The sequence below is a fragment of the Haliotis rubra genome, unplaced genomic scaffold (genome assembly GCF_003918875.1).
Source record: "Haliotis rubra isolate DU_JTF1 unplaced genomic scaffold, ASM391887v1 Scf663, whole genome shotgun sequence".
NCBI classification, from domain to species: Eukaryota; Metazoa; Mollusca; class Gastropoda; order Lepetellida; family Haliotidae; genus Haliotis; species Haliotis rubra.
In genome coordinates, this window is record NW_025767372.1 from 319,200 (window position 1) to 607,557 (window position 288,358).

General features: G+C 41.6%; 3 protein-coding genes across 4 annotated transcripts; 1 reads left to right on the forward strand and 2 right to left on the reverse strand.

Moving 5' to 3' along the window:
- Nucleotides 1–23,460: 23,460 nt before the first annotated feature.
- LOC124257513 (ras-related protein Rap1-like) lies at nucleotides 23,461–27,423 on the reverse strand. The gene is made up of 3 exons (XM_046691596.1): nucleotides 27,285–27,423; nucleotides 25,240–25,413; nucleotides 23,461–23,861 (listed from the first exon to the last, which is right to left on the reverse strand). Exons 1-3 carry the CDS (start codon nucleotides 27,421–27,423, stop codon nucleotides 23,461–23,463), a joined length of 714 nt encoding a protein of 237 aa, XP_046547552.1.
- An 18,137-nt stretch (nucleotides 27,424–45,560) lies between these two features.
- On the forward strand, nucleotides 45,561–55,854 carry LOC124257514 (serine-rich adhesin for platelets-like). The gene is made up of 4 exons (XM_046691597.1): nucleotides 45,561–46,782; nucleotides 47,344–48,063; nucleotides 48,314–48,334; nucleotides 55,808–55,854. The coding sequence occupies exons 1-4, from the start codon at nucleotides 45,561–45,563 to the stop codon at nucleotides 55,852–55,854; spliced, it is 2,010 nt and encodes a 669-aa protein (XP_046547553.1).
- Nucleotides 55,855–57,447: 1,593 nt separating this feature from the next.
- Nucleotides 57,448–221,370, reverse strand: LOC124257515 (lachesin-like). 2 transcript variants are annotated; one of them, XM_046691600.1, is made up of 8 exons: nucleotides 221,001–221,370; nucleotides 69,343–69,455; nucleotides 68,803–69,007; nucleotides 67,361–67,510; nucleotides 64,295–64,423; nucleotides 62,084–62,374; nucleotides 60,432–60,614; nucleotides 57,448–59,898 (listed from the first exon to the last, which is right to left on the reverse strand). In XM_046691600.1, exons 1-8 carry the CDS (start codon nucleotides 221,038–221,040, stop codon nucleotides 59,771–59,773), a joined length of 1,239 nt encoding a protein of 412 aa, XP_046547556.1. In that variant the 5' UTR covers nucleotides 221,041–221,370; the 3' UTR covers nucleotides 57,448–59,770. The 2 variants fall into 2 exon arrangements, with proteins under 2 accessions (XP_046547556.1, XP_046547554.1); XM_046691598.1 differs by having other exon boundaries at nucleotides 67,337–67,510.
- Nucleotides 221,371–288,358: the final 66,988 nt, after the last annotated feature.

A 288,358-nucleotide genomic window follows, 5' to 3' on the forward strand; every position in this document is an offset into this window, starting at 1 on the left:
GTCTACGTATTTAGTATTGTCTATATATTTAGGGTCGTCTGTGTATTTAGGGTTGTCTGTGTATTTAGGGTTGTCTGTGTATTTAGGGTTGTCTGTGTATTTAGGGTTGTCTATGTATTTAGGGTCGTCCATGTGTTTAAGGTTGTCCATGTATTTAGGGTTGTCTGTGTATTTAGGGTTGTCTGTGTATTTAGGGTTGTCTGTGTATTTAGGGTTGTCTGTGTATTTAAGGTTGTCCATGTATTTAGGATTGTCCATGTATTTATGGTTGTCCATGTATTTAGGATTGTCCATGTATTTAGGGTTGTCTGTGTATTTAAGGTTGTCCATGTATTTAGGATTGTCCATGTATTTAGGATTGTCTGTGTATTTAGGGTTGTCTATGTATTTAGGGTTGTCTGTGTATTTAAGGTTGTCTATGTATTTAGGGTTGTCTATGTATTAAGGGTTGTCCATGTGTTTAGGGTTGTCTGTGTATTTAAGGTTGTCCATGTATTTAGGATTGTCCATGTATTTAGGGTTGTCCATGTATTTAGGATTGTCCATGTATTTAGGATTGTCTGTGTATTTAGGGTTGTCTATGTATTTAGGGTTGTCTGTGTATTTAGGGTTGTCTATGTATTTAGTATTGTCTATGTATTGAGTATTGTCTGTGTATTCAGTATTGTCTACGTATTTAGCATTGTCTATATATTTAGGGTCGTCTGTGTATTTAGGGTTGTCTGTGTATTTAGGGTTGTCTGTGTATTTAGGGTTGTCTGTGTATTTAGGGTTGTCTGTGTATTTAGGGTTGTCTATGTATTTAGGGTCGTCCATGTGTTTAAGGTTGTCCATGTATTTAGGGTTGTCCATGTATTTAGGGTTGTCTGTGTATTTAGGGTTGTCTGTGTATTTAAGGTTGTCCATGTATTTAGGATTGTCCATGTATTTATGGTTGTCAATTTATTTAGGATTGTCCATGTATTTAGGGTTGTCTGTGTATTTAAGGTTGTCCATCTATTTAGGATTGTCCATGTGTTTAAGGTTGTCTGTGTATTTAAGGTTGTCCATGTATTTAAGGTTGTCCACGTATTTAGGGTTCTTCATGTATTTAGGATTGTCCATGTATTTAAGGTTGTCAATGTATTTAGGATTGTCCATGTGTTTAGGGTTGTCTGTGTATTTAGGGTTGTCTATGTATTTAGGATTGTCCATGTATTTAGGGTTGTCTGTGTATTTAAGGTTGTCCATGTATTTAGGATTGTCCATGTATTTAGGGTTGTCAATGTATTTAGGATTGTCCATGTATTTAGGGTTGTCTGTGTATTTAAGGTTGTCCATGTATTTAGGATTGTCCATGTATTTAAGGTTGTCTATGTATTTAGGGTTGTCCATGTATTTAAGGTTGTCCATGTATTTAGGATTGTCCATGTATTTAGGGTTGTCCATGTATTTAGGGTTGTCCATGTATTTAGGATTGTCCATGTATTTAGGATTGTCTGTGTATTTAGGGTTGTCTATGTATTTAGGGTTGTCTGTGTATTTAGGGTTGTCTATGTATTTAGTATTGTCTATGTATTGAGAGTATTGTCTGTGTATTCAGTATTGTCTACGTATTTAGCATTGTCTATATATTTAGGGTCGTCTGTGTATTTAGGGTTGTCTGTGTATTTAGGGTTGTCTGTGTATTTAGGGTTGTCTGTGTATTTAGGGTTGTCTGTGTATTTAGGGTTGTCTATGTATTTAGGGTCGTCTATGTATTTAGGGTCGTCCATGTGTTTAAGGTTGTCCATGTATTTAGGGTTGTCCATGTATTTAGGGTTGTCTGTGTATTTAGGGTTGTCTGTGTATTTAAGGTTGTCCATGTATTTAGGATTGTCCATGTATTTATGGTTGTCAATTTATTTAGGATTGTCCATGTATTTAGGGTTGTCTGTGTATTTAAGGTTGTCCATCTATTTAGGATTGTCCATGTGTTTAAGGTTGTCTGTGTATTTAAGGTTGTCCATGTATTTAAGGTTGTCCACGCATTTAGGTTCTTCATGTATTTAGGATTGTCCATGTATTTAAGGTTGTCAATGTATTTAGGATTGTCCATGTGTTTAGGGTTGTCTGTGTATTTAGGGTTGTCTATGTATTTAGGATTGTCTATGTATTTAGGGTTGTCTGTGTATTTAAGGTTGTCCATGTATTTAGGATTGTCCATGTATTGAGGGTTGTCAATGTATTTAGGATTGTCCATGTATTTAGGGTTGTCTGTGTATTTAAGGTTGTCCATGTATTTAGGATTGTCCATGTATTTAAGGTTGTCTATGTATTTAGGGTTGTCCATGTATTTAAGGTTGTCCATGTATTTAGGATTGTCCATGTATTTAGGGTTGTCCATGTATTTAGGGTTGTCCATGTATTTAGGATTGTCCATGTATTTAGGATTGTCTGTGTATTTAGGGTTGTCTATGTATTTAGGGTTGTCTGTGTATTTAGGGTTGTCTATGTATTTAGTATTGTCTATGTATTGAGTATTGTCTGTGTATTCAGTATTGTCTACGTATTTAGCATTGTCTATATATTTAGGGTCGTCTGTGTATTTAGGGTTGTCTGTGTATTTAGGGTTGTCTGTGTATTTAGGGTTGTCTGTGTATTTAGGGTTGTCTGTGTATTTAGGGTTGTCTATGTATTTAGGGTCGTCCATGTGTTTAAGGTTGTCCATGTATTTAGGGTTGTCCATGTATTTAGGGTTGTCTGTGTATTTAGGGTTGTCTGTGTATTTAAGGTTGTCCATGTATTTAGGATTGTCCATGTATTTATGGTTGTCAATTTATTTAGGATTGTCCATGTATTTAGGGTTGTCTGTGTATTTAAGGTTGTCCATCTATTTAGGATTGTCCATGTGTTTAAGGTTGTCTGTGTATTTAAGGTTGTCCATGTATTTAAGGTTGTCCACGTATTTAGGGTTCTTCATGTATTTAGGATTGTCCATGTATTTAAGGTTGTCAATGTATTTAGGATTGTCCATGTGTTTAGGGTTGTCTGTGTATTTAGGGTTGTCTATGTATTTAGGATTGTCCATGTATTTAGGGTTGTCTGTGTATTTAAGGTTGTCCATGTATTTAGGATTGTCCATGTATTTAGGGTTGTCAATGTATTTAGGATTGTCCATGTATTTAGGGTTGTCTGTGTATTTAAGGTTGTCCATGTATTTAGGATTGTCCATGTATTTAAGGTTGTCTATGTATTTAGGGTTGTCTGTGTATTTAAGGTTGTCCATGTATTTAAGGTTGTCCATGTATTTAGGGTTGTCTGTGTATTTAGGGTTGTCCATGTATTTAGGATTGTCCATGTATTTAGGATTGTCCATGTATTTAGGATTGTCTATGTATTTAGGGTTGTCTATGTATTTAGGGTTGTCTGTGTATTTGAGGTTGTCCATGTATTTAAGGTTGTCCATGTATTTAGGGTTGTCTGTGTATTTAAGGTTGTCCATGTATTTAAGGTTGTCCATGTATTTAGGGTTGTCTGTGTATTTAGGGTTGTCCATGTATTTAGGATTGTCCATGTATTTAGGATTGTCTGTGTATTAAGGGTTGTCTATGTATTTAGGGTTGTCCATGTATTTAAGGTTGTCTATGTATTTAGGGTTGTCTATGTATTTAGGGTTGTCCATGTGTATAGGGTTGCCTCCAGATGGTATAATTCTCATAATTGTAGATGGTACAACTTTTGGTTTCTCAATTCTTTAGATGGTACAGCTCTAAGTTTCTTAATACTTAAGATGGTACAATTCTTGGTTATTTTATACTTTAGATGGTACAAGCCCTCGTTTCTCAGTACCTTGTCATATTGTCATTGGGTCAGCGTACACCGACATGCGTAACTAATAGGAATAAGTGTACGTACAGATACGTACGTTATGGACCGACATATCATCATATAACAATTACGCAGATCGATGCTTACGATGTCAATCACTGGATTGTCTGTTCCAGACTTGAGTATTTATCGTCATATGGCTGGAATATTGCTGAATGCGGCAATAGATTAACAAACAAAGAAGTCGATGCGGATTTGCAATTCTCAGCGTCATTTCCGGAAGTTTTAACCTCGATTGAATCTTTGATTCTAATTCAACTAATTTATTTCAATACGTTTATAACAAAGCCCTTTGTGACCAAAATATCTAAGTATAGATAGGGAATATTCTGAATATTGTATAAGGATATTTCTTACTTGATGTGCACAAATAATTTCCACATTGAAGATTTTATTTGACCTGGGGATATTGGAATCATGTTATGCCTTTTTATTAATTGACAGAGGTTTACTCTGCCAGATTTGCTAAGTATTATTTACAAAAATGTTATTTCGTACAAAGTAATGTGAATAATAAGGCCACTGACGGCAGCTTGAAACAGACGTAAACATAGTTGTACGTATCATGTATCGTTACCTTCAACGTCGTCGTCCCAGACGTTCCAGTATCACAATGAGCTATATCTGATCCAATGACTTATTCTGATCCAATGAATTATTCTGATCCAATATGTAATTCTGATCCAACGTGTTATTCTGATTAAATGAGATATTCTGATCAAATTTGTTATTCTGATCAAATGAGTTATTCTGATCCAATGAGCTATTCTGATCAAATGAGTTATTCTGATCGGATGTGTTAATCTTATCCAACTTGTTATTCTCATCAAAATTGTTATTCTGATCCAATATGTTATTCTGATCCAATATGTTATTCTGATCCAACATGTTATTCTGACCCACTGTGTTATTCTGATCCAATATGTTATTCTGATCCAATATGTTATTCTCATCCAGTATGTTATTGTGATCAAATTTGTTATCCTGATCCAGTATGTTATTCTCATCCAGTATGTTATTCTGATCCAATATGTTATTCTGATCCAACATGTTATTCTAACCCACTGTGTTATTCTGATCCAATATGTTATCCTGATCCAGTATGTTATTCTCATCCAGTATGTTATTGTGATCCAATGTGTATTTCAGATCCAATGAGTTATTCTGACCCAGTGTGTTATTCTGATCCAACATGTTTTTCTGATCCAATGTGTTATCCTGATTCAAGTGTTATTCTGATCCAACATGCTTTTCTGATGAAATGAATTATTCTGATCCAACATGTTTTTCTTATCCAATGTGTTATCCTGATCCAATGTGTTATTCTGATCCAATATGTTATTCTGATCCAATGTGTTTTTCTGATTCAACATGCTATTCTGATGAAATGAATTATTCTGATCCAAGTGTTATTCTGATCCAACATGTTTTTCTTATCCAATGTGTTATTCTGATCCAAGTGTTATTCTGATCCAACATGTTATTCTGATCAAATGAATTATTCTGATCCAATGGGTTATTCTGAACAAATGAATTATTCTGATCCAATGTGTTATTCTTATCCAGTGTGTTTTTCTGACCCAATGTGTTATTCTGACCAGGAATGCCAGCATGACGTTGATAAGGCCCATACAAACTGTGGAGTAGGAGGGAAACAAACCGATGAAGGATGTGAGATTTGTTGTGCTGACGACGCATGCGTGTCGGAACAGGTGGCAGCACTGCAGGGACTTCCGCTTGCGTCAACACCAGGTGAGATGTGCTTGTTTTCTCATGTACCGTGACAAAACCATTCCCGCCTCCGTGGTGTAGTGGTTAGAGTGTCCACCCGGAGAGCGACAGATCGCCGGTTCGATCCCCGACCGCGTCATACCAAAAGACGTTAAAATATGGTACTTAATGCTGGCGCTCGGCATTAATGGGTACAACAAGGTCTGGTCCGTTCGGAGTCAGTATAATGTGTCTGAGTAAGGTATTTATGCGTAGCTGCGACATGGTATCTCAGTGAGATAGCACAATAAAACCAGCTTAAGTCTGGGCTAGTACAAGCAGCCACACATACACACGCATGCACGTCGTCATATGAGCTAAATATTCTTCCGTGCGACTTTAAAACTCACCCCACCTCACCTGAAGCGACCTGCAGCAGAAGTAAGACTTAAAACAAGAAAGGGAACAAATATTTCAACACGTGAAGATCCGGGTGAGAATTGATCTTCAGTAACCCATGCTTGTCGTAAGAGGCGACTAACGGGATCGGGTGGTCAGGCTCGCTGACTGGGTTGACACATGGCATCGGTTCCCAATTGCGTATATCGATGCTCATGCTGTTGATCACTTGACTGGACTCGATTATTTACAGCGATATGAAATATTTATTTCGTCATATGGCTGAGATACTCCTGAGTGTGTCTTAAAGCAAGAAACAAACAAAACACCATCAACATTTTTTGGTTTTCCTTCCACATCAAGGGTGCACTCCGTAATCTTCATTTTTTACAAACTATAATAAAAAAGTCTCTTGTTGCTCAGCGACTGCACTGATGAGCTGTCCCGGCCATTGCCACCCTGACAACATCGACACATGTTTCGTCACTGCTCCCATGTGTAATTCTGGCGAGGTACGTAAAACCAGTCAATTTTCTCAGAAAGCCCGAACGATCGAGCGTGATACTTTCCGTAATTTGCACCTGTGTCTACAGCGAATCTCAGGGATGAATATTTATTCCGATAGCTTGCTATATCATTATTTTACAGCTTTTGTGTTGGGAACACTGCGATTTGTTCATGACGTCACAAACAATTTATTTTCGAACAGTAGGCTGACGTAAATGCGTATTCTTCTAATGTCGAAATTTCTTGCATTTTTTCCTTTTCGACTTTAACTACAATTTAGCATGGACATCCGGCTGTGGTTATTGGTTCGAGTTATTTTCCGATTGTACGAAGTTGACAATATCCATCTTTTATTTTTTCCACAGTTTTGTCGACTTGAAGGGGAAGACGGGGAACTCAAAGGTCATTGCACAAAAGACGTGGATCTGAGGGTGAGTTGAACAGTGGGGGTGTAGAACTCAAGGTGAGTTGAACAGCTCGGTGTAGAACCGAGGGTGAGTTGAACAGTGAGGGTGTAGAGTAAGGGTGAGTTGAACAGTGGGGGTGTAGAACTGAGGGTGAGTTGAACAGTGGGGGTGTAGAACTGAGGGTGAGTTGAACAGCTAGGATGTAGATCTGAGGGTGAGTTGAACAGTGGGGGTGTAGAACTCAAGGTGAGTTGAACAGCTAGGATGTAGATCTGAGGGTGAGTTGAACAGTGGGGGTGTAGAACTCAAGGTGAGTTGAACAGCTGGGATGTAGAACTGAGGGTGAGTTGAACAGCTGGGTGTAGAACTGAGGGTGAGTTGAACAGCTAAGATGGAGAACTGAGGGTCGTTGAAAGTTGAACAGTTCGGTGTAGAACTGAGGGTGAGTTGAACAGTTCGGTGTAGAACTGAGGGTGAGTTGAACAGTTCAGTGTAGATCTGAGGGTGAGTTGAACAGTGGGGGTGTAGAACGCAAGGTGAGTTGAACGGGAAAGATGGAGAACTGAGGGACGTTTGATCAGTTCGGTGTAGAACTGAGGGTGAATTGAACAGTTCGGTGTAGATCTGAGGGTGAGTTGAACAGTTCGGTGTAGAACTGAGGGTGAGTTGAACAGTTCGGTGTAGAACTGAGGGTGAGTTGAACAGTTCAGTGTAGATCTGAGGGTGAGTTGAACAGTGGGGGTGTAGAACGCAAGGTGAGTTGAACGGGAAAGATGGAGAACTGAGGGTCGTTTGATCAGTTCGGTGTAGAACTGAGGGTGAATTGAACAGTTCGGTGTAGATCTGAGGGTGAGTTGAACAGGTGGGTGTAGAACTGAGGGTGAGTTGAACAGTTCGGTGTAGAACTGAGGGTGAGTTGAACGGGAAAGATGGAGAACTGAGGGTCGTTTTATCAGTTCGGTGTAGAACTGAGGGTGAATTGAACAGTTCGGTGTAGATCTGAGGGTGAGTTGAACAGGTGGGTGTAGAACTGAGGGTGAGTTGAACAGTCGGTGTAGAACTGAGGGTGAGTTGAACGGGAAAGATGGAGAACTGAGGGTCGTTTGAACAGCTCGGTGTTGAACTGAGGGTGAGTTGAACAGCTCGGTGTAGACCTGAGGGTGAGTTGAACAGCTCGGTGTAGATCTGAGGGTGCGTTGGGCAGCTCGGTGTAGATCTGAGGGTGAGTTGGACAGCTCGATGTAGATCTGAGGGTGAGTTGAACAGTTCGGTGTAGAACTGAGGGTGAGTTGAACAGTTCGGTGTAGAACTGAGGGTGAGTTGAACTGCTGGGATGTAGAACTGAGGGTGAGTTGAACAGATGGGATGTAGAATGAGGGTGAGTTGAACGGGAATGATGGAGAACTGAGGGTCGTTTGAACAGCTCGGTGTAGAACTGAGGGTGAGTTGAACAGCTCGGTGTAGAACTGAGGGTGAGTTGAACAGCTCGGTGTAGACCTGAGGGTGAGTTGAACAGCTCGGTGTAGAACTGAGGGTGAGTTGAACAGGTCGGTGTAGATCTGAGGGTGCGTTGAACAGTTCAGTGTAGATCTGAGGGTGAGTTGAACAGCTCGGTGAAGACGTGAGGGTGAGTTTAACAGCTCGGTGTAGAACTGAAGGTGAGTGGAACAGTTCGGTGTAGATCTGAGGGTGAGTTGAACAGCTCGGTGTAGATCTGAGGGTGAGTTGAACAGCTCGTGTAGATCTGAGGGTGAGTTGAAAAGCTCGGTGTAGACCTGAGGTTGAAATGAACAGCTCGGTGTAGATCTGAGGGTGAGTGGAACAGCTCGATGTAGAACTGAGGGTGAGTTGAACAGCTAGGATGTAGAACTGAGGTTGAATTGAACAGCTAAGATGTAGAACTGAGGGTGAGTCTGACAGGAAAGATGTTGATAAGCGGGTGAGTTGAACAGTTCGGTGTAGAACTGAGGGTGAGTTGAACGGGAAAGATGGAGAACTGAGGGTCGTTTGAATAGCTCGGTGTAGAACTGAGGGTCGCTTGAATATCTGGGATGTAGAACTGAGGGTCGTTTGAACAGTTCGGTGTAGAACTGAGGGTGAGTTGAACAGTTCGGTGTAGAACTGAGGGTGAGTTGAACAGTTCGGTGTAGAACTGAGGGTGAGTTGAACAGTTCAGTGTAGATCTGAGGGTGAGTTGAACAGTGGGGGTGTAGAACGCAAGGTGAGTTGAACGGGAAAGATGGAGAACTGAGGGTCGTTTGATCAGTTCGGTGTAGAACTGAGGGTGAATTGAACAGTTCGGTGTAGATCTGAGGGTGAGTTGAACAGGTGGGTGTAGAACTGAGGGTGAGTTGAACAGTTCGGTGTAGAACTGAGGGTGAGTTGAACGGGAAAGATGGAGAACTGAGGGTCGTTTGAACAGCTCGGTGTTGAACTGAGGGTGAGTTGAACAGTTCGGTGTAGAACTGAGGGTGAGTTGAACAGGAAAGATGTAGAACTGAGGGTGAGTTGATCAGCTAAGATGTAGAACTGAGGGTGAGTTGAACAGCTAGGATGTAGAACTGAGGTTGAATTGAACAGCTAAGATGTAGAACTGAGGGTGAGTTTGACAGGAAAGATGTTGATAAGCGGGTGAGTTGAACAGTTCTGTGTAGAACTGACGATGAGTTGAACAGGAAAGATGTAGAACTGAGGGTGAGTTGATCAGCTAAGATGTAGAACTGAGGGTGAGTTGAACAGCTAAGATGTAGAACTGAGGGTGAGTTGATCAGCTAAGATGTAGAATCTGAGGGTGAGTTGAACAGCTGTAATGTGGATGTTAGTTTATTAAGACATATAAGTGACCTAACAACACAGTGTATTTGTGAGTCACTTACTAATTGTCCCATGCCTTGAAGCGATAATTGTCCAAGTTTATACATGGTGTTAAACAGCATACTTTCCTGGCCCTACATAATATCTCAAGTATCAAGGTGTGATCTAACATCCGGTCGATAAATATAACGCTGATGGAGGTGGTAAGTTTGATATCACCTTAGGTTTTGAATTCCAAGGAAACGAGAACAAATGCAAATTGAAAAAGATATCATATCCGTTGCGTGTGTTCCATGTGTGGCTTTGTGAAAAACATTCACACAACTGCTCCTCGAACATAAATTTCAAAATGAACGAACAAACCGTCACACTTCGAAAATTCCGTCTATTGCTCTGTAAAGCATCTAGTTTCGACCCGAGAAGATCCGCGTTAGAATATTGATCTTCAGTAACCCATGCTTGTCGTAAGAGGATCGGGTGGTCAGGCTTGCTGACTTGGTTGACACTGTATGTCATCGTATCCCAGTTGCGTAGATCGATGTTCATGCTTTTGATCACTAGATTGTCTGGTCCAGACTCGATTATTTACAGACCGCCGCCAGATAGCTGGAATGTAGCTGAATGCGGCGTAAATCTTAACTAACTCACACACTCATCTAGTATTCGTACAGTATTGAAAATGTAGGGGGCGTTTAAATGCGTAAAATGACACTCTACCCTATGTAACTTCAGCACTGCTTGTTCAAATCCTATGATGAAAACACTGCTGTATGCAGCGAGGGTGACCTTTCCTTGATTCAAGGTCATCACACGTGCACGTACTGCTGTCTGGACAGCGACTGTGGCGTAGCCCCTTTCTTTAATACATCCACTGGTGAGTAGAACATTTCCCTTCTACCTAGCCCTTCCAGCAATGCTAAAGCCCTACATGAATCAAGTCTAGATTTCCACCATCCTCGATAATCTCCAGGGTATACGTTACGATCACTCTCCACTAGATCGTAACGTATACCCTGGAGATTATCGAGGATGGATTTCCTCAGGAAATACTTGTCAGACACCTGGACTTGTCCTTTTTGGTAAAACGGTAGACATCGTTTATATCGTTGAGTTTTCTTCTGTTTGGACAGTATTGTAATCGACAAAATTCAGGAAGAACATGGCAAATATGCGGGCCTCGCCTTTGAATTGTCTTGCTTGTATCCAAAGGACACTGTCTTCAGACTCACCATTGTTCTCGGTGGGCTTGGTTTGGTGCCTCCTGATCTCTTGGTGCGGATCAGGTACCTTGGTACCTCATGATCTCTTGGTGCGGATCAGGTACCTCGGTACCTCCTGATCTCTTGGTGCGGATCAGGTACCTTGGTACCGCCTGATCTCTTGGTGCGGATCAGGTACCTTGGTACCTCCTGATCTCTTGGTGCGGATCAGGAGGATGCCCGGGTTCTGCACCGGGAGCACAGCCCTTCTGACTCTCTGGATGATACTGAAGGCTGCAGTGTTGGGGAGTCTAGATATTCTGTTGGGATTTTGACTAGGAAACGCTTCCTCGGAAAAGGGCACCTGAGCTGATGATGTACCTTACCAGTCTCTCTGTGCCAGAAACATCCGACCTTTCTATGCTGCATTGTATTTTTCATCGGGAAACATAATGATGATAATAATAATAATTCATTTTATAATGCGCATACTATCGAAAAAGACAATGATTTCTCATAGTGCTGCAGATAAATGTCTTTGGAAAGATTATTCCTGCATAGAATATAATTCAAAGAGGTCAAGTGAGTTATGCCTCTTAACGAAAGAACACGATCTGTCATATTGAATAAAACACAAATATACTACATGGAATATCGACAGGACCTTTGTCGAGACTGGCGATAACAGTCCAAAGTAATCTGTTGATTTACCTCTGAATCTTGTTATCACTGTTTCTCGTGAAGTATTTTTAAAATGATTTTAAATATTGTGTAAACCAAACTCACTCAGAAAATTCCCGTGAAGATCCGGGTTAGAATCGTCTTTCAGCAACCCCTGCTTGTCTCAGCAGATTCCCCATGCTTGACCCCGTGTCTCACCCCGTGAAGATCCGTGCCTGGAGTGCATTGGTTTTCAGCAACCCATGCTTGTCTCACCCCGTGAAGATCCGTGCCTGGAGTGCATTGGTTTTCAGCAACCCATGCTTGTCTCACCCCGTGAAGATCCGTGCCTGGAATGCATTGGTTTTCAGCAACCCATGCTTGTCTCACCCCGTGAAGATCCGTGCCTGGAGTGCTTTGTATTTCAGCAACCCATGCTTGTCACAACCCGTGAAGATCCGTGCCTGGAATGCATTGGTTTTCAGCAACCCATGTTTGTCCCACCCCGTGAAGATCCGTGCCTGGAATGCATTGGTTTTCAGCAACCCATGTTTGTCTCACCCCGTGAAGATCCGGATTATAATTGATCTTCAGCAACCCTTGCTTGCCGTAAGTGGCGGCTTACGGGATCAGGTGGTCAGCCTCGCTGGCCTACTTGATGCATGTCATCGTACCCCAATCACACCGACCGATGCTCATGATGTCAATCCCTGGATTGCCTGGTCCAGATTCGAACACTTACAGACATTCATCATACAGCTGGACTATTGCTGATTGTAGAGAACAACAAATAGAATCACATACTAAAACTCGCTCCTGTTAAAAGTAAGTCTTCTTTGATTGGCATTCTAGAAGCTGAGCAGATCAAGAAAGAGGGAAAAGTTTATGGATATACAACTTCTCAGTTTATTCTGTATAGGCGACGTTTCAACATAGATTCTAATGTGGTTGTATTGTGTGTGCTTTGATCGTGTTTTACCAGGTGACATCCAGACAACTGTGGCAGCTGGAAGCACTGACCTACCAGGATCAACTCTGGCACCAAACCCCATCCTCTATGGACAATGTGCTGATCAAATCATGGACAATGGATGTTCGACTCTGCCGGGTGTTTGCACGGTAAGAAGTTCTTTTCAAAATTAGAGTGTATGCTTAGACACATTAACTGAAGTACAAAAGAAAGTTTTGGGGTTATTTTCCGGCAAAAACAAAGAAAGCAACGTAAATATTTTGTACGTGTTGCCAAAACACAACAGATGTTGTGCCCTATTGCGACGTTGCCAAATACACCCCCAAACCAGTACCCCGTTCCTCAAAGCGAGCTCAGCGCTAAGGTGATCGTAACTCCCTTACTTTAACATAGACTTACGACTGTCGTAGCGCTCAGATGATCGTAACTCCCATACTCAAACATGGACTTACGACTGTCGTAGCGCTCAGGTGATCGTAACTCCCATACTTTAACATAGATTTACGACTGTCGTAGCGCTCAGGTGATCGTAACTCCCATACTTTAACATAGACTTACGATTGTCGTAGCGCTCAGGTGATCGTAACTCCCATACTTTAACATAGACTTACGATTGTCGTAGCGCTCAGGTGATCGTAACTCCCATACTTTAACATAGACTTACGACTGACGTAAAGCTACGATCGCTTTGTGGAATTGGGTCCACTTTCTTTTGTACGTCAGGAAATTTACACAAGTAACACTAACGGAAGATAAACTTTTCTTTATTAAGTTGACCTAAGTATGCATGATTTGTAATGCTACATTTACGTATTAGTGCCGGTGTTTTGTTACGAGATGAATAGTTTGTCTAATCAAAACGTTTGTTCCTCAGAGTGACGTAGGTATCCAACTGTGCCCCCAGACATGTGGTCTGTGTGACCTGGTGGAGTCCCAGTTTCATGGAAAGGCTATCTGCGAGGACCACCTTATTAACAACGAATGTGAGGTGTTTAAAGTCACGAAAGACATTTGCAATAACCCACTGGCCAAATTCACATGTCCGAAAGCCTGTGATATATGCGGTGAGTAGTTACGAACTGCTGACAAGATATAAACTTAGGCACACATGCAATACTCTCTCTCACTCACACACACACACACACACACACACACACACACACACACACACACACAGAGAGAGACAGACACAGACACACACACAACACACACACACACACACACACACACACACAGACATTCAGACTCACACTCACACACACACATACATTACTCACAGTCGCACACACACGCACGCACACACACTCACGCACGCACGCACACACACAGAGATTCAGACTCACACTCGCACTCACACACACATACATTACACACTTACACGCACACGCGCGCACGCACGCACGCACACACACACACACACAGATGTGTGTAACGGTGTTAGTTTATATACACAAAGAACTTAATTAAGCACCCCCAGTATTTTTGCAATGTTAGGTTTTTAACACGTACATAAAACTTCTCGTGATGACCACGATGGAAAAACATGAGTTTTTCTGACCCGTATGACTCATACAAAAGGACAAAATGATTGGAGTCCATGTTGATTTTATCATGATAATTGCTCAATTTAACAAAAAAAGATTTTCATACAGAACCATGTATGTACAATAATCGCTCTTGAATGTTTAATGTTGAATTTATTGCTGAATGTGAACATTGAAAATGTCATTTTGCGTGTCTTAAACGATTCAAGGTGTAACCTGCATGTGACTGTATGACAGCCAGCCCGCTCCTCCTCATACCCCTGTCAGACTCCTGATCCTCTGGAGGGGCAGTCCTCGTGTAAAGCAGCTTCCAATTGGGCCAGGTTCTGTACAGGAGGATCCCTTTGTTGCACAAAACGACCAACCATGTCCCAGATATGCTCCAAAGGGTTAAGATCAGGGTTCATTCAATCGTGAGATATGTCATGGGGTGCTTAACTAAGTTCTTTGTGTATATTTGTTAGCCTGAGAATAACTGTGTGTCTGTCTGTCTGTGTGTGTGTGTGAGTGAGTGAGTTTAGTTTTATGCCGCATTTAGGAGTTTTCCAGCAATATCACGACCAGGGATAACAGAAAAGGGCTTAACACATCGTATCCATGCGGGGAATCGAACCGTGTCTTCGGTCTGACGAGCGAACACTTGAACCACTAGGCTACCCCACCGCCACTTGTCTGTGTATGTGTACACGCGTGTGTTTGTGTGTCAGTGTGCGTGCGTGTGAGTATGTGTGTGAGAGTGTGTGTGAGCATGTGTTTGTTAACAACCATTATGTAGTTTGTGTCTCGAAAGCATAGACTTACGACTGTCGTAGCGCTCAGGTGATCGTAACTCCCATACTTTAACATAGACTTACGACTGTCGAAGCGCTCAGGTGATCGTAACTCCCATACTTTAACATAGTGATCGTAACTCCCATACATACTTTAACATAGACTTACGACTGTCGTAGCGCTCTGATGAGTAACTCCCATACTTTATCATAGACTTACTGTCCTGATACTCCCATACTTTAACATAGACTTACGACTGTCGTAGCGCTCAGGTGATCGTAACTCCCATACTTTAACATAGACTTACGACTGTCGTAGCGCACAAGTGATCGTAACTCCCATACTTTTAGCATAGACTTACGACTGTCGTAGCGCTCAGGTGATCGTAACTCCCATACTTTAACATAGACTTAAAGTGACCGAATATTAACTGTAGTTGTGTATCGTATTCACGGGGGTCTCTGGTCTCGAGACTCATTAAACATCCATCCTTTCTCTACACAGAGACAATTCTTTTGGATCTGGTAAACCAGGTCAAGGGTGGGCTACTGCCGACTGTAACTCCACCATCAGCAACTCAGATGACGGATGGGGCTGTTACTGACGGTGTCGTCATGACGGATGGGGCTGTTACTGACGGTGTCGTCATGACGGATGGGGCTGTTACTGGCGGTGTCGTCATGACGGATGGGGCTGTTACTGACGGTGTCGTCATGACGGATGGGGCTGTTACTGGCGGTGTCGTCATGACGGATGGGGCTGTTACTGACGGTGTCGTCATGACGGATGGGGCAGCCACCCAAACAGTGGACTACATACCCGGCGGAACAGACGGGGCGTGCGTGGACACAGTGCAAGGCATTGGCTGTGCAAATTTACAAAACATATGCACTGACCCCCTGGGTCTTACCGTCTGCAGGAATTACTGTGGACTATGCGGTAGGTCACTTGTCTGCTCATTAACTCTCCGTAGTTTCCGGAGTGTGATCAGTTTTTTAAATTGCTTTGCTACAAAGATTGACTGAATGAGAAAAAATGTTCAAGCTAAAATGTTTGATATACTTTATATATGATTTGATTTGATGTTTTGTACTGTATATATCCTTTGAAGTTCGGAAATGAGTGTAGTTTAACCCGTTCTTACAATATCCCAGCTGGGACTAAAGCCCTTCATTTTTTAGGCTCACAACTGAGTAGTGATGTTGTTTTAGCAAACATGAACAAAATTATGGCGAAGCTTGGATTCCAATTCACGCTCATTTTATCCTGCCACATTAAGGGGTAAGACTAACTCTGTAGTAGATCTAAGAGCCATCCTTGCCCCTGTTTCTCAGACGCTGAAATATGTCTCTGAAATACTTAATGTAGATGAGGCCGATGAACAGCTATGATTCAGACACGGATATACTTATTGACAGTGTGCAGTATGTCATGTGTGACTGGCAAGATCCTCTTTGGTTTAAACATTCTGAAATTGGCAGCACATCATGGAGTTGTTCACTTGATTCCAGTAGATCCAACTACACCTTCTATAACAGTCCTTGGCTTTTCCTTAAGCCAGGACTGCGCTTTGAGCTCAGTTCTATTGTTAAGAAGGATATAAATCCAACTGTGGTAGGAGCAATTTCTAAAAATTTTATACGGGACGATATGCAGATTTTACAAATATTTATACTGACGCCTCCAAAGATTCAGGCATGATCCGTACAGCTGGAGATTTCTGGATCCCTGATTATATTTTCTCCGTTGTGTTCAGGGTTCATCATCATCTACCAGTTTTTGCAGCAGAACTCATATGAATTCTACATGCACTACGGTGGATGGATACATATATTTCATTTTTACTGATTTATTGTCAATCACTGCTAGTGTTTACGAAATTTTGAAACTGGACACAAATGTAAATGCTAAATATATCTCATGTGATATTGTACGGGTACCAACTCATGTCGGTTTGAAGGCTAATGAAACACCAGATAATCTTGCTAAGTCAGGAGGTTGATAATTTTCAATTCTGACCTTGCCAAAAAGATTACTAATGTGCCATTGTGAAGTCGGTCTCCATTTAATGGCAGCACGTTTAGGATGTTGGTTCCAGTGGACGAAATATGTACCTACTCTGTCCTTCAGTAAAACATTATTCTAAAATCCGCCGTCATGGGAGGTGTGATGGAGTTTTTAACAAGGCTTCGCCTTGGTCACTGTGCACTAATTGCCTACACAAGCGTTGTTGACAAGGAAGTATCTTCTCTTTGCGACTGTTCGTGAGAGAACAAAAGTTCTTCATGTATTCTAGCTGGATATACAAGTTTGTGTTTTTGGGTGTGTTTAAACTGCATCTAATTTCAACTTGTTTTTCCCGTGTTGGAACATGGCGTTGCGTTTGTGTTTTCATGCCGAGATTACTAAGAGACATAACTCTCCTCCCTCAACTGAAAGCATACCGCCAAATGAAAAACAAATTCGAAAACTAGTGGAGATACAACGAAATACAATTCTTCGTGTATTTAACAGCGACCAATGCAGTGATTAGACTCCTGAAACAGTTCAACACTATCTATTGAAGTGTCCCCGTTATGTAAGCAAAATCTCAGAAGTGCCGTGCTCGAGAAAGCAATACATTTTCCCTTGCTGCGATGTTGAACCCCAGCATCGTCCTATACGGTTCAATCTAAAGGCCTATATTAGAGTATCAGACAAACATGGGACAATCTAGGCATATGTCGTCTAGTAGAAGCACTAAAACTAATATATGTATTACTTTTAATTGTTTTAACGGATTTCTTTTTCTGTTTGAATTTCTGTTTTTGAATATTTCAAATATTCAAACTGGAAAATGTTCACATTCGTATTCTCGTTTAAACAACATGTTATGTGTGAAATGTATTTAACAGTTGTAAATATAAGGAAGTTAAGAGTGTCGTTATCGCAGTTTCGATGTGGTAATTATGATTTAACGTATTTTTAAAACATATGTCATGCTACTGAGAAGCAATGCTGCAAAATGTGTGACAGCGATATTACTGAATATGAATACCATGTCCTAATCTGTCCCACATTTTACAAATTCTGTATACTAATGTCAACCGAAAATGTACAGCTACTTCAGAATATTGCCATGTTTATACACCATGCACTGTTAAAACGCAAACGCGCTTGTACCACTCACCCAATATAACTGTTTTTTACGTGTACTACGGGCCTCTGGCCTACAGTTCAGAAATAAAGAAGAAGAAGGAATTTCAGTTTTTTATTGAACAAGCATAATATTTTTGTGGGATTTTTGTGTGTTTTTTTTCCAAACAAAAATTGATTGCCTGATGTTTCAATGCATGTCACTAAGCACAGGTCCCTGTCAGTTCATTAGTATCTGAATACAGTGAATGCATTTTTATGCATGGTAAGTATAATCATTTGCCGTAAGTCTGCTTATGTTCGTGGTAGTTCAACTTCAGTTTATGTATTGAGAGCAAATAGACCTTGATTCTGGTCCAAGTCGCCTTTAAACTATATCATCACCACCAACAACAACTGAGTGAGTGAGTGAGTTTAGTTTTACGTCGCATACAGCAATATTCCAGCTACATAGCAGCGATCTGTAAATAGTTGAGTCTGAACCAGGCAAGCCAGTGATCAACAGCATGAGTAGGAACAGGAACAGCCAGATGTGCGAGAAAGGCTCAGCACAGGTAAATGAATCAATAGTACGCCTGGCTGTTCCTCTCTCTGCACTCCTCCCTCGTAACAAATAGTGGACTGTGTCAACATTTTAATGATACTTTGTTGAACAACATTTTCATTATTAAATCTTAGTTCATGAAATTCAATATTCACAATGGTGGAACAATATATGCCGACGATCGGTGTTCCTTGTATTATTAAAGTTGTCGTGCGATAAATAAAACAATGTTTCAGCGAAAGTAACCCCTCACTCACTCACTTGTATGTAATATGCACCATCATCCTTGTGTTTTTTTATTCCACAGGAAACGGCGTATCAGCTTCAGCCAATCCCGTCAATATACAGACTGCCACAGTCGGTTTGTACCTTTTTATGATTTTTAACATCTAGTGCCACCTTAATTATTTACTAGGGTAATTACGGTATCGCTGAGTGTATGGGGTTTAGTGCAACCTGATCTATTTAAACTCATTATCTTATCTTGCCATACACATAAATGTCATTTTCTGCTTGGCTGAGCGCATTTCTATTATTTCCAATGTACCCCGCTTACAAGCGAGTAACATTTTCTATGTACTACAATGCTGGGGATGCCGAACTCATTTGGTACTTCGTTGTAGTAATTCTTTATCTCGAATAGCATTGAATCACGTTCCATGTACGGAAATTACCGATGTTTTGCGAATGCAAATTGATGGAAGGGAGATAACTCTAAATTTGTTTTTCTTGTCTTGTCGTCTGGTTCTCAATACTATTATCCGATACCCGTGCTTCAAACAGTTCAAAATTACCATTGAGGTGTTCGGCAAGATAAATACGTTGTTCACTGTTCCCTCGGGGCCTATGGGTTGATGTACCCTCGATGGTTCTTTATGTTCGGGCTCAGGGAACATAAACAAACATCGAGGGTACATCAGCCCATGTCCCCTCGAGACCAGTGAACAACTTATAATGTACATGTTCTGATGTATAGGCACGAATAGTTATATTATATTATATTATATATATATTATATTATATTATATTATATTATATTATATTATATTATATTATATTATATTATATTATATTATATTATATTATATTATATTATATTATATAAATATTATATTTTTATAATACTTTGAAATACTTGTGTTGTGACAAGTTAAAATCCTGGGTAAGTCTCTATTTTTTTCTGATCTTGTTTTATGTTTGTTTGTTTTGTTTGTTATTTTACGCCGCACTGGGCAATATTCCCGCTACGAGACAGCTCTTGTTGTACAGTAGCGTTAGTGTTGGGCTTTTCCGTAAATTCAATAGAGGAAAGATTTTCGGACATTTGGTCCTGTGCTTCTAATTTTTTAAAAGTACCTAGTTGAAGTTGAACGTCAAAATAAAGTTCAAGAATTTCCTTTGCAGTTGTTTCTGGATGAGGCGACGTACATCACACACTGTGTCACAAGTACCATCGTGGAGAAAGAAAATAAACGTTTACTTGGATTCAGACTATTTGAAATACTGTTATATATAGTCATTGCCATAGCTACATATGGGTGTTGTACATGTTATATGTCAAAGTCATTAACTCGGTCGTATGAGTTCCGGGAAAAGTTTGAGTCAGCTTTTAATAATATTTGGGTAATATCGGGAAATTACCCGTGAAGATCCGGGTTAGAATTGATCTTCAGCAACCCATGCTTGTCGTAAAAGGCGACTAACGGGATTGGCTTGTCAGGCTCGCTGACTTGGTTGACACATGTCATCGTATCCCAATTGCGTAGATCGATCCACATGCTGTTGATTACTGGATTGTCTGACCGCCTCTGTGGTGTAGTGGTTAGAGTGTCCACCCGGAGAGCGGAAGGTCGCGGGTTCGATCCCCGGTCGCGTCATACCAAAAGACGTTAAAATATGGTACTTGTTTGTCCCTGCCTGGCGCTCGGCATTAATGGGTACAACAAGGACTGGTCGGCTCGGTGTCAGTATAATGTGTCTGAGTGGGGTATTCATGCTTAACTGCGGCATGGTATCTCAGTGGGCTAGCACTATAAAACCAGCTTCAGTCTGGGCTAGTACAAGCAGCTGTCGCACATACACATACACACGCTATCTACGAAGTATCACATACTTCCATATTATTTTGATGGAACAGAGACTTATAAATCTGATATTTTAGTTTATGGAGGTACTAAAAAACGATGTGAACACTCTGCGTGAATTCTCTAAAATATTTCAACAAAGATATCTTCACATAACAGTTTTTTAATCAAGCGAAATGGCCAAATCGATTTGGAATTATGAACATACGAACTCTACAACAACATATACATGCTGTGCTCTTTCGACCAGGCGCGTTCCGTTGTGCCAATATCTGGTTTCAATCCCGGAATTTTCTGAGCTGTTAATGTATGATTCAGTTGATGCACCAACCGCATATGGTTGTCTTGTTGTTATGGTTGCCTCGTCTCACAGGTGGACAACCGGCTTGTGGCAAGTGATTAGTGTCTTCTTATGTAAATAACTTCTCCATCGTTATAATATTGTGTTTCGATGAACATAAAAATGTCTGCCAGCATCGTTTGACACCATTCTTGTTTGCTGCATGCCAATGCTACGTAGAAACTGTGTTGAAACTTTTAAACGGCCAATCAAGGATTACCTTACATGGAATATGACATGTAAGTCAAGATTACTTTTAAACGGCCAATCAAGGATTACCTTACATGGAATATGACATGTAAGACAAGATTACTTTTAAACGGCCAATCAAGGATTACCTTACATGGAATATGACATGTAAGTCAAGATTACTTTTAAACGGCCAATCAAGGATTACCTTACATGGAATATGACATGTAAGTCATGATTACTTTTAAACGGCCAATCAAGGATTACCTTACATGGAATATGACATGTAAGACAAGATTACTTTTAAACGGCCAATCAAGGATTACCTTACATGGAATATGACATGTAAGTCAAGATTACTTTTAAACGGCCAATCAAGGATTACCTTACATGGAATATGACATGTAAGTCAAGATTACTTTTAAACGGCCAATCAAGGATTACCTTACATGGAATATGACATGTAAGACAAGATTACTTTTAAACGGCCAATCATGATTACCTTACATGGAATATGACATGTAAGACAAGATTACTTTAAACGGCCAATCAGGATTACCTTACATGGAATATGACATGTAAGACAAGATTACTTTAAACGGCCAATCAAGGATTACCTTACATGGAATATGACATGTAAGACAAGATTACTTTTAAACGGCCAATCAAGGATTACCTTACATGGAATATGACATGTAAGTCAAGATTACTTTTAAACGGCCAATCAAGGATTACCTTACATGGAATATGACATGTAAGACAAGATTACTTTTAAACGGCCAATCAAGGATTACCTTACATGGAATATGACATGTAAGACAAGATTACTTTTAAACGGCCAATCAAGGATTACCTTACATGGAATATGACATGTAAGACAAGATTACACCCAAACGGCTAATCAAGGATTACCTTACATGGAATATGACATGTAAGACAAGATTACTTTTAAACGGCCAATCAAGGATTACCTTACATGGAATATGACATGTAAGACAAGATTACTTTTAAACGGCCAATCAAGGATTACCTTACATGGAATATGACATGTAAGACAAGATTACTTTTAAACGGCCAATCAAAGATTACCTTACATGGAATATGACATGTAAGACAAGATTACTTTTAAACGGCCAATCAAGGATTACCTTACATGGAATATGACATGTAAGACAAGATTACTTTCATGTCTCCCATAGTCTATGACGCAAGAGATGCTGCTGATGATTACCATAACTGAGATGGTGACGTCACCAAACGACTATTTCCCGAATATCTCATGCCATCTGTGAAATACCCAGTCATTTTCTACTACGTACGGTGGACCAATGTAAAGCATGTAACGATCGTGAGTCGTTTTAGTGCATTGAACAGAAACAAAATTTGACAAGAAAATAATTCCATCCAAACTTCACTTTATTTGATTCTCTTCATTACTAATGAGAAAACCTAATAGAAAAAGATGAAATCGGGAACTGAAACGGGTGTTACATATCCAGTCATTGGGTCCTTAGAGAAAGTTCTTAAACTGAGATTTTTAATATTGCATATTTGTCTTTGGGCCCGTGATGATCGTAAAATGCGACTAACGGGATTAGGTGGTCAGGCTCGCTGACTTGGTTAACACACATGTCATCGTATCCGAACTGCGTAAATCCATGCTCATGCTGTCGATCACTGGATTGTCTGGTCCAGACTCGATTATTTACAGACCGCCGCCTTATAGCTGGAATATTGCTGAGTGTGGCGTTAAACAACAACCAAACAAACAAACCACTTGCCCGCTCAATTGGACTTGCCCCTCCATTTGCCCTTGCCATCTTTCCCTTACTATACATGAATAAAAACTGCCACTAATACATCTATAGGTACACTATATACTCCCCATCAAAAGTTTAGACTCACTTGTGTAAATGTTGCCACTTACTTAAGTCAACTTTTCTAAACTAGATTTTGCAAAAATTTTCATACTATTTAAAGGTACTGTTTACACATGAACTGATGTATTGTAAAACAAATTGGTAACGTTGAAAAGATTATTGTCATGAGTTAAATGATGAAACTGAGTGAAAATTGACGAATTTTTAACAAGATTGTACACTACTACACAGCTGTTCACATGCACGATATTTGCACATGCTTTTTAGCAATTTAATGCATGATCCTCGTGCAATTCATCTGCATAAAGTTTGCAGTTGGTTCCCCCAAGTTAGTGGAGAAATTCATCTTCGATGTAACCACACATAGATGCATAACATATAGTGAGTGCTTTAAGTGAGTCTAAACTTTTGATGGGTAGTATATTACATCGTCATTCGCGCTTGCGATGTTCGCTGATTTAATCCCCTGAATCTTTCACATGGAAACTTCTCATCCGCTTTGAATTGACCTTTGCCCTTGCAATAGTTGCTTCGGAGAACCCATGAAAAGTATTGGACCTTTGAATGGGAAACTTTCCCCGACTCGGAATCTTCCTCTCGCTAGAGAAGCAATTAAAGCGAGGTCTTGGAACTGTATCCTCATTGCTTGGCTGAACTGTGGTTTCCTTTTTCATTGCACACTTCAAGGTCAGGATCATATCAAACATGCTGGTGACATTCAGGTTCCATCTGGCGCTTACCTCGATATGGGGGCAGTTCAATTTTCTAGCCATGCCGAGTGCCATGTCCGAAGTGATGATTCTTTTTTCGGCATTATCCAGTTTATTGGCAGCGATCAGAATGGGAAGGCTGACTTTTTCTGCAACAAATGAAGGATACATTGAAATTGTCGTTTCAAGCAAACCCTCGAGGGATGCGCAAATTCGCCAGGCTAGTGATCCAGCTAGGAGATGTCGGGATCGAGACCACCTGTTACCGGGTGTGCCTGTACACTTAAAAGAACCCACGAATCCGTTGGTACATGACCAGATGGTGGCTACATGAATACGTGCAAACACCTAGTTGCGGGTACAGCAACGTGCAGTGAACTTGGACAAAGTACTGTGACTATGTCCCAGTCCACCCAGCTGTGAATGGGTACCTCGTAAGGATGGGAAACAGATCTAGATTAACTTGGTGCGTCCAGTGGCTGCACGAGTCCTAAGCTCCTCAGGGAATTGAGAATGAAAATACGATGAGCCGTTGAGATTGACATCCAATGAGGGAAAAATCAAAGTGCTTTGAGCATGCATATATCCAAGGGATGGACTATAGCGCTATATAAATACACATGCTAATTATTACTTCACATGTGACCGGGGCGGTGGGGTAGCCTAATGGTTAAAGCGTTGGCTCGTCACGCCGAAGACCCGGGTTCGAATCCCCACATGGGTACAATGTGTGAAGCCCATTTCTGGTGTCCCCCGCCGTGATGTTGCTGGAATATTGCTAAAAGCGGCGTAAAACCAAACTCAGTCAGTCAGTCAGTCACATGTGACCGAAATACGTCCATGTGGATTTACCTACCTGCACACAATACAAGTGGTTCAAGCACCAATTATAAATTATGTGTGAAAAAAGCCTTGGTAGCAATAGAATAAAAGCATTTATTAATTTGTAGTTACAAGCAGTTTTTGGATTCGTTTCTAGGGGACTACATATAACACAGTTATTGGAATCAGTTGGAGTGAGTGAGTGTATTGGGTTTTACGCCGTTTTTAGCAATATTCCAGCAATATCACAGCGGGGGACACCAAAAATTGGCTTCACACATTGTACCCATGTGGGGATTCGAACCCGGGTCTTCTTCGTGACGAGTGAACGCTTTAACCACAAGGCTACCCCACCGCCCCCGGAATCAGTTGGAGAAAAGGCTAAGATGCATCTGAATCGTCCACTGAAAGACCAGCCTTTATACAAGCTTCAGAAGGTAATGCCATTGCACCGCGAGGCCCTACCGTAACATCAATCATTTTGCAAAAATGGTTATTTCACTTAATTTTGTCTTTCCTTAGCATTGATCTGTTAATAACACCCAATAACCCGTCTTGTGCTATAAAACCATGTTTAAGAGGTAAAAGTTTCTTTGATTGACACTTCATGGTCACACTCCTTTTTCCAAAAGATTTCATGTCTTGAAACATTTCTCGAAACCCCTAAGTTTCGGTAGTGCATGCAGTCTGCATGTGGTGACTTACTTCTGCATGTTTTGATCATGTTACAGTAGTTGAAGGCCATGTGGAAGGAGTGTATGTCGTCAAGGGCGTAGACTACGATGAACATAGTGCCCTGAGTTATTCGTAGAGATCGCATTGCCGGAAAGTCGTCTCCGCCGGACGTGTCGATGATCTCGACCGCCTGAAATAGGCCATCTGGAAAACAATTCGTTCAACATTTACCGTGTACTCGGATTTATAAGCAATCTATCGCAATTTATGATAACACACGCGCATGCACATGCATTTCTCCCTTTCCGTTTATATTTATAGCCTATGTTTTATGAAGTTCAGCAGTTAACAGTGGTACATATATAAAGAAATCGGTGTCCGTGAAAATCGTGTTGTGTCATTATTTTGTGGATTTCTTAACATGTAATATACATCTCTTTCCGTTTATACACACCTTTATAAACTCTTCAAAAAGAGAAACGCACAGGCGTTTTCAGCAGTTGATTTCGATATATTTTGACAGCAATCGTCATTAAGACAAGTCCTATGTTTGAATCCCGTTAATCATCTCGTGGTTGTTGTGTGTTGCGCACAAACACATCCAAAACTGTGTTTGTTAACGTTTGGCATATAAAATGAAAACGATGCGTGAAAAGTGCATGCAGAAAAGGTTTTCCACGTAATGCACGTACAATGTGTCGGTAACAGGAGTAGAGACATCGACTATAAAAAAGCCAAACCAAATTCATCATTTCATAACAAAATTTATGACGTGAACGAACCTCAAATATGCCAAAGTTGAATGCTACTGACTGATATATCGCCATTGAACGTTTGGAAGCAGGGGAGTCCCAGTTTGCTGTTGCAAGACACGTCGCAGATCGTCCCAGAGGTGGAAGACCAACAATGACTGCTCCTGCTTAGGTCCGATACATCCGGGTGCTTCACCTACGTCACCGATTCGCTATTGAAACGGACACTGCAAGACAGTTGCCTGTCTTATATACACTTTTATACGTTTAACACATTTCATTATGTTTTGCCTGGCGTTTCCTATTTGAAGAGTTTATATAAAGTTAACACACTGTCATTTTGTATGCCCTTTTTCGATATGTCACTTATTTCAAGATTTTTCTTGGTCGTTTCGTACCGATTTAACACCTTGGCATTTTATGGGCCAGGAGGGTCATCAACACAAGGGTACATGATCCAGTTCCCATTTACAAACTCCACGTCTAAACGTAAACGTCGCATGGAATTTAAAGGGCAGTTACTGTAATTGTTTGAGCAATGAAAAGCTGGTGTTGTTCTCGGAGACTTTGCACCGTCAGCTAAGCATACATTAGCACGGCATTGTTTCACTGCGGTTTAACCGATTTGCCATTCCTGCGTAGATTTTCAAGGGACAATGGCTCTTTGCACACTCCAGAAGTGTTTTTTCCCCAGATGCTTTGACCAAGATATCCGTGGTCGGGCTCTGTGCCTTCCCCTAGGGCAAGTCCCATTTCAAGTATGGCTGGTGTCATTACCGGAGGACGGCTGCCTGCGCTGCAGATTTAAAATGTGTTTTTCTCCTTGTTGTTTTGTAAACAAGTGGGGAACCTGCATAGCTGACGTTCAGTTCAGGGACTATAAATATTCCCCCATCTAGGCACATTATTATCATTATAACGATAAAATTAACAGAGAGACTCTTGAAGATCCGGGGTTGAATAGGTCTTCAGCAACCCATTCTTGCCACAACAGACGACTATGCTTGTCGTAAGAGGCGACTAACGGGATCGGGCGGTCAGGCTCGCTGACTTGGTTGACACATGTCATCGGTTCCCAATTGCGCAGATCGATGCTCATGCTGTTGATCACTGGATTGTCTGGTCCAGACTCGATTATTTACAGACCGCCGCCATATAGCTGGAATAATGCTGAGTGCGGCGTAAAACTAAACTCACTCACTCACTAAATTAACAGAGAAAAGTCTGGATTTACGTTGTGCCCAAAATCGAAAGAGATCCGATTTAATCTAACCTGATAAGACTTTATGCTTTAAAATGACCACAACTCAGAATCTTACCTACCTGGGTACTTAACCACCTGTGTATAGAAGTCCTCAATGGTGGGGGAGTAGGTACGGCGGTATGTTCTCTCTGTGAACTGTTGGATCAGTGAGGTTTTCCCCGCCGTGGCGTGGCCGAGCAGAACGATCTTGTCCAGCATGGTGTGAAGGACGACACTTCACTGGCTGGTGAAGCTAAGCGAGATACCTAATATATCGTAGTAACGTCCCGGCAACGGACTTGGCTCTGTGAAAAACATTTACTCACGTGTTTCAAGTGTGAATAATATAAGTGTTTTTATATCATCGTAGGATTGGGATCTGGACGGTGCTAGAATAGTATAGTTAACTGGCGTTAACCATGATGTATATATACTACTGTAGCATAAGTTATTTTGGGATTACACTTTCTTAGTAAAATTCAGATTCTAGTACTTTTGGGTTGGGTCCCATCCGGGATTCGAACCCACACCCTCAGAGTTAGGCACCTAATCGCCAGCCTGAATCTGGATGGGACTCAACCCAAAAAGTACTAGAATCTGTACTTTATTAATAAAGTGTAATCCCAAATATAACATATGTTACATTTGACCACTTTCTAAATGGCATTGTGTATATATACTACTGGAATAAAGTATCACTGCATTATTGCATGTTATGCCATTTTTAAGGCTAAAAGATAATAGCATGATTTGTGGGGCTTTCTGTTTAACTGTTGACATGATAATATAGAAATCTCTAAGATTTAACCCAAGGCATCGTGACACGCCCTTGAAAAGATGAAGTTTCAGAATTTTAGTAGCGTACGGGTCCACCATTGGCGTTGATGCAGGCTTGACCACGACGACGCATAGACGACACTAAGCGATTGAAGAAAGCTTTGGGAATGTTGTTCCATGTCTGAACCAACGCTTGTCCCAAATCAGCTGACGTCAATGTCTCATACTTGACTGGGCGTAAACGTCGCTCCATTTCATCCCAGCTGATACGGTGGCATCCCTTTATGGCTGATACGGTGGCATCCCTTTATGGCTGATACGGTGGCATCCCTTTATGGCTGATACGGTGGCATCCCTTTATGGCTGATACGGTGGCATCCCTTTATGGCTACTACGGTGGCATCCCTTTATGGCTGATACGGTGGCATCCCTTTATGGCTGATACGGTGGCATCCCTTTATGGCTGATACGGTGGCATCCCTTTATGGCATGGTGAGCGGGCTGGCTAAGGCGCCGCGCTAGTAAGCGAAAGGTGCCTGGATCGGCCCCCACTTGTGACCCTCTTGCTTTACCTCTGCATTCCACTTCTAAATGCCCTTCAACGATATAAATGCCATTCAAAGATATATTGTCTCAAAAACAAATATAAATGTTATAAGTAAAATGTGATAAAATATTTTATGGCTCTTCAGTGATTTCTCCCTCATTTTAGCCCCCCTCCCCCTCCCCCCCTTTCAGCCTCTCTTTCGCGCTTAGTTCCCAGGCAACATGGTCTCAAATTCCCGCTGATTCTAATCCACAAATCCCCTTCACAGTTCTTCTCAAGTATCCTAGTATTATATATACATATATAGGTTATTTCAACCACATTGTAGCTTTATACTCATCCATGTTTTGCTGCAAATTACTGCTTCGTATCTTTTCTGTTTCAGGTCATGTTCACATTATGCTTAGATAAGCAGAGCAGGTGACCAGTCTTGGGTTTGTATCATCAGCTGCTGCTTATCCCCTCAGAGTGGATCTGGGGGAACCATGCTTGGTTACGTTGCATTATCCACGGTTTATCCTCGCTGCGAGTTATCCTCAGGGGCTGAACCCGGCTGGGTTACCTGGCATATACATTTGTATATCACGCTAACGGTATTTTGGGTGGGTTCTCGTTTTACTAATGACCCGCCGGAGGTATAATTACCTATTGCTAATACTGTTCAAATGCTTGCTCTCTCTTGGTTACCCATAGAGAGCTACCGGTCAAGAAGCCCTATGCATTCGGGCCTGCGCTTGGCATGCTTATATATTATATACCACCTATCATATATATAATCTTTTATTCCTCCATAGTGAAGAGTTCAGAAAGAGACAATATTTATGCACTTATTTCAGGATTTTCATGCATATTTGAGCCAATATCACGTTTTATTAATTATTCAAATGCAAGAGTCACAATGAGTCAGTGGAACACAGCTTTGTACATCATGGTGATGTATTTTATCATAGAGTGGAAAACTCAGTCAAGTCTTCTTTGATCAGAGGGAAGTCGGTTGTACACGACAACAAGCACTCTGTAAGTTCATTTGGGTTCATGTTGTGAAGTTTCACGCTGAATTCAATTGGCCAATTGATTGTTCAAGTTCTTGGAAAGTCTGAGATATGGTTATCACTTGCTTGCCTCATGTGCTTCCTGAAGTCAGATGTTGCTGCCTTGTATTCTCTGTAGGACGTGTGTGCAGACCCATGAGGTTTGCCATCAGCAAGCCAAACACGACGCTTAGCAGTCATGTGATTATGATAATCATTCACAACTTTGTTCCAGTATGGTTTCAGAAATAACCTGAATGATTTCATTGGTAGTGTGTCCCTGCTGGCATGCAAAATAGTACATGTTATTGCTGAATAACATTCATCAATATCAGTCAATTCAAAATCCTCCGTGGGAGGTTTAATACTCCACAGCAGATGGGAAACAGCAAAGGTATAATCCTTCAACCTGACCTGACTTCTAGCTTTTTCCCAGGAGACAACCCTTCGTCCCTCTCGCGTGAGTGTTGGTAGACTGACTGACTGAGTTTGGTTTTACGCCGCTTTTAGCAATATTCCAGCAACATCACGGCGGGGGACACCAGAAAATGGGCTTTACACATTGTACCCATGTGGGGATTCGAACCCGGGTCTTCGGCGTGACGAGCCAACGCTCTAACCACTAGGCTACCCCAACGCCCGAGTGTTGGTAGAGGTGATGGCAGAGACAAGGTGCAGATGACCGGGTTGTGGTCAGACACATTGAAGGGGGCATCGTCTAAGATACGGGCACATAAAACATCACTCAGGGTCGTCTCAGCTTCTACGTTGTCACGTACTACACGGTTACCGTTAGCCCTGCCCGTATGCCTATTTTTACAATGTTACAATAACAAATTCTGATGTTAGTTTGTAAAACTCAAGCAAAATAAATACATGTATTTATGAATGTATTTTGGGTGACCTTTTACTGAATAACATGTCTGTCTGTCTGTCTGTCTATACAATGTATGATTCACTTAGTCGACCTATCCTCTGGCGTAGGTTGATTGACCATGCAGTAAAAGGCAACATGTTTCAAGTTTTATATGCTATTTACAAGAACGTCGCCAGCTGCGAGGAGTTTCGCAGGACGAATATATTTACAAACAACACCGTGCAGCTGTAATACTTCTCAAAGAAAAACAAACTCATGATAGTACAGTCGACTCTGCTTTTAGGAGAGATTTCTTATGGATGTGGAAAGGGTTTTGTCGCTTTTGTTTGCAATTAACACTTCAGAAGTCTTGTTTGTCAAAACAATGTAAAAACATGAATTAGGAGGTATGGCAGTTCCTAACCGAGATTGATAGGAGAGAATCTTGTAATTTATCTATTGCATCCTTTAGTTGCCAATGCGCCCTTGTAACAAACTTGGAAAACGCACAAATAAATGATTACAGTTTCTTCAACAACTTTTCTATCTTTCTGACAAAAATTATGCACTTTTTTCTAGAGTTTGTCTGTTGTTTTTATTGCAGTCCGCGTTAGTTTGATTCTTTTATGTCTATTTGTTTTTGTGTTAGATTCCATTCACCGGTGTCATTTTGTCTCAAACGGACTGTATATTCGAAATGATTCAGGGACTGGAAATTACATTAGTCCTTCCAATTGAGGGATGTCACGAACATGACACTAATCAATGCAATCTGTTTCAATAATCCATTGAAAAGCTATTTGATGCATGTCTTAAGGTTGTATTACCGAACACAATACATCGTAGCGCTGGTGATATGAGCCTAAGCTGCTCCTGGTCTAACAGGACAATGAATTGCTTTGCGTTGGTGTCTAAATGGATTAAATCCACGACTTGCTAAATACGTTCGTGCATTAACATGATTAATTTCACACAGAAAATCATTTTTTGAACTATCAAATTTCTATAGTCGCAATGTACTTGTATGACTTCGAACTATCTATGGGACGTATGGTTGATTCTGTGTGGGTGAGATGTAACGACAGAAGGGCGTCAGCGTACAGTAGCTGCAGATGTATGCATCATTCTTTGTCGGACGGTGGGTCGGACGATGTATCACCTCTGTCTGTGTCTTTCTGTGTACGTGTGTCTGTCTTTCTGTCGCTTCTGTCTGTGTCTTTCTGTGTACGTGTGTCTGTCTTTCTGTCGCTTCTGTTTGTGTCTTTCTGTGTACGTGAGTCTGTCTTTCTGTCGCTTCTGTCTGTGTCTTTCTGTGTACGTGTGTCTGTCTTTCTGTCGCTTCTGTCTGTGTCTTTCTGTGTACGTGTGTCTGTCTTTCTGTCGCTTCTGTCTGTGTCTTTCTGTGTACGTGTGTCTATCTTTCTGTCGCTTCTGTCTGTGTCTTTCTGAGTACGTGTGTCTATCTTTCTGTCGCTTCTGTCTGTGTCTTTCTGAGTACGTGTGTCTATCTTTCTGTCGCTTCTGTCTGTGTCTTTCTGTGAACGTGTGTCTATCTTTCTGTCGCTTCTGTGTGTCTACGTGTGTCTATTTCTGTCGCTTCTGTCTGTGTCTTTCTGTGTACGTGTGTCTGTCTTTCTGTCGCTTCTGTCTGTGTCTATCTTTCTGTAGTACGTGTGTCTATCTTTCTGTCGCTTCTGTCTGTGTCTTTCTGTGTACGTGTGTCTATCTTTCTGTCGCTTCTGTCTGTGTCTTTCTGTGTACGTGTGTCTGTCTTTCTGTCGCTTCTGTCTGTGTCTTTCTGAGTACGTGTGTCTGTCTTTCTGTCGCTTCTGTCTGTGTCTTTCTGAGTACGTGTGTCTATCTTTCTGTCGCTTCTGTCTGTGTCTTTCTGAGTACGTGTGTCTGTCTTTCTGTCGCTTCTGTCTGTGTCTTTCTGAGTACGTGTGTCTATCTTTCTGTCGCTTCTGTCTGTGTCTTTCTGAGTACGATGTGTGTCTTTCTTTCTGTCGCTTTCTGAGTACGTGTGTCTGTCTTTCTGTGTACGTGTGTCTAATGTGTTTCTGTCTCTTCGCTTCTCTCTGTGTCTTTCTGAGTACGTGTGTCTATCTTTCTGTCGCTTCTGTCTGTGTCTTTCTGAGTACGTGTGTCTATCTTTCTGTCGCTTCTGTCTGTGACTTTCTGTGTACATCTTTCTGTGTCTATCTTTCTGTGTGTCTTTCTGAGTACTGTGTGTACGTGTGTCTGTCTTTCTGTCACTTTGTCTGTGTCTTTCTGAGTACGTGTGTCTGTTCATCTTTCTGTCGCTCTGTCTGTGTGTCTCTTCTGTGTACGTGTGTCTATCTTTCTGTCGCCTCTGTCTGTGTCTTTCTGAATACGTGTGTCTGTCTTTCTGTCGCTTCTCTCTGTATATCTCTGAGTACGTGTGTCTGCCTTTCTGTCGCCTCTGTCTATGTCTTTCTGAGTACGTGTGTCTGTCTTTCTGTCGCTTCTGTCTGTGTCTTTCTGAGTACGTGTGTCTGTCTTTCTGTCGCTTCTGTCTGTGTCTTTTCTGTGTACGTGTGTCTATCTTTCTGTCGCTTCTGTCTGTGTCCTTCTGTGTACGTGTGTACGTGTCTATCTCTTCTGTCGCTTCTGTCTGTGTCTTTCTGAGTACGTGTGTCTATCTTTCTGTCACTTCTGTCTGTGTCTTTCTGAGTACGATGTGTCATCTTTCTGTCGCTTCTGTCTGTGTCTTTCTGAGTACGTGTGTCTATCTTTCTGTCGCTTCTGTCTGTGTCTTTCTAGTATGTGTGTGCCTATCTGTCTTCTCTGTCTGTGTCTTTCTGTACGTGTACTGTCTTTCTGTCGCTTCTGTCTGTGTCTTTCTGTGTACGTGTGTCTGTCTTTCTGTCGCCTTCTGTCTGTGTTTTCTGAGTACGTGTGTCTGTCTTTCTGTCGCTTCTGTCTGTGTCTTTCTGAGTACGTGTGTCTGTCTTTCTGTCGCTTCTGTCTGTGTCTTTCTGAGTACGTGTGTCTGTCTGCCTCTGTCGCTTCTCTCTTCTGTCGACTTCTGTCTGTGTCTTTCTGAGTACGTGTGTCTATCTTTCTGTCGCTTCTGTCTGTGTCTTTCTGAGTACGTGTGTCTATCTTTCTGTCGCTTCTGTCTGTGTCTTTCTGTGTACGTGTGTCTATCTTTCTGTCGCTTCTGTCTGTGTCTTTCTGAGTACGTGTGTCTATCTTTCTGTCGCTTCTGTCTGTGTCTTTCTGAGTACGTGTGTCTGTCTTTGTGTCGCTTCTGTCTGTGTCTTTCTGTGTACGTGTGTCTGTCTTTCTGTCGCTTCCGTCTGTGTCTTTCTGTGTACGTGAGTCTGTCTTTCTGTCGCTTCTGTCTGTGTCTTTCTGAGTACGTGTGTCTGTCTTTCTGTCGCTTCTGTCTGTGTCTTTCTGAGTACGTGTGTCTGTCTTTCTGTCGCTTCTGTCTGTGTCTTTCTGAGTACGTGTGTCTGTCTTTCTGTCACTTCTGTCTGTGTCTTTCTGAGTACGTGTGTCTATCTTTCTGTCGCTTCTGACTGTGTCTTTCTGAGTACGTGTGTCCATCTTTCTCTCGCTTCTGTCTGTCTTTCTGTGTTAGTGTGTCTGCCTGTCTGTGGCTTTCTTTCTGTGTACGTGGGTGAGTGTGTCGGACGGTATGTCGTTTTTACCCAAGTCTTTCTGTTGTGTGGATTATGTTGGTATGTCCGTTTGTGCCTATTTGTGGTTCTAGTTCCATGTCATTCCGTCGACAGACACTTGCCACTGAACACCAAATATATCCGTAAGAGTCTGACAATTATTTATAAACATGTGCTTCCTGCTCTGTCCGCAGAGGATTTTCTAATCCGGATCTTCACGGGTTCAAGACCTTAGCAATGTATTTACAGAAAGGGGGGTATCATGACACAGTGATAAACTTATCGGCCTCCACATAGGGCATAGAATAACACCGAGACAGAGGCTTTCCAGTTTGTGACTGGCGGGCAGATTCCTCTGAGGAACAGGAAAATTCAGTGAGTTTAGTTTTACGCTGCTTTTAGCAACCAGACATAGGCTTCACACATTGTACCCATGTGGGGAATCGAACCTGGGTCTTCGGAGTGACGAGCGAACGCTTTAACCACTGAGCTACCCCACAGCTACTGGAAGAAAGAAGGAGAAGAAGTACCACAGTCTTCAACTGAAGAAGAGGCTACCGTGTGATCGGATAAAACTGATACACGAGGTGACCTTTTGAATGTATTCTGACATTTCTGACCGGCACAACGAGAAACCACGGTAACAACAGCCAATTTGTGACGTCACAAGAATGTTTATGACGTCACACATCCCTCGGGAGTGATCACGCATGCACAATGACTGACCCAAAATGGCGATCACCATCTGAGACAATTCCTTAAACACAAAACCTCGGTTATGGCCGCCAGTTTTATGTCGTCACCCTTCTGAGGGAACGAGACTCGAGTGTCATTTCCGAGCTTCATTTCATCCATTGTCATTTACCGATTCCACTGTCCCACTAGGACCCACTTAAATATCCTAAGTTTTGTTGGCCATAATGTTACAAAATCAAAAATTGCTTTGAAACAAGAATATCATTTCTCCTGATTGATTGTATATACACTGATGGCATCTTTCAAAGGATGTTGAATTCAAAGCCGGCCGCTTTTGCAAACATCCGAACGGGTGAGTCTCACAAAGCAGGACTTCAATACCGACTTTCACATTGTCCACAAAGTTTGTGTTAGTGATATGGTGCTGCATAGTGATATGGTAACGGTATTGTTTCATTATTCTTTGGCCACTGTGTGAGGGAAATCGATTCTGTCATTTGGTGCAATGTACCAAAGTAAGCGTGTGAAAATAAAAGTGCGATCTTGTTTATCTATTGATGCATTTTGAATAATGGTCACTATTTTGGGATGACGTTTCAGTGCCGCTATAGCAGAGGAAGATGCCGGGCATGGTGAACGTGGTCTTGCTTCTCTGGTTCTTGGGTGAGTCACTCTACTTACTCTTCCTCTTAATGTTATTGCTATTGTTATTGTTTAATAATTTGTTGTACCATCTCACAGTGGTTCATACTATTGTGTTGATTATGTGAAGCGAACCCTCGTCACCCGGAACCCCGTTATCCGGAGAATTCATTTATCCAGACAATTCCTTAAGGGGCATCTTTACTTCCTTCTCAAATTTCTAAATCGGAAAGCACAAGATGTAGAAAGAGCTATTTAATACGAACAGGATCTGCGAATTATTAAAAGAGCAAAACATCTGGAAATATTTATGAACATTATCGGGGTTTTCAAATGAAACAAATTTGTTCATTTCATCATCTGCACGTTTTAAACATGAACTACTAAATGTACAATTTAGGAAGGATCAAATTTTCAAATTGACGATTTTAGACCCTTTTAATAATTTAATTTTTACTGATCTACATGATTATTTCATCGAAGACGTGTACGACCAAATACAATCTAATTGTCTTTCATGAGAAACCCATCTTATATGTTTGATATCTACCTTTTGGAACTACATTTTTGTGATCCATTGTATTCGGAAGTGTTCCGTCAAGGCAGACGGGGTTTCTCTGTATTATGCATTTTAGAACTGAGATCAGTATGACCTCCTTCTGTAACACTTACCATGAATGACAGATCAATTGTCACATGAACGTTACCGCGTGCTTGGCCCAGTGGGCAAAGTGTCTGCCCGGAAGATGCTGCAAGATGCTAGTTGTAAGAGGGTGTGTGTGTGTGTGTGTGTGTGTGTGTGTGTGTGTGTATGTGTGCGCGTGCGTGTGTGCGTGTGTGTTGTGCGTGCGTGCGTGTGCGTGTGTGTTTGTGTGCGTGCGTGCGTGCGTGCGTGTTTGTGTGCGTGTGCTGTGTGTGTGTGTGTGTGTGTGTGTGTGTGTGTGTGTGCGTGTGCGTGTGCGTGTGCGTGCGCGTGCGCGTGCGTGCGTGCGTGCGTGCGTGTGTGTGTGTGAGAATGATCCTGCCAATGTTCCCCATATGGGAACATTAACTTCAGTTCAAAATTTTGACCTTAATTCCTGTTACCATGATAAAATGTCTTTTGCCATTTTATACCTACATCATTTGTTAGGACATAATAGGCAACTTAAAACAAGCGGTGATGGTGAGCATGATAAACGGCCTCCCATGGATGCCAATGAAAGGTTCTGGAAACAGTTGTAGTCTGTACCCGGCAACTGTAACCTTGAGGCACCATGGGTCCGTGATTATGACCATGCAATGCATAAGAAGGTAACTAGGTCGTTTGTCTGTTACATCTCACCAGATTGCCTAAAAAGTGTTATAAAAAAGTCCAAATCTAATACAGCTCCAGGGCCTGATGGCATTCGAAACCGGTACTGGAAACTGTTCCCCTGTGTCCAAACACCATTACTACAATGTTTTAATACTCTCGTGGGCACAGGTGATGTTCCTCCATGGTTCCTGCAAAGGTCGCACAATCCTTCTCCCCAAGAAAGGAGACATGACTGATCCCAAAACCTTCCTCCCTATCACATGTTTGAATACACAATACAAAATATTCACAGGGTGTTTGACAAACCTCTTGTCATCTTCCTGCTCTTCCAATGATATAATTAACAGAGCGCAGAAGGGGGCAAGAAAGGGATGTTGGGGGTGCAAGGATCAACTTCTTGTACAGAAAATGATTTTGGAAGAGGCTAAAACATATCACCGCAACCTCTCCATGTGCTGGATTGACTACAAAAAAAAGCATACGACTCTGTCCCTCACGAATGGATTCTGAAGTCTCTTCATTGTATTGACCTCCCTGAGCGACTACTTGATTTACTCAAGTCTTTAATGAGTTGCTGGTCGACTCAACTTGAGATGTACTCGCAAGGGCAGGTGGAGGCTTCGGAATATATTCCAATCAGAAGAGGAATATTTCAGGGGGATTCCTTTAGTCCTTTGCTTTTTTGTCTGTCTTTAAATCCTTTGAGCTTTCTGCTCAATAAAGAGGAGGGTTACCATCCCGGACCTCCTCAGCACAGATCCCCAACACCTCTTACTAATCTCCTTTACATGGATGACATCGAGCTCCTTGCCAAAGGAGATTCCAGTTTGAAAGAGCAGGTTCTCCTTGTCGAGTCCTTTTCTAATGATATTGGCATGACTTTTGGACTCAACAAATGTAATACTCTTCATTTGAAACGTGGCAAGGTGACTAATGATGGATCGGTCAAGTTACAAGGGGGAGGAGTTATTGAGCATCTTGTGGAAGATCAGGCCTACACCTATCTTGGAATGCAAGTTCGAGACAAGCTCCAGAATGCCCAGATTGAAGACAAACTTCGGGCCGGGTACAAATCTCGTTTAAAGAAAATCTGGAGCTCAGAGCTAAATGCTCGAAACAAGGTCAAAGCCACCAATACTTTTGCTGTGCCAGTCCTTTCCTATTCCTTTGGAGTAGTTGATTCGACAAAACAAGACATGACATTTGGACTCAACAAATGTAATACTCTTCATTTGAAACGTGGCAAGGTAACTAATGATGGATCGGTCAAGTTACAAGGGGGAGGAGTTATTGAGCATCTTGTGGAAGATCAGGCCTACACCTATCTTGGAATGCAAGTTCGAGACAAGCTCCAGAATGCCCAGATTGAAGACAAACTTTGGGCCGAGTACAAATCCCGTTTAAAGAAAATCTGGAGCTCAGAGCTAAATGCTCGAAACAAGGTCAAAGCCACCAATACTTTTGCTGTGCCAGTCCTTTCCTATTCCTTTGGAGTAGTTGATTGGACAAAACAAGACATCCAGAGTTTTGACCGTCTGACCAGAAGGATCATGTCTGATAACAGAGCCCACCACCCTCGTTCCTCTCTTAACCATTTATACATGCCAATCAATTCTGGAGGTCGGGGTTTGATTAATGTGGAGGCTCTTCATGATAGAATTTTATTGTGTACTTTTGCACATATTTATTTATCGGATGATCCTCTGGTGATGCATGTGAAGACTCATGATGCAAGCAAGGAATTCCACAGCTATTTCAAGCGTGCCAAGGTTGTTGGACAGAATCTGAGATTTGAGGTTGATTTTTTGTTGATGGCGATGTACTGCTGGACGGTACAGTGATGGGAGTAAACCAGGTGAAGTCCTTCACCAAGTCTGCCCAGAGTCGGTCTTTTGTGGAGAAGCTTTCTGAGAAGCCATTGCATCGTGTGTACACCGACTCCTTCCCCTAGATGAAGACGGTTGGTCTTAAATGTGAAACTGAGGGCTTCCTTTTTGCTGCTCAGGACCAGTCACTTCCCACTCGCAATCGCCTAAATGTGATTCTTAAAGAAAATATCAATATGAAATGTCGACTTTGCAATGAATTCACGGAGACTGTCCAACACCTTGTCAGTGGATGCCCTTCCTTGGCACAAACATCATATCTTAAACGACATGATGGCATGGCTCGTTCCTTTTACTACCGTCTCCGACATGCCTGTGGCTTTGACTCCGAGGTCCATCCATGGTACGACCCTGAACATGTCCAGGGCGTCATGGAAAATGATGCTTTCAAACTTCTCTGGAATAGGCCCATATACAGCTCAGAAGAATTCAAGCCAACAAACCTGATCTTGTCCTTTTTGATAAAGCCAACGCATTTATTTATATCATTGAATTTTCTGTCCCTTTTGACACCAATGTGATTGGCAAGATTCAGGAAAAGCATGATCAAAATGCGGACCTCGCCTTTGAAATGTCTCGCTTGCATCCCAAGTACACTGTCGTCAGGCTCCCCATTGTTCTCGGTGCCCTTGGTTTGGTACCTCCTGATCTCTTGGCGCAGATCAGGAGAGTGCCCGGGTTCTCCACCGGGAGTACAGCCCTTCTGACACTCTGGGTAATGCAGAAGGCTGCAGTGTTGGGGAGCTTTCATATTCTCTGGAAAGTTCTTGGTGGGTTCGACTAGGCAGCATTTCCTGGGAGAAGTCCCATTCGCTGTCTGGGCTGCGTGTAGAGGGGGCAAGGGCCCTGAGCTGATGATGAGCCTTACCAGCCTGACTGTGCCAGGATCACCCGAACCCTCTCTGCTGCATACTATCTTTAATCTGTAAAACATAATAATAATAATAATGTGTCCATTTATATAGCGCCAAACTCCACACTAGTATCCCGGGTTGTTTGGAGGGATCTCTCCGTCTTCAAATACAGAAGTCCATCAGTGGGTCCACAACACTTTTATTCGTGATTCAATGTGTATAACTACATGTGTTACAACAATGGCTAGGCGGCATGTCAGAGGCGATGGTCAGCCAACCTGCCTAGTCACTGTCTCAGGGTCAAGTCTCGACTAACACAAAGCATTCTCAATTTATCCCTCAGGGTAGAATCCTCATCAGACTGTCACGTGTCGTATTTGTTACAGATGTGTGGTCAGCCTGCAGTACCCCGCACCTCATCAACAATGTCATGCTTCAGTGGCCAACCAGCCTTTGTCTAACTTTGATTATAGGCAGCTAATGACTCTATGATGGTGGCCACGATGACAATGATCAAGCTGTGTTGATTTCATTTCAATTGACAGCATGGCCATTACTTAGAGAGATATCCAATTTACATAACTCAAGGAATATCATAAATATCCCTGATAAACACTGTTCCAAAGTGCCTACGATATACGCCTTTTCTGTAAAGAAGGACGTGACCCACGTCCTTATGCACATTGTGAATGAGCAAGCGATAAAATTTCAACATGCATGTATATTATCTGAAATATAGGGATAAACATAAAATGCTATAATCAGTTGGGGATTGGTTTTACATTGACAAATAATTATACAGGCAATACAATTCGGAAGCTGATGTGACAAATTTCTTTCATTATTTAGTGATGATATGAATTACACAGTCTTCAGTATTTGGATAAGCTCTGTAACATATATGACACTTTGTGTCAAACACTGATATGCATTTACTGAGTTGAACTGCTTCATCTGAGATTTGCTGATAGCAATATCGACATTAGAATGACAGTATATATTTCTTTAAATACAATGTCCTTTGAACAAATTACGATATATGTCGTGGAACCCATTTTTCTAAATAAACATATTGACAGACGAAGAACACTATAAATCAAGGTAAGACATGTACAAGAAACAACTATAGGTGGATATCTTCCACTGAATAACCTGTACGATGACAAGAGTTTTAGAAACAGAAAGTACCAAGTAGCATCAATATCGACATGAAATGGATCGTCATTTTGTTATCATCCTAACAATAAGACAGCAGTCACCTCTCAGTTTCTCTCTCTTTCAATCTCAGTTACAAAAACGTTCTCTCTCTCTCTCTCTCTCTCTCTCTCTCTCTCTCTCTCTCTCTCTCTCTCTCTCTCTCTCTCTCTCTCTCTCTCTCTCTCTCTCTCTCTCTCTCTCTCTCTCTCTCTCTCTCTCTTAAAGGTCACATGCAACGTAAAACACAACTTTGCAGATTCTGATACCTTTCGGTATGGACTTACCGAAACAAATCGTCAAAAATGCAAATTGAACTTATAAAGTTGAAAAATAACGCGATGAAAAAAAACGCGCGAAATCGGAGTTCAAACGTTTCACTAATTTTCCCCAGACTTTTCTGGGGAAAACGGGTTTCAACAGCTGGGCTGCGCTCATAGCACGTGCGCAGTGAAATAGGTTCGCGCAGCTTGGAAGCGGGTTGTCCGTCGAATACTCGGTGAAGGCTTGGTGTGAGCTATTTTTCTAATGTTGTGTTGATATCTCACAGGCGCGAGCTTTTTATATGTTATGACAGTAAATAAACTGTTTATATAATTTCATTTGTCTATTTCACCACACGTTCTTCTTACCGAGTCACTTTCTCAGTTCGATACTTAAAAGCAATGTCATTATTTAGCGTTGACAGAATTTCTAACTGTGATATAGATATGTCGTTGTCACAGACAAAACTCAATGTCTTGTTTTATTGACACCTGTGTGTCTACCTGCCTGTCTGCTAATGACAATATTCAATACACAGCTGCTATCACTGACCACATGCAATTTGAACTTAACACCAATCGGGCTATACACCATAAACAAAATGCATTGATTTATGGCCCGAGTTCGGTCTCTGTCACATTATGTAATTACACAGACAGGCAGGTGTGATACTTGAACACATGACATGTTATGATGTCTGTTGATTGCAAAATGTTGTACACAAAAAATAAGCATGTATTTACAAAACCCAACATCTCTATATATACACACACAATAGCCGTGAGGGCATACGCAAATGTACCAGCCGTTATACTTGAGTGCACACCCACCCGCTCTGACTGGGTTCGGTATCCCGGCTGCTTCGTTTCTTGGGAAGTAAACCGAAGTACACAATATTGCACTTTTGATTTGCGATTGCACGCTTATAATTTTGTTTATATGTTTTTTCATAACCAACAATGTATATTATATATCATGAATAAGTGATAATTGTGTTTTAATTATGTTTGATTTTTTGGTTGCATGTGACCTTTAACAATTTCTTCATCAATGTAATTTTGGGGTGAGGTGAGGTGAAATTGGGTTTAACGTCGTGCTTGAGAATATTTCGCTCATATGACGACGTGCATGCGTGTGTATGTGTATGTGCGGCTGCTTGTACTAGCCCAGACTTAAGCTGTTTTATAGTGCTAGCCCACTGAGATACCATGCCGCAGTGAAGCATGAATACCCCACTCAGACACATTATACTGACTCCGAGCCGACCAGTCCTTGATGTACCCATTAATGCCGAGCGCCAGGCAGGGACCAACAAGTACCATATTTTAACGTCTTTTGGTATGACGCGGCCGGGGATCGAACCCGCGACCTTTCGCTCTCCAGGCGGACGCTCTAACCACTACACCATGGAGGCGGTTTGAAATTTTAAATTTTGACAAATTTCTGGAATCGACTAAGCCAGGAAGGTGCCGATCGGGAATCATGTCCGTCGAATAATGGCATAGGAATGGTTGTGAATCTGACACGTGGGGTACAGATAGCGTGACGGTCAGGGGGCGGGGAGGAGCATGGAGGGGAAGAACAGCAACGGCCACAACAATGGGGATTATAAATACGGCAGTAGTGATCAGGGTGTTGGGGGCAGACGGAGAATCTGAGCGGGTGGATGTATTGTCGTGAGTCATGTCTTTACATTTAGATTTTCGGCGGATCCTCCAAGGAAAATATGATTTACTGGAGGATCCGTCATAAGATTTAGAAGAAAAGAAAGACATTGAAAAAACCAATGAATGAATGAACCAAACCGTATCAACACTCACCCTGTAGTGTATAACGATAGAAACACAGAAATATCACTAAAAGTCACTAACACTTTGTAGTTCTTTGTTTTCTCCTCAGTCAGTCTTCGTTTACACAAACACAGTATTTGCTGTTGGACGACTGTGCGTGAAGCTTGTGATGATGGACCAGTTCTTGTGTTCACACCTTTGTCCCATGAAAGCACAATATGATTGCAGTTGTATTTGATGAATCATTTTCGTCAAACTGTAAAACGTCCACATTGAGAGATATTTCACAGGCGGGTTGTTTTCGTCAACTTAATTTGATGTTGCAGGCTGTTTGACTTTTGTTGTGATGTGGACCCAGGATGGATGAATATCGTCGGAGTTTCGTTCAAGACCTTTGATGCCGAGAGGTTTCGAGATCTTGGTCTTCACCATTTATCCCAGGCTGTTTAAACCAAAAGTTTAAATGTGTATAACTACATGTGTTACAACAATGGCTAGGCGGCATGTCAGAGGCGATGGTCAGCCAGCCTGCCTAGTCGCTGTCTCAGGGTCAAGTCTCGACTAACACAAAGCATTCTCAATTTATCCCTCAGGGAAGAATCCTCATCAGACTGTCACGTGTCGTATTTGTGACAGATGTGTGGTCAGCCTGCAGTATCCCGCACCTCATCCACAATGTCATGCTTCAGTGGCCAACCAGCCTTTGTCTAACTTTGATTATAGGCCGCTAATGACTCTATGATGGTGGCCACGATGTCAATGATCAAGCTGTGTTGATTTCATTTCAATTGACAGCATGGCCATTACTTAAGGAATATCATAAATATCCCTGATAAACACTGTTCCAAAGTGCCTACGATACATAGCGCTAACAATCAAGGCACAGCACATTATTACCCCGGATAACCCAAGCTAGGCGCTTGAAGGTTATAGTCATATGACTTTTTCCACCGGGTACCTATTTTCCTGCAGGGTGAACAGAGACAATTTTGAACAAACTCACTTGCCTAAGGTGAGACTACATGTGTCACATGTGCTTCATTGTGGGGCAGGACTCAAGTCCTAGAAACTCTCAGGAGTCAAGCTGCCAAACACGGTCACCCATCCAAGGACTCTCCGAGCTCGACGCTGCTTAACTTCACCGATTTGTGACCTGAGCTTTGAGCACAGGACCACGCGACACCACACGTGAAAACAGTTTTAAGATAATACAAATGTATTTGTCAATTTTTTAATATAACGTTTTCGGTTGAAAACCCGTTTTGGGGGACATTTTTGGACCCTGGTCAATTCTTTAAAAAATATTCAAAGTATGATTTTGAAATGTTAGAACATTGGCAATTATCTTAAGATCAATATGGTCCAAAAGCATTAATTTATCTTCACGAATCAAAAAGTTACAAAGCCTTTTATGACATGTTCCCAAAAGGGAACACTGGCATGAAAAAGGTAAAATGAAGTTTGATCATAAGGATGAAATGAAGCAATCCGTACTGTGTTGTCATATAATGTAGAAAGGAGTTTGTCAAGTGTCAGAATAGATATATGTAACTTATATTGATATTAATTTTAGCTCGTTAGTGTCTCAAACTGTTTCGCCCATTGTTGACTAACATTTATAACTGAGTTTTGAGTAAACGTGAATATTGGCCCATGGGCTAAGATATTTTGTAACGCCCTAAATTAGCCGAATTAAGTCAAAATGATGCTTATCACCACACTTTCATTCATTTACAACCTCTTAAACATGAAAACAAATGTGTTTTTAGAAAAAGTAAAAATTGTTCGCCCATGGGCGAGATTTTGTATAATAACGATCTAATTTAGTCAAATTAAGTCAAAAGCATTTAGATTTTGTGTCGTGATACTTATGAACATACTTTTAACCATTTACCTCAAAAACATGAAAAAAACACACATGTATTTTGAGCATAAGTAAATGTCTCTTTTCGCCGAAAGGCCGACGAGTTTATTTTTTTTGTTTTCAAAAAAACATTCAATTGTTTTCAGCCTTAACATATATTGAAGATTACTGTATGTTGAATTTTGTCAAATCCTTTGTCAGAAACAGGCCACAGTGCGGAGAGCGTTTCCAGAATTAAATTGTGACGTGTTATGGGTTATTTATCAAAGATCATTTCTGACCCACATCATCATTGGTCATTTGAACCTTGAACGGCATTGTTATTTTCTTAGCAGAATAACATTGCTGGCGTATTGTTAATCGGTAATAACCCGTGAAGGTCCGGGTTAGAATGTGCCTTCAGTAACCCATGCTTGTCGTAAGAGGTGACTAACGGGATCGGGAGGTCAGGCTTGCTAACTTGGTTGACACATGTCATAGGTTCCAAATTGCGCAGATCGATGCTCATGCTGTTGATCACTGGATTGTCTGGTCCAGGCTCGATTATTTACAGACCGCCGCCGTATAGCTGGAATATTGCTGAGTGCGGCGTAAAACTAAACTCACTCACTCACTTTAATCGGTAAAAGATGTTAACATTAGTTTGAAATGATATGATGTACCAACCCGCGTATTTTACCAGAAGCAACACACATCTGATCGAGAGCACATATCAAAGTATTACCTCCGAAAATAATATCATCTTTTCTAAAAGGTTCTATCAAATGAACTTGCAAAATGTACAGAACAGATATATATATATATATATATATATATATATATATATATATATATATGTACAGCATTATATGGTTTATTTCCATTTTACAAATAAAGAAAACTTCATTAAATGTTTGTCAGAAGGACAAAAATATATGGTACATCCGATGAACACATAAAATAATGTACCCGAAGCTTACGAATGCGTATATGTTTTCAGCAAGCACAGTTCATGGAAGCACGGTGTACATGGTAACCTTTCCCAGTCAACTCGACACCAATGGAGACCAATATACAATTCACATCGTCGGCAAACCAGGGGCGACAGTGACGATCGAGACCCCACATCATCCACCAGGGGGAAGCATTTTGAATTTAGGAGTCACAGGACATTATAAGGGAGCCGTGTCTCGAACCCTCTACTACCTCCAGATAAATCTATTCGACCTGCAGACGAAGGGGGTCCGTATTTCATCCGATGACGACTTTGCCGTTTCTATCATCTACGGACAGGATAAACATCCCGCGTCGGCAGGTGGATATTCGGCTATTCCTGTTCCTGTTCTCGAAGATCCCAGCTTCATCATCGTTACATATGACCAAAGTGGTTCTTCTTTTGTATACTTTGCCATTGCGTCTTCGGAAGACAACATTACGGTTTCTATAAATGTCAAAACGGATGACAGTGTCAGATTCCGAAATAATGATTATTTTGATGGCGACACACTGGAACTTACCCTTCAAAAACTGCAAGTCCTCCAACTAGAATCCAAACGGGATTTGACAGGAACTGTGATCAGAAGCAACGGTCCTGTAACTGTGTTTGCTGGCATCGTGTGCGCTGCCATTCCTCTTGGAGAGATCTTTTGTGATAATATCCTGGAACAGTTACCTTCTGTAGATCTTTGGGGATACCGTTATTTAGGAGCACCTCTCCTTGGACGTACAAGCGGAACTGTCCTCCGAGCTGTGGCGGCATATAGAAACACCACCATAGAGAGGGTCAGTGATGGGAATATATTCAATCTCCAATCAGGGGATGTGCTGGAATGGGAAATGGTTTCCGAAGGCGATGACATCAGAAGTACCAAGCCTATACTTGTTGTCCAGTTCAGCAAGAGTTACTCGGTGAACAGCAGTGGAGGGTCAGCAATGATGGTCCTGCGGGCGGTGGAATATTATTCCCCAAAGTTTTATATTATAGCCGCTGACGAATTTGAGACTTATGTTAATATCCTCATCAACACTGCAGATAATTCAACATTATTGTTCGATGGCAACATCATTGCTTTTACATCTGAAATGTTTCTGGAAGGAGTTGAAAGCCTGTTTAGGTTTGCTGTCAGTGAAGGCATACACGTCATACAGAGCACCAATTTCTCAGCTGTGTTCGATGTTGTAGTTTATGGGTACCGTCAAGGGCAAGGCATAAGTTATCAAGCTTTGAGCTCGATCCCTGACCAAACAACAGGTAAGAACGACAATATGAATTTTATTTAACGCCATTAAACCAGCTCTGTAAAGGCGGATTGAAATTATACGAAAGCAATGCTGGACTGAGCTATCGAATTTGATTGAACGCTTTGACCTCTTGGCCTCCCAAATGCCCATCCGACATTGTCCGAATACTCGCATTTGACATAAGTCACTGGACAACTTATACATGAAGACAACCAGCATATTAATGTGTTAAATAATATACTTAATATTTTATTGTTTTCTCTCTGAGGACATCTGTATTTATTAACGAACTCAATTACGACGAACTAACGAGCATAACTAACTGTTTGGGGGCAATGATCTTTTGATGTATGTTTTAGTAGAAATGCGCCTAACGATCTACAGGTATAACAAAATAAAATGTGTGGTATATGGTAGTTTACTGTGTCATCATGCTATATTCTAGATACTACAACGACATCTGTAACTGCAGCATCTCCACTTACTGAGACGGAAAGCCTTGCTGCGTCAACATTGTCTTCTGCTGCTTCGTCAATGTCTTTGTCAACATCTTCGTCAACGTCCGTTACAGATTCAGGAACAGACCCTTTGACGTATACAACTGCAGCTGACGATTCATCTTTCGTCGTTGTACATCCTGAAAGCAGCCTTGACACAGGTCAGGCGATTGCCATGGATACGGCAACACCATGGCCTTCCTCCTTATCTTCTTCTGCTGCTGATGCCAGTCTTACAACTTCAGACACAATCGAGATTACTACTACCGAGGCGACGTCACCGACTACATCCTCTTCATCATCATCGGCTGTTTCTGCAAGCGACGTCCTTGTATTCTCGAGCGCTGTTCTGGACACAACTTCAGCGGTTGATTCATCTTCTGTGTCACCATCAACATCCTCACCAGTTAATTCTGACTCAGGAGCAGAATCTGCAACACCAATAGGTTCAACTGCCATTTCTTCAACCAATGCGCTATCTACTCATGAAAGCCTTGAATCCTCTGGTACAGCACCATCATCGTCAACAGCATCGCCGCCAGCAGATGGAACTCCTGCAGCTGATGCTACACAGAGTCCAGACTCTACCGCATCTTTGTCTCATCCAGCTGCTCTCTTCCTGGATGTTTCCTATTCGCCGTATAACGCCCCGAGCCTTTGGTTTTCTAGCCAGTCGACCACCTCAGATAATCTAAGCCGTCTTGTCATTTCCAGCGGGACAGCATATGAACTGGAGTTGGTAACCTCTCCTAATATCGGATCAATCACACCCTCGTCAGTATCATCCGAAACAGGTATGTCATCTGTTCGTCCACACGAGTAATAAGATATGGCCAATGACGTAACGTGACGATTATAGTTGGATGGCCTTTTCAAATTGAAATGATTACTTAACCCAGACATCTGTACGTAATTGAGTGTAATAGTAAAAAGAACAAACAATTGCTTTACAAGTAATAATTGTATTCTAAACACAGACGGTGTACAAATTCATACAAATTACTGCAATGTATTTTCTATGCTTGATACAGCGTGTGTTATCAGTCAATGGGGGGCGGTGGGGTAGCCTAGTGGTTAAAGCGTTCGCTCGTCACGCCGAAGACCCGGGTTGGAATCCCCACATGGGTACATTGTGTGAAGCTCATTTCTGGTGTCCCCCGCCGTGATATTGCTGGAATATTGCTAAAAGCGGCGTAAAACCAAACTCACTCACTCACTCACTACCAGTCAATGGCAGCATAAAATGGCTAAAATAGCAGTTGTCATGGCAATAAAGTGGAAGCATTGCCCAGGAACAGCAGTGCCCATGCTTCCAAAATAGGCTTAGGCTGAAAAGTGATCTTCACGGGTGAAAAGTGATCTTCACTTGCCGGTCTTAATGTCATGTGAGATCATTATAGCTTACGCTGGGCACTTCATACGTCAAAACGTTTTCAGATATTTTGTTATAAGACTGGAATATTCTCGATGGTTTAATTATACATATTCAAGATTGCAATCAACTCCGAGCCTACCTAGTAATTATTTGCAACACACCTGTGTCGTAACTGAAACCTAACCACAAACGTTGTATACCCTATTTATGGCAGGATCAGCTGCTCTTGGGTTCGAATCCCGATCGTCAACATTAGTTTTAAACATCATACAGTGCTCAGTGACCATACGTACTGGAACTGGTGGCTTCCCTTCCACAATTGAGCTACGAAGCAATATCTCAATATATTAATGTGTTAATTAATATACTTAATATTTTATTGTTTTCTCTCTGAGGACATCTGTATTTATTAACGAACACACTTACGACGAACTAACGAGCATAACTAACTGTTTGGGGGCAATGATCTTTTGATGTATGTTTTAATAGAAATGCGCCTAACGATCTACAGGTATAACAAAATAAAATGTGTGGTATATGGTAGTTTACTGTGTCATCATGCTATATTCTAGATACTACAACGACATCTGTAACTGCAGCATCTCCACTTACTGAGACGGAAAGCCTTGCTGCGTCAACATTGTCTTCTGCTGCTTCGTCAATGTCTTTGTCAACATCTTCGTCAACGTCCGTTACAGATTCAGGAACAGACCCTTTGACGTATACAACTGCAGCTGACGATTCATCTTTCGTCGTTGTACATCCTGAAAGCAGCCTTGACACAGGTCAGGCGATTGCCATGGATACGGCAACACCATGGCCTTCCTCCTTATCTTCTTCTGCTGCTGATGCCAGTCTTACAACTTCAGACACAATCGAGATTACTACTACCGAGGCGACGTCACCGACTACATCCTCTTCATCATCATCGGCTGTTTCTGCAAGCGACGTCCTTGTATTCTCGAGCGCTGTTCTGGACACAACTTCAGCGGTTGATTCATCTTCTGTGTCACCATCAACATCCTCACCAGTTAATTCTGACTCAGGAGCAGAATCTGCAACACCAATAGGTTCAACTGCCATTTCTTCAAGATTTGCGCTATCTACTCATGAAAGCCTTGAATCCTCTGGTACAGCACCATCATCGTCAACAGCATCGCCGCCAGCAGATGGAACTCCTGCAGCTGATGCTACACAGAGTCCAGACTCTACCGCATCTTTGTCTCATCCAGCTGCTCTCTTCCTGAATGTTTCCTATTCGCCGTATAACGCCCCGAGCCTTTGGTTTTCTAGCCAGTCGACCACCTCAGATAATCTAAGCCGTCTTGTCACTTCCAGCGGGACAGCATATGAACTGGAGTTGGTAACCTCTCCTAATATCGGATCAATCACCACCTCGTCAGTATCATCCGAAACAGGTATGCCATCTGTTCGTCCACACTGAGTAATAAGATGTGGCCAGTGACGTAACGTGACGATTATAGTTGGATGGCCTTTTCAAATTGAAATGATTACTTAACCCAGACATCTGTACGTAATTGAGTGTAATAGTAAAAAGAACAAACAATTGCTTTACAAGTAATAATTGTATTCTAAACACAGACGGTGTACAAATTCATACAAATTACTGCAATGTATTTTCTATGCTTGATACAGCGGTTGTTATCAGTCAATGGGGGGCGGTGGGGTAGCCTAGTGGTTAAAGCGTTCGCTCGTCACGCCGAAGACCCGGGTTGGAATCCCCACATGGGTACATTGTGTGAAGCTCATTTCTGGTGTCCCCCGCCGTGATATTGCTGGAATATTGCTAAAAGCGGCGTAAAACCAAACTCACTCACTCACTCACTACCAGTCAATGGCAGCATAAAATGGCTAAAATAGCAGTTGTCATGGCAATAAAGTGGAAACATTACCCAGTAACAGCAGTGCCCATGCTTCCAAAATAGGCTTAGGCTGGGGATCCAGGGTGAAAAGTGATCTTCACTTGCCGGTCTTAATGTCATGTGAGATAATAATGGCTTACGCTGGGCACTTCAAACGTCAAAACGTTTTCAGATATTTTGTTATAAGACTGGAATATTCTCGATGGTTTAAATAATTTTATTCAAGATTGCAATCAACTCCGAGCCTACCTAGTAATTATTTGCAACACACCTGTGTCGTAACTGAAACCTAACCACAAACGTTGTATCCCCTATTTATAGTAGGATCAGCTGCTCTTGGGTTCGAATCCCGATCGTCAACATTAGTTTTAAACATCATACAGTGCTCAGTGACCATACGTACTGGAACTGGTGGCTTCCCTTCCACAATTGAGCTACGAAGCAATATCTTGAAATATTGTTACGCTTGTCGTAAGAGGCGTCTGATGGGGTTGGAAGCGCAGTTTCCCTGACTTGGTTGTCATCGTTTCTTTATTGTGAAGTTCGATGCTCATGATGTCGGTCACTTGATTGGCTGGTCCGGACTCGATTATTTGCAGACTGCCGCTCGTTCGTTGGAAAACTGCCGAGTGCGGCGTAAAACAACATACAAACTGAATCAATCATTTCTCTTTCTTTGGCAGGACCGAGTACGGCCCCCACAACCCAAGTAATACCCACTACTGGGGTGCTGAAAACGACGAAACGTTCCCAGCATCGGCGGTGTCACTGTGCACAGAGGATGTTGATGTCCCTGAACGTGACAAGCATGGAGTTCCAGCAGATGCTGATGGCGACGAAGAAGAACCTGAGTCTCTCCCATCAGCGTCTGTCGTCTTATATCAGAAGCAAAACCAGCGCCCAAGATCACAGGCCAACTGCACAGAACGTTGGTTATGTAGGCATAGCTATGTTGTCAACAGTTGTTGCGTTGTTGTTCTGCGGGGATGTTGTGACTCTGCTAAAACGTTTGTTCTAACGCGTCGGACCCGTGTAGGTTCTGGGATCACATTATTCATCAGTAACCTGCCTGGTGCCATCACATCTGGTTAAATTAGGTATGTGCTCATGCTTTCACTCACTTGTTTGCCAGGCCCATGGACGATTATGTACAGTCTGACGTCATTGAGATGGAATATTGGTGGAACATAAAACCACTCTTGAGTAACTAATGGAAACACCGTGAGTGGAATCTTGTATTTATATCTTTGTGATATTGCTAAAATGTTGCTAAAAGCGGCGTAAAATCATACTCACTCACTTACTTTGTTATGGTTCTATATGGCCGCCATATAGCTGGAATAATGCCGAGTGCGGCGTAAAACTAAACTCACTCACTCACTATGGTTTTATATCAGCATATGTACCGCTCTTGTGTATTTCACAGTAGCCATTTACGTAGACTGGAAATCTGCAGAAACAACCACACACAGTATCAGACACTTCAGAGGTTTCCAAGTATACTGTGACAACGTGTGGTATTGTTTTGTGAAGTGAAAATTCAGTCTTGGATATGTTTCAATGACTCACCCAAAATCGTCGAAACGCCGATTATTAAAATTGTTTTGCAAATTGTGTTACCATGGTTACTACATTGCTGTGGCGTTTTCAGATGTGAAGGTCACAAGGCAGTCGTGGTGATTATTGAGGGGGAAACAACTATTGCGATAGTGATAGTCTATTGCAACCAACTATTGCAATACTATTGCAATAGCTTTTTTCTCCTTGAAGTGTCTCATTTGAAGTCATTTCCCAAATGACTTCTCGTACTTTAACTATAATAGTTCAGGGCGAAAGTGTGCTTTATTACACTATACATGGTGGTAGAGCGAACTGTATTTCTTAACTAAAATGATACGTCTCCGAAATGAGTTTGACGTTTTTCACGTCTATCTCCTCTAGTCACGAATGTACTTGTAACGTTTCTGACAAACACAAAAATTGAGGATGAAACTTCCTTCTCGATCAGCGGAGAATTGTTTTTCTGATTTGAAAAGAACAACACAGCTACTTTGCTGTCTCTATAGTGTGCTGTTTGAGTTCCATCTCTTGCTTTAGTTGCATCCGCCATGTAAAAAAGGTAGAAAAATTTCTCCTGAATCTTTACCCATGGGGCGAGGCGTTGCGTGCACGTAATGACGTCATTAGATATAAGGGACATAACTCCGTTTTACAGGCTGGTAGACATGCCATAATCACAACAGTACTAAAGCGATCATCGTATTGGCCAGTTTCTCTGACGTCAGAAAACAAGTGATACATTTTTCCTTGTTGCAATATTAGGCTCCAAGATCCTATATGGTCCCATTTATTGGCAATACTGGGGTACGTGACTGCAGCAGGAATGTATAAGGCAAAAGCATCAGGTAGAATATACTGAACAACATTAGAAACGCACCACCCATATAATACGAAATATCCCCGTCAGAATGAAATGTACCCATGATATCTGAGCATCGTCGGTTTAATTTAGTGCGGTGCGTTTCTAATGTTGTTCAGGATACATGAACCAAATGTATGTATCGCTTTTAAATCGTTTTAATATTTCTTTTTCTATTGTAATTTCTGTTTTCTTACTGAACGAGCATCATAGTTGTCTATGTTTTGTTTTCCTATGCACAGCTGCATGTGTTATCTATTGATACTTTAAATCAGCTGCATGTTATCTATTGATACTTTAACTCATCTGCACGTGTTATCTATTGATACTTCAACTCAGCCACATGTGTTATCTATTGATACTTTAACTCATATGCATGTGTTATCTATTGATACTTTAACTCAACTGCATGTGTTATCTATTGATACTTTAACTCACCTGCATGTGTTATCTATTGATACTTTTTCTCATCTGCATGTGTTATCTATTGATACTTTATCTCATCTGCATGTTATCTATTGATACTTTAACTCAGCCGCATGTGTTATTAATTGATACTTTAACTCATCTGCATGTGTTATCTATCGATACTCTTACTCAACTGCATGTGTTATCTATTGAAACTTGAACTCAGCCTCATGTGTTATCAATTGATACTTTAACTCATCTGCATGTGTTATCTATCGATACTCTTACTCAACTGCATGTGTTATCTATTGATACTTCAACCCAGCCGCATGTGTTATCTATTGATACTTTAACTCAACTGCATGTGTTATCTATTGATACTTTAACTCAACCGCATGTGCTATCTATTGATACTTTAACTCAACTGCATGTGTTATCTATTGATGCTTTAACTCGACTGCATGTGTTATCTATTGATACTTTAACTCAACTGCATGTGTTTTCCACTGATACTTTAACTCATCTGCATGTGTTATCTATTGATACTTTAACTCAGCCGCATGTGTTATCTATTGATACTTTAACTCATCTGCATGTGTTATCTATTGATACTTTAACTCAGCTGCATGTGTTATCTATTGATACTTTAACTCAGCCGCATGTGTTATCTATTGATACTTTAACTCATATGCATGTGTTATCTATTGATACTTTAACTCGACTGCATGTGTTATCTATTGATACTTTTTCTCATCTGCATGTGTTATCTATTGATACTTTATCTCATCTGCATGTCATCTATTGATACTTTAACTCAGCCGCATGTGTTATTAATTGATACTTTAACTCATCTGCATGTGTTATCTATCGATATTCTTACTCAACTGCATGTGTTATCTATTGAAACTTGAACTCAGCCTCATGTGTTATCAATTGATACTTTAACTCATCTGCATGTGTTATCTATCGATACTCTTACTCAACTGCATGTGTTATCTATTGATACTTCAACCCAGCCGCATGTGTTATCTATTGATACTTTAACTCAACTGCATGTGTTATCTATTGATACTTTAACTCAACCGCATGTGTTTTCCACTGATACTTTAACTCATCTGCATGTGTTATCTATTGATACTTTAACTCAGCCGCATGTGTTATCTATTGATACTTTTACTCATCTGCATGTGCTTTACACTGATACTTTAACTCATCTGCATGTGTTATCTATTGATACTTTAACTCAGCCGCATGTGTTATCTATTGATACTTTAACTCGACCGCATGTGTTATCTATTGATACTTTAACTCAGCCGCATGTGTTATCTATTGATACTTTAACTCGACCGCATGTGTTATCTATTGATACTTTAACTCAGCCACATGTGTTATCTATTGATACTTTAACTCAGCCGCATGTGTTAACTATTGATACTTTAACTCGACTGCATGTGTTATCTATTGATACTTTAACTCAGCCGCATGTGTTATCTATTGATACTTTAACTCAGCCACATGTGTTATCTATTGATACTTTAACTCAACTGCATGTGTTATCTATTGATCATTTTGCTCAACTTCATTTGTTATCAACTGATATCTTAGTTCGGCTGCTTGTGTTGGCCTGGTCCGACCTCCCTGATGTAACCAAATTTCAGCTGACTGCGGCGTAAAACACCAAATCCATGATATAATATGGCTGTACTTCTCTGAAATAATGACGGAAGTTTTCCAGAACACAAAATCCATAACAAACGATAAATGCATTTATTTACAATACGATCGATGAGTGAATAACATGTACATTGAAATGCAAGCTGAAATTGATCAATTTGGCAAAGTTCTTCCTGATTTTTACAACATCATGTTCGCCATATTAAGTAATCGACAAATACCAAAATAAACAATGTACATAGAATCTCTAAGATTAAGAAAACAGGTCTATTTTACATGAACGATAGTAACCAGATATAATACGAGTGACGGATACAAATCTATACCACTTGTGGAACATACAGACACCTTTTATTCGTAGCTAAAAACTAAACATTGTACACGTTGAAGACTATACTCTGAATATTAAAGCCAGAAATCTTTAAACACTCTGAAACATACACATCAGAACCTGGCTAATCCGGACGTCCCGACTTTCGTTTAGAGGATTAATACAGACAGCGACAATATGTACAAAGGAGATCAGAATCCATGATCCATGATCCTAAATTGTATTCCGAGTGGTTTGAACTGAACAGTCCGGATTAACGAGGTTCAGTGTAAGTTTACAGAAACATCAATATAGAATTGTAATTGAATATCATATATACAGGTCGCCTTTGTACAGCATCACTATACATCTACCACAATCATAAAGTCATATCAGGAAAATTCATTTGCAATAATTTGATTAAACGAGTCAATGTTCTTCTGTGTCAGGATCTCGAACTAATTGCTAGTTCTTATCGCAGGAGTCTCTGCTTCGAAGCACCAAGATCATTTCTGACAATTGAGCACATGTTAAAGGGAGTTTTATGTCCTATTGACCACCAAGGGCAGCAAATGTGTTGAAATCTCGCCCACACTCTACTCCCACGTTAAACGACGATATCCCATTTCCCTGCAGATGGTGGAATTATAATACGTCTAAAAAGACGCGCGATACTCTCAACACCAAGAAGGGTATATGTTTCACATAGATATATAAACCTAGAGATATACAAAAAAATGTAGGCTTCAGTCACCCGTGGGTATCCGTGTACTATGGTCTTGGAACACCCTACATACGACAGACAAAAAGAACAGTGGTGACGAAATTAGTCCGTTATACCTCATGGATAACCCTTAAATTATACACTTAACACATACGTATTAATAACACCGCTCTGTGGAACGAACAAGGCTGAAAACTGAGTCAGTAGAGGGGATTGTATAAACAAATGACTTCGAGACGCGAAAGAACATCTTTGAATGAAACGTATTTGGAAGGCGGGGTTCACGAGTGACCACTGCTAAAAGTGAGTATCAAATTCATCATTTGAACACAATCAGAAGGTTGAGGAGTAGCTATCATTATAAATCAAATAGTCACATATGCAAATTCAAATATCGGCACATATATTTTCATCAATATTAAAGTAATGTGCTTATACTTGTGCAACAAACATTCAATTGTGACAAAACTTATCATTTAACTCATTCAATCTTGTAGGCGTTCGTCATGTTTTGGTCTGTTCGTCTGATTTGAAGGTTACGAATAAAGGTTTTACAAACGGATGATCTGGATCTTAATCAATATTGTGAGACTGTATCACTAAGTTGTTGTCTGGATTGTATTCGTGCTACTTGGGAACAGAATACCTCGTTCGAGATCTTCTGAGTCCTTCTAGAGCAAGAGGGCTGGTGATCAGTACTTGTACTCAGATACGTCTTCGCGCCTACCGTTATCAACTCACTGTGTAACATACCGCACAGCTAGCAGGTTACCATGGATATCGCAAACAAAACTTAAACCCCCATGTGATCACACCCAGCCTCAAAATTTGGTACCGTCGTTCTTGCCTGAAACTTTACACACATCACCAGAAAACTCACATGTAGGCGCAATCAACATTGAACCATGGAAACTGATAATGAACCGAGATCAAGGTCGTTTCGCGTCATCGACCTAATCAAAAGCTACTACCTCACCCTGTTGTTACAGTCTGTGGCAGGGTTCGGCACTTGTTTGTTTGTTGTTTTTGCTGTGCTCTCAATACACGTGATTCTTTAAAAATGCTGTTCAGTTTTGGGTCACGTGGTAATGGTACTTGCTGCTGCTCTGACAGACAGCACTGAGACTAAAATAAGTTGAAATCCACAAGTCATGGTAGTTACCATGGTGACCACAATAATCGTGATTCTCTGCAGCATTGACTTTGCCGAGACGAAAATAGATACAATGGTGTTTATTTAACACGAAAGTGACAAGATGATAAGGTGGTGCAAAGTCAAAAGCTGATAACGGCAGCCATGGCCATGACTTCAAACATACTATCTCCGATGGTCGGAATACCAGGCTATCGAAACTAAAGCCAAACTTACGAAGGTCTAAATAAAATAATAATAATAATGGACATTTGTTATGCGCTATAATCAACACACTAGTGCATGCTCAAAGCGCAGGGGGAAGAGGGAGAGAGTCAGTTATATACAGAGGAGAAAAGGTATTTCTTAAGTTGTGATTTGAAAGCTGTCAGAGAATCAGAGTCTTTGAAGTGGACTGGCAATGAATTCCATAGTCTTGGGGCTGCATGAAAGAACGATCGTTTACCAAATGAGGAAAGTCGGAAAGTTGGTACAGTAAGTAGGAGCTGGTTCTGAGATCGAAGAGTTTTGGCTGGTGTGTATACAGCGATCAAGTCAGTGAGATAGGATGGGGCTTGGTTGTGGAGGCATTTGTAGACAGTACAGAGAACTTTAAAGTTGATACGTTATTCAATTGGAAGCCAATGAAGTGATTTGAGGACTGGAGTAATGCGACATGATTTTGACTGTAACGAAATTATGCGGGAGGCCGTATTCTGTACTTTCTGCAGTCTTTTATGCTGAGCTATGTTAAGACCTACAAGCAGCCCGTTGCAATAATCTAATAAGGTCTAAACGATTGACAGCCTACTAACGTCATTCCGCCCATTTTACCCACATCCAACACTGAAATCTATCTTCACCCTCAATGATCTACGATAACCAGTGAGTGAGTGAGTGAGTATGGCTTTACGCAATATTCCAGCATTATCACGGCGGAGGAACACCAGAAATGGGCTTCACACATTGTACCCATGTGAGGAATCGAACCCGGGTCTTCGGTGACGAGCGAATGCTTTAACCACTTAGTCAATATTTACCGGTCAATATATAAATATTCCATGCTTTGTCCATGAATACGACATTTATTTCAATTTTCCATGACTTTTCCAGAAAGCCCGAAATTCCATGAGTTATCCAGGCCTGTGCGGGCCCTGCATTAGGCTAAAACACCCCCACCCACCCCACCCCACGATATCAAAGACCAGTAGCTCCGCCAAAGTCCACCATGCACAAGCCTCGATCGGGTGTAAGTGGAAATGATAACATATCCGATTGTAGGTTGGCAGAACTGTCATTTCAACAAACACTGCCTAGTTCTAACTAAAAGAAATCTGTAGACACACCGCGTTGGACTTTCCTATGTTATGTTCCATTACACTCCCCCCACCCCACCCCACATGTTCACAATGGAACTCTGTGTTTAACACACGCACGTGTTGAGATTACAAGACAACAAGTAAGATATGTAAAGTGCTCTCCCAGAATTGACTCTTTATAAGTGACACGCTTGTCGTATCATACATGTTCCTGAAAAACATGTCAAACCAAGACACTGAATTAGACAAGTTGTATGTTGTGTGCAGAAGAAATATACATCTTAGAATGCAAACAAATAGAAGTCCAATAAGAAACGTGCTCATTTCTTTAAATACATGATGAGATTGGACTAAAGTTGGCGCGATCTCTGATTTCGCGATTTTTTTTCACAACTTTGTGTTCAGTTACACAAAGAACTGGATATGTACCGATAAATTAGGGATCATCCACAAAGAATTGAACCCACAAGCAGCGGATCCTTGAAGGATCAAGGGATGCAACTCTGCTAAGCTATTGTTAGATAATTCAGTGCGGTGATCACTTTTAAAAAGTATAAATTTCAAAAAAGTTTATTATGTTAAACTGTTTGTATGGCTTCCCCGATATGACGATACACGTTCAAAGTTCGCCTATTCGGGGGGGATTCACGCATGCGTAAACCTGATAATCCAATTACCATTATCTGCTAGGGTTTGAAAAAATGATCTTTCGATCTTAACCTGGCTTCGAACACAATCGAAAGAATATAGACTATTTTTAATCGAGCACAAAGCATGACTTGCCTATCAACGGATACCACGATCTCAAGGACACATAGATTCAGGCAAATAGTATCCTGTATCCGTCTCTCACAACACGAAGAAATACATTAAATATATTGCTTAAAGCATCAGCGTCTGTAGCGACACCTTCAACACAAACACGACCAGTTATCACTGACGTCACCCCGACTACGAGAAACTGCCAACCGCACCATCGTACGCAACGTCGTGGTCATTTTACGTGCGCTTCTTTCCTTTCCTTTGTGCACCAGAATACTGAAAACGCGGAATGTTGCAAATATTTGGACCTGTACGTCGAGGTGAAAAATTATGATGTTTATTATTATGTTTTAGTCTCACAGTACAACTGTAAAATAAGCATATTACTTACTGGACTTAATATGAATCATATTGCACATTTTTGTAAAAACAGGTGTACATTTATCCTTCTTATATTCGTACTATTATGTACAAGTAACTGTGATTCCAGAACTTTTAAAGGGGATTTAACAGAGAAAATATACACATTAGCAAAACTGTGCTGAAAACTGAATTTTTCCTGGCTCCGGATTCTGGCCCTTTACTTCCGGCTGAGCCGACGACTATCGGGTCATTCTTCCCACCTGCGAAAAAAAAAATGATCACTGCAGATAAAAATATAGTGATATGGTGAGAGTGAGTGAGTGAGTCGGGTTTTACGCCGCTTTGTATAAAAACTGTAGCAATATCATGGCGGGAGACACCAGAAATGCACTTCACATATGGTACCCATGTAGGGAATCGAACCCGGGTCTTAGGCGTGACGAGCGAACGCTTTAACCACTAGGCTACCCCACCGCCCTATTAATATGGATAACTGAACACATTTTGTCTTTATGATCAATACAAAATTAATATATCTTTTCATCAAACTGACTGAATAATTTCTTGTGCCTTCTGTTTGCAATATTCCAGCAATATCACGGCGGGGGACACACAAATGGGGTAACCCATTTACCCATGAGGGGAATCGAACCCGGGTCGTCGGCGTGACGAGCGAAAGCTTCAACCACTAGGCTACCACAAAGCCCCGTTATATTATTTTAAGAGGTTTAATGTATTTATCAACATTTAAAAGTGAGCAAAAAGAGTGGAATGTGAAGACCAAGTTTCTTACCCGGTAGTAACGGATGGACCTTTTTTAATGTTGGTCTGGGTATGTACTCGGGTGGGCCGTTCTCTGACGGGTAATCGTAGCCAGGTATCTGGTCTGTCTTCCCTTGTGTGGGGCGCAACGACGTTGTTGTGGCTCTCGTTGTCGTGGTAGTTGTAGTAGGTGGTTTCGTAGGTATTATATGCTCTGCAGAGAAAATTTAGCTCCGTTTGAGATAACAGTGGTATCAAGAAACAGTGAATTTCCCACAGAATTCAAACCTGTGAAGTATATATGTGTGCGTGATATATTTAGAATTTAATGGACTTCAAAATGAGGGTTGAAGAGGAAGGACATATATGTCCCTCTGGCACCCAGGGGGTAACATCGATGATAGTTGTGTTGTTTTTCTCTCGCAGCTATCGGTAGTTCGAATCCGAAATTTTTTATTTTATTTTTATCTTTTAATTTTTTATCTTCTAATTTTCAATGGAATTTAGCCAGAGACTCCAAAATAATTCATTGATAGATTTTTTTTTTCAATTATAAACGTAAGTTTGCATTGCTATTCAAACTGTAATACTTTGGGAATAACAAGATAAGCAGGTGCCCGTTCGGTCTCTCTTTATGCGTTGCTATGCAACAAAGTACCTCTTAAACCAATGTGCGACATGGATTTAGGACCCCGTCGTACGACAAGGATACGACGTCTTTGTGAAACGGTCGTAAAGGAGGTCGGAAGAGGGTCGTAAATAAGGTCGTATGGACTACGACCTCCTAAATTTAGGAGGCTTTTGTGAAACGCTGGCCAGGACCGCGTTTCACAAAAGCCTCCAAATTTAGGAGGTCGTAGCCCATACAATAACTGACACATGAGCACTGATCGTGAAATTATCAGTTCAGCCAGGTACAGTGCGAAATTAGCCCTAAGATTACCGGACAGCGACGACAGAAAATGTACAGGACAAGAGCACAGAACCAATAATTACATACATGGTTCAGGTGTTTCAGTAATACCCCTATACAGCTTCAGTGAGGGCTGACAAGAGTGGGTGAGTGAGTTTGGTTTTACGCCGCACCCAGCAATATTTCAGCTATATGGCAGCGGTCTGTTAAGAATCGAGTCTAGACCAGACAATCCAGTGATCGACAGAATGAGCATGGGGACGGCACTGGAACCGATGACATGTGCCAAACAAGTCAGCCAGCCTGACCACCCGATCCCGTTGGTCACCTCTTACGACAAGCATGGGTTACTGAAGATCAATTCTAACCCGGATCTTCACGGGTCTTACTAATAAGACTGACTGACTGAGTTTGGTTTTACGCCGCTTTTAGCAATATTCCAGCAATATCACGGCGGGGGACACCAGAAATGGGCTTCACTCATTTTACCCATGTGGGGATTCGAACCCAGGTCTTCGGCGTGACGAGCCAACGCTTTAACCACTAGACTACCCCACCGCCACCTTGCTAATAAGACCTTATAGTGGGTGAGTATACCTTTAAGCCGCTATTAGCAATATTCCAGCAATATCACGGCGGGGGACATCAGATATGGACTACTCATTGTACCCATGTGGTTAATCGAATCCGGGTTTTCAAGCATGACAAGCGAACGCTTTAACCACTAGGCTACCCCAACAGATTATCATAGTCTAACAAGTAGAACTTACCGTAGAGAAGCGTTCTTTTAGAATCGCTGCCCATGGAATTAGAAGCAACACACGTGTATTCCCCGTAATCATGCTCATTTAGTTTACTGATCCGGAGACTTAGGGTAATGGTGTGGCTCCCTTCTTCGAACACCTCGACTCGGTACTTCTGGAGGGCTTTAGGTAACTGTCTGTTCTCAAACTTCCACACACTCACGCCCTGGGGGTGTGCGGTCACAACACACTCCAGGATTGTGTCCTTGCCACGAACTTGACCAATTCTTTTGTTATGAATATGAATCTCTGGCGGGACTGGAACGGAAAAGCATCGCAGACATTGGTGATGTTGTTTAAAAATGGCACGGCTTTCTGCAGTACACGTGTCAACGAAAATAGCAAACATAGACTGGTATACAATTATAAAGTGGCATGACCACTTGAACATCGACAGGACTGGATATTATTTGTAAATTGTTATGACATGCCGTTTACTTCCCAAGTTTAATTCCCCTAAAGGATAGTCTTATCTTAGCCGATATATTTATCCCCCAGCCCGACTCCAAGCACCGTCTGCGACAACCCGTCCTGATTTTGTTTTTGAGACGACCCCTCCTACCTGTTTGTTTTTATAGTGATGGTGAGACTCCATGGTAGCTACATCCTCAATAGTTTCAGTATTAAAGTTATTATTTTTTACGTCAGCTACCGTTTATAATGAAGCTAAGTCTAATTTCAAAATGGGTATATAAAAAGTGTCCCTTGTAATACAATGTGCTCGCTCACTACTTTACATAAAGCCATGGTCTGTTCCAAATACGTCGCTTTGGACTTTGGACTAATCTCAGCTCAGTAAAATCCGTCTGAAATGTCAATTTTCATACGGGCTAAACTGGATTTATATCATCTAATCGCGTTCTTCTACAAACTAATGTCACTGACGTTGATTATATAAGAATTCAACACCCGTATATTTTACGAAACATTCACCCCTGAAAATATCATTTACTAGTTGTGCTCGTTAAACTGGATTTATATCATCTAGTCGCGTTCTGTTTTCAAAGATATACAAATCTTCCCAGACAGAATGGTTATCTCCCTTTGACCGTGGCAAGACTGAGCCCATCATTCGTGACCATCTCGTCTGATTTCGGGACAAGCCGTATCTCCTTGGAGGTAACGGTGAGGGGCGAGAGGTGACGAAATCGTCTCATTCCGAGAATTCTCGTTACGGAAACATGCGTGAGGCGAAAGATTCTGAATGATAAAACGTAATGTGACAACTTGCATTGCCAACATTCTGCCTGGCGTTGTAGGTTGTTACGCTTGTCACGAGAAGAGTAGAGTGAATGTTAGTGCGGAATATGCTTGTCCACCAACAGATAACAATCTGATTAGACGGTCTCTGGCTCGACCAAGTGTATGCCCAACTTGTCACGTCAGACAGCTGGAGTCGCGGTGGTTTGTTTGTTTGTTTGTTTATTTGTTTGTTGTTTATTTGTTTGTTAACGCCGCACACAATAATTAACCAACTATATGGAGGCGGTCTGTAAATAATCCAGTCTGGATCAGACAATCTAGTGATTGACATCATGAGCATCGATCTACGCAGTAAGGAATCTGTACGATGACATGTTGAGAACAAGTCAGAGACTCTGACCACCCGATCCCGTTATTCGCCTCTTACGACACGCATGGGTTACTGAAGACAGCAATTCTAATCCGGTCTAGACAGGGAAGGCTTCACACAGACGAGAGCCAGTGATTCGACAAAGAAAGAGCTCGTGAACACATTGTGTATTTGTTTTCCATAATCACGTAATTAATGAAAACGGGCTTGCAATAATACGCAAACGGATTATGCCAAACTTGCTCTGCCTGACTGAAGAACTGAAGCTTCGGGTCGACGTTATGTAGGCCTATTTGTAGCCCGTCTACCGGAGCCAACAGACCAATGAGATGGCTTGAATCTACCACGGGGATCACCACATCATGGGTTTGTATAGCGCACTAGGTTTCCGAACAGATGGAAGGCGCTTCATTCAAGCTATACCTTACCCGTCGGATCTGAGCTCTCTCTATTTTCATTATCAGCTAGCTCCCTGGGGAGAATACAGACCAAAACGCCCATCTGGCTATAGACGTTTAACAGACACATTACCACCTTCCCCTACAGATGATGATGATAATGATGATGATGATGATGATGATGATGATGATGATGATGGTACTTACATTTGACCCCCACGTTGATCTGACGTTTGACAGCTGGAGGTACACCGTTGTCGGCCACGCACTCGTACTTGCCTCCGCAATGGCGTGTGACATTGTGGATCATCAGCACCTCTCCAGAGAAACCGATCCCTGTGGACAAAACATATCACATTTGACACCGACCCGCGTATGCGATGTTTGTGCAACAAACGAAATCGAACACGTTTGTTGTGAGTATGGAAAAACAGTCCAACGCTACATAAGGGTATAACGGTGAAATGGTGCATAACGGTAAAGCGGTACATAATGGTGTACATAACGGTTTGATGGTATAACGGCACATATTGGTATAATAGTACATAACAGTATAACGGTGTACATAACGGGTTGGTGGTATAACGGTACACATTGGCATAATAGTACATAACAGTATAACGGTGTGCATAATGGTATACCTAGCACTGTGGCGACTAGATCCGCCTTCAGGATGACTGGTACTATAACCGTGTGTGATGCATGTTTACATGTATACGACTCACAGTTAAATCAACTGGGACAGAGAGACAATGGTATAACGGTAAACGACGGTATAACGGTATACCAATTACTGCGCTGAATACACGGCGAGGAAGTCTGTGACCATCTTTAACACACTAGTGGACGGCGTCTATTTATATATCCGACAATTAATCCAATACAAAGGTGGCACAGTTGGCTCAGTCGTCTATGGCGCCACAGTTCGTTACGCACAATTTAGGTCATGAGTTCGAATCCCAGTTTGTCCTGTTATTTGTGTAGGTTTGTCATGAACACCCGGTGATTTGATAGTAACTTTAAGTACAGCCGTGTGGCATGTGTTATCCTGCCTGCATGTTGTTTAACGCCGCACCAAGCAACATTCCCGTCATGACGGCGGCGTGGATCAATCGGGCTCGGTGATCGAGCCAAGTGATCACTAGCAGTACGTTCACTCAGTATGTGAGTGAGTGAGTGAATTTAGTTTTACGCCGCTTTTAGCAATGTTCCAGCAATATCACGGCGGGGGACACCAGAAATGGGCTTCACACATTGTACACATGTGGGGAATCGAACCCGAGTCTTCGGCGTGACGAGCGAACGCTTTAACCACTAGGCTATGCCAACACCCCCAGGGCCGTACGGGAGGGCAGGGGGAGTGTGCTGGAGCGTGAATGAGATGCGGATTAACGTGTAATTTTAAAGGTGATGGTACTGACGTTAATTACAAGCCACCTTGGTCTTCTTCTGGTTGATTGCTATAGGGGCGTAGGGTGCTACAGATTTAAAGGCGATGTGTATATTGGGACAGAGATTACGATACACCCCGAAGAAGGGAAATTTTCTTAAAATATTGTTAAGCGCACTTCAGATACCTTTGTCATAAACGATGTATTTTTACACATGCAGCTAAAATATTATGAACTTTAGACAGATGAATATATATGTGCATTCACAACTGGTTGCGTGAGAATGCGCGGCCGCCATGGCGCTTTGCTGGGAACAGGCACCCAGTTGAACACAATCACAAGGCCAAAGAAGACATTGACTGGTTATTTCTCAATTACACCAAACACAATATTCTACATGAATCTAAGCAGGGGATGCAGATATTATGCCAGGAGGTTCTCTGTAAGATAACTGAGGCACGATTGCAACATAATGTGAACAGAATGAAGAAAACTGAGTGGTTATACAGAACGAAAGGAAGATAATAAGGAGTTATCTGTCCTTGTCTACAGGGTATTTAGGAGTTATCTGCTCTTGTCTCACGACACCGTGCGGTAAATTCCTTGTCCCAAAACAATATATGTAGTATTATTAGTTCAACATGTGCGCTACTAGTCTGAAGACTAAATTAGAGTCTAGTCTGAAGATTATATAATTAGAGTCTAGTCTGAAGACTAAATAATTAGAGTCTGGTAGTATAGTATGTATTATGATAAAGTAGGGCCTGTCTAAACCGGACTTTTCGTCCGGTTTAGACAGGTCCAGTTAGTGAGATTGTGATAGGTGTTATGTCCCTTCTGAACAAATCAGAACCAGTCTCCAATTGCCGAGAAAAGTCTGTAATACTATAGATATTTCTACATTGCTGATTTTGACGTTTCTTCGTGGTCTGTCTGAAACCACAGGGGCGTGTCACGCTTAGAAACAGCGTTAGAAAGACATATAGGTATACAGACCCTACCCTAGTACTATATACGATGGCTTTGGAGAAAATGCCTACTTACTGTCGAGGAAATGATTTGTAGATGTTGCAATAAGTTTTTAGACCCGTGGAATGGCGCTGCCGATCGAATCTAGCCCTACATAGGTGCTGGCAACGTGGCTGGAATTAATAAACGAATTTAATAGGTGAGTTTTCGCTGTCTTGGGTGATCCATGATTTTGGCTTGGAATTGCAGAGGTAGCTGTTTTCGGTGAGTCGTGGCGTATAACTTTTGAAATAATGATCCGATTGTGACCATTTATAGCTCATTTTGTAGGGCAATCATCTTGCTTTTGATCCGTAGGCCTCGACGGGGCCTTAAAAATAGTTTACGTGGTGAAATCTAACTTAGATTGAGGAGGGGGTGGTTCCGTCGTTACATCCCTTTCCTTTTATATAGTACTAGGGTAGGGTCTATATACCTGTATGTCTTTCTAACGCTGTTTCTGAGCGTGACACGCCCCTGTGTCTGAAACAGCATATGTCCATATGCATTGATATTTAAACAACTGTCCGCACAAGTGTGACCTTCTCTACCGTCTATATCCGGCTGACAAGTAAAGCAAAGGATATGCACATTAACAGGCGTAGAGTAAAGAATTCGACCGCCAACGAAAAAGACAACGTTATATCCAATCCAATCAAACCAGTTGATACATGAAGCAGTAGCGGAAGTCGGTTCAACAACCAATCAGAACACTTGGAACAAATTCGGATCGGAACATCCCGAAGTGTTCCGAATGGTCAGAAGGAAGGTCAAAGGGAGGTAATCCGGTCAAGGTGCAGGACAGCCTAGACGTCTACGTGCAGGAACTGGACACAGTAAAAACGCTTACTAGCTGTTGCTGGGCAGAACTCACTATCTTTCGATTGACCTGGCTGTGTGGGTTTTTTGTACCACATGACCGTTGGTCGAGGAATTCCGGACACGTTGCACGACAGACTGACCGACAGTCCTTCGTTGACCACAACCTCAGTATCCGACTGCGCCCCAAGAATCCTCGGAGGAACTGAAAGTAGAACAATCTTTACACAACCTCGATTGCTTTAAAAGATGCTTTCAAAGTGAAAAATGTTTGTTTTGACAGCTGTGTCGAGACACTGGATGTTCCTCTCACAAAAATCTCACACCTGAATCAGTCATTATCAGCAGAATCAATTTATGCTACCATTCTCTGTTTACCTGTTACACTGACTGACTGAGTTTGGTTTTACGCCGCTTTTAGCAATATTCCAGCAACATCACGGCGGGGGACACCAGAAATGGGCTTCACACATTGTACTTATGTGGGGATTCAAACCCGGGTCTTTGGCGTGACGAGCCAACGCTTTAACCACTGGGCTGCCCCACCGCCCCTCCTGTTACACTATTAAAATTACATTTGAGGTTTTCTGAATCAGTCCTTGAACAGGTATTGGTATCTTACTTCTATTGTAATGGCTCTTCCAATAATACCAAACAACAATCAAGTGATATATCCCTTTAACAATATTTGCCGTTGCTTCAATCAACCATTTCTGAAATCAATCGTTGGAAAAAGTAATTTAATCAACCCTTACTCAAACCAACAGATACCAATATTTCAATCAACTATTCTTAATTTTCTTACTGTTGATTTGACAGTTAACATAACTTTAATAAACTGACTTTAATTGTTAACATTACTTAAATTAACCATCACACTAATCAATTACATTCTCGAATCAACTGTTAAATTACTTCAGTCAATTCTTGCTTTAATAAATTATACCGTTGCCCTCTATCATGTGCTTCTCAGATAATCCATTGGTACCACTCCTTTTTTTAATCAACTATAACCGGACCCCATTCAAACGGGTAGAACCAACGTTTTAATCAATTGTTACACCCATCAGCTGTTGCCGTCTTAAACCTGTTGTTACATGACGTCAACTAGTTGTTACATGACGTCAAACAGTTATTACATGACGTCAACCTGTTGTTAGATGACGTCAACCAGTTGTTACATGACGTCAACCAGTTGTTAGATGACGTCAACCTGTTGTTACATGACGTCAACCCGTTGTTAGATGACGTCAACCTGCTGTTAGATGACGTCAACCCGTTGTTAGATGACGTCAACCTGTTGTTACATGACGTCAACCCGTTGTTAGATGACGTCAACCCGTTGTTAGATGACGTCAACCCGTTGTTACATGACGTCAACCCGTTGTTACATGACGTCAACCAGTTGTTACATGACGTCAACCTGTTGTTACATGACGTCAACCCGTTGTTAGATGACGTCAACCTGCTGTTACATGACGTCAACCTGTCACTTACCTAGTATATTCAGGACGACTGTTTGTATCTTGACTGGTTTCGTGTTGATCTGACAGTTGTAGATGCCCTGGTCATCGAGCTTCACCCCCGAGATGTGGAGGTTCCAGTCGTTGCCGTATGGTCTGTCCACGGAGATGCGTTCATCGTCGATAATCCTCGTGTCCATGAACGCCAGCAGCGTGGACCATTGATCCGTCCACGCCACCTACAACAACAACACAGCCATTGAGGGAAGAGCTGGATGTTGTTTTATGCCGCTCTCAACAATATTATTTAAGCCAGATCACAATGATCATACCAGCCACTCACAGCGGGACTCGAACCCTTGTTTTTCAGTTTCATGAACCAGTGATTGGCCTACTTGGCCACCCTACAACCTCCAAAGAGGCAGAAGTTACGGAGCATGATTATTTTTTAAAAACACCCTGTCTCTATTTTTGGAAGGTATAACCTTTTGCAAAACTATTCGGTTTTATTTTTATTGCAAAATACTGCCTCCTTCTCATGAATATGAGAAAAACACCTGATGTAGTATCATACCTTGTGACGCCCTAGGTGACTGACTTTACATGGCAACACCGCCGTCGCGCCCTCTACAACAGTCACATTGACCACGGGTGTCTCAAATGTCGGATCCTGTGCGGCAAGGGACACTGAAACGAAACGAAACAATTCGTAAGCACCTATATACAATGACAAAAATCCAACTTAAGTCTCTTGTCCAGTACCAGATTGTCGTTTGATCACACGTAAGTTCTTTCATGTATTGATAAACTCTCCACATGCGAGTATTATGTACTCGGCTTCTGTAAAGTTACAATAGGAGTGAGTGAGTGAGTGTGTTTGGTTTTACGCTGCTTTCAGCAATATTCCAGCAATATCACAGCAGGAACACCAGAAATGGGCTTCACACATTTTGCCCATGTGTGGAATCGAACCCGGATCTTCGGCGTGACGAGCGAACGCTTTAACCACTAGGCTACCCCACCGCCCAGTTACAGTAGAACGACAGAAAACTATATTCATATTCTCCTGTAGTGAAAACGTTCACGTGGAGTGCGACAAACATCTGCAGCAGGTATCTATTTATAACCAAAATTCTTTCGACGTTACATGTTTGTCAATGTTCGTCATTAAAGACAGGCGTATTGGCATCTGTAACGTACGTTTGCAGATATTTATCACATAATGTCGCCTGTTGTCTTTAGCGTTCTTCTTGTTGAGCAAACCTACAGCAACACTACCACGTGCTAATTTAGTTGTGTTTTAAGGAAGACAGAGTATCTGTGACGATTCTTTATAGGGACCTAAACACAAATATACACAATAAAGAGTTTTGTTTAATTACGATTCGTTGGCGGCGGAAGTACTTTTCTAATTCAAAGAAGCACTCATCCTGTCAACGCCCTCTGTCTATCACTATGATGAAGAAAGCACATTGAACACAGAATAAACACAGAATTAAACGGCAGAATCAGAGCATGGCTGTGTCGATAGCGGCCGTTTCCACAACCATTGAAGTAGGCAGTTTAGTCGAGTGCTAAAAGCGGCGTAAAAACTCACTCACTCACTCACTCACTCACTCTCTAATGTATGTACAGTGTGCCCACGTTCGTCACAGATACGCATAGTTCTGAAGTTGATGAAAGAGCCTCATATTGAACTAAAATGTTACATAACGCTGGTGCGGACTAATGCGTACCACCACATATAAGCCATATAAATCACAATGACGGCTCGTATCGGTAAAAAAACCCGCATCGGTTGAAACATGTTCAATAATGGCACCCTTTGGTACCAGTGTAATGTTTTAGAACTGACGCAAAGCAAGGCGATTGGCTGTGGATAAGGGGAAAGCCGGCTTATTAAACTCTCATTTCAAAAGGTTAGGGTAGACTGTGGATAATTTGCCGTTCGTAAGTGACTAACCGCGCTTTGAAAGCCCCCAACCAGCTGTTCCCCCTATAATTACCAATATCATAATGGGAATAAATTATTCACATATTCATTTTTCTTCTCAGTGACAAGTTGATTGGTGATGAAATTAAAATCAATATGGCGGACCACATCCGCTTTTTCTTCGAAAACAACTTCCTGTTTCCCTGGCTTCAAAGCGAATGCAGCACTTCCTAGTTTTGTTACATTAATTGAAAATGACAAGATATTCATGGGGACAATGCATGACAGGTATGTGGAAGTGGGGATTGTGTTGTAGACACACATGAATGTGTGGTGGCAGTCAAGTTTTGTATACATGCAACTAAATGTGTTGACAAGTATTTGCAAGTGAAAGTTGTTTTGTCCATGCAACTAAATGTGTTGACAAGTATTTGCAAGTGAAAGTGGTTTTATATATACAACTAAACGTGTTGACAAATATTCGCAAGTGAAAGTGGTTTTGTCCATGCAACTAAATGTGTTGACAAGTATTTGCAAGTGAAAGTTGTTTTGTATATACAACTAAATGTGTTGACAAGCATTTGCAAGTGAAAGTTGTTTTCTACATACAGCTTAACGTGTTGACAAATATTCGCAAGTGAAAGTGGTTTTGTATATACAACTAAATGTGTTGACAAGCATTTGCAAGTGAAAGTGGTTTTGTCCATGCAACTAAATGTGTTGACATTTGCAAGTGAAAGTTGTTTTGTATATACAACTAAATGTGTTGACAAGCATTTGCAAGTGAAAGTTGTTATATACATACAGCTTAACGTGTTGACAAATATTCGCAAGTGAAAGTTGTTTTGTACATCAGCTAAATGAGTTGACAAATGTATGAAAGTGAAAGTTGTTTTGTACATAATACTAAATCTTATACTGTGTCATATAACTTTGACATAATAGTGGTGACTGAAAGAGTGTTTAGTTCTACCCCACAGTTCGGTGGAGAGAGCTTCTGATATCGACGAGATTGCGTGTGATTTTTTCTGATGGTTGACACCAGAGCCTTCCCGATTACATGCGTTATCTGCCCTTGCTCTGTCAAGAGCGAAAAATAGAGCTGAGTTCAAATTGAGCAAGCGGAAACGAGCAACCAACTGCCGCTCTTTCAAACCAAGGTCATATTTAAGCAACAAATCCTCACATTCCATTCAATGAACCAAGTTTGCAGAGCTAGATGTCACAACAATCCAATTTGCACATATCGCACCAGTGTTTGAATAGAACAAGTTGTTACAAAAGCCCTACGATCGAAAAGGTTTTTTTTCGCAAACTTGTCAATTCCATGACATAAGCATTGACAACGCTCACTTCATTACCGCCCCTGCTCAACTCTCGTGAGGTCTCGTTCAGATCTCGTTTATCACTCTAACTATAACTATCCATCTTCTTCAGCGCGTACTTTCAATCAGTCAATGACTTATCTCTGAAATTCACACCGTCCTACTTGTCGTACTGTCAATCACAATTCGGTAAGCGTGTTATTGATTGCCCTGATCCCTATTGGTCAAAAATCATTTTAGATCGTATTTAAGCAGGTTATCACGCCATTAGACATCGGTAACGAATCATGAGCCCGATAAAAGCTTATATAGTCGGCTGTATCACCAGATAAGACAAGAGAATATTTTAGACCCAGCGACCGTATTATACTGGAGCGGCGAGACCGCGGAAGAGTCTCACAGTTCATTTTACGACATGCCGCATCCAGGAGTAATTACATCAGCGGAGTTCCAGAAACAAACAAGTCGTAAAGGGTTGTTACATAACGTCCGAAGAAGTCGCGAATAGCCAGCGTTTGAGTACTGGGCCTAGATTTTCGAAGCTCTCTTAGCGCTAAGATAGTCGTAAGTGCCATTCATAAACATTAACTTACGACTGTCTGAGCGCTAAGAGAGCTTCGGAAATCTAGGCCCTGAGTGTTGTTTTGTGTCACAGTGGACCGTATCAGCTATCACTGACAGCAGTGAGTGAGTGAGTATGGTTTTACGCCGCTTTTAGCAATATTCCAGCAATATCACGGGACACCAGAAACGATCTTCACACCTTGTACCCATCGAACCCGGGTCTTCGGCGTGACGAGCGAACGCTTTAACCACTAGACTACCCCACCGCCCCTCACTGACAGCAAATGTGGATAAGTGACTTCTTGAATTGATTCAATTTGATCCCTGTCTAAGAGAAATATTCGTTGTTATTAAGCTATAATCACACTAGAGACTTGGACACGTCTTTAAACGATCGTGACATGTTGTCAAGATAGGGATAGGAAAATGACTGATGTAGTTTCAGTGTCATATATCCGCCATTTGGGTTCTTTGGATTTGTGTTTCAGACAATATTTTCTTTAAAGAGCAGAACTTTAGAGTTTTCAGTGTTTCGGCGACAACTTTCAGCTCCGCTACGTGGTAACAACATTTGTCACCGTTTTTAACAAAATCCGATTTTAAAGTGAATATGTTCTCATGTCGAACAGGATCCGTGAAGATCCGGGTTAGAATTGATCTTCAGACACCCATGCTTGTCGTAAGAGGCGACTAACGGGATCGGGTGGTCATGCTCGCTGACTTTGTTGACACATGTCACCGTATCCCAATTGCGTGCATCGATGCTCATGCTGTTGATCACTGGATAGCCTGGTCTAGACTCGATTATTTGCAGACCGTCGGTATTTAGCTTGAATACTTCCAAGTAGTATTGGGGCGGTAGGGTAGCCTAGTGGTTAAAACGTTCGCTCGTCACGTAAAAAACCCGGGTTCGATTCTCCACATGGGCACAGCGTGTGAAGCCAATATCGGGTGTCCCCCACCGTGATATTGCTGGAATATTGCTAAAAGCGGCGTAAAACCCTACTCACTCACTCACTCACTAAAGCAGTATTGTGCTGGAATTTACGTCGCTATAACAACCAGGGTTTTGGAGACAATTAAGTGATGTCTGGGGAATCGAACACAGGTTTTAGGCGTGAAGAGCAAACGCTTTAACCGCTGGGCTACCTTATAGTCACTAAATGATATTACACGTTTCCGTGATCCAACAACGGCATACAACAACGTGGAGAATTATGTTCTCATGCACAATAAAATGAAGGACATTGTGAATTATTCTAAATTTAATTTCTCCTACTCGTCACTTAGTTATTTCATCCACAAACAAATCACATTTGTGGGCCTCCCGTGGGAATCATGCTGAAAGCTCTGTATAGTGGAAGATGATTAAAAGCCGAGGATATTTAATTTCGTTAAAAATGTCATGTATGTTGCACAATGAATACCGTGGAATTACTCCCCGGTGAGACGCCGACGGTAATAAATTAGCATCCAACGTCCAGATAGCGTCTGGGAAAGTATTGTGGATACGTAAGTCCTGGTGAGACACCATCACGTATTGCAATATCACGTTGTAACGGTTAATTAATTTAAATTTCAGCGAAGTAATGCACGTGGTTCTAACCTTGTGTTTTCTCTTTTAATTTGAGAGAATCTGTGTTCAAACTGTCTCCGAGGGTTATATAGAAACCGCGATGTCTCAGCGTTAGGGAGTGAGAGAGAATCGAACCCGGACCGTCACCGTGGCGACGCGGTAATATAATACGTGAGGATATGTGAAAACTATGTTACGTCACGAATTCGTCAGTAAAGTGAGTGAGTTTATTGTTGCAACCAAGCCATATGTATATGACCGCTTCATACTTTTATTAAAGTTAATGCCGCCGAACGTGGCCGGAGTGTAAATACATTTCAGAGATCAGAGTGAGTGAGTGAGTGAGTGGGTGGGTGGGTGTTTGAGTGAGTGAGTGAGTGAGTGAATTAGTGAGTGAGTGAGTGATACGACCTCAAGCGGCTTTGATCTACATCTTCACTCACACACGCACGCAAGCACGCACGCACGTACACACACAGACGCCAGGGCATGATATCACGCCGCACAAAATGTCACATATCCCTGTTAACCGAATAGACCGAAATTGACATTTTTTACAGTTGTCAATTTCACATAAATCCCTCTTCCCTACAGTGTAATGAACATTCAACAACGACCCCCATTCTCAGCGTGAAACGCTGCTGACAGACGTGGTGAGTCAGGCACCGTTTGTCTTGAAATCACAGCTGATTATCCAGAGTAATTCTCTAATTGCTCGAATTTGTAAAGTGAGACAGGTTGTGTGTCAGTGGGGCCCAATTTCAGAGAGAATATTTTGACCTTTATGTTGAGAAGGCCGGGGCACTTTTATGTGGATTCCAAACATCACCATGGATCCGTAACGCTTGATGGTTCTACATTCAAGTATAATGGCATAATTTTTAAATCGATGATTTATTTCATAACATAATAAGCCTTGACAGTACCGCCCGTGTGGATCTAGGTAGCGGACACATTCTGCTTCATGTACTCTACCAATCCACTGGACTGTGGTGTTTTGAGCTGTGGAATTAAAGGTGAGGTGAAATTGGGTTTTACGTCGTACTTGAGAATATTATGATCAAATGACGACGTGCATGCGTGTGTATGTATGTGCGGCTGCTTGTACTAGCCCAGACTTAAGCTGGTTTTATAGTGCCAGCCCACTGAGATACCATGCCGCAGTGAAGCATGAATACCCCACTCAGACACATTATACTGACTCGGAGCCGACCAGGCCTTGTTGTACTCATTAATGCCGAGCGCCAGGCAGGGACCAACAATTACCATATTTTAACGTCTTTTTGTATGACGCGGTCGCGGATCGAACCCACGACCTTCCGCTCTCCGGGCGGACGCTCTAACCACTACACCACGGAGGCGGTCTGTGGAATTAAAGAAGAAGCTGTTTATATCAAACACCAGCAACCTTTGGTAACTGTAGATTTGATAATTACAATGGAACAAAAATTAGGACAGTAAGGTATTGGTCAAGTGATGGTCGAATCTTCATGGAAACTGAAAAGAGAGCTGCTGGATGTAGTACAAGCGAGAACTTACATGTTTGAAGAGTTAGAGATGGCGGATCAGATATTATTTGTGCAATTCTTTGTACAAACATGGTATTTTACGCCGTATTGTGCAATATAAAGACCGCCGGGGCAAATAGTAGAGTTTAATATATATATAAGGTGCATGCTTATCATTTTCTCATGACACGGGCAGGGTGGACGGGGATTGGACGGGTAGCATTAGACGTGGGTGGTTGACGTAGATGGTGATAACAGGGACGAGGAAGATGACGTCGTGGTGTATCTGTCGGAGATTTGTATAAACGTACCGAGAAACTGGTTCACGGTTGACAATCGCTGATAGCATAATGAGCTATATTTCTGTTTTCAGATGATTTCCCTTCTACCTTTTCTGGGAGTCAGCGGAACAAGTGGTGACCCTGTTATTCCGGGAGTCAGCGGAACAAGTGGTGACCCTGGTATTCCGAGAGTCAGCGGAACAAGTGGTGACCCTGGTATTCCGAGAGTCAGCGGAACAAGTGGTGACCCTGTTATTCCGAGAGTCAGCGGAACAAGTGGTGACCCTGTTATTCCGATGTTTATTAGTTGTGTCATGACACAAGGGGGGAAAGCCAGAGGTGATAAAAGATTGGTATCTTAGTAGTACGAACAAACATTGTTGCAGTGTTGACAAAAAAACAATCCCAACCAGGGTTAATCCAGGATTCGAACAAACGATTCCAGGATCCTTGCAAACCAAAGAGACACAACTCTATAGATGCGACACCGGAGTCGACAGATACGCTCTATTCCATCATGGCGGACAGGAACATGTTTGCAATTTTCTCGGGAGGCTAATTTTGAAATGAATGCGAAAACTTCCACCATAAGCCAGCGAATTTGAATCAATCGATTTTTCAGAGAAATGTAAGTAATTTGGTCCTGTCTTAGTGCGACTTTCCACGTTCAGAAGAAACCTATCCTCATGTAATCGCCATCGGTTCTCCTCAGAGTATAATGGATTATAGTTCAACGTGACATTTCTGACTTGACATGGGGGTATTTGCGATAGGTCCAGACAGGTCTGGTCACTCCATAGTGTCCAGATAATGCCCACGTAATCCGCCCAAATCCGTAATGACCACTTGTCGACTATGATAAATAGGGTTTGGTAAGACTTCACAGTCAAGACTAGATCACGGAATTTGATATCAAATCCGATTGAATCTGAATGAATGTTCGACATGTCGGGGCTGATTGAGAGTTGGGGGTCATGTTTTTCCCCTGCGTCTGGTTAGGTTGAATTAGAAAAAATCTTTGGCGTGAGACAAACGAAAGCGAGACAACGGCGACATCATCATCATCATCATCATCATCATCATCATCATCATCATCATCATCATCATCATCATCATCATCACCATCACCACCACCACTACCATCATCATCATCCACATCATCATCATCATCATCATCATCATCATCACCACCACCACCACCATCATCATCATCATCATCATCATCATCATCATCATCATCACCACCACCACCACCACCATCATCATCATCATCATCATCATCATCATCATCATCATCATCATCATCATCACCACCACCACCACCACCATCATCATCATCATCACCACCACCACAACCACCACCATCACCACCACCACCATCATCATCATCATCATCATCTTTAACATGAGACAAACGAACGCAAGACAAAAACACCATCATCATCTTCGTCGTTGTTGAGCATTGGGTTTAGCATCATGTATCCGAGGGAACATAAAGCATATTAGTATCTCCCCTAGCGACACCCAGAGGCTGGACGATGTAATGTGACACGTGACCAACACGTCACAATGGAATTCCCTCTCTGGACACGGCGCCAATGCAAAACAACCAGCTTGGACTTCGAGTAGAAAAAACAACGGGACGCTGACGAATCGATTGCTGTGGGATTCAACAGGGCCTGGAGTGACCAGTCGATAGCTGCCTTCACTGCAACTTCTATATTTTTGGTACTAGTGTTTCTACTAGCCCTGCTACTACTGACGCCAGTAAATAATTTGAAGAGTGCTGGGCCAGTCTCATTAAAAAAGATCTTAGTGCTCGTTACTGCTAAGCAAATCTCTGAGGGCTGGTCACGATGGAATCCGTAAGGGGGGCGGGGGGAGAATCCATACAATCAATCATACCCAACCTCCTCGGGGGACACGCGCACGCACAAACACACACCAGACAAACACATATGCTCACCATACCACATACACATACACACACACACACACACACACACACACACACACACACACAAACCAAAAAGGTACTTGCGTACAGCGAAACAAGCTCCTCACAGTGTATGCAAATAGACGTACTAGCAATGTGCAGAGCTTAGAAAGCCTCGTTTGAATTCCGGATGTTTCAATATTTATATTTTGATTTCCTAATGTTTGACAATTACATCGCTTTCAATGAAAATAGTGGTATTTTTAAATTAATTACGCGCCCGATATATAAAAACGCGTTGCAAATGATATATTTGACCCATTGTTGGCACAAACATTCATAAATACAGCGCCATGGTAAGTAGAATTAGCGGGAATCCCGCAATTACGCAGTCTGGCTGCAGCACCGGTCTCTGCACATTTCATTTGTTTTGTTGGGGAAATGCTACCTGTAGGACATGACCTTCCCCATTACAATCGTGATACACTCGCTGGCCAATCTCTTCCATTCATCCTCCCGCCAACACACACACCTCCTCTTCCAGACCAGTGCCTATACTAAGGCTTAGTCTCTGAATATATATAATTTTGATAGTAACAAACAAGCCCATTAATATTAAAAAGGAGCCCTAGGGAGACCAGAGATTCCCAAAGTGAGTTAGTTTTCTTGCAGATGTTAACAGACCCTGAACCTGGGAAATCTAGACTTGCTTTATTTAGGGTTTTAGCACTTCAGAGAGGTCTTGGCAGCAGGGAAAATAATGTGGTTCAGGGACTGTGAGACAGACTATAACCAGTGCCCTACAGGGCCATTATATGCTCCACACAGCACCATATCGTGTTACTATCAGAACGATGTGTATATTATATAAATGGTGGCTATTAAAGAGATTTGATCAAGTGCACACAGCAACTTTTGACACGTGTATCTCTCCGCGATGATAACCAGGTCAGCGAGGGTGTATCGGTACCGACACCGAGGTTGTTACACAGAGACGGCCGTCAATAGGTCGCTGATATTAGCGGGTCAGTTTCATGTGGGTAGAACAAGAGAAACGCGTCATCGTTTCAGAGAAACCATAAAGAATGACCACATTTGAGACGAAGCTGAAATTCGAACCCACAATGAACGGATCCGTGCTTCACTAAGGGATATAACCATTCAGAGCAAACCTTTCACATCATTGCACAAGTTTTACCCATACAGACAAGTTATTCCTGATCAAATTCCTCTTCTGTCGAGATGAGTCTATTAATATGAGAATTTATATGATTAATCTGGAAGTACATCTCTGAGTTTGGTCATGTAAATATATTCATTTGTATTTCTTATTCCCAATACGGACCCGGGATTGGGTGGTCAGGCTCGCTGACTTGGTTGACACATGTCATCAGTTCCCAATTGCGTAGATCGATGCTCATGCTGTTGATCACTAGATTGTCTGGTCCAGACTCGATTATTTACAGATCGCCGCCATATAGCTAAAATATTGCTGAGTGCGGCGTAAAACTAAACTCACTCACTCACCCTAATACGGACCGGAGTGAGCAAGATCATTCTCAATCGGGAGAACATTTTGCAGTGCTCATAATCCTTCTCTGATCATAACGGAATCGGATAATGTGTATATCGAATCTTACATCGTTCTATCAAAAGTTTAAAATAGAAACGACAAACATGATACCGAGACAAAAGTTCTTATAAGATATTATCATATTTCATAAAGGTAACTTTTCCATGTGGAATTACTATTTGGGGATCATTACACACAACACGAACCGATTGGTTGAAATAATCGACTTTTCTATCATATTAAGAATGCAGACATTTAATTGAGATATATATTGTTTGGAAACATGAATCTGGTCATTATACTCAGTACTCCTAAAACGCGGATTTGTTGTTTCGCGAAATCAGCATTTCTCGCTATCTGTTTATTAAGATCAAATTCAATTTATGCAAGTCTTTATGCGCATGCGTCAAGGTAGCGCAAGTAATGGCTTTTAAAACATACATTCTGAAACTAGCGCTACAGAAGCGAATTATTTCCATTATACGAGCGTAACTTTGATAAAACAGGATCCAATTTCGTTTTAGCTGTGTGTTGTCTGTTGGGAGATAATAAAACTCAGCATGGATTTCAAACGAAACAGATGCGGCCTATTAATCAGCGCTCTCACACTGAAATAAATGATAAAAATTCCAATAATTGTCTTGAAGACGATCCTAACACATGGGTATCGCGGTGCAGAAGTATAAAACCATGGTATGCAAACTTTGGGGAAGGTATGTTACAAAATATTCATAATTAATACACATAGTTCCCCAATAGGTGTCAATGGCCAATGGACGGGAACTGTATCATATGGCCGTGTAATGGTGTTTCCGGCATGTAGTTATTAATGAATGGAGTGAGCAAAAAACATTTTATATAATTATCTAACTTGCAGTTGTTCGGCGTCTGTCGTATGAACGGATTCGGATGGATACGCCTGTTAATGGGTTTTTTCTAAATATAAGGGCTGTTTTCTGTTTATGTAAACAGAATGTATACATGCAAGAATCTTATGTAAAGTGATAACTGTCAGCTACAACTGGCAAGTCAAAACATTGATTACACAACAGTCTCGTTTCCTGTTGACTGGGTTCGGTCCTATTGCGCAAATTAGTACAATAACCAGTCCAGAATTTTGAGACCCATTCAATTAGCTGGATACATAAATATTAATCAGCATTATTGCACTTGTATATTGCAACACTACGCTCCTTCTAACCCTTGCAAACACGTCGTGCAGCGTGCTCTGTCGTACAGCGAGCTCTGACAAACAGGACCGGGAAATCGTGGAAATCTCAAAACGAGGCTCTGCCGCTAGAAACGTTTGGCGGTCTGGTACGGAATTGATATTATATCAATCACATTGTACGTTACACAACTACAGTGAATAAGCGCAAAAACACATAATGGGTGTAACCAGTGAGCCAGATGCATTGTGAATCATTTTACGACCTCATCAAACAGGGGCAGTCTGTGACGTCTTAGTTAAGGTCATGCTGCCTACACCTCGCCATAAAAATAGAAATACGATGTTATTAAAGTTAAAAATAAAATTCATTTGTAAATACCATTTTCGTATGAAACAAGAAATTGGAATTCAGTGTAACCATAGTTGTTTGTGATGTCTATTTTCACTTTCACTCGAGAAAATTCGGATCGGCTGAAAAGTAGGTCATTGTCTGAATAGGTTAATGAGACTCATGTTTCGATTTGGTGATCCTGTATATAACGCACTGAAGTTGCGGCCGTCTTAAACTTAGTGCAAACACCGCTAAGTGTGACGATCCCTGGTCCGTATTCATTCTGTGCAGGTTTTCTATATGACGATGTTTTTTCACTTCACCACCACGGGGGCGGTGCTGCTGGTTCCCATCTTAATCTCGGAAAATACGATTTGGGGCGTTTTTACTTATAAACAGGATTCCCTGGCATCAAATGGCTATCCCTTACCTCCGTTAGAGCGCTGCTTGTGGTCTGATGTGCCAGAATTAGACGAATTTCGTTTCTTACACGTACGGATTATCTGGGATTACCGTATCCCTCCTTTAATTAGCTCCAGGGTAATATCAGGGTTTGTTAATCTATCAGGTCAGGTCGGTGAGAAGTGAGTGAATGAATATTGCCTAACGCCGCAGTCAGCAATGTTGCAGCTATTTGCGGCGAGGGTTATGGCCCGGGAAAGCGAAATCTGGACCAAACCTCCTCAATTTAGGTTTCGCTTTCGCGGAAACGGCCAAGCTACAGTTAACACTGAATTTCGCGTTCCCGGGACTTTCAATACACAAGAGAAACAAAGAAGTGTGAGTCGTCGTCTGATACCGTAGTCATGGTAGAAATTTAATATATAAATAACACTAAATGTTTGAGCCACAGACTGTTCACCCACAGGCAAATTGTAGCGCACTTAGGGTTGCGCAACAAAGAGAAAATGACTAGTCTTTCCATATGGGAACGAAGCGAGCAAAAGTTGGCAACGTGTTTCCCTTGCTTCGGTTAGCAAAATATTTTTAATATCAAAATTTAAAAAAATATTATTTTGATATTAAAAATATTTTTCGAACCGAAGCTGAGGGAAGCACGTTGCCAACCTTTGCTCGCTTCGCTCGCATATGGGAAGACTGGTCATTTTCTCTTTGTTGCGCAAGCCTATTTGCGCTACAATTTGCCTGTGGTTCACCGGATGGATCATGTGGAGGTTGAATTGAAAGTATCGGGCATGGACAACTTACACCGTTCAGCATTCATGGGCGTTTTACGTTCCCGCAATGTAATTTTCCAAATTTCCAAATATGGCGGTAACGTAAATTATAGTAACGTGAAATTTCGCTTTCCTGGGCCGACACCTCGGCGAACCCTTTGTGGGCGCGGTGGGCGAGCTGGCTGAGCTGGCTAAGGCGCCAGGCTACTGATCTAGCGATGTTGAGGTGCCGGGATTGAGCCCACCTGTGACCGGGTGTAAAAACCTTGGATTCAACTTTGTGTGCAGACTCTTTCCGTGTTGTCACAACCCCTAGTGTACAGTACACAACCCTGTGCACTTACAAGAACCCACGCATCCGTTGGTATGTGACCAGATGGTGGCTACATGAATACGTGCAAACACCTAGTTGCGGGTACAGCAACGTGCAGTGAACTTGGACAAAGTACTGTGACTATGTGTCCCAGTCCACCCAGCTGTGAATGGGTACCTCGTAAGGATGAGAAAGCCACAATAACTCGGTATGCCTAGTGGCAGCAAGAGTTGTATACTCTCCCCAGGGAGTTGAGACTCCTAATACGACGTGCCGTTGAGATTGACATCCAATGATCGAGGGATAAATACCAGCGCCTTGAGCATGCACTAGTGTGTGGATATGTGCGCTATATAAATATCCTATAATATTAACAAAAAAAATTAAAAACCCACAAAACGTGTTGGGACGGTTTATATTGCCGCCATTTTGTTTCCAAAACCCGATATATTTCGTTCTTGGATCATCCTTATTTAAAAAAATTATTTTCGAAGAAACAAAGCGTACGTTTGGAGGAAAGTGAAACTTACACTGATTTTAAAAATATTGAATAATATATAGCTAATATATAGCTAATAGTCGGTTGTACATATTTCTGCGCAAATCCGCTAATTTATCTTACAGACGTCCCATTGTGTGTGTTAGTTGTTTAATGCAACACTCCTATTCAGTCTCCAAGTTTTATGACTGTGGTTTGTCAATAATCGAGACTTGTCTAGACAATGGCTGACATCACGAGTGTCAATCTACACAGCTGAGATGCGCGGACCACCTGATCCCGTTAACTGGTAGATAGTTACGTATGGATATGAGTGAGTTAGTTTAATTTTACGCCGCACTCAGCAATATTCCAGCTATATGGCGGCGGTCTGTAAATAATCGAGTCTGGACCAGACAACCCAGTGATCAACAGCATGAGCTTCCATCTACGCAATTGGGAACCGATGATATGTGTCAACCAAGTCAGCGAGCCTGACCACCCGATCCCGTTAGTCGCCTCTTACGACAAGCATGGGTTACTGAAGATCAAGATTCTAACCCGGACCTTCACGGGTGCGTTCGGATATGAACGAATGAGGGCAAGAGCTAACCGCCGATGCGTTGGTCCTGTGTTCGAACCCAAGGGTGCGCCCCAATGATGACCCTTTCGTTGTCAGCGTCGTGAACGTGGGTTTCAACAGACATTTAGGACCTCGGTAACATTCGGATCTCCTCACACCTGAGGGCGATTTATTCAACGCCGCCCTGAACGACATTCGTATACATTTATGGCGTATCTGTTTGACGTGGGAGACGATGCAGGCATCGTTGGCATTGTGAAACCCACACGAATGGCCTCCTAGAAAACCTAAGAACCGCCAGGGCGAATCCTGGATTCGAACCCAAGATCTAATGTCTGGCACGCTAAGCACGCTGGCACGCCAGGGCTAGACTTGCACAAGTCTCTAAGGTAAATATAAAAAGTTTAAATGATAATTTCTTAAAACGAAATGATAGACTGGCTCAGCATTCAGTACAGCCTTTGAGCAAGGCTACGCCAGGCCCAGCTCCCTCACAAATATATCACGAAATATCATTCACGTGGTGGAAGGCACATAGCTCACGTGTGAAAGATAGTACTCACCTGGTGTTTTGGAATTATTATTTTTTCAATGCAATGTAAATACACATGTATTTTGGAAAGTGATTTGATTGTGACTGGCAGGACACAAAATATTGTGTCATCATCCCAAAACACCAGGTGTATACTTTCTTTTGTACATCAGTTTAGTTGATAGCGTTTTTTTATTACAGAATTATATTATATATACCTCTGAAGTTATCACTCACAATTTAAGAAAAACATTGTATCTATTAATTCTTATTCACACGATAAGACCATAAATACTTATATTTAATCGTTCATAAATAAAGAAAAAAAGAAACTCCCGGAATGCGGGGTGTCTGGATTACCGAGGTTTCGTGTTTCGTTTCATATGTATTTAATCTGCATGTAACAATTGATGACAGATTTCTATGCCGGGATCGTGTTGACCTGGGTAAAGACGTCCTCCTCAAATTCATAACAGCCATTATATCGTAGCACCCTGGGTATTAACCAGAAGCCAATATATGTAGAAACCGCTTTCGTCAGTTTATCGAAGTCAGCATCGCAAACGTAATGTCGTTTAGAATGTGTGTGTTGCGACATTCGGTCCCGAGCACCAACCATTTAACACCCCAGAAGATCAAAGAGACGAGAAAATAGGCCCTAACGAAGTCCCACTCGCCATTACACCGCGACCCGCTCAAGCAGAAGCAAAAACCAGTATAGGCCGAGGCTCAAAAGCTACCTCTTTACATTTATATGGAAATGCGAGACTATAAAAGCCAGTTAAACGCAAACAGTACTACCATATTGTTGTGTGTTGATATAATCTTAATGCATGAAAACTCATCAGAAATTCTATTCCGACTGCTTCGAAATGAACTTTCTCTCTCAAGGTGCCGTTAACAGGAAGGCGATGGGCAGACGATAACCTTACTTCCGGTTGAGCAGAAATTCACTGAAAGTAACTCGCGATGAAACACGGATGAAGTAATATTCTAGAAGGAAATTAGAATAGTAGGACTCATTAGGCATGGGGGACCCCACTGGCGATATAGACTTTGGTTTTTGCAAGTTCGGACATAAATGCTCAAGGCAAGATGAAGGCAGTTATTGTTTGGTAACGAGACTTGATGGGACGTGAACCGACTTGATTATTTCTAAGCACTCGCGGTTCTTGATGTTCCGAGAGGTGAAGAACTGTATTGGTCAGTTGTCCGTGGTTTGCGTAACAGATCGATACTGATAAGTACACCGCTATGTGCCCAGTGGATCGATAGGAGGATGCTTGACGGTTCAGCAGGTCGTCTGTCTGTGCCCGCTGTCAACGGGGCCTTGAAAACCAGCATAATGACTGACTGACTGACTGAGTTTGGTTTTACGCCGCTTTTAGCAATATTCCAGCAACATCACGGCGGGGACACCAGAAATGGGCTTCACACATTGTGCCAATGTGGGGATTCGAACCCGGATCTTCGGCGTGACGAGCCAACGCTTTAACCATTAGGCTACCCCACCGCCCCTCCAGCATTATGACAAACATGGCCAGTTCAAGTTATTAGAGTGAGCGAGTTCTGTTTGTCGACGCTTTTAGCAATATTCAAGCATAAACAAGACGGGTGACACCAGAAATGGGCTTCACACATCGTACTCATGTGGGGAATCGAACTCGTACCTTCTCCATGACGTGCGAACGCTTTAACCGCCATACTACCTCAAGGTATCGGGGGAAAGAACGAAATACAACGGAGATGATAATTTGGTCAAGGGTCAGAAAAGACCTTTTTACGTCACTTTCGGTTAAGGACGGGCACAAATCAACAAAGAAACACTCCAGCCACTTCTTAGAACACCGAGTTGCTCAGAGCCACAATATTCACAAAATGAAGAACCAGCTATTTATTACTTGCGTATAAGGAATGGTTATTTGGGTGACCAAGTCGTTTAAGGATGTGCACAGTTGCCTCCCTTGGGCGCACCAGGATCTCTGACCTCGTCAATGACGTCATCGATGTTTCTATGTAAGCACCATTACCGTACCCTTGGTTAATGGAGTCGTACACGTTTACGACAGGCATTACTTCGGGATTCCCTCCCATATCAAGCAGACACGCTGTGATATAACACATACGCTGCTGACAGCCGCGTAAAACTAACTGACTCACTATCGCCTTGAAAATAATAGCGACAAGACTCTCCATATCCCTTTGAGGTCTCTACCAAAGGCAGAGTCGAATGTACAATTCCGCGTACATAATGATCAAGTAGTGATGATACAAGGTGCTTGCGAAAACGTGAGCGTATCCTGTCCCACTTGTGGCACTCGTCATAAACACATGCAATGGCAAGTAAATCGTTCACCTGAAAAAACTTATTACTACTGAAACTGATGGCACAAGTTCATGTCGGGAATTGCATCGGACATTATTGTCAAATGCGTCAAAATTTGTAATGTCTTTCACGACAACCGTAAAACGTTTTCAAGCTTTTTACTGAGGCCTTGAATGTTGTAGCCTTGATCGAACAACTTTTGAGCAAGAGTGGTGTGGCGCTCTATGAAACGTGGATAAGTTATGAAACATTCTATAACTGATATCAACATTTTGTTTAGGGAGTCGCAACTAAATTTGATTTTATTCAGACAGGCAGAACCAATGATGCGATACTCTTCCCTTAGACTTGCACAAGTCTCTGAGGTAAACATTAATACAATAGTTTAAATAATAATTTCTAAAAAAATATAATAAATAACAGACTGGGGTCCTACTGTTCGCTTATCTAGACTTGCCTCTTCGAAGGATAGAATTGCTACACGTACAGCCTTGGAGCAAGGTTACTCTTTCCCACCCCAAGTGTAAGTTTTTGTTGTGTGGCAAAATAAATGAGACAAGATAATATGAGTAGGTTCAATCGTGATTAACATTGACAGTTTCTCAACCCTCCTCTCCTTTTTCCGGTTGAGTTTAAACCTATCCCCTAATATTTCAGACAGCAATATACGGCCTTTGTATGCCGGGGTTGGTGTCGATAACAACATACATTATTAAGTATCACATTCCGTCAGGACACGGAACTGGTGTTCTTTAATATTTCATAAGTAATAACCATCTCCAATGTATGTCTTAAGTATCCCTTTTCAAGTAAAACTATACGTGTTTCTTTTTAATTTATTAAACACAGAACGGAATTTGATATGGTTTAAGTCCGATTCATGTCCCAGTGTAATGGCAGATGACAACGTGTCACGTTCGCCGATGTGTATGTACATGTTATGTACACGTGATGACTTATAGTGCGACAGACTAGGACCAACACCGGGTGTGAAATCGACACTTGTTTAACAACTGCTGTCACTACAGAAACGACTCCACGGGAACACCATCTCCAGAACTAATCAGAATTTACAACCGTGGTCCAAGAAAAACACATTTATAACCTCCCCAAGACAAAGCCATGAAATGTATCGCGCTCCCTGCTGGTCGGCATGCCTATGCTTCTGAAATCGACAACCCTCAGTTGAAATGTACACAAAAAACACGTGGTGAAACGTACAACGCGGCATGTGGGTGAAGGGCTGTCTGTATAGATCTAAAACATACAACATCAAACAGATTCGACAGGGTTGATTTTTTTGCGCCTTAATTGCTTTTTTCAAACTTCATAAATTTAATGTTTAGAAAAAATATCGGTTTTATTCTGGGGGTTGAAAGAGTTTTCCTTTTTCTCAGAGATGCATGGGTGCTGTGGCGTCACGTGTAACAGTTTTTACCGTTTCTAGGTCACAGTCACGCTGCCGCTTGCTATGTTTCAGTGGTAAGGACGTACGAAGCGTTGGGGTGGGTGGAGGTGTGTTGGGGTGGGGGTTGGCGGGAGTAAGCAAAACGTGTTGGAGGAGTGCCGTTGGCAAGTGATATTTTCATTTTTTTAGATAGGGTCCTTTTTCCTGCTTTGTTTCCATTAGTTATTTCGTCTTTATTGAAGCTTCCTGTAATGGGGTTAGACGTTTACGAATATAGTTACATGTTTATGTTTTTCAATTTTCTCATTTTCACATATTATTATGCTTCGACCAGCGGAATGACGATTTTTTTTAGCAAAGAAAAACCATTCTTCTTTAAAGATGTACAGCAAAGCTGCATATCGACATAAAAATGTTTGCGTGCGTCCTCAAGACAAGATGACGCAAATAACGTGAGTGAGTATGGTTTTACGCCGCTTTTAGCAATATTCCAGCAATATCACGGCAGGGGACACCAGAAATGGGCTTCACATATTGTACCCATGTGGGGAATCGAACTCAAGTCTTCGGCGTGACGAGCCAACGCTTTAACCACTAGGCTACCCCACCGCCCCCGCAAATAACAAAAGGAAAACATGAAATTCAAGTAAAACATATTTAAACCTTCATACATGCGATATTGACTAACTAACTCACTGACTGCTCATTTAAGAACGAAAAGACCACTTAAATTTTCAGTGACACGGTCATAACGTCATTCTGTGTCGGAATTCCCCAAATTTACAATATTTCACAGAGCGCTGTATTAAAACGTTTATGTATATTTTTTCATATTTTCACAACGACGATTTGGGAATTTGATATAAGCAAAAACCATCCCCAGATAACACAAATACTAATTATTGTAATTTTATTATCACCATTAGGGATAGAAATCAGATATGTCAGTCTGACTGCTTCGGTGGTTTGGAAGCCTCGACGTTGATTGGCTGATTAGAAAGTTCACCTGGTGTGACCTCCGATAGATGTGTCCTCCGAGGCAATGATCTGATTTTGATGATATTCACACGTGTTGACATTTAGCCTTTCCAGTCCAGTGTCCTCCTCGCCATTTGCTACGGAGTTTTTCTCAGCGACTTCAAACTGTCGTGATGTGATTTCAACTCCCGCGCGTTCATGGGATTTAACCGAATCAAACGTTCAAATCGGCTGCAAAGTACCTTTAATTATAGTGACGCGTTTGTTCCGATTCCCGTGAAAGAGCGTGTAAATAATTCATGTTTTTTTCTAATCAAACACCAATCTAGCAGCTTACTTGAACTCTATCAGACTCCTCCAGAGAAATAATTAATTCACCGTTGTAGAAACAAGTCTATATTTGCCGAGTAAGCAAGCCAGGACGATACTTCAAGGTAATCACACCGCCTCAGTTGACACGGTAAAACAATGGCAAGCGGTACATTATCTGATTAAAGCCCCAGGTCGGCGATGTCGTAAATAATACAACAGTGTCGCTGTATCGACAAAATAACATTTCTTGTTAAGGAAATATCTTCTCCGAGAACACGATAGCACAACATTTGTGGTTTGTTAGATGGAGGCAATTTATGCTTGCACAATTACCGCTGTGATGTCGTAATCTTACGCCGCTGCTGTCGACGACGATATCTAAACACTTTATCAAGGCTTGCAATTCGTCGATATGGAGAAAAAGGAATTTAGATAATGATTTCCATGTTTTAGAGATGAATAGCCCGGTCATCGATCACCATGGGGAGATAACTCACGGATTCGATATCAAGCGCTTTCCCAAAATTGAACATACATGCTATTTCTGACTATTGATTAGAGATAAAACGCCTGTAAATGATTCAAAATAAAATCAGTGTTGTTTTAGCAAGTAAAACATGATCTTTTATCATAAGATTGGGAAGTGAAAGCAAATGGGGTGTGGGGGTGTGGGGGGGATATATAAGATCTTTAGCGACCTAGCTTATAACATTGAATTTAGCAATGTTCCAGCAATAACACGGCGGGGGACACAAGAAATAGGCTTCAGACATTGTACCCATGTGGTCTTAGGTAGCTTTGTAACACGTTTCTGGAAATCAACATCGGTAATAACCAAGTAGTCTGTACAGATAGAAATACAATTGAAACGGATTACGCCTAAAGGAGCTTCGACGCCACATGCGGGGCGGTGGGGTAGCCTAATGGTTAAAGCGTTGGCTCGTCACGCCGAAGACCCGGTTCGAATCCCCACATGGGTAGTATGTGTGAAGCCCATTTCTGGTGTCCCCCGCCGTGATGTTGCTGGAATATTGCTAAAAGCGGCGTAAAACCAAACTCAGTCAGTCAGTCAGTCGACGCCACATGTGTTTTAATCTGTTCCCGTGATTGTTATTGAATCAGTCTCCTGGAAGTTTAGGTTTTCTTACATGCAATAAATGTCAACGTCCCGGACACGTGAAACGTTCCATCTGCCGCTCAGTTTAAAGAAGTAGTCAATAATGCTTGTTCGTTGCCTAACGCCGCTCTCATTAATACGACAGCTGTATTACGACGGCCTGTATATAAATCACCAAGGCCAGATTATCCAGTGATCGACGCCAACGGGTCACTAAACCTGACCTGACAACTGGACTACTTCAAAAATATTTATTAGCATTCATGACGTAATGCCTTTTAATAACAGAAGTAGCCATCTTTGAGATTGACCTATAAGACGTACAGGGTAAAGCGAAATACTTGCTGCGACTGAAACGAGTTTATGGTGAGTATGTGAACTTGCGAGTTGTTGTCAGGGCGTGTCTTGAGAAGAGGGTAAATATGTAAATATTTCACTTATAACAGATCTGTTTCATGTGTCAAAGTCCAGCATTGTGTCTCAGGCGTTGATGATTTTCATGAAACCCACAAACATTGCGCTCAATGATCAACACTGAAGAACTCATGAAGGTCCGGGTTAGAATATTGATCTTCAGTAACCCATGCTTGTCGTAAGAGGCGACTAACGGGATCGGGTGGTCATGCTCGCTGGCTTGGTTGACACATGTCATCGGTTCCCAATTGCATAGATCGATACTCATGCTGTTGATCACTGGATTATCTGGTCCAGACTCGATTATTTATAGACAGCCGCCATATAGCTGGAATATTGCTGAGTGCGGCGTAAAACTAAACTCACTCACTCACTCATTCATGACTGAAGAGCAAATTTGGAATGCGAACGTATGATCGTTGTATCCTGTCACGTCTAAGGGAGGTAACTCTTCTCGGATACCCTATATCCAATTACGGTGATACGAAACTTTTTCGTTCGAGACAAGTATTTATTGTTTTTGTAACCCTATGCTTGTTGACGACCGTTAAGGACATGCGTTTATTGCTTCATGTTAAATCTGGAGTTCCCTGGCTTATATATGCGTTGTTTTACAGGAAAGTGCCAACATCTCAAATCTTCCATCCATTTCCAGTCCTGTCATTAGCATGAGCACCAGCAGCTCTAGGTCCATTCCTGCCCTACATCCTGCACAATCCCAGACCCAGAGTCCACCTCCACCCGACCCAACCATCCAAAAAACGGGATTTCGTGGGCGTAAAACAAATGGAGACCGAGTGTGTTTTTGCACATGAAAAGAGGTTTGAGTGACGAAATAAAGTAAAGTAAAGTACATGAGTGAAGTATTACGTCGCCTCACATCATCCCAAACATAACAGGCCCTATGGCAGACTACACAGGCCCAAGCCTTTCCATAAACGTCTGAAATCGGACCCGAGGTTTGAACATGACAATGAGAGTTACCTAACTTGAGCCCACCAGGTGGTGTTTGCCTGCATACTCCACGCACCATTGCACCTGCTGACCAAGGTTCGCCATCCATGCTGTTATAGTCGATATGTTCCAGTATCAACCTTGACCACCCACTATGTACTGCTGGATATAATTACATTTGCAGGCCGAAAATCCCATTGGGCAATAAAAAAGTGATTTAACTCCTGGATAACGCCCGAGAATCTCGCAGAAATGTTCTAAACATATGACACCTTCAGCGCGAGCTCCGTATTGATTTTCCGAGGTGCCCCGGAGTTCAGGTGATACACAAGATCCAGGAGCCTGGCCCCCAAACACACTCGGGAATTACAAAAACTAGCTTAACAGCTCGTCGAGTCATAAACGGGTGAAAAATTAAAGCCAATGTCTGTTTAAAAAATGACATTTTTTCTGGCGCGTTAGGTTTATTGGGAATTTATAGCTTCGTAATTTATCTCAAACTGAAAACATATGGTCATATTTTAATGTAACCTTGAAAAAAATATCGTCTTGTTGTGGAAAAGCAAACGGAACCATCTTTGTTGCTTACGCTGTAATAGGGTGGCAAAATATAATACGTAACAAAACATATATCTCATTTTCTAGAATAAAATACATTTTGCAGATGTTTTTTGAAACAAAATAGTTATGTTTCCCACTGTTGAATAAAGACATTTTTGCGAGGTGTGGTTCTCAAAAAGACATGTAGGCTTCTGATCTGGTCTGTGCAACTCCGAAATGGCTACTTATACCAAACTTTTCGGTTCATTGCTACAAAATATCTTCATTTCAGAGACGACAAAAATATTTCCTTGTTTTAAAATCCAAAATCATCAAAATGAACCATTTCAATTAACAGATCTGTATAGCAAGTTAAACCAGGAATATGTCACGATTGTTGCTGTTCTGCTCTGGAAACGAGCACTACCCATATTTAAAGTACAACCTGTTGTCATATGAAAACCATAAGTAAAATCCATAAGCTCCTAAAACTCCTCTCTTACAAACCCTGAAATAAAAATATGACTTTATCTCCCAAATCTACACTTCTTTGCTAGTCTCGATATTTTCTTTTCCGGAAAACGAATAGATACTGAGGGTTTTAAAGACGGTTCAACAAAACAAAAATAATGTTTTTTTCAGGGATTAAATGTTAGTGTAACTCCCGCTGACACAAAGCATTATGGGTAGACGCCACCAAGGGTGAAGCCTCTACACAGATAGTAAAACGTTACACAAATACGTACACTGTTGGATTGCCCGCAGCGTGTCGCGAAAATATATACACATTCCTGGCGTGTTGCAGGGTGGAGATATTGGTAGGGATGAACTGGAGAAGGCCGGCCCCGGGGTGGGTAGTGACGGATTACCTCTCAGCGTGTCCCGAGAGACGTTCAGAGAGGTTCGAGATCGTTTCCAGGGGAGGTTTGTATTTACAAAGAAACCCAAACCTTAAAGGACTGATTAAACAAGTCATTCTGTGAACTTCAGAACAGTGCTCGTCCGTTATCTCGAAATTTAACTGGATATTCGAGGCAGGGTTTTACAAAATATTAGGAAGTATATATCAGGGTTGCAGATATAGGCCGACTCAGTGATACGTGTAGACCAAGGGTATTAAGTTGAAGATACGTAATCAAGGAATGATTGACACGTGACTCAGTGGTCTATTAAATATGTCCATATGCAGAGTTACCCCCCTTAGCTTCCAACATTCGTTATTGTGTTCTAATCGGGGTAAGCATCATACAGCTGCTGATGTGTTTTGTAATATGTTCAGAAAGGATTCAGATGCTGGGCCAACGTAGAGAGGTTGGTGATGATGTTGATGGTTGTCTTAGGTTCGCCCAGTGATTTTACAAAGTGAACCATGTCCGACATTCATTCAAGGGAGGCTACTCTAAAAGCCTTGTAATGGTGACCGTGTTTTCTTCACACAGTGATCTGTTACCACGTGGTGTAACATAAACATTATACAAAGCAGCGCCGCAGTCCACAGTCAGAGTTGTGTCCCCTTGTCGTTTGATGGTGGGTTCGAATCCCGGTTAGCTACGATTATGATTCTCGGTTTGTTGGCACCATGCCCAGGCTCTACGGTTTCCAAAAGTAGTGAACATCTGAGAGCTACATTACTTCGGAAGTTTCTCCCACATTTAGCAGACACGCCTTGATACAACGAGAACACTGTGAGAAAACCAAAACAAACTCGATAAGTATCAAGTTTCAAAACAGTGGGCTAAAATGACGTTATACGCCGTCTGTAGCAATATTTCCGGCAACATCACGCGGTACCCCAACAAGAATACATACATTGGGATCGAGACCGCATCCGTGGTTAGAGCGTCCGCCCGGAGAGCGGAAGGTCGCGGCTTCAATCCCCGACCGCGTCATACCAAAAGACGTTAAAATATGGTACTTGGTGGTCCCTGCCTGGCGCTCGGCATTAATGGGTACAACAAGGACTGATCGGCTCGGAGTCAGTATAATGTGTCTGAGTGGGGTATTCATGCTTCACTACGGCATGGTATCTCAGTGAGCTAGCACTATAAAACCAGCTTCAGTCTGGGCTAGTACAAGCAGCCGCACATACACATACACATGCATGCACGTCGTCATATGAGCGAAATATTCTTAAGCACGACGTAAAACCCAATTTCACCTCACCTCACCTCACATTGGGACCGAACAGCAACAAAACTGAAGTAGGCCATAAAGACTAAGGTTCTATCTACTCAACCTTCCACTCAAACATTACGCTGGTATCAATACCAGAATTGTCGTGGACAATGGACTGCCTGCTTTTCTCTTCTCCAACCATCGTGGGTTTGAGAGTACGTCCCCTGTACGTCGATAGTCAGCTTCTTTGTCTATAACACTTACCTGGCCGATAACAGGTTTATCCCAATGGATGTAAATTGTAAAATCGGTTATGTTACACAATATTCCTCAGTTCAAACACTGTCTACTTTTACCCCGCTATTATAGCACACGCTGGAGTTCCCGGGGACGTTTGATATACAATGTACAGAGCTTTTAACGTAAAGTGTTCATGTTCTCTGTACAGCAGGATCAATTGTCTTCACTAGATACAGAGTATTGCTGTGTGCCGAAGGCCAAATGCTCTATGGAGATACAATGCAAAAAGACAAGAAATCTTTAGAAAGAAGGGAGGTTGTACTATGAGATCGAGAGAAGAAAGCAAGACGAAAGATACACTGAAAGTTTTCAAATCTGAAACGATGATGATCCTTCCGCCTTCTTACTAATTATGAGCGGAAGGTCGCGGGTTCGATCCCCGACCGCGTCATACCAAAAGACGTTAAAATATGGTACTTGTTGGTCCCTACCTGGCGCTCGGCATTAATGGGCACAACAAGGACTGGTCGGCTCGGAGTCAGTATAATGTGTCTGAGTGGGGTATTCATGCTTCACTGCGGCATGGTATCTCAGTGGGCTAGCACTATAAAACCAGCTTAAGTCTGGGCTAGTACAAGCAGCCGCACATACACGTACCCATGCATGCACGTCGTCATATGAGCGAAATATTCTCAAGCACGACGTTAAATCCAATTTCACCTCACCTCACCTCTTACTAATTATGTCAGTAACGGTATTGGATTACAGTGGCTATAATTCCAACTATAGTAACAGAGTATAAGACGTAATTACATATTAGTTCATAACATCATCGATGATCACCATTTGACATTTTGCATGGTAAGGAGGAATATACCGCCTCTTATTTCAAAAACTGATTATGTCTTTGTTGCCGTGCATTATCAGTTGATAGAGTTGACGATCAACTCGACAAATCTGTATAAATAAGGATCAACGCCAGGGAATGACCAGTGTCCATTATCAACAAGAGCTATAAACCGGGTGTGATGGTCAAAATTGCATAAATATTTTGTGACTGGGTGACTGACAATATTATGATACCGGGTGTTCAGAGAGAAACATGCTCCAGCTTACGGGTAGCACCCGACATATATCGAATATGACGTCATGTTGGCGAGTATCAGTTCAGAAATGAACGTATACACATCTCAAAGAAAGAAACTTACGCACATCTCAGAGAAATCAACTTACGCACATCTCAGAGAAATCAACTTACGCACATCTCAGGAAAATCAACGCACACACGTTTCTGAATAATCAATTCACACATATACAGTATAGTAAACAACGCAAACCTGGACATACCCAACAACCGCCTTACCAAGCCACCATCCCTTCGTCCCGGGATGAAGATGGAGCTGTTTTGAAACACAACGTACTGACACATGCCATCTTGTTTTCACAAGACAGTGATATCTACCCGACGCTGTCAATCACAGCATTTGACAGATATCGACATGCCTACAGGCACACGGCGATACTTGCAATTAACATGGCTAGCTCATTCGTCAACACACCCCTAGAGATTACTAGCGATAACCGAATAAATACCTCATTTTCACAAAGCACATGTTTATATTTTTCTGTTATGATTGATATCTGATTCGTGTAAAATAATCAAGTTACAACTGTGTGTAAATATAATTAGTATTGAACCGCAGATGAAAACAGAATCGTGTTGCTGGCATCTGATATAAAATGGAGTAAAATTCATAAACAAAACTGATGATGAAAGCGTTTCTCAGTTTCTCGCGACAGATCACGTAACAGTTGAGAACGTGAAGACACAAGTCATTTATCCTACACAGTGTTGACCTCAATTCTCTTAACAACGCTCATTCCCAGTCATATGACTTTCCGCAGCACACTTCAAGGTTCCAGAATCACCCCGACGTCACCATTATGACGTCGATCGATCTCCCACGAAGGTGTTCCTCGTAGTCATAGGATCTCGATTAGCTAACTCGAACAAATGCTTGAAAGCTTGCAGGGTATCGAGAACCTCGAATTGCGAAAGATAACGATGAATATAAGTTCCAACGTTTTAAACAGATTAGCTAGTTTTGGACGCGGTGAATGTTCTGCGCAAGATAAATACAATCTCCATTTGTGGGATTAGTTGAATCAATAGACTGAGGCAAGGACCATATGTTAGAAGGAAATAAACATTAACTAGTCCATCTGTAAAGGTAGACGAGGCCCGTGTGTTTACTCACTGTTAGAGAGGCGACGCTTGAGAGCGGGTATGAAGATCGTTTGTATTGATATAAGTGTCGGGCTTAAAACTCGCGTCATAACATAAGATCAGGTGAAGTTAAGGGTGATGTATAACGTGTACTGCCGAAACAGTATTCAATATGTAAAGTGAATTCACATTACTATAAACACAGGTGTTCGTCTTATTCCTTGTCTTGAAGCGATCTTGGTGCTGGGGTGGTGGACGGTCTGTTTCAGTTCCAGCATGTTCTGACATTAGTGGTGCTTTTACAGATCTGTTCCTAAAATGTAAGTTGTTTTCTTAAAATTGGTTTCCCCAAAACATCGTTCCCTCAAATCATTTACTTAGCTAATTCCAGCAATCAGCTTGCCTCTCCATCTAACTCGTTCGATTAACTCCCTTAATCAACTCATGCACACAACTCATGCACACAACTATTTCACTCAACTCATTCACTCAACTGTTTCACTCAACTATTTCACTCAAGTCATTCACTCAACTATTTCACTAAACTATTTCACTCAACTCATTCACTCAACTGTTTCACTCAACTATTTAACTCAAGTCATTCACTCAACTATTTCACTCAAGTCATTCACTCAACAATTTCACTCAACTATTTCACTCAGCTATTTCACTCAACTATTTCACTCAAGTCATTCACTCAACTTCTACTCAACTACTTCACTCAAGTCATTCACTAGACTATTTCACTCAGCTATTTCACTCAAGTCATTCACTCAACTATTTCACTAAACTATTTCACTCAACTCATTCACTCAACTATTTCACTCAAGTCATCCACTCAACTATTTCACTCAAGTTATTCACTCAACTATTTCACTCAACTATTTCACTGGACTATTTCACTCAACTATTTCACTCAACTCATTCACTCAACTATTTCACTAAACTATTTCTCTCAACTCATTCACTCAACTGTTTCACTCAACTATTTCACTCAAGTCATTCACTCAACTATTTCACTCAAGTCATTCACTCAACAATTTCACTCAACTATTTCACTCAGCTATTTCACTCAACTATTTCACTCAAGTCATTCACTCAACTATTTCACTCAACTACTTCACTCAAGTCATTCACTAGATCTATTTCACTCAGCTATTTCACTCAAGTCATTCACTCAACTATTTCACTAAACTATTTCACTCAACTCATTCACTCAACTCATTCACTCAACTATTTCACCCAAGTCATCCACTCAACTATTTCACTCAAGTTATTCACTCAACTCATTCAATCAACTATTTCACTCAAGTCATTCACTCAACTATTTCACTAAACTATTTCACTCAACTATTTCACTCAACTATTTCACTCAAGTCATTCACTCAACTATTTCACTCAAGTCATTCACTCAAGTCATTCACTCAACTATTTCACTAGACTATTTCACTCAACTATTTCACTCAACTCATTCACTCAACTATTTCACTCAAGTCATTCACTCAACTATTTCACTCAAGTCATTCACTCAACTATTTCACACAAGTCATTCACTCAAGTCATTCACTCAACTATTTCACTCAACTCATTCACCAAACTATTTCACTCAAGTCATTCACTCATTTCATTCACTCAACTATTTCACTCAACCAACTCCGTCATTTACTCAACTAATCTCTCCAACTAACGTATTCACTCAAGTCATATTCTCAGCTCACTAAGTCAAATTACTCCGTCATTCAGTCGACAAAATTAGTCAACTCATCCAGTCAACTCATTCACTCAATCCACCAGCCAACTACTCAGTCGACACAATCCAATGAAACACGGCAGAGTAAAACAAAATCCAGCCGTCACTAGTCCTCTCCCCCAACCCAAACCCATCTCAGCCTCCACGGTCTGATTCCGGTGTTCAGTGGGGGTCTAGACAACGCATCCTACACCCTCCGTGAAAGTGTCTGTATTCAATTAGTGTAAACAGTCAGTTCTAGATCGATCTCAGCCACAAAAACACTGCACCGGGCGAGTAAATATATATTTCACTTACCCCTTTCACAAACCCTAAGATCGTCTTTTTGGATGAACCCACCCTGTGTATTTAATCTTAAAAGACTGAAATCTCCAATAATGATTGGGATTTAACTTGTAATTCTTGCTCTACGCGAAGCTAGTTGTGCGCCTTGGCCTACAGAAGTATTATAGACAGGAGCCCAGTCAAGACAGAACTAGACACTGTCCGCTCACAGCGCCACTTATTGATCGGGAAATCTGTCATCCTTCCCAAGGCTCGTAAGATACGGAAGGCGAGCTGTGATAACCAGCTGTAAGAATGTGCAATTGGTCCCTAGAGGACCGACCAAGCATGTTCAACACACTCACCTATAGGAGCAAATCACTATCGAAATTTGAAAGTCCTGCCCTATCTGAAACGTCCCTGTCGGTGATACTGTTTCGTTTCAACCTTTAAGTAAAGATTACAAGAAACACGTTTTTAGAAAATTCTAATTCGGGATTTTTTCTCTGTTGAAGCAGTATTTGAGAATTTGTGACACTATATAAAAGCAAAACCTGTTTCAAGTTTCGATGAGGCATCCTTAAACAAAATAATATACAAAAAAAATTGTAATTCCCACAAGCGATTGCACGTCAGGACTACCCATAATATTCTTTTTATTAAAGTTATGCATTTCTAGAATACACTTTGTCGTATTAAGCTGTCTTCACAGTCAATTAAAATCATGGAAGTTAAAACCTTAAACCAACCTCGTGTAATACTGAATACAATAAAACCTCACTAATGTGGACATTATCGTCAACGTGGGGATTGTCCCGTTTAACAGGTGTCCATATTAAATGTTGTTTTGAGATGTCCTATATATGTAGATGTAGTCTCACGTGTTCGTATTGCACAGGTTTTACTGAATAAAGGAACCTACTGTAAATACATATAAATGTCCTTTTCACAATCTCTTTGAAGCACTCTGGCAATTTCTCACTCGTGTTGGTATAGATACAAATCTCGGCAGTGTCGGTTTCTCTAAAAAACAACATTACAAGTAACCGAACCGTGAACCGTTAGAAGTTGATTTGTTGATCTCACGACTTCAACAATATTGCCTTATGTTGTTTGACCCTGAGTCTCGGTTTGGCAATACGGAGTTGCTCCTTTTGCGATCTTTATCGCTGAGGGGTGAGGCGGGACGAGGATACAGAGCCACCGACGGTAGTGGAGGAAATAATATTTATAGCATTCATTCATTCACTCACTCACTCACTCACTCACTCACACTCACTCACTCACTCACGCACGCACGCACGCACGCACGCACGCACTCATTGTTTGTTTAAAAACAGTTTATTCATGAGGAAAGGATTGGGTACAAATAATACAACTTAGAACACCCTCTCCGTAGTATTAACATGAATATTATTTACATTCTTTATACAAGATGGATTCATTCGTTCGTTCGTTCGTTCGTTCGTTCGTTCAATCATTCTCGCTATCAGCTAACGTAAACCCAACAAGTTAACACAGAATATAGACTATGTAGCAGGAAGATGATGTACTTATTATGTGTATGTACAATTCATCGAAACTTCCATGAATCGTGATTCAACGCACCCGCGGCAGACGGAAGCCCGGTTTGAATGCAGTTAAAGTGGCTTGTACCACACCACTTGCGCTCTCAAACACCTAGTCACTAAGACACCTAAAATGAAAAACCAGAAACTAAAGTACTGTCGGAAATAGAAAAAAACTGTTTTTTAGGCTCTTACTCTGTATCCCTAAAATTTACACAACTGCAAATAGCATATATCGAAATAACCCACTTCGGCCTAACTTGGCATTCAGTGGGATGCGTAACAGGATATAAAGAAAAGCATGTTTACTCGTAAAATCGGGCAAACCTTAGAAAAAATACGAATAGCCGCTGAAAACAATAGATCAGACTATAGATGGCAATTAGGTCGCTCAGCCAGGTATGACGGCGGACCGTCGACTCACCTGGCATGAAATGCATGTGCTGCCTACAGGCACCCAAGGGGTCATCTCAAAGATATTTTGTGCTTTTTCACGTGTGTTGACTATGTCTCATCTACTGATTAACATCTTACGTGTCTTTCTTTCAAATAGTTTCATATAGTTTATGTTGAGATATGTAAAAGAGTATGATACCCGAAAACCATAGAAACGCATCGTAGTATATAGGTGGCATGACCACCCGAAGATCGACAGGACTGGATATTATTTGTAAATTGTTATGACGTGCCGTGTACCTCCCCAGTATAATTGCCCTAAAAGATTATCTTATCTTAGCTGATATCCCATGCCCGACCCCAGGTTTTGCTTTTGAGACGACCCCTCCTATCTGTTTCTTTTTATAGTGACAGTGAGACTGCGTGGTAGCTACATCCTTAATAGTTTCAGCATAAAAGTTATTATTTTTTACGTCAGCTATCGTTTATAATGAATCTACAATACAATATCGTCGCACTCTAATTTGCATAAAGCCATGGTCTGTTCCAAATAAGTCTTTTTGCATTGCTCATTTCTGCACTAACTTCCCCTCAGTAAAGTCCTTTTTCTCCTTTTCCTATCTCTCTACCACTGAGACTGTAGTTAGGCCGAACTTAGTTTAACAGATATTTCACACTTTCACATATCAACTACATAAATTGTAGAGATAAATGAGAAACAACAGTTTTTTTCTATTTCCAACAGTACTTTAGCTTGCCTGATTATTTCTGACCTGAATTCTGTTCAGCGTGATTACCCACACAACGGTAGTAATCCAGAAATTTGACTCAAAGCTGCATTGGATTACATATTACAAGGACAGTATATTACAGTGTCTTCATACAAAGTTTCAAGTTTGTTGAAAACTGACATCTGTAACATACACTCTTGTCACTTATATTTCCCGTAAAACTACTCAAAGATATTTATGTAAGATCAACAAATGAGTTGTAAAGGTTGACATTTTGGAACTGAACGCCGTGCAAATGAATTGAAAATTTCGTTTTGAAATTTGCACTTTTTCAAATGCCAATCACATAACAATATACATCTCGTAATGTGAAGGACGTTACCAGTTGTCAAGGAGTTATCTAAATCGACTCATCATCCTGAAATAAACATCACATGTCAGCTCGAGAAATGACAGTTGCCGTGTTGCAAGTGTCATCAAAGCTATTGTCAATCATTCTCCTGCCACGGACCTTCATAAATCAAGTCCCACCCTGATAGCACGGCTTGCACGTGGCGCACGGGAAACAACGTAAAAATATTTGATCTCGCAGTGTCAACAACACTCACGAGAGTGTAATTGGATTCGAGATTTTAGGAGCTGATATAACACATCGCAAAGTATGGGCTAATCGACACGAATCTCTGCAAGGGGACATTGCAAGCCCCTGTCAGTCGCATCTGACGGGATTCCCATAGGAGTTAGGTTTAATTAAGGGCAGTCGTGGTATTAGGCCTTTGTTTCGACATTGCTTCTAAGCGTGTGTTCGTCTAAGGCCGTATTAGAGGCATTAGAAAGTGGATTTACGACGTCAAGACAACGTGGCGGCTTATTGCCAAGTCTCAGCGTTCCATCATAGGGTTATGTAATTGGGGTTAGTAGGCGGCGACCGCTTGCTGGAGCTGCTACAAAATTAAGGATTTTCAATAAAAGAGGGATTTGGAGATTCGTGTTTACAATAACGAGTGAATATTGTGTTGCGGCGATGTACGTACTGGTCCATCTCTATGATGACGGCCTGCACTTAAACTGAATTTTTTGGGGGAACCAGAATAATAGTATTTCTTCTGATTATATACACTTTGTTTTGGGGCGTGGGGTAGCCCAGTGGTTAAAGCGTTCGCTCGTCACGCCAGAGGCTTGGGTTCGATTGCCACATGGGTACAATGTGTGAAGCCCATTTCTGATGTCCACCGCCGTGATATTGCTTGAATATTGCCAAAGGCGGCGTAAAACCAAACTCATTCACTTCGTTTTTTCCACAGTATGTGCCAAAGCCGCGCTGTCTAAGCGATACATACAATTAAATAGGAAGAGATAGTAAGTCCAACGTGAGAATGTAAAATGAGACATTTGATAAATATAAACATCGCTTCTCTGATGAAGACACGGTCATGTTGGGTCAGTATGTGGGGCAGAGCCTCCATCTTGACATAAAACCAGAACGGACAATGACGACCGAGTCCAAGAGAACGGTTTGACCATGACGCAAATATCCACCAGGAATGATTAGACTGGTATATTTGCTTAGTAATATCTGCAAGTGTAAATGATGCTGTTGAGAGGATGCTGTTCAGGGTGATATCACCCTCATCAACAGATGATGAGGGGCGGTGGGGTAGCCTTGTGGTTAAAGCGTTGGCTCGTCACGCCGAAGACCCGGGTTCGAATCCCCACATGGGTACAATGTGTGAAGCCATTTCTGGTGTCCCCCGCCGTGATGTTGCTGGAATATTGCTAAAAGCGGCGTAAAACCAAACTCAGTCAGTCAGTCAGTCATCATCAGATGAGCATCTAGTCTGTCGTACAGACCCTGAAGCAAATATATCCAAGAAAGCCCACGCAAGTCTAGAAAATGTGGCAAGTCTAGATTTCCTCAGCTTCTGAAAATGAAGAAAGTCTCAGGGCTCCTTTTCATTATATTATATTTTTTTTAATATGAACCTTTTTCAGTAAAATATGTTCATTTCAGAGACTAGTTGTTAGTCTAACGAGCATCATGAAACTGGGAATCGGTCTCGGGTCGTGGCGTGACGGTTGAACGCTTTAAACAGCTGACTATCCGTCGTCGTCTGTAGATATAATAATTACTCTAGCGCCATATAGTGAAATTTGTGATTTTGTAAATATAGAAAATCTGTTTATAATTAAATATAAAGGCATACCTAAAGCTGCATTGAAACTTTGACATGTGAGATATATGCAGAGATGTCGACCCTAATTTAGCCCAATTAGTATTTTGGCCAAAAACTGATGCAAAAATTAGTACAAAAATTTTGCCAAAATTTGTATTAACTTTTCTAAAGAATTTGCATATTTAATAAAAAATAATATAGATATTCTAAGAACTTGTTATTAACATTGTACTCACCTAAATCAGTAGAATGGTTTAACATATAGCTTGATACTGAATACAATGTGGTTGAAATAATGTGTATGGTACGTATGCTATTTCATAATTTAATTTAATGCATATTTTTAAAATAAAATTCGTACATTTTTAAAGTAATCGTAGTTGTGTATTTTGTGTTGTTTTTTCGTGACGAATATGTGTTGGCATCTCTGTACATGATCTATAAGTCACAGCATGTCTTTACATGCGGTCTACCCATGAAGATCCGGGTTAGAATTGATCTTCAGTAACCCATGCTTGTTGCAGGAGGCGACTGACGGGATCGGGTGGTCAGGCTCACTGACTTGGTTGACACATGTCATCGGTTCCCAATTGCGCAGATCGATGCTCATGCTGTTGATCACTTGATTGTCTGGTCCAGACTCGATTATTTACAGATCGCTGCCATATAGCTGGAATATTGCTGGGTGCGGCGTAAAAACTAAACTAACTCACTCATTCACTCACATGCCGACTTTACACCTGAAGTAGTCATCTCAAGCACCTCGAATTGCCATAAAGAGTTACGTCCCTTAGGGAGACCCGGATTCTATTAACCTAGCTGTCTCCTGAAGATGTTTGTAAGGCCTGGTTGGTTCAACACGTCAATGACCTGCACCGCTGTGACCTGACCTCCCACATCAAGCTGACCGTGATATAACTGAAATACTGTCCAGAGCGGCGTCAAACAATACTCACTAACTAGCAGAGTAAGACGATGGACATTGGTCGAAGCGTTCACACCTCACCGACCTGCCTTCACATCTCACCGACCTGCGTTCACATCTCACCGACCTGCGTTCACTGAGACACACCTACATCGTGACCCATTTTCTGCTACCCATCCAGATACAGCTGCAATCCACTTCATCAGCTCGGATGCTGACCCTCCCAATAAATTATGTCACCTCCGTGTACACCTCTCCATCCTCCCGACACCTCAAACTACATGACGTCTTTGTCAAAGCCGTGATCCTCCATTTCTGCAACACCGTCTTCACCGAACAACTAATTGACGATTGTCTCAGGCGGCCTACAAGTGGCTATCTGCACGAGGGCCAGGTTTCTTGACCGATGCGATCATCCATTAGCCAAACAATCAGTCAGCGTCACCTTGTCAAATTAATAGATAACGCAGTGTGGTTGTAAAATCGAAGCTCTTATCTACATTCTTCAATTAATTTTCTTATCTCCGCTGCCCATACGGGGGCCACGAACATGTACACACATTACCAGCAGTTATCAGAGGCCAAGTAACTTGCAATCTGATCAGTATTTCCATCAATCAGGGTAGAACAAATTAGTTCACCGACCAATAGACACATCGTGACAGAAACTGTTTGTTAAGTTTCGCTTATCAGGATTGTAGCGGTCCCAAAGAAATCGCCAAGAGTGAAAAAATTCATGATAAACGAGTCACTGGCTATGATAGGTATCTATAATCCTGTAAACCCATTCTCAACAGTTCTCGTCCGGATTGACGGCGTCCGTATTATAGAGGTTTCGAGGTGAGGATTTTTCTTTTTATCTTGTGAGTGAGTTTAGTTTTACGCTGCAATATTCCAGCTATATGGTGCGGTCTGTATGTAACGGCCGTAAAATTTCCTAGTCCCGGGTTGGGATTCGAACCACGGACCTTCTGATCAGAAGTCGGACGCCTTGTCCACATGACCAAAGAGGTTAATCCCGTCTGCAAGCTGACAAGGTAAGGATGTCATCTGTGGGATGACTCCACGCCCTGCTACATGTAAATAGTCGAGTCTGGACCAAGACAATCCAGTGATCAACATCATGAGCATCGATCTACGCATTTGGGATACGATGACACGTGTCAGCCAAGTCAGCGAGCCTGATCTCTCTTTTATCTTGTATCACGCGCAGAGACTTGACCACTCAAATTACATTGCAAGCTTCAAAAAATAGCGTTATTTCTTTTTTAAAAACAACAACAAAGCGTCGCTTTTCAAAAGGAACTGTATCATTATAAAAACAACAACACTTACATTCCGAGAAAACCAACCAATATTTTCTACATGAAAGCGGGAAAAAATATCGTAACTCGAATTTCCAGGAAATGTGAATCACAATCGCTGGGTGTTTTTCCGTTCAATTAAAACTTGATTTTCTTCAGAGGCGAGCGAGCGAGCGAGCGAGTGAGTGAGTGAGCTTGACTTTCTTCAGAGGTGAGTGAATGAGTAAGTGAGAGTCAGTAGGTCGGTCGGTCGGTGGGGGAGTGAGTGAGTGACGGTCGGTCGGTCGGTCGGTGGGCGAGTGGGTGAGTGAGCGAGTGAGGTGACACATTCTAGTTACACTGTGTCAGGAAGCTGCCCACGTCACTTCAAATGAAAACTCTCTGAACAGGGAGAAATAGTCAACGAAAATATTGAAACCAGCCAGCAAGGATAATGATGACGTACCTATGGTCATAATGCGGAAGAATTTTGGATTCGAACCAAAGAACCCAGCTGGACCTTGTACAGTTAGGGGACACAAATCTGTCCTTGTAATTGTGTTATTTTACACGGCCTCCTACTGGTGGCTATATATATTTATACATCTTAAATGTAGTAATGCAAGTCTTATATGCTACCATGTTCTTAAACCCATGAGTATATTGATGACAAACCCATGAACTAGATCAGGATGCGATCACAGGATTCTGGTACGACTAAGGGACGTTACTCAATACAGAGAGTTGCGCCGTCTTTGATTACCTGAACGCAGAGAATATGCTTAACGTATCGTATATAGTGTACATATTTACTGTTGCGCAAAGAGCATGCCCTTGAGGTGTGGAGTTACTACTGCGCTCTACAAATGTCCGTATTATTATTATTATTATCGTGGAACGGTAGGGCTTTGTTTGGTCTGTTAAACCCGGTACTGAGCAATATCACAACTATATGACGGCAGTCTGTAAATAGCCAGTCTGTGCCAGACAATCCGGTGATTGACGCCATGAGCGTCGATCTCAACAAATGGAATACAATGCCATGCATCACACAATCCTGCACACCCGATCCCGTTAGTCGCGTGTACAAGCATGGGTTTCTGAAGACCAATTCTAACCCGGATCTGCACGGGGAGACAAGCATGGGTTACTGAAGACCAATTCTAGCCCGGATCTTCACGGGGAGACAAGCATGGGTTACTGAAGACCGATTCTAACCCGGATCTTCACGGGGAGACAAGCATGGGTTACTGAAGACCAATTCTAACCCGGATCTTCACGGGGAGACAAGCATGGGTTACTGAAGACCAATTCTAACCCGGACGGGGAGACAAGCATGGGTTACTGAAGACCAATTCTAACCCGGATCTTCACGGGGAGACAAGCATGGGTTACTGAAGACCAATTCTAACCCGGATCTTCACGGCTAAGGACGGTGAGATAGGGTGGCACAGAGGGTAAAGTGTTGCTCGAAGGGTCGGGTTCAATTCCTCAAACTGGTAGAATTTGTGAAACCCATTTCTGGTGTTCCATGTTGATATTGTGGTGGAATCTTGCTCAAAACGAGGCCATAAACTCGGGACTTCAAATGACGTGTCAACCACGAGACCACCTCTCATGTGCTAGCCAGAAAGGGTACTAGTTGAAAAAATATGTTTCTACAAAAATTAACTATATGGGGATACATCCACCCGTTTCTATTCTACCCACGTATACGATTCAACTCCTACATCGGCAGTGACGCCTCCCGTTTACGTCCACGATCTACAAACACATGCCTTTGATCTCGACTATTGCCTTTTTCCACGTCATAAATTGACGTTATGACCCCGTCCCCGCCGTCGATCCGTCCACAACCTGCACCAGGAGCAGACTTTCCCCTCTTGAAACACCGTAATGAAACCATACATTCACATTTAAACAGCACAAGCTCTGATGTCTGGCTAGACACCACTACAGACATGCTGTCACGGCTTCTCAACCAAGGACTAATTTACACTCGAGCTGGCTACGAAACGGCCATGAGCAGCAGATAGGTAAGGCGGCAGTAATTGCTGCAAGGTGCCTGGACGGACCGGTCCGGTGGAACTGTGTGAACCAACACATAAATCACCAGCATGTACAACACACTTCCTACATGGCCTGACTTGGATTAGTGAAGGCAGATGAGTTTCCATCCGATTCAAGACTATAACGTGTTGTAGTGAAGACGCTCCACCTTGACAGAGGCACTTACCGTTGGGAATCGTATTCCGCTCCGGGTCGTGTTTCCTGGTGGAATTAGTCAATAGGTGTCTCACGTGTGAAATATGGTACTTCATTGAAGCCAGGGGGTAGTGAGTTTTAAGCGTACTAGCCAGTCTGGAACGTTGTAGGCACTATTTGTAAACACATGTTTGAATATACAGAAGTTAAAATTTGTCTTTTTGTTGAAATTCAGAACGTAGGGTTTGAATTGTTCCCCAGCAACGTGTGATGGTTATATGTTGGGTGGTCAGACTTGGGTGAGTGAGTGCGTTTAGTTTTACGCCGTATTCAGCAATATTCCAACTATATAGCGGCGGTCTGTAAATAATCAAATATGGACCAGACAATCCAGTGATCAACATCATGAGCATCGACCTGCGCAATTGGGAACCGATGACATGTGTCAACCAAGCCAGCGGGCCTGACCACCCGATCCCGTTAGTCGCCTTCTGCTACAGGCAGGGGTTGCTGAAGATCAATTCTAACCCGGATCTTCACGGGTGTTCAGGCTTGGTGTTGTGGTTGATCTGATAGCGTGTTATCGATCCCCGATGGCGTTCAGCCGTATCAGTCACTGGATAGTGCGGTCAAGATCAGGGTTATTAACAGACGCCGTCATATCGCAGGAAAACTGCGGCGTAAAACAACAAAAAGAACGAGAATTGGTCGCCCTGTCCAGTAATGCAACATAAGTATAGTTGAACACAGTAAATGTTCACTGCCGGGATGCAGACAATAATATTGCCAATAAGAGGTTTGATGCATGATTGTCAACAACACAACACGAAATTCCCTCCTATGCATTTCAACTTTATCTGGGGCAGTGGGGTAGCCTAGTGGTTAAAGCGTTGGCTCGTCACGCCGAAGGCCCGGGTTCGATTCCCTACATGGGTACAATGTGTGAAGCCCATTTCTGGTGTCCCCCCGCGGTGATATTGCTGGAATATTGCTAAAAGCGGCGTAAAACTATACTCACTCAACTTAATCTTCAGGTGAGTGATAACAGTTACAGACTGTACCGTGACGTAAATTTACATGCATATATTGAGATGTAAGACACTCTTTATTTAATTCCCTTTCCTCTCAAATTAATAACTTTCAAAGCCTTACTACCAGACAAAAATTTAACCTCCTGCTTTGATGAACAATATGAACAAAATAGTATAGAAATAATATGCTACAACATGTACAACTTTAAACAAATCTTGAAGATCTCTAGATTGTCCTAGGCCATTGTTATACACATTTGTATTATCATATGTTTTGTTACTCTGATTCATTATATATCTTGTTTACGTAGTTTATAGAATATTGTCACTGTTTCTGTATGGAAAGTTTGCGCAAGAAATATCTTATCTTATCTATAATATTATCTTTCAAAGCATGTACATTATATGCAATACGAAACACAAGTTTCATCCCAAACCATGTTTAAATAATTAATAAGATCCTTCTTTACAACGCATATTACTTTCAGCATCAGTACAACAATGTCAAACATCACCCCGTGTGTATTTTAACACTTGTCTCCTTATGTTGGTTTCTTGAGGAAACGTGCTGACTGTTTGAACGGTATCTATTAGTCTTACAATAAAACAATGCTCCAGCTAGGTTGAAAATTAGATTAAAGATGAAAGAACATTGACTGACTAAAGAAGTTGAGCATCAGTAGTTCACCAGAAAACCGAAACTGACGCAAAAATCTAACAACGACATGCTGGCCATATATCACAGAATGACAAAATAGATTGACGAACACTTGAGACCAAGTTCAGTCTAATCGTTCACAAAGACCGAAACAAAAATATCTGTCAACTCTGCAATACTTAGGCAAGTCTAGGTTTCTTTTAAAAAACAACATGTATTCTCTGAGTCCCTTTCTATAAATATACAAAATCATGTAATTTGACAAAAACAGTACAGGTAGAATTAACTGTTATCCTAACGGAGGTCGTGTTGCAATTGTGTAACCCGCTACACGTAGTCGATACTTGGCGGCTCTGTGCAAAACAACGTTTATATTCTTTACAGATCCATCAACACATACCAACTTTCTTTATGTGAAGCCCTTAAAAAATTAAGAAGAGTCTCACACACATGTTTTTCTGATTTAGTTAAATAACGCTGACGAAACTCCGCCATGAACACTTCGCAGACGCAGTGGACGGATCACAACGTCCCTACATAAGAACTACACTGGCCTACACTGAACATATTTCCAACCTCTGACTTTGTCCAATCAAATTTTGTGACACTATAAAAGGCCCTATGCTGGCCACGGAACTGGTATCAAACGCTTTAGAACGCGATTCACGTTAATTAACCCTGGTAGCTTTTTCCGGACAACGTTGTTACAGAAGTGGAGGAAAAACAGCCGATGCTTTTATCATGAAGATCAGTTCATCTGGGGCCTTTCAAAACCCCAATGTCTTGAAAGAAGCAGGCAACACTCACTGCTGTACAGCGTCTTGGACGGGAGGGAAGATCCGGGAAGACATATTGCTGTTTTTCTGTATTAATTGCTGAATATGATAAGCATTGATCGGCATTTTCATTTTGAAGGTCAAGGTACTCTGGTCGTCGAAAAGGTGAAGGAGGAAAAGTTCTTTTGAAGATAATTTTGATTATAGTATCATTGATGCGACCGCGTCGTCGTCGTCGTAGTCGTCGCCATCATCATCATCATCATCATCATCATCATCATCATCATCATCATCATCATCATCATCATCATCATCATCATCATCACCATCATCATCATCATCATCAGGATTATCATCATCATCATCATCATCATCATCATCATCATCATCATCATCATCATCATCATCATCATCATCATCATCATCATCATCATCATCATCATCATCATATCATCATCATCAATCATCATCATCACCATCATCAATCATCATCAGGATTATCATCATCATCATCATCATCATCATCATCATCATCATCATCATCATCATCATCATCATCATCATCATCATCATCATCATCATCATCATCATCATCATCATCATCATCATCATCATCATCATCATCATCATCATCATCATCATCATCATCATCATCATCATCAATCATCATCATTCATCATCATCACCATCATCAATCATCATCGGGATTATCATCATCATCACAATCATCACCATCATCATCATCATATCATCATCATCAATCATCATCATCATCATCATCATCATCATCACATCATCATCATCATCATCATCATCAGGATCATATCATCATCATCATCAATCATCATCATCATCATCATCATGAATCATCATCATCATCATCATCATCATCAGGATTATCATCATCATCATCATCATCACCATCATCATCATCATCATCAATCATCATCATCATCATCATATCATAAATAAATAGGCATCATAATCATTATCATCATCACCATCATCATCATTATCATCATCATCATCATCATCATCATCATCATCATCATCATCATCATCAAGATTATCATCATCATCATCCAGGATTATCAACGTGTTATTGTTATCATCGTCGGTGTCAACATTTGAATGTGGTAGAATCTTAACAAAGGACTGAATAACAAATATGCGAAAACAATCCATGGCAAGCAAGATTATCAAGATGACATGTAGAAAGAGTGATGACATGTAGAAAGAGCGTGAGTTATTAGTCATCAGGGTGGGTGAGTGAGTGAGTTGGTGGGTGAGTGAGTGGTAGTGAGTGGGTATTAAGGCGGTGGGTGATTGAGTGAGTCGGTGGATAAGTGAGTGAGTGAATTTAGTTTTACGCCGCTTTTAGCAATATTCCAGCAATATCACGGCGGGGGACACCAGAAATGGGCTTCACAAATTCTACCCATGTGGGTAATCGAACCCGGGTCTTTGGCGTGACGAGCGACCGCTTTAACCACTATGCTACCCCACCGCCCCCGGTGGATTAGTGAGTGCGTGAGTCGGTGGGTCAGTGAGTGCGTGAGTCGGTGGGTCAGTGATTGAGTGAGTGAATGACACCAAAGGAGAGAAAAGAGAGTGGAATAGGGGAGAGGGTGGTTTGCTGAGTGAGTGAGGGAGTGACTGAAAGGGATCCCGGAAGGTGGAAAGATGTGTCGGTAAGTGAGTGAGTGAGTAACACCACGGCGTATCAGATAACGTGGGAAGCAAGATATAACTGATAAAGAGGTAAAAACTATTGACTGAAACCGTTGAGCAAGACTGCTGACACACCAAGAACGATAAACCAACAGAACCGAGGACCATACAATCCCGGCACGTCTAAGAAACGCAAGTCTAGAACGGAACCAGGGCACTGAGACGACAGTCCCCTTTCCCAAGAGCGGCTGTGTTGAAGTGCGGGCACGACCGCCGTTTCAGCGACTCCACCGCTTCGTGGAACGGAGCTCTGCCGCCAAAGGTTCCGCGATTTCTTTCTACCCTTCGGTCCTTCCTCCCATCTTCTCCCAGCAAACTGAGAAGAATTCCCCTGTGTAAATATGCCGCAATGTGCACGTTGTAAGCACAATATAAAACTGCCCTTGACCAGATTGTGTTAAACAGATGTTTAAAATGTTACGCAAATGTGTGTATATTGGGAGCCATTTGAAGCTGCTGGCACGTGTGGTCATGCAGTGATACGAATGTGTCACATTTCGACAGCAACCCAAGATCAAATGATTTTTTTATGATCGTTTACACTCTCTCACAGGCGTCAGAGAACGTGGGATCTGTGCGTGACTTTGGACAAACTGCGGCACCTAAAGTTGAACTAACATTTGGACTTTTCAAGCTTTTCATCCGATCACGGACTTTCGACATTAATTGATTTTCCGTGTCTCATGATCCCCGTTCCCGATCAGAACCGATTGAAAGCAGATCTGAGATAACATGGTCATAAAGCGCCGTCAATTTACTAATATAATTAGAAACAAAACACAAACTGCCGAGCCTAATATTAAATTCCACCAGGGGCAGAGTTGACGCTTGTGATTAGTCCCACGTTAACGACGCATGGCAAACTGACAAAATAAGCACACAGGTAAGCAGATTTGGGATAAGTACGGCCATAAAACTCGCTCAAGTTTTCGCGTGTACATCGGTCAATATTTTCCGGAGGTCCTTGAAAGAAAGACATGTATGCTCGCTCCGAAGAACAATTACCCAGGTCGTCGGTGCTCTGGCCAAATCCCATGAATTCTGAAACTCTTACGATCTATGTCGCCCTAACCAAACACGGCGAGGCACGTGATATATTAGGCTCATTATAAACAATCATTTCGGCCAATCCTCATCCGATTTCGTCTGCAATGGCGGCGCAGATTAAACAAGCACAAGAAGCGTGGTAGTCCCCAGCTAAGTATGTGATTGATGGCAAGGCAATTTCATATCGTAGGGGGAAAATTGACATTTTTATCCAAAATAATTTTTGCTGATGACGGAAAATCGCCTGCTCAATTGCGAGCAGACGACAAAAGTCACGTGATGAATCGCCAGTTTCGGCGAGATTTGAATTACAGCACGAGATTGCAAAGAGAAATTTGCATGAAGTAAACGAGTTTATAATACAGTAATTGTGACTTGGTGACCCTATTCTATCTATTCGGATGTAAAATGGAGAAATTACAAACGGACTGCGTGGCCAAGCTATCTTTGTTTCTGATTTCCATATTTTCGTGACTCTAACGTTGGTTCTGCATGGAATATTTCAATAGAGCCAGTAGTGATTTGCTGTTTTTAGGGAATCAGTATCCAATAAAACGCTTTATGGATGCGGAGAATTAGTAGGAAATTCTCCCGACCCCGATATCAACTCCTGGCTCTCGTTGTTTAGAAAACACGCAATGACCCAGTAAAATGAGGAGCATCATACTCCTCCACCTTTTGGTTCAGCAAAATTCAGCCAAATTCATCATCAAAACTTAGCCGATATAGAATTATTTTTAGCGGTACGTAATATTCGTATCCCCGTGTTTCACTCCCTTGTTTTGTACAAACAGGTTGTATACAAAGCTCGGTCAGGGCAGGTTATGTATACAATGTAACCCTGACGAAGATAGAATTCGTGTCTATAATGCCTGTAAATGTAGTTTGGAATCAACGCCTAAATACTGTAGTTCTTGACAAAGATCGGACAATTGGGAGACTTCTGGATCCGGAAGTTTCCCATTACCGTGCTAGGATTGATGCTTTGTAAGCCAAGCGATTATTTCGCTATTTCGAGAACTGGGACTCGACACTGTAGGTAAATATTTCAATCTGTTCTACACACGAATTACGGTGAGAGCTGGTCCGCGTATGAATTTGGAATTTGAAACGGTATCATTAAAGGTATACGGTCTCTCACAGTAGGCGTGGTCAAACTGGACTCATCTTCTGAAATAGGCACGAAAATTCTATTTCTTTTAGAATACATGTATTAACGGCGTGGATGTACATAGATGTCGAGTGTGGTTTCAAGTTAAATGTCATATGTGTACTGTACCGATCACAGTCAGCCTGCAATGTACACCGTTCGCTACATGTAGTAGCAGTATACCAAATGTATGCACAACACAGAACAACACAAATAACGACAGTTCACAGATGCAATTTCATCTTAAATATGTTCCAGCTCGACTAGTTGTAATCCATATGGACATCGTTTTAAATCGTGAAATAGCACAAGCCCAGGAATATCTTTGACTGAAATCAGTTGAGTAATTCCTATTGTCGTCCCTGGAGCACAACGCGACACAACACAAGACCACTACCACAACAAGGTACAATTACACGGGGACGATACAGCACAACACAAGCTACCCCAATCAACAACAGACCCATGCAGATCCGTGTTGGAATTGGTCTTCAGCAACCCATGCTTGTCGTAAGAGGCGACTAACGGGATCGGGTGGTCAGGCTCGCTGACTTGGTTGACACATGTCATCGGTTCCCAATTGCGCAGATCGATGCTCATGCTGTTGATCACTGGATTGTCTGGTCCAGACTAGATTATTTACAGACCGCCGCCATATAGCTGGAATATTGCTGAGTGCGGCGTTAAGCAACAATTAATCAACAACTTAAAAACTCAACATAAAACAAACACACGGCAACAAAAAGCAACTGAACAAATTCACTGAAACCTCACTCTAGCAATTTACCAAAATTTTAAATATAGACAAAAATAAATGCCTGTTAAATTAATTAAAAGATTTCCAAACATTAACACTTGTAAATGCATTGCCCAGTGGCTGAAAATGGTAAGATTAGAAGAAACGAAAGAAGTGAAATATTTAGTTATTTTGTCTACTGTCCAAGTGAATGATATTTTACACATTGGCCCATATTATATTCAAGATGTGGATACTTTTAACGGGAATCGAACACGGATCGTTGACGTGACGAGTGAACGCGTTAGGAACTAGACTACCCACGAAGGGCGTCGTTAGAACACGCTGGTGAAAATCTCTTCACATCACTTGCTGCAAATGAGCAGTAATTCAGCTGATCTTCAAACACAGAGACGTAATGCCCAGATTGGCGAGTTGCATGTCTGTCTCTTGGTGCTGGAATGGGGATCTGCCGTGTGAGGTCTCACACACACTTGACACACATCAACATCTATAAGAACCACAATCTTCATCTGTGTTTCCATCAGTCATTAATTTAAACTAATTTCATACAGTTAGAATTCCATGCAAAATAATCAACTACAGAAACTAGGATAAATTAGAATTATTTTCCTCAAAGTCTTTAGAACCATCGAAAATGTACCCAGTGTCCCAAAGTGACTGTTGTTTCAAGGCTTCTGTCGAGACCTCAATCCTTCGCGTAAAGGGTTCTTCGAGTCATAAATCGGTCATTTTGAAATTACGGAGATCACTGTACTATTGTAGACTAACGCTTCGTCTCTGAATATATATATTTTTGACAGTTACAAACAACCCCACTTAAATTGAAAAGAAGCCCCAGGGAGACCAAGATTCTGAGGAAATCTAGACTTGCTTCGTTTAGAGCTTTAGCATTGCAGAGAGGGCTAGGCAGTAGGAAAAATAGTGTGGTTCAAGGACTGTAAGACAGACTAGTTCTGGTGCTATGTGGCGTTGTAATTTAATGTTAATTTTGTAGATGTATTACATTGTTGAGATTCAGTAGAGTTGTGAGTAAGCTTCTATATTTAGATGTAATCTGTGATCTTCCTGAGCAGCATGACCTTGCATCGTGTGAAACATGCTAGAATGTATTTAAGACTATTTGAAGGGGAAGACCCAGGCCTCTATCATCACACTTTAGATGAAAGCCAGCGACCGTGCTGGTCACTTCTACCCTGGATGTCCAGCCTTGGACAGGTTTATTATAAACAGGTTGACCACTTCATGGTGAACATGATTATCACTACCGTTATTGTTATCAATAACCATCATAATTATCATAACCAGGAACTAGTCAACATTCACAAGCCTGGAAGGTCACCCAGATCAGCTAGTCAGCAAAGCTTAGATGTTCCATCTGTCCGAACTACAACATACGGGGACAGAACATTTAGCAGAGCGGGTGCTGTACTCTGGAATGGATTGCCTGAAAATGTCAGAAAATCGGAAAATATCAACAGTTTCCGATCTTGTCTCAAAACCATCCTCTTCAAACGAGCATTCGACTAAGCGCACATGAGCAGGACTCTGGATATGTAGCGCTATACAAATGTCTAATTTGATTTGATTTGATTTGATAGTTTTTACCCCATAGAATTGTGTTCTAGCATTCCGTTGGGTACTGGCATTGTCATTTGTCTAGATTTGAAATCGTAGTTATTTGTCTAAAACAATTGTTCATGCCGTAATAATTCTCTCTTGTTTCTTGTTTTCCCACTGAATTCTTTTACCTATAAAATACTTGGTTAACTTATTGTTTCAATTTGGAAATCGACACGTAAGATTTCAAAAACTGTGTTTTCAATCACACAGAAAGATGTAAAGTGCGTGATAAGCGAAATGTTTAAAGAAGTTTAATAATATTCACAGATATACACAAAGCAAATCACGATGACAGTTCTATTCTGTGGAACCAGGACATACTGCCACATCCTCTAACGTGGAAAAAACGGTGATACCGTGAATTTGGATTAAAATGTTCATTACGTGATTTAATAGAACGAAAGAACGTTATAGTGTCAAATAAATTCAATGTAAATAGCTGCAGCCTCACGTTCGACGAGGATTAGATTCACTCAGTTCTGTGCAGTCTGTTTTTGTTGTGATTGGGGCATATCTTCCTGCATAAACTTGAGAAGAATTATTTGATCAGCGTGAAAAACATTTGATTGACACTACCAAGTTGTTAACTTTGTCCGTGTTAAATTAAAGGAAAGTTAATTAGTCAATGCTTGAGAGCATGTTTTGCACGTGCCGTTTGGCAACAATGCGCCCACTGTTCTATTTCGTGTCGGAGCAGATAGTAAATCGGTTTGAAAAAAGTTTGCTCCGTCATGTTGGTTTAATTAGGCCCGAGAAGTGCACGTCTCGAAGAATATTGCCTTTCTTTGGATTCAATTAGGGCTCCCGTACAGATGGAATCAAAATGGCGATGTCTGGAGACTCGTGTGTGCCATTTAGGTGCGATTTTGATCTACAGCTGTAACAATGGTGAAAAAGGACTGTTGTGTGGTCTTTGAGAAGATGACAGCTTTGTGTCTGGAGCGCCTAGAATTGTAATGACGTCAGAAACTATTTGAACTCCGTTTAAAAACGTTCAAACAAAAACGCCATCAAGGGAATAGCTACAAGACAGCTTTTCTTGTTGCCATGACAACCGTAGTATCCATATTTTAACACAATTGATTTGATGAAAGCGTAGACAAGGGTTTAAACCGATTAGAATATAACAATTTAACATTAAGCCGTATTCAATACAGGGTCTTAAGAAATTCCTAACATTTTGCCAAATATTGTGTCAACAAAAGTTCCATAATCTGCAATGGAGTAGCTTTTGTTTCAAAGGCCCGTTTGCTTTCTTTTACCAAACGCGAAATATACGGCACTTATATTGAATAAACATTGATCTTACCATAAATGTCTTGTTTTATGTGAGTTTGTGTGTATCATTCCAACAATTTAGACAGTCATGTTCAGTTCGTACTTTCCTTTGAATAATGGAGGTATACTGAACACGTGTCGGGAGATATACTCATATACTGTAGGTATCGTTATCTTATTGTGATATACCGTCATCACTGTAATCATCATCATCATCGTTGTCATCAGCAGGATCGATTATATTGATGAGGTGTTCTCATCGTCATCATAACCCAAATTCACCGATAATAGCATCAGCACCATAAATAAGCAATCTAGGATATCCATTACCTCATCATCATCATCACCACCACCATCATCATCATCACACACCCACCACCATCATCATCATCATTATCATTATCATCACCACCACCACCATCATCGTCGTCGTCATTATCATCATCATCATCATCATCATCATCATCATCATCATCATCATCATCATCATCATCATCATCACCACCATCACCATCACCATCATCCATCACCATCACCACCACCACCACCACCACCACCACCATCATCATCATCATCATCATCACCACCACCATCATCGTCGTCGTCATCATCAATACCACCATCATCATCACCACCACCACCCCCACCATCATCATCATCATCGCCATCAACACCTTTCCATCACTACCACATTGCAAGCTTACTCTCACCAAGTATTTAAAAGGGGAGATCACTCCGAGAAACCAATATGGCGTATTGAGCGCGTACAATGATCCGCGAAGTTGAGTCGTGAACCCAATTAAATTAAACACACTTCAAGCACGTAAACAACATGTGTCATCCTATTTATATCCACTGTGAATATTATCAGTTTTATCTCACTTCCAATGACAATGTTTCACAAATAGCAGTCAGGACTCCAATTTGGAAGCAACTCACCAAGGTCACGCTGATATCTGAGCCGAGAACCTCACCGTATTCATAAGAGACGGTCAGCCGTAACGATGTGCTAATGGTGGTTGACACAAGCCAAAACGGGCCACCTTTTTTCCATTACATTTAGTGAAATATGGTGTAGGTGAAATGTAGCGGTGTAAGTTGCAATCGATGGCACCTCCATTACCTATAGTGAAATATGGTGTAGCTGAAATATATCAGTGTACATTGCAATCAATCACAATTTCAGCGAAGGCTGAATCGGACGTTCATCGACTATCTCGCGCTGAGATTGTCAAACACGCTACCACAACTGACATGACTGTAAACACGACAACGTATGTCAATATCGAAAGGAGGAAGGGAACTGTAACTGGAGGCGAATGATAACAGCTAAATATTAATGAAATACACACCAATCAATTTCAGTAATAGACATTTACAGCGGTAGTGGTGCACGTAATTGCACGGGAATATGGGGTATGCGTGTCATCGGTATAAAGGGATAACATGGCTTTATTTGGGGCGATTGGACATTGGAATGGTAAAGCTATTTGTAAATGACTTTATATTTGAGCGGATATCAGTAGTTAGTTTGGCAAACACACTTGTTAGGACGTTTCCACAAAGTGCTAACAGTTAATTCCGACCTGTTCGAATGAGTGCATTTAAATAATGGTCGCTTTATAGGTGCTTTCGCCTTCATAGTGTAATAACATAGCTAAATAGCTTCGTGCTGTACGGATTTCACACATAAATGGTTTGATTGCTGACGTCGGTGGTGTTATCTTCCCTGGGAGATTGATATGGAGATTACGTAGTGGGTCTTTCCTGTTACTACTACTGCTGCTGCTACTACTACTACTACTACTACTACTACTACTACTACTACTACTACTACTACTGCTGCTGCTACTGCTACTACTACTGCTACTGCTGCTACTGCTGCTGCTACTACTACTACTACTGCTACTACTGCTGCTACTACTACTACTACTACTACTACTACTACTACTACTACTACTACTGCCACTGCTGCTACTACTGCTGCTGCTACTGCTACTGCTACTACTACTACTACTACTACTACTACTACTACTACTGCTGCTGCTACTACTATTACTGCTACTGCTACTACTGCTGCTGCTACTACAACTACTACTACTACTGCTGCTGCTGCTGCTACTACTACTACTATTACTACTACTGCTGCTGCTACTACTACTGCTGCTGCTGCTACTACTACTACTACTACTACTACTATTACTACCTATACTGCTGCTACTGCTACTACTGCTGCTAGTACTACTACTACTACTACAATTATTATAGTTTTTGTTTTTCTTATTTTTTTCACGACTGTTATTGTACATATTTACACATTATAACAAAAACATTTATAAAAGAAGGTTTGGATGATCCTGTCACAGTCAGGCTGGTAAGGCTCATCATCAGTCTCAGACACCCTGCCCCAAGTCTGTCATACAAACCCTGAAACAAAAATATCCAACCAACGCTTTAACCACTAGGCTACCCATGCAAGTCAAGTCCAGAATATGTGGCAAGTCTAGATTTCCACAGTGAGAGTCTCAGGGCTCCTTTTCATTATATTGTATATTTTTTAAATTATGAACTGTTATTTTCTGTAAAATATGTTCATTTCAGAGACTAGTTATTAGTCTCCCTTGTCCCCTCTACACGCAGCCCAGACAGCGAGTAGGACTTCTCCCAGGGAGCACTGCCTCGTCGATCCCACAGAGAATTTGTCGGAGTATGTGAAGACTCCCAACACAACAGACTTGTGAATCATGTCAATCTTGTTCGTGTCCAGTCGCATTATAAACGACACCATTGGGTATATCAAACAGTATAGATGTTGCTTATTTACTTTAATATTTCTGAACACTTCAAATGTGAATCAATTACAACCATTTATTTCGCCATCACTGGTGCATGTCACACATCACTCCAAGGCAGACTATGAAATTTTGCAAAACAGCCCAGCGTTCTACAGCCATGATAACATAATCAAAATCATGTTATCCGTTATCTTAACCGTGTGCATACAAATGAATAATCCACATTAAACCAACAACAACATTTGAAACATCAGACAATGAGAACATCATGATGACAAAGGTCGAGGAGAACACCAGCCATGTATTACATGAATACCAACTTTCTGTTAGTGTTGGAAGATCTCAAATAACCGTACTTTTCATTTCATATTACACAAACCTACATCGCTACGACCAAAGTGCACACATGGACAAAGATAATTCACAAATTTCACTTGCAATACATCTTTGTCTTGTCATGTGGGCATTCTCGCTTACTATACACTCAAACAAGGGTCATGCGCTATTCGCTGGCATATACACGCAGCTAAGTGTAGTATTCACAGAAATTATTGAGCAGGTTGTTTCGGCAAATATCTAATACATGTGTATAAGCTATAGACGTTTTATTTAAAAGAATATGTTGAGATATGGTTCTCTTACAGTCTAAGTGTCTTTTCAGTGCTATGTGAGACCCCTTGCCCTGCAATACACGACGCAATGCGCCTAGGTACACTACCACAAAGTTTGTAGGAAATCGTGTGACAGCGTATCCCAATATTCGACCACTTCTTTCTTCACATCTTCAATACTTCTAAGTCCTTTTTGGTATATTATGTCCTTCATTAGTCCCCACACATTATCAATAAGGTTGAGATCTGGGCTGTAGTTCTTTTGCATTATTCACACTCCTTTCAACATCATATAGAACCGGCTTTCTTTTCTCTTCTGCTGTCAAATCTGCCATGTCAACAAAGGAAGCCGTCTGCTACACCAGGGGAGATAACTCTTGATGTAGTAAGGTTCATGCTTAAGCCTAAAAGAGTTGCCTCCCATATTAAATACCTTACTTCATAATGTAACACCTACATGTATTTAAGATTCTATATCAGTATTGGAAAACAAAGATTTTCTCAATAATTTCAGGGAAAACTGTAAGAAATTGCCTTGACCAATAATGTGACGCCACAGATTCATGACGCCATTTGACCACAAGACTATATAATAGTCCTTGTGATGTGCGTGGTGTCCCAAGTCGGCGCCATGCTTGTTTCCACACACAACATTTGGCGTCAACATCACGGTCAACTGTATGTTTATTGTTTTATAATGGTACAGTATCATTTACAATTAACAAACACCATAACAGACATTTTGGGGCAAATACACCACTGAAGTAATTCTTTCTGGGTTTTTTTATATTATTTCATACACTGTTTAATTATATATTTGTTCTATAATTTTAGCATATCGGTTATCACTTATATAAAGATGTTCATTCATTCATTCATTCATTCATCTTCCAGCGGTGGTGGTGGAGTAGAACACCGAAGACCCGGGTTTGATTCCCCACATGGGTACAATGTGTGAAGCCCATTTCTGGTGTCCCCGCCGTGGTGTTGCTGGAATAATGCTAAAAGCGGCGTTAAACCATACTCACTCATCTTCCAGGTCAGATCATATTTCAAGATGTATAGCTTGTCTGTACCCTCAGGAGTAAGGAATTATGATGTGCACTGCCTCGACTCTCATTCGTGTGCAGTTATAAGTATTAATTCTCGTACCTCCCCACGAAGCCATATCATTTTGCCAGCCGTTAGCCCCAAAATGCACGCCCTTTTCCCACAGCTCAGTTGTACGAAATATCAAAGTCAGTATCATTGTGTATCTATTCGATATTAATCAACGTTTAATGCCGTGCCGGGCACGCACAGTCATAAAGATTTATCTTTGAAAAAAAAGAAGTCGAATTTAAAAATATATGCCTTCCGAGTTTGCACCACAAATTGAAATTTAAGCGACACTCTACGGCCCATACAACCAGCAAATGACATTATAGTGTGTTTGGCTGTAAAAGAAAAAGTCCTTGGGGCGTAAAGATCCAGTCAAGATTTAATGAAAACCGATAAGCCCTATTTATTCCCACTCCATAAACCCACACAATATGATATAACGACCCTTTTGCCGCCATTAAACGTTACATCCACCGTCATTTTATCAAAACGAAAAATAAGATCAATAGAAACCGGAGTTACTTAAAATACGAACCGGTTTAAACAAGGTTATAATTTTCATTGCAAACATAATATACAGTTTACAAACAACAAACCGGTTTCCCTGAAAAAACATAACTGTCATTCCAGAATAAGACGAAAACGATTTTCTATGAAACGGTCTCGAAAGATGCATAATATCCAGAAATTACTGTCAGGGTATTACTAAAAGCGGATGAGGTAAAAACCAAAACGAAATTGATCGACAGTTGACCGAAAGCTAAATACGTGATTTATCGATGTCTCCTATAACAAAGAATATATTACATGACATGGAAATGACCAATTGATAAGCCAAGCGGAACAATTCCTGACGTGGTACGGGTAACTATCAAAGGAGAAAATAGGATTAATTCACCCAAATTACAACTGATCAGTGATAAGGTGTTAAAAGCAGTCTCGACCGACGACGTGTTGTGATGTGGATGCTATAAGAAGCGTAGACGATCGTGTTTTACGGTCGCTTGACGCCATGCAACGTAATGAGATAACAGTATGGGAACTGGAATATCAATATATTGCACTTGATCCTCTCCGGGCATTGTGTTACCGACGTCACGTTGGCAACGTCTTCGGAGTCTCATCTTTGACCTGCCGTATATTGATACAGTTCGATAGCAGTGCATGGATTGTTGTTTTACCCCCACGCTGGTCCGTTATTACCCAGGGGGCGGTGGGGTAGCCTAGTGGTAAAAGAGTTCGCTCGCCACGCCGAACAACCGGGTTCGAATCCCCACATGGGTAAAATTTGTGAAGCCCATTTCTGGTGTCGCCCGCCGTGATATTGCTGGAATATTACTAAAAGCGGCGTAAAACTAAACTCACTCACTCACTATAACCCATGATTCATCAGCGCCATGCCAGTGCTCGCGGGATAGTTGCAACGTGTACACAGAATATAAATATATTAAAATACTCACCAAACGTAAACAAAAAGCATAATGCTGATTAATTCTTAACATGTTGTTTTACGCTGCAATGTTCCAGCTTAATAGCACCAGCCGGTAAATAATCGAGTCTGGACCAGACAATCCAGGGATTGATATCGTGAGCATCGGTCCAGACCATTGGGGTACGGGGACAGACTGAGACCCCGAGTCTCCAATTAGTGGCCATCTGACCTCGAGTCGCCTCTTATGACCATCCATGTTCTCGTGGTCCTATTCTGACCGGGACGCCTATGCGCTTTATACAGCTAATTGTGTAACTGATGCGTTGTCTTACGTTACCAATGTTCTGGTCAAGATACCATGGTTTCACGATGGTCAAGAGTCGCGGACATGTCCACTATCACCACTGCACTGACTCCGGACTTGCTGGGTCTTAAGGTCAATGTCCACGAATCAGAGGGCGTAGACTGACTGACTGAGTATGGTTTTACGCCGCTTTTAGCAATATTCCAGCAATATCACGGCGGGGGACACCAGAAATGGGCTTCACAAATTGTACCAATGTGGGAAATCGAACCCGGGCCTTCGCCGTGACGAGCGAACGCTTTAACCACTAGGCTACCCCACCGCCCCTGGAGGGCGTAGAGGGTCCCATAACGAGCAATACTATGTTTGTATGTATAAGTCGTGGAGTAATAAGATGCCATTGGATAAAATATTCGCATTTAATCATTTCAGCAATGATGCGGATCAGCATCACTTTAGGTAGGACTGAAATGAGGATTGGGTGCTCGGGCTTGGATACATGGGTCACTGTCACTTGCTCATGGTATTAACCACTCGTTTGTGTGGCCTTGGTTCAATGATTTAGGAACCGCCGTGACAGCGTTGCTCATTATGTCGAACACTGGTTTGTGCGCCTAAAATTCCATGATTTAAATATCCACTGCGGCGTTAAATAAAATTCAGTCAGTCAGTCATCACAAATGTTGCAGATCTGAATACAAAATGAGCACCTGTGCCTTTTTATATAATTCGTACATATTTGTTGTTATTCAAAAGAGAAGCGCATGTCATACACAAACCAGCTCCACTTTAAATGCAATATAGCTTTAAAGACCACTTCAGTAGGAACATTGCTTAGTGCGGCGTAAAACTAAACTCGCTCACTTAAAGATCATTTGTTCTGTCTTGGCCACCTGACACATTCTGCAATGTTTCATGTGTCTTGACACATACTGACACATGTGTCTGGAGCCTTGTACTTTCACTTTCGCTCTCAAGTTACTGTGTTCTAAACAGATGCTCGGAACAGAATGTACGCCAAGACTTGTGCCTATACTGATGTCATGTGTATGTCAAATAGAGTGAGTGAGTTTAGTTTTACGCCGCTTTTAGCAATATTCCAGCAATATCGCGGCGGGGACACACAAAGTGGGTTTCACACATTGTACCCATGTGGGGAATCGAACCCGGGTCTTCGGCGTCACGAGTGGACGCTTTAACCACTAGGCTACCCCGCCGCCCCTTATGTCAAATAGAAGCAAACACGGCTCCTTTAAACTGTACACATAATTGCTTCGTATTACACGACAGGTAAGCGAATACACACGCACTCAGACATACACACGCACACAAACAACCACACATGCACCGGCACGTACACACATAACCACACACACGTACACACAACCATATGCATAAACACACAGAAACACAAACTCAACCTTTCACAACGCCGTGTCTAATAAAACTCAGAAAAACCAGATATCGGGTAAAACGGTTACTTGTGCATAGATCAAGACGTCCATAAACCCCTTGCTTATATTCCTGTCAGGTCAAGGACTTTAAGGACATCAGTGCCATGCCAACATCACGTCTAACATGCGTGTGTACCTCGTCAATAGTTGGCATAACAGAATTCGTGACACATGTCCTTATTCCGGTCATTGAGAGAGCTGATTTAATATATTGGATTAGGAGTTGTTCATGCAAAAGAAATTATGTCCTAGTTCCCTGTCACTATCACTCTGGCTGAAGGAGGAGATGTTAGTCGTTACAGTTTCAGTTACAGTATCAGTTACAGTATCAGTGACCGCTGTAAGACGGTTTCCTCTTACTTTTAGGATTCACCTGTTTAATATTCTGTGGGGAAGGAATCTGATTTTCATTCGCTGTTGGACATTTATTTTTCAATTGCGGGCCCGTGAAGGTCCGGGTTAGAATTGATCTTCAGCAACCCATGCTTGTCGTAAGCGCATAACGCGACACAACACAAGACCATTTACACGGGGACACAATACAGCACAACACAAGCTACCCCCATCAACAACAGGCCCATGCAGATCCGTGTTGGAATTGGTCTTCAGTAACCCATGCTTGCCGTAAGAGGCGACTAACGTGATCGGGTGGTCAGGCTCGCTGGCTTGGTTGACACATGTCATCAGTTCCTATTTGCGCAGATCGATGCTCATGCTGTTGATCACTGGATTGTGTGGTCCAGACTCGATTATTTACAGACCGCCGCCATATAGCTGGAATATTGCTGTGTGCGGCGTAAAACTAAACTCACTCACTCATTTTCAATTGCGGCTTCAAGACATAGATTTATTTCCGGTGAAAGAACAAAACCTGCTCTAATTTGAAGCATTTGCGGCAATTATTTTTCACAAAATGTAAACTACATCAGGTAAACATGATGTTGTTTTATGACGCAATCTGCAGCATGACCGCCGCAATTCATCCATATGCGTAGATTGTGTGTCATTCTTTCTGGAATAGGAACGCTGCAGGCCAGATAAACATAGGAAGAAGGCTGCAGACTGTCGTGGAACAACTTTAACTCACTCATTCACTCAATCCAAACACACGCCCCTCGTCTAAAGCAGTATTCCAAGACACCAATAGCGCACCTAGACTAACTAGTCTCTGAAATGTACACAATTTACAGAAAAAAAATTCATAGTAAAAAACATGAAAAGGAGCCCTGAGACTTTCTTCATAGACTTGCCACATTTTCTAGATTTGCTTGGGCTTTCTTGGATATATTTGCTTCAGGGTCTGTACGACAGACTAATAGCGCACCTAGTCTGTCTCACAGTCCCTGAACCACATTAATTTCCCTATTGTCAAGCCCTCTCTGCAGTGCTAAAGCCCTAAATAAAGCAAGTCTAGATTTCCTCAGGTTCAGGGTCTGTTAACTCTGGTCTCCCTAGGGCTCCTTTTCAATATAAATGGGCTTGTTTGTTACTATCAAAATTATATATATTCAGAGACTAAGCCTTAGTCTATAGCGCACCCTGCGCAGTTCACAACGCGTCAAACGTAGGTTACACAGTTATGTCCCTTTGGTGCAAGGATCTTCATGACCATGGGTTTGAATCCAAAATTCGCCCTGATCCTGTATTTCACCACATAACACCAGACCCATCCAAGTGAGCTTCACCACAGTGACATTCACCCCTGCAACACGTGCAGCCTCCCTCTCTCCATTTTCCACGCCTTCACCACATCCAACTGACCCGCTCTGTCATTAGCCCACCACTATTCAGATCGTCGTGAAACTAACATGTACTTTCTCAGATCCAACTTCAGACTCATAAAATACTTGTTTATGCAACTTCACCAAATGCGAGGAATCTTATACATATTAAATATTTTTCTACATGATATTTTGTATTCAATTCAAGAGTCTAGTAACGAATCCATTCAAACAACAATAATATCTGCGTTTTGTGATTACAATCTACATTTCGCAGATGACTCTATGTAAATAAACGTGTTAGAGTAAATCGTCCCTATTTGATATTTAGTTGTAAGAATCACTGTTATGACCATAAATTGTGTAAAATCAAATGTGATAGCCACATTTTTCTCAACACAAACAATCCTAATTTCTCACGCCAATTCTTGACGATATAGTATGTTATCATTTCATTATGTTCTTTCGGTATATTTACACCCTGGAGCAGAGGATCGTTAAATCATCATAATCTCAAACACGTCAAAAAAACACGGAAATTGCTCTTCCTGTAAATATTCTGTCTTGTAGTACCAGGAACGGTGGAATTTTGTTGTTTCAACACATAAACGCTTTCATACAGCCAGCCCAAGACAAACTACAGCCGAGCGTCCGCCAAGCTCCTCTGTTGCTGGTTTTTGCAGCGGAGGCGAGTCAATATTGCCTTAATGCTGTTACATGGGAGAAATACTACAGGAATGAACCCTCTATTGATCCGGCGAGTCAACATTTAAGCTAATAAGGCCTGGTAGAGATGATGGCACTGAAGCCTTTATTGTCCGAGTCTTGGAGAAGCATCTTCTGGTCGTAAATGGCATAAACCCTGAAACAAGAGCTGTCGTTCGATCACAACCCTCTTTTAGCCGCCAGGGGCATTTACCAATATAGCCTTGATTTATCAAAACCAATAATGTTTATGTCACTGGTCGCCGTGGATGAAGGGTGCTCATTTTACAACTAACAGCAATTTTCTGAGTCTCGTTGGTCTGATACTACAATTGCTGTAGTCGACGAGGGACGCCTGAATAGCCCTCATGGCTTGTTAGTACCAAAATACTTCCTCGTATTCAATATATAGACGATTAAATGCACATGCGCACTGAAAAAGAGTGTTTGCTTTGCTCTTAAACATACATCACTCATAATGGACAGGTTGTTGTTTTCGGATTGTGTGGACATATTTCTACCTGGATTCGAGAGTCATTAGAGCTGCTTGTTGAATACAGTCCGCCAAGGACTGCGGCACGGGGATCGATTTGTACCAATAAGTGGGTTATTTGAAACGAAAGAGCAACACTAAGTACTGTTATGACAACATACAGGATTGGATTAATCTAGAATCTATCACTCCGAACTGTTCGTCAGACAAAGAGACGCAGTTTAGTTCTCAGCTCACGTTCATATATCCGTTAATACGTATCTCCTGTCTTCTTTAGTTATAGTTGATTATAGTTAATACTATTCACGTTACAACTACTCCACGTACGTACATCGTACTGCGTGACGTCAGTGTCAACGGATTGCAATCAAACATTATCAAAAGTAAAGTATATAAACTACCACCCATTATTCTTCATCTGGACACTCTCAAATCACCTGACGCATGAGAATCTTCACATATCAGTTTGTTATCATGTCCAAAAAGGCTGGGGGAAATGCATTTCAACCTGCATGTGGCAAGATTCTTGAGAGGCATTTAGAAGTTGGTGAATATATAAGACGAGTATATGGATGGCAACTTCTTGTTTATTGTATATCACAACGTTTCTGGGCTATATCTTGCCCCTTCATCAGATGACCTATCACACTGTGTCATACTGTTTTAGCACTGATGTAGTAAAAGCGTCATACTGTTGGAGTATTATTGTAGTAAAAGTGTCATACTGTTGGAGTACTATTGTAGTCAGAGTGTCATACTGTTGGAGTACTATTGTAGTAAAAGCGTCATACTGTTTTAGCACTATTGTAGTAAAAGTGTCATACTGTTGGAGTACTATTGTAGGAAAAGTGTCATACTGTTGGAGTACTATTGTAGTAAAAGTGTCATACTGTTGGAGTACTATTGTAGTAAAAGTGTCATACTGTTGGAGTACTATTGTAGTAAAAGCGTCATACTGTTGGAGTACTATTGTAGTAAAAGTGTCATACTGTTGGAGTACTATTGTAGTAAAAGTGTCATACTGTTGGAGTACTATTGTAGTAAAAGTGTCATACTGTTGGAGTACTATTGTAGTAAAAGTGTCATACTGTTGGAGTACTATTGTAGTAAAAGTGTCATACTGTTGGAGTACTATTGTAGTAAAAGTGTCATACTGTTGGAGTACTATTGTAGTAAAAGCGTCATACTGTTGGAGTACTATTGTAGTAAAAGCGTCATACTGTTGGAGTACTATTGTAGTAAAAGTGTCATACTGTTGGAGTACTATTGTAGTAAAAGTGTCATACTGTTGGAGTACTATTGTAGTAAAAGTGTCATACTGTTGGAGTACTATTGTAGTAAAACCGTTGGAGTACTATTGTAGTAAAAGCGTCATACTGTTGGAGTACTATTGTAGTAAAAGTGTCATACTGTTGGAGTACTATTGTAGTAAAAGTGTCATACTGTTGGAGTACTATTGTAGTAAAAGTGTCATACTGTTGGAGTACTATTGTAGTAAAAGCGTCATACTGTTGGAGTACTATTGTAGTAATGGTGTAATTCTGTTTTAGCACTGTCTTAATAATGGCGTGATGGCAATGAGATGTTATTATTTTAATTGTTGTGGTTTGTTCTGCTGTGATATTGCTTTGTTGTGTTCTTGGTCTGTTTTTGTGTTTTTGCTGTGATATTGCTGTGTTGTGTTCTTGGTCAGTTTTTGTGTTTTTGCTGTGATGTTTTCACGGTTCTGTGTTGTTTTTGCGACAAAAGAAATAATTAAATCACAATAAAGTTGTAATTTGAATCCAAGAGATCTCGATGCCGAACATTAGTTTCGCATATCGTGAGTTGATCGTATTTCCCTGACATAAATGTCAGAGCATACAGGTTTTACAGCAATTTGAAATGAGCTGCGAGGGCCACACAGAAGGAATTCACACACACACTTCATCAAAACAAAACCATTAAACAAATGAACTTGAGATTATTCATCTGAGGATATACTACTGTTTGTTTCTCAACTTCATCAGATACTGTTGCCTAAGAGGTCAACATTTTACGGCATCAACATCAGCTACACTCACGACACCATGTACATTAAACATCATCTGCAGAGCGGGAGTCAGTGATCTGCCTGATGGCTTGAAATGGACTCTCATACTAATCAGTACTAAGATAAAATATCAATCTAATGATTGGGAATGGGGAAGTGGTAGCGGCTTCGTGCAGATGGGATGCTGAAGTAGATCGGGAAGAGATGGACACACATACACGCCAACCACACACCCCCCTGCCCCCCTAAACACACATACGTTCATACATGCACACACACACACACACTCGCCAAACCTCCACCCCTGCCCCTAAACACACATACACGCCAACCACACAACCCCTGCCCCCTAAACACACACATACACGCCAACCACACAACCCCTGCCCCCTAAAACACATACCCAACCACACAACCCCTGCCCCTAAACACACACACGCCAAACCACACAACCCCTGCCCCCTGCACACACACACACACGCCAACCACACACCCCTGCCCCCTAAACACACATACGCCAACCACACAACCCCCTGCCCCCTAAACACACATACACGCCAACCACACAACCCCCTGCCCCCCTACACACACATACACGCCAACCACACAACCCCCTGCCCCCTAAACACACATACGCCAACACACACACACACACTCGCTAAACACACCATACACCCAACCACACAACCCCCTGCGTTCATACACACATACGTTCATACATGCACACACACACACACCCAGCCCTGCCCCACACACATACGTACAACATAACACACACGCACAGCTAAACCCCCACCCCTGCCCCTACACACATACGTACGTTCATACGTACACACAAACACACGCACACACACACTCGTTAAACCCCCAACCCGCCCCTACACACATATATGTAGGCACACACATACGCACGCGCACACACACACACACACGCAACGTTTGTTGTACAGGATGGTTAAGGTTAATAATTACCTTGACCTTTAAAAGGTTCAAATCCCCGCCGTGATGTTGCTGGAAAAATGTCCCAAAACGGCACAAAACTTTATTCACTCCTTCCGCATCACATGTTACGCATGAAAATGAGATCTTTCAATTCCCAAGCAATGAGTACATTTCTAAAGTTCCGTTCTATTTGGGGCTAATCAGTTAGGTCACGTGAATACAACCACATAAAAGATAATGAAAATGTAAAACGAATTTTTTTTTAAATCGTGCTAAAAATGGGAAAATAGTGTGAAATCGTCTAAAAATAACTATTATTCGTTAACTAGGTTTATTGAAGTCTCTGTCTCCATTCTACCCCCCATGTGGCGATCTCTAACTCGTCCTTGTCAATTACATCACATCAATGTGATGGACATATTGACAGCATGGTTGAAGCACACAAGGCTTGCTATTAACAATCAAAGCGAAGACGTCTCAACGAAATGACCATAATCTTTGAAATGAAAACATTGCCTTTAATTTCAAACCCTCTCCCCTTTCTATCTCACCTCCCTCCCCCTCCCGTCTCTCCGTCCCCTTGTCAATTACAGCCCATCAATGGATTCTCACCGATTTCAGTCACGTTAGAAAAGAACGTCGTCATTAGAAATCTGCATCGATCTTCTACGGGACAGGGTGCTATTGACCATTGATCCATGCAAAGTTAAATAAAGCTTCTGAATCAAAAAGCTGATTGATTTCATTGAGCTTTGCTATTTACAATGTTAATAATCAAGACACATTGACTGGAAATGTCACGACAATCTGTTAATTACCGCTTCTTTCCCACAGCTACTGAGATGATGAAAACCATGATTGACATCTCGCCATGATATCGTCATATTTATTGGCATGAGAAGCTCGTGCAGGTGTTAATCGGAGAAAATAGAGACGAAATTCATCGGGAATGATCGGTATAGATGCTTCAAAGGAAATAAGCCAATTAAAATGTTCAATATGCCAATTAGCTGTTCAATATGCCAATCACATGTACAGTAACACCTCATTAGTACAGACACCCGTTGATTCGAGTTCCCTGTCTTCGGTAAGGAACGTAGTATATCATTAAAGACATGCACGTGTCTGCTGCTTTGTATTTGGACCCTCGTTAAACCGGAGGGTTTCTATTAAAGGTATCCGTATTAACGAGGTGTTTTTAAGCATAGTGTACCCTGAAGACACAAACACCCTGGTCATGTTTTTATGTATGTCCGTACAATAACTGTACTTATCGTACAATAACTGTACTTATGGATTTCATGAGAGCAGTGAATACTGGACACCACAAGTGGTTAGATTTGGTCTTCAGCCACCCATGCTTGTCTCCCTGTGAAGATCCGGATTAGATTTGGTCTACAGCAACCCATGCTTGTCTCCCTGTGACGATCCGGGTTAGAATAGGTCTTCAGCAACCCATGCTTGTGATAAGAGACTAACTAAAGCGACTAACGGGATTGGGAGGTCAGCCTCGCTGATTTGGATAACACATGTCATCGTATCCCAATTGCCTAGATCGATGTTCATGCTGTTGATCATTGGATTGTCTGACCCAAACTCGATTATTTACAGGGCACTGGAATATTGATGAGTGAGGTATAAACAACAAACAAACAAAACCCCGGATTTTGATATCCCCAAATCCGTTTTTAAAGAGGCACTAAGATCACTCACTCACTCTTCGCATGTGACATGAATAATGAACCGCAGTGCTCTGAGGCGTGTAATGGAAAAAAATATTCTCCGCGTTCATTTTCCATAAAATCACAATATCAATTTCAATTTATTATTAACGATATATTCTATTCATTTTTAAACATCCACAAAGAGCATGTTTATTGCTTCAGTAAGCGCACGCTAACTGTAAAACGTGACACTGCAGAAAATTTAATGATTCAGCTGTATTATAACAGGGTTTTTAACAACTCACCTTTTCAGTTGCATAGAACGCGTGAAAAAAGGTTATCAGAAAAGTGCAAAACGTTCGAAAGTTATACACCCTGAACTTCCCAAAGAAAGACACGAAGTGTTGAGACGCCTACCAAAATGCCCAAACATATCCTTCCAGAGCGCACACACGCACACACGCACACACGCACACACATACGAAAAAAGCACACACGCGATCCCAGCACTAAACATGGAATGATTAACCATTAGTTAAGTAGTAGCAGTCATGCTGTGGTCAAGTCATGTTCTTGTTAACGGCCATGTAATATCGAACAAAATGCCCTGTGAGGCTGATGTAATGGTACATTAACTGACAGTGCGTTGGTCTATCAAGTGCGATGCTCCAGCACCAATCAGCTTCCTCATCCTTGAGTCTGGCTAATCATTTTCCGTGACCATCCAGGTACTAGTAATTACCGCAGTTCCTTACCTGTATACCTGTTAATCACATTAAAGAGGTAATCTGTAAAACACGGGTCCATAAAAGTAGTTCATTCCATTGCGGTTGACTGAACACGCATGTCTGTATCCGAGAAGACGATTACGTCGTTGACGTCATGGAACGGCTGTTCGTCATATGGGCAGAGTAGCCCGTCTCACACACAGGCTCTCGTGTCTTTGCAAGGATTAATGATTTAAAAAATAGTTTTTGAGATGGCCCCGACTCGAAATGCTTCACAGTACAATACATCATGATGTATTGCGCGGTTCAGGGACTGTGCGACCACAGGACCTCTTGTCTTTGCGAGGATTAAAGATTTTAATAAAATATATAAAAATTTGAGGTGACCCCGACTCGAAATATTTCACAGTACAATACATCATGATGTATTGTACTGTGACTGTGAAGCATTTCGAGTCGGGGTGAGGCATTTCGAGTCGGGGGTCAATGTGTATATGGTTTTTTTAAATCTTGAATGAAACAACGTTTCATACCTTTTGGAATGACCTCATTGTTGTCAGTAAAGAACCGATAATCCTTGCAGGAATAACAAACTACCAATCTAACCATTCCCAAATTAGCCAACTGTTACGACTGTCAACAGCTGTGACAGCCAAGCATGGTAGTACACTTGGTCCGGTCTAGTAAAGTCATATTTGCCAGTCGCGCAATTTGGAACCAGAGCTGGTTCTTGAATATACGCATGACACCGGAAATCTAGTACCGGAAGTAAGCTAGGCCTCGTCTCGCATATCGCAATTTGGCGCGCGCAAAGGGAGTCGGGAACCAGCTTAATGCCGGAAGTTACGTCTCGCGAGACTTCCAGGCCCTACTACGTCAGAACGACCTTTCGTCCGACCAATCAGAGCGTCGCTTACGAGATAGGGGATGTGACATTCGGAATGTGTTTTCTAATCATCCGACCTCGAGAAGGTTAACACGAGGAATTCTGAGCGACAATTACGGTCTGAACGACTGATTTCCTCAAAATCGACGCCGTGTCGCGCTTCGTGGGGATAAACATTTGCGCAAAAGGTCGATCTGGCGTTGCTTTTTTGCATTGTAACATTCTCTGTGTTTGGTGATAGCGAGAGCAAAAAAAACCGTGATGTGAATGAGATTGGTCAACTCAAATCTCGACCATTTACAACCGATGTGATAAAGACGGTTGTTGATGAAAGAGGCTAAAATAATCACTTCCTCATAATATCAAATAACAAAGGGCGACCCGCAATGAAGTAAGTGTTGAAAGAACTTGAAATGTTGAAAGAACTGTCTCTATAAATACAGAAGAATATTTTCTATCCAAATTTCATTCGTAGACCACAGAAGAGAGTATCCATGGTGATACGTAGAAAGTCAAGGACGGTCATGTGTCACGCTTCTCATAACGGTGTACTCTTACGGCTTGGTGTTTGTGGAATTGGTATTTTGGTATTAATGATATGCTGATGCCATTTCGACTTGTTAGACGTTAATCAAACCGATATACCTCATTCTACGTACAAAGTTCGACTGAGCACATTTCAATGAAAACATGTAAAATACTTTAGCGTTTATTTGATTGAGAAAAATAAATCCTGTTCCCGAGAAAATGAGATTTCTGCACTCCTTTGGGGCAATTTCGCCACCGCAAATCTGATTTAAATTTGTTGATTGACCAGACATTTTGGTCGCAACTCGGTCATGCTAGACAGTTGGTCCCACTGTTGGTCGGCGAGCTAGCAATGCTTGTGTAGAGTGAGTGAGTGAGTTTGGTTTTACGCCGCTTTTAGCAATATCCCAGCAACATCACGGCGGGTGACACCAGAAATGGGCTGTGCACATTGTACCCATGTGGGGATTCGAACCCGGGCCTTCGGCGTGACGAGCCAACGCTTTAACCACTAGGCTACCCCACCGTCCCGCTTGTGTAGATGTTGGACTGACAGGTGACGGGTCTGCTTTGATTGCATGGAACAATCTCGGATATCATGGAACAATTTCGGATATCATGGAACACGGAACAATGATGGAACAATTTCGTATATCGTGGAAACATCTCGGATACCATGGTAAATCTCGTATAACATTCTCTGAATTTATGAAACCGTTTTAGATACCATGACACATCTCAAGTATCATGAAAACATATCGGATATCATGGAAACATGGCGAATACCGAAGAATTGGTTCTGTTATGATGGAAACATATCGGATATCATGGAAACATGGCGAATACAGAGGAATTGGTTCTGTTATGATGGAAATATATCGGATATCATGGAAACATGGCGAATACCGAGGAATTGGTTCTGTTATGATGGAAACATATCGGATATCATGAAACATGGCGAATACCTAGGAATTGGTTCTGTTTTGATGGAAATATATCGGATATCATGGAAACATGGCGAATACCGAGGTATTGGTTCTGTTATGATGGAAATATATCGGATATCATGGAAACATGGCGAATACCGAGGAATTGGTTCTGTTATGATGGAAACATATCGGATATCATGGAAACATGTCGGTTGTTATGGAAACATCTCAAATATAAAAAATACAGCGTATTGAAACCATATCGGATGCAATGAAATCATCACGTGTACAAAAACATATATCATGGAAACATGACATTTCGTTGGGATATTCGGATATCGCTATGTAACCCAACAACTACTGTGGAACAACACTGGTACACTTGAAACAACACAACAACACTTGAAACAACACAGCAACCCTGGAAACAACACAGCTACCCTGGAAACAACACAGCTACCCTGGAAACAACACGGCTACTCTGGAAACAACACAGCAACCCTGGAAACAACACGGCTACCCTGGAAACAACACGGCTACTCTGGAAACAACACAGCAACCCTGGAAACAACACGGCTACCCTGGAAACAACAAGCATCCTGGAAACAACACGGCTACCCTGGAAACAACACGCTACCCCCTGGAAACAACACAGCTACCCTGGAAACAACACAGCTACCCTGGAAACAACACGGCTACCCTGGAAACTACCCTGGAAACAACACTGAAACAACACGGCTACCCTGGAAACAACACGGCTACCCTGGAAACAACACGGCTACCCTGGAAACAACACGGCTACCCTGGAAACAACACGGCTACCCTGGAAACAACACGGCTACCCTGGAAACAACACAGCTACCCTGGAAACAACACGGCTACCCTGGAAACAACTGGAAACCCTGGAAACACGGCTACCCTGGAAACAACACGGCTACCCTGGAAACAACACAGCTACCCTGGAAACAACACGGCTACCCTGGAAACAACACGGCTACCCTGGAAACAACACGGCTACCCTGGAAACAACACGGCTACCCTGGAAACAACACGGCTACCCTGGAAACAACACGGCTACCCTGGAAACAACACGGCTACCCTGAAACAACACAGCTATTACCCTGGAAACAAACGGCTACCTGGAAACAACACGGCTACCCTGGAAAACAACACGGCTACCCTGAAACAACACGGCTACCCTGGAAACAACACGGCTGGAAACAACACGGCAACCCTGGAAACAACACGGCTACCCTGGAAACAACACGGCTACCCTGAAACAACACGGCTACCCTGAAACAACACGGCTACCCTGGAAACAACACGGCTACCCTGGAAACAACACGGCTACCCTGGAAACAACACGGCTACCCTGGACACGGCGGCTACCTTTGAAACAACACGGCTACCCTGGAAACAACACGGCTACCCTGGAAACAACACGGCTGCCCTGGAAACAACACGGCTGAAACAACAACACGGCTACCCTGGAAACAACACGGCTACCCTGGAAACAACACGGCTACCCTGGAAACAACACGGCGGCTGAAACAACACGGCTACCCTGGAAACAACACGGCTACCCTGGAAACAACACGGCTACCCTGGAAACAACACGGCTACCCTGGAAACAACACGGCTACCCTGGAAACAACACGGCTACCCTGGAAACAACACGGCTACCCTGGAAACAACACGGCTACCCTGGAAACAACACAGCTACCCTGGAAACAACACGGCTACCCTGGAAACAACACGGCTACCCTGGAAACTACACGGCTACCCTGGAAACAACACAGCTACCAAAGTCTTCTCGCACATCAAGCAGACAGATACTAAAGCAGGGCAAGACCCATTAATTGCTTCACTAATTGTCCTCCATTGTTCAGCTTGATAATGTTTAGGTTTCCCGTGTCTGATGTCGTGTCCGTGCGTCACTGGGAACATTGCATTACGAAATGAAATTGACAACTCACGAAATCAAACATTTAAAGTGTGCGCTATTCCCATTTGTTTGCATCGAAATTCTAAAAATATAACAGAGAAATGAGCAGGAGGATTGTAAGACAAACAAAGTGGCTAAGTTATGGAAAAAGGTCATATTGGTGAAGCACGACGCCTTTCTAGAAGACACGATCGCTCACAGAAGCGATTAGAGTTATTACAATTATTCCGATGTAGTACATAATCTTGCAGCATCTTATATAAAACAACCACATCACACACAACAACATATGCGACTTCAACATACTTAACAGCCATTTTGAACATTTTAGAGTAGCTGTTCTTTTCTTTAAAATGATACCTCTTTGATCTGCTATCAAAATGCATGGTCAAATCAATAAAATACGGCTTTTACAATAAATCGTTGAGTTCCAACCCGCTGTGTGGTGTTGAACGTCCTTTTTACATCGCCTCGGTGTTAAGCCAATAAACATTTAGAACCGTAGGCCATGTCGTAACGGGTCGCAGCTCGCAGCCAGCCTCGCCAAATTGAAATAAAATAATTTTATTGCCATCTCTGAGTGGTGAAATTGACATAACCTCTCCGGCATGTGTTTCCGTCAATCAAATCATTTGACAGTTTGTAGGTTAGGTCACTGCTTGAATAACTAGGCGAGGTTGAGTGAGTGAGTGGAATGAGAATTCGACGCTCGTCGTTCAGGATGACGTGAATGTTGATGTTGGTGCTGCCGATTGTCGGCGGTGCTGTCCCATTGAGACGCTGAGCCGCTGTTAGACTAACGCTTAGTTTCTGAATATATATAACTTTGATAGTAACAAACCCATATAAATAGAAAAGGAGCCCCAGGGAGACCAGAGATTGCTGTGAGTGGCAATGAAACAATACGTTTTACAACATAACATTCAGGGGGGAACCTTTCTCCAAGATTTTGCTTGATTTGTCTCTTGAAGACCAGAAACTGTACACAAGGCCTCCACTATAGCTTCATGTCACCCAGTGTGCTTGTTAATAAGAGTTGACAAATTAACATGTGAGGCAAGATTCCAGACCACTGGTGAGGATGTTGGTCTGGCCAGCCATGGTAGTTAGATATGTTTACTTTGTAATCCGACCCCCAAAGTGAGTTAGTTTTCTTGCAGATGTTAACAGACCCTGAACCTGAAGAATCTAGACTTGCTTTATTTAGGGCTTTAGTACTGCAGAGAGGGCTTGGCAGTATGGAAAATAATGTGGTTCAGGGACTGTGAGACAGACTAGGCCGCTGTTTGATATATACTTTCATGAGACTCTGAGTACGGCCAGTACGAGTTGTGTCCCCTGACTGCAAAGATGACAACATAAACCAGTTGGTGACGTTTCGGTATGACGCTGCCAGGGACGGTGTCATCCACCTTCCCCTCTCCTCTCTATTGTTAGTTTGAAGGTAAATAATTCTATTTTTGATAAAAGAAAGAAATTATTTTGTATTTGTTTTCTTATGTTTTAACGAGCATTGAACAACGAGCAACGAGCATCGATCCGCTTGTATTTAGATTCATCTATGTTGATATACATTTTTAATTATAGAAGAGAGCCTGCTACCTAGAGATCGTATTACATAAAATAGAAAACTTTTGGAATGATCTCGAATTTTACCTGCAGAAACTGATACACAACATCTCCCGGTTCAACTCTTGTTTTTTTATATTAAATCAGAAACTGATAGATATGAAGTAAGGTTGTAAGGAACACTGGGTCCTACACAAATTAGACATTTTATTTCGATACTCGACTTCCATGTCGTGTCATATAGAATAGAAGATTTGATTCCTGTGCTGGTGAGACTATAGACTAATGCTTAGTTTCTGAATATATATAATTTTGATAGTAACAACCAAGCCCATTTAAATTGAAAAGGATCCCCAGGGAGACCAGAGATTCAGACCTGGGGAAATCTAGACTTGCTTTATTTAGGGCTTTAGCACTGCAGAGAGCTTGTCATTAGGGAAAATAATGGGGTTCAGGGACTGTGAGACAGACTAGTGAGACTCCATTAACAGTTAGATTACAGTGCATACTGCAGCAGCAAAGGCTGTCATGTACCTTTGTCTATTACAATGTGTTACGTTTACAGGTTTCATCTATTCTTACGGATTCCAGATTCTTGGAAGCCAGTTAAAAAGTTGAGTAACTCCAAGACCCAGATGGTGCTATTCTCAGGTGGACTCGTTTTTCGGCCGACACGCGATTTCTTCGTTTGACTTAATTCAGTTATCATGGATCTTAGCTATTAGTAACCGATTTCATCAAAATATTCAATATGGAACAAAATTACATTTAATTAACGCTTAACCGTTCTCAACATTTCAATTCAAAGGGTCCCTTCAAACACTCTTTATAGCCAACATAATCATGGAACCGGTGAGAATTAATCAAAGCATCTGAGCATGCCGTTCACAACGCTGCAACAGGCGACGTCCGCGCTGTTTGTCACCACCCACACTTTCCATAAACTGCAAAATTGTAGGCTCTCAATGGTATGTAATGAATTCTTCAGTATTCGAGTACCTATGAGGGGCATGTAACTGTCGTAGCCATCCGAATACCCCGAATTGTTTTCGTATAGGGTTCGTCATTTTCCGTACAATCATTCAGTACCATCGGAAAATTTTATTCGGTTTATGCCGGATTAATACGAGTTGTTACGAACGATACCGAATGCTTTCCGGGGGGTTACGGAATATGCCGGAAAGTGACGCATAAGAAAGCCTCTTTCATATTGTCAACCCTTTGATCTGTTTTCTCATGAAACTTACATACAGTTGTTGCTTGTCACGATTAAGTTGTAATCAAAGATGTCTAATTTATCTTTTTTAGTGGTTGTTCGTCGCCTGTGGTAATCCCACCAGCTCCGAGATGGTTTTAAGACGAAATGGGAGTGATCAACGCCACCCAATTAATATTAGTCTTACATGACAGCTTCCTGGAGAAGTCTAATCGCTCGGCCACTCAGGAAGCATTGAAGAATTTGGTCCATCTGGGTTTGCAGTAAAGAAGGTTGATTTCTTCGGTCGCAGCGTCAACCTCTGTGTATCGTCTCGACGACTGAACTGTCGAGTTTCAAATCCAGTTACGAGTTAATCTGCCTGGTTGATAGATACATGGAAATAGCAGCCAATCTTAGCTGTGGCCCACTGTCACTCTACTTCTACTTCTCGCCCTCACTGTCACCAAACACGTTTCCTCACCCACCCTCATCCAAATAAACAACAAAAACAAACACACAAACATAACGGCACTGTGAATAGTGTCTAACAGCAACCTCCAGATCTCTTCTTGCAAGAGACATACCACCCTGAACACCTCCTTACCCTTTTCTGAAATTTATCTCCATCTCATATCTCTACCCGCACTTGATCCCCTCACCATCCAGCCTCCTACCCAGCCTCACCATCCAGCTCCTACCGCTCAGCCTCCTACCCAGCCTCCCACCCAGCCTCCCATCCAGCCTCCTACCCAGCCTTACCACCCAGTCTCACCATCCAGCCTCCTACCCAGCCTTACCACCCAGTCTCACCATCCAGCCTCCTACCCAGCCTTACCACCCAGTCTCACCATCCAGCCTCCTACCCAGCCTTACCACCCAGTCTCACCATCCAGCCTCCTACCCAGCCTTACCACCCAGTCTCACCGTCCAGCCTCCTACCCAGCCTTACCACCCAGTCTCACCATCCAGCCTCCTACCCAGCCTTACCACCCAGTCTCACCATCCAGCCTCCTACCCAGCCTTACCACCCAGTCTCACCATCCAGCCTCCTACCCAGCCTTACCACCCAGTCTCACCATCCAGCCTCCTACCCAGCCTTACCACCCAGTCTCACCATCCAGCCTCCTACCCAGCCTCACCATCCAGCCTCACCATCCAGCCTCCTACCCAGCCTTACCATCCAGCCTCCTACCCAGCCTTACCACCCAGCTTCCTCCACCCAGCCTCACCATCCAGCCTCCTACCCAGCCTTCCACCCCATCCAGCCTCCTACCCAGCCTTACCCACCACCCAGCCTCCTACCCAGTCTCACCATCCAGCCTCCTACCCAGCCTCACCATCCAGCCTCCCACCCAGCCTCACCACCCAGCCTCCCATCAGCCTCCCCAGCCTCCCCACCCAGCCTCACCACTCAGCCTCCTACCCAGCCTTACCACCCAGTCTCACCATCAAGCCTTACCACCTAGCCTCACCATCCAGCCTTACCACCCAGCCTCACCATCCAGCCTCCCCCATCCAGCCTCACCACTCAGCCTCTCAACCAGCCTCCACACTAATCCTTGCCATCCAGCTTCACCACCCAGCCTCACGTCCACCCCCCAACCAGCTTCATCTTCATCCACAGAGAACTCCAGACATCAACAACCTCACAACTTTATCCAGCCAGCCTGTTCAGAAGACTCGCCATCTTTTAACTGTCAGCGAACATGCTGGGACGATGCATGGCTAATCAGCAAGAACACTTTCCGTGTGGCATTGGTCACCAGAAATTAAGATAAATTGATTCTTTAATCACCCTGAGCTGAGATGGGATAGAAATAGAATTAGAAAAGGGAACAGACCAGCGAGTTGTTGTAAAGTGTATTATGTCTCATCTAATTGCAATTCAAAAGGAAATTCGTCTTTGTCAGGTCGGTACATTGTCGAGAGAGCTCCGATAGAGGCTATTGATTGTAGTACGCCTGTGAGCCTCTTATATCTGGAGCCCTTTCTACAGACTACGTGCCTGTCTCCATGGGCTTAGGATAAAATACCACCATGTTCGTATTTTCGGACGTTTATGCTTATAAAGACTGGCATTTTAGGGTCCACCTGTCCCAGAGGAGCTCGATAGTTCTTCATTTGCTTGGCAGCGACACTGTCACCCTGTCTCATAGAACGAGCTCTCATTGGGAGAGAACAGGTTTATGTTTTTTTACAGAAAAACGGCCTTTCCATAAGGTATTCAATATGTATTTGGCTTTTAGTGTTGTTTATGATTCATATGTTAACTTACATTTGAGGAGAAAATGTAACGGTGTTGAGTGAGAGAGGTATTACGCCGCTTTTCCGATATCGCAACTGAGGACTTGAAAGGTTCGACTATGTATCGGAGATAAAACTTCAAAACTGTAGCTTTGTGCTCTTCTGCTTTGCAGCAGAGTTCAAATCAAACACCGAAAAGTGATGAAGCCATGGTTGGTAGTGCGTCAGTATTTGTGATCAAAGAGAGAGAGAGAGAGAGAGAGAGAGAGAGAGAGAGAGAGAGAGAGAGAGAGAGAGAGAGAGAGAGAGAGAGAGAGAAAGAGGGACAGAGAGAGAGCGAGAGGGAGAGAGAGAGAGATAAAGAGGGAGAGACACACAGAGAGACAGAAAGAAAGAGACACAGAGAGACAGAGAAAGAGGGAGAGCGACAGAGAGCGACAGAGAAAGAGGGAGAGCGATAGAGAGGGAGAGAGAAAGATGGAGGGGGAGAGAGAGGGAGAGAGAGATGCGGCAGTATTGAGTCCTGCGTCCACGATTTCATAAGTAAAGGTGTTCCGTTACGGTAGTATTTTTGTCACGATGTCACGTCACGTCCAGTGTTCTCCGCTGGACTCTGGATGAGTGTTGCTTAAAGCGGCGTAAAACTATATTCACCTAGTCACAATCCACACATCACCTTATATAGCATGCGGGTACATTGTATTCAAGCTCAGAAAAACACACCTATTGGTCATATTTAGTTGTGTGAGATGAGTGAGTGAGTGTGAGTTTAGTTTTACGCCGCTTTTAGCAATATTCCAGCAATATCACGGCGGGGACACCAGAAATGGGCTTCACACATTGTACCCATGTGGGGAATCGAACCCGGGTCTTCAGCGTGACGAGCGAACGCTTTAACCACTAGGCTACCCCACCGCCCCTTGTGTGAGATGACTGACTGGCTGACTGAATTTGGTTTTTACGCCGCTTTTAGCAATATTTCAGCAACATCACGGCGGGGACACCAGAAATGGGCTTCACACATTGTACCCATGTGGGAATCGAACCCGGGTCTTCAGCGTGACGAGCGAACGCTTTAACCACTAGGCTACCCCACCGCCCTTGTGTAAGATAAGAAGGAAATAGTCATCAAATGGATGCAACGACTAAGCGGCGTAAAACCACACTCACTCACATTAAGGGATCTACAATTTCTTTCTTGTAATCGATTCCAATATATTTTTTTTTCAAATGAACGGTCTGTCGTAAGGATCGGGTACTAAAGAGACCTCTTCCGCCTTGGAGCCCCAAGGGTCACTCAGGTCGACTAGCCATACATACAAGTACATTTCCCTGAAAATATACACGCGAAAGGACCACGGTTATCAATCATTACGAAGTATCGCAACCCCTCCTCCGACTGTTAAAATAGCATTAGCAGTTCCATTCACTACCTAATAGACCTCAAGGCTCGACTGATCATTTCCAACGATTCACCGAGGAAACGCTCTGCGGCCGTGATAGGCATAATGCTTACGAAACAACTTCAGTAGATTTCAAAGAAGGACCCGAGAAAGGCATTCCCCTATTTCATCGGGAGTCATCCAGGCGTGTTGATAGCGACTTGGATTCCAATTGATCTTAAAAGTAACCTTGACCTTTCGGGTGAAGAGGATGTGAAGTGGAGTTAAGTGCGGGTTTTAAACGTGATGTTTGTGAAATATAAAAGCACCGGTCGACTTCTTGGATTACAGTTGGGGGTTATTTCTGTCACCCTTGATTACAGTTGGCAGGCAAGTGTTTTATTGGGTTTGAGGTGTTCTATTTTACCATTGATAGTCGGATACCAGTCGTGAGCAGCACGGCTTCCAAAACCTTCCTGGACACTGACAAAACCAAGTGTTTTATTGGGTTTGACTGGTGTGACTGATTTTACTTTTCCGCTTTTAGTAATATTCCAGCAACATCGGCGCGGAAACCAGTGGTGGGCTTCACATTGTACACGGATTCGAAAACGGGTCTTCGGCGTGATGAGCCAACGCTAACCATTAGACTACCCCACCGCCGCCGTTTATCCAGACCATGTCTCCAGCCTGCTACCATATGTCATGGACACTTCGACCCGTGAAGATCCGGGTTAGAATTGATCTTCAGTAACCCATCCTTGTCCTAAGAGGCGACTAACGGTATTGGGTGGTCAGGCTCGCTGACTTGGTTGACACATGTCATCGGTTCCCAATTGCGTAGATCGATTTTCACGCTGTTGATCACTGGATTGTCTGGTCCAGACTCGATTATTTACAGACCGCATAGCTGTGATATTGCTGAGTGCGGCGTGAAACTAAACTCACTCACTCGACCTATCTTCTTTGCTCAGGTGAGGTCGCTACCTGCGTCGCCGTGATGTCAAAGTTAGCATTTACAGCAATAAAATACAGAATATAGAAGCGACAAAACTCTTTCCACATTCAAAATATATCTCTGTCAAAAGCAGAGTCGATTGTACAATTGTGATCAGCAGACACCCGCTTCAGTAACACAACAGCTGCACGAAGCCGCTTGCAAACAAATCGCGTCTGAACCAGACAATCCCGTGATTGTCACCATGCGTTACGATGACAGAGCATGTGTTTATGAATCACTATGAAATAGTGATGGTACCAGGTGATACTACGTTTATTACGAATGCGTTTATAACGAATTGAGGGTATATACCGATTGTATCGGGGTCCCGGCACTTGCAGCTTATTTTTAGTCGAAACGAGTATAACTAAGTACGGTTATAACGAACTAATAGTCGTGGTCCCCTGGAGTTACCTGGGTCGGGGGTAGCAAAGTGGTTAAAGCGTTCGCTCGTCACGCCGAACACCCGGGTTCGGTACCCCACATGGGTACAATGTGTGAAGCCCATTTCTGGTGTCCCCGTCGTGATATTGCTGGAATATTGCTAAAAGCGGCGTAAAACCCAACTCACTCACTCACTTTATTTACCTGAAAGCGAATGAATGATAGATTACCTATTTGTCCGAGGGCAGAATCAAGACAATACACCTGATTATCGAGGTCGAGTCGGTAGGTGGACGAAAACCACTAATATGGAGTCTTGCGAAAACCCATCAAGACCAAACTCAAATAATTTGGGATTTGAACATACGACTTGCGGATCCACAAACACGGTAGAACAGATTCACTACCATTGTTAAAAATAATTGATTGGTCAATACGATGGGGTCGGAATGCCACCATGTTCTACCTGGACGGAAGCAGAAAGGGGAAACATCCTGGACGATTTAAGTTGCAAATATGACCAGTCTGATTTCATGATTAATTGCAATGTCCAGTAGTCAGCGAGTGGTCAACATGTCCAGACAGGGTCAAGAAGCACAGAGGGAGGTGGAAGTCATTGTGTTGATTGGTCGACTTGAAACACTGAGGCGCCGCGGTCAATACACGGAGGGAGGTGGAACTCATTGTGCTGATTGGTCGACTTGAAACACTGAGGCGCCGTGGTCTATACACAACACTCACTCACTCGCTAGCCCACTCGCACGACACAACTAACACAACACCATCTATTCATATTCTAATTCTGCTTTTAGGTTTGGACGTTGTGAGGGTGGTAATGAGGGTGATGTTAGCTTGATGTAAGAGTGATGTAAGAGTGATGTAAGGGTGATGTAAGAGTGATGTAAGAGTGATGTAAGGGTGATGTAAGGGTGATGTAAGAGTGATGTAAGGGTGATGTAAGGGTGATGTAAGGGTGATGTAAGAGTGATGTAAGAGTGATGTAAGGGTGATGTAAGAGTGATGTAAGAGTGATGTAAGGGTGATGTTAGCTTGATGTAAGAGTGATGTAAGGGTGATGTAAGAGTGATGTAAGAGTGATGTAAGGGTGATGTAAGAGTGATGTAAGGGTGATATTAGCTTGATGTAAGAGTGAAGTAGGAGTGATGTAAGGGCGATGTTAGCTTGATGTAAGAGTGAAGTAAGAGTGATGCGAGGGTGTCGCTAGAGTGATGTTACGGTGATGAAAAGGTGATGTTAGGGAGATGTAAGGGTGGTGTTAAGGTGATTCCGCACAACAATAACGGTAGTTTTGGTTATGAAATAGTCCGTTTCCTGAGTAACCTGTGAATAGCGAGGAGACCACCTCTTCAAGACCACCTCCTACAGTAGTGTTAAAGAAACCGAAATGCGATAACTGGGGTCATAACAGCCACCCGTCCATTCACCTACCCACCATCACACCATCGATCCACCCATCCACCTGAATAATCCATCTTTCACCTTTCAGTTAGCCCGAACGTATAACCATGTTTGGACACATTTTCATAGAACATTTATGTCGTTTCGAAAAGATTAGACGTTTAACTCCAGGTATAGCTGATATATCCTGACAGTTGGCACCAGAAAACAATGGAAGGTCTCAAGAAGTGCGTGTTATAATATAAAAAACAATTGAATGTGTAGTCAATATAAAAGTGGCACTTTCAAAGCACAAGCACCTTATGTCATAAATTGAGCTACGATTTATACGATGAAACAAAAGGATTATTTTCGTCTGAAATATACTGAAAGAAACAAATAAAGGCACGGGAAACTTCAGGTGTTCCTTTGCTATTTTCCAGTTTTCATCACCAGCTTTATATAGCGCTGTGGGAGGAAATCTGAGAATAAATATAGGAACACTGTCATGATGTCCCCTTATTTGTTTCCCTCAGTATATATATACTGAGAGAAACAAATAAAGGATCACAGGAAAATTCAAACATTCTTTAATATTTTCCAGTTTTCATCACCAGATTGAATAGCGCTGTGGCGATGAAAACTGGAAAATAATAAAGGAACCCTTGAATTTTCTGTGATCCTGTATTTATTTCTCTCAGTATATATGTGTGTGTGTCGGTGGTAGACAAATCCCAGGTGTATACGTAATAAAAACCGACTCTGCAGACAAACGATGTCTGCCATCTGCAGGAACTTAATTCCTCTTCAAGCGTCAAGGCCGAAACCATCGCCGTTGTACACGGTGTATACGAACATTGCGATGTTCATGTCAATGACCCTTGTATCCACAGTCATCAAAACAGAAACTCAATTAAATCAACAAAGGTCGGGATCACAACGCTTACAACGTTACATTTTATACCATGTTGTTGTGACGTGTTTGGACAATGTAGACGTCGTTCACGGTGTATCAGGCTGCTTCAAAGAACATACTGTTCTGAGCCTCGGAAGAAGACCAGCGTTGGAACCATGATGAAATATTGGCTCTCCTGGGAGATGGATTCCGCGGTCGTAAGATAAGATCAAGACGTTTATCATAGACAGGCTAATTTGCTGTCGGAAAAATCTTAAATGGTTTCATGAGTAGCGGAACTCGTCAGATCTTTGTCTACGACTCATGAACGAACTTGTCTGCAGCATAAAGTTCCTGGAAATAATTCGGTTATTAGACTGAAAACCTCAGGTGTTTTTGATCCAGAACAATCGGGTTGTACCGAGATAGCTGTTTATGTGTTATCGATACGGAATGAATAGCCCCATGGTGTAATATCAAATATGACAGAACATACAGCCTGTTTATATCACAAAAGAATTTTGTGTGTACGAAATAAGGATTGCCTTAAAAAAAATTGAATTTTTTTATGAGGAAAATTATAGTTTGAAATGATTTGACATTTTGTGAACGTTCAACAAAGATATTTCGCATTTAATATAAAGGGCAAATGAAATTGTTGTATGCCTTTTTCACCGGAGCACTTCCGGTTAATGAGATCAATAAGGTCACGTGGATAATGTAACTGCGCATATTAAGCCAGATTAAAATTCTTTTCATGTTGCTGATGGTACACAATGGCTGACACACACGATGATGATATCGTGATGAGGGGGGGTGGTGGGGTAGCCTAGTGGTTAAAGCGTTGGCTCGTCACGCCAAAGGCCCGGGTTCGATTCCCCACATGGGCACAATGTGTTAAGCCCATTTCTGGTGTCCCCCGCCGTGATATTGCTGGAATATTGCTAAAAGCGGCGTAAAACTAAACTCAGTCAGTCAATCAGTCGTGATGAGGGTATGGTTCAAACAAGAACTATTAAAGAGATCTCCGGGGCTGTCTTACCTGTGTTAGTTAAAAGCGTCATAAACATGGGTCCCCAGTCGCCTCCAAATCTTTTACAGCAAACGAGGTATATGTGTCATATTTAACCTATGGCTGGGACGCTTGTGTTCCATGATGTTTTGGTTTGGTTTTATTTAACGCCGCACTCAACACTATACAAGCTATATAGCGTCGTATGTAAATAATATAGTCTGGGCCAGACAATCCAGTGATCAACATCATGAGCATCGTTCTACGCAACTGGGATACGATGACATGTGTCAACCAAGTCTGCGAGCCTGACCACCCGATCCCGTTAGTCGCCTCTTACGACAAGCATGGGTTACTGAAGACCAATTCCAACACGCATCTGCATGGGTCTGTTGTTGATTGGGGTAGCTTGTGTTGTGCTGTATCGTGTCCCCGTGTAATTGTACCTTGTTGGGGTAGTGGTCTTGTGTTGTGTCGCGTTGTGCTCCAGGGACGACGACAGGAATTGCTCCACTGATTTCAGTCAAAGATATACCTGGGCTTGTGCTCTTTCACGATTTAAAACGATGTCCATATAGATTATAACTAGTCGAGCTACCCGATCCCGACTGAAGATTGGATGGTCAGATTTGGTGGATTGGGTGTCACTATGAGCTGGTTGTGTCCACCTTTGTCTATGCTTTCATTTATCTCGTCTGATCCAACTCAAATATTTCCAGGTAAGATATAGCTGGAATAGTTCTGACTGCGGCGTAAAAGAGGATTCACTCATTTACTCGGAACCGGATGTTTGGTTAACGGATTTGGTTTGCCAATCCTATGAAGAGCCAGGTTAAAAATGTTTTCAGTAACCAATGCTTGCCGCATTAGACGACTAGTGGGAGCAGGTGGCCAGTATGCCGATGTGTGTCATCGTAGCCCAGTTTCGAAGATCGATGCTCATGATACAGTGACGGACTCGATTATTTACAGACCGTAGCTGGAATATTGCTGACCGAGTTAAACAACAAAGATAAGAACTAACCATAATTTGCTGAAGATCATTACGTTTGTTTGAACAAGGGGGGAACTTCTATAGGGCCCGTAAGTAGGTCACGGCACTTCGCGAGACCGGGGACAAACAACGTACACTTGGTCCGGTCTAGTGAAGTCATATTTGGCAGTCGCGCATTTTGGAACCAGAACTGGTTTTTGAATATACGCTTGTCACCACACTCCGGCACAGCGATGACTCAACATTACATCACTGCCACAGGCTAATTTGCATATCACGTGACCGGACTTTTCTCTTGTTTGTAATCAAACGCGCATATTCATAATAAGAAGAGACTGGACTCACGAAAGCTTTTCGGCGCTCTCTTCATAATGTTTTACATTGTTACATATATATTCTTCCACAACTGCGACAGTTAGGTCTATGACAGTACATATTTAGATATCAAACTGGCTGCATCGTTTGCTCTCCGTCGGCTTCGATGACAGCACGTGGAGCCGTACAACCTATGTAAACAAAGGATCGCTACGCGAATCGAAATAGTGTTACATGTTTTTGGATATTTTCTCAGTGAAACTAAACCATTTTATTAAAGATGTTTAGTTAGATGTGTAGACTCGTCAAAAATAAAAGAGTAAAAGAAATATGTACATTATATTGAATGAACATTGCAAGATGTGACGAATCGTCACATTTTTCTGGCCTGTGGCAGAGGTACTATGCTGGCTTGCCGCATGGAACTCTGGGTAGGAGAGTGGCTTTGTCACCGGAAATCCAATACCGGAAGTAAGCTGGGCCCCGGCTCGCATATCGCAAGTTGGCACGCGTAAAACCGGAAGTACCGGAAGTACAGGCCCTATAGATATTCAACTTCATTATTTATTTACATTGTATGCGACCTTTCTTTGGAGATGTTAACACTTGCTTGATAAGGGCTAAATTCCACTTAAAGAGGTTGTTACGTCCCTTTATCAAAACAGGAACCGCTGTTCAAAATCCACACGAACCCGTTTGTGATGTTCGGTTCGACAGCATCGTCATCATGAGTTTTCAACACAGAGATAATCCTCCACATACTTCATCTCATGGTGTGCCTCCAAAATGAATCCGACACCGTGAACTGATAGAAATCCTCAAAGCGGCATGAAGCGTACCTCTCTGACGACCAGGTGATTTGTGGAGGACCTCTGATTGTAAAGAAACATGGTTGTAGTACAGTAATTACCAATCTGCTCGGCAACCCAAACGAAGTATCGGTAAATACAAGGTCTTCTATCATCCAAACTCCTTCATTTGAAAGACCTCCACTTGAAGCTTTCATGTTGGGGAAGATGCCAATCAGAGTAATATATTTTGTCCTTTTGAATCACGACCACAGCACACAAGACTATAGAGAACACTGATAGTTGTGTTATAACTCAGTGATTATACATATGTACCACTTCCAAGACTAGATGAAACTGATAAAAGATCATCTTAGCCTCACTATACACGGAGGTGTAATGTGTGAGTATATTTTTCGCCACTTTTAACAATATTCCAAAACATCACGGTACGGGACACCAAACATCACGGTACGGGACACCAAACATCACGGTACGGGACACCAAACATCACGGGACGGGACACCAAACATCACGGGACGGGACACCAAACATCACGGGACGGGACACCAAACATCACGGGACGGGACACCAGAAATTATCTTCAGCCGTTGCACTCAAGTAGGGAATCGAACCCAGAAACTCATCGTGATGAACGAGCGCAAGAACCACCTGGCCACCCAACCGCCGCTGTTTTAACTGAAATAACTTTGACCATTTACATACTCTGTGTCCCATTAACCGGAATTCGATACATTCATATTCAACAAATCCAGCTTATTTCGGGGATAAATAACAGACATATACATAGAACGACATATGCTGGTAATTCGAGCTAATAAATGTCGCGTTCTCCGTATGTGGAGGCAAGAGTTATTACGGTATTTTGCCAAATTATTGAGATGACTTACGACGTCGTAACCGATACTCGAGACAATGGCACATCGTCTTAAACCACACGTCGAGATAAGGGCACATTTTCTTGAACGAATACATCGAGATAGGTTCTCGACTTAATGAGATATACATGTAATCGTGAATTCCTTGAAGGGGAAACTTAGATCGTGTAATGATGTGTATCTCTGTTCTAACCATGAGGTCCCCTGGGTGGTCTAATGGAGAGAGTGTATGTTCATAAAGCGGACGGTCGGCGGATCGATACCAACACATGTTAAAAAGATAGCACTTGTTGTCACCCTGCCTGGTTGGTTGGCAGCCAATAAACTACGTCCGTCTGGGGAATGCATGTTCTGCCGCGGCGGAGTCTCTGTCTCATCAGCAACAATCATGGCGTCGTTTGTCTGTTATCAAAAACAGACTTTGTTCCGCTCATGAGATTAAATTGTTAGGGAGTTTATTTCAGTTGAATCAGGCTCGAACCTGATCTGGTAGTGAACGTGTCCGGGGTATAGGGCCTGTGAGTTTCGCGAGGAGCTTCTTCCGGTACTAAACTGGTTCCCGGCTCCCTTTGCGCGCGCCAACTTGCGATATACGACCCGGGGCCCAGCGAAGTGTCGTGACCTACTTACGGACCCTATTAATATTATAAAACTCTTGATAATCGAGGATGGATTTGTATGCGCAGAACAACAGTTATCAAATGAAATACTACGCATGTTGCATATCCCGATCCATGTTCAACCAAGACGACATCCATCTCTTTCACAAGCCATCGATCCATACATATCAGAACTCTCTTTCATATGTCATTGTCGAAATAATTCATCTTTAGATCTGCTACGTCGGAAACAATAGTGCCAAATGGCCAAACATTCTGACAAACTGTGGCAAGTTAGGTACAATTTGGACTTTATTGGCAGAGCTATATCCATTACCCCTACCACTAAAGGCAATTTTGTCTCAAGTGACGATAAATCTGGAAGAAACGTTTGCAGACCCGGCCTGGCGCCGAGCTTGTTATTACATCTGTAGGTTGGAAGGCGTCCATAACTTTAAACATTACCAATCAGGACCGCTTAGTTAGTAAATGAGCTACTTAGTTACGAGTTTGACGTTCAGTGAGTGAATAGTGTTGAGCGCCGCTTTAAACGCCATTTCAGTTTAATCACGAGTTATATATTTTTTTTTTTTTTTTTTCATATTTTTCATGTTTACAAATTTACCGTTATCACGAGTTATGGAATAGTGGAACTGTCAGAGTGAAAGCCATCGTAGCGTTAAGACTTTCGTACAGTTCGAGGTCGACTCTCCCAGACTACCGTTCCCATGAAGCCAACTTGCACAGGCATGGTACTAACGGTTACGGCCACGATCACAGGTATGATGCTTGCTGGTACGGCTACGATCACAAGTATGGTACTAACGGGAACGGGTGCGACCACTGGTATGGTGCTAACGGGAACTGGTGCAACCACTGGTATAGTGCTAACGGGAACGGGTGCGACCACTGGTATGGTGCTAACGGGAACGGGTGCAACCACTGGTATGGTGCTAACGGGAACGGGTGCGACCACTGGTATGGTGCTAACGGGAACAGGTGCGACCACTGGTATGGTGCTAACGGGAACGGGTGCGACCACTGGTATGGTACTGCTAACTGGTGTGGTACTAACGGGAACGGGTACGATCACTGGTATGGTGCTAACGGGAACGGGCGCGACCACTGGTATGGTACTAACAGGAACGGGTGAGACCACTGGTATGGATTCTGTAAATAATATGGTCCAGTCAGACAACCCCAATAAAATAATAAGCACTGAATGAATACTTTTAATCGGGTACTATACTGATGTACAAAAGAAAGTACACACCGTGTTGTTTTGAGACTATTAAAACAACGTAAATATTTTGCTAGCAATGTTCCAATTGGGTACGATATCTATGGTGTTATTGCAACACGTACACAATGTTTGTGACTTGTGAGTCGCAATCAAAACACTTTTCTAAATACAGTGAGACCTCGGATACCCGACCCCAGATATCCGGAAACCTCGCGTTCCGGTCAATTTTCGCTGTTTTCAGGAAAACATTTTACCAAAGCATCAGGTGTGTACTTTCTTTTGTACGTCAGTTTATTTTAGAGTCGTGATATTCGAGTATGGTTGAAGACTGGTAGCAAATGAATCAAGGGTGTTTAAGGAGAGGATGGAGATACCACTCTGGACATTGGAGGGAGAGTAGAGGTGTTCTTCACGGGGTCTTCACTACCTGGCTGTCTTCACAAATTCCAAACAAGAAAACTTGTATCACATGACTGTATTACAAAAATCAATCCGTGTTACGTTATTTAGAAAGATAGAAGTCTCAATTTAAAAATTCAGAGCCAGAGAAGGGTTTCGGATTCCCTAAGGCGCAAAAGAAAAATTATGAATGAAACATGTTTCAATAGATCACTGAAAATCAGTGTGTCGATTTCAACCATACACATATTTGTATGGGAATCCTTTCACTGAAATCGGTTAATTACACTTACCATCTGTTTCCTTGTAACACAGATGGCTTCAGATACAGTTTGTGGGATATGACTGTAAATATGTGGACAGAATACGATTATTGCATGTCGTTTACTATCAAGTTCTAATATATATCACGGTGGTGCCAGTGAACCAATATTTACTTTAAACACTGTTAATATTGAGGTTAAAACTCGGACCTTTGGCGCGAGGACTGAACGGTTTAATATCTCGGCCACCCTTCCATCCCGTTGCTTTTCCCCTGGAACACAAACATTAGAAACGATAACATAATTTAATGTGTATCTTCTCTTGTACACAAACTGACAAATGGTGTTTTTACTTTTTCTGGATCGATGCTGAAGATGTTGATCACTGGATTGTCTGGACCAGACTCGATTATTTACAGACCATATAGCTGGAATATTGCTGAGTGCGGCGTAAAACTCAACTCACTCACTCACTTTTTCTGTTTCAACATTGAGCTCCGTTGAATTCATTTTTTCTCGTGGTGTCTTACTATTTCATGACAATAGTTCTCTCCCTTGAACATGACCGCTGATTGCAAGTAAAAAATAACGTTGGAACATATCAGGTCACCAGTAAAGTACAAATCCATTTCTAAGCCAACCAGACAGCATTGACTTCCGCTTGTGTTGAATATAACCTCATTGGGCACGTGCAATCTGTGGACCCTACTAATTTGACTATTTGATCCCGAAAAGGAGAGTTCAGATATTTTTGCCAACAAGCAACTGAATTAAACCGAATGATTCATGGATAATGTCCGTGGGTCATCATTCGATTGTCTGGACATTGGCTATTTTAAGTCAAGGCATCAGAACTGACCAGTCCATGATTACAGTCTGTTCAGTGTCCCAAGGCAAATGTGGGTAAATACGTTCTTGCAATATATCGTTGAGCTAATCAGTAGATGTTCGTTTGGCAATCAGCGAGGTGGAGATGGGTGTGGAGGGATAAGAGAGGTGGCGGAGGGCGGGGGTTTCCGAGTTATGGGGGAGGAACAGCAAATTATCAAGTACGCTCCCACTACTTGTCCACTTCTGGTGTCCTTCGCCACGGCAAATATGTCCTCCACCTCACCCCAACACGACAAACATACCCTCTAACCCATCCAACACCACACGACAAACATACCCTCTAACCTGCCCAACTCAACACGACAAACATACCCTCTAACCCACCCAACTCCACACGGCAAACATACCCTCTAACCCACCCAACTCCACACGGCAAACATACCCTCTAACCAACCCAACTCCACACGGCAAACATACCCTCTAACCCACCCAACTCCACACGACAAACATACCCTCTAACTAGGGGTGTCGCGATACGCGAATGTATCGATACTAACCACCCAACTCCGTCAAAGTCTTGATACGACAAACATACCGCTCTAACTAGCTTTATCAAAAAAATAGGTTGGAAACTAACAGCTTTTTGTGATTGGCTAAACTATTTTTGACTCGCGTACGTTGCCGTAAGGTAATGCTATGAAAAGGCGCTGTGTATCGCGATACGTATCGTACCAACTTCCGTATCGACAAACATGCCCTCTAACCCACCCAACTCCACGCGACAAACATACCCTCTAACCCACCCAACTCCACACGACAAACATACCCTCTAACCCACCCAACTAACACGACAAACATACCCTCTAACCGCCCAACTCCACACACGGCAAACATGCCCTCTAAACCCACCTCACCCAACTCCACACGGCAAACATACAAACATACCCTCTAACCCACCCAACTACACACGACAAACATACCCTCTAACCCACCCAACTCCACACGACAAACATACCCTCTAACCCACCCAACTCCACACGACAAACATACCCTCTAACCCACCCAACTCCACACGACAAACATACCCTCTAACCCACCCAACTCCACACGACAAACATACCCTCTAACCCACCCAACTCCACACGACAAACATACCCTCTAACCCACCCAACTCCACACGACAAACATACCCTCTAACCCACCCAACTCCACACGACAAACATACCCTCTAACCCACCCAACTCCACACGACAAACATACCCATGCCGCGAAAATACAGACTCACTCACTCGTGATACTTTCATCGTACAGAGCTTAAAACCACACAGGCATTACACCCTGTTAATCCAAGACACAATATCCAGATTAACGAGTGACAGATAGGAATGACGTCACATTATACGTGTGTTACTGTCCGGAAGTGAAGTGTACGGATTACCCAGGTTTCACTGTACAAGGTGATGGTGATCTTGAACCACCATACATCACTAAAATGAGTACAGTCTACACCAGAAGACCCGGGTTCAAATCCCCACATGGGTACTATGTGTGAAGCCCATTTCTGGTGTCCCCCGCCGTGATGTTGCTGGAATATTGCTAAAAGCGGCGTAAATCCAAACTCAGTCAGTCAGTCAGTCTACACCAGATCGGATTTGTTCTATAGACGCGATACATGAAACATATCATATTAGCAACGTTGAAATGTAAGACGTGAAATTCAAATTTGCCCTAAATTTGACGTGTCTTTGAATAAATTATGTCAGTTCTACACATCTGTAAAAATAACCTCCCCACTTATTCAGATCATAACGATATGCAAATAGGCCCAGTAACTACAGTTTATTATGCAAAATGAAATAGACAAGCCGAATGAAATGGCGATTGTTGCGACACCCCTGTCACTTATACATGCGTGAATCAAGTGTCAAGCTTTTAGTATTTCTTTCTGTCGGAATACGTTTATGCGAAATAAACTGAATCATTTTTATGTATGCAAAAAGGCAGGCTTCATCTATATGCACATTGTTCCAAGATACAATATATTTAGCATAAGAATGAAATCGACAATCCGATAGAGATAGATTTCATAGAGAACTATTAACATGTATATTTGTCGGCGATTGTTGCAGGTCTCAGAACGCTGCCTGAAACAATTCCCTGACGGTCAAAGTTTCCTTCCATAATATGATTTTGACTGTAACATTACACCATAATTCAAGATGAGATCCATCGCGGGTGTTTGAAGCTTGTTATATCGTTTCTCGCTGTTGGGCTTTTGTAAACAAAGTCACAATAAACACTTGGACATCAAAGGGAATTTAGCGCAGAGGCTGGGGAGTCACACGGTTAGAAAACCAGTCGGAAGTCACGGCAAGGGTCACGGTTTTAGCCGGAGGACAGACGATATGTAATTTGGGCGAGATCACATGATTATTGCTAATTGATTATGAAAATTAGCAGGAGGCAAAGGGGTGTTTTACGATAATGTGCTGCCAAAAATAAATGACCATTTTCATTGTCCACGCAATAAATCCTCAGGGTACAGAGAACCCGGTCAGAGGAAATGCAGTAATTATCACTTACGGAAATGACTCTAAAGGTCAAAGGTTAGGGTTCATGAAGAATTGCAAAAGTAAAGGTCTCTAATTTTGATGGGCTTGTGGTTCGGGTTTAAAATTGAGTAGGCGGGTCGCGCTGACGAGTTGATTAGCAAAACATGCTGTAACAACTTCAGCGACAGTGGCCAGAAAACACACGGCGTGTAATTCTCTCCGACGATACAATTTGACGATGTGAAAGAAATGTGTTAGCGCGGCGGTCTTGCCGTCTGCTAGTCTCAACAAATCTTTAATTCCGTCAACATCGTTCGATCTTTCCTTCCTTCGCGCCTGTCTGGCTTTTACGGAACAATGACATTTATGACGAGGAATCACGCTATTGTCCGAGTGAAGCTTGACCAATAGTGTGGTCATCAGCGGTCAACAATGAACGGCAAGACGGGTGTTAGCTGTGTGAAGAAGTCATTGTATCTCCGACAGTCCTCGGTGCCCCGGGGTGATGTGATAAGAGGGTGGGGATTCGGGTAGGCATTTACTGGGTGGGCAGTGATGGACGAGGCAGGCATGGTGAGAGACTTAACGGATAGGGATGGGGGTGGGAGAGGGTTAGAGGATTTGAGTGTCATCGGGGAGGTTTGGGACTCGTGTGGGTTAGAGGGTATGTTTGTCGTGTGGAGTTGGGTGGCTTAGAGGGTATGTTTGTCGTGTGGAGTTGGGTGGCTTAGAGAGTATGTTTGTCGTGTTGGGGTTGGGTTGGAGGGTATGTTTGTCGTAGAACGTGTGTGATTATATTTTGTGTTGGGGAGTTGTGAGGTGAGAGGTGTTCAAGATTTTTGTATTCCTCGAGGTCTGATCTAGATAGACGCATACTACTGCTTTCACAAATTATGTCCTGATTTAACTGAATTCCGAACAAAGTGTGCACACTGAGGCCAAAACATTGTGTAAACACCCTCTCAACTACCCATTTATACCATGTCATTAAGTGGTATTATGGAACCGACGTTTACCGGCAGAGCTTAGTGTGAGATAGTTGACATTGAATATGGCTACCGCGCTGTGGGAAAACATTCGTGCGGTGACAAGATTCTTGCTGCGTTTGAGTAAATCTATCAATGCTATGTCAAAGTATCGGGATATCATAAACACATTCTTTGTTTTCAGTTGTATATCATTAAATTATATATAAATATTATTTGATTACAGGAGACATATGATTCTGAGTCATAGCTGTGTGGGTTGATCAGGGAGAAAAAAAACTCGTTTAGGAACATGAAATATTATGTGGCTAGTCCCGAACGGAGAACAATTTCTGGACGGTGAACTGCCAATTGCTGAATGACAAAATTCCTGCTTTTGTGAGATCCTTAATAATAGACCCATTATGTCCCGGGAAGGGGTGGGGGTGGAGGGAGTGGCGTCCCTGTTAGTAGTGGGGAGGGTCAGGCCGAGATGAAGGGTCATGATGCTGAAGAGGGGAGCGGGGATAATTTGGGGTGAGATGTGGGAGTCGTTGTGGGGTCGGGCCGAGATGAGGGTCCCCCGGGGGATGCTGGGAGACGTCAATGTATGATGGATGTGGGATAAGGGAGGAAGCACGACAGGTCCCTGCCCAAGATGTTGATTCCATCTCAGGTGTACACTGTCCGTTCTGGGTTGACCACTGCTGACAAGCTTTAATTAACCTCAATGATTGATGGTCAGCTGGAATATGTCCACGAGTGGTCAGCTTAGCTAGACTAACCTGTCAGACATTGAAGGCAGGAGGTACAGGAAGGGCCCATTAGCGTTGCACGTGCTGAAGGCGATTAATTAAGCCCCGTGCGGCCATGATGGAATGAAGAAGCATTCACTGTTCAACAATGGTAACGTATAATATCGCATGGAATGTTCCTTTGGTTCTTGAACCGCCTCCGTGGTGTAGTGGTTAGAGCGTCCGCCCGGAGAGCGGAAAGTCGCGGGTTCGATCCCCGACCGCGTCATACCAAAAGACGTTAAAATATGATACTTGTTGGTCCCTGCCTGGCGCTCGGCATTAATGGGTACAACAAGGACTGGTCGGCTCGGAGTCAGTATAATGTATCTGAGTGGGGTATTCATGCTTCACTGTGGCATGGTATCTCAATGGGCTAGCACCATAAAACCAGATTCAGTCTGGGCTAGTACAAGCAGCCGCACATACACATACACACGCATGCACGTCGTCATATGAGCGAAATATTCTCAAGCACGACGTACAACCCAGTTTCACCTCACCTCATTTGGTTCTTGACTGCATGAGACAACGAATCTGTTTTGACACAACACTCAGCAATATCCCAGCGATATGACGAATACGTGGATGCAGTGAAACCAGGCAAACTGGGGGTCGATAGCACGATCACCGAGGTACACTGGGAGGAGACGCAATTATCCAGATCACCATTTTAACCATCTGATACACATGGTAATGCGTTGTTATAGCAAGCAGAGTTTCTGAAGGACCTTTGTTCACCGGTATTAACACTTCCGATGTTATATGTAGTTGAATTACTTTAGGGATAAATGTCATAAATCTACTATAAAAGACTCAAAGTGAGTTAAAAGGATGGCTGGTGTTTGCATTTTAGCAATTCTGATCTGTTATCTGTGGGTGGCGTGGGGTGGGGTGGCCTAGTTGTTTAAGCGTTTGTTTGTCACGCCGAAGACCCGGGTTTGATTCGCCAAATGAGTACAATGTGTGAAGTCCATTTCTGATGTCCACCGACGTGATATTGCTGGCATATTGCTAAACGGGGCGTACAATCTTTTTCATTCAGTTTTGTGCCAAGACAAATTAACTTTTGTAATAAATTATGAACGAATCGGGTGGGACAGGTTCACCGAAGAATAAAGAAAGAATACAGTGTTTTTAAACTGCTTTAAGTAGTAAACTTTAAAAGATGAATATTTACAGAGCCATTTTAAAAAGTTTACGTCAAGCCACGTCTTGGAAGTCTGGTGAGTGCATTAAGCCCAACACTAACTCTGCGTGAGTTTAGTGTATTGATTCTAAACATTTTTTGCTACTAACCTCTGTTTGGTGCAGTTCATGTATTGATATTTCAAAGCTTAGTGGGCCATTATTGCTCCATATCAGATTTATGTAAGTATGGTTTAATCGGCTGAGAGTGTCGAGTAACTTCGAATGTCGGACCCAACCAACCAACTACCTGCCAAATATCACACTGCTTCGTTACAGGTAGCGTATTGGCAGTGATCAATAAACTATTGAACCAATGTACTTTTCATTTCATTTCTGTAATAATTCTTTTAACGATTGGAACTCAGCCATTCTTGCGGCTCTGGGAGACGACAACATTCCTAAAGAGTTCAAACAATCATTTCCTGCCATTAAAGTCTTCATGTAAGGCCCTCCTCGACCGATCAGTGACCGTTGCCATCCATCAAACGGTCAAGATCGTTAATTTCAAAATGTTTTTATAAAGCTTAAATCTGTCAGCAATCAGACCCGCTGTGTATCAACAACGACTGCGCCTTGACGGATGACTGCCGCTCTCGTGTGAAATCGACATCTTCCGCGGCGTGAGAATTTAGGATATGTTGTATATATCACCCACGTGGTTCACATCTACACGTGTCAGTCACATAACTGATGACATGAAATGAACATGTATTTACGATTCATCTGAATGCATCCAAGTCAACTCATCCATCCCTCTCAAGAATACAAATGTAAATCTCGAAAGGTCAACCTTTTACCTCCCGGGCTCCAAACATGTACTTGCACTTCACGTTATCATCAAATACACATGAAATAAAACAAATCCCATATTAATTCAAACGCAATGGACAGTTACTCTACGCCTGAAATACCCTCTTCATAGGGAATGTTTCAATCTTTCCACGTTGGTCCCACGCTGGGGGCTTGGGCCATCTGACCTGAGACGGTATCTGCAATCCGTTTGTTGTGGGTTCGAATCCCAAAGATCGTGACCTGATCGCTCGGCGCCATAGTTGTCAGCTAGTAACCTACATCGTTCAATCATTAGGAAATAGTTATAGGCTCATAACTGACTTTTCATTAAGAGTGAGCGAGTGCAATTTTCTTACGCTACAGTTAGAAATATTCGATCTTTATGAAGGCCAGCCTGTATCTTTGAATACGGACGAGAGTAAAGGCACGAACAACGATCAGATAAAACAAAATCAGATAATTCATTGAGTCCATCCGCCCGACTTTGAAGTCGGTTCTTAAGTGAGAATTACTCAGACCTTCTAACGAATATGTTTGCGTTGACAGGAATGAAGGCCAATGTTGGCGAGTAGCAACTCGTATGCACATTGCTAATCATGCTGCAACCACGGAATCAAAATAATGTGCATGTGTGCGCGCGTGCGTGAAGAGAAGCGTGGTAATACACAGAATTCATTTAAAATTGTAAATATGATGACATATTTTGGAAATTGTTTCTGGACATCTGTTTGTAAAAAAGGTAAAGAATTGTTCGTTTTGACACAGCGACTCTCTTTCTTTGCTATGCTTTGTACAGGATATTACATGGTGTTGCTCATCGTCTAAGACATTGCACATTTCACAGAGACAGGGGTTGCAAGTTTTGTATATCTACCAGTTTCAATTTTGAGTTTATGTTGACTTAACCGTAGTTTTGAGAAATGTGATCTATGAGCTTTGTATTTACAATGAAACAGATAATTCTCGAGTTTTATAGTTGACTTGACCAATCTGTATGTTCTCAGTTTGGTATTTGATGTATAAGAATCACTTAATGAATGCTTGAAACTGTCTTCACATCTGGACTGGAGTTTATTCATGGTAGATAAATTAAATTTATTCGTGTTTCAAAACTTTGCTTTATTTTATCAGTGAGTGAGTGAATTTAGGTTTACACTCAGTCTGCCTTTATCAATATCCCAGCAATATCACGACGGGGGACACCAGAAATGGGCTTAACGTATTGTACCTATGGGGAATCGAACCCGGGTCTTCGGTGTGACGAGCGAACGCTTTAACCACTATTTTATTTTTATTTTGTCAAGGTTAGGAACCCAGAATACATTATATCACAGAGACCGATATTTGCCATGTTATATCATGACGTCTCTAATTGCATGAAGATCTTTGACTTTTACAAATTTAGACAAACCCGCTATGACGTGTATGGCACCACAAACCCAGACACCTAATCAGGAGTCGAACCCAGAATCACATTTTCCTGTCTCGCATAAGGGAAGTACTCCGGTTCGTGATACCCTCTGTGAATATTTATCGGGTCGTGTTTTCTGTACACTGTACAGCATGACGTACACATTCTGCACTGTACGCCCTGCTCCGGGGACTCAGTGTTGTGAGAGTTGTCAGCGATCAACATCGGCTTGACGATCATTCTGTGTGGCGAGGCGTTAAAGACAGAAATCGATAGACACATCACAGATGTATCAATAACGCCTCGTCTGAGATCAAATATCATGATTTCTTCATGTAAAAACGGAAACAAGGGCAACGAGCTTTGATATACACAAATCCCGTTGACTCAAAGAAACACACAGCCTTAAAAGTAATCTATTGTTATTCGAACCTTAACGGCTAAATCCGCCTGGGCCTTGCAGCAAACACGAAGACGGTGGTGTATGAGATCTCCGGGAGACTGACTTCTCATGCTTCTTCATGTAACTTATCACATCTGTACATCATCGATCTGGCAATATGTATGATGAGTTATGATCCTCACAGAGATTATCGTGACAGAGGGTTTCGCCACAGAGGGTATAGTCACATACAGCATCGTGACAGAGGATATAGTCAGCATCGTGACAGGCGGTATTGTCACAGAGGAAATAGTCACATACAGCATCGTGACAGAGGATATAGTCAGCATCGTGACAGGCGGTATTGTCACAGAGGAAATAGTCACATACAGCATCGTAACAGAGGATATAGTCAGCATCGTGACAGGCGGTATTGTCACAGAGGAAATAGTCACATACAGCATCGTGACAGATGGTATTGTAACAGAGAGAATAGTCACATACAGCATCGTAACAGAGGATATAGTCAGCATCGTGACAGAGGGTTTCGCCACAGAGGGTATAGTCACATACAGCATCGTGACAGATAGTATTGTCACAGAGAGAATAGTCACATAGAGCATCGTGACAGGGGTATTGTAACAGAGGGTATAGTCACATACAGCATCGTGACAGAGGGTATAGTCACATACAGCATCGTGACAGAGGGTATTGTCACAGAGAGAATAGTCACATAGAGCATCGTGACAGGGGGTATTGTAACAGAGGGTAGTCACAGAGGTAATAGTCACATACAGCATCGTGACAGAGGGTATAGTCACATACAGCATCGTGACAGAGGGTATTGTCACAGAGGGTACCGTATCAGAGGCAATAGTCACATACAGCATCGTAACAGAGGGTATCGTAACAGAGGTAATAGTCACATACAGCATCGTAACAGAGGGTATCGTAACAGAGGTAATAGTCACATACAGCATCGTAACAGAGGGTATCGTAACAGAGGGTACCGTATCAGAGGTAATAGTCACATACAGCATCGTAACAGAGGGTATCGTAACAGAGGGTATCGTAACAGAGGTAATAGTCACATACAGCATCGTAACAGAGGGTATCGTAACAGAGGTAATAGTCACATACAGAGGGTATCGTAACAGAGGGTACCGTAACAGAGGGTACCGTATCAGAGGTAATAGTCACATACAGCATCGTGACAGGGGGTCCGCCACAGACAGTACCGCCCTGGACAGTGTTATATCACAACACAGGGAATCGCCACAGAGATTATCCTGAGTGAGATCTGGCTAAACCATACCGCACCTTTCTTAAGACGTCAGTGTTCGGAATTGACATGGTGATCATATGCGGTTTTAAATTGTTACTTGTTCCGAGAAGCAGATTTTATATTTATAACATATAGAAAAACATCACTGTTCCTGTTTTAACACCGGTTGATATGTTTGGCGCTAACTGACTTTATATACGGCCCAAGTCGAGCTACAAACACAGCACCGACCAACCAGCCTTCCTGCAGAACAGAACAGGGCGGTGGGGTAGTCTAGTGGTTAAAGCGTTGGTTCGTCACGCCGAAGACCCGGGTTCGAATCCTCACATGGGTACAATGAGTGAAGCCTATTTCTGGTGTTCCCCGCCGTGATATTGCTGGAATATTGCTAAAAGCGGCGTAAAACCAAACTCAGTCAGTCAGTCAGTCCTGCAGAACAGACCTGGAGAAAACTGTTCTTGTACCGTTACTCAGTGACACGAGACAGAATTAACCGTACCACATGACATTTACATGACATACTTCGCTCCCGAGATATCGCACTGATAAAACCGTCATATTTACATTCGTAGACAATGAAATGTTTTATTCAAAATCTCGGCAGTTTATGTACCTGTCTAAACCCTCGAACCCTGGCTTCGCATTGATCCGACCATCCACGGCAATTGTAGAGTTTGGGCGATCAATTCTATTTTTTGTTTAAGGACACCGATTTCGCGCCCTTGTGTTTCCATCAGTATTGAAAGGACCTAATCGATTTGATGTCGAAGCGTAGAATGACAGACAATTGACGACAAGAGCGCTGGCGGTGTTGACATTTTTCGCGACTTGGAATCGACTCAAGATGAGATTATCAATTATTGTATTCTAGTAGGAATCGTTAGATATACGAGGGTTTGTTTGTATGTAAATACCAACAGGGTTCAAACAGTTCCTTGATAATGGAAATCACTTGAAAAGTTGAAGTCTTAAGAATAAGAAATTGTTAATTGCATTTTAGAGATCGTAAATGTGCCTAAACACGTTTAATTTTGGGTGTAAATCCAAGAGCATGAATCGTGTACCAAAAAAGCATATTAAACAAACATACGACGGAAATTTTATAAAAAAGTAAAATAGAATACATTTAGATGATAACATTCTCTGGGTACCGTTTACTGAGATAACGAGGTCACGCATTTTGTCGTAAAATTACTGGATGCCATGACGGTGGACGCCAGGAAGAGCCTCCAAGTATAACGCCTGTCAATGGAACCCGGTCTGCCTTGTACAGAGCAATCTTAACGCTGATGAGATCGTAATTCCCATACTTTAACATAGATTTACGACAGTCGTAGCTCGGATGTTGGTTTGTATAACAGCACCGGAATCTCGGCGTGACGAACAAAATGATTATACCACAAGACAACCACCAAAAGCCAGGGTAATAAAACCTCTTCTACACTGAAATATACAACCAGACCACACTGAAACAATGCATCAAAATAAACACGATTCACTCTTACACCGATGACGTTTGGATGGGTTTTAAAACCCAGTTTGATCTCATTCTCACACCGCTGACGTATGGATGGGTTTTAAAACCCAGTTTGATCTCATTCTCACACCGCTGACGTTTGGATGGTTTTAAAACCCAGTTTGATCTCATTCTCACACCACTGACGTATGGATGGGTTTTAAAACCCAGTTTGATCTCATTCTGACATCGCTGACGTATGGATGGGTTTTAAAACCCAGTTTGATCTCATTCTCACACCGCTGACGTTTGGATGGGTTTTAAAACCCAGTTTGATCTCATTCTCACACCGCTGACGTTTTGGTGTGTTTTAAAACCCAGTTTGATCTTATTCTCACACCGTGGAAGTTTGGATGTGTTTTAAAACCCATTTTGATCTCATTCTCACACCGCTGACGTTTGGATGGGTTTTAAAAACCCAGTTTGATCTCATTCTCACACCGTTGACGTTTTGGTGTGTTTTAAACCCAGTTTGATCTTATTCTCACACCGTGGAAGTTTGGATGTGTTTTAAAACCCATTTTGATCACTACAAAGATATAATTCAGTTACATTATGATTAATATTAAACCGTGTCAGCAGAATTCAACAAACGCGTTTCTAAGTAATAAAATCCTTAAAGTGATGGGTGCGAGTTTTTCATTTTTATTTTATGGTCAACCTTTGTTTTGAAAGAAAGTTGACTAATAGTTTTGAAGATGTTCTTTTATAGCATGTCACGTGGATATATTTTTAGAATTTTCAAAACCATGCCTATGGCGTGTTAATTTGCATATTAATGAAACCACGTGGTTTCGACACTATTAGTAAAGGTTAAGCCATTAACCTTGATCCATGAACAAAGGCACTCAGCCATGATTTCTCAACAAGACGAAGAATGTCTGAAGTCAAGAGCAGGGTATGAAAATATTTTAACTGATCCCCCGATAAGATGTGATCGTTGTTTCAATTCTTCCGTCAGGGCACTCACGAGTCTGCTTATCGAGTTCCCCTCTCACTGCAGAGAGAAGCATAAAACTGTCATTGTCCACGCAGACCACATGGTGACCAGTGGTCAGTGGTCATCGCACGTGTAAATACTTTACTAAATTACCCCCAGAACCACAAAGACCTCGGACAGCGGGTGATTGGCAGTGCAAGGTCAAAGGTTACGTCAGGCTGTCACCGTAATGGCGGACAGGCCGTAAAACCAAGCGTTGTTTCTTGTGAATCGATGGATCAATTATTATTATTAGCTTCGGACACGCACTTTGAGATTGTAATATGCAAGAAGTGAAGCCGTAAATGGATGAGACTTGAGTGTGCATTCGTTTGGAGAATGGGACAAATTTCATATAGCGACAGAGCGCAAAATCGGTTTGACGTTGAAGCAGGAAAACACCCAGAGAGAAGATCTCAACCGAGCGAGTCAACGTAGTCGATGAAATAATTAATGATATGGGGCTTGTCGCGGAATTTTAAACTTTTAGGGATGATTGTTGAAAAATCCCTTATTATATTATATGCATATTCTGATATTCTTGCAGAATACTGATATCAAGAACCATATTCACGCTCGTTGGTGGCGCCGTGTGGTTGCCTGGGCAACCGATCAGTATACGTTCTCAGCTCACTGAGGAACATACAGCACAACCACTTAATCCTACCGGTACCGTTTCGCTGATGGCTCAACACAGACAACTGAATATGTCGCGTGATTACGTAATCACCATGAGTTTTCAACACTCGTTCAGTGTAGGGCAGATTTGCCGAGTGCGGACACCCATCCACCTCCTCTACGCCGCCAGAGCAGATAAACTTCACTTGATCTGTGACCCGTCCACACGACCATATAACTCTCTCTTCTCTCAATACGATCATGACTAAAATACAATAAAATTTATTCATGACAACGGCAATATCTCATAATATTTATCACACACGCGTGCATCTAAGTGGATTTAAAAACAGTTTGATTATGTAGATACATTTCTTCCTGTGAACTTCATCTTTGTAATAAGACATTGTTATTTGTAAGTTATTACGCATGCACCGCCTTAAGCAAATATGCTTTGACAGTTTAAGGGCTACATCGGTTAGGTCTTCATAAAACCACGAAACGATTGAAGCCAGCGCTTGCTACTCCATCATTTGGGATAGTAAGAGTGATATTCTTAAGAAAAACGTATTTCTCGACTTGAAATGGTTGAAATACCTCTTTCAATCTTCACAAAGTGGCAAAACTTCTGTACAAAAACCTCGTCTCTGTTGATTGATTACATTTGGTGGCATCCGGCGCCTAAAGGCCCTGTTTAATATGACCTAACTAGTGTTCCTTACACGTCAACAGACGTATTATTTAGAAAACGGAATGAAAAGTGAAGTTGAAAGCCGATGTAATTGCATTATTTCGAAACTTGATAGAACATAATTTATATTCACACTTGGAATATTAGCTCCATCATTATGTTTTTAGATTTTTTGAATTTTGATTGAAACATGATTTTTTAACGCAATATCAGCGTGCGTAATAAAAGTGGTAACTCGAAGTAATTAAGGCAAACTTGGTTCTGTTGAAATAATTCTGATAGAATTTACAAGTGTTCCACAAGATACGCTTTCAGATATCAAGCATAAATTCGTAATTCAACTTTTCATGTTAAGATTTATGTTTGCTGGTTATCAGTGCCTGTGATAAGCTGAATCTGATCATAAAGCAATGACGTGGTCAGTTAAGCATAATTATTAAACTGAACTTTCAATTTGTTTGCTTTACGAGTTTTTTAAAAGGTGTTGTAATAGTTACATCTGAAGACTAAACAGCAGTATTAACGAAAGATGTTTGTTGGAACAATAAAGGCTGAATATTTGAACATCGATTGTGGACATCGGAGTAAGTTGTGGCAGATGTAGTACCAAATGTTGAAGGTTTTCGGGTTGAACGGGTGTTGGGTAGCTGAACGGTTAAGGTGTTCGCTCGTCCTGACTATCCCAGTTCCAATCCTCACCGTGGCACTATGTAGAGAGACTGTTACCTCTGTCGTACTGTTGATGGAATATCCAACAAGCGGCGTAAAAGTACATTCACTCCCAGTGAAAAGAGTGCTGAATGTGACCTCCTAACGACCTTCACCTTGAGTGAGATCAACCTGCGGGACATGATCTGGTGATGTAAATGTCAACAATTTTTCTGCACCCGATGTTGTCAATATCTTGATCTTCTTTGCAACCGGGAGACATAATTATATGTTAACATGCAGGATGGGTTACAGCACGCGTGGTTTGATAGAGACATGGTATCCTTGGAGATAGTAACCCTGGTGACAGTAACGCTGGAGACATGTACAGTAACCCTGGAGACAGTAACCCTGGAGATAGTAACACTGGAGATATAGTAACCCTGAAGATGGTTACACTAGAGACAGTAACCCTGGACATAGTAACCCTTGACACAGTAACCCTTCAGATAGTAACCCTCGAAATAGTAACCCTGGAAATAGTAACCCTGGAAATTGTAACCCTGGGTGTGTCGTGTCACATGTTGTTTTAAGCCACAGCGTAAGAGGCGACTAACGGGATCGGGTGGTCAGGCTCGCTGACTTGGTTGACACATGTCATCTGTTCCCAATTGCGCAGATCGATGCTCATGCTGTTGATCACTGGATTGTCTGGTCCAGACTCGATTATTTACAGACCGCCACCATATAGCTGGAACATTGCTGAGTGCAGCGTATAACTAAACTCACTCACTCACTTTAAGCCACAGTGAGCAAATATATCATCATTATCATGGTTTGTACATATTCACGTGTGCCTATTACTATGTAAAAACGGTGGTTGACAGCAAGAACGCCGATTCACGTCGTCACACGATCAGCATTTTATCCATCCGATCCACAGATCATATCTGTAAGGAAGAGTAACGACCTATTCTGTAAGTATAAAGGTTAGTATAACCAAATACAGAGGACATTTATTTTCACGATACTTAAGTCAGGCTTTAGTTGACCTTAACCGACACTCATCCTTGGATACAATTGGCTTGAAATTCAACTACCTTTGTTTGAAATCCATGTGAAATTCTCTTGAAGTGCACTGGCCACTTCTTGGCAGTAGAAGACTAGGAGCATCGTCCCCTATAGTTGCCATCGTGTCAGTATGGATGGATGTTGGAGGCGGCCATTTTAGTTCGAAATACTTGACGACCAGGGTAGCTATTTTCACTAACACAGAATACCTTGCCACTCCGATGCCTTGTTGTTATTTACTTCAAATGCAGCCTGAAAGTGAACTTCATACATGGAAACTGTAACTGGCTGGGCGTGCCAAGTATCCCAAGCCTGGTCCCCCTTTAAACGTTAATTGGTTCTGTTCACGTACATTGTTCGAATGCAAACAACTCGCAACCAACATAGACAAGAAACGTTGGCCGAGATCGCGGCCAATTTGGTAGTTTCCAAGTTTGTCAACCCAACTTTGATTGTTCGCTGCACTAATGTAACAATATAGACAAACAAACTCGCGATTGCCCTAATTACCCGGTAATTGTCCCGATACCACAGGAGACAAATTACAGGGACTGAGACCATGACGTGATATGGCCGTCCCGTCCACCACATAGACAGACAAGTCGGAGAGAAGAACGGAGTTCCGCGTTCGAGACAAAATATACTTCAATGTTCGAAACAAGCAATGCGCATGTCTCCTATTAATCAGACGTGACCTATACCATTGTATTGGAATCAGTTATTCAGAGATATTAAGTTTTATTAAGTTGAGTGCAACTCGCTGCTCACAGTAATTTTGGTATCAAGGGCGGATAACTCTAATTTTGGACGTTATGAGCGAAATTTACAGGAAAAAGGAAGCCACGCTGTCTGCGTCATGAAGTGATATTTCTGAAGGTTTAAATCTGTATTCGTCAGGGAGGTTTCACCTAACGTTTCAAATCACTTTAATCTAGGACTCGCGAATGTTATGCTTGAGTTTCAACGCAGTTACATCTATTTTTCATCAATGTTTCATCAAGTCGCAACTGATTTTCATCTAAGTGTTGGAACCGTGTTGTAACATTGAACAAGTTCTGGATTTAACAATTGAGACTTCGAGTTGATATTCTATGAATATGAAGAAGTTTAACCATACACCCGCATCGCAAAACAATACAATTATAATGTATTACTTTGTTTAGGTACGCAACGCTGTAAGAGGGCACACTGAATAGTACCTGCAGTCACTCTGAATTGCGACCCTTTGTTTTGAAATCTTTTGCTTGAGGGTTCGAATCCACACTTATGTTTCAGGACAATTGTACACGTCTGAGACCTGCTTTCCTTCCACAGTCGGTGGGGGTGAGGTGAGGTGAGGTGAGGTGAGGTGAGGTGAGGTGAGGTGAAATTGGGTTTAACGTCGTGCTTGAGAATATTTCGCTCATATGACGACGTGCGTGCGTGTGTATGTGTATATGCCGCTGCTTGTACTAGCCCAGACTGAAGCTGGTTTTATAGTGCTAGCCCACTGAGATACCATGCCGCAGTGAAGCATGAATACCCCACTCAGACACATTATACTGACTCCGAGCCGACCAGTCCTTGTTGTACCCATTAATGCCGAGCGCCAGGCAGGGACCAACAAGTACCATATTTTAACGTCTTTTGGTATGACGCGGTCGGGGATCGAACCCGCGACCTTCCGCTCTCCGGGCGGACGCTCTAACCACTACACCACGGAGGCGGTACAGTCGGTGGACATGTAGCTGGAATACTGTTCGGAGCAGCTTTAAACTCACTCACTCACACACAGATTCATCTTGGGTGTCACAACAGTGGTCAAATTTTATTGTGGGAATGAATATAGTTATACGCCGTTTCTCGCAATTATCCAGCAATATCACGGTGGGGGGCACAAGAAAGGGGCCACACACATTTTACCCTAGTCTGTCTCAGAGTTCCTATACATTATTTTCCCTACTGCCTAGCCCTCCCTAAAATGCTAAAGCCCTACATGAAGCGAATCTAGAGTACCCAGGTTTAGAACTCACTGGGGCTCCTTTTAAATTGAAATGGGTTTATTCGTTACTGTCAAAATTATATATATTCAGGGACTAAGCGTTAATCAAATTTTGACCATGGGGAATTCGAGCTTTCGTCGAAACAAGCGAAGACTTAAACATCTAGGCCACTCCACAGCCTCCCACGTTAGGTCGTGCTCTGCTACTGCATCGCGTTGCCACGGCTGGAAATACAGTTCAAAGAGGTCTTAAACCAACCGACTAAAACAAAAGCTAAAAAGACGAGGCTGTTCAAAAGGTTGGGGCAACATAAATATGTTTCATTAACCATCAAACGTCATAGTAACCTAATAGGCTTTAGACAATACTTTTCGTTAGGTCTCTTTTCTCGTCTCGTTAAAAATATCAGCTCCACAATTTCGACAGTCAAACGGAAATTGCCGTTTATGTCATACTTATATGTAAACAGATTATGGCGGGTTCTTTGTTCCCTGGCTGGTGGGGATGTAAACTTTTCAATATGTGACAAATGTTTTACAATCTCCTGTTGAATATCAAATCATGACGATTGATTAAATGCCATCCTTTCTGATTTAAGATAATGATGCAGCAGATTTGGAGATCTTTACTCGTGAATTAAGTCGTGATAAAGTTGTCGCATCTAACATATTAGGCCATCCATTAAAATAAACCCTTCAACATTTGACATTGAGTTTTTTCATATTCCCAAACGTACAATGTTGACAGTGAGCTAGAAGCTGCTGCAGCATCTCACAGCGGGACGTCGGCGGCGGTGTCGGTGTCGTTGTTGGTGTCGGTGTTGCAGGCTATCCTCGGTTGTGATTTGAGGCATATGTGACGTTGTTTAAATATCGACGAACTGCAGAGCCAGATCTGTGTGTGCCTGTATGTGTTATGTGTTGCTTTGTGTTGTGTTCGTGTTCGTGTTCGTGTTCGTGTTCGTGTTTGCGTGTGCGTGTGCGTGTGTGCGTGCGTGCGTGCGTGCGTGCGTGCGTGTGTGTGTGTTGTGTTGTGTATTTGTCTGCATAAGTGTATGTGTTGTGAGTGAGTGAGTTTAGTTTTACGCTGCTTTTAACAATATTCCAGCAATATTACGGCGGGGGACACCAAAAATGAGATTCACACGTACCCATGTGGGGAATCGAACCCGGTCCCTCGGCGTGACGAGCGAACGCATTACACACTAGGCTACCCCACCGCCCCATGTGTGTAGGTGTGTCTGTCTGAGGTGTTTGTGGGGGTGAGAGGAGTAGGGGCAGTGAGGGGTAGAGGTGAGGCAATAATTAACTCGAAATGTACACACTCAAAAAACATACGTTATTGTTTGCGCCAAATGTTTTCAAATACCCCTTCAATCAAACCAGTGCGGAATCTTCTTAAATATTGACTTTTAAGAAAGCAAATTACGTTCCTCTATCTGGAACGTGGCAAACCTTCTTCGTTTGATTTACCGTCTTTTAAAATCATCTATTTGAAGTTTAATTTCAGTTTTAGTGTCAAAACGAATACAAAAGTCCAAAAACACTGTCGGTTGTGCAAGGCCAAAGGTCAAGACGTAATTACGGGTTACGTAATAAAGAACGATAAACTGAAGAAGTAATGACGTCATACGACCAAGTCGGGCAGGTGATGATCGGCTGTTTCCGGGCCGGTATTGCCGTGATGAAAGGTTAATGCTGATTGGTCGCGTAAGAGTATCCGCACGGGTTTCAGGCTTATTTCATGCATGAATAATGCACGTGGAAAACAGGCCAGGGCAATAATCAGGGGACAAAATCTGTCAACAAAGCCACGTAAATATTTGATGTCAAATCAAGAGACATGTTGGTCATTATGGCGTTATAAGATTATTGGTTTCTTGCTTGGTGAATATTTCATGATAATTGCAAGAATATTTCTTCCCGTTCCTTCTGATGGGCGCCAAAAGCATTCACCTTATTTTGAAATAATGACCCTGAATTCACTGGAAGACGGATAATGTGACGGAGCTGGCGTTCCCCGCCTCGTGGATGACTGTACACAACAGTCACCGTCGCGGGGACGTACCGAGGGTGTTGTAGTGGCGGCAACAGCTACTCTACGACGGCCTGTTTGGTATAAGAAGGTTGCCCCAGGTGGCGTGTTTGACACGTAGGGTCGAGTGGTGGACTAGAGCGATCGGGGTGTTTGCCGGGGTGTTATTAAAGGGACTGGGAGGCTTCACTGATCTGTGGGACTTCAGACAAAATGGATGGTCATGCGTGAAGTCAAAACCAACGTCAGGTCAAGGTCAAGATGGTCCAAAATTATATGCGGTTGATTATTACGAAGTTGACGTATTTCTAGCTTATTGGGTCGACTTAATTCACTCTGTGTTAACAGAATATATTAAGCTTGAATATTATTCTCCGAAATGTAAAAAGATACAATGCTTTGATAAATTCCAAAATGGCTGTCAGGAGATCCACTAGAGACTTGTATAGTCCTGCCCACGGGATTCGAACTGAGGATCATGGGTGTTTGTTGTGTTAAAAGCACAGTGAGTGAACGAGTACGGTTTTACGCCGCTTTTAGCAATATTCAAGCAATATCACATCGGGGGATACCAGAAATGGGCTTCACACATTGTACCCATGTGGGGAATCGAACCAGGGTGTTCGGCGTGACGAGCGAACGCTTTAACCACTAGGCTACCCCACCGCCCTGTTAAAAGCACAGGAGCAGCCATACTGCATGGCGAATTGCAGTGGGCTTAACCGCCCCTCTGCAGTGCCCCCTAGATTTCCTCAGGTTCACACACACACACACACACACACACACACACACATACACACACACTCACACATCAGCGATTTGGTTAACTGCTACTATTCAATCTGTTGCACCAAACACTACGTTTCTCCACAGAATCAATCTGTTCACCCAATATGCTTCAAATGACCACCGTGCATCGTCTGACGGTTCTAATGCAGACTAACGACAGCCAGAGAGCCAATATAGAGACTTGCAATCAGGCAGTGATCCCGCCAAATACGTCTTGACTACCTAACGTCATTTATCAGAGCTCAACTCCACACACAAGCTCTCCTTCCGGTAAGCATCTCAAACAGGCTTGGAGCAGTTTACATCACCATAGCAACCTACAACCATTTCACCGTGCCAACTCATAGATAACAATTAACAAATGAATTCTTACAGTGGGGGAAATGGGTTTATCGCCAATTTGAATAGTATTTCAGTTACATCACCGGGTGTCAACTAAATTAAGAGTTAGATAAAACACGACTTTGGATGTAAAACACGGGGAAAGGAAGACTGCTGGTGAGGCCGATGTCTTCCTCTTGAGGCTCTGCTTGAGGTATTACTGACTGACTGACTGAATGTGGTTTTACGCCGCTTTTAGCAATATTCCAGCAACATCACGGCGGGGGACACCAGAAATGGGCTTCACCAATTGTGCCCATGTGGGGATTCGAACCCGGGTCTTCGGCGTGACGAGCCAACGCTTTAACCACTAGGCTACCCCACCGCCCCTTGAGGTATTACAACGAGAAGTACAGCCGTGAAGGTTAGCTTGGACAGATGATGACCACATATGTCATAGAATGAGAAACTGATTCCCTCATGGCGCAAGGACTTGAGTTAAATGCATTCCCCAAAACATCCACCCAAGTAGAACACCCACCACCCCGGTCTTGCCCACTGGACACCCGTTTACCCTTATTATTGTTTGATTGAGTGCGGCGTAAAACTAAACTCACTCACTCATTCACTCACTACTATTGTTTGCGTGAGTTAGTAAGTTTGGGTTTTCGCCCTTTTTAACAATATTCAATTAATACCATGCCGGGGACACCAGAACTGAGATTTACACATTGTACCCACGTAGAAAATTAAACCCGGGATTTCGGCGTGATGAGCTAACGCTTTAACCACGAGGCTACCCCGCTGCCCCCTTAATTGATAGAACACAGCAAAGCGTCTATGAGGGTAGAAAACAAGTGTCCTGTTCGTCAGTTTAGATTCGCCCATTCGTCAGCACTCGGGTTTTTTACGTAAACTGCAAGACGCTTCGCGGCTTTCCCGAGATGACACGAGTGGCCACGAATGCGCCATCGCTGTAAATCGGCTTGTTCCGTAAAGAATGAATTGTGTGTGTTCCTGTCACCAATGGTGAACATCATGATCATCGATATACGCAGTTGGGGCACAGTGACATGTGTCAACTATAGTCTGTTTGCAGTGAAAACGTACCGATGAATTTCCCTTTAAACAAAAACGTAAATCAAATAAAGTGAAATTAGAAGTACGAATCCTCATGATGTTACCTTGCCAATTGAACATTTAAATCTCAGAATTTTATTCAACTTAGGATAAAAGTTGTTTAACAAAGGATCATAGTTTCAAATCGCTATTGTTTCTGAAATTTATATGTTTAATTGGCAAGGTCAAATTATGAGGATTCGCAATCTTAATTTCACTTTATTTGATTTACTTTTTTGTTTAAAGTGAAATTCATCGGTACGTTTTCACTGCAAACAGACTATAAGTCAGCGAGCCTGACCACCCGATCCCGTTATAGTCATCTCTTGCGACCAGCATCGGTTGCTGAAGATCAGTTCTCGCACGGATCTTCACGGCAGACTTAACTGGTGATGAGATTTTTGCTCCAGCCTAAAACCAAACTATACAAGAGCTGAATCTAACTGTTTCGGATAACTTATTTCGAGCGTGTTAACTGTTCATAATGAAAGGTATTTTCATTTCTTTCAGTCTGACCCGCAGCCCGACAACAGCGGTGTGAGCTTACATTGCGCAACGTTCACAAGACAATCAGCTCACACCAAGACGAAGTGAAACCTGCACAAACAGAACAATTAATAGCATGGTCAGACGGAAGAAACTGTTGTAAATTTCAAATGATCGCATTAAAGCTTAGCGCACAGGATGGACTTTGAGCCACAGACACAGTCCGGGCATCCTCTTGGTGTAACGTATTCGGAATCAATTACTGCCTGGTGTCATAAAAGCATCGGATTTCACACAGATAGTGACAGAGGGTCATAACCCGCTTGACCCGTGTAGACTGCTGGTGTTATCAGTGACGTGATTACCTTGTCTATTTCAGTTGGTGATTGACATGGGCGTTGTATATAGCTTGTATATGTCTGGTTGCAGACAGGGAAATTGTTGTAAATGTAACAACACGCAGAGGGGGTGGGAGGGCGAGATGGTGAGGGTCGGGTGCTGCCACGGGGGCGCACCCCACGACCCCCAAGGCTATTTATCTTTGGATGTTAAAACGACATCGTTACGGTGAATACTGTCAATATCGCTCACGCTGCAATTGACACGGTTATTACCGTTTTGGATTTCAGGAATTAATTTCACTTAACGTGTATACAGCATCAGTGACACGTGACTTTTACAACAATATGTTCGCGCAGTTATAGTCAGATTGGCGTGTAGCAGAATTTGTAATTTGCACGAAATCAGAATTACAAAAAGGTCTTAAAGGGTATTATATTCCTATTCGTGGATCTAATATTAGTCGGGTTGACACAGTGCACGTTATGGATTGTACATCGCCCGAGGCAAGGACACAGACAAGCGCAATCATTGGCAACACGATTTGTATAATTGATATCGAATTGTATTCCCCAACAGCTCTACAACTGCAAACATTACACGTAAGTAAAAAAGGGATAAAACTGGAGCTTAGCGAAACGACAGAATCAAAATATACATGACCAATGATTTTTGTCCACAAAAGAACAATCGTAATCTACAGGGTGACCTAGTTCTATAGTCTGTTGCGGTGGGAGTAATTGTGAGTGAGTGAGTGAATTTAGTTTTACGCTGCACTCAGCAATATTCAAGCTATATGGCGGCGGTCTGTAAATATTCGAGTCTGGACCAGACAATCCAGTAATCAGCAGCATGAGCATCGATCTGCGCTATTTGGAACCGATGACATGTGTCAACCAAGTCAGCGAGCCCGACCACCCGATCCCCAAGCATGGGTTATACTGAAGATCAAATATAACCCGGGTCTTCACGGGTCAGGAGTAATTATAGTCTGTCGGAACACTTATACGTTGGGTAGCCCAGTGGGCGAAATCGTCACGCAAAAAGCCTTGGTTTGATCCGGCACACGGTACAAAGTGGTGTGAGGTTCATTTCTGCTTGAAATATTGCTAAATGTTGCATGTCCAGTCACTCAATCTGTGCATAATGGTGGTAATCATTAACTGCTCAAGGAAAACGCATCGTCAATCTGAGTTCGAATCCCAGAAAGTAAAACGTTTAAATTTTATCATGCAGACATGTTTCAAGACATGAGATCAAGTCAAGCTTCTATGCAGAATTTCATCGCAAACATTCGTGACCAACACGCGCCTTCCCAACCCGTGCCATCCCAACTCGTGCCGACCCGTGCCGAGTGGTCTTGTTGCGGATTACGGAAATGGGCGAGTGGTTACGAAAGCGTCTCTGCGACAAAAGTTTTGGCGAAGATGGAGAGATACTGACGTTTCAATTTCATTTTAAGGCTTCGTAAAACTCGTTGGTATCGCATCCTCTTTCGCTCGGGTTAAATAATTGAACCTTATTTTAGTCATTGCGTGATTCAAACAAATCGTCTCGTTGCCGAATATATTTTCAATCCTACAGAAGAAGCCGCGGAAGTGTTTGAGAAGCCGAGTGGCTTACACCATGTCACATCCACATCATCGGGATTCTTTTATCGCTTTATCTTTGATAAGGGCAATTTCAAGGTTGCATACAAGTTTAATTAACTGATTTACGGTAGCATCTAATGAACGTAAGAAGGTACGCTTGAACGCGCCTCGTTACAATTCTCGTCTTTGATCTGTAACCGTGTAACCGATTGTCGGCCATGAATGATTGATGTCTGACACCTTCTTATGTCATTGTCTGAAATATACATCATCCTGCTCAACATCAACAGGTAAAGCAACCAGACAGTGTCCTGGATCAACGCTTTGTTTCGGCTTGAGCGAAAACATTTCCTTAGTAAACCTTAATCCTACCTGGTACCCACCAATTGAGGTAATTTTTGTTATTATTCCGAGCTTGAATTTAACACTTTCTCTTTCCGATGACATAACATTTATACAACCTGTTCGTATGGAGAAGTTGTACAAGACTTTCTGATATTATGTTCAGATGAGTGTGAAATCGACAATGACTCGGGTCATTTGTAATAATCAACGATATATATTCATCTGTTCTTTGAACATATTCTGTTAGATGTTCTAGGGTAAGATAATTTCTAAAATTTCTCAGCTGGACAAGAGTACGTAGTGATGATATCCTGACCTTCCTTCGGCATGATCTTTGAGTAGTGTGACTTCAAGAAGAGGGAAACATATCTTAGTTCTCAATGATGACGTCGACGATTGTCAAGATGGTTCTGACCTATTTTTTTATTTTATTATAGGATACATGTATTTATATAACGCACATATCCACGCACCAGTGCATGTTCAAGGCGCTGGCATTGTTTCCCTCGATCATTGGATGTCAATCTCAACAGCATATATAGTATTATCTGTCTCAACTGTCTTGGGAGGATACAACTCTTGCAGCCACTAGTGTTATTGTGGCTTTCTCATCCTAACGAGGTACCCATTCACAGCTGGGTGGACTGTGACACATTGTCACAGTACTTTGTCCAAGTTCACTGCACGTTGCTGTACCCGCAACTAGGTATGTGCACGTATTCACGTGGCCACCATCTGGTCATATACCAACAGTTTCTGGGTTCTTTTAAGTGCACAGGGTTGTGTACTGTACACTAGGGGTTGTGACAACACTGAAAGAATCTGCACACAAAGTTGACTCCAAGGTTTTAACATCCGGTCACAGGTGGGCTCGATCCCGACACCTAAACCTCGCTGGATCACTAGCCTGGCGGCTTAGCCAGCTCGCCCACCGCCCACAATGTTATTGTTTTCTTTGAAATACATCTTCATATTTAGATTGAAATAGGAGGCGTTCGGTCATTGAATACGGTAAAATACGACCATGATGTCAGACAGGACAATCTGTCCCTTTGGAATTCAAACTGTTCGCGTTTAATCCGATTTGGAACACCTTTAGTGAAACTGAGTGAGATGTCTAAGAATGTAAATATCGAAGTAAAAACAGAAACAGAAAACCAATAAAATTTCAACATGATTATCGATTTTCCAGCAAACACACACAGTGATCGATCATAAGGTAAATACACCAACATCTACAATAGTATGTTTTCTGAGGTAAAGCTCGACAGTCAGTTTCTCTTTTTTGTGTAAAACGTCATCAAAACGGTGACTCAGCAACGGCTGATATAAATTCAGGAATGTGTTTGAAACGGCCTCCGCTGTAACACCCTCCATCCGTCAATGTCAGATTAGCTAGATCGCCTCAATTGACGTCGGATGATCATCACACTGGCGTCATTACGCACTTAGTGTTCCCAGATCGTGAAATACCAACAGTGTCGAACCGGTGGAAGAACCACGTTTAAATGAAATTACCACACACGTGCAGTAAGAACAAGCCTTTGTACATTCATTTGTACTTATATTGCATACTTGCTTGTGGAAGCTTGTATTGTTTCTCTACAGTGAACGGAAAATAGAACTGTCCTCTCATCACTAACTCGCTCATTTAAACCAACTCGCTCGCAATGGTATTACCTCACTCACTCACTCACTCGCGCACTCACTCACCCACACTGGTATTGACTCACTCACTGTGTCATTAATAGGGATGCCACGATCCATCGATCCATCGATACTTTTTATAAGACGATATAATTATCGATACATTCAAAACTGTATCGATATTTAGTTTTTTAAGTATCGGTTTAAATATGTTTATGTATCGTTTACATTTTGCAGTTGTATCATTTTTTTTGATGTTATGAGAGTTATAAATGATTATTGCACAAAGATGGGAAATTAGAACTTTTTAATCTCTGAGAATCAAAAATGTTGATCTTTTCATGGACAATTATAAGAAATGAAATATTAATGTACATAATGTAACTACATTTTCGCAATTAATGCTGCGAAAATAGGTATCGTGATACGTATCGAAAATTAACATGGGTATCGCGATACGTATCGAAAAGTTACTTGGGTATCGTGATACGTATCGTTTCATGAAACTTATGTATCGTGACATCCCTAGTTATTAACTCACTCACCGACTCACATATACATTGTTCGTCTAACCTTTGTATACGGTTCAGGAACTGTTGTCTCGCACCCTGACTGAAGATTTATGAATCACGAATATAGGATAGCAAATCCATCTAGCTCATATTTCTCAAATCATCAACAGTAAAAAACACATCTTCAAAATGAAATTTTGAAAAGAATATGGGAATCCTCTTTTAAAAGCCTAATCAAAACTTTTCTGTTTAGAACTGCTTAAATTTTTTAACAATTTTCCCCTTTCACTCCACTGACTCCTACATATGCGCCAGTGAGCAACCAGACAGATGGATACCAGGCGCTATACAAGTGAATTATTATTATTATTATAACTTTACTCAAGGTAAATAACAACGCACAGGTTCAGGTCATGCGTTTGTATTGTCTTACATTCCTCCGGGTAATGATGCTACAATAAATACACTCTGTCTCACACGTAGCTTACAGAACAAGACAACGGGCGCTGATCTGAGTGTTCAGCAGCATCGTCAGCGAGAACACCTGCAGCAGCAACCGACTTCATCATGCCCAGCGTTAATTATTCATCCCTGCCTTACAACGGTCGTTACTCCGTGTCGAATACCCCCCCTCAACAACAACACACCCCTCTCCTCCATTTCATCCCATTTGCGACCGTGAAAATTATATCGTAATCAGGAAGGATTGCTGCATATTGCAAAGTTGCTTTAATTGTATTTTGTGCCACGAATCATCGTGTTCAGTTTAAGAATAGTCTGCGTCAAAGTAGCTGAACTGCATTCGGAGCCTTGTCTGCAATGTTATTTAAAGCCCTATAATGAAGCAAGTCTAGATTTCCTCGTGTTCAGACTCCCATCTCATTGGGTTTCCTGTCCAACACAAAAGCAGTTATTGTTTCAAACAAAATATACATATTCAGACGCTAAGCGTCACTCAAGTCTAAGTGGGGTGGGGTGACCTAAGTGGTTAATGGGTTCGCTCGTCACGCTGAAGACCCGGGTTCGATTCCCCACATGGGTACAACGTGTGAAGCCCATTTCTGGTGTCCCCCGCCGTGATATAGCAGGAATATTGCTAAAAGCGGTGTAAAACTTCACTCACTCACGCACACTAAGTGTGAGAGCGGTGGGTAAGCCTAGTGGGCAAAGCTAACGTGTTCCGACAAAGACCTGGGTTTGATTCCTACGTTGATGACTGTGATACTCATTACCAGTGGGGGCGGTGGGGTAGCCTAGTGGTTAAAGCATTCGCTCGTCACGCCGAAGGCCCGGGTTCGATTCCCCACATGGGTACAACTTGTGAAGCCCATTTCTGGTGTCCCCGCCGTGATATTGCTGGAATATTGCTAAAAACGTCGTAAAACCATACTCAACCAGTCAGCAGCCATTACCAGTGTCCCCGGTTCTGTGTGGATAAAGGATGGATAAAGCCCAACACAATCAATCAAAATCACTTTATACACCACGGCATTTTGTCTAATATTCACTCACATATCGGCGGACTCAAGCTGCAGTTATTCTTCCCCTACAGACACTGAAAAACTGTTCCAAGTTGTAATCAATTACACGTATAAATTATTAACACGTGTTGCTTTTTTAGGTTAATGCAAGAAAGTCGTGAATTGACCTACAGGCATATTGGGGATGTTTTCAAAGCTGGTTTCAAATAGATCATCAATACACTGTAAAATATGTTTCACAAACACAAATCTAAGATTTACGCGTTCCCTACTCTATAATGTTGGCACGTTGAGAGTCCACACATTGAGGGTCTGCACACGTTTAGGGTCTACACACGTTTAGGGTCTATGTTTAGGGTCTACGTTTAGGGTCTACATTTCGAGTTGTATTTAACAGGGAAGGGTGTTCAGGTATCCATGTGGGAACGACGCCGGTCTTATCTGAATATCCAATTTTAAATATATTTCATACATCTTATCCATAATTGACGGTTTCTGCATTACTTGACGTAATACGAAATATGTTCTTTTCGTGAATTAATTACCAAATATATTATAAGCACTTAAGTTGCCATGTTTAATTTTCAGATTGTTTTGCTAATACTAAACGAGATGCTTTTTGTCATAAACTTACAGAATCGTGTTAAAATTCTAAATGTTTAAATTTTGTGTTTAGACAACAGGGAAAATGTTGTGTTTAGGCTGAGAGAATAGAGGTTATTTCATGTGTATAGGCGGTGAAGACTTTTAGATAGAACACAATTCCAGAAAACACAAGATCGAGTGAAAACAACCGTTCCAGAAAACAATTCCTGAAAACACAAGATTGAGTGAACGAAATCATGATTAAGCGAGATAATGAGAGAGTGAGTTAAAGAATGAGCGAGTGATATTATCCTAACACGGAGATAAGTATACACTGGTTCAGCTCTCAGAGATTTACAGTGAAACCTATGAATACTGGTGTAGCGCTGGCAAACATGACCAGCGCGAATCCTGTGAATGAGTGAGTTTAGCTTTACGCAACACTCAGGAATATTCCAGCTATATGGCGGCGGTCTGTAAATAATCGAGTCTGGACCAGACCATCCGGTGATCAACAGCATGAGCATTGATCTACGCAATTCGGATACGATGACGTGTCAACCAAGTCAGTGAGCCTGACCACCCGATCCCGTAAGTCGCCTCTTACGACAAGCATGGGAGGCTGAAGATCAATTCTAACCCGGATCTTCACGGGTTGTACGACTGAAGGACGGGCACGTCACAGCAAAAAGCTGTACCTCGAAAAAGAATAACACTTTCATTTTCATATCCGACGTGTTTTCTAATTTCAAAGCGAATTCCTCTTAGGGATGTTCAATATAGTAATGTTGCCTAGATGAAAGCAGTATTATTAGTGATGCTTGAATTTCACTTCATATCACCGATATATTGATACATGTGCGCTGTCAAAGCATCTTGTACGCCATCAAACAATCTTACCCGTCACATGTATACCTTCACAGGTGTCCAAATTGATATATTATTTCAGCAATAAATCACATGTGAACTTCAACAATATTTACGTGTTTGTCTTGACAATTTGCAATATGTTCATATGGCCAATGTAAACTACAGAATTAAACCCTTCCCCGGACACGTGCCTACCTTAACACGTGTACAGGTCGAGATATGTATATTTCTGCAATTAATCACGTACTGGTCTGACAGCCGTTTCTGAGTGCGATCGAATAACGTGCAAAGGTAAGTGATATTTCGGGCGATACTGACAAGCTTCTATCCGTGGCGATTAAAATTCAACCTCTGTCGACTTCCATATGAATCAAATGTAAAATCACCCAACATATACCTCGCATCTGATGGGTGAAAACCTACAAATGGATTCTCTTCGCCAAGATACCAAGATAATTAATCAGCAGCAGCTTATCGTTACTTATCGTGAATTTAATCTCTGAATCGGGCGTTCATAACATGTCGCATGGCAGTTTTCCTTCGTAGCGTCGACTGATTAGCAAAAAGAGAAATAGCCTTATCAATGCAATCTGACGTTCGCCAGTTATTAAGACTAATCGATATCACGAAATGAGATGTATTAAATGTATGATTGATCTTGTGCATAAGGGTATCGTGTTGTTTAAGCTAATGCGACATATCAGGTTCAGATTTAGGTCTGAACGTGTTTTATTTGCATCAAATTACGTCCATAAGCGGATGAAGTTTTCTAAGGCACATCTTTGAAGTTTAAGATGAATGATTCCCGGAACAAAAATTATTTTAATTTTTTTCAAAAAGGAAAAAGATCATAGTTTTGGGGTGAAGTGATCCTAATTATTGATAATTTTTACTCTTCATAATCAAATTTAGACACTATCCTTCGTCTTCCTAAAATCGCGCAGAACAATGTAAGTTGTAATTCTAACTGACGTACAGGGCCCCGTTCCTCAAAGCGATCGTAGCGCTAAGATGATCGTAACTCCCATACTTTAACATAGAATTACGACTGTCGTAGCGCTCAGGTGATCGTAACTCCCATACTTAAACATAGACTTACGACTGTCGTAGCGCTCAGGTGATCGTAACTCCCATACTTAAACATAGACTTACGACTGTCGTAGCGCTCAGGTGATCGTAACTCCCATACCATACTTACGACTGTCGTTAACATAGACTTTTAGACGACTGTCGTAGCGCTACGATCGCTTTGAGGAACGGGGCCCGGGTCCTTCCACTTCAAATAGCAAAAGATTTAGCAAAATTGTTTGCGTTCTCGTCACGCCGAAGACCCGGGTTCGAATCCCCACATGGCACAATTGTACTTTTCAGAATCTCGTAAAACCAAACTGTTAGTGTACTTTTTCCACAACCAAGTTGCGACTGTATCAGTACTTTGCTTGTGTATATCCCGGTATGAGCTGCTAGTACTTGGAAGCGTTTCCAGATAGTCCATAGTGTTGAGACGAAGACAGACACACCAGATGCTGAACCAAGATTCAGATCCTTGACACAAGACCCAAACCTACAACCTAGATATATATACATCTGACCAATCCCCGAACCATCGTTCCAGTCCTCGACACTCGACAAGACCGACAGCCCAGATCCTGAAGCCAAGGTTCACATCCTTGACACAGATTCAGACACGGGATCCAGATCTTCATCTTGGATGAATGCCATTAAATCTGACCCACTCATTAAATCATCGTTCCCGATCCAGACTTTAGGCTCTTTGAGACCATAAACACTACTACTTGAAGATCTTGATGTACAGACAAACACAAAGATCCCGCCAGTACCATAGACAGAAAACAGACACTGTCGCGGCCACAGACCGACAACAGACACTTTCAAGACCATAGACAACAGACACTGTTGAGTCAACAGACCAATAACAGACACTGTTGAGTCCACAGACCAATAACAGACACTGTTGAGTCCACAGACCAATAACAGACACTGTCCAGTCCACAGACCAATAATAGACACTGTCCAGTCGACAGACCAATAACAGACACTGTCCAGTCCACAGACCAATAACAGACACTATTGAGTCCACAGACCAATAACAGACAATGTCGAGTCAACAGACCAATAACAGACACTGTCCAGTCCACACACAGACAACAGACACTGTCAAGACCAGAGACCGACAACAGACAAAGCCCAGACCTTAGACAACGGACACAACCCAGACCGACAAATTCTGACCTCACGAACTGTTTCGTCAATATGAAAGCAACTGTAATCCTTCACATATACATTGCACATCAAAACTAATTTCATATGCGTGTATATTTCACCGTTAGTGAACGAGGGCAAGATGACATACATCACCCAATGTCAATTTCAAACATACCCTGTACTCAAATGAGACATGTAAATTACTTTAAAACGACGGATGAGCCGGTGCAGAGTTTCAAGGTCACGTAATTGTTCCAGACAGTCAGACAAGCCAACATACGTCACGGGTCACCGAAAACGTGCTTGACCATGAACATCGCATTCATTTCCGCTCGTATACGTTCAACCGTTTATGCCTGACCTTTGAATTTTCAGTGAGGGGTCGTGGCATTTCTTTGTCGTCATCGTTGTTACAGCTGACGGAGATATGGCAATCAGCACTGGCCGAGGAAATAGGAAATTAAAGGAAGTATTTTCAACCACACGGAATTTAAATGAACATCAGACAAATTAATGCAAACACGAAGATCTATCCAGTCGACCTCTGAAGCGCACTGTAAGATGAACTGATAACAGAGCGATAATCTCATGGTATGCATTTCAACATATCTCGCCTGAAAAACATATTTATGTTATAATCATCCTGAAATTGACTCTGATGCACCTGTTTCCCTCAGATGCCACGAATCGGGTTATTAGGTGCACTTATTCAATCCCATCCCATATAGTACCACCATACTCGACTCACACACACAATAGTCAGGCATCCACCTATCTGGCTGGCAGTTAACACGTGAAGATCAGGGGTTTGGACGGGACTGAGAAGCCCGTGCATCTCATGCGAGGCGAATAACGGGATCGGGTTGTCAGCTCGCTGACAAGACTGACGCATGGCATTGTATCAAATATAGCTCATTGCTCGGGAAGACAATCACTATACTGTTTTCTTCAGACTCAATAATTTACCAGTCCCCGTCATATAGCTGACAATTGAATATTGTTGAATGCAATGTTATACATCAAAGAAAAAAGAAAAACAAATCACAGGTCCTCGCCATTTTGAACCTTTCAAAAGAAACATTCTACATTTAGCATAGTTTTCAAAACACAAATTTGATAGTAATAATTATTGACTTACAATCCAGTTTCACGGCTTACATATTGTCCCAGTAGTTCTTAACGGCCGTTCATTATGTTTCAGATGGCCCAAACGACAATATAACATCACTAAAATCGAAACCCTTCCCCACCAGTGGGACCGAATCTGTCGGAGATCACAACAAATGAACCGTACCGTCTTGCTACCTTATGCACACACCTCGCAGCCCACGTCTGTAAACAGCCTCATGTTTCAGATGAGAATTTAATGCGCGAGTCCATTAACAGTTATTTCATCACAACTGTTGGGATGCAGCGCCAGTATTGTTTTGATAAGAAATGCCCCTGGGAGCTATTTCATGCCACATCAGGTAGAGGATGATATCGGATTTCCTTTCTACGAGTGATTGGGTGAAATTGACAAAGGTGGGAATCGAACTGTGGAGGAATATAATGAATTCGATGGACGGAAAAACTGCTTCACCATTTGACAATGTATTTGATTTGATTTTACTGAAGTTGAAGAGTTTTGGCACTGAGATAATGACACCCGTTTTACTTTGTGTTCGAGTTTTGAAATGAAATTCAATTGCCAATAGGACCATTAATTTGTTACTGCACATGTGCCAATGGATGCTGAAAAAAGCTATGGAAATTAAATTCTGTAAAAGTCAAAATGATGAGATGTGCATTTTATCATCAACGACACTTGACATGTCAATCAAAAGGTAGAAAATATTTAATTGACCAACACGCCCACATAATCAATTCTTTTTCAACTTACTTTCGCAAGGTATTATGTAATTATCAGAAATCTGAAACATTCGCTTTGACTAAAAATAATGTTTTATAAAGGGAATACAGTGTTAATGAGACATTCTCCAAAAGCATGACTTAAATGAATGTTTATAAGCCTGCATAATTGGATGCACATTTCATCGGGGAAAAAATGGATGTCACAAAAAAACATACCTGACTCAAAATATTCTTCATGCCAAACATGAATCAAAATTGATTATCCAAAATAATATGTTTTGCCACACAGCAACGAGATAGAAAGCGCAATTATCGAACAGACGCAAAAACCATAATTTCATCTAAATCGCCTCGGAGAACGTGCAACATGTGCATGACAGAGCAGGTGTTGTCAATATCACTGAAATCTACATCACAGCAGGTGGTACGCTGGTTGGCCCTCACCATAAAAACGTGCAGCACGTCCTTACAAACACGTCAAAATGTATTTCACGATATCAACACATTAATGGCAGTTTGATCTATTTATTTCGTAGCTTAATATGTGTGTTTACATGGACGCATGGCACCATCATAAATATTTGATCATGAAAATTTACTCGCCCCTGGCGGTAATAATTCTATCACTTGCGAGTGAATAACTTGTATTTGTAAATGCTTTGAACATTATTTCAAACCACGCCGTGTAGAGAAAGACCAATATTGGTGCATGTCTTAGAATCTGTGAAGATTAGGGTTAGAATCAGTTTCAGCAAGTCTTGTTCATTTTAAAATTCGACAAACGGGATCGGTTGATGCATGTCATCAACGTTGGTCGATGTTGATGGTGATGTTCACTTGATTGTGTGTTCCAGACCCCATTATTTACAAACCCCTGTCGACAAACAAAGCATTTCTAAGATGTTTACACCTTAGTGAAACACACATAGCGAATTGATTTCACGCTTAACAAACTAAACAGAGAGCTCGACATTATCTTGATATTTCGGACCACTTACTATTTTGGTTTAACGTCAGTCAACGTACTTAAATTCACGACACCTGATATAGGTGATGAGGACGAATTAGTCTCAGCAGGTGGTAAATGTACATACGATATTTATGTACGTTACTCTTGACCCCAAGCAACCCAAATAACTACTAACTCCCGCCTGATAAATTAACAACGTATATTCAAACTGAGACACAAATTGTCAATTCATCTTAAAATGTCAATAAACATGGACATTACCTACAACGAAAACGACAACAAACAAACGATTATTATATCATATTCCATAGTTTCGCCTTCACCCATGACATCTGCAAGACACTTGCTGTTCACACATCCCACCAGTACTGGCAAATGTATTATTACCGAAATTGTACCCGGTATTTAATTTTTTCCCCAATGTTATTCCGTCTGCCTACCGTTCATCAGGATTATGTGCGGTTCTATCATCTCTTCTTACCCGCTCGTTAAAATCATGGGCCACCTTAAGCATAAACACAGCATGCGTGTGCCTCTATACTATTTTAATTTGTAATTGCTTTCGCGCGTATTCGCCAGGGGAATTTTCTATTGAATATTCCGAGAAATATATGGCTCCATTTTGGCGTGATTCTACAATAATTTCCACAGTTTGATATGTTTCCAGTTTGGTCCAACTAACCAAAATACGGCGATAACATAATAATGGTATTTCCGCAATTATCACCTGCACAAGCTTGGATAGCATGATGTGACTTGGTGGGAACCCCCTGGTAATTCCAGCCGGTGTTCTGTCGCCAAAGTCGCGTCCTGGAAGAGATGGCTACAGCGATGCCAGCTCGAACAACACTGCTGCCGTTGTTCACGTTGTTTGAACATTCTCGATTAACACGGGGACATTCTATGCTCGCAAAGTCGTAATAAAACATCATATCTTGAACAAAGAGGACACAGGAACAGAATACATATTAAAACACATCCCAGTGGTCTAATCGATATCGGCATATAAAGGCCATCTACATCAAGGCGAATCTCTGGAAGAAAACCATTGGAACAGACGTTGGCATCACAAATGATCATAAATGGCGTCAACGACATCTAGGCATTCACGAAGGACGAGTCAAAATATGTACCCAAATGTCAGATCTTAAATTAGATAGCGATTGAAAAAACATTACTAAGTCTAATTAATGATGATACAGTGATTACTGGATAATTAATGAATTAATTCATCATGATCATGATGAGTTAAATGAGGAATATGGGAGGAGACAGAAGACCCCTTGTTTACCCTCCCTAATGAGAACAACGGTAATGCCAATGCATGAACAGGATGGCCGTTGTCCCTCGAGACCTAATCATTTGTTTCGGCTGTGAGATTAATTCTGAATTATGCAGGATGAGAGAGGATTGAGTCGGTGTGAAGAAAGACAGAAACAGTCGCTGTCGAAAAATAACTTTTCCAAACAATTCTGAAAGTCGGAATAGCTGGTCAAAGCTCCCGGTTATCGGCTACTTTATCTTGATTTGGCTGCTGTCAGTTCTTTGCAGATAGCAAAAGGTTAATATGTAAGATGATTGTGAGATTACATAGAGTTCATCATCCGTTTATGATTGGTTGGCCTCATGCCTGGGTCTCATGTGACCGTGCTGATTGACTACGAAGCATGCTCAACTTGAACTGATATTAATACTTTGCTCTGACTAACTCGGACCACGCTTACAAAGACACATGTAACCAGATCCAAGGTTATCCTGACACACTTAACTTAAGTCCCGCTTACATTAACATACTTTACTCAATCCTAGCTTACACTCTAAAGGTTAAAACCATTATTGGAAATATACCTTACATTGGTGGACTACTTTGAACATTTCTTACATTTCTAGAATACCTTGAACATCCCTTATATTGTTGGACTACCTTGAACATCCCTTATATTGTTGGACTACCTTGAACTTCCTTGAACATCCCTTATATTGTTGGACTACCTTGAACATCTCTTACCTTGAACATCCCTTATATTGTTGGATTACCTTGAACATTACCTTGAACATACCTTGAACATCCCTTATATTGTTGGACTACCTTGAACATCCCTGTTACATTGCTGGACTACCTTGAACATCCCGTTATATTGTTGGACTACCTTGAACATACCTTGAACATCCCTTATATTGTTGGACTACCTTGAACATCCTTATATTGTTGGACTACCTTGAACATCCCTTATATTGTTGGACTACCTTGAACATCCCTTATATTGTTGGACTACCTTGAACATCCTTATATTGTTGGACTACCTTGAACATCCCTTATATTGTTGGACTACCTTGAACATCCTTATATTGTTGGACTACCTTGAACATCCCTTACATTGTTGGGAACACTTACATTGTTGGACTACCTTGAACATCCCTTATATTGTTGGACTACCTTGAACATCCCTTATATTGTTGGACTACCTTGAACATCCTTATATTGTTGGACTACCTTGAACATCCCTTATATTGTTGGACTACCTTGAACATCCCTTATATTGTTGGACTACCTTGAACATCTGTTACATTGTTGGACTTACCTTGAACATCCCTTATATTGTTGGACTACCTTGAACATCCCTTATATTGTTGGACTACCTTGAACATCCCTTATATTGTTGGACTACCTTGAACATCCCTTATATTGTTGGATTATTGTTGGACTACCTTGAACATCCCTTATATTGTTGGACTACCTTGAACAACATCCCTGGATTATATTGTTGGACTACCTTGAACATCCCTTATATTGTTGGACTACCTTGAACATGGACTACTTATATTGTTGGACTACCTTGAACATTTCTCACCAAAAGTCTGTTGGACTACCTATTAACATCTGTAAATTTACATTCATCCAGTTGGACTACCTTGAACATCCATTATATTGCCCCTTGGACTACCTTGAACATGGCAGTTCATTAAGATAAAGTACTTGTCGAATGCTACACTTAGACCTCACAGGTAGTTGTATTTACTATCACGTGCTCAAAATTGAATTCGTGGGTCGTGATTTTGAAAGATAACAGGACATCAGTGTCGATGTACCACGGAGTATGGGTTTAAGCGATTGCGTGTTGCTTCAGGTGAATTTTAATGCCCAAAAGTGGAGCTTACTTGCTGGAAGTCGGACAGTTAGGTCCCACACAGACCTAACGTCACCTAACGTCACTTGACGTCACTAACGGTTTGTTCTATACATGTAGGCCATCTTTACGAGTTCAGGAGCCTTTTAATTTGCACCTGTGATCCTGATTATGAATGTGTGGTGTCAGTCCGACTTTACCGGATCACCTTAATCGTTCAATCTCGGAGGTGGGGTAGCCTAGTGGTTAAAGCGTTCGCTCATCACGCCGAAGGCCCGGGTTCCATTCCCCACAAGGGTACAATGTGTGAAGCCCATCTCTGGTGCCCTCCGTCGTGATATTGCTGGAATATTGCTAAAAACGGCGAAAAACAAAACCCTCTCACTAATGGTTCCACCACGCGCCTTATGGTGTAATCTGAATTCTGAATTAATATTGAGAGTGAATTAATGAGTGAGTGAGTGAGTTAATATTTAGCGTCACATCGGCAATATTTGATCTGGAATCTTGCCGCACGAACTGAAAACAGAAAAAATAATTTATCTGCGCTGCTTTAGCGACTGAACCCAACACACCTTGCCGCGCACCTCTTGACCAGGATTGAAATGAACACCAGATGATATATGACAGCTAACCATTTCCTCAACATGTTAAATGCTATCCTTGTGAAATGTACAACTTGCAAAAATGCCACATATTTATGTCTAAGTCCGTATCATATGTGGATCAACCTTGAATGACTCCGGATACATCCTAAGGTTACATGATTTGTGATTAGATTCCTCAAGAAACCCGCATTTATGATGATTACATGATGACGCTGCGCACTCGATACATTTGTAATTCCCTTGCTATCAAACACTTTATAATACATGTGTATCTCCATCGGCAATTCCATCGATCGTATCTCATTGCACTGCGTGTACCAAGTGCGAGGCCTCCAGCGAATCCTGAGACTGCGCCCAGTCTCCAACAAACCTAAATTCATAAAAAAAAATATCTGAGGAATATTGTATTTCTATTAAATTTTTAATTTTTTAGTGGTTTCCGATTGGATTACAAAGATACTGCCTTTTACCGCAGTTAGTTTGCGAGATGTTTCAGGCAATTTAGTAATTTTATTGCCATCAAATGACATCATTTACATCAAATAGCATGAAGGAGATACAATGTAAATACTAAGATGTTTTAATCAGCACCATTTGCATTGTACTGTTTCAGTTAACCTTCTGGTATTATATCCAGTATTAAGTACTCAGTATTAAGTACTTTCAGGGAAATAAAGCACGCTAAGTTTCATCGTCACACAAGTACTGTACACAATTACATATGGCACAAGCTTGTGTCAGCATCAAGTGAATTAAACTTTTGTTTCCGCACATATATGTTGTACATACATATTTTATACACATATGAGTGAATGAGTTTGGTTTTACGCCGCTTTTAGCAATATTCCAGCAATATCACGACGGGGGACACCACAATTGGTCTTGCACCCATGTGGGGAATCGAACCCGGGTCTTCGGCGTGACGAGCGAACGCTTTAACCACTAGGCTACCCCTCCGCCCCTGTCATCACTGGATTCATATCAACCTGAGATATTGTTAGCATTACAGTGTCCAGTGAGCAACTAGTCCGATGAATACTAGGCGCTATACGAGGGTCGGTCAAAAACTAGTCGGCCTAACTATATTCTCGATGTCTAATGTTTGAAAAGCTTCCATTTTAGTTTGTAGGAATCATTAGCAAAGCCGTATAAAAAAATCACATATGTGGGTAATGTGATTAACGAGATATTAGTCATCACAACACATTGGGGTATAATATTTCTAGAAAGAATGCAGAAAATGAAAAACGATCCGTCATATAGTACCTCTTGGATAATGGTATGCCCTCAGATAATGACATATAAAATATGGTAGTATAGTATTGGATGACTTCCCGTCATAATCAAGAGTCAAAGCTTTGGATTGCTTGATTCATATTTAGTCGGGGGCTGTTTCTTTTAAGGACGCCCCCATTTTAGTATTTCAAAAACATTGTGGCCAGATATTCAAGCTGGCCCTGTTTACAATATACTGAGAGTTGACACTTGTGTGACCATTCAGTATTTACTTTGAACCTTTAGCATCATGTGTGAAAAGTGAAAACATTAGAATCAGTTATGTCCTCATGATTTCGTCGTCTGAAAGGGGGTTGGTTTTGTCTCCAAAACAAGCTGTTTCAGTAAACATGAAGGGGGAATAACTTTGACAAGCGATTGTACTTTCAAACTACTTTTTTTATGCACTTTAATATCTAAGTTTGATTCTACCGGACGTCTTCCTCAAACGCACAAAATGTTTCTTGCATATTTTGTTACCTGAAGTTTGTGGTGCATTTATTGGAGATTTTGCGCTTTTTGCGGGGAGGGGGGTACCAAGATAACATTTCAAACAAAATGGGGATCGTAAGGCTGGAACGTAGCAAAACCAATTTGCTTGAGGTTGACAGATAATATGTAGAAAAATAAAACATAAAAACAGCTGCATTTGTATCATTTACTAGGTCAGGCCGACTACTTTTTGACTACCCCTCGTATAAATGAATAATTACTATTATTATTAATGCTACTTCACAAACTAGGCGTTGGAAATATCCCATTTATGACAGAGTATTGGTCACTTATCCGTTAAGGTGTGAGGTTTTGCTGTCAAAACGGTGACGTATAGAACGTTGAAGTAGCAGCAGTAGCAGCAGTTGGCGTGGAGCTACTGTGGTTGTAGCGAAGTCTGTAGCAGTGGTCAGGCAGAACACGTTGCTGTCTACATTTCGGTATTCCATGGCAGGTAACACATTATCGCTTCAACTGCAAAATTTAAATCCGAACCTCTTAACCAGCTTATCTTTGTCCACGTCAGCTTATCCAAGATTAGCAGTAGCCCGTCCGCATCAGGCTTATCATTCAATTACAATCCTTGGCTTGACCGCTGGTCAGTGTAGCGGTCAGAGTGGTCCGTGACACACTCTGTACAAATATTTAGGCAAACTAGCAGGTGCCCTGACGCTTAGAGACTGAGGAAATAAACACGGGCTTGGCAGGAGAAGATGGTTACGTCATTGTTGAGGAAGGGAGAAGATTAGGAGGCTGAAAGGGGTGATGAAATTGACAATGATGAGGATGGAGATGACAGCACTAAAGGTTTATTGACATTAATGCGTTCAGTTTGTCAAATATTTAGGCATAGTGACCTTTTGCACATCACACATTCAGCGTAAGAGATGGATTCTGTTACTTTGATGGTGTGGGTGTTTCATTGCGGCAAAGATAAACACAGCGACCACAACAGAGTGAATATCAACACTTCGTGAGTGAGTGAGTGAGTGAGTGCGTCTGACGACCCTTTGAACAGAGTTTTAGTCCCATCACGTATAGTCTGTTTGCAGTGAAAACGTACTAATGAATTTCAATTTAACCAAAAAAGTAACTCGAATAAAGTGAAATTAAGATTACGAATCCTCATAATTTTACCTCGAGAAATTGAACATTTAAATCTCAGAATTATATTCAACTTAGGATAAAAGTTGGTTAACAAACGATCATAGTTTCAAATCGCTATTATTGGTTTGTATTACAAGGGGGTATGCACATTAAATGAAACACCGAGAACAAGGAAGGTTGGTCTAAGTTAACGCTCATCACGTACCGCATGTGCATTTGTTTCACTGTTCCAACTACTGCGCTTACCCCCTTGTAATACAAACCAGTAATAGTGATTTGAATCTATGATCGTTTGTTAAACAACCTTTATCATAAGTTGAATATAATTCGGAGATTTAAATGTGCAATTAGCAAGGTAACATTATGAGGATTCGCAATCTCCATTTTACTTTATTTTATTTACTTTTTTGTTTGAAGTGAAATTCATCGGTACGTTTTCACTGCAAACAGACTATAGTGAGGTAGGTAAAAAAATTAAGATATACTACCCATCAAAGTTTAGGCTCACTAGTCTAAATGTAGCCACTTACTTCAGTCAACTGTTCTAAACTAGATTTAGCTAAATATTCCATACTGTTTAAGGTACTGTTTACACATGAACTGATGTATTGTACAACAAATTCGTAACGTTGAAAAATTTACTTTCATCAGTTCAATATATCACGAAACTCAGTGAAAATTGGCGAATTCTTAACAAAACTTTACCCCAAAACGCAGCTGTTCACATGCACGATATTTGCTTTTCAGAAAATAGATGCATGATCCTCGTGCAGTTCATCTGCATAAGGTTTACAGATGGTTCCCCCCATGTTAGTGGAGAAAATCATCTTCGATGTAACCGTATATTTACACATAACATATAGTGAGTGCTTTAAGTGAGTCTAAACTTTTGATGGGTAGTATATTTACCGGCGCGGTCAAGACGATTGCTCTTATACTGCAACATGTGTGTGCATGTATGTGTGTGGCTGTGTGTACTAGTTCCTCTCTAAGTCAGGTGCATGCGCGTTCCTATGTATGTGCAGAGACCTTGAGTGGGGGGTTCAACCATCTTTCACTTCAAAGTCTCACCGGATCATAAAACATAATAAAAACCAACAAAGTCCCTTGGACGTATTTCCATTTCGTTTCAAATGGCCTTCACAGACCCAACGGCAATTAACTCGCCAGAGGTAAAAAAACGATATAGTTTTCTCTATTCGTGTAAAGTCATCACCTCTCTTGTCATTTGTTGGAAGAACAGAACCTAATTTGCTCGTAGTAGAGAGAACAAGGCAATTCGGTGTTGATTGCTTTTCAGCTAATAACGTTAATTACAACTGAAAGTTTTCAATACAATCAACCGCTTGAACATACCCCGCTACAACATGCTCGGAATGTCCTTGCTAGTTATCCGCTGGAGTCCACTGAACTGGGAATTGGAGGACCTCCAAGACACGTCGTGATGGTTGCTCGTGATATCGACCACTTGTTGACGTGATCGCATGCACAACAGCTTGAACATTGCAGACTGCGGCGTAAAACAGCTTTCACTCACACTCTATACAGCGGTCGATATAGTTTGCTCTTAAATCAAGGTAAGAAAGGTGGCATTAACGCCAGTTTGAACAGTATGCCATGTGAGTGAGTGAATATGGTTTTACGCCGCTTTTAGCAATATTCCAGTAATATCACGGCGGGGGACACCGGAAATGGGCTTCACACATTGTACCCATGTGGGGAATCGAACCTGGGAGTTCGGCGTGACGAGCGAACCCCTTAACCACGAAGCTATCCCACCGCCGGTCGGTCTAACTAGAGATAACTTTGAATTATTTCCGGAAAGAGGTGAAAGCGACATCGGCGAACAGATAATTAACTAGTTGCGGCCTTAACAATTTATTGACTGCGATCTTTGACAGATAAATTCATACACCTTCGGCGGAACAGCCAAACTGTATCTCACTATGCTAGCCACGTCTCGTCCGGGTTGCGTTTAGCACCGCCATGCAGTAAAGTCCGATCTAAGAAAATCCAATTTTCTTTTAATGCAAAATTAATCTCACGTAGATGCGCCCATATACCCAGCGGGTACAAGTCAAAGTTTTCCTGAATTTGCCAATTATCGTGCGCTGGTTTTGCTCGGAAAGGGGGATGCTGTGGTTCTAAGTTTAGCAAACATCTCCGTCAAAAGGCGACCTGCTTCCTTCCCAACGTGGGTTAAATGGAACAAGACTCCTCGCCATCGACCTGTCATCAGTGATGCTGCTCGGGATACATTTGTTCGGTTCCTGCAGATTCCCGGGGTTGAGTCTTGTTTGCTTGTTTGTTGTTGTCAATGCACTCGTATTGTATGAGGTGTGACGACGGTGTGCCTGGGCCAAGCTTTCAAGTGACTGACATCACTCTTTAAATGAAAGTCTTTAAATTGCAACCACTTTAAGATCTGTTCGGTTTAACTGTACATACAAGTATAGAATTGTAATGTATTTTTCGGAACCTGAATACCTACGAGAGAGAGAGAGAGAGAGAGAGAGAGAGAGAGAGAGAGAGAGAGAGAGAGAGAGAGAGAGAGAGAGAGAGAGAGAGAGAGAGAGAGAGAGAGAGAGAGAGAGAGAGAGAGAGAGAGAGAGAGAGAGAGAGAGAGAGAGAGAGAGAGAGTCCACGGGTATCGGGCTTCCAAATTTAGTATCACAATTACAATAAATCGGATTTCTAATCAGAGACCATATGATCCTTACATAGCTAAGGCAGGCAACTCTGCACATTGACCACTGATCCATCTCTGGCCCAACAAACCTTTGTTAACCAGACAGATTTGACTGCCCAGTGGTGGGTGTATTTTGGTTTTATCTCTTGTCATAATTGTCGTGATAACAGAATCCATTCGTAAGTACCTGGGTAAGTTGTAACATCCCTTCTTCAACTCCATATGGGCTCATGTTTGATATTATCAGTGCATTTCCATCAAAACTAAATATTTTTGTACTGAATAATGAATAATCTACTGTTTCCTACCGATATATTTTTTATCATATTGGTTATGATTTGAGATAAATAATATCAGAATCCCCTTACTCTATACAGGAATTGATCACAATGCATGTAGCTTTCAAGACGTAATTTGTATGTAAACAAATGATTAAAGGAAGCTGGTAATTGTTTATGGGGCAGTTTTTATGAGTTAATACCGAGAGGATACCGAATCTGTGTCCGTATCGAACAAGACCATCTCACAAATCCAGGAGATTTCAAAGCAGAATTTAATGAAAAATGTAATTCCATTTACGATTGCAAACATGAAAAGCGACTGCATTGCAAAAATCTCCGTTATGATAATCCCATCTGATTCAACCATTATCACTAATATCACCAACCCTACGTGGAGCCTAAAAACAGTCACTTGATATTCCTAATACTTCCAATTATTACAACCAGCAGCTACACGAATCAATAAAGGACAATCCTTGTCAAATTCCAAATGTTATGAATTTTTAATATTTAATCATATGAGGTTTAATTCAAAAACCACTTGAACTGAACCGTTCACAAGCTACCTGCAGTGTTCCACGGATGGGGAATATTTTATATCAAGATATCAAGATATCGATTAAGGACATTAAAGCCTTTTATCCACAATGATATCAGTAGTTACCAGAAATTATTGAGAATTTAAAGATTGTAATTTCTGTATTGTTTTCACTCATTACTCACGTATTAAATGTGAATATTAGCAGAACATAACTCCAGATTCAAAGACAGGTGAACAGTTAGTATTTTGTCAAGTCACCATGGGCAGCAATGCAGGCTTCAATGCGGCGGGGCATACTACTGATCAAAGAAGTTAGAAAGTCGTGGTCCATGCTGTCCCATTATCGGACCACCTCTTCTTTCATTTCAGCAATATTTGTCAGATTTTTCTTATTGACACTTTCCTTCATAAGTCCCCAAACATTTTCTATTGGATTTAGGTCAGGGCTATAGCTTGGCCAATATAATAATGTCATATTTTGGGTCCGAAACCAGGCCTGTGAATGCTTTGAACGATGTTTTGGGTTGTTGTCCTGCTGGAAAATCCAAATATTTCCATAGAACACGTGAGCAGATGGAAGTAAATGTCCCTCGAGAATATATGTGTACCGCTCACTGTTCATATTCCCTTCAAATACACAGAGGGGCGTTGCCCCTAACACAGATATGCCATCCCACACGTTAAATTTCGGACTGTACTTTGGGCGCTGATACAAAGGTTTTTCAGTTTGTTTGGTCCAGAATTTCAGTGTATTAGGAATCAGCCACACAGAACTTTCATCTGAGAAAATCACATTGTCCCAGTTAAAATTTCTATGCTGTAAGCACCAGTTCAACCTTCGCTCCTTTTGTTCAGGTTTCATGATCGGTGATGGAATTCCTCGATTTTTCTGCCAACCCATTGCATGCAGCTCAGTTCTAATTGTCTCCTTACAGACAGCCACAGTTCCTCTATCAATCATATCCAGCCTTAAGTTTTCTAAACTCCTTCGTTTGTTTTAGAAACAAGAATACCAAGCCGCCTCCTGTCACCGACAGTCAATTTTCTGGGCCTACCTGCTCCTCCCTGATGCTCAATGCCATATCCATTTGCAATATTTTTCAAAACACGATAAACAGTGGACAAAGGCATGCCTGTTCGACTTGAAATCACTTTAGCTGATCTGATGCCCTTGTTAAAATACTCTAAAATCAACTTCCTCTTCTCTAAATCATCCATACTGAGGATCACTGAAAATGTCGTCTGCTAGCAAGTAAACAAAGGGGGGTAACTCTTCACAAACTAATGAAAAAGGATTAACGGAGTTGTCTCTCTTGAATGAAACCAAGCACTTGATAGCTGGTCAAGGTTGTTTATACTAGAAATCCAATTAAACATATTCCTAAAATTCTCAATAATTTCTGGTCATACTATAGAAGGCTCAAGTCTGACGAGGTCCATGTTCACCAATATTTCTGCACGAACACCGCGCATTTCACAATCGGTGCCTGAAAACCTACTGTGGTGAGTGACACCTATGATTTGCACGTGCATCACGAGGTCTTGCAGTTTAAGTATCATGACCACGATTTGCACGTGCGCCATGTGATATTGTAAAATGTCTGGATCGTTTCACAACGCCGCATATTTGAACCCGCACGTGCAGCACGTGTAGCATATACATCATGCTTTAGAAGTGACGATATACAAGAAGGATATCCCCTGTCTTGTTGATTTAGCGTCATTCCATCCTTCAAAAGTACAACGATAACGTACTATATATTGGTTTTCAGCATCCAAAAGTGTCGTAAAAGGCGACTAACGGGATCGGGTGGTCAGACTCGCTGACTTGGTTGACACGTCATTATATCCAAAATGTGTAGATCGATGCTCATGATGTTGATCCCTGGATTGTTTGACTTGATAAGTTACTGACCACAACATTATAGCTGGAATATTGCTGAGCGTGGCGTTAAACAACAAACGAACTACATTATTTTGTTATTAAAATGTCATCCACAGAGTCTTATATACATGTTTCTGCATCTCGATTTACCGACACATCGGTGTGTAAACCGAATAACAGAAAATGTTATTAACCGACTATTCATTTGTGTCATAACCTTTGCCTCTATTGATCTGCAGAAAATACATTAGTGTCATGTTTAAAGAAAACTATCACGTTTCTGTCTAATGAAATGTTTATTTCAAGCTTTTTCTTTTACAGAAAGGATAATTACATGTGAAGAGATATTCTTCACTAAAGGGCCTCGATGCTCCTGAATGATGCTGGGTTGTTTTGTCAGCCACAAGATATTCTTTCTGTCACCCCCGCAAGGCTAACTGTTTTTTCCGTGAGGCAAAAAATTCTTGTTTCACCTCGTAAATATATTAATGCGTATTATACACCGAGTTGTTGTTTTTTCCATCATTTTCCGGACCAGGTTGGTTTTTTTGGTTTTTAGAATTTATGTAAAACTTTGGTGTAAATCTTTGAACAAAAGACAATTTTCACATGGTTCTGACACACCAGAGGTCGTAGTTTGGTGAAACTAGGATTCAAACTAGGACTGGCGGATCAGCACAAGGGACGCTACTCTGTGGAACCGGGTTGCTTCAATAGCAAGGTATAAGGGGGCGGTGGGGTAGCCTAGTCGTCACGCCGAAGACCCGGGTTCGATTCCCCACATGGGCACAATTTGTGAAGCCTAGTTCTGGTGTCCCCCGCCGTGATATTGCTGGAATATTGATAAAAGCGGCGTAAAACTAAACTCACTTACTCATATGTGTTTAACACATGTATGTACGACATATATGTGTGGAAACAAAAGTTTAATTCACTAGATGCTGACACAAGCGTGTACCATATACCTTATACCTGACACACATTGCAATATCAGATCCAGTTGAAGCATATGATAAACGAACATCTGATACAACATGTTTCTTTACAAACATTTAGAACAGAGAGAGGTTTCAGTTGTAGAAAGGTTATCTCATCAGTTGATATATCATACGATCAAGGAACACGCTTGATGGACGCCCTTAAAGACCATCTTAATGTTTACTCAGTTGAGTAGGCTCCACAAAGGATGCGGTTCGAACATGCGATTAGTGGCTCCTGTCACGGCCAAGGGTGCAACTCCACATGCTTACGCCCTTAACCAGTGGGTTCTCCGTTTCCATGGAAACGCCGTTAAAGGTTCATCATCTTTTCAGTCTTATTTGACTTAGGCTCAACAGTTTTGGGTATTACAATAACCGTTTTCAACGCCAATCTTGATAGATATTGCCAACGCCAGAAAACTACCAAACTCGATCACAGCCAAAACAGATTCCACGGGGGTCTAAAATCAAAAGAATCGTGACAGAAAGTACCATCCATCGATAATACCGTTTTAATCGAAGGCCAGGAACAATTTCATACATTTCGATTAATTCCTTTTTTTCGTTAGAAACAAAGTTCTCAATTAACATGCTGCATATTTAAGTGGATCTAAACGTCATAACGTCATAACGATGTATCGGGATAATGAAGCTGAGCTAACGGGATTTCATTTCCTTTATAGAACAAAACCAATCCGATGTGTTGATTATCCAGTGAATAGCCGTTGGCCAAACAATTCCTCTCTTTACACCATGGCGTTAACAAACTCATACCGAAGCCCTTTTTTCTTTGCAGCGATCCGCTGAGCGATAATTTCACTAATACACGCAAAAAGTGACTTAGTCGGAGTGTGGTCCGTGGCATTTTTCTGATAACTTGCAGTTTCACCTATAAAGAGGAGAATATGAAGTATAAATTATGCAATAATGATCACTTTCATGTCTTGGGTGATTATCTTCCACAATTTTCACATTTCGTGACAAGGTTAACTAAGCACAATTACGGGCTATCATGGCAGAACTGAGTCCGTGCATTCCCGATCTGTAATTTGCATGCAACCGCTGGCTCATTCTTAACCTGTTGACTGCTGAAGGCGACGGCAAAAAACATTTACAAAGTGTGCAATGGCTTCCAAACCACGGCTCGCGCAGGATCCGGTTTGGGGGGAGAAATTAGCATTTAAATGCATAATTCGTATTTAACTTTACTGTTTATCATTTGTGTCAGTTTTAGGATAGCAATTTCGTGAGATTTGTGTCGAATCGATGCCAGCTTAACCGCTAAATGTGTCGTTTGACGCTTAACCCATTTGATATTTGGCGAGGTATTAAGATTTCAATGGAAGTTTGTTTGTCACTCCAAGACAACCTGTTCTGCTGTCAGTTTATCTCGGGGAAATATTATACCTCGAAGAAGGGGTCAACTGCTTCCTCAAACGTCCGCTAGCATCAGTGTATGAGGGGTTGCAGACCACAGAGTAAGACCTTAAATGGTTAAAACGTCGGATTGAAATCACCAAGGGCTTAGTTTGGTGCTTGAATCCGACAGGAGTTGTGATTATGTCGTTTTAACTGACCTTTGTCTTAAACTTTCCCCCAACGAGGAATGATGGGGAACGGACGTTGATGCCTATCATTTCAGTTGTCGGTTCCGAAAAACAACATTAACCTGACTGAAAAAAGCAACAAACTCCGCTCTTATTTTTATCAACGCCAATGAAGATTAAAAGACATTTGCTGCCGAATGACATTAATTCCAACAGGAATGGCATGACGAAACAAAGTCCAGTCCATTGGTTCCAGTTTAATGTCCACACATGAATTTGCTTGCACAGAGCCATGGTCAAATGGACATAATAGCCTGAATGTAGGGCAACGCCATTTTGCAATGTATCTTGCTTTGGTCTCCTCATGAAAGGAAGCAACAACTATATACGAATGTGGATCCTTCTTACAGTAAGGTCTTATCAGTTCATCAGCAAGTTCCATGTCGTTCAAAGAGAGACTTTAGTTTCAGTTAGGTCACGTATTTATTACCATGGTGAAACCTAATTCTGTCTCTGTTTAAACATGTTTGTTTTCTTGTTTGTTTGTTTGTTTGTTTGCTTACAGCTGCACGCCAAATAGGTTATATAAAAGAAGTGTCCAAAGAATCAAGTCTGGACCAGATAATCCAGTGACTGACATCATGAGCATCGCTTTACGCAGGATACGATGACATGTATCAACAGATTCATCGAGCCCGAGACCCTGTTAACGGTAGTCAACGCGACTCACTGACTCACTGACTCACTCATTAATGTTTTTGAAGCCATGGTTGAAATTCCTACTATACCACAACTGCCTAAAACACTTGAGTTTTTACCATTTAAACTAGTGGCCGATAGCAAGAGCGCTGTAAGGACACGATGAAACGCAATCTGGTCTACTGCAATCCACATTCATTACATCTATATAGAAAACCGAGGATCAATTCCACCCCGAGTTATAATTACGCTAAAATACGAGTTATAATTACGTTAAAAAATACTATCAATCATAACCTATTGGTATTGACTGTCATTTCCTTTAAACAGTACCCCGGAATCATATGATTTCATTATGTCCATTGTGTGGATGGAACCAGGTGCATCTGCGCTCAACCCCATTTATAAAGCTGCAGCTCCACAGCCTAATAGCCCGATCGATGATAATCAATATTATTTCATATATTTTGATCCCCGGCTCTACGGAAGTCGCATCATGAATTAAGATAGAGCAGAGCTCAAGAAAAAGGCGTCCTGCTGCCTGACCTTTCGGGGGTCAACAATGCTTCGGAAAATATGCTTTAATTAATGGCTTTAACCTTTGATCATCTGGCATCCTTCACTAGTTAAAGTCATTTAAAAGGTTAAAGTAAATGAATCATCAGAGAAGTTTCGTCGCTGACAAGACATATAGTTCAAACATGTCAAAGATGATTTTCCACGCTGTGCTAGATGTGTCTGCTCGTCCAACGGTAAAGTAATACATCCTAGCTCAGACCAACATTTAGCCCCTGGAATCATATATTTTAAATTTTTCTTTTTAATTTTTTTAATACATAACATAGGAGACCAGATGATATATTTATTATCAGAAACTGAAGAAATCTAGATTTGCGAAAGAATCGTAGATTTTACGGATAGTTTTGTTGCAGGGTAGTTTGTTTCACAGTCCCTGAACCACATATATTATTTCCATATCATTATACCACATGATTTCTAAACATTGTTATAATGTACATCATTTATGTGTGAAATGTATCTATATTTCTTGTACCTACTGTGTAAATATTTGTAGCTTATAGAATATTGCCACTGTTTCTTCATGGAATGCAATGCAATAAATATCTTATCTTATCTTATCTTATATTTCCCTATTGCCAAGCCCTCGCTGCAGTGCTAAAGCCCTAAATGAAACAAGCCTAGATTTCCCTAGGTTCAGGGGAATCTTGCAACTCACTGGGGCTCCTTTTCAGTTTAAATGGGTTTATTTGTTAAATCAAAATTATATATATTCAGGGACAAAGGGTTGGTCTGCTTCAGGGTCTGTACGGGCGATTACAATCTGGCGGGATTATCTCTGTAAAATACATGTTTTCCCAATGGATATGGTTTGATATGGTTTTAAACCGCTTTTAACAATATGGCGACCGTGGACACCTGAAATGGGCTTCACATACTATAACCGTGCTCGAAGTCGAACCCAGACATTCAGCGGGATGAGCAAACGCTCACCTTATGAATATGAATTAACGCTACATAAGACAAAAAGAGGATACATGTGATACTCCGATGTATCAGTGAGGTGATACATAGTCTGTCGACTGATGTATCATGTATCCCGTTTCGCTCGATACAGTTTTACGATACAAATACCAGTATATGATATTTAGTCACAATCAGCTTTCAATAATATAATTCTATTGAACTGATATTTTGTGGAATAGTTACCGAGATCAATAACCACATTTAATGGAATGGTGAATATTGCCAACCGATGTGTGTACGAAGACGTTGACAAACCCAACAAAGCAACTTTGGAAGACAATTTCGTTTGTTAAACGTTTCAAGTCGAATATTTTATTCCAACACAAACGATTAGCTACGGTGGTGATCACAGTCTCATGTCCCGTATTATTAATTAACGTGCAATTTGGTTTACCGTTATGACATCAGAAGGAATCTTGAGACAAAGTAAAGATCACACCCCTGGATTAAACCAAGGCCAAACTCTCGCCAGTCAATCAAAAATCATATTTAATAAACCCAATATTTTCACACATCAAAGTTTACGTGAAGGTGAAACCGACGTGAGATCAAAGGAACCATCAAGATACAGTGAGCGCGGGGTTTGGTTTCTTCACACAGAGGGTCATTCATGATACGAGTTAGAATAAATCCGCAATCGACAAGGCTTATTTGAATACCACCTTTGTCCCTGTATCGGTCATCTCGCTGACCAGCGTCATGTAGCGTAAACATGAAGGAAAGGACCAACGCTGGTTGCCAGAAGATGAATCGCTTTGCACGGTACGAAATGTTGGTATTTTTCTGACAAAAAAAACAACAACAAAACTTCTTTGTATGATCTGTTTGTGTTGCTGATGGATCCAAAATAAAACTGTATGTAAATCAGTTATCTTCATCACTAACTACCCCGTGAAGATCCGGGGTAGGTAGAATAGGTCTTCAGCAACCCATTCTTGCCACAACAGACGACAATGCTTGTCGTAAGAGGCGACTAACGGGATCGGGTGGTCAGGCTCGCTGACTTGGTTGACACATGTCATCGGTTCCCAATTGCGCAGATCGATGTTCATGCTGTTGATCACTGGATTGTCTGTTCCAGACGCGAATATTTACAGACCGCCGCCATATAGCTGGAATATTGCTGAGTGCAGCGTAAAACTAAACTCACTCGCTCACTCGTTGAGTGAGTGTGGTTTTACGCCGCGTTTAGCAATATCAGAGCAATGGACACCAGGAATGGACTGTGAGCATGTACGAATCGAACTCGGCTTCGAAGTGACGAGTGGACACTTTACCCATAGGTTACCCCATCACCCGATAGTCATTAGGGAAATATATATATATTAAATTTAGATACACTAATCGGTTAGGTCATATTTCAAGAGTTTAACGTCTCTTTGAACAGCACTCCAGTTCTGACAGGGCGTGTCTGATGAATCTGGGAGGTTGTCTTGAACGTGACAATAAAACCATCTCACCTCACCTCACCTTAATTCTAGTGGTGTAAACGGCGAGTACAGGTAGCTAGATCAGGACAGATGATGAGGACGGGATGGGAGGATGGTGTTATCAGACATAACCTCCGTGAAGAATGAATGTTGTTTTACGACACGGTGGAACATTTCTATGGTCCGCTGTAAAGGTGTAAGTAATTGAATCTGACCACAGAGACAGTTGTAGTGAGTGAGTGAGTTTAGTTTTACGCCGCACTCAGCAATATTACAGCTATATGGCGGCGGTCTGTAAATAATCGAGTCTGGACCAGACAATCCAGTGATCAACAGCATGAGCATCGATCTGCGCAATTGGGAACCGATGACATGTGTCAACCAAGTCAGCGAGCCTGACCACCCGATCCCGTTAGTCGCCTCTTACGACAAGCATAGTCGCCTTTTGTAGCAAGCATGGATTGCTGAAGACCTATTCTACCCCGGATCTTCACGGGTCAGAGACAGTTGTAACCTCAAACAAGGTGTCTCTGAGTTCAAATTAATCCCTCAAACGATTTTTGTTTGTTTGTATTTTTTATTCGAAAACCAAACCATATTAAGTATTACAGTGCAAAGCTCCTTACCTGAAAAGAGCCATGTGTAAAGTGACATAATCGATTTTATGACATCAGCTCAAGATTTATTACCCGTAACAGAATACACCGTTGGGGCGAGAGAGTAGTAGGTTGTGGACCTTATCGAGCATAACAAAATAAAGTGGTTGGCATACAGTTGCTATGGATCTACAGAGGAGAAATCGACAACTGAAACGGACATGTTTCCGAGTAATATAAACCATCATACAGAGATCATAGCACTTCAATTATGAAGTCTTCGTCTTAGGCGATACTAGGTCGCCCTTTCCGTAAGAGCTTGATTAATTATTAAGCTTGCTAAGCATCTGTGATCGGAAATCGATCAGCTGTGATTGATACGGATTGAATATTGACCTTTGTGTCATGACGGAATAGAATATTGACTCCACTATTCGGGCCTAATGACCCTTGATTAATTTGTATTTTGATATGAGAAGAGCTCTCAATGAAATGATGAATGGATGAATGCAACACACAATCACCTGATTTGATGGGGAACGGAAACCAGAAAGGTATGATATGAGATTTGATCAAACGCAGGTATGATATAGTAGATTCGGCCCAGCGACTACTTTCTTATGGAGTCATATGAGTTTGAGAGTTCAAACGCCAGTTATATAAGCTTAATCAACACCAAGTTAATGTAATGAGTGAGTGAGTGAACTATTATTGCTTCACCCTGTATCGACAGTTTTGCAACGTTTCGCTGCGAGGAATGTTTACATGCATTTAAAGTGGTGGTGGTGGTGGAATTGGGTTTAACGTCGTGCTGGAGAATATTTCGCTCATATGACGACGTGCATGCATGTGTGTATGTGTATGTGCGGCTGCTTGTACTAGCCCAGACTGAAGCTGGTTTTATAGTGCTAGCCCACTGAGATATCATGCCGCAGTGAAGCATGAATACCCCACTCAGACACATTATACTGACTCCGAGCCGACCAGTCCTTGTTGTACCCATTAATGCCGAGCGCCAGGCAGGGACCAACAAGTACCATATTTTAACGTCTTTTGGTATGACGCTGTCGCAACCTTCCGCACTCCGGGCGGACGCTCTAACCACTACACCACGGAGGCGGTCATTTAAAGTAAACAGACTAGAACAACTACAGCTGGTTTACCAAAATATACACCACTTAAATATCTCTATTTTGAAACTGGGAGGGAAAAATTATCAGTACGTAGGGACAGAAGAAAGTTAACATTATATCATAAAATGAAATGTGGTAATGCACCTTCTTATCTGATAGATTTACTTCCTCAGACTGTTCGTGACTCTACAACTTATGACCTTAGAAACTCTGAAAGTTTGTAAGACCATCATATAGACTTAAACACTCATGTCAATCTTTTATCCCATCAACGACAGTATTATGGAATAATATCCCATTAGAAAAGCGAATGTTACCATCAACAGAGACGTTTAAATCATATTTGAAGAAACCTATTGTCATGGGACCAACATATTTTTCTACAGGTATCCGCGAACAAAATATTATTCATACTCGTTTCAGGTATCATGTAAGTGAATTGAATTACGATTTATTTAATGTTGGCATTAGGTCAGACTCAAAATGTGAATGTGGGAATTTACGAGAAAATGTTTGTCACTTCATGTTTGAGTGTTCTCTATATAACGAACACAGAACGAAATGTTTAACCTTTTAAAATTACAAGTACACGATGATGCTTTAAATTTAGAATATTATTAAATGGCAGCAATAACTTATCATATGCAATATGTAAAGCAGTTCAGCATTATGTATCAAATAGCAAGCGTTTTTCTTTAATGCTGTAAATATTTTCATATGTCTTAATAACTATCTCCGTAAATAGGTCTCTACCATTTCTGTACTATATTTCTTTCTATATTACATGATGGTTACCTAAGTTGGATAGCTTGTTCCTCATCCCTTTCTTCACTGAATAAAATATGTTTAAATCAAAATCAAAGTAAATATGAAGAGTCATCAATGGAGGATAAACAGTCTCACCACAAACACAATCCATTGGCTGTAAAGGGCAACATAACGGTGAGTGAGTATGGTTTTACGCCGCTTTAGCAATATTCCAGCAATATCACGGCGGGAGACACCAGAAATCGGCTTCACACATTGTACCCATGTGGGGAATCGAACCCGGTCTTCGGCGTGACCAGCGAACCATACAAACCAGACAGTCAGGTGATCGACCACTAAGTGCCTAAAAAGCTCTCAGCTATACATCAGTCAGTCAGAGCACGAGGGTATAGTTTATGTTACAAAATGAATTTATAATGTTGTCACAAATACTGGCCTCGGAAACCAGAGGTTGACAGCATGAGCGATTTTATGGAAAACAAGTTCTGTGGACATATAACGTCTTCATTACAATATATGCGACGATCGAGATGCAACACTTGCTTGATCACACCAGCTTCGAAATGCTACCCAAATGTTAAGAGGTGGAGATTTCGTTCCTAGGAGCATAAAAATGCATTTACCCCTTGTTCGCGTGTAAAGAATCCAACCACACCTTACCCAGAGTCGTCGAACACGTTACCCATGGGGCCAATCCACCATCCACTAAATGTTCAGTTACATCATTATTTAGGGCGTGAGTGAGTTTGGTGTGATGTTGTTTGAACGGTGTTTCCATTCAATCTGGGCGTGTCTGGGTCACGTGACAGGAAAGTGATAATACAAGAATTGTAGCACGCCACCCACGAGGAAGTGTTTTGTGTACATGAAATGGAGAAGAGTGCACCTCATCATCCATAAATCCAAAAATAAAACGGAAGTTCTCCTCGGAGCCAAATCCCCACTCTGGTGCTTCGAAAACCCAGATGTATTATATATCTGTTGCCTGGTATCACAGTCACAAGAGTGTGGCTTGTACAATAGATTCGCTTGCAGCAGATTTCGTGTGATTATGGACGGGATTTTGTCGGTGTTATTTAAAATGGTCCTCTCAGTAGCACTGACATGTGGATTTCAAGATGGTGTGTCATTTCCGCGAAGCACGCTGGGGCTTCATGTCACGTGGCGGCTAAGAGACAGGTGCACGAGAACAAATCCCTCCTCCCTCGATACGCCAACACTATAATGTTTTCCCACGACAATAACAGATTATTTCGTGTCACACGACCGGATATCACGGTCGTGAAAACACCTCACTCCATCCCATCGCAACCTCATCCAAAACGTCACTCACATGCAATCGAAAATGTCCATTCGAACTGACACGGAACAAAAAACACCAACCTCTCAATCCACAGCGGGATGTTACACAAAAACACACGCTGGTTTCTGACGCTCGACACGCTGCGTGGTTGAGTCTGTACATTAGGAAATATGGGACCGACCCGTGAACGGACGTTTTGTAGGAGACAAAATTTGTTTTCGCTTGAAGTCAGCGCTTCAGTTTTTTTCTCTCTTGAAAAAATGGCCAGACAATTTGGTTTGCATCAGTATTCTTCAGAACACATTCCGTTTGGCAACTAAAACAAAGCGAATGTCTGTGTGCGTGTGTGTGTGCGTGTGTATGTGCGTGTGCGTGTGCCTGTGTGTGTCCTTAAAACAAAATATTTTTACAAACATTTTTGGAAACAGATTCTTTATTTGAACAAAGATCCCAGATTCAGGTTTAACGCTCGCGTAATTTAGTTCAGGTAAAGTCGTTGAAAAAACTCTAATCACAATTAGATATGTTATTAAACACAATATCCGTAAACACAGACGGTGAAATTTACACAGAATCAATCCAAAACGTACCCTAAATTAACACATCTGTCTTAACCCACACAGTGAGTGAGTTTAGTTTTACGCCGCCTTTAGCAATATTTCAGCAATATCACGACGGGGGACACCAGAAATGGGCTTCACACATTGTACCCATGTGGGGAATCGAACCCGGGTCCTCGGCGTGACGAGCGAACGCCTTAACCACTAGGCTACCCCACCGCCCCCTTAACCCACACAGAAGCATCAAGGTGAGAGCCGAGTTAGACACATTCAATACCTTGGCCTCGATACCAACTTATACCATTTCCAACTCATACCAGGTCGATTCGTCCAAGTCCGATACTCTACAAACCTGATCGACAGACGTTCTACACCGTATTACATAACCCTTACTTCATTACAGCAGGTTACTAGAATCGGGCAATTACCTGCCCGAGGTCGGAATGTTCTAATGCTCGCTTTATTGGCTCCACAATCAAAATGGATGGGTCTGACTGCAAGGATAGTGACACCGCTGTTTTAGTAATTTCGCCATCTTAAAGAACTTTAAATCCGATAATGTGACCTTGTATTTGTTCCAGCTTCAGTAACAAGATCATCCCGCCCTTTAGACCTTAGACCTTAGATCTTAATTCGCTCAGATACAAGTAAAGTGTTTTGCTTTCAGGTCTAAACTGACTTCACCGGTATATGTTTTAGTCGGGTAATGGCTACTTCCTGAACTGATTAGCTGGGGCCAAGCCGGGATGGATGTGAACACAAGAGCCATATCTTCACTGTGAACTCTGTTACAATATGGGTACAATGTGTGAAGCCCATTTCTGATGTCCCGCGCCGTGATATTGCTGGAATATTGCTAAAAGCGGCGTAAAACTAAACTCACTCACCCACTGTTACAATATACGAAAAGTCTAGAAATTGTCAGACCTAGATTCAAATGGTACTTTTATTACAATGCGCGGACACTACAGCAAGAACCGAGCCGTAACTAAAATAGTAAAAGGGGAACATTAAAATTAACTGAATCATGAGATGGCATATATTTTGTTCAACGTCGCACTAAGCAACATGACACAAGTGTGACAGCGGTCTGTGAACAATCGACTCTCGACCACACAATCACGTGACTGCTATCATGAACATCCGTCTTCGCAATTGATGGGCAGTAAGTGAGCTAGACTAACGCTTAGTCTCGGAATATATATTTTTGATTGTAACAATAAACCCATTTAAATTGAAAAGGAGCCCAGGGGAATACTGAGGAAATCTAGACTTGCTTCATTTAGGGCTTTAGCATCGAGAGGGTTAAGCAGTAGGGAAAATAATGTGGTTCATGGCCTGTGAGACAGACTGTAGATCTATGAGTGAGCCTGACCAATCCTTAGTCGCCTCATTGCAACCATTGCTTGCTGCAGATCGGCTCGGACTCGAATGACCACGGAGTCTCTATAGTACCCCTTACAATACTAGTCCAGCAGTCTGACTATGAAATATATGTACTTTATTAAGCCAAAACCAATTTGAAAAGCAACTTCTAGATCGAACCAATAAAAAATCTTTAGGGAAAATAGACGAGATAGATGTAATAAAATAGTTACTGGAATGAACGCTGGTTTGGTACAGTTCCCGAAAATTCAGACTCACTTGCTGATGTTCTGATATCAGCTTCTTGTAGCAGAAATAAAGAATCTAGTTTTAATATCAGTGTATGTGAACTTAAAATAAGGTGCAATTATCCGTGCGGTAGCTTTTATCACTGGTGACTGCTGATTAAAACCCTAACAGAATTTTACATAATTTACAGTATTTCTGAATAAATAATATATAATTTGAAGAAGTTTGACTTAAATGGACTGAGACCAACACACAAACACGGTTCAAATATATCTGCCTTTGGGAGTGCCTCTCTTATCACAATCGAGTGATAAGAATAGCATAACATTTCCGTAAACTTATTCCTACCCAAAATATATATATATATATAACAATAAAACGTATGAATATCAAATTCTATAGCCTATTAGTACAAAATACCATTTAATTCAGGTTTAATACCACAACGATTTTAAAGATATATTTCAAAAAACGTATCCCACTTCGAAGTGTTCGATCTATTGGTTAGCCGATCACAGTGTGTTTACAAATCAACTTCCTCGTGGTTTGATGCGAGTTGAGGAATTTCGGCTACGGAGTCAGTCCCAAAATGGCACGGGCAGTATGGATTCCAGGTTACTTCATGAATTATTTTTGCCAATGGCGTCTCAAGACTTCGCACACAAAGCTGCAGTGAATAAATAATAGGTATCTCCAACCACGCTTGTAGAAACAGTCTCTACACTCCACTCCTGATAGTGACAATGCAGAGTATTTTTAGGAGTAATAGTTTCGGTTATGATGGTTCGAACCAGCTGGTAAAAACTTAATTAAAAAGGCAGGTCATGTTTCATTCTGTCGTGAGTCATATTTCATTTTGTCATAAGCCGAATCACTTTTGCTCGTGAACAATCTATTTTTATAAGGATAAAGCTTTTCGGAGCACATTGTGATAAACGATATGAATCGTTCTTTGCATAAGAAGCGCACATCAACTTCATGTACGATCTTTTTATGGAGTTGGTATTTAACACTCACTGTGAAACCAGTTCAAGCATTGTTTGAAATACGCTTTCATCGTATATGTGATATCGAGTTTCAAAAGGCCAACATATAGCAATATCCTTGGTTTCATAAGCAGCGTTGTTTATGGACGTATGCACAAAATATTTCAAACTATTTATAGTTTTTAGTTTCAGCAAAGTCATCAACTCGTATCGAGTGAGTAAGTGCGTTTAGTTTTACGTCGCTTTTAGCAACATTCCAGCAATATCACGGCGGGGGACACCAGAAATGGGTTTCACACATTGTACCCATGTGGGGAATCGAACCCGGGTCTTCGGCGCGACGAGCGGACGCTTTAACCACTAGGCTACCCCACCGCCCCCAATTTGTATCGAGAAACTGGATTTTCTGGCCCATCACCTGATTGTCCGTTTATTGCAGGCAGTCACTGTATGACGGGAATACGTCTGTGTGATACCGGACGCGGACAACACACTGACGGGTGTTCTGCATGGTTACCATGGAAACCTTGAACACCCGGTGTGCGCTGGTGTTAGCGATATTCATATCTTGTCGCCGCTATTTTACCATGGACACCCTTGAAATAGTCTGGGTGTAATAGCGATTGTATATTTCAGTATATATATATATTCATATTTTTCGCCAATAATTTTGCCACGTACGCCAAAGTGAAATACCCCTCTGGGTAAAATAATTTGAGGGTGAATATTTTTTACGTGTTATACAAAGAAACTTCGAGATTAAAACTGTTAATCAAATCTATATTTGTCAAACGGAAACCAATGAAAAGATTTTCAATTTTATACGTTACAAGATCAAAGGGTAGGCTTTGACTCACAACACACGTGGGGGGTGGGGTAACCTAGTGGTTAAAGCATTCGCTCGTCACGCTGAAGACCCGGGTTCGAATCCCCACATGCGTTACAATGTGTGAAGCCCATTTGTGATGTCCCCCGCCGTGATATTGCTGGAATATTGCTAAAAGCGGCGTAAAATAAAAATCACTCACTCACAACACACGTTGTCTCTACGATCACATGTTGCATATTTACCGTAGTGTGGCATAAACTGAAACAACATTATAATAATGCTAATATTTGTTACGATGATGATATTGATCAACCATTCTTATTGGAACGTCTCCCTTTATTAACAGATAAATGACAACAATTCAGAGATCGATAATGAGTCACCGCAAAACACATTCCGATTGAGAAAAAACGAAATAGTCACGTTCGTGATTAAACCGGTGCTTTTTACGATTCAGAAATGAAAATAATACCTAACAAGATTTAATCACGAACTACTCCGACACTTCGTATACCGCGAAACAACTCTGTTCCATCGGTCTAAATGAATCACTGCACTTGCAATCAACAATCATTATCTCCCGATTCTTGATTGTCAACAATAGATGTGGTAACGATTGCGAAGTAATTGCTACTATTGAAACAGATCGTTAACACCCCGTTTGCCGAACTGACTGACTGCAATTAACACGCTTTTTGCGAGGCAAGAGTTCGGCAAATGTTTACGGGCTATTGAAATTGCCGTCTTTGATGCGTCAAACGTATTTTGAATGGGATAATTTGGCCATATGTTCCCCGCGCTTGATATTTACCTGTCAAAATACGGAATATCCGTGATTGTTTATCAAAACACGTCAAATATTGATGTAAGAAAAACACGGAAGTGACGCGTTGATTTTATAACTTGAAATTGACAAGAAATATAGGAAACGATATCTCGAGAAATTCATGTCTATCAACACCTTCTACACAAAGAGAATTTTGTAAAGAAATACACATATTTTCATTCTATATTCAGCACGGAATGAACATATTTGATCATAATTTCCTTTAATGGGGTGTTGTATGCATACAATTCGAACCTCTTGATGTGTTTAAGTGTAAGATTATATATCAAGGACGTATATAAAAAAATAGATTCATTAAGCGAAAGGCATTTTAAATTTTGATGCAGCGTTATCAGAAAAGATACATTCAAACCATTGCATATTTAAAGACTTATTCCTGATATGCTAACAGTAAATAAACCTCTAATGTTAAACACATACATCATGTACATAATCAAATTCAGAAATGATCGTTTAAGTATACAGTCGAGCAGGCATCCATGTTTATGTATATTCCACATCTAGGGAAATATGAAACACAGGTCGCTTTTATCGCTGAAACATTTAGTTGAATAAAAGTGGAAATCGGGACACAAAAATCAACGTCATACGCATGTATGTACGTATCCAAATCGTCATCAAATGGTTTTGAACTAAATTTCAATATTTTAGTTATTTCATTGTCGTTTCATGATTCTATATGGTCAGTTTTAAGCTGCGGTACTTTCGGAGACCCGTCTTTCAGCATCACGGTGGCATCTTTTGTAGGGATGAAGACTAGGAATGACAAACCTGGTCTAAAAGTGTAAATCTGTCCGTTTTCACAGAATTCACTTCTCTGTCCATCAACACTGAGATAACGGTTTAATGTAACGGTAAACAGACTGGTAAACAGACACAGTGTCTTATTATCTCTGTGATAATATTACCGTCAATAACGTGTCTAAAACTGGTGCTTCTATTAATGTTGACAATTGGTGCTTTTGTTCTCTGAACGTGTCTAAAACTGGTGCTTCTATTAATGTTGACAATTTGTTCTCTGAACGTGTCTAAAACTGGTGCTTCTATTAATGTTGACAATTTGTTCTCTGAACGTGTCTAAAACTGGTGCTTCTATTAATGTTCTATTAATGTTGACTCTGGAACGTGTGGTGCTTCTATTAATGTTGACAATTTGTTCTCTGAACGTGTCTAAAACTGGTGCTTCTATTAATGTTGACAATTTGTTCTCTGAACGTGTCTAAAACTGGTGCTTCTATTAATGTTGACAATTTGTTCTCTGAACGTGTCTAAAACTGGTGCTTCTATTAATGTTGACAATTTGTTCTCTGAACGTGTCTAAAACTGGTGCTTCTATTAATGTTGACAATTTGTTCTCTGAACGTGTCTAAAACTGGTGCCTCTTTTTAATGTTGACAATTTGTTCTCTGAACGTGTCTAAAACTGGTGCTTCTATTAATGTTGACAATTTGTTCTCTGAACGTGTCTAAAACTGGTGCTTCTATTAATGTTGACAATTTGTTCTCTGAACGTGTCTAAAACTGGTGCTCTATTAATGTTGACAACGTGTCTGACAAAAGTTGACAATTTGTTCTCTGAACGTGTCTAAAACTGGTGCTTCTATTAAAGTTGACAATTTGTTCTCGGTAAGCACTCAGCATATTCCAAGACGCAGCTCTATGTTGAACTATAATATGAATAATGGATCCGTTTTCGTATTTCAGGCTTCGCTAATAACCATCATTATTGAAGCATAATAATAATGATGATCAAGGATATGAATCTCCAGTGGGCACTGGATGAGTTTTGTACACCTAGATTCAAGAATGTGTGGATATATTACATAACAGCAACAAAGTGTTCCCATATTCAGATCATATACTCGTGCCAATGATGGTTGTCACCCCCGTCAATTTCTTTAATTTGAGAGGGGGTGGGAGGGGGTGAGGTGTGGGGTGGGAGGGGGTGATAACCATTATTGGCATGAATATATGTCTGCTCTATTGTGTTATCCCTTCACCATCACGAGCATGTTTTAGGATTCACTAACACATAGTTTTCATAATATTGAACACTTAAAGGGCTGTGAAATATCGACACTTTCAGCCTCAAAGCTAATAATTTGACTTATAGGCATTTTAGAAGTTGCCGAGTAAGAAGAAAGTAAGATACTTTATGTATGACAACTTCTTCATTAAATATGATGCTGCATTTATAATAAAGAAGTTGACATCCATAAAGTAGGCTATATTACTTTCTTATCAAAGCTAATAGTTGCTCCTATACCTAACTCCGTTAGCCGTGCTGCAACCAAATACGTTTGTATCATCAACAATTAAGTACCTCCTTGTACCGTTATATCTAAGGTGCTGTAGCTGCATCTCACTTTTATTAACAATCCCAATAGTGATAAAACATAAATTATTGAATGTCCTCGAGTTATATCACTCGCACAGAGATACCTTAATGTTTATGTCATGTTTGAATCATTAAGCAACAGTTTACCACTGTATCACTGTAAAAAACATTTGTAAATAAAAAGAAAGTTCTAACAAAAACGTTTTAAGTATCAAAGGTCTTCCTATTATAAATAAAGGCATTTTACACATGTCTGTGTATTGGGGAAAGTTTTTTTTAATATAAAAAAACAAACCCTGAACTATTGTTTTAATAGTTTAGATTGATATATAGAAAATGTGTCGTGTTTCCTAAAGTAGTTCACAATGCTTCATTTAACGCTTGTGTAGAAGTCGACTATAAAGCACAGAAATTCGGTATAATAAAATATTGACGTAGAACCACAGTCAGTGAACGTTTTGGTTTGGAAACAAAACCATAAGACTCTATACTTTTATATAATATTTTATCAAAGTTGGCATCTGTTCTGGTTATAGAAACTTTGGTAAAAATGAGTATATGTTCTGCTAATCGTGTTCTGAAGTCATTTATTCCGTTTTAACATAACGCCGTTCTATGCTTGAATAAAACGCTGTAAAGGCTATCAATCTACAGTAACCTCTTGTATTTGGTGACCTCGAATCGCTGTTTTCGTCACTTAATTCTTGATATATAATCGATGACAGAAATCGACATTGTATTTTCACAACAAACTAATCTTGCCCAATTGACGTTATAAATACCATTTGGAATCTCGAGCCAGAAAAACGATTGTTGAGTCGCTACGTACTTGTGTACGGAGCTGATCATTTATGAACAGAGTTTATTACGAAATACACACCAGGTACATGCCTTAGTTCACTTGAGACGTTTCTGAAAAGTGATTACATTTGGTCGATGTAGCCAATTCGTTGTTGATATGAAATCGATTACTCAGCTGTCTTGTGTTGTTTTCTCGGCCATGCATGCGTAATTAACACCGACCACTCGAGGTGGAACATTTCACTTGGCACAGACGCTACACAGATTATGCTTGAAAATGCACGTGTTTTACAAAACTCCTTGACAAATGAATCGATTGATGAAATCGACACATGTTGATTTCATCACCGACGTATCCGACAGCTGATGCGGCATGACAGCCATGTCACAACAGATGAAACTTACATCACTGTGTTTGCCTTTTCAAATATGTAAGATCACAGAAACGAGGAAGACGTTCATTTGGTAGTATCTGCATAGTTCTGTATATACGAAAACTGTTGGTATGTTGTAATTTCGTTTGTGTGTCGAATTACAACTTGCATTAACTGTATATATGTAAATCTATTACGGACAAACAGTAAGCCCTCATGATGGTGTACAGCTTATTCGTTGACATTTATAAGAATTGAGTAAATGTCATTATTATAATTAGCACATTAACGTTTGACTTGTCACGTGTTAGGACGACAAAAACTTCATGTGAGCGACGAGAAGGACCAGAGATGGTTTGATAGATGGTGGAAGGATAGACTCTCGCGAGATCGGGGTTGTTTTGTGCTCATTAAAACAACATGTACATGTGATAGTTTTTTCAACATCTTGTGCACCAATCACTGTAATGTAACCTGACCACGTGGTTTTGTCTTTATGACAACAGATGAGTAACAGATATTATATCCAAGCTGTAGAGTAACAGAAATATGATCATGTGTAACAGATATTTGATATCGTGTGTAACACCAGTGACAAACGTAATATGGCACTTCTGGTGCTACCATTCCGGTTTCTAAAACACGTTTCTGAAAGTGTTACATTAAGTTGTGCTGTGTTGGTGAAATAAACAAAGCAGAAATCTGGAGATCTGCACATCCGTTTCTGCGACTGAGTGAAACAGATGCCGACATGTCGACTTTCACAAGACTCCCCTCGAGTGCGGTTGCACCCTTGTCAACCAACACACACGTTCTTGTTTCAACTTAATGTCGACATAAGCCAATGACAAAATCGAATTAAAAGTAGAAAAAGTTAAGCGACCTACCTTTGACATAAGCCACAACTGCTACAACGACAATCCACATGCTGAGAAGATCTCAGTAATATCACGTTGTTCCAGTAAAAGGAAAACAACAGTCACAAGTTTTATCCAATAGTTCCGGAAAAGATTAAAGCTGTTTTCAATCACTCCGAATGGTCAGATTTCCACTTCGGCAACTATCACCCTCCATATTGACCGTTCAACTCGCGTGGTCACACAGTCAGCGATGCATACACACAGGTCACGTGACAATGCGCCCTCCTCAGCACTTTTGCCGGCTGTACAGCGCCGTCCAAAATCTCTCACCAAAGTATCTGACTTGAGCGAGCGACTCCGCACAGCGCGCTACGCTGTAACGATCTCTCACTGTCTACCAGAGAGGCCGTGTGTGAAAGGGTCGCAGTGGTTGTGACTGCGTCTAGCGTTCTCCAACATCCACTGTTGGCTGCAGCAACTTGAAGATGTCTTTCCGTGTCAGATATTGCTGGGACGAACTGTCAAAGGTCGAGTGGAAGCAGTTTTTGTGGTGGATAACAGTTGGTTGGAAGCTCTTATTATCTAACATGCGAATAAACTGAAGGGGTGTTCACAAAACCAAACGAGATCATGTTTAATTGAATCATTCTTATATCATATATATCGAAAATTCAGATCAGTAGAGAACAACAGGTTTTTGGGTTTCATTTCTTGTAAAGCGTAAATTAAATTTAAGGATTTTGTATCCAAAATGAGTGTAAAGGCTATTAAAGAAATTGATCGTGGCTAGATTTGAGAGACTCAGGGCTTTGACTGTATGGGATATTTCTGTATTAAATTATACAAAAACCGAATGAAATGTTATACAGATGTACCACAGAAACAACGGGGCTGACTGAACTAAACATTTAAGTTTATTATTCAAGATCTGACCTCGACATGGCTTGATGTTCTCAGACATGATATTAGGTATCGATCTATTGCAGCATTAGGCCTGGTTCAACTAAGTATATTGTTTTCATCTTCCCCTTGTGCGCATTTACTTTACAATTTAAGCGACGACGTTTTCAACTTCGGCTGTTTGCATTGTATATCACCTTGTGTCAATGTATGGCACTGTATGGCAGTGTATGTCACCATTTGTCACATTATGTTACTGTATGTCACTATTTGTCATTGCATGTTACTGTATGTGACCATTTGTCCCTGTGTACCATTGTATGTGACCATTGTAGGTTACTGTATGTCGCAACTTGTCATTGTATGTTACTGTATATCACTATTTGTCATTGTATATCATCGTTTCTAAGATGCTTAGCGCTTAGAACACTCGGAAAAAAAATACATTATCAGACAATAAAGGTATAGTTTTTTTGATGACGTAACAATTGAATGACGCTATCCCGTCACTGCGCCATTCTAGTGTGCCCCCTCGTAATCGAACCATTTTACATTACGTCACAGTGTAAGCGACGTCACGATGCATGTCAGTTGTCATCGCCTCGTACAGCCTCCTACAGTAAACTACTGCGTTGCATCCCGTTTCTTGGTTTGCAGTTGCTTCACTCACCTAACATCACTGGTGGAAACATTACGTTTATGTTTTCTGACGTTTTAAATGTCTCAATTCGACTCGCAAGTTTTCAGCGACACGGTAACGTTCGCAATGTTTACATTCCCACAATGCAATCGTGGAATGTCGCTAGACTACTCAGCTTCGTCTGGATGTACTGATCTAAACATACGTTGGTAGTAGAAATGCGACGTTCACATGGTTTACGTTAATCACAGATGTAATTAAAATACTTTAGAGAAGATATTTAATCCGAACGTAAACCGTCATGAAACTGTTTATCATTTGTTTTTCTGGTAACGTTCATCTTAACGTAGGGGGGCAGACACATCAATAGAACAGCGCGCCAGTTAGCCCTGTGCGAGGATTCTTAATTTAGGTCACCGACACCGTCGTTTGTTTTCTGCCTTAAATTAATCGTAATTATCCTTAGAAAGTATTAAATTTGGCATCTTAGAAAAGAAATACAGTTCGCTCTACCACCATGTATAGTGTAATAAAACACACTTTCTCCCTGAACTATTATGACGTTAAAGCACTCGGACGCAAGCGTCCTCGTGCTTTAACTATAATAGTTCAGGGCAAAAGAGTGTTTTATTACACTATACATGGTGGTAGAGCGAACTGTATTTCTTAATTATCATCCAAAACTGTGTTCCACGGGAGATGTTGCATGTTTGAGATCATACGATATCTCCTAGGAGATATCATTTTGACAGTAGATTTTGTACAATGCCCTGATAATGCTATGACGTCATGAACTTGATGACGTCACAATGCTATGACATCGCTGCACTGCAAGTGTAATGGCAGCACCGTGTTCACAGATGTACAGTTTTCATTGAAACCTAAAGAAGATGATAAATAGAATCTCACCCTCGTGTCCACTGATATCAAATATATCAACACTCGTTGATAAAAGTAAAAAAATCCTCGGCAAGCCTCGGATATTTGTAACTTTATCAACTCGTGGTGATATATTTGATATCAAAAGACACTCGGGTGAGATTCTCTGTATGCCACTATTTGTCAGTGTATATCATTGTACGTCATCATTTGTCATTGTAAATCACTTGTGATATTGCAGGAATATTGCTAAAAGCGGCGTAAAAATAAACACACACACACATACACATTGTATATCATTGTATGTCACTATTTTCATTGCATGTTACTGTATGTCACTATTGTCATTACATGTTACTGTATGTCACTATCTGTCACTGTATGTCATTGTATATCAACCCGTGAAGATCCGGGTTAGAATATTGATCTTCAGCAACCCATGCTTGTCGTAAGAGACGACTAACGGGATCGGGTGGTCAGGCTCGCTGACTTGGTTGACACATGTCATCGGTTCCCCATTGTGCAGATCGATGCTCATGCTGTTGATCACTGGATTGTCTATTCCAGACTCGAATATTTACAGACCGCCGCCATAAAGCTGGAATATTGCTGAGTTCGGCGTAAAACTAAACTCACTCACTCACTCATTGTAGATCACCTTGTGTTATTCAGAAATTGTATGACACTGTATAATTATATTATCACTATATGTTATTGTGTAGCCCTGTCACATTTGTCTATTTCACAATTTGTCACTATAGTCTGTTTGCAGTGATAACGTACCGATGAATTTCACTTTAATCAAAAACGTAAATCAAATAAAGTCAAATTAGAAGTACGAATCCTCATGATTTTACCTTGCCAATTGAACATTTAAATATCAGAATTTTATTCAACTTAGGATAAAAGTTGTTTAACAAACGATCATAGTTTCAAATAGCTATTGTTGGTTTGTATTACAAGGGGGTATGCACATAAAATGAAACACCGAGAAGAAGTAGGGTTGGTCTAAGTTAACGCTCATCACGTACTGCACGTGGATTTGTATCACTGTTCCAATTACTGCGTTTAATTCCTTGTAATACAAACCAATAATAATAAATTATGAGGATTCGCAATCTTAATTTCACTTATTTGATTTACTTTTTTGTTTAAAGTGAAATTCATCGGTACGTTTTCACTGCAAACAGACTATATATGACATTGTATGTCACTATTTTTCACTTTATATCACTATTTGTCACGGTACGTCACTGTAAGTCACTGTATGTCATTGTTTGACTCGACAAGGAAAATATTGCCGTAAACATGGACTTGGGTCTGTTCTATTCATGGTAAACTGCGGTGTGGTATTCTTACTACAAACACACACGCACACACGCACACACGCATTCACATATAATATGTCAAACGCTCTCTCTTTCTGAACAGACAGAACTATAGATAAAACACATGAGCTCTCCTGCCCGATATGATGAACGCGGAATTAACACCCTGGCAACCAGATCCTTTGTGTGGTAAGCGCACCCTTCTAACAGAACCAGTATTTTTCCGGCCGGCGACCTATCCTGTTTTCTTTCTACCGTAAAGAGTTCTGACAGGGGTCAAAACAATTTCGACATACACTGACAGCGCTAATGCTATTGTCGTAATGCAGCCAAGAATATAATATCACTTGATGTTGTATGTCCTGGCTCCCCATTATGTCTGTCATCGTGTCATAATCTGCGTGTGAATTAAATATTTCTGGATCGTAGTTGCATATATCCCACCGTTGATAGTTGCCATGTATCGTATCGTGAGTTGCCGGTAGCCCGATCATGGCTGTTTCACCGTTACAGGAGATTGGATGTCACACAATTGAGATCTCAGCTCACCAGAACTGGTGGTAGAGGGGGTATGGTGAACACAATGGGATGGTCATACGTTACGTCATGTATTGCAAACTCTATCTATCTATCTGTCTGTCTGTCTGTCTGTCGAGAGGAGGGTCTGTCGGGGGTGGGGGTAGTTGGGCAGGACCCGTGAAGATCCTGGTCAGATTTGATCTCCAGTAACCCATTCTTGTCGTAGGAGACGGCTAACTGGACTAGGTGGTCAGTCTCGCGGACATGTCATTGTATCCCAATGGCGTAGGTCGATGCTCATGCTGTTGATCACTGAATTGTCTGGTCCAGACTCGATTATTTACACACTCACTCATTACGAAAACATTTGTGGCCAACAGTGAGTGAATGAGTTACGTTTTACGCCGCTTTTAGCAATATTCCATCAAATTTTATGGCGGGGGACACCAGAAATGGGCTTCACACAGATTGTGCCCTTGTTGGGAATCGAACCCGGGTCTTCGGCGTGACGAGCGAACGCATTAACCACTAGGCTATCCCACCACCCCTGTGACCAACAGACCTCCGTGTATATAGTCGCATTTTGCAGTGATTAGTTGCGTCCCGTATCAGTAACTGGATCCGCTGATCTTAGGTTCGAATCCCACGTTCGTCCGGACTATGATGGTTGATGTGCTTACAAGATCGTCGCCCAAGGTCTCCCCGAAGTAATGATTATCTCATGGTAGTTCAGCTTTTCTCCAACTTCATGCTGTGATAATACCGATGTGATGTTCATTGCACTCACCCTTCATCAGATGTTTACATATCTGTGCTGATACCCGTATTCAACACACACAGTAGATCGATGCTCATGCTGTTGATCACTGGATTGTCTGGTCAAGACTCGTTTATTTACAGACCGCCGCCATATAGCTGCAATACTGCTGAGTGCGGTGTAAAACTAAACTCACTCACTCACACTGACATGCATTACACATATTATTTTATTATTATTAACACAGCATTGTATCTAGCTGGGTGACCCTCCTAGCTATCAACCACATGGGGAAGTGTGGTGGCCTGGTTAAAGCGTTCGCTCGTCACGCCGAAGGCCCGGGTTCATTGCCCATGGGGAGCAATACGTGAAGCCAAATGGTCTCCCTGGGCCTTTATATGGGTTGAAAAGCGGCGTAAAGCCAGACACTGCAAGCCTTAAAAAGGTGACCGTGTGTGGTCTAACGTTGGTGTTGGAATATTGTTGGAACATGAGGGCTGGGGAACGAAAGATCGCTTGACCTCAATGACCGCTCAGTTTGGACGACACACAGTCAACTGTCCACCTTGCTGTCCGATACCATAAAACCATTGGGTACGTCATAGTTTATAACACAGTCAACCCATCCTCCTCCATGCTTGCTGTTCTTGCTGCCACATCGTTACACACAGGAATCGGACCGCCTCCGTGGTGTAGTGGTTAGAGCGCCCGCCCGGAGAGCGGAAGGTCGCGGGTTCGATCCCCGACCGCGTCATACCAAAAGACGTTCAAATATGGTACTTGTTGGTCCCTGCCTGGCGCTCGCCATTTGTGTTTCCATGTAATTTCCAGTTTACAATGTTGCGAGGATTTGAATGAATTCTATTTGATCGTGTAACGCAATTAATTTTACCCACATAGACTGGCGTGGTTTGCTGTGTGCGCTTGCTCATTTATCAAACGGCCGTAACTAGACAGGGAAAGAGTTAATGAGTATGATTTTACGCAGCTTTTTGCAATATCATCATGTTTGCGATGAACACCAGAAATGGGCTTCACACTTGCCAAGACTTACGCAAGCGCAAACAGACAGGGTGATTGATGGTATGGCCAATATGGTAAGCCTAGAAACACGGGGCTTCCCAACGTCAGCTGACAAGCTTTTACCCCCAGAACGCAGACTGCAATGGGCACGAACTGCACGAGTTTTGTCGACGTGGAGAGCGAGTTCATCCGCTCGCTGGAGGAGGCGTCATGGTATGGGGTGCCATATGCGGCCAGAGAACACGACTGGAGATCATCCGAGGAAATCTGAATGGCCAGCGATACAGGGATGAAGTGTTGAGACCTTTTGTGGTGCCTTTTATTCGACAACGGCCATTAGAAGTCATTTTGCAGCACGACAACACAAGGCATCAAGCGGCCAGAATTGTTCGAGAACACCTGCACAGCGTCAACGTCAACGTATTGCCTTGACCAGCACGTTATCCAGACATGAACCCCATTGAGCATCTCTGGGATCATCTTGGTCTCATTAGCTGACTCTTTATGCGCTTTTTTTAATGAACTCTGATCTGTGAATTTCTAATTTTGACCCCTGGACTCTTTCTTAACGGACCCGTGAAAATCCGGGTTATAATTGATCTTCAGTAACCCATGCTTGTCGTCAGAGGCGACTAACGGGATCGGGAGGTCAGGCTCGCTGACTGGGTTGACACATGTCATCGGTTTCATGATCACCGCCGCCATATAACTGGAATATTGCTGAGTGCGACGTAAAACTAAACTCACTCACTCTTTCTTAACGGATAATTGCAAATGCAACACCAACCTTACAATGAATTATGTTTACATGATTTCTGTTTGTAAAATAATTATCTGTCTCACATCCATCTTTGTTCCTTTACTTTTGGTGAAGTGAAGTCGGTGGTAACTTTCTTTTGCCCTGTAGTTTACTTTCTAAAAGCGAGGGACCATACTGTTCCAACAGAAGCATCGATGTGAAGCCATGTATGCTATTTTCGCAAACTGTATGAAATAATTCTACATCGAAAACAGCATCTTTAACTACCTTCCAGACCATCACATGTGTTGTTGTTGTTGTCGTTGGTGACGTAACGGACGACGTTCTCATATTGATTCCTAAACTCTCAACTAATTATTATACATACTGTGAGAAATAACTTTTGGAAACAATATAAAATGTCTGCTGACATTTGTCACAGCTCGTTAGAGAATCTTACTGTCTTCCTTGCCAATTGTGGTCCTGTATTTAAGAAGGTTTGCTTTGACCTAAACTAAACAGTTCCACCACGAGGGCGCTCACTTCCTTGCAGCAACGGGAGCAGAGGGCAAACGTTTAATGCTGAGTTTAAAACGTACATCATGGCAATATGTCACAAGCGGTGCCGTAAGTTGAACTTCCTCGGACACTTGTGCGTAACTAAATTTTTGAGTGTCTACTAATAGCTCACAAGATGGATCATGCTTTAATTGTCGTAAACAACGATTGTGGTTTTGATTCAAGAAACAGGAGTAAGCAGCCAAGTAAAGACACTTGTCTACGAAAAGTAGTAGACAAAAACGCCGAACTTTGTTTTACAGAAGTTTAAAACTCAGCCTCAACTCACTGAACATGACCTCACATCTCTCACATCGTCTCATCTCAGTTCACCTCTCTCACCCACACCCTACCCTACCCTACCCTACTCCCTACCCTACCTACACTCCCCACCCTCACCCACCTCACGTCGATTCACCTCACCCCACCCTACCCTACCACACCTCACCCACACCCTACCCCTACCCTACCCCTGCACCTCCCTCCACTCCTACCCTACCCCTTACCCTACCCTACCCTCACCCCTACGCCTGCTCCTGCCCCACCTACCCCACTCACCACACCCCTAACCCTACCCTACCCTACTCCCCTACCCCTTGATTCCCACACCCTACACCTACCCTACCCTGCCCTACCCTGCCCTGCCCCTACCCAACACCCCACCCTCGATTCACCTCTACCCTCTCACTCCCACCCTACCCTACTCCTACCCTACCCTACACCCTACCTCACCTCACCCCCTCACCTCCTCACCCTACCCTACCCACCCCTCACCCACCCCCTCACACCCACCCTCACCCACCCACCCTGCCCCTGCCCCTGCCCTGCCCCTGCCCTGCCCTGCCCTGCCCCTGCCCTGCCCTGCCCTGCCCTGCCCTGCCCTACCCCTACCCTACGTCAGTATACACAACGGCTCACATCACCGATTACAATGAACGTTATCCAACCTCAGCCCTGGTCCCGGTCCTCACCAGGTACCCCACACTTTGGGCTTTGCAGTTTAATCAGGGACAACACTGACAAACCCCGCAGCCCAATAGGTGAAAAGTAAACAACACAGATCCTAAGATTCGAACCTGAACACCGTATCCTGTCATCACTAAGAACCGCAACTTAGTTTGACTCATTGTTAAGTTATCGATTAGACTGAACATTTTTATTTATTAAAGAAAGGAGTATTGTTCGACCTGCATTTGCAGCAGAATCAATAAGTCAAACAATCTACGATTGCAATTTATTTCTCAAAAGTATGTATCGCTAATAATTGTCTTCTCGGAAATAACGTTGCTGTTTTTTTGTACATTGTAATAATGTTTCAAGATAAAAGATAAAAAGACAATTTAATTTAACGGCGGTTATAAGACAACAATGAAGCAGTTCTTTCCAGCAATTATTCCGAATGAACAGGTTATGAGAAAAACATAACTCAGATAATAAAATGCATATGGGGAAATAAAACATTATTTTAAAATTATTTATACGGCCATGCTGAAATGTAATATGATTCCAGTTGGTATTCTCTATTGTTTAACCGGGAAGCAGAGGCTTTACAGGGTATGCAGTTTCTGAAGCTTTCAAATAAAACCCCGGGAGATAAAGCGTATTCTATAGTCAATCATCTTCTCTTTCTGATCCGACCTTTGAAATATTAATGGAACATCTTTAGTTTTTAACAATAAGGTAGATTTAGCATGGACTTTAAAAGAAGGAGCTTTGAAAGTGTGAGTATTGTATTGTTGTATGGTACCGTGGTATGGTACCGTGGTATGGTACCGTGGTAAGGTACTGTGGTATGGTACTCTGAGGTGGTACTGTGGTATGGTACCGTGGTATGGTGCAATGGTATGGTACTGTGGCATGGTACCGTGGTATGGTGCAATGGTATGGTACCGTGGTATTGTACAGTCGTGTGGTACCGTGATATACTACCGTGGTATGGTTCTGTGATATGGTACCGTGACACGGTACTGCGATATGGTACCGTGGTATAGAGCTGTTGCATTGTGCGTTGGTTTGTATTGTAGTATAGGTATTCTACACTGGTGTAGTACTGAGGTGTGGTACTGTGGTATGGTGTCGTGATATGGTACCGTGATATGGTACTGTGGTATGGTACCGTGGTATAGTACCGTGATATGGTATTGTGGTGTGGTACTGTGATCTCGTACTGTGGTGTGGTACTGTGGTATGGTACTGTGATGTGGTACTGTGATATGGTACTGTGATGTGGTACTGTGATATGGTACTGTGATGTTGTACTGTGATGTGGTACTGTGATATGGTACCGTGATGTGGTACTGTGATGTGGTACCGTGATGTGGTACTGTGATGTGGTACCGTGGTATGGTACTGTGATGTGGTACCGTGGTATGGTACTGTGATGTGGTACCGTGATGTGGTACTGTGATATGGTACCGTGGTGTGGTACTGTGATGTGGTACCGTGGTATGGTACTGTGATGTGGTACTGTGATGTGGTACTGTGATGTGGTACTGTGATGTGGTACCGTGGTATGGTACCGTGATGTGGGACCGTGATGTGGTACTGTGATGTGGTACCGTGATGGTACTGTGATGTGGTACCGTGATGTGGTACCGTGATGGTGGTAATGTGATGTATGGTACCGTGATGTGGTACTGTGATGTGGTACTGTGATGTGGTACTGTGATGTGGTACTGTGGTATGGTACTGTGATATGGTACTGTGATGTGGTACTGTGATGTGGTACCGTGGTATGGTACTGTGATGTGGTACTGGTACCGTGGTATGGTACTGTGATGTGGTACCGTGGTATGGTACTGTGATGTGGTACTGTGATGTGGTACTGTGGATATGGTACTGTGGATATGGTACTGTGGATGTGGTATGGTACCGTGGTATGGTACCGTGGTATGGTACCGTGGTATGGTACTGTGATGTGGTACCGTGGATGTGGTACCGTGATGTGGTACCGTGATGTGGTACCGTGATGTGGTACTGTGATGTGGTACCGTGATGTGGTACTGTGATGTGGTACTGTGATGTGGTATGGCACCGTGGTATGGTACCGTGGATATGGTACCGTGATATAGTACTGTGATGTGGTACCGTGATGTGGTACTGTCATATGGTACCGTGGATGTGGTACTGTGATGTGGTACCGTGGTATGGTACTGTGATGTGGTACCGTGATGTGGCACCGTGGTATGGTAATGTGATATGGTACCGTGATGTGGTACCGTGGTATGGTACCGTGGATGTGGTACCGTGGTATGGTAATGTGATGTGGTACTGTGTGATGGATACCGTGGTATGGTACTGTGGATGTGGTACCGTGGTATGGTACCGTGGATGTGGTACCGTGGTATGGTACCGTGATGTGGTACCGTGGATGTGGTATTGTGATGTGGTACCGTGGTATGGTACCGTGATATGGTACCGTGATGTGGTACCGTGGTATGGTACTGTGATGTGGTACCGTGGATGTGGTACCGTGGTATGGTACTGCGGATGTGGTACCGTGGTATGGTACTGTGGATATGGTACTGTGGATGTGGTACTGTGGATGTGGTACTGTGATGTGGTACCGTGGTATGGTACCGTGATATGGCACCGTGGTATGGTACCGTGATGTGGTACCGTGGTATGGTACCGTGATGTGGTACCGTGGTATGGTACTGTGATGTGGTACCGTGGTATAGTACCGTGATGTGGTACCGTGGTATTGTACCGTGATGTGGTACCGTGGACCGGTGGTACTGGTACCGTGATGTGGTACCGTGGTGTGGTACCGTGATGTGGTACCGTGATGTGGTAACTGTGATGTGGTACCGTGATGTGGCACCGTGGTATGGTACTGTGGAATGGTACCGTGGTATGGTACTCGTGATGTGGTGATGTGGTATTGTGGTATGGTACTGTGGTATGGTATTGTAGTATGGTACAGTGTGTGGTATTGATGTGGCACAAGTCTCATTGACACATTTACTGGTGTGGTTAAGATGTGAGACTCTCATTGTAGACGCGATTGTTTGTGGTCTTCTGATATGGATTGGATAACATGTCTGGTGTGGTACCGTGGAATGGTATGTGATATCATTTAGTGTGGTATGGTATGTGGTGTGGTTTTGTAATATGGTCAAAGAGTTTCTTGTTAGCTGTGGTATGGTACTGTGGCATGGTACTGTGGTATGGTACTGTGGTATGGTACTGATGGATAGTCGTAAACGGTATACTTTTAAGAGAATGCCTGGAAGATGGATTCATCATAACCTAAATAAATAAATAAATAAATAAAATAAATAAATAAATAAATAAATAAATAAATAAAATAAAATAAATAAATAAAATAAAATAAAATAAAATAAAATAAAATAAAATAAAATAAAATAAAATAAAATAAAATAAAATAAAATAAAAAAATAAATAAATATCCGCCCTGACCTACATGTGGTCTGCTACACATTAACTCAGCCCAACAACAAATTCACCAGATGTTGCTATTGGCAAACTCTTTTGATGAAGTCGGCCACATCACACCTGAGCAAGACAACCGATATTGATTGTGGTTGTGATCCTCTCGTTTGTCCAGAACGAGGCGACCAGTCGGTTTATTACCAGCTACGAGTCCTTTTAATTATTCAGACTTTGCGAATTTTTTTAATAGTTTCAGGTTCGAGAACTTCTAATTAGATCAGTAAAGGTTCGTAATTGCTAGGGTCCTGCGGTTTCACAAACGTGTGATGGACGTATTAGCGTATAACTGTATGGGCGTCTCATGGGCGTATATAAGTGTCTTCATTGGGTAGCATATATGTCATGGGCGCATACCTGGGCATACCATTGGCGTATATAAGAGTCTTCATGGGCGTATACCTGGGTAGACAGAGTCTCCATGAAGGTATATAAGTGTCTCCATGGGCGTATACCTGGGTAGACAGAGTCTTCATGAGGGTATATAAGTGTCTCCATGGGCGTATACCTGGGTAGACAGAGTCTTCATGAGGGTATATAAGTGTCTCCATGGGCGTATACCTGGGTAGACAGAGTCTCATTGGCGTATATAAATGTCTTCATGGGCGTATACCTTGGTAGACAGAGTCTCCATGGGCGTATATAAGTGTCTTCATGGGCGTATACCTGGATAGACAGAGTCTCATGAGGGTATATAAGTGTCTCCATGGGCGTATACCTGGGTAGACAGAGTCTTCATGAGGTGTATATAAATGTCTCCATGGGCGTATACCTGAGGGTAGACAGAGTCTTCCATGGGCGTATACCTGGGCAGACAGAGTCTCATATATAAATGTCTCCATGGGCGTATACCTGGGTAGACAGAGTCTCATGAGGGTATATAAGTGTCTCCATGGGCGTATACCTGGGTAGACAGAGTCTCCATGGGCGTATATAGACAGAGTCTCCATGGGCGTATAAATGTCCATGGGCGCATACCTGGTAGACAGAGTCTTCATGAGGGTATATAAAGTGTCTCCATGGGCGTATACCTGGGTAGACAGAGTCTCATGAGGGTATATAAGTGTCTCCATGGGCGTATACCTGGGACAGACAGAGTCTCCATGAGGGTATATAAATGTCTCCATGGGCGTATACCTGGGTAGACAGAGTCTTCATGAGGGTATATAAATGTCTCCATGGGCGTATACCTGGGTAGACAGAGTCTTCATGAGGGTATATCCATGGGCGTAAGTGTCTCCATGGGCGTATACCTGGGTAGACAGAGTCTTCATGAGGGTATATAAGTGTCTCCATGGGCGTATACCTGGGTAGACAGAGTCTTCATGAGGGTATATAAGTGTCTCCATGGGCGTATACCTGGGTAGACAGAGTCTCATGAGGGTATATAAGTGTCTCCATGGGCGTATACCTGGGTAGACAGAGTCTTCATGAGGGTATATAAATGTCTCCATGGGCGTATACCTGGGTAGACAGAGTCTTCATGAGGGTATATAAGTGTCTCCATGGGCGTATACCTGGGTAGACAGAGTCTCCATGAGGGTATATAAGTGTCTCCATGGGCGTATACCTGGGTAGACAGAGTCTTCATGAGGGTATATAAATGTCTCCATGGGCGTATACCTGGGTAGACAGAGTCTCATGAGGGTATATAAGTGTCTCCATGGGCGTATACCTGGGTAGACAGAGTCTTCATGAGGGTATATAAGGTCTCCATGGGCGTATACCCGGTAGACAGAGTCTCCCATGAGGGTATATAAAGTGTCTCCATGGGCGTATACCTGGGTAGACAGAGTCTTCATGAGGAGGGTATATAAATGTCTCCATGGGCGTATACCTGGGTAGACAGAGTCTTCATGAGGGTATATAAAGTGTCTCCATGGGCGTATACCTGGGTAGACAGAGTCTTCATGAGGGTATATAAGGTGTCTCCATGGGCGTATCCCTGGGTAGACAGAGTCTTCATGAGGGTATATAAGTGTCTCCATGGGCGTATACCTGGGTAGACAGAGTCTTCATGAGGGTATATAAATGTCTCCATGGGCGTATACCTGGGTAGACAGAGTCTCCATGAGGGTATATAAGTGTCTCCATGGGCGTATACCTGGGTAGACAGAGTCTTCATGAGGGTATATAAAGTGTCTCCATGGGCGTATACCTGGGTAGACAGAGTCTCCATGAGGGTATATAAGTGTCTCCATGGGCGTATACCTGGGTAGACAGAGTCTTCATGAGGGTATATAAGTGTCTCCATGGGCGTATACCTGGGTAGACAGAGTCTCCATGAGGGTATATAAATGTCTCCATGGGCGTATACCTGGGTAGACAGAGTCTTCATGAGGGTATATAAATGTCTCCATGGGCGTATACCTGGGTAGACAGAGTCTTCATGAGGGTATATAAGTGTCTCCATGGGTATACCTGTATGGTCTCCTGGGTAGACAGAGTCATTCATGAGGGTATATAATATACCTGGTCTCCATGGGCGTATATAATCCCTGGGTAGACAGAGTCTTCATGAGGGTATATAATGTCTCCATGGGCGTATATCACAGTAGACAGAGCTATGGGCACTATAAAACCAGCTTAGACAGAGTCTTCATGAGGGTATATAAGTGCCTCCATGGGCGTATACATAGGCAGAGCATGAGGGCATATAAGGTTCCGTCGTCAGATGAGCGAAATATTCTCCATAATGACGTTCAACTCAATTTCACCTCACCTCACCTGTTACATTTATGTGTGCGTGTCGACGTCTGTGTAATTGTACATAATGTCTGTTGTTCATGAAAAGACTCATGTAGTTTGTAAATCCAACTGCTTGTATCCGCGCAACAGCGAGCAGGATGTGCTGCTAGTAGATGACGCCCAAAAGCTTAGCTGGAGCTCATTTTGCCTCAAGTATACCTCTGGGTAACCCTTGTGTTGGTGAAGTAGGTAATTCTCTCCCTTGTCTCACCCCGTCAAGGTCCGGGTTAGAATTGATCTTCAGTAACCCATGCTTGTCGTAAGAGGCGACTAACAGGGTCGGGTGGTCAGGCTCGTTGGCTTGGTTGACACATGTCATCGTATCCCAGTTGCGTGGATCGATGTTCATGATGTTGATCACTGGATTGTTTTGACCAGACAAACTAAACTAACTCGCCCATTATTTCTCACACATCCACACTGTCAACGGTACCCTATCCTCCATAGAGATCCCAGTTCCCAATTGGGCAGATCGATTGTCTGGTCCAGACTAGATTATTTACAGACCGCCGCCATACAGCTGAAATATTGCTGAGTGCGGCGTAAAACTAAGCTCACTCACTCACCCTCCTCTGTTGAACATATATTGTGTTTTAAAAGTTCCGGAACAGTGAGGCTGATCTTTCGCTTCATTCCAACCAAGACTTTTGAGATGTGACGGTGTCAGCTTCATCGGCGGGAGTTTTCCCTATAACTAACTCATTTACTTACCCACTCACCCAACATTTTGCTCACGCATTACTTTCCCCACGCAAAGACGCAAGGCCAAACATGAAGTCGTCCAAGTCATACATAAAGATATGCACATCACTTCTGCTTGTCGGACGCAGCTGATTAAGAAGGTTAATGATCATGGATTATGCAGACGCCAGTGCCAACACAACTGAATTGTACAGCTATTATATACTGTAACTTAGATTTACATAACTGACTAATGAATACATTCACATAGAGTTTAGTTGACTGTAATCCATATGACAATACTATGGAATCCGAGAAGGGACATTGTCGCTATGTCGCATTGTCGCCGTCTCAAAAACAAGTAAAGTGAGGCAAAATAAATCAAAACGCGACACGCGACATCGCAACATCGCGACAACGCGACATTTCGCCCATTTGTCGCATTGTCGCGATGTCGCGTGTTGCGTTTTGAATAATATTTTTCTATTCCTCCAAAGGGCGACACGCGACATAGCGACACTTTTCAAGGTCAAAATATGTCGCGTTTTAGTAATTTTTTAGGCTGTTTTTACACATCTTACATTGTGCGACGCGCGACAACGCGACATATTTTGACCTTGAAAATTGTCGCTATGTCGCGTGTCGCCCTTTGGAGGAATAAAAAATTTTTTTATTCAAAACGCGACACGCGACATCGCGACAATGCGACAAATGGGCGAAACGTCGCGTGTCGCGTTTTGGTTAATTTTGCTTGTATTTGAGAAGGCGACAACGCGACAATGGGACAACGCGACAATGTCCCTTCCAGGATTCCATACAATACACAGTACTAAACACAAACAGTACCCCATGAAGATGTGCTACCACATGTGTCTAAAGACGTACCCGTGCTTGTCTCCCCGTGAAGATCCGGGTTAAAATTGATCTTCAGTAACCTATACTTGTCTCCCCGTGAAGATCCGGGTTAGAATTGATCTTCAGTAACCCATGCTTGTCTCTCCGTGAAGATCCGGGTTAGAATTGATCTTCAGTAGCCCATACTTGTCTCCCCGTGAAGATCCGGGTTAGAATTGCTCTTCAGTAACCCACACTTGTCTCCCCGTGAAGATCCGGGTTAGAATTGATCTTCAGTAACCCATACTTTTCTCACCCCGTGAAGATCCGTGGTAAAATTGGTCTTCAGTAACCCATGCTTGTCGTAAGAGGCGAATAACGGGATTGGTTGGTCAGGCTCGCTGGCTTGGTTGACACATGTCATCGTATCCCAATTGTGGAGAACGATGCTGACACTGTTGATCACTGGATTATCTCGTCCAGACTCGATTATTTACAGACCGCCGTCATATAGCTGGAATATTGCTGAGTGCGACGTAAAAACTAAACTCACTCACTCCAAAGACGTTCCTGGCTGGAAACCCGCAATGAAAGCAGAACGGCGGAGCATCCGCACGTGTGCACCTCTCCTAGAATCTCATGTCTATATTCTGCATGCGTTTCTCCTAGAAATGCTCCTAAGAATGTGAACTAAAACCGTCACGGTATGTCGGCGTCAGGTAGAAACTATCGTGACTGTCACAAATATTAACCGTATGACATATATCAGAACACAATACCTATTTATCAGATTTAGTTGTGTTTTCCTGTAGCATGTGGCCAGTCCAAGCACACGTGAGTGAGTGAGTGAGTTTAGTTTTACGCCGCACTCAGCAATATTCCAGCTATATGGCGGTGGTCCGTAATGATAATCTAGTCTGGACCAGATAATCAAGTGATGAACAGCATGAGCATCGATCTACGCAACTGGGAACCGATGACACGTGTCAGCTAAGTCAGCGAGCCTGACCACCCGATCCCGTTAGTCGCCTCTTACGACAAGCATGGGTGATTGAAGATTCATTCTAACCCAGACCTTCACGGGTCCACACGTGAGAAGAATCCTACAGTAAAACGTCTTTTGTCTCAAACGGAAAAGTGATTTTTTCAAGACAACAACCGAAACATGCAACTCATCACAGGGCTATTATAATAAGTTATTAAATTATCTTGTCATCGTTTGAAAGCTGATGTTGAGCGGTGACACCACAACGTGGCGTTGCACTGTAGAACTGTCAATCAGAAACTGTTTGTTGAAATGGGATCTGGTTGCATTTCCCAAAGGAAAGTCACATCTACATATGTTGATATTCTTCACACAAAATGAAAACTACTGTAAGTGATTATTTTTATCTGTACTTGGACTAACCATGGGTAAATATCGGAAACGATTTTTAGAAAAAACAAAATAATTATCAACTCCCAGAAACAAGTCAAAACATTGATCACACAACAGTCTCGTTTCCTGTTGGCTGGGTTCCGTCCTATTGCGCAACTTAGTACAATAACCAGTCCAGAAGTTTGAGACTAATTCATTTCACTGGATACGTAAATATTAATCAGTATTATTTGATACATCTAAACATTTGTATATTGCAACACTACGCTCCTTCTAATCCTTGCAAACACGTCGTGCAGCGTGCTCTGTCGTACAACGAGCTCTGACAAACGGAAACCTGGAAATCGTGGAAATCTCAAAACGAGGCTCTGCCGCTAGAACAGTTTTTGCGGTCTGGTACGGAATTGATATTATATCAATCACATTGTGCGTTACAGAACTACTCTGAATAAGCGCAACAAACACATAACCAAAGCCAGATGCATTGTGAATCAGTTCACGGCCACATCAAACAAGGGCAGCCTGTGACGTCTTACTTAAGGTCATGCTGCCTACACCTCGTCATAAAATATAGAAATACGATGTTATTAAACTTTATAAATTAAAATTCATTTGTAAATACCATTTCTTATGAAACAAGGAATTGGAATTCAGTGTAACCAAAGTTGTTTGTGATGTCTATTTTCACTTTCACACGAGTAAATTCGGATCGGCTGAAAAGTAGGTCATTGTCTGAATAGGTTAATGAGACTCATGTTTAGGTTGCTTGTGGCCATCGTGTTGTAACTGTGATCTAATATCACTTCCTCACTCACTCACTGATCCACCAACAATCCATTGTAAAGTGAGTGAGTTTAGTTTTACGCCGCACTCAGCAATATTCCAGCTATATGGCGGCGGTCTGTAAATAATCGAATCTGGATCAGACAATCCAGTGATCAACAGCATGAGTAGTCTGTCATACAGACCCTGAGCAAATACAAATGAAATGTATATCCAAGAAAGCCCACCCAAGTCTAGAAAATGTGGCAAGTTTAGATTTCCAGAGCTAGTCTCAGGACTCCTTTTCCTTATATTTTTTTACTATGAACATTTTTTCTGTAAAAATGTTCATTTCAGAGGTTACTTTTTAGTCTACAGCATGAGCATCGATCTACGCAATCGGGAACCGATGACATGTGTCAACCCAGTCAGTGCGCCTGACCACCCGAGCACGGGTTACTGAAGATCAATTCTAACCCGATCTTTACGGGTCCATTGTAAAGTGTTATGTTTGAGGTAACATTTATTTGAGCAGCCTATTGTATTCTACCGCCTTCATCTCTACCCAGAAAACTCAGTTTACACGATGGCAGTGTAAAACGTTATTTCAAACAGCGACAACCCGCCGTAGATCACGATTTACGTACTGGGTTGTCGATGCAGCCGTCATTCGAGTCGGCGTCATAATCTTCCACCGCAGGAATATCAGATTTTAAGCTCACTGGTAAATTATCCCAAATTTTCATCTTCCATTAGCGTGAAGGTCAAAGGCCCCCAATGCAGTGATACATATTTCTATTATAGCTCAATACTTTCGTGCAATTATTTCGTCGTCCGAAGAACCTGAAGTCTCATGTTTAGAAATCAACTCTCGCGGGAACGAGATCCATTTTCTTTTCACTTGTTTATCAGATTAAGCTCTAGTGAGATGGCGGGAAACGGACACTTTTTGTTGAGTGAGATCCACGAGCAATTTGCTGCGCTGTAGGTCCTGGATATGTTGCCACGTAGAAGCGTCGACGTTGTCGGAGGAGAAGGCGACGAAACACGCCCCGGGGACGGCCGACTGGACTCCAAGGGAGGAACCGTATCGCTTGTATATATGTGTTAATTCTATTGCCGGGATGGACAGAGAGTCGTTGATGAAGCATGGGTTGTATTCGAGAAGAATTGGATTGTCTGCAATCAGAACGACGTGCATACCTTTAAAATTCACGATATTTCGATTTTTCATTTGTGGTCCTTGTCAGTGTAGCCTTGAGATATACTCTGACCTTAACTGAGATATATTGGTGGTTGTGACAGATAGCAACAGATCCTGCAGAAATGTTGGCAGACGTCGTCCGACATGCCTGATGTCCACTCCACTTGGGCTGTTGGTCATGCTGTCAACCACTGGTTTATCTGGTTGAGGTATGGGCAATTGCGGTGTGGAGCCACAACACGCTATTTGACACATCCACATTGTCAACGGTACGCTATCCTTTATAAAGTTAATTACACACACACACACACCGGCCACCCCCAACCCTCCAAACCATTCCCAACGTCTCGGGTCTTCGAGTATCCTGGCGCATTTACAGTCTCTCTCTCTCTCTCTCTCTCTCTCTCTCTCTCTCTCTCTCTCTCTCTCTCTCTCTCTCTCTCTCTCTCTCTCTCTCTCTCTCTCTCTCTCTCTCTCTCTCTCTCTCTCTCTCTCTCTCTCTCTCTCTCTCTCTGAGCGGGCGATTGATTTCGGTGATATACCACAGTTAACGATATCCAAACTTTGCCATTTTGTCATAATCTTGGTATCGAACCCGGACATTATGCAAACACTTTAGCCAGTAAGATCGTCCTGTGTGGCTCGTCCAGTACTTCCAGTCAGGTGAGTCCTCATGATCACTTCTGAAGTGATTGCCAGCTATTTCCTGGTCTTTCTCTGAGGAACGGAGCTGTTCGTAAATAAACTTTTTTCACGACCTTCACCTTTTGACCTGGCCAAAAATAATTTTGCATGGAAGATCATATTTGTAGATCAAAGTACACCAAACGAGTCTTTCACATTGATGTTGCAATACCGTTGTTCATAATTACCGAAAACGGTAGCTTACGCAACGTGCTACCGTACACAGATCTAAGAAAATGGCGCCAACGGCAACGATGTTCCAACCAAGATACTGCTGAGCCGAAGTGACATAGCCGATTGTTGATATGAATAATTGATGAGATGTTCGGCTTTCCTTCGGGCAACTCCGGTCCACTGATTGAAGTGTCGCCGTGCGAATGTCATGGTTAAGTTGAAATCTACGTGGTACTTCGACACGAGGAACACACGTCACAGACGACGAAGATTTTTTGGGGAGAAACATATTTCATTACCTTCATATTCTTTATGAATTTAACGATATTTTTTCAATGATGAGAGTTTAATTTGTGTATTCTGATGTAGCTTACACAACCGGAACTCCGTCGTTAAGTAAATGAGTGAGCGAGTGAGTTTAGTTTTACGCCGCTGTCAGCAATATTCCAGCTATATGGCGGCGGTCTGTAAATAATCTAGTCTGGACCAGACAATCCAGTGATCAACAGCATGAGCATCGATCTACCCAGATGGGATACGACGACATGTGTCAACCAAGTCAGCGAGCCTGACCACCCGATCCCGTTAGTCGCCTCTTACGACAAGCATGGGTTACTGAAGATCAATTCTTATGTTCATGGGTTGTTATATATATATATATATGTATGAGTTTCAGGCAAGTATTTGTTTGTTTGTTTGTTTGTTTGTTTGTTTGTTTGTTTGTTACAACATTGTCTAACGCCTCACTAGTAATATTCCAAATATATTATGACGGAAGTCAGTGACGTCAGACTGCCCAGTGGTAGATATCATGACGACATAACTCGCTGTCCGAGTAGACTGACACGACTTCATCAACGTCTTCACACCGGATCACCCGATCCATTTTGAGTGAGTGAATGAGATGGGTTTGACGGCATTTGAACGAAGATTAACTTGCGTCACTTGCGTCAGTGTCATGTGTGAGAAATCACGGAAGTGACGTAAGTCATCTGTCAGACATCTTAAAAACTGTAAAACTAATGTGTCAGAAATGTTACAATCTTGGATGTAAACCTTTCCCTCCAACTGGGGTCACGCCTTGTTTCGAGATTACCCACACCCCAAACCTACGATCGTGGAGGGTCGGTGGGGGTAGCCTATTGGTTAAAATAAAATATAAACTAGAGAATCAGGACTGCATAAAAATAGTTTAAATTCTGCCACCATTTAACCAGTCATCCTAAGTGTACAATCTGAGAGTATGAAAGTGAATCGGGAATTTCCTCGGATTCCAGCCAGGAAATGTTTTGATACAATCCCTAAATGCTGACATCCTAAGCTGCACTTTCTACAACAGTTTACTGTTACTTTACCCCCTCGTCAAACTTCACAGGGAAAATCAAAAGAAAATGATGACAGTTTGTTGTGTAACTTTTTTAAATTTGGAGACAAAGGTTATGAAACTTTTTTCCACAGTTGGTCTGATGTTTTCAGTACATTCTGCGTTGAAATTAATGTTTGATCTTGAACCGATTTGAATATAGATTGGGATTAATCGGTATCATTTTGACCCAAACAGACTATAGGGTATTTGACACTCATTACAAATCACCCCAGTGGGCGTTCTTACTTTCTATGATACATTAATCATAACGCAATACAACAGTTAGGGTACCCGAAAAACGCTACACACCACCCAAGTGGGCGTTCATACATTCTATAATAGCCACAAAACAGCGTAGTTTAATCAGTAATAAATAAATGATCCTAAACAGTAATACAGAATATATGAGAAATATATTTAAGGATGCCTCCTTCCATATGAACCTGATGGAAGTGCCAAGGGCCGTAACATGTTGTTAGGTGAGGTGAAGTGAAATTGGGGTTTAACGTCGTGTTTGAGAATATTTCGCTCATATGACGACGTGCATGCGTGTGTATGTGTATGTACGGCTGCTTGTACTAGCCCAGGCTGAAGCTGGTTTTATAGGGCTAGCCCACTGAGATACCATGCCGCAGTGAAGCATGAATACCCCACTCAGACACATTATAATGACTCCGAGCCGACCAGTCCTTGTTGTACCCATTAATACCGAGCGCCAGGTAGGGACCAACAAGTACCACATTTTAACGTATTTTGGTATGACGCGGTCGGGGATCGAACCAGAGACCTTCCGCTCTCCGTAACATACTGTTAAGGTACTTACAATAGATAACGGTAAGATATTGCTAAGGTACTTACAATAGATTACGGTAACATACTGTTAAGGTACTTACAATAGATTACGGTAACATATTGTTAAGGTACTTACAGTAGATTACGGTAACATATTGTTAAGGTACTTACAATAGATAACGGTAACATACTATTAAGGTACTTACAATAGATAACGGTAACAAATTGTTAAGGTACTTACAATAGATAACAGTAAGATATTGTTAAGGTACTTACAATAGATTACGGTAACATACTGTTTAGGTACTTACAATAGATTACGGTAACAAATTGTTAAGGTACTTACAGTATATTACGGTAACATATTGTTAAGGTACTTACAATAGATAACGGTAACATACTGTTAAGGTACTTACAGTAGATTACGGTAACATATTGTTAAGGTACTTACAGTAGATTACGGTAACATATTGTTAAGGTACTTACAATAGATTACGGTAACATACTGTTAAGGTACTTACAATAGATTACGGTAACATACTGTTAAGGTATTCACAAAAGATTACGGTAACATACTGTTAAGGTACTTACAATAGATTACGGTAACATACTGTTAAGGTACTTACAATAGATTACGGTAACATACTGTTAAGGTACTTACAATAGATTACGGTAACATACTGTTAAGGTACTTACAATAGATTACGGTAACATACTGTTAAGGTACTTACAATAGATTACCGTAACATACTGTTAAGGTACTTACAATAGATTACGGTAACATATTGTTAAGGTACTTACAATAGATTACGGTAACATATTGTTAAGATTACGGTAACATACTGTTAAGGTACTTACAATAGATTACGGTAACATACTGTTAAGGTACTTACAATAGATAACGGTAACATACTGTTAAGGTACTTACAATAGATTACGGTAACATACTGTTAAGGTACTTACAACAGATTACGGTAACATATTGTTAAGGTACTTACAATAGATTACGGTAACATATTGTTAAGGTACTAACAATAGATTACGGTAACATACTGTTAAGGTACTTACAATAGATTACGGTAACATATTGTTAAGGTACTTACAATAGATTAAGGTAACATATTGTTAAGGTACATACAATAGATTACAGTAACACAGAATAACAGTGGTAAAGATTTATCAAAGTAGAAGATGGTAAAGTTACATACCTGGGTGAATTCACTAGACAGCCACCCCATGGTTTGTGAGTGTCATCCGTAGTATATACCTGTTCTGGCTGTCACAGATAATCGTGTTTACAGATTAAACTTAATAACGTTGTTATTGTGAACATGAGATTATGTCATTTAGTTTGACCGAAGCATCGATGGCCAGTCGTGAGTATGCCACGAAGGTATATGTGGCACGGGATTTGACCATGTGGTAAACATACAATACGGATAAACGTACTGCTCCTTGGTTCTATTAGCTTTAGAGAGACTGGTCCCGGATTATGTCCGATGCTCGTTATCAGTGTGACCCTTGGCAGATTTACGATGGTGGAACGTGATCAGTGAATCTGTGATATTTCCAGTTTTCAATAATATATCATGTTATAAAATATTGGTAAAACTTTGTCCAGATTTTTCGTGTTAATACATAGAAGCGACGTTAAGCCAGTTAATCTTTATGGGACTGTCAAGTGAGCATTTGTTAATGAAAGGGAATAAAGAAGTCGGGTTCATCCAGCTATTAAATCTCTGTATTGTTCAAGCTTTGTCGCATTAAATTAGACTTGGACTCGACTCCTGCCAACGCTGATGGAGAACAGTTAGTAAGTGAGATATTATAGCAGTTCAACCACAACACCGACTGAACTAGGTTCAATTGTCAACAGGTACCAATGCAACACGAACCTTGTCAACGTGGGCGCGGGGTTTTTCTCAGCTTAATTAATCAAGGGGGAGTTTTGGAAACTTTTCAAGAGGGTCTCAGACGGAAGGTGATCTTAAGAGGACGTGGTAAATTTGTAGAAAGCAGGATTAGATTTTCTTATAACGCGAAGGGCCGCCATTTTGAAGCGAAACCACTTTTATTAACTCCCCAATGGAAAAGTCAATAGAAAACAGAGAATCGTCACGTTAAGAGAGACCCGGATCAACGGTTCCGCCCCCTTTAGAAGCATTGGTATGCAAACTTAAAATGGCGGTTGAAGCCGCCATTGTTTTTCTGACGTATCGCATGAAACTTGAATAAATTCCTGAAACCCAACTCCAGCTTAGATCCACTGAACTGCGGTGTTTATCGCGAAGGGGAGGTAACTGCTGCCAGGTGGAATGTCCTCTTGGCCAATTGACACGCGGTTACAAGGAGTAAACACAGTGGACAATGGCGGGAAAGCTGGGTTTCGACAGACGATGGGAGAACGTGACTAGTTTCCTGCCATCCAGTGACAGCGATTGTTTCCTGGCGAATTTTGTCGATTCTCCCCAGTGTCAGTTTCAAATCAGCGGGGCAAGTTTACCAACAGACGCGCTTTTCATGCCATTTGATGTTCCGACACGCTGGGTTCCAGATTAAGAAAATACTCTCTTGACCAAAACGTTTACGTACAAACAGACACAGATGATTGTGACACCTCAACGTTTGTGTAAATAATTCCCAGCCAATCAATGAGGAGAAGGAGGGAGGAGAGAGGAGACGTCTGTTTGTCTGCACACGTTGATACAAATTCCGTGGCGGCGGGGTGTCGACTTGACTTCAAGAATGATGCGCCACCATCTTATTCCGTTTGTTCAAACTCCGAGAACATGATTGAGAATATGTGCTTTTAGGGAACTATTTTCTTTCGTGGAGTAATTCGTACGTTAAGTGGCTCATCTATATCATCATTTTCCCTTTACAGAGATCAAGAGAAATTGGACGGACAATGCTGGAAGTAAAGTGGGCTTGGTGCCATTTTATTGGCCATCGATTCCATTATCAAACCCAGAAAGAGAACAAAACGAATCCTTCGCGTGTCAAAAGTAATGCCAAGCCCGGTGCGTCCTGCGGTCGAGACGTCCTGTACAAATAATGACGACCTATACGCGCAATCCAAGTACGATCCTCTTTAAAAGCTGGAACCAGTTTAGTCATCACCGGTAATTCTGGCCTTGATTATTCATATGTTTGAAGATTACGTTTGATTTAGTGAGCAATATCTAGGGGTCTCTGCCTGGTGGTCTTGTCTCACCATCACATCACACGGGATTGGCCGCCATTGGGGAATATTTGGCTGAATCAGTAACGTATAACTGTCATTGGAGTGTCGATGCTAGTCCGCCATTCAGACCCTGTAATAGTCTGTCTCACAGTCCCTGAACCATTATTATTTTCCCTAACGCCTAGCCCTCCCTGCAATGCTAAAGCCCTAAATGAAGCAAGTCTAGATTTCCTCAGGTTCAATCTCTCAACTCACTGGGACTCCTTTTCAAGTTAATGGGTTTATTTGTTGCTATCAAAATTATATACAGTGCACCCTGGTTATAATGCCATCCTGGATATAATGCCATGTTTTGCCAGAACGGATTTCCTTCCTATATAATACCCTGGTTATAATGCCCCCCTGGATGTAATGCCTTTTTTTGCCAGAACGGATTTCCTGCCTATATAATACCCTGGTTATAATGCCCCCCTGGATATAATGCCATGTTTTGCCAGAACGGATTTCCTTCCTATATAATACCCTGGTTATAATGCCCCCCTGGATATAATGTCATGTTTTGCCAGAACGGATTTCCTTCCTATATAATACCCTGGTTATAATGCCCCCCTGGATATAATGCCATGTTTTGCCAGAACGGATTTCCTTCCTATATAATACCCTGGTTATAATGCCCCCTGGATATAATGTCATGTTTTGCCAGAACGGATTTCCTTCCTATATAATACCCTGGTTATAATGCCCCTGGATATAATGTCATGTTTTGCCAGAACGGATTTCCTTCCTATATAATACCCTGGTTATAATGCCAGCCTGGATATAATGTCATGTTTTGCCAGAACGGATTTCCTTCCTATATAATACCCTGGTTATAATGCCCCCTGGATATAATGCCATGTTTTGCCAGAACGGATTTCCTTCCTATATAATACCCCTGGTTATAATGCCCCCTGGATATAATGTCATGTTTTGCCAGAACGGATTTCCTTCCTATATAATACCCTGGTTATAATGCCCCCTGGATATAATGTCATGTTTTGCCAGAACGGATTTCCTTCCTATATAATACCCTGGTTATAATGCCAGCCTGGATATAATGTCATGTTTTGCCAGAACGGATTTCCTTCCTATATAATACCCTGGTTATAATGCCACCCTGGATATAATGCCATGTTTTGCCAGAACGGATTTCCTTCCTATATAATACCCTGGTTATAATGCCAGCCTGGATATAATGCCATGTTTTGCCAGAACGGAATTCTTGCCTATGTAATACCCTGGTTATAATGCCAAACTGGATATAATGTCATTTGCCAAAGGCTTTTGGAACAAAAAGTCATTTCCCCTGGTTATAATGCCAATTACACTGGCTGCATGTAGTATACGAACCTTAATTGTTTAACTGACATGACTCAAATTAATTGATCAATCTCAGTAATGCTTTAAGCAGTCTTGTAATCCCAGATGGGATAACACATGTGACAATACACTTCCTGCCTCCTGCCTCCTACAACAACAAGTCACCTGCAGCCCCTAGACGCTGGGATGATCATCACCATAGTCTAACCCTGAAACAAATCTAACCAAGAAAGCCCATGCAAGTCTAGAAAATGTGGCAAGTCTAGATTTCCAGTCTCAGGGATCCTTTTCATTTTAAGTTATTTTTTTTATTATGAACTGTTTTATCTGTTAGATATGTTTATTTCAGAGACTAGTTGTTGGTCTATGCCGATGCTATTGATTTAAAAAAGATTTGCTTTGTCCTTAAACCAACGGAATTCCACAACGAGATCACACATATGCATACCTGAGTTATGACGATACACTACCTGTTTCAGATAGTGTTTGTTGTATTTCATTACCATTTACTGTTTATTCATGAAAAAAATAGTTTTGTGACTGATATTTTCTAGTTTATACATGTAGTTTGCCTAACATAAAAACTGAGTGGAACACAAACACAATAATATTGTTTTAAACAATGTCCAGGTTTTAACTGTAGTATAAATCAACCGTTACATATGAAGAAACTATTCACATTGATGAACAAAATATATTCAGGTTTTATATATGTAATAACTGAAATGGGATCCGATGATAATATTTATATTCTATTATTTAATATGATTTGAAATGGTATGATAAAGAAAAAGTTCAGGTTTTTGAAGATCACGTTTTGAATGGTTTGTTTATTGTATCTGGTTGGTAATAACTGATAATGGTATCATCTACATTTCATACCATTACATTATTTACAAAAACTGAAAGGCAATAGGTACCGCTGTGGTAGGTACTAGTATTTCCTATGACCTTACATTATCTGGAAAATTCGTAATTCATAACGCGACTTACTTTTTTTCTTCTTTTTTTAATGTGGTCGTTGGCATTTTATCTTAAAAACTGATAACAAATAACATGATTCACTTGTATTTCAAACCCATTGCTTTTATTTCCACGGAATTGAATTACCTTGAAAACTGATAATTACTGGATATCACGATAATATTCTCATTGGTGGGAAGAATGAGTGATCTCTGTTCTATTTAACCTAAAAAGTAGAATATATTAAAAATACGAGATCGCGGGATGTTATGTTTTGGCTCATTCTCGCTTTTACGTTTGTATTTGTTTGTTTTGAGCTGTTTTCCGAAGACTGTGACAAGGGAAACACACTGCAGTGTTCCAGACGAAACATCTTGATTTCAACAGTATTCCTCTGCGTTTTGACAGTGAAAGTTTTATTTTGTTTTGTGGCATGAGTGCTAAGATTGCAATTATATATTAATAACCGTTATCAATCACTGATTCGCAATTACCTAGAGACTTGATTATGTCTAAAACACCAAACTAAACATCAATCCTCGACTCGCTCGCTTGTACTCGTGTGTCATTAATTGTGATTCAGTATGGTGTGGGCGAGCCTTCTTCAACAAAATGCCATTATCATCAACAAAATACCATTATCATTAGCACAATACCATTATCATCAACATCATAACATTATCATCAACACAATACCATTATCAACAACAACATGCCATTATCATCAGCATCATCAACACAATGCCATATCATCAACACAATACCATTATCATCAACATCATAACATTATCATCAACACAATACCATTATCATCAACAACATGCCATTATCATCAGCAAAATGCCATATCATCAACAACATATAATCATCATCAGCACAATACCACTACGATCAGCACATTACCATTATCATAGCCACTATACCATTATCATCCACAACATACCATTATCCTCAGCAACATACCATTATCCTCAACAAGATACCATTATCATAACCACGATACCATTATCATCCACAACATACCATTATCCTCAACAACATACCATTATCATCAACAAGATACCATTATCATCCACAACATACCATTATCATCCACAACATACCATTATCATCCACAACATACCATTATCATCCACAACATACCATTATCATCAACAACATACCATTATCATCCACAACATACCATTATCATCAACAAGATACCATTATCATCAACACAATACTATTATCATCCACAACATGCCATTATCATCCGCAACATAACATTATCATCAACCATTATCATCAACAAAATATCATTATCATCAACACAATACTACTATCATCAACACAATGCCATAATCATCAACACAATACCATTATCATCAACACAATACCATTATCATCCGCAACATAATATTATCATCAACCATTATCATCAACAAAATATCATTATCATCAACACAATACTACTATCATCAACACAATGCCATTATCGGCAACACAATACCATTATCATCCAGAGCATACCATTATCATTAACCATTATCATCAACAAAATACCATTATCATCAACACAATACCATTATCATCAACACAATGCCATTATCATCAACACAATACCATTATCATCCACAACATACCATTATCATCAACACAATACCATTATCATCAACACAATACCATTATCATCTACAACATCCCATTATCATCAACCATTATCATCAACAAAATACCATTATCATCAACACAATACTACTATCATCAACACAATACCATTATCGGCAACACAATACCATAATCATCAACACAATGTCATTATCATCAACAACATACCATTATCATCAACAACATATCATTATCATCAACAACATACCATTATCATCAACACAATACTATTATCATCCACAACATACCATTATCATCAACACAATACCATTATCCTCAACAACCTACCATTATCATCAACAAAAAAACATTATTATCATCACAATACCATAATCATTTACAACATACCATTATCATCAACAACATACCATTATCATCAACAACATACCATCATCATCAACACAATACCATTATCATTAACACAATACCATTATCCAATACCATTTTCATCCACACAACACTATTATCATTAACCATTGTCATCCACACAACACCATTATCATCAACAACATACCATTATCATCAACCATTATCATCCACACAACACCATTATCATCAACAACATTACATTATCATTAACCATTATCATCAACAAAATATCATTATCATCAACACAATGCCATTATCATCAACACAATACCATAATCATTTACAACATACCATTATCATCAACACAATACCATAATCATCAACACAATACCATTATCATCAACACAATACCATTATCATCAACACAATACCATACCCATCAGGGGTGTTGGCTTAATGTCGCCAAAATCCTAACATGTCACTGGTCAGAGGCATACAGCAATTTTTATAAAAGAGGAATGTATCGCAAAATGCAGCAGATCCTGGCGCGACCAAGGGACGTAACTCTTCACACAGTAATTCGGTGCTTGAAACGCCCACTCTCATCAGTGTTAAATAGACTTTAATTGCCCTACAACATTCATCATATCCATCTACGTTCTCTACCTGGGTGGGCACAATGTGTTAAGCCCATTTCTGGTGTCCCCCGCCGTGATATTGCTGGAATATTGCTAAAAGCGGCGTAAAACTAAACTCAGTCAGTCAGTCAGTCTCTACCTGGGGATGTCGGAATCGAATCTCAGTTTCCTTTGCTTGTCTGGATCAAATCAACTAATGGCGGTTTTATTGTCGGATTAATGGGTGACGTGTCTGGTAGTTTAACACATCGATGGGTGGTCTTTGTTGCCCACCGTTTCGTGGACACTCGACATATCTTCATTATTGGTGAGTGCGGCGTTAAACATCAGTCGCTCACTCACATACATAATACGCTACTGGTCTGTTTGCTTGTCTAGTTAGAACAGGCCTCCATTGTCCAGTTGTGCCTGAGAGCCCAGAAGGTGGGTTCGAATCCCAGATTGACCTGTAATCAGTGATTATGGGTTTCTCGAAAATGGTAAACGTCATAGACGTTTCCAAGTATCCAATCACATCAAGCTGGTAGCCGTGAAAAGAACTGCTGCATGCGGCATTAAACAACACTCATTCAATACAACATATTTAATCTCCTCAGTAGAAATATATTTTACGACATAATCATATGTATACTTATCACGACATCGATGACTATTTTGCGACATATGTTTTGGCTTACTGTAACTAACGGTGAACGTTCCCTTGTGCTGAAATACCGTTAGCCAAGCAGACAGCGGACACCAAGCATGATTCATGGTTGATTCACAAATCGTGAAGATAATTGGGAATCACTGACTCACATGCTTCACATAAACCCTTGAATATTAGATTATATCTTTCTCCTCCGACAAACAAATATAACACTTTGCGAGACGATCCTTAGAAATAAAAAAAAACCCAGCTCACATGATGACACTGCACATAGTCAATTGTAGGACGTGCACCGCTGCTTAATAACATTTCTCTGAATTACGGTATCGGTTTCAACCATTTTGCACAATGAATGTAGTTCATCGTTTCAGTGAGAGAGTGAGTGGGTGAGCATTGTTTTTCGCCGCTTAGCATTATTAGGGCGGGGACACCAGAAATGGGCTTCACACATTGTACCCATGTGATGAATTGAACCCGGTCTTCGGCGTGACGAGCAGACGCTTCAACCATTAGGCTACCCCACCGCCCTTCAGTAAGAGAACGCCAAGAAGGTGCTCTACACCTAGTCTGTCTCACAGTCCCTGAACCACAGTATTTCCCCTACTGCCAAGCCCTCTCTGCAGTGCTGAAGCCCTAAATAAAGCAAGTCTAGATTTCCTCAGGTTCTGAATCTCTGGTCTCCCTGGGGCTCCTTTTCAATTTAAATGGGCTTGTTTGTTATCATCAAAATTATATATATTCAGAGACTAAGCCTTAGTCTACTCTACACCCTATAAGCATCTAGCGAGACGAACCTGGACTTTTGTCTTGATAAGAGAACCCTTCAACCACGCGGCTACCCCAGTCCTCCTGAGAGATGAACATGGACAACAACGTAATAATTGGAGCTGTAATTTTTCAAACTGAACTTTTCACACGACTCCGTCAGCACGTCAATCCTATTTCAGGACGGCTTCACAACATTGTTGTCGAACTTTCAATCTTACCATAATCATGAATAATTAATTCATTGTGATGATTCTTTGGATTGCATTATATCGTATTTCAGAAGAATTTTTGTTCAGAAATATTGATATCGTTATCATGGAATTGAGTGAAGGAATCCAATTAAGACGTTACAGAAGTGAGTGAGTGCTTTCTAACGTCGCTTCACGGCTACTTCACGACGGGTCAACGTCATGGGGGGATAGAGCAGGAACAGATACAGATCCGTAATACTGAAGCTCATCCTGTAGATAATATTGGCCAGACAAACCCGTGATTGATATAAAAAGCACGATATACGGATCTATTCATAAACCTTTACAAGCACCGGATGTTGGATAATCGAGAGTGATATACAACACTGGATAATCGAGTATGATATATAACACTAGATAATCGAGTGTGATACAAAACACTGGATAATGGAGTGTGATATAAAACACTGGATAATCGAGTGTGATAAATAACACTGGATAATCGAGTGTGATATGACACTGGCTAATCGAGTGTGATATAAAACACTGGATAATCGAGTGTGATACAAAACACTGGATAATCGAGTGTGACAAAACGCCTCGAGCGAGTTTAGTTTTACGCCATACTCAGCAATATTCCAGCTATATGACGGCGGTCTGTAAATAATCGAGTCTGGACCAGACAATCCAGTGATCAACAGCACGAACATCGATCTACGCAACTGGGAACCGATGACATGTGTCAACCAAGTCAGCGAGCCTGACCACCCGATCCCGTTAGTCGCCTCTTACGACCAGCATGGGTTACTGAAGATCAAATCTAACCAGGATCTTCACGGGTCTGTGGGTTACTAAAACCCCAGTATGTTATTCCCTGGGGATGGTTTTGATATGGTATCACAGTTATATTTTGGAGCTTCTGTCTGAAGCTTTTCGGCAATTGTTCTCAGACAAGTAAAGTTGTTAAAGACGTTTGTAATCGTTTGTAGAAGTCAACTTTAAACTACCGGGCAAAAGAAAATTATAATCGAATTTACTTGACCAAAAAATAGAAGCAAAGATGTATGTTATATTTATGACAATTATTTTCACAAACAGAAATCATTTTCCAATAATTTGACGGAAATTTCATTGTAATGCTGGGATTGCATTTGTCTCAAATCATTAAGAGTCAAGGGGTCTACATTAAAAATCACACAAATCAGAGTTCATTAAAAAACTGAATGACCGCCTCCGTGGAGTAGTGGTTAGAGCGTCCGCCCGGAGAGCGGAAGGTCGCGGCTTCGATCCCCGACCGCGTCATACCAAAAGACGTTAAAATATGGTACTTGTTGGTCCCTGCCTGGCGCTCGGCATTAATGGGTACAACAAGGACTTGTTGGCTCGGAGTCATTATAGGGTATTCATGCTTCACTGCGGCTTGGTATCGCAGTGGGCTAGCACTATAAAACCAGCTTAAGTCTGGGCTAGTACAAGCAGCCGTACATACACATACACACGCATGCACGTCGTCATATGAGCGAAATATTCTCAAGCACGACGTTAAACCCAATTTCACCTCACCTCACCTCAAAAACTGAATAAAGAGTCACATAATGAGAATGAGATCGTGGGACCCAAAGGTCACTGTCGCAACCATTGGTGCTGTCACTGTCCTAGACTTGGTTCCGTCTAGTGTCAGCTATGCCCCTTCTAGCAGAGGGATCATCTGCCGCAGTGTGTGACGCGGTGTTAATGTGTGTACATGTATAAAACATTTACCGCTGGCGGTAGTGTGACCTTTACCAACTTCTGGTGAAACTCAACCAGATTCCAACCTTGATGCTCTGTTCTGTCAATGGGAAGGGATTTTATGAATATCTATTAACTGCTGTTGAAACAGAAATCATGTTCCATGTGGGCTGTGAACCAGAATCCCGTTAAATATTTTCCTCCTAAAGAATACCCCTGTTTGTTAAATATCATAATATTCATAGCATAGAATACATTTCGTAATCTGCACCCTTGAATGTCCTGGTTAGAATGATCCTTCAGTAACCCATGCTTGTCATAAGAGATGACTAACGGGATCGGGTGGTCAGGCTCGCTGGCTTGATTGACGCATGTCATCGGTTCCCAATTGAGCAGATCGATGCTCATGCTGTTGATCACTGGATTGTCTGGTCCAGACTCGATTATTTACAGACCGCCGCCATATAGATGGAATATTGCTGAGCGCGGCGTAAAAGTAAAACCTAAAACCCACTCACTCACTGGACAAGGATCATGATCAGAGCCAATCTTGGAGTAGAACTCGCCATAATTGACTCCTGAAACTTGTAAGAGACTATGCACAAGCTTTCTGGAACATAAGAGCGCATGGCTACCATGTTCGAAATGTCATGACATTAAGATATACTTTGCACTGTTATTTTCAGGAAGATCATTTAAAAAATACATGTAGTTGGTGACATGGTCTTCACGCCACTGTCATCAAGTACACCCTTCACCATGTCTGAGCCAAATGAAGGTGCAGAAACTCCTCGAAACATTCCAACAACTCCCAGTGGTAATACAGTGGCATAATTACTTGATGACAGATTAAAGTAATTATTTATTTCAAAATACACTGTCGTGTAGGTGTATCAGGACTTCGAGAGACAGCCAAGGTCAAATGCACATTGGATCTTGCTTTCGATTCAGAAACATGCTTTTGATGTCATTGGCTCAATTAGTTATTGTCAGACAGCTTTTGAGATCGAAATCAAATAAATAGCGTCTGACGCCGAGTAAACACTGACTTTAGAGATGAAAGACTCGGGCGCTATTGTAGAAGCAGGACCCGTCGTGTTATTTATATTACTGCGCGCTTGTGGTAAATTGCCTCAGGAGAAAATAATCCTTATTGTCTTACTGTTTGTCGCCCGCGATGTGTGGATGAAGGGTTCCCAAATGTACATGTGTATCTTTGTCGGTTTATTGATATGATTTCATCAGCTAGGTGTGTGCTGTAACATGACAGGTTTGGCGGGGAGGATTGGGAACTGTAAGGACACTTTGAAAATAAATACTGCAAACATTTAATATGTACACAATTTGTTCAGTTAATATATATCGTGCAGTTAATTTCACTTGGAGAAAGCATTCATAGATTTACACTTGGTATTGTCAGCTATGCGTGTGACATCGACATTGCCTTCCTAAAACAGCCAGATGATATTTATTTCCATGACATTGTGAGCCGAGATTTAAACAAAAAATAAAACTCTTGTTGTTGATGATCAATTTCAATTTTACCCTTCAGACGGTTAAATGTTTCTTTGGATGGAATTATTCAAATCTGAATTATATCTGTCATAATCAATCAGAGGCGTGCAAATATTCATTCCTTTTTGCTGGGCACATGTAATAAATCAAAATAATGTGACTACTGATATTTGCTGAAGGGTTTTGTTCCTGAAAGTTTCTGTATGTAATCTGGTTCCTGAGAGTTTCTGTAGATCATTTGGTTTCTGATAGTTTCTGTAGATTATTTGGTTCCTGGGTGTTTCTGTAGATTATTTGGTTCCTGCGTGTTTCTGTAGATTATTTGATTCCTGAGAGTTTCTGTAGATAATTTGGTTCCTGAGAGTTCCTGTAGATTTTTTTGTTCCTGAGAATTGCTGAAGATTATTTGGTTTCTGCGTGTTTCTGTAGATTATTTGGTTCCTGTGTGTTTCTGTAGATTATTTGGTTCCTGAGAGTTGCTGTAGATTATTTGGTTCCTGAGAGTTGCTGTAGATCTTTGGTTCCTGAGAATTGCTCTGAATTGATATGATTTCATCAGCTAGGTGTGTGCTGTAACATGACAGGTTTGGCGGGGGAGGATTGGGAACTGTAATGACACTTTGAAAATAAATACTGCAAACATTTAATATGTACACAATTTGTTCAGTTAATATATATCGTGCAGTTAATTTCCTTGGAGAAAGCATTCATAGATTTACACTTGGTATTGTCAGCTATGCGTGTGACATCGACATTGCCTTCCTAAAACAGCCAGATGATATTTATTTCCATGACATTGTGAGCCGAGATTTAAACAAAAATAAAACTCTTGTTGTTGATGATCAATTTCAATTTTACCCTTCAGACGGTTAAATGTTTCTTTGGATGGAATTATTCAAATCTGAATTATATCTGTCATAATCAATCAGAGGCGTGCAAATATTCATTCCTTTTTGCTGGGCACATGTAATAAATCAAAATAATGTGACTACTGATATTTGCTGCAGGGTTTTGTTCCTGAAAGTTTCTGTATGTAATCTGGTTCCTGAGAGTTTCTGTAGATCATTTGGTTCCTGATAGTTTCTGTAGATTATTTGGTTCCTGGGTGTTTCTGTAGATTATTTGGTTCCTGCGTGTTTCTGTAGATTATTTGATTCCTGAGAGTTTCTGTAGATTATTTGATTCCTGAGAGTTTCTGTAGATAATTTGGTTCCTGAGGGTTCCTGTAGATTTTTTTGTTCCTGAGAATTGCTGAAGATTATTTGGTTCCTGAGAGTTTCTGTAGATTATTTGGTTTCTGCGTGTTTCTGTACATTATTTGGTTCCTGTGTGTTTCTGTAGATTATTTGGTTCCTGAGAGTTGCTGTAGATTATTTGGTTCCTGAGAGTTTCTGTAGATTATTTGGTTTCTGCGTGTTTCTGTACATTATTTGGTTCCTGTGTGTTTCTGTAGATTATTTGGTTCCTGAGAGTTGCTGTAGATTATTTGGTTCCTGAGAGTTGCTGTAGATCTTTTGGTTCCTGAGAATTGCTGTATTTCTGAATTGATATGATTTCATCAGCTAGGTGTGTGCTGTAACATGACAGGTTTGGCGGGGAGGATTGGGAACTGTAAGGACACTTTGAAAATAAATACTGCAAACATTTAATATGTACACAATTTGTTCAGTTAATATATATCGTGCAGTTAATTTCACTTGGAGAAAGCATTCATAGATTTACACTTGGTATTGTCAGCTATGCGTGTGACATCGACATTGCCTTCCTAAAACAGCCAGATGATATTTATTTCCATGACATTGTGAGCCGAGATTTAAACAAAAAATAAAACTCTTGTTGTTGATGATCAATTTCAATTTTACCCTTCAGACGGTTAAATGTTTCTTTGGATGGAATTATTCAAATCTGAATTATATCTGTCATAATCAATCAGAGGCGTGCAAATATTCATTCCTTTTTGCTGGGCACATGTAATAAATCAAAATAATGTGACTACTGATATTTGCTGAAGGGTTTTGTTCCTGAAAGTTTCTGTATGTAATCTGGTTCCTGAGAGTTTCTGTAGATCATTTGGTTTCTGATAGTTTCTGTAGATTATTTGGTTCCTGGGTGTTTCTGTAGATTATTTGGTTCCTGCGTGTTTCTGTAGATTATTTGATTCCTGAGAGTTTCTGTAGATAATTTGGTTCCTGAGAGTTCCTGTAGATTTTTTTGTTCCTGAGAATTGCTGAAGATTATTTGGTTCCTGAGAGTTTCTGTAGATTATTTGGTTTCTGCGTGTTTCTGTACATTATTTGGTTCCTGTGTGTTTCTGTAGATTATTTGGTTCCTGAGAGTTGCTGTAGATTATTTGGTTCCTGAGAGTTGCTGTAGATCTTTTGGTTCCTGAGAATTGCTGTAGATTATTTGGTTCCTGGGTGTTTCTGTAGATTATTTGTTTCCTGCGTGTTTCTGTAGAATATTTGGTTCCTGGGTGTTTCTATAGATTATTTGTTTCCTGGGTGTTTCTGTAGATTATTTGGTTCCTGAGGGTTTCTGTAGATAATTTGGTTCCTGAGAGTTTCTGTAGATAATTTGGTTTCTGAGAGTTTCTGTAGATTATTTCGTTCCTTAAGGTTTCTGTAGATTATTTGGTTCCTGCGTGTTTCTGTAGATTATTTGGTTCCTGTGTGTTTCTGTAGATTATTTGGTTCCTGTGTTTTTCTGTAGATTATTTGGTTCCTGAGAGTTTCAGTAGATTATTTGTTTCCTGAGAGTTGCTGTAGATTATTTGTTTCCTGAGAGTTGCTGTAGATTATTTGTTTCCTGAGAGTTGCTGTAGATTATTTGGTTCCTGGCAGTTTCCGTAAATTAATAATTTTGAATCCTGAGGACTTTGTTCTGGATAGCTTCCTTGGCAAAGTCCTAAAGAACTTGGATTCCGAGACTTATTTAAAGGACATGGCTTCCCAGTGTGTTTGGCCTCCGAGGGAATCTTTATAGGCAATGTACATGTGTTCCGGGAATTTTTCTAGGGGACATGGCTTCTTTAAAGGACTCAGCTTCCGAGAATGTCCTTATCGGACTTTCTTTGTAGAGGAACTGGTTCTGGAGAGCCTTGGCTCCTGATGCTCTCTCTATAGGACTTGGCTTCTGATGCTCTCTCTATAGGACTTGGCTCCTGACACTGTATTTATAGTATTTGCCTCATGAGAGTCTCCTGATAGCACTTGGCTTCGAGGGTTTCTGTATCAGTCTGATTTCTTCATTGGACTTGGCTCCCGAGAGTCTCTTTTTTAGAATTTTCCTCCCTAGAGTGTCTTAAATGATTTGGCTTCCGAGAACAATACTTCACAAAACAATACTTCACAGAACAATACTTCACAAAACAATACCGATAGACAAATACCCAACAGGACTATATAACATAGGACAATACCCAACAGGACAATATCACATAGGACAATACCTCATAGGCAATACAATATCCCATAGGACAATACCCAATAGGACTATATCACACAGGACAATATCCCGCAGGACAATATCCCACAAGTATTCGACAATACCTAACACGACAATACCGCATAGACAAATTCCCCACAGGAAAATTCCCTAATCCCAAAATTACCCACTTTTCAAAAGGTAAGTTCAAAATTTTAGTTGATTAGGTTTTTCAGTTAATTTGCATAGCTCTGCCCAATCGTTTTATTTTCCACTGCGCAACACCCTCAGTGACATATCCTCAGTGGGCTTTTCTCCATTGAACGTTAAATGAAACAAAACAACAGACCACTGAAATTTATCCCACAGTTTAAAATACAAATGATATAAATATGACAATGCATCATCACTTGTCGAATTCTTTCAAGTGCGACCAGATAGAAACTGTCACTGATAAACACGGATTCCAACGAGGTCTCACCTTCTTTGATAAACAATACTTGGACTCACTTCTTGCCATCAGCGTGAAGATTTTATCTACTGAGGATGAGAGGATTTAATCTAAATATATCTTATGTGCATGTGGTATGAAGCCTTCTGTACCAATTTCCTCAAATAATAAACTGTTACGTTTGGTCTCCCAAGGCACCAATACTCAGCACGAGCACTGGGCAGTTGTGAAACTTACAAACACTAATGAGATCGTGTCCACATCCTCCCACCTGGTGACAAAGCCTATTTCCAGTCAGGCAACATGGAAGGACAACTTTATTCCCGTGTTCTCTTATAGTTAGTGTTCCATATTCAAAACCTTCTGAACAGATGTCCTGAGTCCCGTAATGAACGTCCTCTGCTAAATTCTTACTTAAACAGTGCGTGTGGGAAAATAACCTACTTTGTGTTGGCAAGTGACCGTTGAGGAAATGTCCATTTTAGACAATGTCTGCTCACCGCCGAAACCCCCCTCCCATGTCAACTAATGGCACCTCCACACACACGCACGCAAGCACGCAAGCACGCACGCAAGCACGCACGCACGCACGCACGCACACACACACACACACACACACACACACCCCATATTGCCCTGTCTGGATCCACCCGTACACATTACACGGCGGCAAGCTCTGTACAAAGGATTATTTCGAATCGTGTCGTATTTTGTCGTATTCCCCCTTCAGGTCATGTTAATTCATGTATGTACATTATATTCTAATTTAACAGAAAGACAAAATGTGCATAAAACGTATAAAAAGTACTTTGAAGACAATGTAAGAAGCCAATGCTTTCCGGGACCAGTTCCTCGAATGAAACTCTTCAAAGGAAAGTCCTTTAAAGAAACCCTCGAAAGCCAAGTCCTTTAGAGAAATTCTTGGAAACCAAGGTTTCTTCACTATCATAAGTATTTGTTTGATGTCGGAGACTGAGGGTAAATCTTCCACCAGATTTTTAAAGATGATATCCGCTATGGCATGCTCAGGAGGTTCCCAGACATGACATGTGCCACCTGTTTCAGCAACATCCAGTTCCATCCTCTATCAGGAAGGTAACAAGCAGCAATAGTAACGGTGCTTCTCAGTTCATATTAATGTTACGCTTGTGAAAGTATATTCAAACAGGACTCGCGCTTAACCAGTACTCAGACACTACGTCTACGTGGTTTTATTATTAAAAATATAATTATATTTAAAACCTTTAGTGGTTAAAAGCTTCACGTACAGGCAGAATCATCTGACAGCCTGTGATTAAATGCGGCGATTTTGTGTAAGATATAAATGATTTTTGTAAGATATTTTTTTGTTTTTAAATGTACATACATCCAGTATTCTTTCAAGACTTAGTGCTGCTTTTTTTAACACAATGACTTATGCTGAATGTGTGCAGATATATTTTCAAGTAGGTGACATTTGGTGCTGAACTTGGGTTGGTGTGTTCAACTCCCTGTACTCGGGGAAAGAACTGGTAAATATAGTTACTTTTATTTTGTTTCTATTGAGGCGTTAAGGTCATACTGCATATATAAGTCCACACAGTATATATATATATATATACACACACACACTCATATATATTACGCTTGTGAAAGTGTTAAATCCATTTGTCAAGCCTTCCTTTTCTTATATATCGATATATATATACACATAGAGAGAGCAGGAGAGAGACAGACAGAGTGAGAGAGAGACACAGACAGACAGACAGAGAGATAGACAGAGACAAGAGACAGAGAGACAGAGTGAGAGAGACAGACAGACAGAGTGAGAGAGACAGACAGAGTGAGAGAGAGAGACATACAGACAGAGAGAGAGAGAGAGACAGACAGACAGACAGAGAGAGAGATAGACAGAGACAAGAGACAGAGTGAGAGAGAGACAGACAGACAGACAGACACACAGAGAGACAGACACAGAGAGTGTGAGAGAGGTCTGTGGGAAAACATTTGGTTTTGTGTAACCTTAGAACAATATGAGGCTGGTGATGGGTATCTTAACCATCTTATCTTTGAAAATGAATAATTATGTCTTCTGTCGGCTCAAATTTACATTTCATACTTGGTAGGGGAATTTGGTTGTATTTATTACTCAAGTCGTCATTGAAACAAATTACTTCTACTCAAAGCTAACTTTTCACAAAATATTGCTTTAATGAGTGATGGTAAAAATAAACATGATCAAAATTAACAACAGTTCTTTCAATGTTCCATGCTTCCTTTTTTTGTATTGTTACTACGTTTGAATGACTTTGAATATTGTTGTTGTAATAACTCACAAACATCTCAAATATACCTTCTAATGAGACATCTTATATGATCAACCGAAAACTTATTTGCCCTGTGAGGAAATATCTTTATTCCAGACAAACGCTAAGCAAAAACAGCCTTTCTGTGACAACACTTTGACTACGGCTCCCAGCGACGTGGTTGTTGTACAGGGCAACGTCAACACCGAGATGCTAACTGTTGCTTGGGTCGTAAACCCAATAGAGTGTTTGTATTATGAAACAAGTGAAGTATGTTTAATGAAAATATCTCACATGCTTCCTGGTGCAATCTGTGCCAGTCTGTCGTCTATAATTAGCGGAATTCTGAAAACTTTATGTTTACACACATTAAAACGAAATACCCTGCATTTCATTAGATACATCAACATCAAGCGTGTGGATGTATTCAAGAGCAGTATAAAAAGGATACGTTTTATATACGGTCCCTATATTCTACTCGTACATGGCACCAAAAAACAATATTATTGAAACAAGATAGATGGTTGGTATATTAAATGATGATGGTCACGGTAGTGGTAAACAATGATCCAAGATGTAAATCGGACAGTAATGAGAAATGTATTCTATTGTTTATATAAAGAATATTGTATCGAATATTAACCGTGATTCACGAAAAGTAACGAACTGTTAATTACGAAGGGTCGGTGATAAATATTTATATGACATTGCAATGCTTAGTTACCAATAAAAGAAAGGCTTGACAAATGGTTTTAACCAAAACATTACAAAGTGGCCAGGTCGAAAACGATCGCCTAAACATAGCAAATCTAAGGCGGGAATAAAATAAAGACACTCTCACAGAAAGTCATTCCGTTCGAAAAAGCATCCCTTGACTGTTTCACTTTTAGCAAAAATTAAATATGGTGAATGTTGTGTCTTCCCCTGCATTTCAAAACTGTTTAAGATAGTTAAAACACCATGTTAAACTAAAATATTTGATAAAGTTGGTTTTTAAAAAAATAATTTTCATTATTCTATAGTGTTGGGAGTTGGTTGAAATATCACAATTGATGATTGCTTCATTACAAACGAGAAATCATCGAAAAAAATTGGTTAGCGTCATTTCGCAGATTTTCCTATCAAGGTTGTTATTGTAGATATGTATAACATGATGCAACTTTCTACTTTAAAGTGATGAGTAATATATCATGAGCATAAACTTCCCAGTCTTAGAGAAATATTCAGTCATGACTTTTCAGTTAGTGAAGTGAGTTTTCTAAGAATTAAACACATTTTCAGGCCCTAACAACCTCGAATATATGTTCCATCGACAAGAGTTTCAAAGACTAAAACAGTTGTTCCAAAATCGTTTGTGTTCGATTATGAGAAAATGTGATCGATTACTTGGTCGTTGATTTCAATTAATCGGAACACCACTATTATTCTATTCATTGCCTCTGTTGCCTACTGAAATTGATTGTGGTAACTAGACTGTTTGGGATTGTGATTTCGAGAAGTTTTCTTGAGTCATGATAAAGTTAATTTCCTTCACTGTGATCTTTACATGGTGTGTGTGTGTGTGTGTGTGTGTGTGTGTGTGTGTGTGTGTGTGTGTGTGTGTGTGTGTGTGTGTGTGTGTGTGTGTGTGTGTGTGTGTGTGTGTGTGTGTGTGTGTGTGTGTGTGTTTGACACCTCCCGACTCAATGGCACTTCTATTGACCATTATATTAGTGTTGGTGCTAACAGTACAGCAGGACATGCTCGAAAACTGAACGCCATTATTTGCCTTTATCGTGCAGTGAAACCTGCTTCTGTAGACATTCGAGGGTGGTTTACTGTTGCTTTGAGTTTTTGTAACTCGAATAAACCTGAAATGAAATATCATGCATGTTTTGCGAGAGTTTATTGAAGATTCCATGTTTTATCGCACATTCTTAAGAAAATATAAATGTGTTAATTTATATACCATTATCAACTTAACAAATATGCAAAAATTATTTTGTTGTACCCGTTCTGATATATGATTATGGCTGCCGAAATTGTATCAGCACTCGTTCTCACTTCGTGAAAAAATCAAATATTTTGTGATAAAGATTGACATACTCTATGCTCGATATGAAATGGATGAATCTTTTTGTTTTAAACGTAGTTTATACGAGCACTGTGTATGTGCAAAACATGAGGCGGTATGGAAATACTGATCTATGCCTTTCTGTCTATCGAGATACATAGTCGTTTGACGACGGATGGCGGGGCGAGTGGAATATACGTCAAATGCTGTCATTATGAAGGAACGCTAGAGAATGTATTTTCAATCCGAAAAAAATCCAATGCTATCAAAGTTTGATTGAAATGTCAATCTAAAGAGCTGCTTTTAACATTGAGACTTGCCAAAACCTCAATTTAACAACCTTGGTCTCTACTAACACAAATATATTACAGCTGATCGAAGAAACAAACCATTGACAAATGGACACCCGGGGATAATGTTCTCGTCATTGTATTGTGGAATCAGAAACTATACGTCTTTGTTGTCACGTCAACAGAGCGATTATAGCGACAGTATGGAAATAAAAGAAGAAAAGAAACCCACTTCTCCGTCTGATTGTAACTGATGTTGATAAGGAATTTCATGTAGTTACACCGAATTGTTTTCTAGCTGAACATTCACATCGGTGGTAGATTAATAATTTGAAACTTGCAATGCAATTTTTGTACAATCCTGATACTGGTGTTTTGTGTATTTTAAGTTTTAAATCTTCAATATTTTAAGTAATATTGTCGATTTCTGCGAAAAATGACCTTCCTAATTTGTTGATGTGAATGTATTTGTTTCAAGTATCACAATCTAAGTGTATGTGATAGTATCGATTTAAACATCAAACCCAGGCAATGCTTCATCCATATAATGACTAAGAATACCGCTATAATTTGCCACAAACAGAGGTTAACCAGAAATGGATTTTAAAATGATATGTATTTTATACTTGGAAATATATTCCAAATATCAAGGGTCGATAGTTGTGCAAAGGTCACACAGTTTAGTTGATATTCTTCTGTGTGAAGTGTTTTTATTCAATCGATCCGACTCTTTCAAGGTTCCACGAAGTCTATATTTAAAATTCTATTTCTTTATCTCGGCATAATTATGATATATTGCATAGTAGTTATTATCGAGTTAATGCATCATCTCCGTTGCCATGGAAACAAAGTAATGATGGAAATAGGCTCGGATTTTACTTGACATGAACAGTTGCAAATATTTTCGAGATCATAAATTTTAAGTAAGGAACTCCAGCTGATTGTCAGCGTCTGATAAGGAAATGGCCGAGCGGCAGTTCCTGCAAATAACTGTCTTTGACGTCGTCAGAAGTCGGCAAGTCATCATTACATTGACGAACCGATCACGGAGACTTGACCGTTCCTGCTGATGGAATGACCCGTCTTCACTCTGACCAGTGGTCAGTTAGCCGTCCACTCATTTGTTCCCCCAGATTGACCTGTTAATTTAGCCAATCACGATCAGGATACGGCGTCGACTTTGCGTGCTGTGAGAATTGAGTCCCGGTTATAATTGACAGGGGGGTCAAATGTACACCTGCACCGCTTTAATAGAGGTCTTTGAGATCGCCAATCTCAGTCGGCCAGGGGAATTATAGAAACATATTTCGCGAGTTTATTCCCACGACTGTTAAGCTATGGTATTATGTACGTTTATTCTGAATATTTCGCGATCGATATGCATAAGAAAATGTGTAGGAAGTTTGAAGCGAGACTACTTCTAGGAGAAATCTAGTGGCAATTTAAAATGAGTCATCCTCGGTTATGAAGGGCGTTTTATTCTACTGGGACTACTTTCTATCCACCATTTGCTATCATAGTTTTTGTGACGCTCACTTATCCGTGCGCTGAAACTGAGACAGAAAATTATGCGCTTCGTTGGTGATGCGAGAGACGGCGAGGATTGCGCGGGAACGAAGCCCTAGCACCGAAGGGGACCTGTCTGTTATCAGAATAGAGAATGTTAAAGCATGAGTGAGTGTTGTTTTATGCCACAGTTAGCAATATTGCGCTGAAACATGGCTGAGTGAACAAGGGTGTTTTGTGCTACCACCCATGGGTACAATGTGTGAAGCCCATATCTGGTGTCCCCTGTCGTGATATTACCGGAATATTGCTAAAAGCGCATAAAAACAATGCTCACTCACTCACTCACTCATTCAATCACTCACCTGCCAGCTGTCTCAAGCACGACGTACAACCCAATTTCACCTCACCTCACCTCACCTCACCTCACCTCACCTCACCTCACCTCACCTCACCTCACCTCACCTCACCTCCTATGTGACGATCTGTTGATAATCATGTTTGGACCAGACTGACTGAGTATGGTTTTACGCCGTTTTTAGCAATATTCCAGCAATATCACGTCGGGGGACACCAGAAATGGGCTTCACAAATTGTACCCATGTGGGAAATCGAACCCGGGCCTTCGGCGTGACGAGCGAACCTTTAGCCACTAGGCTACCCCACCGCCCCCTCTAGACCAGACAATCCCGTGAGTGACGAAAACATACGTCTCATATACTCTTGTTTGGTGCTGTGAGGGTGAACGGACATCGTACGTGACGGTAAAGTAATAAGGCTGTATCGAGTTATCCGTAGTTCGAGATAAGAATGTATTGTAAGGGCTATATCACATGGTCTTAAACTTAGCGTTACTCTAACGAAATACAAGCAGACAGGAAAGAGGGGTAGCGAGTTGAGCGTTCTCTCCTCCCACGGAATATTTTTAAAAACGAAATAGAACGTACTCACTCACTCGCAAAAACATAACATCACGGTCACCTTGTTGAGCGCCAGTAATGGATCATTACGGTAATTTCACCCATAATGCCTCGCAGGTCAGATTGCAATGTTACGTCATAGAGAGCGACATTTGGAACGTACTGTCAGTGGCAACCTATTACATACTTTCATTTTTTATTCAGCAAATCATATTGGTGACGACATTTAATCCTCTGTGATCATGGTGTCGTTCAGTACTTGGATCGTCCAAATAGCATGTACAATGGACGGGGTGACCATCTGGACGATGTACGAACAGATAGTGGCAATAAATATCTGTATACTTTGGCCCTGTACAGTACAAATAAGGTACACAGAATATCATATGTTGCAGGTGCACGAGAAGAGATGACATTTGTCGTTGTGGACACCCCCACCACCCTTGTCCTGTTAGATCGCTCACGTGCATGTATACATCATTGGCGGGTGCGGATCGGATTGGGGGTGGGGAGTCGGGGGTATTGAACCGCCTTCGTTCAGGGGGTTAAGACCGCATTGAAGTTAACGTTTTTGCATTGCCCACCCACACACCACACACCCACCACCCCACCCCAACCCCCTTGAAAATTCCTGGATCCGCCTGTGTACATTATGGCTTTCTTTGTTAGGATGATTATCTTGAACATAGTGTAAAATAATAAGAAGTGGATGCTCCGTTCAACAGCCATTATTCCGGTAGCCATCTTGTATACCCGACAGCGGTGCTCCTTAAGATATGTCCCCATGTTATTAGGTCCGTAACCGGTGTTACCAAAGATAGTTATTCATATCTTTACACATAGGACTGTTGTTCTTCATCGAAAGGACAAGTGGCTTACACGCATCTAAACCTTCTTCTTCTGGTAGAAGGAAGGGCGTTATTACTTGTTGGAAATGATCAAACAGCTACTTCTCCGCCATTCTGAAGCACTTCTCCCATCAGACAACTTGTCAAGAATACAACACACACACTCTCAACACTCGGCTAATATTAATCCACAGAAAGGACCAGAAATCACGCCGGCCTTGAGAAGCTTCTGAAAACGTTCATAAAACCTTTCCATGTTAAAGAAACAATTTTCCCAAACTTGCCTTCGTTCCATTTAAACATGCAATGTCCACTTTGGCCTCCTCAAAGCAATGGAGCGCAGGAAGAAGCGAATTTACTGATTCGCATTGCAGTCATTCAGCAGCTCTCGTCGTTTTTCGGGAATAATCGGGGCAATTGAACGACTTTGGATATCTTTGTACGATCTCCCGTGCCGTGTAACGTTTAGATGCTCGGCAGCGCGACGCAAACTTCGAACAGCGTTGTAAAGAAAATTGATTCAATATGATGTGAGTGTTCGCGGGAGAGTCGATACACCGTCTGTCGTGTGAGGATGCTGAGGTTTGTGTCAAGGAGTTTATCTGGATGTCACGATTCTCTATAAATATACATCGTGTTGTATAATTAAACATACTTCGGGACTTTACCCTGACGGATCTTGTTGATCCATCTTCAGCTTTTTTTTTATCTTTCATTTCTCGAAAAATCCTAATCAGTAGCACATGAGACAAATAAATGCAAATGAATACAATACCCAGATAGTAAGGATATACAAAGAAACATCGAAATCCTTTATAATACGTATAGAAAGATATAACATTGCTAATTAAAAAAGCGTGTATGTTACAAATAAGATTTATATTTGGAGCTTTCTGAAAACAATTCTAATATAAGTTACGTAAAGTGTAGGTTCTTTTGGATTTGAGAAGGTACGCCATTTTTAAGAGATTCGGCCATTGTAGAAATTGATTTGGCATAAAAATGGTTAATTAAAGTTTATAGTACATATCGGTTAGAAGCAGAGGATAAATATAAGAAAATATATCAATTTTTAAATGTTGAAAAATGTGATGCATTAAGATATTAGACTAAATCACAGTGTTTTTGTTGAATATAGAATTACATATGATGAGATACACTCAGTGTTCCAAGTTCAGACAAGTATTTTTCAAACTTTTATGCTGAAAGCAACTGCTGCAGAATTTCTTGGCACCATTGTGACTAACGAAATAAGCAAAACAAGAAAGAGAATGACTATGGTTTTATGCCGTTCTTTGCAACATTCCAGCAAATTCACGAAGAGGGACACAAGACTGATCGACTGAGTTTGGTTTTACGCCGCTTTTAGCAATATTCCAGCAACATCACGGCGGGGGACACCAGAAATGGGCTTCACACATTGTGCCCATGTGGGGATTTGGAAGGGACACAAGCTAATGGGCTTTGTACCCCTATGTGAAGTCGACAAAGGAATTTCGGTCTGACATGCGGACGGCTCAACCTCTCGGCTACCCCTCAACAAGGAAGAGAGTATGTATTGCAATGTATTGGGCACAGATTAAATTTCAATTCGATGTATCTGTTTATCTGTAAGTAAACCTCCCCAGTGCAGTTCCTGAGCAGCTCGTCCATCATTTAAACACTGTGGTGAATAAAACATACTATTTCCTTCTTACTGTCGGCAAACGAAATCCTTCGTTCGACACGTCGCCGGGAGTACAAATATGGATGTACATCCTTTTTCAGCCCTCATATTAAAGGAGCATTCCTAAAACCAGGGTATACGCACTCACTCACTCACTCACTCACTCACTCACTCACTCACTATGCCTGCTTGGGTGTGTTGGTTGGTAGGCAGTGTATGTGGAAGCATATCTTTATTGTGAGTGAGTTTAGTTTTACGCCGCACTCAGTAATATGACAGCTATATGGCGGCTGTTTGTAAATAATCCAGTCTGGACCAGACAATCCAGTGATCAACAGCATGAGCATCGATCTACGCAATTGGCACACGATGACATGTGTCAACCAAGTCAGCGAGCCTGACCACCCGATCTCTTAGTCATCTCTTGCAACAAGCATGGGTTACTGAAGATCAATTCTAACCCGGACCTTCACGGGTCATCTTTATTGTGGCATCTGTATGTGGCAGTGTGTGTATGGAAGTGGGCCGAAGTCGGTCAACACTTGACCATGTCCGAAGTGATGTACTTCTTAAACTCTTCAAAAATGCAGTGATGTTCAAACTCAGCTATACCAATTAAACAATGCAGTACAGCCTAGGTACAGCAACGGCAATAGGGTTACCTACCTCAAGTATAGCACTGATGGAATAAAGTCAGGTTAGTGCCAATGCTATAAAACGTACAGTCCCCAAACTGAGATGTATAGTCCGTTTGGCAACGATGAATTGACTGTCAAACACTGACCATAATCAAAACGTCAGACCAGCTCTGTGAGGTTTTTGCAGAATTATTGTCCTAAAAACAAAAGTTGTTTAACAATCTATCAATGACACTGGTCACTTTTTGTTAAGGGAGGACAGAGAAAGGGTACAGTCCCCACAAATGAAGCAAAACTTTGTCGGCACTTGTGCACGTGCTTCTCTAACACCTGGAAGGTTCTCTGCAAACAAATAGTGACCTGTGTCAAATTTTAATGATTTCAACTCACTGAGGTATGTCAACCTAAATTTTGCAGACACTTCGATGTAAACCCAGCACCACAGGAACTGGTATGGAGCTGAGAAATAAATGTGGGATTCGAACCTAAACATAACGGCGCTCTAAACCACTGTGCCACCGAGTTAAGATACATGGGTATGGATCAAGAGTTTGATCGAATTGCTTTTTGTTCTCCATCAGCATCATGGAGAGTGGTAGCCAGTTATAGAAAGAGTCGATCCTTCAAAATGGCTTCCCGCTTGAAGAAATGATGTAGCAGGTAATTGGCCGATATGGAGCATTCCCCTTGAGGATTTGAGGCAATCACACGGTGTACACTGGTCCAGGAACACGTCTCTGAAAACAGGGCCTGAGATGCAATGCTGTCATGGGCTTCACCAGCAGAGAAAACAGGTTCTTGGAATCCTTCATTAAATGATGTTTTCCACCTCACCAACTGTTGTGTACAACAGGGGGCGATGTTTCGTCACCTCGACATCAGCAGTGTACTGGTGTCAGCAGGTACAAGGGATTGGGTCCACAAGATGCACCTAATATCACAAAGGCGGATCCAGAGAGGGGTGTAGAGGTGCGCGCGCACGCACGCACGCACGCACGCACGCACGCACGCACGCACACACACACACACACCACACACACACACCCCTTTTGTCCTGAAAGTTTATTAAATGACCATTGAAACTTGGGTGAAAATGAAGTGTGCACCCTCCCTTTTCTCAATATTGTGCACCCCCCCCCCCTTTCTCAAAAAGCTCCTGTATCACATCATATACTTTAAACTTCAACATCGCCTTGTGCAAAAACTTCCACCACCATCATCATCTTCTCATCTTCTGCTTCTTTTTCTTCTTCTGCAATTGAATTATACATATCATGAAACTAATGGTTTACATGACCTCGTTTTGAGATTGCTTCCAGAGCGTGGTGCTACATTAACGGACCGATCTAATACATCACTCTGCTTCTTGATGTTTCAAAGTCAGCTTGGAGTTAAGTCATTAGCATGCTCCTGTTCTTGTGCTACTCTAGAATTCCAAACGGCCAGTTCCACGCCGTCACATCTTAAACAATATAATCAAGGTGTTCTATTTGTTTTAAAATTTCATCTGTTTTATTTTGAAGGGTCAACACATATAGGTATTATCTGTTGTAGAATAGTTTACCTTTTACTGAGAAAATGTCCTACAAGGTGAAAAAACTATTTACATTTGAGTAGTTTTTCGTTTACATTGGTTGTTCGGCTCCCCGTCTTGTCATCGGATCCTTGCGCAGAGCTGGCGATTACAGATTAAGCGCATTTATTTGTAAACAAGAGAAAATCCGGTCATGTGATATGCAAATTAGTGTGTGGCGGTGATGTTTTACTAGTCTGTCATACAGACCCTGAAGCAAATATATCCAAGACAGCCCACGCAAGTCTAGAAAATGTGGCAAGTCTAGATTCCAAGAAATTATCGCTCTGCAGATTTGTTAAGTCTCTGAAAATGAAGAAAATCTCAGGGCTCCTTTTCATTATGTTTCATGTTCTTCACTATGAACTTTTCTTTCTGTAAAATATGTTCATTTCAGAGACTAGTTGTTAGTCTAATGTTTTATATGGAACGTAGATTTGTGTTGGGGCCTCGTTCTGAAGAGACGTTATGATTGGCTGTTGATGTTAGGCTTAGGTCGTGTTTTCGTGATCGACTCGTGTCAATTCGTTATAACTTCTTGCATATATCTCGCCAGTTTATGTTTTTTGTCCGGGACAAACCGACTAGCTTCTTGCAGTTTTGAAAGGCATTCCGTGGGATTCGTTTTATTAGCTTCTTGCATGTTACGGAAAAGGTCGACTGGTGGCGATTGCGTCATGAAGATTACGGAAAGTTACGAGTGGTGACTTATAAAAATAAAAGCACGAGGGAATTAGATGGTGACATCTCTAGCGCCATATGGATGCGATTGGGTGTTCATCATGGACTTGAGCTCTAATGCTTTGGATAATCGCAGACACTTCTGAAGTGGTTAACATGTGTCAGTATTGAGAATCGAACCTTGTCTTTTGTCTGTAGCAAGCAAACGCACTAGCCAGTGAGCCAAAATGGAAATACGTGTTATAGGACTAGCCTATACTTGGACATCCTTGGAACCAGGTTACCTGGACCCGTTCTTTGTGTGACTGACATCTTGTTTATACTTAAACAACCAAAGCAAAAAATTTGCAAGTCATATTTAAGAATACACTCGGAACAGCAGATAGGAGCTCTTTCTCGATGACACTCCTGGAACAAATAGAGCACTGCCTTAGAGTGATGCTTTAAACTTTGATCAAACATTGATCAAACATTATCACCTTGCGAGGTTTAAACTGTTCACGCTGTATATAAGCAAGTTATACTGCCATACCTTCATACTACGGCACGACAAACACGTGAACACTTGCATAGTTGTCCAGTCCCACACTACGACACGTCGGGCACGTGCTAATGGCTTCCACAAATGCTCGGTTCCACGTGACAACGGAACATTCTCGCACTTCGTCGGACATAGTTGACAGCCTTCCATGGGATTCGTTTTAAGAGAATTCATTTTTACGCATTTGGTTGTTCGTAAAGCAAATAATTGTGTTCATTTGTCAAACCAATGAGCGGTTATGTTGTTTAGCATCTAATACCAACAACCCGGGGAATAACTGTAAGCTTGAACATGAAATTGATTTTTTATCCACAAACGCATCTGGAGTTATTCTGCAGACTGGTGTGTTTAAGAGTACTAATTACATTATCATCTTGATGATTGAATTGTTTTTCTCTGAATGAAATGCTTTCATGATATAATCGTAAGGAAAAGCGACCTAAGGTTAAAATGGATCTGTGTAGTTGTTTAAAGACGCCATGGACTAGCCTTTCAAACAGCAATTCACTGTCTGTTTGAAGGGATTCTGTCATTGTTTATCGTTCAGACGAAGCGTTGTTTGATTTGTAACGTCGAACTAAGTAGGGTTGCGCAATATAACCGGTTTACCGGTATTTACCGGTTCAGAGATGAAAACGATACGTATTGCGATACGCTGATCGAAAACCGAAATTTTGATTTTCATTCGGAAAACTTCGTAACACTCGGAAATCTTCGGATATTTCCTTGTTTCATATGTGCCAAATATTATTTACATTTTTATTTTGTCATGATTAAAAGTTTTTATCAAAGCTTCATCAAGCATAGTGATTATGTTGTGTTCATGCTTTATAAATCAAGCATTAACTCGATTATACGTAGTTTTTTGTTGAAAAATACTTCTTGCGATCTATTGCAATATATGCTTTCGCATCGCAATATATCGCAATATAAAAATTCTCTGCAATACCCACCCCTAGAACTAAGCAAAACTCTATCTACATAACGGTGGTATTAAATAATTAAGTCTGGACCAGACAATTCAGTCATTAACGTCATGAGAATCGATCTACCCAATGGGGTTGCAATGGTATACAAGGTTTGCCCACACTGTCCACATATACCCTGTAAGCCACCTCCCTGAGACACACAGCCTGATGGGAGCTCTATACAAACAGGTCACATCAACCATCATCCCAAATATGGGCAATTAGGCATGAATAGTTAGGTAAATTTGAATGACCTTTCACTCGACGACGAATGTCATGACGCACAGCATAGATAGCCCCAGTCTGGATATTTACCAAAGTACGTATTTTTTTAAACAACTGGACCCGTTGTTAATCATCCTTACATCATTACATGGGCAGCAATTTTCTGTTGTGCTGTGGTGGAGCGTCGCAATAACAGTTCAACCTGATGCTGGGTCGATTTAACGTCGCTTGGAAAACTGACCCTCTGCTAAAGCGTCTGTCTGGAGAGGGGAGGTCGTTGGTTCTGTTCCCGGCCGCGCCATACCGGTTCTTGTCACCCTTCCTGGCATTCGGAGGTCGGGGAGCAAATCAAGGACTGACGTCACGGGGTCAAGTGTTTCAACTTTTTAAAACTGCTTGCACTGAAAAAAAAGGAACAGAACTGGACAAATCAGAACTGCTGCAGAAATCACTTTTTGTTGACGTCATTGTATGTAACTGTTTGACTCAAAGCATACGATGCAGGTCGACTGAGTGAGTAATCAGCTTTATGTGGCAAGGAATCCGGATGTAATACAGGTCCCGGACGTACCCCACTGGGGCGAAATCCTGAATGTCTAATTCATGCACCAATTATCTTTCTTGGTTAGTTTAGTTTAAACATATTTTATTCACAATGTGAAAAGGATCGGGGACAGGTTCTTCCAATTTATTAAGCCCCTCTCCAAAGATATTTACAATAACTAATTACATCACAAGCAATTATTAGAAATTCTTGGTTTCTCGTCGTAAAATTGCTTTTTACACTTTTCACCCTCACTATTTAATGTCGCACACATCTTTGACACCTGAACTCCGCCAGATTGGCAGTGATTGTATGCTGTACAGTGAGGCATTCAATCCCACTTTCTGCGAATAGTCAAGTGAGTGAGTTCTAGCAATATTCCAGCAATATCACAGCTGGGGACATCAGAAATGGGCTTCACACATTGTACCCATGTTGGGAATCGAGCCAACGCTTTAACCACTAGGCTACCCCAGCGCCCCCGCGAATAGTCAAGTCTTCTGTGTGTGGCTATTCAATTGGTCAACGCTCCCAACACCAAAAAACGACGTTTAAAATGTAGCTGTGTCATCAATGTCTTAATGTCAATTAACCCGATATCTTGTTCACTGTAATGCACTTAAATGTCATAGGGTATAGCTCTTGGTCTCCATTATGGTTGGAACAATAACAATCTGAAAAATGAAAACTGCTTTGAAATCACCTGATCCATAGTAATCACGAAGCATGTACAGCATCACGAATATCATCACACTCGAAACTCGATCATTCGAGAAGTTTCGGGGGCGGGAAGGTTTCACACACACACACACACACACACACACACACACACACACACACACACACACACACACACACACACACACGCACACACACACGCACAGACGCACGCACGCGCACACACACAGACAGACGCCCGCAAACACACACAGACAGACGCACGCACACGCGTGATGAAATGAAGCAGCACATTCTAAAGATTTTTGTATGGCGTCTATTTGCCTTTATCGGTTATGTTTTAAATCATATTATTTAAATGATTCTGACATCATGATCTTTGATTTCTGTCAATTAGAATGTTTCTATTAAAACGAAGCAGTTCGAGAAAACTAACGACAGTTACATAACACTTGTTTCATAAGCATGGGTGTTGACATATTGCGGTGGGGTAGCCTAGTGGTTAAAGCGTTGGCTCGTCACGCCGAAGACCCGGGTTCGAATCCCCACATGGGCACAATTTGATAGCCCATTTCTGGTGTCCCCCGCCGTGATGTTGCTGGAATATTGCTAAAAGCGGCGTAAGACCAAACTCAGTCAGTCAGACATATTGCGGCGGTGGGTAGGCCTATTTGTTACAGCGTTATCTTGTCGTGTCGAAGGCCTGGGTTCAAATCCTGACACGGTACAACGTTTGAAGCTCACGTCTGCTGTTTCCTGCCGTGATGTTGTCGATTTTATTTAGACACCACACCAACTTTCTACAAGTTATGAGTTCATTATGAGTTTAAGTAATACAAGGTGTTGAATTCTTGTGTTGAACACCTTTCTTCTTGCTGATCTGTGGGAGGTCTTTGTTTCCATGTTGTTTAACACTATTCCTCCTATGTGACGACCGCCTCCGTGGTGTAGTGGTTAGAGCGTCCGCCCGGAGAGCGGAAGGTCGCGGGTTCGATCCCCGACCGCGTCATACCCAAAAGACGTTAAAATATGGTACTTGTTGGTCCCTGCCTGGCGCTCGGCATTAATGGGTACAACAAGGACTGGTCGGCTCGGAGTTAGTATAATGTGTCTGAGTGGGGTATTCATGCTTCACTGCGGCATGGTATCTCAGTGGGCTAGCACTATAAAACCAGCTTCAGTCTGGGCTAGTACAAGCAGCTGTCGCACATACACATACACATGCATGCACGTCGTCATATGAGCGAAATATTCTCAAGCACGACGTAAAACCCAATTTCACCTCACCTCGCCTCCTATGTGACGATCTGTTTATAATCATGTCTGGACCAAACTGACTGAGTTTGGTTTTACGCCGTTTTTAGCAATATTCCAGCTACATCACGGCGGGGACACCAGAAATGGGCTTCACAAATTGTACCCATGTAGGGAATCGAACCCGGGCCTTCGTCGTGACGAGAGAACGCTTTAACCACTCCCGTGAGGCTACCCCAACGCCCCCTCTGGACCAGACAAAGGCTCCAACGTGAGTGACGAGAACATACGTCTCATATACTCTTGTTTGCTGCTGTACAAGCAGAGGGTGAACGGACGTCGTACGTGACCACGGAAAGTAATATAGGCTCAACAACTGATTATCGAGTCATCCGTAGTTCGAGATAAGAATGTTTTGTAAGCGTTATATCACATGGTCAGTGGCAACCTTATATTTCTTACAAATCATATTGGTGACGAATTTACTTGATCGTCCAAATAGCATGTACAATGGACGGGTGGGACGATATACGAACAGATAGTGGCAATACATATCTGTATCACTTTTGCCCTTGTACAGTACAGGGAATATCATATGTTGCAGGTGCAGTCGTTGTGGACAGCGGTCACCTTGTTGAACCGATCCTTGAACCGCCTCGTTCAGGGGTTAAGACCGCATTGAAGTTAACGTGATTTTGCATTGCCCACCGACCAACCACAGATAGTGGCACACTTTGGCCCTGTACAGTACAAATAAAGGTACCCACCCGAGAAGAGATGACCCTTGAAAATTCCTGGATCCGCCTGTGTACATTATTACTTTCTTTCTTGAACATTAGTGTGAACAAGTGTAATAAGAAGTGGATGCTCCGTTCAACAGCCATTATTCCGGTAGCCATCTTGTAAACCCGACAGCGGTGCTCCTTAAGATATGTCCCCATGTAATTAGGTCCGTAACCGGTGTTACCAAAGATAGTTATTCATGTCTTTACACATAGAACTATTGTACTTCTCCAAAGGACAAGTAGCTTACACGCATCTAAACCTTCTTCTTCTGGTAGAAGGAAGGACGTTTATTTCTTGTTGGAAATGATCAAACAGCTACTTGTCCGCCATTCTGAAGCACTTCTCCCATCTGACAACTTGTCAAGAATACAACACACACACTCTCAACACTCGGCTAATATTAATCCACAGAAAGGACCAGAAATCACGCCGGCCTTGAGAAGCTTCTGAAAACGTTCATAAAACCTTTCCATGTTAAAGAAACAATTTTACCAAACTTGCCTTCGTTCCATTTAAACATGCAATGTCCACTTTGGCCTCCTCAAAGCAATGGAGCGCAGGAAGTGAATTTACTGATTCGCATTGCAGTCATTCAGCAGCTCTCGTCGTTTTTCGGGAATAATCGGGGCAATTGAACGACTTTGGATATCTTTGTACGATCTCCCGTGCCGTGTAACGTTTAGATGCTCGGCAGCGCGACGCAAACTTCGAACAGCGTTGTAAAGAAAATTGATTCAATAGGATGTGAGTGTTCGCGGGAGAAGTCGATATAACCGTTTGTCGCGTGAGGATGCTGAGGCGTGTGTCAAGGAGTTTATCTGGATGTCACAATTCTTTATAAATATACATCGTGTTGTATAATTAAACATACTTTGGGACTTTACCCTGACGGATCTTGTTGATCCATCTTCATCTTTTTTTTATCTTTCATTTCTCGAAAAATCCCAATCAGTAGCACATGAGACAAATAAATGCAAATGAATACAATACCCAGATAGTAAGGATGTACAAAGAAACATCGAAATCATTTATAATACGTATAGAAAGATATAACATTGCTAATTAAAAAAGCGTATATGTTACAAATTAGATTTATATTTGGAGCTTTTTGAAAACAATTCTAATATAAGTTATGTAAAGTGTTGGTTCTTTTGGATTTGAGAAGGTACGCCATTTTTAAGAGATTCGGCCATTGTAGAAATTGATTTGGCATAAAATGGATAATTAAAGTTTATAGTACATATCGGTTAGAAGCAGAGGATAAATATAAGAAAATATATCAATTTTTAAATGTTGAAAAATGTGATGCATTAAGATATTAGAATAAATCACAGTGTTTTTGTTGAATATAGAATTACATATGATGAGAAACACTCAGTGTTCCAAGTTCAGACATGTATTCTTCAAACTTTTATGCTGAAAGCAACTGCTGCAGAATTTCCTGGCACCATTGTGACTAATGAAATAAGCAAAACAAGAAAGAGAATGACTATGGTTTTATGCCGTTCTTTGCAACATTCCAGCAAATTCACGAAGAGGGACACAAGACTGATCGACTGAGTTTGGTTTTACGCCGCTTTTAGCAATATTCCAGCAACATCACGGCGGGGGACACCAGAAATGGGCTTCACAAATTGTGCCCATGTGGGGATTTGAAAGGGACACAAAATGGGCTTTGTACCCCTATGTGAAGTCGACAAAGGAATTTCGGTGTGACATGCGGACGGCTCAACCTCTCGGCTACCCCTCAACAAGGAAGAGAGTATGTATTGCAATGTATTGGGCACAGATTAAATTTCAATTCGATGTATCTGTTTATCTGTAAGTAAACCTCCCCAGTGCAGTTCCTGAGCAGCTCGTCCATCATTTAAACACTGTGGTGAATAAAACATACTATTTCCTTCTTACTGTCGGCAAACGAAGTCCTTCGTTCGACACGTCGCCGGGAGTACAAATATATGGATGTACATCCTTTTCAGCCCTCATATTAAAGGAGCATTCCTAAACCAGGGTAACTCACTCAACTCAGGATACTAACTCACTCACTCCACTCACTCACTCACTCATGCCTCACTCATGCCTGTTGTTGTGTTGGTTGGTAGGCAGTGTATGTGGAAGCATATCTTTATTGTGAGTGAGTTTAGTTTACGCCGCACTCAGTAATATGACAGCTATATGGCGGCGGTCTGTGATCCAGTCTGGAAACGTGTCAGTGATCAACAGCATGAGCATCGATCTACGCACTTGGCACACGATGACATGTGTCAGCCAAGTCAGTGAGCCTGACCACCCGATCTCTTAGTCATCTCTTGCAACAAACATGGGTTACTGAAGATCAATTCTAACCCGGACCTTCACGGGTCATCTTTATTGTGGCATCTGTATGTGGCAGTGTGTGTATGGAAGTGGGCCGAAGTCGGTCAACACTTGACCATGTCTGAAGTGATGTACTTCTTAAACTCTTCAAACAACGCAGTGATGTTCCAACTCAGCTATACCAATTAAACAATGCAGTGCAGCCTAGGTACAGCAACGGCAGCACACAGGAATAGGGTTACCTACCCCAAGGTATAGCAACTGATGTCAAAACAGCAATAAAGTCAGGTATAGTGCCAATGCTATAAAACGTACAGTCCCCAAACTGAGATGTATAGTCCGTTTGGCTCAAAAGCGGACCGATGAATTACAATCTAACTCGAAAACTAATAAACATAAAATACTCAATGAGACACTGACCATAATCAAAACGTCAGACCAGCTCTGTGAGGTTTTTGCAGAATTAATGTCCTAAAAATAAAAAAGTTGTTTAACAATCTATCATTAAAATATTGACACTGGTCACTTTTTGTTACGAGGGAGGAGTGCAGAGAAAGGGACAGCCAGGTGTGCGAGAAAGGATGGAGACGGCACAGCACAGGTTAATGAAGCAACAACTTTTTTTGTCGGCACTTGTGCACGTGCTTCTCTAACACCTGGCTGTCCTGTTCTCTGCACTCCTCCTCGTAACAAATAGTGACCTGTGTGAGCCAATATTTTAATGATAGTGTCAGAAAAGGTCCAATTCACTGAGGTATGTCAACCTAAATTTTGCAGACACTTCGATGTAAACCCAGCACCACAGGAACTGGTATGGAGCTGAGAAATAAATGTGGGATTCGAACCTAAACATAACGGCGCTCTAAACCACTGTGCCACCGAGTTAAGATACATGGGTATGGATCAAGAGTTTGATCGAATTGCTTTTTGTTCTCCATCAGCATCATGGAGAGTGGTAGCCAGTTATAGAAAGAGTCGATCCTTCAAAATGGCTTCCCGCTTGAAGAAATGATGTAACAGGTAATTGGCCGATATGGAGCATTCCCCTTGAGGATTTGAGGCAATCACACGGTGTACACTGGTCCAGGAACACGTCTCTGAAAACAGGGCCTGAGATGCAATGCTGTCATGGGCTTCACCAGCAGAGAAAACGGGTTCTTAGAATCCTTCATTAAATGATGTTTTCCACCTCACCAACTGTTGTGTACAACAGGGGCGATGTTTCGTCACCTCGACATCAGCAGTGTACTGGTGTCAGCAGGTACAAGGGATTGGGTCCACAAGATGCACCTAATATCACATAGGCGGATCCAGAGGGGTGCAGAGGTGCACACACACACCCCTTTTGTCCTGAATGTTTATCAAATGACCATTGAAACTCCAGGTGAAAAATGAAGTGTGCACCCTCCCTTTTCTCAGTATTGTACAGCCCCCCCCTTTCTCAAAAGCTGTATCCGCCCCTGTATCACATCATATACTTTAAACTTCAACAGCGCCTTGTGCAAAAATTGCACCACCATCATCATCTTCTCATCTTCTGCTTCTTTTTCTTCTTCTGCAATTGAATTATACATATCATGAAACTAATGGTTTACATGACCTCGTTTTGAGATTGCTTCCAGAGCGTGGTGCTACATTAACGGACCGATCTAATACATCACTCCGCTTCTTGATGTTTCAAAGTCAGCTCGGAGTTAAGTCATTAGCATGCTCCGGTTCTTATCTTGTGCCACTCTCCTACCCAGAATTCCATACGGCCAGTTCCACGCCGTCACATCTTAAACAATATATTCAAGGTGTTGTATTTGTTTTAAAATTCCATCTGTTTTATTTTGAAGGGTCAACACATATAGGTATTATCTGTTGTAGAATAGTTTACCTTTTACTGAGAAAATATCCTAAAAGGTGAAAAACTATTTACATTTGAGTAGTTTTTCGTTTACATTGGTTGTTCGGCTCCCCGTCTTGTCATCGGATCCTTGTGCAGAGCTGGCGATTACAGATTAAGCGCATTTATTTGTAAACAAGAGAAAATCCGGTCATGTGATATGCAAATTAGTGTGTGACGGTGATGTTTTACTAGTCTGTCATACAGACCCTGAAGCAAATATATCCAAGACAGCCCACGCAAGTCTAGAAAATGTGGCAAGTCTAGATTCCAAGAAATTATCGCTCTGCAGATTTGTTTAGTCTCTGAAAATCTCAGGGCTCCTTTTCATTATGTTTCATTTTCTTCACTATGAACTTTTCTTTCTGTAAAATATGTTCATTTCAGAGACTAGTTGTTAGTCTAATGTTTTCATATGGAACGTAGATTTGTGTTGGGGCCTCGTTCTGAAGAGACGTTATGATTGGCTGTTGATGTTAGGCTTAGGTCTTGTTTTTCGTGATCGACTCGGGTCAATTCGTTATAACTTCTTGCATATATCTCGCCAGTTTATGTTTTTTGTCCGGGACAAACCGACTAGCTTCTTGCATTTTTTTTAAAGGCATTCCGTGGGATTCGTTTTATTAGCTTCTTGCATGAAAGGTCGACTGGTGGCGATTGCGTCATGAAGATTACGGAAAGTTACGAGTGGTGACTTATAAAAGTAAAAGCACGAGGGAATTAGATGGTGACATCTCTAGCGCCATATGGATGCGATTGGGTGTTCATCATGGACTTGAGCTCTAATGCTCTGGATAATCGCAGACACTTCTGAAGTGGTTAACATGTGTCGGTATTGAGAATCGAACCTTGTCTTTTGTCTGTAGCAAGCAAACGCATTAGCCAGTGAGCCAAAATGGAAATACGTGTTATAGGACTAGCCTATAGGACATCCTTGGAACCTACCTGGACCCGTTCTTAGTGTGGCTGACATCTTGTTTATTCTTAAAACAACCAAAGCACAGGTGAGGTGAGGTGAAGTTCGGTTTAACGTCGTGCTTGAGAATATTTCGCTCAATTGACGACGTGCATGCGTGTGTATGTGTATGTGCGGCTGCTTGTACTAGCCCAAACTGAAGCTGGTTTTATAGTGCTAGCCCACTGAGATACCATGCCGCAGTGAAGCATGAATACCCCACTCAGACACATTATACTGACTCCGAGCCGACCAGTCCTTGTTGTACCCATTAATGCCGAGCGCCAGGCAGGGACCAACAAGTACCATATTTTAACGTCTTTTGGTATGACGCAGTCGGGGATCGAACCCGCGACCTTCCGCTCTCCGGGTGAACGCTCTAACCACTACACCACGGAGGCAGTCCCAACCAAAGCAGAAAATGTGCAAGTGATATTTAAGAATATACTCGGAACTCATATATAAATCCAAATAAATAACGCAAGTTTTATAACAAAACAAGCAAGATTAAACATGCTGTATATATTTCGTGAGTTGTTGGTGCAAAGATATTGAGTGCTGATGCAAGAGTTAACGTAAGAAACCGTTATCATTTATTAGAGTTAATAACGAAACCAGCTGATTTCCCCCAAACACACCTGGCAAGAGGCGAGAGCTATACGACCCAATGACTAGCCTTCACAGCCGGTTTATGACTCAAGATAAGCTTACAGCAGATAGGAGCTCTTTCTCGATGACACTCCTGGAACAAATAGAGCACTGCCTTAGAGTGATGCTTTAAACTTTGATCAAACATTGATCAAACATTATCACCTTGCGAGGTTTAAACTGTTCCACGCTGTATATAAGCAAGTTATACTGCCATACCTTCATACTACGGCACGACAAACACGTGAACACTTGCATAGTTGTCCAGTCCCACACTACGACACGTCGGGCACGTGCTAATGGCTTCCACAAATGCTTGGTTCCACGTGACAACGGAACATTCTCGCACTTCGTCGGACATAGTTGACAGCCTTCCATGGGATTCGTTTTAAGAGAATTCATTTTTACGCATTTGGTTGTTCGTAAAGCAAATAATTCTGTTCATTTGTCAAACCAATGAGCGGTTATGTTGTTTAGCATCTAATACCAACAACCCGGGGAATAACTGTAAGCTTGAACATGAAATTGATTTTTTTATCCACAAACGCATCTGGAGTTATTCTGTGTTTAAGAGTACTAAATACATTATCATCTTGATGATTGAATTGTTTTTCTCTGAATGATATGCTATTATGATATAATCGTAAGGAAAAGCGACCTAAGGTTAAAATGGATCTGTGTCGTTGTGTAAAGACGCCATGGACTAGCCTTTCAAACAGCAATTCACTGTCTGTTTGAAGGGATTCTGTCATTGTTTATCATTCAGACGAAGCGTTGTTTGATTTGTAACGTCGAACTAAGTAGGGTTGCGCAATATAACCGGTTTACCGGTATTTACCGGTTCAGAGATGAAAACGATAGGTATTGCGATACACTGATCGAAAACCGAAATTTTGATTTTCATTCGGAAAACTTCGTAACACTAGGAAATCTTCGGATATTTCCTTGTTTCATAAATTTTATGTGCCAAATATTATTTACATTTTATTTTGTCATGATTAATTTTTTTTATCAAACTTCATCAAGCATAGTGATTTTGTTGTGTTCATGCTTTATAAATCAAGCATTAACTCGATTATACGTAGTTTTTGTTGAAAATACTTCTTGCAATATATTGCAATGTATGCTTCCGCGTCGCAATATATTGCAATATAAAATTCTCTGCAATACCCACCCTTGATCTAAGCAAAACTCTATCTACATAATGGTGGTATTAAATAATTAAGTCTGGACCAGACAATTCAGTCATTAACGTCATGAGAATCGATCTACCCAATGGGGTTGCAATGGTATACAAGGTTTGTAAGCCACCTCCCTGAGCCACCTCCCCTGAGACACACAGCCTGATGGGAGCTCTACACAAACAGGTCACATCAACCATCATCCCAAATATGGGCAATTAGGCATGAATAGTTAGGTAAATTTGAATGACCTTTCACTCGACGACGAATGTCATGACGCACAGCATAGATAGCCCCAGTCTCGATATTTACCAAAGTACGTATTTTTTTAAACAACTGGACCCGTTGTTAATCATGCTTACATCATTACATGGGCAGCAATTTTCTGTTGTGCTGTGGTGGAGCGTCGCAATAAATGTTCAACCTGATGCTGGGTCGATTTAACGTGGCTTGGAAAAGACCCTCTACAAAAGCGTCTGTCTGGAGGGGAGGTCGTTGGTTCTGTTCCCGGCCGCGCCACACCGGTTCTTGTAACCCTTCCTGGCATTCGGAGGTCGGGAAGCAAATCAAGGACTGACGTCACAGGGTCAAGTGTTTCTACCTTTAAAACTGCTTGCACTGAAAAAAAAGGAACAGAACTGGACAAATCAGACCTGCTGCAGAAATCACTTTTTGTTGACGTCATTGTATGTAACTGTTTGACCCAAAGCATACGATGCAGGTCGACTGAGTGAGTAATCAGCTTTATGTGGCAAGGAATCCGGAAGTAATACAGGTCCCGGACGTACCCCACTGGGGCGAAATCCTGAATGTCTAATTCATGCAGCAATGTTCTTCTTGGTTAGTTTAGTTTAAACATAATTTATTCAAAATGTGAAAAGGATCGGGGACAGGTTCTTCCAACTTATTAAACCCCTCTCCAAAGATATTTACAACAACTGGTTACATCACGAGTAAAGAAATTAGAAATTCTTGGTTTCTCGTCGTAAAATTGCTTTTACACTTTTCACCCTCACTATTGAATGTCGCACACATTCTTTGACACCTGAACTCCGCCAGATTGACAGTGATTGTATGCTGTACACCTCACTGTGTGAGAAACATTCGATCCCACTTTCTGCGAATAGTCAAGTGAGTGAGTGAGTGAGTATTGTTTTACGCCGCTTCTAGCAATATTCAAGCAATATCACGGCGGGGGACACAAGAAATGGGCTTCACACATTGTACCCATGTGGGGAATCAAACCCGGGTCTTCGGCGTGACGAGCCAACGCTTTAACCACTAGGCTAACACACCCCACCCACCACCCACCCCCACCCCCACCCCGCCCTCGCGAATAGTCAAGTCTTCTGTGTGTTGCTAATCAATTGATCTCCGCTCCCAAACAAACAAAACGACTTTTAAAAGTGTAGCTGTGTCATCAATGTCTTAATGTCAATTAACCCGGTATCTTGTTCACTGTAATGCACTTAAATGTCATAGGGTATAGCTCTTGGTCTCCATTATTGTTGGAACAATAACAATCTGAAAAATGAAACTGCTTTGAAATCACCTGATCCATAGTAATCACGAAGCATGTACAGCATCACGAATATCATCACACTCGAAACTCAATCATTCGAGAAGTTTCGGGGGCGGGAAGGTTCACACACACACACACACACACACACACACACACACACACACACACACACACACACACACACACACACACACACACACACACACACACACACACACACACACACAGACGCACACACACACACACACACACACACACACACAGAGACGCACGCACGCACGCACACGCGTGATGAAATGAAGCAGCACATTCTAAAGATTTTTGTATGGCGTCTATTTGCCTTTATCGGTTATGTTTTAAATCATATTATTTAAATGATTCTGACATCATGATCTTTGATTTCTGTCAATTAGAATGTTTCTATTAAAACGAAGCAGTTCGAGAAAACTAACGACAGTTACATAACACTTGTTTCATAAGCATGGGTGTTGATATATTGCGGTGAGGGTAGGCCTAGTGGTTAAAGCGTTGGCTCGTCACGCCGAAGACCAGGATCGAATCCCCACATGGGCACAATGTGTGAAGCCCATTTCTGGTGTCCCCGCCGTGATGTTGCTGGAATATTGCTAAAAGCGGCGTAAAACCAAACTCAGTCAGTCAGACATATTGCGGCGGTGGGTAGGCCTATTTGTTACAGCGTTATCTTGTCGTGTCGAAGGCCTGGGTTCAAATCCTGACACGGGTACAACGTTTGAAGCTCACGTCTGCTGTTTCCTGCCGTGATGTTGTCGATTTTATTTAGACACCACACCAACTTTCTACAAGTTATGAGTTCATTATGAGTTTAAGTAATACAAGGTGTTGAATTCTTGTGTTGAACACCTTCTTCTTGCTGATCTGAGGGAGGTCTTTGTTTCCATGTTGTTTAACACTATTCCTCCTATGTGACGACCGCCTCCGTGGTGTAGTGGTTAGAGCGTCCGCCCGGAGAGCGGAAGGTCGCGGGTTCGATCCCCGACCGCGTCATACCCAAAAGACGTTAAAATATGGTACTTGTTGGTCCCTGCCTGGCGCTCGGCATTAATGGGTACAACAAGGACTGGTCGGCTCGGAGTTAGTATAATGTGTCTGAGTGGGGTATTCATGCTTCACTGCGGCATGGTATCTCAGTGGGCTAGCACTATAAAACCAGCTTCAGTCTGGGCTAGTACAAGCAGCTGTCGCACATACACATACACATGCATGCAAGTCGTCATATGAGCGAAATATTCTCAAGCACGACGTAAAACCCAATTTCACCTCACCTCGCCTCCTATGTGACGATCTGTTTATAATCATGTTTGGACCAAACTGACTGAGTTTGGTTTTACGCCGCTTTTAGCAATATTCCAGCTACATCACGGCGGGGGACACCAGAAATGGGCTTCACAAATTGTACCCATGTAGGGAATCGAACCCGGGCCTTCGTCGTGACGAGAGAACGCTTTAACCACTAGGCTACCCCAACGCCCCCTCTGGACCAGACAATCCCGTGAGTGACGAGAACATACGTCTCATATACTCTTGTTTGCTGCTGTGAGGGTGAACGGACGTCGTACGTGACGGTAAAGTAATAAGGCTCAACAACTGATTATCGAGTCATCCGTAGTTCGAGATAAGAATGTTTTGTAAGCGTTATATCACATGGTCTTAAACTTAGCGTTACGCTAACGAATTACAAGCAGACAGGAAAGAGGGGTAGCGAGTTGAGCGTTCTCTCCTCCCACGGAATATTTTTAAAAACGAAATAGAACGTACTCACTCACTCGCAAAAACATAACATCACGGTCACCTTGTTGAGCGCCAGTAATGGATCATTACGGTAATTTCACCCATAATGCCTCGCAGGTCAGATTGCAATGTTACGTCATAGAGAGCGACATTTGGAACGTACTGTCAGTGGCAACCTATTACATACTTTCATTTTTTATTCAGCAAATCATATTGGTGACGACATTTAATCCTCCGTGATCATGGTGTCGTTCAGTACTTGGATCGTCCAAATAGCATGTACAATGGACGGGGTGACCACCTGGACGATGTACGAACAGATAGTGGCAATAAATATCTGTATACTTTGGCCCTGTACAGTACAAATAAGGTACACAGAATATCATATGTTGCAGGTGCACGA

Excerpts from the sequence above, each read along its gene's own strand:
- LOC124257514 (XM_046691597.1), top strand. The coding sequence starts at position 45,561 with ATGGTAACCTTTCCCAGTCAACTCGACACCAATGGAGACCAATATACA. Across the intron at positions 46,783-47,343 it reads GATCCCTGACCAAACAACAG|ATTCAGGAACAGACCCTTTG; the intron begins GTAAGAACGACA and ends CGTCCGTTACAG. Across the intron at positions 48,064-48,313 it reads GTCAGTATCATCCGAAACAG|TCAATGGGGGGCGGTGGGGT; the intron begins GTATGTCATCTG and ends GTGTGTTATCAG.
- LOC124257515 (XM_046691598.1), bottom strand. The coding sequence starts at position 221,040 with ATGTGGATTGTCGTTGTAGCAGTTGTGGCTTATGTCAAAG. Across the intron at positions 69,008-69,342 it reads GTCACCTAGGGCGTCACAAG|GTGGCGTGGACGGATCAATG; the intron begins GTATGATACTAC and ends TTGTTGTTGTAG. Across the intron at positions 62,375-64,294 it reads GATCAACGTGGGGGTCAAAT|TCCCGCCAGAGATTCATATT; the intron begins GTAAGTACCATC and ends TTTCCGTTCCAG.
- LOC124257513 (XM_046691596.1), bottom strand. The coding sequence starts at position 27,423 with ATGCTGGACAAGATCGTTCTGCTCGGCCACGCCACGGCGGGGAAAACC. Across the intron at positions 25,414-27,284 it reads ACAGGTGGTTAAGTACCCAG|ATGGCCTATTTCAGGCGGTC; the intron begins GTAGGTAAGATT and ends ATTGTTTTCCAG. Across the intron at positions 23,862-25,239 it reads CATGATCAAAACATGCAGAA|AAAAAGTCAGCCTTCCCATT; the intron begins GTAAGTCACCAC and ends CATTTGTTGCAG.